Source organism: Argiope bruennichi, chromosome 3 (genome assembly GCF_947563725.1).
Source record: "Argiope bruennichi chromosome 3, qqArgBrue1.1, whole genome shotgun sequence".
NCBI classification, from domain to species: Eukaryota; Metazoa; Arthropoda; class Arachnida; order Araneae; family Araneidae; genus Argiope; species Argiope bruennichi.
Window position 1 is genome coordinate 78,607,830 of NC_079153.1, and position 288,358 is coordinate 78,896,187.

The window sequence follows — 288,358 nt, forward strand, 5'->3', positions numbered from 1 at the left end:
TCCAACTTCCTATATTCTAAATATAGACACTTGCAATTCTTTGAAATGTTATTTATACGCCTTTCATTGTAAACCTGAAACTATAAAACAAGGTACAAAATTCGGAAGAGATTTAAGAGTGAAACTAAAATGTTTTGTGATCCTTGTGATGTTGCATTTTGAAATACACTTTGCCAAACAATGTTATTTACAAATAAAAGCTATTTTTTAATACAGTAAAACATTGCGGTAAATTTTTTAAATGGGCAAATGTATTTTTATGTAGAATTCTCTATTAACTTTAAAATAGGGCCTTTTCAATACATAATTTTCTTAGTACATCTAACAATTATAGATATTCTTTAAAAAAAATCATAAGTACCAAAAGCCCTCAGTCCGGAGGATACAAGACATACCTGAGATAGTCTAGGTCTAGATAATGTATTTTAAGGTAATGAATTATGAAATTGTTATTTCAGTGTGCTCATTAGAATTTAAAATTAGGTTGTACTTAAACACGGACAGCATTAACTTGTGCAGTGTTCTGGGTAATTATGAACAATACTTATTGAAGCTATGTTCTTCTTTTAATTTAATATTTCAAAATAAATTAATATTTTCGTCATTTTTGTTTTTTTTTTCATTTTTTTAAATACCTTAGATTTTATAAGAAAATTAAACTGTTCTTTATGTAGTATTTAAGTAACTTAAGTATAGAAAACAAAAAGCCAAATAAATACATAGCATATTTAAAAATCAATCAACTTTAATATAATTGATGCATTTTCATGATAACAATCAGAACTAATGCTCAACAGTTTGCAATGTTCTCTCATTCAAAGCAGATGATTAATATGTATTTAGAGACATTTTTCTCATTAATACATTTATATCAATATGGCATCTTTGTATATAAGCAAGTCTTTCACAAAATGCAAATCATGATAAAAATTATAAATATCAGATCTTAGCTAGAAATGAAATGATCACAAGACTTACCACCTCATTAAAGAAAGTCGAAATACATTACCACATATTAAACAAGCTCGAGTTCATAAGTAGATCGCCTCATTCGGCAAATAAAATCAATGAATAAGTAAGAAAAATATTTACAATCGAATTAAGAACACATTAGTGAACATCAAATTCATACAAGAAGCTTAATTAATCTTTTTTCTAAATTTTCTGAGACGAGCATTATAACTTATAATTTAATTTTCTAAGAACATTTTCATAACCAAATAAACTGTTAAATGTAAATTCAATATTTAATAATTAACGAAACTAAAGAACCAGAAGCATGCTTTAGTTGATCAAAAAGTGCCAACATTCATTTTGTTTACAACTTAATTTTATTGCAAAATTTATAATTTTTTATTTTTATCCAACTGAAAATTTCAGATGTCACTTTATATTACTATCCATGATTAAATGATAGCTAATTTGAACTATAAGTTATCAACCATAAAAAAATAGTAAATACAGAATTGAATTAATGATTATTCTTCATTATTTCTATCATAGTAGTATAAAATTTTTCAATAACACAAATATCATAATTCTTTGATACTAAAATCATGAATATACTTTTTAAAATTTTCTTATTAAGTTCATTATCTGATTAAGAAAGACTTTCAAGTTGCTTTAAAAAAAAAGTAATTATTATTTTATAATACATTAAAAATTTATCGAATTTTGCTTATGAATAAATGTGGTTCCCTATGCACCAATGATCATCCATTTAGCAAGCATTTTGATGTGTAGCTAATCTGTTTTTGGACAGTTTTTTGTTATGCAAAATTTCTGTAGATGTCAACAAGTCCTCCACATCATGCTGGCACTTGTTGATATTAAACTTCTGATTATAAACTCTTAAATAGATAGAATTTTGTATCAGTTATTTTTACTAAGTTATTTGCAATTAAAATTTAATATTCCAATTATGGGTAGGATTTGAAGCATTTCGATAAAAATAATTAAGATAACATTAGGATAAAAATACATATGCACAAATGGATACAAAAACTATAAATAAAACTTACTTAAGATCAAGGAAAGTTTCCTTTATATTAATGTTTAATTTTTTTTTTGTTGATATTTTTCTTAACTATTCAAAATTTACAGCAGTACTTCAGATGAAAAATAAGTACCTTGAAGGTTAGTGAAATATAAATACATTATTATTAAAAGAATGTTAAAATCTATAAATTTTTGATAATCTATTATATCTTTTTCATACAAGATATTAAGAAATAATTTCAGTGTTGCGTTTTTCTCTATCCTGTTAAACAGAATTATCTAAAAATTCTCTATATTAAATTTCTAATAATAACATGAGCATAAAAAATGGAAATAAAAATTCCATTATAGTCAGCCTCCACATATGAAATGATAAAAATGATTAAATATATATATATATAGATAAAAAATGTTCTTTTATATATAAAAAAATAGAAACAAAATTTCCCTTTTCAAATTCAGACTTTTCAAAACTCTAAATGTATAATTCAAAATGCAACCTTTTTTAAAGAGATGAAAAATCTATTTCTCAAAAATATTGAGATGTGATATAAACTCTCTTTATAGCTCATGTTTTTCAGCTTCAGTATCACATGATGCATTAATACTTGCTGCCTCATGGCTGTTTAGGTCTTCTGCTTCATTTGTGAGTGAATCAGCATCTCCATCACTCTCCGTAGGAGGTTGCTTTTTGCCTTGCACAGCATTTTCTGAGCTGGAAACAACTTCTTCTTGAATACTTCCTTGATCATGTGAAGCCTCACTGACATTTTCTCTGGCTTCAGCTTCCCTTCCTCTTCTGCAAATGAGTAAAATAAATAAATAAACAATACTTTTAATGATGAAATTACACATGAGATATTAAAGGTAGGGCTTAATAATTTTCAGCTATGGTAAGAACTCAGCACTTAAATCCCTGCATCACAACAATAGGAGAAGCTTTGATCTATTATAATAAATTTAACTTCATATGTATACATAATAAAACTTCACTGGAATCGAGCAAGTCAAAAATTTTGCATAGCCCTTTCAATAATTTAGAGCAAGCTCTTGAAATATAAATTTAATGTGTGCCATGTTATGAACTTTTAGGTATTTAATCTTTTAATAACTAGAATGCTTACCAATATTCTACTTAAATAACAAGCTGCAGTTATTAAATTTTCATTAGTTTAATAATAAGGTAAGCAAATGTCTAATTAAAACAACAAACAAAGACTAAATAAATAATCTGCAAACGTCTTATGCTCTATTTTGTGTAGTATAATGAGGATCAGTATAATAAAAATGTTTCTTTAATAAATTTTTGTCCTGTTATCAATTAGAGCATTCATAATCTTCAAATGTCTCATTTCTAGATTAAAATTTAGCATTGCTGATATATTTGTTCTCTTACAGCTCTTTTCTATATATTAGGGGTATATTTTTTCCCTTGTCAGTCAGCAAATTTTTTTTTTTTTTTTTGAAAGTAGAAAAATATTAAACATTTAATATAGTTCTAGCCTTAATTCATGTGCTTACAAAGTGTTTTATTCAATTTTACATGGATGACTGACAATTTCCAAAAACACTTATTTACTTACACATATGTAATACAGCTTTTTTAAGCTTTAGATGATTCTACTCACTAAATCTAAAGTTACAGTGCTTGCAAAATATGATAGATGTATTTATACACATAAAGTAAAATGTTTGTTAGTATGTCTTGTATATTTTTTGTCCATTCTTGTTAAAATTGGGTAAAAATGACTTTCCACGATGAAAGGAAGGTCACTGTCAACTTTTCAACAACTAAAACTCAATTAAGAATTAGGCAAGTTTTCAATTTTTTTCAATCTATATCTCCTGAAAATATAACCCCACAAAAATGATTCTTATATTTTTCTTAAAACTTAAAAACCTTTTCAACAACAGTTTCCTTTTCACATAATATTTTTCTTACAATTTTTTGAGATTTCATTTGATACACAACATGTAGTAATATTTTCATAGTTATCATATAAATGAAAAATAATTTCACTATTTCATTAAGCCAATGAATCACTTGCTTCTGTTAATTTCAAAAGTAAAATCTTAATTTTTTTTTTTTTAATCATTTACTCTGAAGCAGGTTTTTCACTTCAACTTTTAATTGACTATATACAAATACCTTTTAATTTGCCAATTTGAGGGGAGTGTCACAGAGTGCTTGGACTCAAGGTTCTTAACCTCTGAACATAACAGGTGAATAGAGTAATGGCATAGCAATGAAATTACTTAGTAAGTGGGTGTGCAAGATAAATTCAAGATTTACTTATTACATAATAATTAATATAAAAGGAAAAAATTACATGAATGAATTTTTAATTTGCATATGTAATAATCATGCATAGTTTTTAGTATTATCAAATAGCAAGGTGAAATTTTCAATAAATACAATCCATATTAACTTAAGAAACTGTTTGCTGAAGGTAGTTAGTTTATATATAATATATAAACTACAAGATTAAAATCAAATCTAGATTTAAAAATTAGAATAAAAAATATGATCAAAAAATTAATCCTAAATTTTAAACATGCTCAAAACATTTTAATCATCTAATCTAAAATGATAAAATTGTATCAGACCTTTCTAAAGTGTTCAAAACCATAATATTTATCAGAGAAATTCAAATACTATAAAGGAGAAGGTTTGAAATGTAACTACATGAAACAGGTTAAAAATGCTATTAATGTTAAAAATCTTTAAATTTTTTTTCTTTAATAAAATTATAAATATTCATCAAAAAATAGTTATTAAATATAATAAATAAAAGCTCATCTTCAGGATTGCCACTCTAATCTGGAAAAAAATTTCCCTGCGTTTTCCCTATACATATATTCAAGATAGAGGAAATGCAAAAATAGCACTTATGTGCTGGTTATAATGCAATACGATTTTAAAGAGGGGAAAAAGCAAGGCAAAGAAGTAATAATTTAACATTATTTAAAATCATAGCATATTAGAAGAATTTTAATACTTACATAAAAAAAATATATATATTTATTTATTATCTAGAATTCAGCAAAATAAAATTTATATATTAAGGGGAGGAGCTATATTACCTCTCATACTCTTTATTTGCAAGTCACACAAAATTAAGGACTCAGATGAAATAAAACATAGTACATTTTTGTTATCATGATACTAACCAGTTAATGATTACTTAAAAAAAATTACAAAGTAAAATTACTTTCTTTTATTTATTCATTTTTGCCAATTCATGTATTTAAGTATCAATTTCTACAGATTTTTCAGCTATCAATTTCATCGAGCTAATCCTTAACAAATAAGGGATGACATTTTTTAGCTATTTTATTTTCAATGAACATTTCTGAAAATATTTCTAATATATAATTGAATGCATTAAAAGACAAATGAGAATGCAACAAGTTTCAATGCCCATAAAAATTCAGATTTAAATTATAGTTTTTGAGCTAAAAAGTTCGAAACCAGTTTGTTTTCGGACTTGACAAATCACCTTCTCCATCATTCCTTTAAATACAAGGTCTAATATAAATTATGACTTTTTATAACTGTCACACAATTTTGTTTCCATTTTTTAACATGAATAATAAGTGCCTGATTTCCCATATTACTTAGGATTATTATTTTCTTAAAAAGAGAGCAGTGTGCCACAAATGGATTTTGCGGGACTTCTTGAACCTTTTTAGCAAACTCAGGATGAATTTTTTTTATCCATCCATTTCATATTAAATACGGATTTTGAACATCTCATTGTTTTAAAAAGAATTCTCTAATCTACTGAATAAGCTCACAGTTTCTCAAATGAAAAACAAACCATTCAATAAACTCACGTGTGAGTGACTAAATACCACTACATTGAATTCGCAGATTGAATGTTGCTCTTCCCGCCAGAGAAATGTATTATATTCTTTTATGCATTTACGATTTATTATGATTCTTTTATGCATTATCTCACGATTGCTCATTAGTTGCAATTTGGGAATCTCATAGAAAAAGAACAACTGTCTTACAAATCAAAACTGGATTGATCTATACAAAAAAACGCAGGAGAGAATAGAAAAGGTGCAAGTTTCCGCCATTACACAATTTTGAATGGTATTATTTCGTTTATGGAAGCAATGAATAGGATCTTTTATTCTTCCAATCTTTATAGATTGGTATTTTTTCAGATGGGGAAAAAAATAATTAACAAATTTAAAATTATCTGTACTTTCCCGGTTTTTATAAAAATTTTCAAATTTCCCTGCATTTTCCCAATTTTTTTAGTTGATTTTTAAAATCCCTATGTTTCTTGATTTTCCAGGTTCTCCGAGTGACATAGCAATTCGTCTTTTCTATTTTTAAGGGCTACAGTTTGCTAATGACATATAAATTATAATGAGAAGTTTAATTATTAACACAAAGATTTATCAAAATTTTACATACTAATACCACCTACATTAGTCAAAGTTTCAAGAAACATTTCTCTTCATAGTTAAATATGGCATTTTATTTGTAAATATAAAAGTCAAGTAAAAGGTGACATAATCACGGCAATTTGTTAAATCCCAAATCATATTAATACATCTGGGAATTGATATAATAATAGTTACAGTGCTTTAATGGCATAGTATTTTTTTTACTGTTTTCAAATACATCGATTTAAAGGTAAATATAATAGGCAAAATAGTAAGCCTTTGTTGAGCTCCTCAAACTGGTCCCTAAAACACAGACTCTTATAACTTCTCATACTGTTATTTTCCACACATTTAAAAATGTCTTCATTTAAAATTGGTGATTAATGCAGAATATTAATGAAATTTCCCAATAACATAATTGTGTGATGCTAAAATAAGCACGACTCTGTAAGCAAAGCAATAGCTATAGAGATAAAAGTTAGCAGAGAAGTAATAAAAAATATAATAAATTACAAAAATAAATGAAAAAATTAAAAGATGATTTTCAATAATTTATCCTTTAGTTTTCCGCATAAAAAAAAATATTCATTTACAGCAAAATGGAAAAATTAAATTGTTCCGACTTTTAGCATAGCTTTTATTTTAAATTCTTTTTTAATCTTTTACTAAATAAAGTCTTTCAGTACAAGAAATAATAAAAAATTAATGCAAGAGTAAACATATCATTTTTATGTATGCAAATACGGATAAATTTATTTTTACCTCGTAGGTGCTAAACCGTTCATTTCAGCGCTGTGATTACTTGACGCCTCAACTGAATCTAAAAACAAAATCGAAATGGATGTTAGATGCAATTAAATTATTATTATTATTTAGTTTGACATTTTTTTAAAATGTTAAACATGCAAAACATAATTAGAAACACATGGGTAACTTATTACCGCTTGTTTGTTTACAAATACATACCTGTTGAATCGTGGTTGTCAGAATTTAACATTTCGGAGTTGGTCGTAGAGGAAGGTCTTATTTTTTTCTTTGGGCTCTCAGGGCGATCATCCGGACCTTCAGCTTCCATCTCGTATGTTTTAAGGTAAATGTAAATTTTGCAAAAGATGTTTTGATGAAACAATTCACAGCAATATACTTCAAAAACACACTACCGCCTTAACGTCATAAAAACAGAAACGGGAAATATGTGTCGGTTTCCGTTACACAGCTTCGATTTTACAAATTGTTTCTTTCTGATTTTTAATTTTAGGTAGCTACGCTAATATGAAGTTACAAATTATTTTAGAAAATTGTGACGTATTAACAGAAAAAAACTTGTTTATAATGCAATCAGAAAATTATTGCATATAAATTATATTAGCTACAGAATTGACAAATAAAGGAGTAAAAATTAATATAATAACTGTAACTGTATCATCAAGTACAATTGGCGGTTTTTATAACCAAATAAACAACGTCAACAGTGAATTTTCTTTCATACTTTGGAATAACGAATGTGTACGAAACATAACTGTAAATAATAATAATTAATATTATTATGCAAAAAAAATTTTTGTCATTGATTGCTTTAGAAAATTTAAGGGATGCATTAACTGGAATTTAATGAACGGAATAAAGCTAGCAAACGATACTTAAATCTTTGGAATTGCCAAGAATTCAAAATGTCGAAGAAAAAAGGATTGAGTGTGGAAGAGAAAAGAAATCGTATGTTGGAAATATTTTATGAAAAGAAAGATGTTTATCAATTGAAAGATTTAGAAAAAATTTGCCCAAAGGAAAAAGGAATTGTTGCACAATCTGTTAAAGATGTTCTTCAATCTTTGGTTGATGATGGTTTAGTTGACAGCGAAAAAGTGGGAACTAGCATATATTTCTGGGCCTTTCCCAGCAAAGCTTTTAATAACAGAAAAAGAAAAATCAATGATCTAAATGCAAAACTTGATGACGCTCGCAAAAAAATTAAGCGTTTAGATACCCAGTTTGCAGAAGCTAAATGTGGCAGGGAAGATTCAATTGCAAGAGATGGAATATTAAAACAATTAAATGAATGTCAAAAAGAAGTAATAAATTTAAAGGAAAAAATTGAAAAATATAAAGACTGTGATCCTCAAGTTTTAGAAGAGGTTAAGAAACAAATTGAAATTAGCAAAGATGCAGCTAATAGATGGACAGATAATATATTTGCTATAAAATCCTGGTGTAAGAATAAGTTTTTCATTGAAGAATCCGTGTTGAATAAACAATTTGGGATACCTGAAGAGCTTGATTACATTGAATGATGTATATTTAAATACCCTGAAAATGATTGTTGAATTGATAGCATCTGTTTTAGAAAACAAATTCTTTCGTGACAGATTGTTTTGCATTTATATAGAACTTTATTCTGTAATATTAAATGTAAATAAAATAGATATTTCATAAAATGAGTATACGAAACAAGTTCAAAGTTTCTTTGAAATTTCGTTTCCATTGTTATGAGTTTTGAATTTTAGTAAAATGAAGTATATTGCAAATAGTATGATTATAAATATTATATTTGAATATAATAACCCTATGCTGAAATAAATCAAGAATTTTTTTTTCTTTATTAAAACTTTTAACCTTTCACTACTGACCTGGCCCAACTTGCCTTGCAAATTCTTTATGAGTAGGCCTGTTTCTGTTTTAAATGAAGGATGCAGAAGGTAAAACCAGTTGTCACCAAAGATATCACTCTACATTCCTCATTTAAAACAGAAACTGGCTCACCAGTATAGAATTTACATGGCCGGGTTAGTAATTAAAGAATTGAATTCTATAAATTTTAAGTAATTTTTTCTGATGAAAAGTAAAGAAGATCTATGGGGTGATATTTTCAGAATTTAAATTGAATACATCGAGTATGCAAAGAAATTTTTCTGTAAAATCTGGAGGGATTTTTTTTTTTAAATATGTTCATGTATTTCAAGTTTAATTATCAGTAAATAACGAAACATATTTTGTAATGAGAGATTATATTTGCTATTAATTTATACCAATTAACTATTAATATTGCTAATAAATTATTTACTTTTTACCATTATTATGAAATATCCTATACATAATTTAATTGATTGTTTGTAATTTTAACTATTCAGTAAAACAGTAATGAATATTTCATTAAATTATATTCATTTCATTTATTCAACAGGTTTGAAAGTTGATTTTTTATCTCATTCTTGAGTTACTCTAATTTTTATAAGCAGATAACTGAAATTTATGATTATAAAATAGGCTTCCATATACATGGTTTACATTTAAGTTAAGCAAACTCTAATTTGAAAAGTTGTATTAAATGATAAAACAGTTAATCATGCATTTGCTTAATTAAATTATATAAATAAATTTAAGATTTAAAGAGAAGTCTTAATAATTTAGCAATCTGGACATAATACACAATATTGCTGGATTTTTTTAAATGTAAATTTTCAAAAAAAAAATCCCTAATATGCACAAGATAGACAAGTAGCTATATATGTAGAGAAGTATTTATACATATAGCACCATACAGATAAGTGAAAAGCAACGCTTACTTTATGTAGTAAATACTGTATCTTTAATGTTTCAAAAATATCTATGAAATACTTCCTTTAAGATTTTACTTGTTCATAATGAGTATATATATTATCAAATTTCAAATATTAGTTGAAATAATTAAACATATAAAATAAAATGCAATATTACACTCACTTTATTTTGAAACACTTGTTATCTTGATACCAAAAGCCAAATGATTAAATGAGTTTTAATTAATTCTATTTAATTAATTTTTTTTTTTTTTTTTGGTTATAACCACTTTTAGCTGTTATCAGATATTTCTCAGAATTCTATGGTTTAAAAGAATTTACTTGAGTTACAAATGAATTTAGCATTCTAAAGTGGTAAAATATATAATTGATAAATATAGTTTATAATTATTTATATATTTTAAAGATAAAATATTTTAATGTATTTCCCATTTTATTCGGTTATGGAAAAAAAAAAATTCTGTTGCATGATTATCCTCAATATATAATTACGTACCATATTTAGAAGAAGAAAAAATTAATATTATTTTATTACAAATTTATTTATTTTAACACATTTCATCCCAAAGACAGAAGTTTAATTGAAGTAAACACATAAAATGCAAATACCAGTCCTTATATAGTTGCTTTGTTCTGCATCTTTAGAAGCTCACAATGGAATCCAATCTAATGGAATTAATAAAAAAATTTCATATGTTTTAATATCATTGTATTATGTACCAACTTTCACTTATGAAAGGAAATGCAAATGATGATATATATTCTTTGGAATAAAGTAAGTAATCTGATTTAGATATTTTATATAGTAAAAAGTTATAAATTCAAATGTTCAGAAAGGTATACTAATATAATCTCAATTGGGTGTGAACTTTATAATAGCATGATTCACATACTTTATTAAACCTCAAACCATTCAATAGTTGAGCAATTTTGAACCTAAATTCCAGAACAGTTATTTGTGAAGGCAAGGGGTTAATCATTCATGAAAATTTATATTTCAAGGATCAAGTTTTGCACTTTCCAAACAAGTATCTTGTAATGGAAATTGCAACAGTATATAATTTAAAGTGAAACTTTCCTGAGAATTGCATTCATTCTAATATGCTCAAGGTTCTTCATTTATATCTTTCATAATTTGAGGTTATTTGATAAATTTTTAGTAAAGGTTAAAAGAATATAAACACACAGTCATTTAAAAAAATGTGTGCAATATTGATAATCAAAATTGGAAGGAAAATTCATCTATAATTAAGAAGGTTATAGGTAAGAAACAGGATTTAGCATTTTGAAGAGGTTTGCAGAGCTCTTTAGAAGAAGCAGAGACAGTGAAAGTTAAATACTTCTTAGTTAAAGAAGCATAAAAAAAGGTCATATAATGTTATGATTCATGTGATTAATTAGTTAAGATAAATAATTGCTAGTAAAAGTTAACATATATCATGTTTATTGATAATTGTTCCCAATAATCAAATAGTCATATAGATCTATCTATATATAATTATATTTCTAATTTAATTTAAATCTGAATAAATTTCCTAATTTTACCTTAAATTAGCCCATGTTAATTTCATTCAAAAATGTTATTTATTTCCTTGATCCAATTCCCACTTTTTATTTAATTATTATAAACATGTGTTCTAGTAAACTGAGGACTTTTGTATTTTCTCATGTTCAGAGCAAAGGAATAAAAATCTATTAATACTTTTCAAAGATACTTAGGATTCTCTTTCCTATGACATGAACAAAAGAAATCCCTACAAGAACCTCATAGCAAAATCACTGAACAGAAAAATTTATGTCACTTTGCTCTTATATTGAGATGTAAACAGACATTTTATCATTGGTTCTCCCTTCTACAAATTATGATTCCATGTAAATAAATTGAAGTTAATTCCACCGTTTTTTTCTATGTACATAATATGCCTCCAGAATAAAATAAATTGAAGTCTAATTTTAAAAGTTTCTCTTTTTCAGCGACACAGTTGCAAAATTATGTTTACATATATATATAATGATATTTTAAACTCTTAATTTAGCCCATAGTAAAATATTGTCTTATTTCTTGATCTAATTCCACTTTCAGTTTAATTAATTCCTTTGTAAAAAATAATGCGCCATCAGTACTACAAATCGAGTGACAGCGATACTTATGTTGCCCTTCTCAAGGTCAACACGTTTTGAATTGACGCATGGCCGGAAATCCCATGTTATATAAGACTAGTGATAATTTGTTTCGTCCCCTTTTTTTTTCTTACTTCTGTTTTTGTGCCGCACTGCGTCTTCTTGTAAATAATTATGCTTTCCTGGAATAGATATTAAAAGGAAATTAAAAGTATAACGTCTCGTCTACATCTTCAAATCTGCCTTCTGTTGCAACCATAATCATGTTACATATATATATATATATATATGTTCTAACGAAAAGACAGATAAATTGTAATAGTTACAGAAAAGGATGGGCTGACCAACCAAATAAAAAATTTTTTTATGAAGATGATTTTCTCATGGAACATATTGCATCTTCATTGGCTGAGCCAAAATCCTGTCTATTCCCAACAACATGTATGCTCTCTTTTCACAGAACCTATACCAGCCCATCCTCAGAGGCTTCCTCATTGGTCAGTTACAGTTTGACAGAAACCTTATTCAGAGTACCCATCTTTTCATCACCTCTGCCAAGAAATGGTAAAAGATGATATTTACTGTCTTTCATTCGGAATTAACACTCTAGAAGAACTCCAAGAAATTCTTCCAGTATTCAGTTCTTGATTGCTTTCCCCCACTAGTTCTGCTTAATCAATCTTTCATCCTGCTAGTGGCACAAAATAAGTTTGTAGTAAATCACTAGCCTCATTTCCATTTTAATAATAAATAAAACATATAAATAATGATGAATGTCATAACAATAAATAAATACATATATGCTCAATCTGTTACCAGTTGTATGCTATCTCATAGTATTTGACTATTTTTATTGTATTCAACATGAAATTATGTTTTTTATGAGACTGGCTTTCATAAAGTTTCTTTCTGCAAATTTTTTTTTATATAACTCTAGATAACAACTTGTGTTTGATTTTTATATTATGTTACAGAAAAGTTATGTCAGCATTTATAATGACACTAAAATTCAGTATTTGAAATCTAATTTCTTTTTTTCTCTCTCTGTTTGTATAGTTAATTCTAAAAAAGAACAACAAAATTGATAGTATTAAAATATTATACAATTCATTTTAATTAAAACGATCTGGAAAGCATGATTTCTATCATTGCTTACAGTATATAGCCACTACTATTAAATTTTTGGACTCTACTATATTTGCATAATTAATTAGTAAAAGTAAAATAAACTTGTGCAAGTTGTTTAACTACATATTAGTTTGTAGTTAGAATTTTATCGTTTAGGTGGCAAATTAGGGTAAACTGCAAACAACATTTTGATGTTAGAATTTAGGTTTGATGGTACAAAATTTGCTGCATAACATAGTAACCCCCAAGCTTACTTGGCAAATCTCAGAACTATGCCATGTCGCTGAATCACATTACAAATTTAAAAAAACATCATAGTTTCTTGGCTATCTAAGTAGCCAAAAAAAAGTGTTAAAATATGTATTTATAAGAACAAAGTAAAAATAAATATTTTGTTTTCAACAAAAACAATAATCTTTCATTATCAAGTGGAAAAAATAAAAATCATCTATAATTAAAATTTAAAATAAAAAAAAAATCAATAAAATATGAAAGAACAATTTTTGAAGAAAAATATATTTCTAAGAAATTATGACCCCACCCCTCTCCCTTTTTTTATTAATTTTCTTCAAATCCCGAATATCAAGAAAATTTTTTCATTATACATCAACATGTTTTGTTGTACAAATCACTCTTGTATTAAGAATATTCTACTTTAATGCAGAACAATCTTTTTTCTTTATTGTAATTTTTAAATTATTGATTGCTATGAATTATTATTGATGGTTCATCATATGTCTATCATTGTTGCTGCACTTAAAACTAGTTAATTTTATTATTATCTTTAGTATAAAACTAATGTGAAAAGTTAATAAAATCATTTATAGTTTTTAAAAAAACTACATTTAGCTAGTCAACCTTTTAGTACAATTAAGCAAAGCAATCTTACATATTTTTGAAAAATAAGAGTATAAGGCAGTCACAACAACTACAGTTTTAACAAAATTTATTTTTGAAAATATAATCATGTTACAAACAAAATGTTTGCAAGTCACAATATACACAATTTTATCGTAACTTATCAAAAACAAGTTATGTCTCCAAATTTTCTATTCTTTCAAATACCATAACCAACTCTTTATGAGGAGTGTAGGGAAACATGTCCACTACCATTGCTTGAACAGGATAGAAAGGGGATCCTTTATAGTTATTAGAAGGTGTGCGGCATAAACTGAAAGAGAAGCAAAAATGTATAATATAATAATGCAATTAAACATAGGATTTATTTATTGCTTCACAATTAATCACAAAAATATTTTTAAGATTCAAAGAAAGTGTCTAATGTTTTAAAATGCTGGTATATTTTGAGATCTGTAATAAAATAAATTTTTTAAAGCAAAATATATTTTATGAAAAGATTGAATTTATGTAAAATATTCTGTAATTATTGCTTAATTTTATTAAAGAGATCCCTTTTATAAGCTAATTTATACTATATAGTTTATCTAATATAGATTCATTATTTACATTTTACAGTATTTTTCTTTTCTTTCTGGTAGATACCAAGAGACTAAATTTCTAATTGTAAAAGACCAACAAAATAGAAATAAATCTTCTCATTTTCCTATGTTGTCTTCTTTTTTGCCATCACACATAAATAGTCAACAACTAAAATATAACTTTTTAGTGGTAGTTACACCACAAAATATTGTTCTTTTTTAAACATTATTATTCTAATAATATTTTTATTCTAATGTTGCCATTTGCAGTCTACATAAAATCTCTACATATGATTAGTAGAGGTTGAATTTATCCTGTTTCAAGTAACACAGTGGTGATAATAAGAAAAATAATTGTTAATTATCACATGAATGCATACATTAAAATAAAATACTACTTTAAAAATATTTACAATCATTAAATCAAAATTAATATACAACATTAAAAGTTCAAGTAATCTTGATAACATACTGAAAAAATAATTCTTCTCTCACTATATGCTTTTCTACATTTTGAATTCTCCATCATTCAATTTCAGTCTTCATTTAATAGGGTGTTTTGTTTTTCTTTATTTGTTAGGTTTCAAGAATCATTTAAACCTAATTTCCAGCTTACCTATCCAGAAAACAATTTTCACACTGACCTTCATAGCTTCTGAAAAATTAGTACAATTTAACTGTTTTCTGACTTCTCAATATTTTCCATAATATGTACCTTTATCAAGTCTGGGTCTACCAAAAGAACGCAGTAGTTGTTACATGACAAAACCTTTCCTTTTCTTTTCCTTTTAAAATATTGTTATTCTAATAATATTTTTATTCTAAAGTTACCACTTGCAACTTACATAAAATTGTGAAAATAAAGATTATATGATTTGTAGAGTAACAATTTAATTCATATGATGCTACACTCAGTATATGTTTGGTATATTTATTACAAAGCTCAAGAGCAGAATTTAGAAATGCTAGGATAGATATGAGGAGAAAATGTTTCTACTATAGATATAATATTATAATTTAATCTGAAAGGAAAACTATAAATATAGTATCATAGTAAGCCTTTAAAAATTAATCAACATTTACTTAATAAAAAATTAATTAAATTTTTTTTATGTTATTATCAACAACATTTTTTTATATAAATTACACATTACTGATGAAGTAGCAACAGGGATTTTGAGTTCAGATGTAAAAAGAAAGTACATAAATATACAAAATTTCTATTGAATTCCTGTAATACGTATGTTCTGATGCAGTTGAACTTACTCAACAAAATTTGTAAAAGCAGCATTTGGATTGCATGAAATATAGATAAGCTTCTTGATTTTGGTAGTGGCTCTGATAACCTTCAAAACTTTTTGATCTAAAATGGATGGAAACAAAACAATATCTTCAGTTAAAATAAATGATGAATAAAAAATGTCATTACAAGTAAACTTTATATTTCACAAGTATAAAGTTTATTTTTCACTATTTTGATAGCAGTGACAGACTTGCATAAAGCAAAAAGTTATAATTAATTGATCAGAAGTTTTATGGAACTTCAGAAGTTTCGTTAAACTGGAATTAGAAAGCAGTGACTTTTAAAATACTGTAATTTAAATGTTAAACTGGAATAAAGTTTTAATAAATAGCTTTTTTTTTTTCATTTCAATAATTTTCTCAATAATACCTAAATTATCAATCTTAAAACCACAAAAATCTGCCATGAGAGAGACAGTGAATAGGAAATCAAAACAGATAACACATTTTTTTAATGCTGATTTAGTTACTTCAAATAAAATATTTTCAAATAATTTTTTTATATATATATTTAGAGAAGCTATGTACATAGATTTAAAATACAAATATATATTACATTTCTGGCAAAATAAAAGAAAAGATACTTGTTTGAATTATTAAAAATAACAATAGTGAAAGAATAAAATGCCTTACGTAAACCAGCTCGAGGAGGGTCAACAACTGCAATGATCTCGGAAGTATTGCATTTCAAAATTGCCGAAGTAATAACATCTTCAGCTTTGCCACAGATGAATTCTACATCTGGTAGTCCTTAAATTGAAATAATGGCCATAAATTTCATGATGAATCTAGTTTCAATCCTAATAACAGATTCCCCAAATCAAATAATGCAAATATTAACTTTCAATAAAACTACATTTAAATTTAAAAAACAGCATATAAAACAAAACAAAAAATTAGCAAGTGCTTTTTAAAAATTTCTATGATATATATAAAATGTTAAAAAGTTTCTATCGTCTAAGGAGGGGGAAAAAATGAGAATAAACAGAGTCTGAGTTTCTATATAATTTATAAAAGATTAAATTGCCTTCAAATTTTCATATTTTTATGAAACTTGTACTATATTTAATAACAAACAATTTTAAAAAGGTGTTTTATCTCCCCATATGGTAAATGACAAATGCAATAACTTCTTACAGTCCTAACTCTCTTATTTATTAGGAATATACAAAAGTATGCAAGAAAACAGATCCATTCAATTTCTACACAAAATGATTCCCCTTTCTATTAGGATATTTTTTAAAAGTTAAGAAAATTCTGAACATACTATAGTAAAATGTTAGCATTATAAATTTTAATGTCATAAATTATGTATACATTTTTCAAAAAAATTACCTTATTAAAGTTTTTAAGTAATATAATCTCTTAAAAGTTATTTCTTTAATTAATAAATCACAAAGATAAGGAAATAAATCTCACCATTGTTGCTAGCATTTAACCTAGCATTTGCAATAGCTTCTGGGCACATCTCTATTCCAATCACCTTGGCACCTTTCTATAATATTTTCATTCCATAAAATATATAATAATCATAAAAAATATTAAACAGCTATCATACTTTTGTTAGATATCAACTGAAAAACAGCAACTCATTACATTACTGAGAGTTTAATCTTTTTATTTTTTAAAAATAATGAATCCGAGAATTAAAAAAAAAAAGTATATAGGATAGAATAATAAAAATCAATATTTTAACTATCAAGGAGTAGCAATCAAGATATTTATTTGATATTTATGTATCAGACTTCAACACTTGCTATATTTTCTTCATGAAATAAAAAATGATAAGGCATATCAAGTTCATCATTTGGCAATTTGTACTACAAGATTGAAATTGCAATATGCAAATAATTTTGAAAAGTATTATTAAAATTAAAATGTTAAAACCACCATCATTTTAATTATTTATAAGCCTTACAATCAGTGACAACTCTTGTTGACGCTATTTAAAAAGGTATTAGTGACACCATCACAGGTAAAATAGTACACATTTCTCTTCAATTTAGAGCTGCAGAGAAAGTTTCACAAAATTAATTTTCTATTCTAAATATAGATTCATTATAATGAATAATAATTCATCATTTAAAGAAATAAATCCCATTTAAACATTTAGAAATTAATTCGGCTCAAGTTTTCCCCCATACAATTAATTTCAGTAAACACTAAATTTATTAGAAAACAAGCAATTATTCAAAATGATTTATTCTCCACTGACCTTTGCTAAGCAAAGACTGATGGTTCCTGTTCCACAACATATATCTAACACAGTTGTTGAAGAATATGCATTCACTAAATCAGCTACCATTGAATATAGCACTTCAGTGGCAGGGACATTAATTTGAAAAAATGCTTCAGGACTCACTTGGAATTTCATATCTAGTAATGTTTCTTCCAAAAACTACAGATAAATAAATAAAAACTTTAAAATATTTGTTCTTATCACCTAAATTATAAATAAACATTTGAAATGTTATCTTAAAAAGCTACATTCTAAATAATATTTATAAAACAATTTTTGAATAGCAATAACACTATGAAATCAAAAATTTAAAAGAAATATAAAGATCATTCTAAATAATATTTATAAAACAATTTTTAAATAGGAATAACAATATGAAATCAAAAATTTAAAAGAAATATAAAGATGATCTGAATACTTTTAGAAGACATAATTAAAAACATAAACATAATCACAAAACTAATTATTTTGGGTTCTTTGCAGTTTTATAGTGCCAAGTTTGATAACATAACATTTTGGTAACTTGATACCATAAAATTTCTATTTTCCAGAAAATTTGGCAGTTGTGCAAACAATGTGCAAAAGCATTGTTGCAATCACCAATCAGTCAGTTGCAATTGTTCAGTAAGTATGACATGTGATCAGAAGAAGCTTTTTAGCTTAGCAGATAATTAGTTTAAAGCTAATTTGCAGTGCAACGTTTTGTATGGAAATAACAACTGCAAATAAATTTATCCAAACCAGAACAATATAAAAAGAATAAAAGCATTCTAAAACATAAGTTATGTAAAAATGCATGCATAAGAATATTTCTAAACAACGCATGTACTTGGTGTGCCAGATCATACTTCTTAATTTCTTCTCTTAATGGCACTGAAAGTAAAGGGAAATTTATAATATCAACTGTTATGTCTATAATAAGTTATTGCATTTCATGATTACACAATAATTTATTTGATAGTGAAGATTGTGGTCTAGGTGAAATGATTTGAAGACACATGTTGTCTTTTATGTGGATTATTGGTAACATCAAAAACAAAAGGCACAAGATTACACCATAGTGTAGTAGGCCTAGAGAACTACACATAAAATTTCTTGGGGGAGAGTGAGAGAGAGCTGAGATTACACTCCCCCAAGTATAGGAGTCAAGTTCCCTTCTGCTGAAAAAAAAGTATACTAACATCAACAGGGAGACCACGTGATATTTACATGATTGGCAGCTAGCTCCACCCACAAAGATCAAGTGGTTAACTGAATTCTTAACAATGTCAGCTTGTTGCTAGGAAAGTACCTATCAAAACACTGTAAATGTAAATTTGATTTCGTGTTCTAATTATAAACAAAATAAAGAGCTTACAAGGCCCATACTACTTTTCTTGCTCAGTCAAGTAGTACAAATAAATGTATTCTATTTTCATAGAAATGTACCGTGACAAAATCATAATGCAAGATGTGAGCAAGATAGAATTGTACAACTCAAAAGTGGGTATTCCATACCTTTGCATTTGGTGGAATCAGAAGATTATGGTATCATAGGCTTCTAAAAATCAGATAAAACAATGAATAATGCTCACTATGATCAACTATTGACCTATATGAACCTTTATTGATTGAAAAGTTTTCAGATTGAACTGTACAACATGGAATAGACATTTTGCAGCAAGATAACACTTCATCTTATGCAGCAATAGATACCAGAGACATCATTTCTGCACATGGCAGAGAAATCTAGTTCTATCTGCTATACACAACAGACCTGACTTCTTCTGACTACCACTTATGTTCAAAAATGTCTTGCACACTTAGTCAATAATACTTCAACAATTAAGAGGTTGAAAAATGACTTTCAGACTGGTTTGTGTCAAAATATGAGCAAATTTTATAGAAGGGCATCCACTAACTTAAAGATAGGCAGGTAAAATGTGAAGATAGTAATAGTGCATACTTTGAATAAAATATTTATTACAGTTTTTCCAAAGTACAATCGTTTTCTATAAGAAATATTATGAATTATTAACTAGCACACATATTAAAAGCTAGTTATTAAATTTAAAAAAAAATCCAAGCAGGAAAGAAAGGAAAATATCTATTTTGAAGAATGCATTTAACATGCTTACAAATACGATAATCCACTTATGGCAACCAGCTATTTGGCCACCTTACTAATAGAATTAATTTAGTCATTTGAATCAACTATAATGAACAATATCTTATCACCAAATGAAAATACAATCTTAAATTGTGCAGTAAGCAGAATATTATGACTGATTAGTTATTAGCAAAGTTGTGAAGTTATATATGTACAAGATATTATATTTCATGATTTATGTAACATATCAGAAGATTATTCAATAAAAATTTCTCTAGGTCAATAAAAAAATTCACTGCACTATCACAAAAAAGCACTACATAAAGCTAAAAGTGCTGTTATATGAAAATGTTTAAAAATGAACAAACTTTAAAGAAAATCCCATTTTTTTTTTTTTTTTTTTTTTTTTAATTTCTGAACAATGCAACTACAACATAGTTGTAGTAGTCATGGTAATCAAAAATTTTGTTAATAGTATACCTTAAACAAAAGTATAATATGGAAAAATAAATTGAAGCTTCATATCTTCATCAACAACAGTATGAAAAAACACAGGTAGAATTATTAATAACACATCAAAATTATTTGGGTTTTCATTATAACAATCAAACTATAGTAGTAAAACATACTTAAAAATATCTCTATTATTTTAAAAACACCTCAAGGCAAAGTTTTTGATTTTTCAAAGTATATACCAAATCAGTATCTCTAGATCAAATTATCTGCCCTATAGAACCCTAAGGTACAAACATATTTTCCTTTATTAGTAGTATAAATGTGTTAGGAGTGCATATTTGTTTAAAAAATAAAGTATGAAATGAAAAATCTTACACTCATATGGGCATAAGAAATATCTTTATGCTTAAAGATACATTGAAATAATTTAAATTGCAATTATTGCAATTTGTAACACAAGGTTGCCATACAAATCTGGAAAAAATTCCTTGTACATATATGCAGCATAAGAGGAAACGGGGGAAATCGCACTCGTTTTGTACCCCTTAATTTTTATCAATGGAAAAAAAAGAAGAGGAAATAAACAGTAATTTAACATTACCTGAAATAAAAGTATATTAAATGAACATTATATATTTACATGAATAAAATATATTAACACATAGAATTTTTTTTTTCTTTATTTGTTGTGTAGAATTTAGTTAAGACAAAATTCATGCTAACTCTATGAATCAAGTTAACATGAATAACCGTACGATGCCTATTCAATGAAACTATGGCGGCAGATATCATTTGAAATACCTACACCATTCCCCCAAGAGTACCCAAAGTGAATATTTAGTTCGTTAGAAATATTCATCACCCAGATAAATATGGAAAACAATGTGATTTTAAAAAATTCTCAAAAGATGTTTGAATATATATTTGCTTAGTAGCCAACAGTTAAGAAAGATCCTCTCTAAATTTAAGCACCTCAGAACTGAGAGAAGTACAAAATATTAATCACTCACATCAAGTTCTCTAATTTAAAATCATGAAAAATTAAGGTTTTGGGTGAAATAAAATACAAATAATTTCTTTGTTATTATGATAAAAACCATTAAATGGTTATTTAACAAACTTAACAAAAATTTTGTTTCTCGTCAATTTAAATATTTGTGCAACAATTTCTGAAAATTATTCAGTCATCAGTTTCTTCTTTCAGAACAATTTAATTTGCAAAATGGCATTGTGTTCATTAGACTCTTCCCCCCCCCCCATAACTTTTTTTTGCTTTTCTAAAGCTTCATAATACCTCACATGTGCTAATTTTGAAGACTGAAGCAAATCTCTCGAACATTTAAGATACCTCCATAAAAAATTTTGGATAATACAAAGCTCTTAGACCAATTAAAAAATCTTCTTTTATATTTTTAATGAGTATATCTCAGTTGATACTAAATATACTTTCCATAGCCACATTACCACATGACAATATAAGAATTATTTTCATGCCTTCTCCAAAATGAGATAATTCTCTGAATCAGAAAGCATTAAATCAGAAATTATCTAAATTTTTTCACTAAATTAATGTGGCTGTTCTTTGCATTTACTTCTCAGTATTATTCAAAATTTCAAATTAGATCCTTGTATGTTCAAAACATGCAGCAGAATAAAGAAATTAAAGCAAATCAACTATTAAGTTTTTGTATAAAACTACAGAAGTTTTATGCTTTTTATAATTTTTTCATATCTTAATTGTTTTTATTCAACTAATCTAATTAGATCCAATGTTCGTTTTTCTTTGAGTTATTATTCTATGAAAATTTCATACCAATATTTGATTCTCTCACCCTCAACCTTAGAAATTGTGTTAATCTAAGTAAAAGAAAAGCGGAGCAAGTAAAAAAAGGAATTAGTTTCCATGGTTTAACAAGTTGAAAATGATAAATTTAGAGCTATGATGACAATTTCTTATTCTTGCAGCATTTAAAGATACAAACATTCTTTAGGTGAAAAAATTTTTTTTTAATTCTCAGCATTTTTTTCAATTTTTAAGGAAAATTTAAAAATTTCCTATTTTATAGATAAATTCTAAATTCAGTGCATTTGTCAGGTTTTTCCAGTACCATGGCAATCTTGTAACAAAAAACATGACAATTAACATAATTGCTAATAAAGTATTGATTTTAGGGTGATTATTAATATATATTTTATAACCTTTTAAATGGTGTTAAATGTCTTCAGAAGAAGAGATTTGCATAAAAATTCAAAACGGAAAAGATAATATTGATTAATTGACTAATCACTAAAATAAATTCAAGAAAAATTTTGTTGAAGCAGTAAAAAATGCACATACATTTTTGCCTTCAAGAAAGAAAACCGACATTTATCAACATATACTCTAAATAAAATGCAATCAAATGAATTTGACTAAAATGCTTAGTTTGTGAAATGAAAGACTGAATTACTTTTTTACCCATTAAATGGGTCAATGTTACTGTTTCTTCATGTGCAGCCTTTTTGGAAAAGAGCTGGAAATAAACAGATGTAACTCCACAAGATGAACCAGGTCCTTCTTCATAATACTTTTTCAATTTCATTTTCTCTTCTTCAAGTTCCACCTAAAAACAATTTTCATGAAGAAATGAAATAATTATTTAAAAGACACACTACAATATGCATTACCCAAAGCACGAAATATAATTCCAATAAATAATATAAATATTTTTTCATTTGAATAATATTTCATAAAGTTTTAATCCCTTCAGAATGGATGTGAATGGAAAGAAGTATTCTCACAGGACGGAACCAAGCAAATGCCAACTATCCATACAGGACAGAGCATTTTCTCTTGCTGCCAAACAGATATTATATTTTGTCAAAATGTACATACTAATTCGTAAAAAGTACTCTTTGCACAGATATGAAATGAATTTTAACTATGTGACAATATATATATTTTCAATTGTGATTAAAAAATTAATTAAAAGTACACAATATTTAATACTAAAAAATTAAAAAGATAATACATTTTATTATGACTGATAGTAAAGTAATACCCGATTACCGATGCAAAATATAAAATATTTACAATTAATATCTTAAAATATTTCATAAAAATTGTAATAATTAATGTTTCAAAACTGTATGACGAATCTCAAAATGCAGATCTCAAACGATACTATACAATTTATATTCATAGGCAGTGCTGAGGAAATAAAACTGAAAAGAATAAAATCTTTCCTAGAATAATATTATCCTTCCCCAAATGAGGATATAAATTAAACAGCCCCTTCAAAATGAATATGTGTTTCCCTTTATATTAGCAAACACATGTGTTTGTTTATGTAAGAAAAACCCAATGATTCACAAACACTTGCTTAACCCAAATCTGACAAGAGAGAGAAAGACCCTAATACATGGGACCACACTTTTGATAAAAACATGAATTAGTAAAGCAGTCTAATGGAAATCATTTCATTCCAAAGCCCTATACAAGAATGTGGCATTCAGCCCCGAGAAGAATCCAATGCAAATGCATATACATATAAGTTGCTGGTTCAGCAAGTGTTAAAAGCTAGTAAGTTAATTTCATTTTCACTCCCTTTTAACTTTTTATGAAAATATAATATTACAGAAATTGCATCATGGTAATGCGTTTCAAATAAAATAACTTCATATATAATTTATAAATATAACAATATACAGATAAAATAGTATACAAACAAAAGAAACAAAACAATGATACAACAATAGAAATAACAAGTAGGAAACCAAAGGTAAACTGAAGTACAGAAGAAAACTGCTTAAAACATATAACATTTGTTTCTACTTTTAATACTGATTTATAATTTATGTAACAAAAACAGATAAAATTCATAAATGAAAAAAAAGCATAAAAAGAAAGAATGACTGAAATTTACTTGTCAGATTGGAGATATTCCTTTGATACTCAAATAGTATTTATTTATTTCTGTACAGAAAAGAAGAAATAAAGGAAATGCTACAAATTAGGACATAATATCCCCTCCCCTCAAAAAAAATATGTGTGTGTACGTATACATTTTTATTTACTTTTTATTAGTTGCCAAAGATATCAATTATATCTAATTTCAGTTAAATCCTTTGGATATAATTCTTTTTCCATGATTCTGTCAAATTGTCCGTTAAAATCGTGTTATTTTAATTGTTTTACAAATGTTCAGTTCATTGTGTACATGAACCTTTCTAATAGAGACCAGTACCATGACATATAAATGCTACTAAAAATGTAAATGTTCATGTATCTATCTTCAAATTTCCATGGTATTGTAACTATTTGTCTCATTAACTACTCAGATAAAAAGAATCCTATCTTAACTTTTAACAATGGAAGAAAATCATGAGATTTACATATTTAATGAAACAATGAAAATAGTTTGAATTTCAGAGAACTACTGTAATATTGTTGGTATTTATTAAAAAAAAAAATTTAAAGTCATCAAAATTCAGAGAAAATTTATACAATTATTAAATTAATATAAAAAAGAAAATTTCTAAAATTTAATTTTTAAGCAATAATATATATTTTTAGAAGTTATTATGGAAAAGTGTCAAACTTAATTTTTAATTGCTTAGAAATGCACATTTCAACTTTCCAAGATTTGCCAAATTTGGTAGCTGTAGGTCAAATGATCTGACTAATATACATTTATCTCTATTATTAATAGAGATGGATTTTTTTTCAAAAAGGTATAAAAATTATAGAGATAAGAAAACTGATAGTAATTAAAGTAATATAGAAAAAAAATAAGTGAAATCAAATTTCTACTGTAGTATTATAATTTATTAGTAAATATGTTAAGATAATATTTATTAGTCAAAAAAAAAAAAAAAAGTTACTAGAAGTTGAAAAAAAAAAAAATCTTGTATTTACAATTTAAAAAGTAGAAAATCCTCATATGAAAGACATTTACTAAATTTTTATACATTTTGTCAAAATAATTTTTAAAAAAAAAAGATGATGCAAACATATTAGGCTTTTCCAATATAAATTTCTTTAAAAAGTATAAAAAAAAGTCAATCAGATGTTATATGTACAATTTGTATAAAGAGGTTCAAGCATCAAAGAAATAAGATTATATATACTGTACTATATGCTTACTTCAGATAATGATTGTGGGTGCATTACAACTATAAGCAAAACATCACCATTATTAGAGGTTCTCACAGTAAGTTGCCTCCAATAACCAGCATGATTTTCAGGATTGTAAACATCTTTATCGGATTCTCTGACATAAGTCTGAAAACTCTGAAATATACACAAAATCTTTATTACATTTCAGAAACTAATCAGTAAAAAACATAAAACAGCATAATGAGTAACTCAAAAAAACTAAAGATAAAAATTCAAAATTTTAATATTTTTTCATAATTTTAAATACTGGCAAATGGGCAAAAATGTTTCAATACTTAAAACTTAAATAAGGTTTTAATAAATGGCATTAGAAATGCACAGAATATAAATTTAGAAATATTAAGAGATTTTTTTATGAAAAATGTGTTAAGAAAGAAAGTACAAATTCCAACCTTAACAGCCTTAAGCATAGATTCTGATATGTTAATACAATCATCAGGCTCAGCAACACTCATAGAACCTTCTTTGTAAGAATTCAATCGAAAACCAACTGTTTTTTCTTTGGTATACAGATGCCTTCCCACAGTAAATTCACATTTATTCCTGTAGGCTGTAGTAACTGGTGATCTTTTAATTGGAACTAATGGACAACACCGATGATAATTTTCTTTTCTGTATAGAAATTGAAAATTCAATTCTTAAATTTGCAGAACATAAAAGAAGAAAATGTTTTACATGTAAATAATCACTAAAAAACAAAGTTAAGATGGAAAAGATTGCATTACTAATAAAGTAAAAGATAACAAATAATTGATAAAACTGCATACGATTATTATGCTCTGCAGTCATGTAAAATATTTTATTTTAAAAATTGAAATCTTCAGGTAATTTATGTGCAACAGTTTTTAATGGGGTGCAAGTGCTTTTAACAAAATTTCAAGAACTAATTATTGTACTTTGGATCATTCTACTGTAAATAAGATAAAATTAAATTAAAAATATAACGATAGGTAAAGAATATCAATTACCACACAGTACAAGAGTTAACAAAAGTTAAACTATATATTTCTGCAGTTTCGCGAAAGCACAGTCATAGAGAAGTTATTGCATAATAATATTAGTAACTGCATATATATTAGAATAAGCCTACTTGATCTATATGGTATACATATACATATTTGAATATATGGTATACATATTTTTCTTGCTAAGCTGGTCAGTGCTATAATCAAATCCACTTACCATTTGTTCTTGGATTTGAAAACCTTCTGCAAATGCATCAAAATATATTTATTCAAAAATAGGGGTGAGAGAAAAGGTGGAAAGAGGAGATGTCTACATTTAACAATAAAGTGACCTCAAATTGTACATGAAATTAGGAGGTATAAAAGTGGCAAATTATTTGTAATATTGTAGAAAAAACCGACAATTCACAGTAAAATACTTTAGGGCAATTTTTATCTACTAGACGGGGCCTAAGCATTAAATTATGACATATAAATGGAAGTTTTCTGTTCTTAATACTTATTAATTTACTTTTTTTACCAAATAATAATAATTTTTTTTTATGTTAAAGCTCTTTTTTATTTGTTGTAGAATTTTTGGAAAACATTTTGAGATTAACAACAGCAGACAATTTCAATTACATTTCATGATATTATGTAAAATATTCTTTGTGTCACTCTTGGAAGTCTTTTTGCCACTTCAATCAGCCATACAAGAAATCAATATGGAAGTTTGGATTAAAGCAAAATAGTATGGTCAAAAACCACACAGTACTTACATACACATGGGAAGGGGAGGGACCCTGAATGAAAAAGTATCTAAATGTGGTGGAAATCAAGGTCAAAGAATTATGAAGAATTCCAGAATTATGATTACCGTTCTGACTCTTACCCCTTAGCCAGATAGAATCACTGAAAATTGTTAGTCTCAAGATACTAAAACAAGTAAAAATTCTTATTTCTACTATAACTGCATTTCTGTGCAATTGCAATGTTTGTATTCCCATATTATAATATTACTAGATACTTCTTTAGTGCTTCACTATATTTTAAATATCACAAAAAGAGAAAAAATTTTAAGATTTAGTTTAAATAAGAAAATTTCTTAGTATTATAAAAAAAATTAAGAATTGCTATATGAAGGATTCATACTAAATTCTAAATAGTTTAAAAGTAGTTTCAATTTATTTATACCTGTATTTAGAAAGGATTGGCTTTAAAGAAGAATTAACCTTTTCAATTGATTTGCTAAGTTTCTGTAGAAACTTATGTATATCATCTTCTTTTCTCTTCAACTGCTCCTCATAAGGGACATTCCAGTATGGTGTGACAGCATTTTTTAACCTTTAATAGAAATAAACAAATATAGTCACAATACTAAATCATTATATAGTTATATAAAATGAAAAACTGATGCAATAGGAAAAATTAGAAAACATTTTTAAACAAATATTGTGCCTAGTATATAACAGACAGAATACTGTCCAGTATTATTAAGTTTAGTATTCTATTAGGAATATTTAAAATAAAGAATCATTGAGAATGGACAAATAAACAGATTAATTTAAATGTTATGCCATTAAATTAAATGAAATTTGCTTCACTAGAGTTCTTAGTATTTGGGGGGGGGGATTTATGGATCACAAACTTTCTTTCAAAAAGGCACATTAAAAATTTAAATAATGTAGCATTTTTTTTTCAAAAGTAAAAATATTTTAAATATACTTAAGCTCTTAACTACTTTTTGTAGAACTACATTTATTTCCTTGAACATTACAATTACACATATACTTCCATTATAAATTTACATTAAAACAATAAGTAATTTTATGAATACTTTAGCTTCTGTAGAGGTTGGTAATAAAAATTTACAAAAATTAAATTTTCATATGGGTTTCACAGTAAAAAAGTAGCAATAAGTAAAGCATTCTGCTTATATTCATCTACAAGCACACAAAATTTCATGCTTCCATTAGCAAAATTTGCTGAGATATTAAAAGGTAAATTTATTGACTTATATCAAATTTTTTATCCCTTACACTGGTATTTGAAAGACTCTTATGGTACAAAAAACACATATTCTATTATGTGTTTTATGTGCTATAAGAATGATATATATATGCATTATAAAAACGATAAAATCAGAAAGGATAGAATCATTTATCAATTGCTATTAAATTTTAAAAATGCCTGAACAATATATTAATTGAAGTGTTAATAAAACTTGTAATAATGAACTTCTTCAATAACTATGTTGATTGCATTCTTCCAACCATATTTGCATACTATTGATAAAGAGTTCTTGAACTCATCAGTAGGATCTGAAATGTCTACTGGAAATTTGTTATGTAGTAAGTGATTTCATAAATACAAGTCAACAGGTGTAAGCCATCTTAGCTGTTATCAAATCCTACTGATCTTGGTAAACCAATACACCTGTCAGGGAATTCCACACTCAATTACCATTTATCATGTAGTAAGAAGAATCATTCAATTAATTGCAACCACATAAGACAAAATAGTGCCAAAAAGCAATTCAACATTAGTTCAGATGCAATGACATTCAAAACAAACTGGAAATATAGGTTACAATTCAGTACATTGCTGTACGAAACTTATGCAACTAATGACTTTCTAAAAATAATACATTATACATTTATACAAAACTGCCCTGATGCAAACTTCCACTGCCACTTCTTTGCAAAATGGATTTATTATTATTTAAAAAATGATAATTTTGATGATTGAGGTTCCTATTTACATTAGGGTGACATTAATTTATTAAAATTACAATTCTTAAAAAAAGGATGATTTAATTCTTCTCACAGTAGAACCCAAATACAAAGCTCAAGATGATAGTCATGATTTGATAACAATTATATATTATTATTCCAATTATATATTGAAGCAGTTTCTACATTATAATTTTTTTGAATATTGTGAATGATTATTTATAACTAGCGTAAGGAAAAATAAGCCACATGTAAATTTCTGTATCACTAGTATAATGCTTCGTCTTCTCTGGAATTTTATAGTTTTTATTTATTAAAATTTCCTAGAAAGATGTGAATTTGGAAAACACTGTTTGTATTCTAGAGTACATGATTACAGACAGTATAGATTACCAACATTTTGAAACAACCCTTGTTGGTGAATGTCCTTCCTCAAAAAAACTAATATTATGTAAATTGAAAGCAAAAAAGTCTTTTCTAGATTGGCATTGCATTATTTCTCAGAGTAATTTTAAATGTTCAATTTCTCAAGTTCCTTTTTCCTTCTTTATTAAGTCAGAGTTGAAACTACTGATCAATCACAATGAACATTAGAATGTGCAATTAGAAAATTACTTTCAAGTCATGATGATTGATGACACAACACAAGACAAATATTTGCATAAATTAGTATTTTTCTATTGAATAAATTTGCATTTTTAAAATAAATGCTTTTATTTAAATTTAAGAGCAGCGAATTCACGAATAAAAATATCAACAAATTTTTTTAGCTAGAATATGAAAACTTGTGAGTGCATGGCAGGGAAGCATTTTACTAACTGATGTCTTACACTTTTCTTTTTTTTTTTTTTTTTTTTTATGAACCTTTACAGAAGCAAAAAGGTATCTATACCCCCTTCATTTCATGAAACTCTTTTTTTAAATGTGTGTCTAGGTACAATATTTAGAAGGAAGACGCTTATTCTATTCTTTTATAACATCCTGTAAATAAAGCTTGCTATTAAAAAAAATTTTTTTTAATAATATATAAATAAAAGAGAAGAAAACTATCAAAACATCTTTCAAATTTACAAATACTATTTTTTAAAAAAAGTATTCCAGAAATTATTATTTGCCCATATTGTATGTATGCAATTTATTTAAGAGTTACCAACTTTAGCTCTATAGGTTCCTCTGTTTTAGCTTTTTTGGGATCAGAACAATCTTCAGATTCTCCTGCTTTTCTCTTTTTAGCCATTGGATCAGCAGCTGGATTGGCTTTCTGAAACAAGCAAATTTTTAACATAAAAAGAGGTGGGTGAGATTAAAAGATTTTATGCAATGAAATGAAAATTTTGATTTCCTACTTAAATATTTCAACATATAAAAAGAATATATTCTAGTTTTTATTCTCATTTAAAAATTAATCACACAAAAGATAAATAATAAGAATATTCCACTCATTTTTTATATTTTATTTAAAAATGATTCTAAATCTAAAAGAAAATTGTATTAGAAGAATCTTTTTATTTGATACAAAGACCCTCATCATGGCAATTAAAAGACAGAATAATAAGTTCTAAAGTTTGAAATAAAAATTTGGAAATGTTAATGATAGTAATTACTACGCAATATATTATCAGCAATGCTGATATACATTATCAAGTACATAATATTAATGCAGCATAGTATGAACCTTAATTTATTCATTTACAAGTGAGTATCTAAATAACATTCCAGAATAAACAATAAGTTTCATGCAGGATTTTAATATTTTATTTAATTTAGTATTAAAATTAATTACTTTTGCAGAAAGTGTCTTTCCTTTCCATTGGTAGCCATTTAACTGATTCAATGCTTTATCCCTGTCCTTTTCATCTCTAACAATAAAGATAAAACAAAGATCACAAATGAGAAAATACAAAAAAGAATTCCTCTGTGCTTAATGTAGATTATATACAAAAAAAAAAAATAATAATAATAATATCATATACAATATTTACTAAATGAATTTTTAGTTTCCATATACCGTTATCATTACTTAATTTGATAGCTATAGTTCTCCATAATAAAACAAAGTTTCCACTTATTTTAAAGAACATTAATAATTTATAGAAAAATATCACCAGAAATGATGGATTATACAAACAAGATATTCAATAGTAAACATTATAAAGGAAGAAATAGCTGATTTTTAAAAGAAATTGTGGAAGGACTTATTATTGAAAATTTACTGTACATTCTACTTCTAAAAATATCTATACTTTTAGACCTAGCATATAGGTTTTCCAAATGACAAATATTCCTTTATTCCGATGATTGATTTTTCATTATGTAATGGTAGAAGGGTAAAAATCAAGCATTATTTCCTTTATAATACAGTTAAAGAAGACTTATAAAGCATCATATTTTATAACAATATTTTAAAATTTCACTAATCCATGTTTGACTTTGGCTGAAAGTAAAAAGACAGATTTTGTTAAAATAAATTCAAGCTAATCTAATCTTCAAAACATAAGCAATGCATGTTAAGAAAGAAGAGCATACAATTAAAACAAAATATAACTATTCAAATAAACACACCAATGTCTCTGATAAGAGTTATTTTTCACCAAAGAGAGATAATGAACAAACAAATATTAAAAATTCAGATGTTTTAAAGATAGATTCCTAAATACAGTAAAAAAATCATTGAAACAGAAAATGTGTTTATGAAGACAGGGGGGGGGGATGACTTAAAAAAATGGTACTTTTCTGTTAGCTGGGCACAAGAGAAAAATAATGTAAAAGTCCGCCAAATTAGCGTTTGGTTCACAACCAAAAAAATCGCCAAATAATGTAGAATTCTGCCAAATTTGCATTTGTTTCACAATTGGTGACATTTGCACCCAGCTAAGGGAAAAAGTACAAAAAAAAAATTATTAATAAAAAAACTTAAAAGTTTCCTGAAATAAAAATATACTGCCATTTTGCTATGTATATAACATACTACTTATTTTCATATACTAATATGTGAGTCATCATAATTTTTCTTCTTCTATTGAGCTATTTTGTGTTTGTATCAGATCACTGAACTCTCAGTTTGGAAGATTCTGCTACTATGAAAATCGAAGTGATAAATTTTTGAAATAATTATAGGTTTCATATAACAAGCTGTCATTCTGCTATTTTATCTTCCTTTGCTGTCTGATATTTTGCATTCTTATAAATACATATTTTATTATATAATTAACAGTGACCACGAAATGATGAATGTTAGTGAAATTAAAATTTGAAAAAATTAAAATGAAAAAAATTATTTCAAATGCCATTTTTTTATTGTTATTGTTTGTTAGAAAACCCACGACAGAGTTCATCAGCTCCAATCACTTGATTAACTCCAAAAATTTCAGGTTGACAGGAAAGCTTAAGCAATTTAGATGTGTTATTAGTAGTCACCAGCCCTTTGCCACTCTCTCTTATACAGTGAAATAGATAAATGATTAAAAAACTTTCACTTTACATTTTCTAGGTGGAAAAATATCGGTTGAATTCCAAAAAAATCATTATACCAGTTCAAAAATTGTTTCATATTAATATTTATGACCCCTAGATACATTATTAATGTTTTATCACCTTTTTCAGAAGACATATGCATATTATAAAAAAAAATCAATTTACTATAAAAATATCTCTCTGTATGCAAAACCAATGTTGTTGTTTTTTCTCTTTATAATGTTCTGTTGTAATTTGATTGCATTTAAGCAATTCCTTTGCATAATTTTTTTTTTCTTGTTGTAGCTAAATTTTGCAAATAATATATTTATGCATCTTGGTTTAAATTCATTTTTTTTTCAAACTATTGAACTAAAAAAAATGTTCCAAATTTTTCTGTCAATTCAAACACATGTATAATCCAAACTTGCAAAATGTTGCCAAATAGCATTTAACATATTCAGGAAGATTCAATATCCACATAAGAGTTTTTTTTAAATAAATATTTCCATTATTCATGGTTTCTTAATTTGACAAAAATGCTACATTAATAAAGAAACAAAACTTTATTGGGGGAATATTTTAAATCTTCACTGATTGGATAAGTTACAAAAAGCTTTGATTTCATTCAGGGAATAATTGAAAAACAGTCAAAGAAGGTATTTGATTATTCCTGTTTTAAATTAAAGAGAAATGGCCAAATTATCACCTTAAAAATATTGAAATCACTAGAAAAAAAATGTCAGATACAGAAGTTCTTGTTTCAATTTTTAAAATTTTTTTGGAAAAAATAACTAATTAATGACTAAAAAATTTCTTAGAATTCAATGAATTATGCTAGAAGTCCAGAACATTTTTCTATATACAACAATTGTTTGCTCTTTTGTTATGCAAGGATTCCTCTCCCCTCCCCCATTATCATTAGAAACCTTATTTCTGGGAAGTACATATGAAAATCCTCCAAAACAATATAAAAAATTAAATAAAAAATTGCCAGCATTGAATCATAAAATTCAAGTTTTGAAGAACATTAAATGCAATCACTATTGCATGCAAAATTTCGTGACTGTAATTACAATAGACTTGTATTTGCATTACTGATATGCAGATAGCTACACGTACAAACACTTTTCTTTTATAACTAGTGATTATTTAAGTATATTTTTATTTTAGCGAATTTGGAGGAAATTTACATTAGTTGGCGATTTCTCGCTCGCACCCGACTAACGGATTGGGAACCAAACGTGAATTTGGGGGTAAAAAAAGATTAACCTCGATTTTTCAAGCAAGTTCGATTAATTTTCGTCTTTTTATTCTCTCACACACAGGATGCTCCGAAACACATCTCGAGGTGTTGAATGCCTCACTTCATTCAAAAAGGAGTTACTAAGTGCTTGCCTGGAAAATTGTCATATTTTTTAGCAGGCTTTTTAAAAAGTTATACCAGAATGTAAGAAACTTATTATATTAGGACTTTTGCATTTATACAAGACATTTTTAAAACTTCGAAGTTGTTACAAAGTCATAATCAATTATTATATTTTGTTCAAATGTATATATTATCATTAATATTTCTGTTCATGATTATTATATTAAAAATACATATTCTTAAATTTGGTATTGTGATTATATCGTAATTCATGTTTCCATTTAAAACGAATGCATATCTCAGATGTTTAATATTTATTTACTAAGTGTTTGCCTGGAAAATTACAATTTTCCATTACAAAATTGTAATTTTCCAAACAAGCACTTAGTAAATAAATATTAAACATCTGAGATGTGCATTCATTTTAAATGGAAAGATGAATTACGATATAATCACAATACAAAATTTAAGAATATGTATTTTTAATATAATAATCATGAACAGAAATATTAATGATAATATATACATTTGAACAAAATATAATAATTGATTATGACTTTGTAACAACTTCGAAGTTTTAAAAATGTCTTGTATAAATGCAAAAGTCCTAGTATAATATAATAAGTTTCTTACATTCTGTTATAACTTTTTAAAAAGCCTGCTAAAAAATAATTAAATGTTACAAAATATTTATAAATTTTCCAGGCAAAGCACTTAGTAATTCCTTTTGGAATGAAGTGAGGCATTCAATACTTCGAGATGTGTTTCAGAGCATCCTGTGTGTGAGAATAAAAAAAAAAAAAAAAAAATAATCAAACTTGATGAAAAATCGAGGTTAATCTTTTTTTTTTTTTACCCCCAAATTCGTGTTTGGTTCACAATCCGTTCGCAGGGCGTAAGCGAAAAATCGCCAAATAATGTAGAATTCCACCAAATTCGCGTTTGGTTCACAATTGGCGACATTTGTGCCCGGCTAACGGAAAAGTACCAAAAAAAATTATTAATAAAAAAGCTTAAAACTTTCCTAAAATAAAAATATACTTAAATAATCTCTAGTTATAAAAGAAAAGTGTATATACATGTACCTATCTGCATATCAGGAATGCATATATGTCTATTGTAATTACAGTCATGAAATTTTGCATACAAATAGTGGTAATGGTAATTTAATGTTCCTCAAAACTTGTATTTTATAATTCAATGCACATAACTTTTTAAATTTCTTATTTAATTTTTTGTATTGCCTTGGGGGATTTTCATATGTACTTCCCAGCAATACGGTTTCTAATCATAATAGGGGATGGGGAGGAATCTGAAGTGTTTTGGTAATTATGTAAGTAATTCCATAATCAAAAGGTAAACACCATAACATTTAATTCACCACTTACTTCATTCCATCTGTTGCCAGATGAAACTCACATAAATATGATTGCTGGCTCACACTTGGGTTGCCAGATGCTACAGAGTATTCCCCCAGTGACAGAGGAGAATACGATGGAACGATACAATATATACATTATAATTACATGAGCATATATGAATAATAAGAAAATATTACAAATAAAAGTTGATTATTTACATTGCAAATAATTAAAATGACGATTATTACAATTATTAAAAACGAGACATAAGCAATTTTAGTTTTTTTTTAATGCATATATAATCAAGGTATTTGATAATACTAATAGGTGATATATGTTGATAGCTTCGATGGGAAATGAACTCGTCTGCCCGATCTAGTTGTCACAGTTTTATCGTCAGGATGTTTGTCGGACCGGGAATTTGCTGGAGAGACAGTTTTTTTCTGCATGAAGAATTGGGAGTTTTTTCTTCACAAGTAGGAATTAAATATGCTGGCTTGACACGATCTATGGAGACAGTTGATATCCTTCCATTCAGTTCGTTGGTAAAATTTTTCTGAGTCTGTTTGAATACTTTGTGAGGACCTGTAAAAGGCGGGCACAAAGGAGGTTTCACTCTGTCAATCCTTAAAAATACATGTGAGCAAGTTTTTAAAGATAGATTGACATAGAACTTTGTTTTACCATATGCTGATATCGCTACAGGATTCAGTTCACGCATCGTATTTCGAAGACGATTGACAAAGATGTTGTCACAAGGTGCAATCATACATGTTTCTATCATATCACAAGGACGTTCTAGAGTTGTTCCGTACACCAATTCAGCACAAGAAGCTTTGATGGCTCCTTTGACAGTAGTTCGGATTTCCAAAAGAATTATACGTAGAGTTTTTGTCCATTGAGCGCTTTCATGGGCTTTTATTGATGATTTTAAATGACGATGGAATCTCTTCACAATACCATCTGCGATCGGATGGTATGCTGTCATGCGGATTTGATTAGTGCCTAACATTTCTGAAAACTCGCGATATAAAGATGACTGCATCTGCGAGCCTTGATCTGTAGTTATTATTGAAGGGCATCAGAATCGAGATATCCAAGTATGAAAAATTGCTCAACAAATGATTTTGGTTTGCATGTCTGCAATTGGAATAGCTTCAGGCCATCTTGGGAATCTATCGATCATTGTTAACAAATAGATACAACCATTGGATGGCGGTAAAGGACCAACAATGTTAATATGTATGTGTTGAAAACGAGAATCGGGCAAGCTAAATGTCCCTAATGGAGCTTTAGTATGGCATTGAACTTTTGACCGTTGACAGGGTTCGCACCGCCTCACCCATTCTTTTATATCTCGCTTCATAAATGGCCAAACATATCTTGAGCTGATTAATTTTGTCGTTTTTGCTATTCCTGGATGTGAAATGTTATGCAGCTGTTTAAAAAATAAGTATGCGAAAAGATTCTGGAACAAATGGTTGTGATGAACCAGTTGAAATGTCACAAATTAAGTCAGAATTCGTGCTCAAACAAGGTTTGAGTGCAAGTTGAAGTGAGGGAACTTTTGTTATGTAAAAACTATATAATGTAATTTGTTATATAAAACCATACTTACATTAATTACCTTGTTGGGGGTAACACCAGCAATTTTCTTGACCATTAACATCGACAATTCTCGCTCAAAGCTCCCATCCTTATTTGCAACAGTTGTTCTGACACAATTATTAACCACCATAGTAGCGTCATTCACACATGATACAACAGTATTTATTCTTTCCAATCTTAACTGAAGTCGTTCTGCGCAAGCTTTCGTACACAAACAAGACTGACTTCCTACATTCAATAAGCATCGAACCTCCACAAACGCTGAATATTTATTTTTAACCAATGCACGAACAGTACTAAGAAGGACATTTTTACTTTTGCTCTTTTGAAAACTCGTCACAACTATCTTAGGGTGGGTATTGACCGATGTTTGTTTTACCGTTTGGCTCTGCACTACCTTCTCGGTATGGACGGGTTCACCAATCGCAATAATTTCAGACGGTGAACTAGAATTATTTCCCTGGCGCGGAAAATGTAACATTTGATTATGAGATTTGCCGCAAAAACAATTTCTATCAGAGCGACAATCACGAATTTTATGTGGTAACAAGCAATGGAGACACAAATCATTCCGTTTCACTACATCAACTCTTTCCCATACAGAAAGTTTCTTAAACTGGGGGCAGTTATAAAGAGGATGATTGGCACTATTCTTACACATAACACACTTTGCGTTTTTTATTTCTGACAAGAACATTTTAGAAACGGTTTGATCAGAACGCCAATTTAGAAATGTTTGCGATTTATTTCTCATAAATCTTTGTTTCCCCTACTACGATCTTCCAATTTAGAAATGCTTGCGATTTATTTCTCATAAATCTTTGTTTCCCCTACTACGATCTTATTGTTTATCTCACTTTGACATTTCGATGATAAGAAAATGTCATACTCCCTACCGAGCTCATGAGGTTTAAAATAATTTTCACCTTGTTTTACCGCTATGTGAGTCATTAATTCTCGATTAAGAGTTTCGAAAATTCTATTGGAAACTATAAGCTCGCATAGAGACTGGAAATCCTTCACTTTGCGCAACTGACAATAGTAGTCAAAAGATGCACTTAATGTGGATGCAAATTGAACAAAACTCTCCGATGGGGATTTTTGAGTTGTCTTAAAATTATTTCAACATTCCTGAGGGGTGGGCTCAAATTCTTTTAAAACTCAAGTTTTAATTTTCTTATAATCATTTAAATCTTCTTGATTAATATAAACTAGCAAATTACTGACTCTTTCACCCAAAATATTCAACAGAATTTCTGCTTTCAAATTTTCTGATACATTTTTGGTTTGGAAAGAGTTGAAAAATAAATAAAAGGATTCCGATTTACAAGGTACGGGAATGGTTAATGTTTTAATACTTTTTATTAAGCTTTCTAATTCAATAGTTGAGGAACTCGAATCCAGGTTTTCAGTACTTTGAATATTATTTAATGATTCTTTTTTAGCATTTGCTACCTCGATTTCTTTCTCTATTTGACACAATTTTAACTTTTCTAGTTCTAACTTCAATTCATTTTCTATTTTTTTCTTGCATTAGCTTTGCCTGAGTATCGTCTATTGCTTGATCTACTTCCTTTTATGTTTTAAACACTTCACTTTCCACAATTATCTCCCTCAACTGAATTACTTTAACATTATCAGGAACGGAAAGCCCTAACTCTTCCGCGATAATCCGCAACTCCTCTTTCTTTAACTTAGTACTCAAAGGCATGGTTGATATACGTGAAAATAATATTAACATACAACCTCTCACAAATTATACCTTTTTGTACCGCAAATTTTGCGGGAAAACTTTCAAATCGAAACAACGACACCTTGAATAAGAATTCCAAAACGAAACCGAAATCAACTTTGTCAGAAATTCTACTTTCAACTGCATAGCAAATTGCACAACAAAATACACTGACAGGAATTACTAATCCTAATCCGAAAGTAAATAAATTTTCATAAAAAATATCAACAAACCAAAACTATTTCTTGCATAATAAAATCTCAATAAAAAAATCTCCAATTCAAAATTAACTCCAATTTCACATAAACAAAAAATAACCAACAATTAAATCACACAAATTATGAATATCTCACCTTAATCTCTTCATCCGAAATTCCATAACTCATTACTTCTCCAAAAAAATATTTCCGGATATCATCGTAATAAATTCTATCACGCATCTCAATCCTTTTGATTCCAGCGAAAACCAAACTAGCTATTCAAAAAAAAATTCCAAAGGTCGCAAATATTTCTTCTGGCTTGTCATACGGATCAAAATGTTAACTCCTCACACAACACATCGACGGACCATATTATTTACTCCTCACACCACATCCATTTTGTTAATTATCTCTACCATATTACTCCTCAAAGAGGGGGGGGGGGAACGCCATATTAGACACATACATTTATTACAATGCAACACAGAGAAACACATCGCGTCACGTGATCAGGCGGAATGGAGAAAAGCCCGCGAACAGGTACCATATGAAGTGGGGAAGAATAATTACTTCTTCAGGACCAATGACCCAATCGGATCATATTTTGAAACTCCGGTTTCGCTATTTTTAATCGATTTGGAGCTAATCTGCGGGGCTTCGCTACAATTGGAGGACCTATTGTTGTTATAAAATGAAGAGCATTATGTTTAACTATTTGGTTGGGTAATTTAGTAATCGAGGGAAATTCGGATAAAAGTGTACGATACACCGAATTTCCTAAAATTGTTTTAACAGAATACACTGATGCTTCTTTTACACGGTCCATAGAATGAAATTTTGTTTTTAAATCTCTTGGACATTTTTTGTGCAGATCGGGTACTAATTCATGAAAATATAAAAAATCTTCACCTAAAATAGGCGTACTGATTGTAAACAATGTCAGTAAAAATATCGTTGCGGACGCCTTTTCTATTACAATTCACTCAAATGATCAAAAGATCCCCAGATGAGTGATATACTCACGAAAAAGTGTATTAATCAGTGTTCTTAAATGCAATTAACGACCCTGATTGCATATCACAGTTCTTTATTAACGGACAAACACATTCAAAAACAAACTACACTATTTACAAGATGTTGCCATACAGCACAAGCTAAATCGAAACAAAACAAATAATTCTTAGGTTATAGGTCGACGGTTTGTATTCAGATATTGAAAATAATATTGCACAATCTTAAATTGAACACATACATTAGACAAAAAAATAAACAGAGTGAAATATTTTACAACATGTTACATACTCCCACCTTGCAAAGTGAAGGGTTACAAACTGAACTTTGCAATCTAAAACAAATTGAAATTTATTACACTTAATTCCTCGTGAAATCTGAAAAATTGAAAGGAGTTCACAAGTCCAATTTATAAGAAACTTTCATGGTCCTTCCCAATCTGGTTTTGGTATGGTGTATCTCCTCAGAATTATCAGTCCTTTCAACAGGAGAATTGGGAACTTGGTCTGCAGGTGAATCAGGAACAAGTTCAGCAGGTGAATCAGGAACATGATCAGCAGATGAATCAGGAGTCTTCTCAACAGATAAGACGCTTTTTCCTGAGGCCTTCAAAACACCAATTTCAGTTTTTGCTGACACTTCCAATGGATAAAGCCTTTGGAATGGACGGATCCTCTCACCATGGGAGGTTCTAATTCTCGCTACTCTAGGGACAGCATCTTTGCCAGGATAAACCTCCAAGATAACACCAAGAGGCCAGTCAATGCGTCGAATATTGTCATGCCCAATCAGTACAACATCGCCCACTTCTAAAACATCACTTTTCCTTGTCCCTCTGTGGACCAGAAGAGCAAGATATTCATTTCTAAATCTTTGTCTAAGATCTTCACGCAACTTCTGCAAATATTTGGTGCGCTTTACCAACGAAGATCGATCTACTTTATCTAAATCTGGCGTTTCATAGTTGCTGTTTCCGTGAATAAACATGGCTGGGGTCAAAGGTAGCAATTCATTTGGATAATCTTGTATGTATGTCAACGGTCTAGCATTGATTATTGACTCACAGTCACATAAGATGGTTAGGAGCTCTTCATAATTTACAATAGATTTTCCTAATACTCGACGTAAAAGCTCTTTGAGCATTCTCACAACACGCTTCCACCATTCACCCCACCAGGCTGCTGTGGGTGGGATAAATTTCCAAGTGATTTTCTGAGCAGTTGAGTACACAGCAATTTTATCCCAATCTAATGCTGGCAACGCATTATTTGTCCCTACGAAATTAGTACCGTTGTCACTGTAAAGTACTGAAATCCTGCCTCTTCTCGCAATGAATCGCCTTAAGGCTTGAATAAAAGTATCAGTAGTGAGTGATTGGACTAATTCAAAATGCACCGCTCTGTAGACAGCCCAAGTAAATAAAACAATCCAGGCCTTTCCTTTCGACTTAAGATAAAGAGGACCTGCATAATCTACTCCTGTTACTTCAAATACCTTTGTCCGAGTAACTCTATCTCTAGGCAGTGGAGCGAAGGGCACTTCAAGATGTTTAGCTTTAAAACGCTTGCAAATCACACACTCAGAAAGAACCTGCTTTACTAATCTTTTGGCTCTAATTATCCAAAAATTTCTCTCTAAGCCGGGCGAGTAATATTAAAGAGCCTGCATGCATTGCTTTTATATGCTCCTCTCGAATTAATTTCACTACAACATCATTGGCAGGTAAGAGAATTGGGAACTTGAAATCTTCCTTCTCACAACTATCTGCCAGTTTGGTTCTTATTCTCAGAAGCCCATCTTCATCTTTAAATGCTTGCATTTTAGCAAGAAGTCTCTCATCTTGAAAGGCATTTGACTGCATGGACTTGAAATAGAAAATCTCTGCTTGTCTGAATTCTTCATAGACTAAGCTTCCTTTTAACTTGGTTGCATTCGAAACATTATGAATAAAACGTAGAATCCATGCCACTACTCTAATGTTTCTACTATAGGTGGAAAAATAATCACTCTTAATACCTGTTCTTTGAATATTCATCATAGAGGTCACGATAGCTGTTCTCTCTTTATTCACTTCTTCCTCTTTGACATCTACTACCACATCTAACAGGCCATTCATGAGACGAAAGATACAACCAACTGGGACATTCCCACCATTTCGAATTGCAAAGCTGCTTCCCTGAACACCCTCTACTTGGACAGTCCGCTGGATTCAGTGTTCCAGGAACGTGTCTCCAGGCTTTGACTGGTGTCAGCTTCCGAATTTCTTGAACACGGTTGTAAACAAATATACCCCACGGTTCTTCTCTCTTCAACCAAGCTAGCACTGCAGTAGAGTCTGTCCAGAAATAAACATTGTCTGTTGGAAACTCTTTCAAGACAGTGGAAGAAAGACGAGCAGATATAGCAGCACCAAGAAGTTCCAGCCTTGCAATAGTTGTTTCCTTTTTTCCACAAGGTGCAATTCTGGTTTTACTCTGCACCAGTTGTATGTGTACAGAGTTTCCACTATCGACTCGTAGGAAAACAACCGTAGAATAGACTAGTTTGCTTGCGTCGCAAAAAAAAATGCAATGAAATATTCTCAAATCCGCTATCACAGTGTAACCATCTTGGTATTTTAACATGCTTCAAATATTCCAGCTCCATTAGCCACTTCAGAAAATCTTGACGTGTTTTTAGATCTACTTCTTCATCCCAACCGATTTTAGATTTCCATAAATTTTGTAGCCAGAGTTTTGGTAGTAGCAACACTGGACTGGTAATCCCCAAGGGATCAAACATTTTGTGGGAAGCAGCAAGAATATTTCTTTTCGTGATTACCTCTTCCTCAAATCAGGAATATTTATTGAAAGAGTATCACAATGTCTGTCCCAAATCGTTCCCAGGATGATTGTAGGACTTGTTATAGGATCAGATGGGCTAGAGTGCTCCCACCCTCGTAAGTCAAATTTTCTTTCAGCCATGATCTCCGTAGCTACGTCAATAAATCGTTCTAACTCCGACTGGGTTTTGACGCTTGCTAAACAATTGTCCACATAAAAGCTGTTCATCAATTTTTGAATAATGCACTCAGGGTATCTTCCCCGGCCTTGCTTCGCTTCTTCCAACTTTCTCTCCAAGTGGTATTGTATTGTTGACCCAAGCAAGAATGGGCTGCTGGAAACACCAAACACCACTCGGCAATGTCGGTAATGTATGAGCTCTCCTTCTTCACTGTGCCACAAAAATCGCAGGAAATTTCGATCCTCCTTATATAGACTTATTTGTAAGAAGGCCTTCCGTATATCAGCAGAAATGCCAAACCTATACAGTCGAAACCTTGTTAACATGGAAGGGATCAATTCAATCAAGTTTAATCCCTTTTCCAAACAGTCATTGAGGCTGACCACTCCCTTTTGTTTTGATGAAGCGTTAAAGACGGGCCTAATTTTCGTAGTGCTGTTCGGCTTCACCACATGTCGATGGGGCAGATAGTGACAAGCAGACTTTATTTCTTCTTGGGGAACTTCTTCAATTATGCCTTCTCGTTCCCATTCTTTAAAGACATCACCGTATTCTTGAAATAAGTTTTCCTTCTTCAGCTTATGGGTTGTCACTTGCAACCCTTTGAGTGCCAAACTGAAGTTGTCTGGAAGAGGCAAATAACCGTCAAGCCACGGCAGGGAGACAAGGAATCGCTCTTCTTCATCGACCTTGACAGTTCTTAAGAAGTGCTCAATCGACGCTTTATGAAGCTCCTCTTTGGTTTTTTGTTCTGAAGGATCTTGGATCCCCAAGGAATCCAATCTCCATAATTGGGAGATATCCATCTCTTTCACAAATAGGGAGGCCACCAGCATAGCATTGTATGACGACATCTCACTCTCAGGAACTTTACCTGACAGAGTCCAGCCAAGTAATGTCTCCATGGCAACAAGCCCACAGGATAGAACTCTGCGTTGGCCAGTCATGAGCTTCCCTATCACATCTGAGCCAAGAAGCACTTGCACAGATTGTGGCTCCTTCCCTATATCTGATAGCCTGATCTTCATCTCATGAAGCTCTGTAATCCAAGAAACTGGAGTGACTGATGAAATTTTGTCGCATATAGATGGCTGGTCTAATGCTTCCAGGTTGCATGTAACACTGTTGTCTTGATTTCTCAGCTTTATCCTATAGCAATTATGTTCGCATTTGTCAGATTCAATGCCCCCAAACAATGAGTGCATCAGAATTTCTTTTCTGAGTGGGATATATCCCATTTTCTCAACAACATTCTTTAATACATAAGTCTTTTGTGACACAGAATCTAGAATTGCCCTAACTGGGATTTCTTTGTTACCACACACCATTTTTAATTTCAACGTTTGAAGGAACACTCTGGGACTAGAAGTGTTGTTGGCCATATTAACTTCAACATTTGGACTCTTATTCTCACTCTTGAATGATTCTTGATTCTTTGCCTCTAGAGACTCACATATAAGTGGGACATGCTTTTTTCCACATATTACACATCTTAAAAATGCCTTACAAGAACGAGATGTATGCTTTGGTGTTATGCAAGCAAAATAACATTGCTTCTCCCTTAAAATATTATACCTTTCAGCCAAACTCATCTTCTGAGCTTGAAAACAGTCTGGGCTCGAGTGTTTCCCAGTACAGAAAACACATTCTTTCTTCACTTCTTTTGAAGCTTAGTAAATAAATTCGCAGCTGTAGGTACCTTTTTCATTGGAAAATCTTACTTTTTTCTTAAATGATTGGCGATTTTCATCTGCACCCAAGCCAAAACCAGCCATAGCTAAATTAATTCTTTCTTCGCCCTCCATTTCTGCTTTAAGAAAAGTCATTAAGTTGGTTAAACGTTCTTTAGCATCAGTTGAGACTGCTGAAGAAGCACTTCTATTCCATGCTTTCAAAAAGTCCTCTTGAAAACAAGACTCCACCATGGGATAAAGAATTGGAGCACATTTATCAGTAGTTACTCCTAAAGTCTCTCAGATAAGATTCGAGTTTATCATAGAGAGATGTCATCGATATTTTCTCATGTTTCTGAACCGAAATAATCAGCTTTAATAATTCCAGTACATAAACTTCTACTAATAGTTCATCTCTCCCAAATCGCGCTTTTAAACTTTCAACTGCTTTGGCATAATTGGCTGCTGTTGCCGGGAAGCTTTCTACTACTTCTCGGGCCCGTGATCCATTTACAGTAGCTTGCACAAGATATTGAAATTTATTCTCAGGCGCGATTTCATCATCGTTATGAATGTGTTGAAACTGGCTCCAGAATTGTAGCCAATCTTTAATATCGCCATTAAACTGTCTAAATTCTAATTTTGGCAGATTAAATTTCTTTTTAGCACCAGATATAACAGTATTTTGAGACTCACCTGTAATTGGCAACGTTGGTCTGATTCTCGCCAATTCCAGTTCGTGTTCTCTTATTTTTCCACTTTCTTCGTATTCTAGCTGTTTTAATCTTTCCGCTTTTTCAAATTCTGTTTTCTTTTGTTTTTGTTCTTTTTTTAGTTTTCGCTGGCTCACGGCCGTTACTAAAATATTTGTCACAAAGTCTGGATCATCCAAATACTCTTTGCTATTCAAAATAATATATTTCAGTTCAGAAATTTTTACCTTATCAGGCAGTGTCTCTCCAATTTCTTCTGCTACAAACAACAAGTCCTCTTTCAAGAAGCCCTTAGCTGTTTTAAACATATTTGTATTCAAAAACAATGTCCTGTCGCGTAACGCCAGAAATGTAAACAATGTCAGTAAAAATATCGTTGCGGATGCCTTTTCTATTACAATTCACTCAAATGATCCCCAGATGAGTGATATACTCACGAAAAAGTGTATTAATCAGTGTTCTTAAATGCAATTAACGACCCTGATTGCATATCACAGTTCTTTATTAACGGACAAACACATTCAAAAACAAACTACACTATTTACAAGATGTTGCCATACAGCACAAGCTAAATCAAAACAAAACAAATAATTCTTAGGTTATAGGTGGACGGTTTGTATTCAGATATTGAAAATAATATTGCACAATCTTAAATTGAACACATACATTAGACAAAAAAATAAACAGAGTGAAATATTTTACAACACATTACACTGATATCGGCTATGAGAAATGTCCAAGAATATACTCTTCTTAATTTAAAATCTAAGGAAAGGGTTTTTAGTCCGTAAACATTATTTGAGGACGAATTAGCTGCAAAAATTGTTTGCTGGGAAGGATTTCTTTTTTGATAGATGTTAGTGGGAATTAAAGACACGTCGGAGCCTGTGTCGACAAGAAAGGAAATTGATATCTGGTCTCGAATGAACAAGCGACGCGATGTCTGTGGCAAAATATACATCGCCATTTTCTATTCCCTGAAAATTGAAAGGGAAACGCATTTTTCGGGTTTGCAGTTTTTTTGCAAATGACGGTGATACCAGCAAACGGATGAATTTCGATTTTGACTGTTATTTCTCGATCTGTGGTTAGATCTGTTTTTGCGGAAAGGGGAGCGGCTACGAGAAAACTCATGTTTACCGATTAGGGCATTTAATTTTTCCATTTCGCGAAGTAATTTTTCTTTCCACGAAATTCGTATTGGTTTTATTAACAACATCAATTTCCATGGGAACAAATGTAACTTCTAAAATCCTATCAGAAATTTCAGCTGCTTATCTAATGTTAAGTCTGTATTGGGAGCTAAGATAGTTTGTACCGATGTTGGTAGAAGATGCAAAAATAATTCTAGCATGAAGTTTTCTGGGACTTTTAATGTTTCTGCCCGACGTTTCATATTTCTCAATAAGTCAGGAGGTTTCCTGCCATTAATTCTTGGCCCGAGAGGAGCTGACGAATCTCCTGCTGCGAAGATTCCCCAGATCTATTTATGAGTTCCGTTTTTAAATGAGAGTACAGATCTTCAGTATCAGGCGTCATTAAAATATAAAGCACAACAGACACGACCTCAGGCGGCAAATGGGAAACAACGTAGTTATATTTCGTTACAGATTCTGTAATAGGTTTAGGAACAGCTGCTTTCGCACATAATAAACCATAAACCAAAGAGTAGGATCCTATCTATTATAGACCGAATATTTGTACTGCACTTACCTCAGACACGATGCAAGAAATCCTTTAGTCCCAAGCAAGTAGACAACTGCGTAGAATTCGAAATGAGAAGTGTTTAAGAACCGAAACTAAAAATCCGTCAAACAAAAGTAGCTCCAAAAGAAATGGAAACGCTTTGATGAGCATATTTTCTTTGCACAAGAGTCAAAATGCGATTCATTCATTCTACTCCCAAGCAGTCCACAAGTCACCACTGAAGTGTTTTGGTAATCATTTAAGTAAGTAATTCCATAATCAGAAGTTAAACACCATAAAGTTTCATTCACCGCTCACTTCGTTAGCCTGAAACTCGCATAAAAATGATTGCTCACTCACACTGGGGTTGCCAGATGCTACAAATCCTTGCATAACAAAAGAGCAAACAAATGTTGTACTATAGAAAAATGTTCTGGACTTCCAGCATAATTCATTGAATTCTAAGAAATTTTTTAGTCATTAATTAGTTATTTTTTCCAACAAAATTTTAAAAATTGAAACAAGAACTTCTGTATCTGACATTTTTTTCTAGTGATTTCAACATTTTTAAGGTGATAATTTGGCCATTTCTATTTAATTTAAAACAAGAATAATCAAATACCTTCATTGACTGTTTTTCAATTATTCCCTGAATGAAATCAAAGCTTTTTGTAACTTATCCAATCAGTGAAGATTTAAAACATTCCCCCAATAAAGTTTTGTTTCTTTATTAATGTAGCATTTTTGTCAAATTAAGAAACCATGAATAATGGAAATATTTATTTAAAAAAAAAACTCTTATGTGGATATTGAATCTTCCTGAATATGTTAAATGCTATTTGGCAACATTTTGCAAGTTTGGATTATACATGTGTTTGAATTGACAGAAAAATTTGGAACATTTTTTTTAGTTCAATAGTTTGAAAAAAAAATGAATTTAAACCAAGATGCATAAATATATTATTTGCAAAATTTAGCTACAACAAAAAAAAAAATTATGCAAAGGAATTGCTTAAATGCAATCAAATTACAACAGAACATTATAAAGAGAAAAAAACAACAACATTGGTTTGCATACAGAGAGATATTTTTATAGTAAATTGATTTTTTTTTATAATATGCATATGTCTTCTGAAAAAGGTTATAAAACATTAATAATGTATCTAGGGGTCATAAATATTAATATGAAACAATTTTTGAACTGGTATAATGATTTTTTGGAACTCAGCCGATATTTTTCCACCTAGAAAATGTAAAGTGAAAGTTTTTTAATCATTCATCAATTTCACTGTATAAGAGAGAGTGGCAAAGGGCTGGTGACTACTAATGACACATCTAAATGGCTGAAGCTTTCCTGTCAACCTGAAATTTTTGGAGTTAATCAAGTGATTGGAGCTGATGAACTCTGTCGTGGGTTTTCAAACAAACAACAATAAAAAAATGGCATTTGAAATAATTTTTTTCATTTTAATTTTTTCAAATTTTAATTTCACTAACATTCATCATGTCGTGGGCACTGCTAATTATATAATAAAATATGTATTAATAAGAATGCAAAAGATCAGACAGCAAAAGGAGATAAAATAGCAGAATGGCAGCTTGTTATATGAAACCTATAATTATTTCAAAAATTTATCACTTCGAGTTTCATAGTAGCAGAATCTTCCAAATTGAGAGTTCAATGGTCTGATGCAAACACAATATAGCTCAATAGAAGAAGAAAAATTATGTTGACTCACATATTAGTATATGAAAATAAATAATACATTATATACATAGCAAAATGGCATACAGGTGGCTAGAAAATGACTTCCTCTTATTTATAAAGGTGTTAGATTATATGTATTAGATTAGGTGCATTAGATTATATTAATTATTTCAACTTATTTATCATTATTTTTTTAAATTCCGCTGTAAAATTCAAATGTAAAAATTCTCCAGACTTCAGTAATCTCCTTTAGTTGTATTTTATTTTGAATCAATTATTAGGAAGGAAAGATAAATCCTTATTTTTAGGGAAAAGTAAAAATATTTGTTAAAACAATTTCAGACCTATATTCTAATATTAAAAGAAATTTCATGAATTATGTATTGACAAGTAGTTCTGTCTTAAAATGATTTTTAACTAGAGTGAATATTTAATAATATTGTTCATTCATCTTATATAAAGAAAGTTTTAACATCTGTCATTAAATACACGAATTTAACAATAACATAATATACTAACATAATTTTAGGAAGTACAAAAGTAAGAAAACCCTAGAAACACCATTTTAAAGAATAATTTGAATTCAACTTACTAGAAATGACAAGGTATTTTTTTAAAAATAATATTAATTATAGAACAACATAACACAATGTGCTTATGAAAGACTTTAATTTTAAAGGGACTATAAGTATATACTTATAAATTTATATCACATATTAGTATACTCTGAAATTTTCTTGCTACATAGCAAGAAAATATCAAATTCTTTCATTTTGTAAATTAAAAACTGAGTAAACAAATTAAATTACAATCAGAAACATACACATACAATACAATAAATAAATTACCTGAAGGTAATGAATGCAAAATGAGGAGGGTTCCCAATTGCTTTAACTTTTCGAGGATGCAATTTCAAATTTGAATTCAATAATTTACGAAGTTGCTATAAAAATATAAAATGAAAAATAGAGAGAGTGTTAATTTTTAAACATAGAAATTCAGTAACAAGTTTACTGTATGAATGAATGTTATATAAGAATGAATAATGTTATAAAGTATAAAAAAAATCTCCTATTGTGTATGCACACACACACAGAGAGAGAATATATATATATATATATATATATATATATATTGATGAAACAGGCATAGAGTTTTTTAACTTTTATTCATCGTGATATAACAAAATAGTCCAAGTTTTATTAATTATCAAGATTTTATTTTAAAACTCATGATGAGAACTGTGTAATGGGCTGACTGACCAGAAAGCAAAGAAAAGAAAAAATAAGTAAGCATTTTGAACTTGGCATTTAACTAAACTAATTGGCACATCTGTTGTGCCCTCTTATCATTTTCAAATCTTGAATTATATACAGATACTTCAAAATCGGCAATTGGAGCAGTATTTCAACAATTTGAAGATAATGGATTAAAACCTATTGCATTTTATTCCAAAAAACTAAACAAAGCACAAAAACATTACAGTACTTATGATAGGAATTTATCTTTTCATCAAATACTTCACATTTTTACTGGAAGTAAGAACATTTAAAATATTCATAAACATACAACCTTTGTATTTAAACAAAAACCAGTTAAACTTAGACATTAACAACACATTTCCCAATTTTTCAACTGTTATACAGCTTGTTGAAGGTCCAGATAACATTGTAGCTGATACTTTATCTAGAATTGTAAAAATTTCTTTGATTGATTAAAATAAAATAGCAGATGAACAAAATAGGAATAAAGAATTATAGAATTTAAAGACATCAGCAATTTCTCTGAACTTCAAGCAGTATCCACTATCTTCTGGGAAGTGTTTGTGGTGTGAAACTTCAACGAATAACATCAGACCACATATTCCTAAAAATTATCGCATGAAAATATTTCAGCAAATGCATAGCATAGCCCATCCCGGCATTAAATCATCAGTAAAGCTCTTATTGTCTAAATTTATTTGGCCAAGTATCAGTAAAGATGTGAAGCTTTGGTCTCGATCTTACATGATAAGTCAAAAAAGTAAAATTAGCAGCACGTTAAATCAAGTTTTGGTGATGTTCAACTTCCTTCAGAAAGATTTAGTGACGTGCATATTGATCTCACTAGACCCACTACTACCATTTACTGGTACATCCATATAGAAATGATTACGCTTAACAACATTGCAGCAGACACAGTTGTCAATGCATTTTATTCTAACTGGATTTCAAGATTTGGCATGTCATGTCGTATTAGAGTATTAGATCGTGGAGCGCAGCTTAGTTCATAGTTATTTAACCATCTATCAAACATGTGTGGAATAAAATTGCAACATACAATTGCTTACCATCCCCAAGTTAATGGGAAGACCAAGCACTTCCATAGATCTCTTAAAAACGTACAAATGGACACAATAACCTGGCCTGAAGTGAAACACTTCCAACTGTTCTTATTGGCCTATGCACAGCTATGCAAGAAGATCCGGCATACACTATTGCTTAAATGATTTATGGACAAAATATTCATTTACTTGGAGAATTTTTCTAAAATTGCACAACTCCTAGACCACCTGATATTTTAATCAAGCAGCTTAAAAAAACTATGGAAGAAATTGGACCTAGAGCAGTATTTGATAAATATGTCCAAAAAATATTTGTTCCTAAAGACTGAAAATAACATCACATGTGTTTATTCATAAAGACAGAATTAAAAAGCATTTAGAGCCTCCTTACAATAGTCCTTTCCAAGTGGTTGAAAAAAAAGAAAAATATTTTACTATAAAAATCAAAAAACAAAGATGTTACTGTGTCTATTGATAGATTAAAGCCTGCATATTTCTTGTAAATACCAGATGTTACTACAGAACAATCAAAAAAGTTGATAAGACAACCAGTCAACTTTAAACAGACTTACCTCCAATTTAAAAAAAACTTTCTGAAAAACAATCGCACATAGGACAAACAATTAAACCCGTGCGAGTTTTTGATTAGCATTTACAAATATTTATAATATCTTCGCAAATAGTGTGTTTTGAGAGGTAGCAATATGCTGTGATATAACTTAGTTGCTGGGAAGGAAGTACTTTGTGGCTTGAACTTATGCAGAACTTTAAAATAACAGTTTATATATATTTTTTTCATTATTTATTGTTTTTGAAAAGGCAACAAAAAGATTGTAGTTTGTGTTGTTCTAAAAAATATAAACTGCATTATAGTTGTAAAAACTGCAATAAAGATTATTTTGTAAAGTAGAATGGGGATTAAAGTAAAGTAATGGAGTTTTAATCATTAAGGTAAATTTGGAGTCAGAACCAATACAGCTCAAAAATTAATGCTAAAGTGCAACCAAATTTCAAGTGATTAAAATATTATTCTTACAATATAGTTAAATTAAAATTATTACATATATATATATATATATATATATATATATATATATTATAATATAATTTTTTTTTAAATAATCATAATATTTCAGCTAAAATGTATACATTATATCTCAAAATAATGAGAAATTGCATCATTAACAAAATAGTTACACAAATTAGTTTGTTCAGTCAATTTGAAATGTATTAATTATAAATCTTATACTGATAATATTTAATTGTGATTAATAATTTTGCCAACTAATACAAAGAAAAATTGTGTCACTTCTTCACATTATACATTTCAAAAATATTCTCATTAAAATAATATAAAACCAATGCAAAATATGGTCAGTTTTAAAGAAATATTTTTTAATAACAATTAGATACTTCTTAAAAAATTTCTTTAATAAATTTTTTTTCACTTTAAAAATTCCAGTTATTAAATAAAAGAATTGTGCACGACACACTGACTTCATAAGTTATAAAAACAAATACTTACTCCATAACCAATATAGTTTGGCAAGTTTCCCAATTCAATTTTAAATATTTCTGAAGTGAAATCATCTAGTTTTGTATATGAATAAAGATCCAGTTCCTTTTTGACGTTTTCTTCTTTGTTATTTGATTCAACAACTGAATTAGTTTCCATGTCTATTTCCGTTTTTAAATCCTTCTCATGATTAACATCCAGAGATTCTTCACAGTGATCTAATGGCTCTTGCTTGGTTTCAACTTTGATATCTGGTTCAACAGTTAAATTATCTGTAGAGTCGTATGAACTCGAATCAGCTTTCTTGTCTGTTTCCATATTTAAATCCTTATCATAATTAACATCCAAAGATTTTTTAAGATGATCTGATGGTTCTTGCTTGACATCAACAATTACTTCCATAGCTGAAAGCGATAAATTTATGATAAATCTGATGTATAACATAATATCAGCTAGTAAATATACTTTAATGAGAAAGAAAAATATTACACAAAAGAAATAAAATTTCAGTTCTCTGTCACTGCTCTTCAATTCTAACAAAACTAAAGCATGTTATATATAAAGCGTTAAATATTCTACGATAACTGCAATGAAATAAATTACTCTTTATGTTTTCAGAACTGAAAAACCGGCAAACATCAGATTCAAAAAGTTGTCATTTAATTCAAGCTAATACCATTCACGTGTAAAAGTTAAATTAAAACTTGCACACTACTTACGTTTCAGAATTGAAAAAAACCCTGCAGACTTAAGGTTCAAAAAGTAGTAAAAGTTTAAAAGTAGTACTGATACAAGTCACGTTTAAACTAACTGTAAAGTTTTTTTCAGAAATAAACTGTCACTGAGATTGCCATGAGCACACACACACACACAAAACTATTACAACTTTTAACTGAAGAAAAATTTTATCTACCTAAAAATTATATAGTTTAAAAAATAATTTGGGAAATTGTGTTCGAAATTTTCTATCATTTTTTGTCAAAATATAATACTAGAGTTTTAAAATATAAAAATAGGAATGAAAACAAACTTTGAAGAGTTCTCACTTCCTCTCAACTCTTCTAGCTAATGCAATTTGTTGACAAAACAGGTGACGGTCTTTAAAAAAAAAGAAACCAATTATTCAGTTTAAGTTCAATAACTCCTTTACGCTTTCTAACAACTATTGCGAATACTTATACTACTTAAAATTTATTTTTTTAAAGTAAGTCTTTGTAAAATGCTGTTTTTTTGTTTCTTTTTCTGCGTTTATAAGTGTGTTTTTTAATGGATGATTGTATATTAACCACGTAGTTCAGTTTTAGTTATTAATTTTAAAACAGCAAAAATTTATGTATATTAATTTCATTTAAAAAATTTCCTATCTTATTCCTATAAATATCATAGGCCAGCGCATATGAGATTTTTTTTTTGTGAAAATTATAATTTTTTTTATTAGATTAAACATTTGTCCTTTCCTCCCTTTTTTGTAATTCGAAATAAATTATATCAGCAATTGTATTCTCCAAAATATTTAAATGTGAGCAATACAAATTGATTAATTTTCTTAATATGTTATTTATAGAATACCATTAATAGCTTTATCAAGGAAATAATAAGATTAAGCAGAATTTTAAAAAATCGAATTTATGTATTATGATTCAAAACTGTATTTTTTTAATTGGTTTAGAAGTTTAATTATTTTCATGAAGTTATTCTTTATGCAAAAATTAATGATTTACAATTTCTTTATTAAATATAATATTAAATTTAAACCACTGATAGTGCTCTTATCACAAAGCATTAAATGGAATTTTAATTTTGTATTTTTCAGAAACGATTGTAGCAATTCAAAATTAACCTAAAATTACAAGAAATATATCCTGAAAATAGAAATAAAATTTCATTGGATTTTTATTTTTGTTAAAAACTCTAAACAAATTCAGATAAAATTCTTAGATTTTATTTATTTTTCCTTTCTATTGGGAAATGTTTATGTCAATTGTTCTTAACATGGTTTGATTTATAAATTAATTTTTAATCAGGAATTTTGTATTGTTAGCTGTACCGACTCATGAATTGTAATTGTTGAGGAGTTGAGGTTATTTTTCCTTTCTAATGGGAAATATTTATGTCAATTGCTCTTAATATGTTTTACTTTATAAGTTAATTTTTAATCATGAATTTTGTATTGTTAGCTGTACCAACTCATGAATTGTAATTGTTGAGGTGTTGTAACTTTTAATGTTTTGAGAGTATTTAGAATAAAATTGTATTAGATTATTGATAGATTTAAATATAAAATAAAATAATGATTAAATTTACATTATGAAACAAGTTAGGAATTCCACAATATTGCAATGCTTGTGCATGCTTTGAACTGCCCCTGGCTGTCAGTTATTTGTAAAATATCAAAATTTAATGTGATTATTTTTTTTAATCATTACATTTTATTGTTTAGAATACAGTTTTTCTTATAATTGCTTTAAGTCATTTACACAAAAATATATTAAATATAAGTTTGCCAATTTTATTAATTTCTGTGAGAATCTTATATTGGTTATTAGTTTTTTTTTTTTTTTTTTTTTTTTTTCTTTATCACAGGTTCTTTTAGTTTAATATACTATCAGTACTTTAAACTTGGTTAAAATTTATTTGAATGGAGTGCAAGTTTTTAATATTTGAAAACAATTCCTTATTTTCAGATGGCAGCCTAAACAGTATTCTTACATCACAGTTTTACTCTTCATAATGTATACCTTATTATATGGGCTCTGGAAATATTTATTTCAGAAGGATGAATACTTTGTCCTAATTCTGGGATTAGACAATGCTGGAAAAACGGTATTTTTATTACTATTCAAAATCTTGTATAATAAAAATATGTGAATGGATTATTAATCTCTCTATCATTTTCTTACTTTCTCTTTAGTGTTATAACTCATTTAAAATGTTCTGTTTTCATAAATTTCATATTCATATGAAGTTTTTCTTTAAATTATCTAAATATTAAGAATAAAAATTTTTTTTTTTTTTTTTTGATATAGCTTGTATTATGAGAATTTTAGTTCTTGTGCATGTCTTTCATTTTTTTAATTTATATTTTTCACCCTCTTTTATTTTCAGACATTTTTAGAGCAAACAAAAACAAAATTCTCTAAAAATTATAAAGGATTAAATCCAAATAAAATAACTACTACTGTGGGACTTAATAGTAAGTATAAATGTAAATTTTATTCATTAGTTAGGAATTTGTCATTATATTTTTATGTTAATGCCATTACTTATAAGCAAATAGTTTTGCAGCTTCCAAAGGCAAATAGAGGAATTATTTTTTCTTTGCAATAGATTAAACATATTAAAAAATGACGACTGTTTTTTTTTTTTTTTAAGTAGAATATTATTTTAAACTTTGACATTTAAATGGTTGATATTAATATCAGTATTAGTAAGCTGATGCTGATTACTGAAATATAATTAAAAATTGAGGTGATGTTTTGATTTTTTTCATTCCTGAAAGATTAATGAAACATGTTATATAAATATTAATGAAGAATAAAAATGTTTTTAAAAAATAAAAATTTTAGTTGGTCGTATTGACATGCATGGAGTACGTCTGAACTTCTGGGATCTAGGTGGACAAGAAGACCTGCAAGTTCTTTGGGATAAATACTATGCTGAATGTCATGCTGTTATCTACATAGTAGATTCTTCAGATATTGATCGTTTACAGGAATCAAAAGAAGCATTTGGTAATTCTTAACTCACTCTTTTCTTATCTATGGAGTTAGGTTCTATGAAATACTTAAGATTTTGCTTTCCAGTATTTTTTCATGAGTGTTAAAATAAAAAATTTAGAAAGTTTTCCAATTAATCTGTATGCTAATTCAGTTAATATGTTAATTGTTACCTAAGTTATATTTTAATTTTTTCTATTTTTATAACCATTGTATAGTTTATTTAATTTGGTTGTCATGTTATTTTCTTCAAGATAGAATGCTTGAAGAAACATTTTTTTTCTGGTGTAACAGTTAATGAATAAAATTTGCTAATTAGTAACCAGTTATTGAAACTGTTGAAAAAATTTTGAAAATTATATAAATTATTTACTTTTTATTATGAAAACAAAATAAAATTGTAATAAAAATCAAGTTCAAATAGAACTGTCTTGCATCTTATTTTGTTCAAAGTACTAAAAAATGCAGTGCATGGAAGTATAAAATGTAAGTGAAAATATTACTATTTTATAATTTTTCGGCATAATTGCCATTCTTGTCGAGACATTTGTCCCGCCTCTGGATCAGTTTGAAATTCCAGTCTTATAGAATACCACCAGCCCTTTTGTGAAAAATTGCAATGATTCTGTTGGGAAGTTTTAGACTATTCACGGTATAGCCTTGGTCACAACACTCTAAAATTTTTATCTGTTTCAACCATTAAAGGGTTTTTCTTTAATCAAAAGTGTGTCTTTAATGGCAATTTCATATGAGCCAGTCATGTTCTGTGAGACCTGGATATTTTCTAATTGATCAATACTGGAACAAGTGCCTCAAAACGAATAGAAGTTATACAGAAAAACAAAAAATTGGCAATACTGTCATTTTCATTTTATATTATCTTTCATTGCATTTATTTACTTTTGTGTACAAAATTATGTAAATTTCTTATTGATATTCCCTGGAACTTTATGCATAAATAGTTTTAACTATATATTAACTAATTGTTAATCATCAGTATTGTGATAGATTGAACTCTTTTACATCCTGCTAATTATGCAAAAATTCAATACATAATAAACTATTTTCCTAAGATTGTTATAAATAATAAAGTGAGCAATGTATAATTATTTATTTGAAATTTTAATTGCACTCCCGTAATGAATTTTTTTTGTTTATTTGCATAGATATTAGTTTATAAAAAAAGTTTTTAGTAATGTTTCTTACTTCTGCTGCTTGACATTCCTATTGCACAAATAAGCAAAAGTATGCATTTGAAAAACAATACCAGAATTTTTTGACCTAAGCAATACCAGATTTTAAGATAAAATTGTGCAAAAAAAATTTTAATCCAATTTTTTCCCTTCAAAATTTAATATTGTTTTTTAAATTATTCATCACCCAAAGAATTGCTGATGGCACAATTTAACATAATAAATTATATACTCTATGGTAGAGTGTGCAATTATGTTTCCTGAAACTATTTAAATGACACTTGTTCCCTGGTTGCATAACTTCCTCCAGTTTGTATTTTTATTTGATGGAATTATTAGGTTTTGAAATTTTATTAGTTTTCTCTGAACAGATATTTAAAAAATATTTCTAATCTGATAATTAATTGAATGGGGTAAAAAGCTAAAAATTGATGTATAGTTCAGTATTATAATTTATCAGATCTTTTAGTAAAGGTCTTTAAAAATTAATTTACTGCAGATATTTGGGAATTTTATTTTTAATTCTTTTCAGTTCAAAAACACTTTTTTTTTTTTGCTTTTTTTTTCACGTGGAAGAAATATAAATATATATTCCCTTAAAAATACAAAATTAATATTCATATTGATTTTAAGTTTTGTACTTTAGAAAGTTCCTAGATACATAATATATAATATAGTAATTAATGACAAAGTGAAAAAAATTATAAATTAATATTTCTAACATTTAAAAGTTTATTATTACATGTAAAATAGTGTGTGATTAAATATGATAACTGTGATTAAATCAAGAATTTAATCATAGTTATTTTTTATGATATGAGGGTGATTGAATCTTCTGATATCCTATTATATTAACCACTTATCTGATTTACTCATCTTCATCAAATAATAGTAATTCAAAATTACAAACTGTAATATAGAGGAAGATATAATTCAATATAAAAATCGTGTGGAATCTATAAACACCTTAAATATTTTTTCAAACTCCTTCCTCCTACAGACAAAATAAAAATATAAGGTACATAATTAGATTTGAAAGTAAACAGTACAATGTCACAAATATCTTATATCTATTTAGATTATAATATGGTCTATGCTTTTTAGTACTAGGGTACCAAAATAAATTTCAGAATTTTTTAGTTTCTGAAATAGTTGTTAAAATAAGTCAAAGCCTTAAAAATATACATATATTTATTATAAATTGTCCTTAAATTTCAATTTTCCCTATATTGTTCATTTCAGAAGTAAAAATGTATGAAATTCATAAGGAAATTACTTAATGCTTGTGTGTGAAATATTTTTATTAATTTATATACAAGATTGATATTTATTATCAGTAGGATTTTTTTTTTATCTTGATAAAATAATTAATACTTCTTTGCAAATTTATTACTTGTTTTTTCAGACAAAATGATTACTAATCCTTCATTGGTTGGTGTTCCACTGCTTCTAGTTGCTAATAAACAAGATATTCCAGTATGTATATATCATAGTTCTCCCTTGTGTAATTTTAAAAATCCAATTCCAGTTTCTAATAATTGATATGTTTTCCCCAGAAATGCTTAACAGTTGGCCGCATCAAAGAAGTATTTAGAGAGAGTAAGCATTTAATTGGTAGAAGAGATTGTCATGTTCTGGCTGTTTCTGCTCTGCATGGGTAAAATTATTTTTCATGTATCTTGAAATAATAATTTATTCTTTATTTTAAAGTTTATGTTTATAGTCTAATGAGATTTAAGAATTTTGTCATATTTTTTGGTCTGCACTTGAATTTTTGATCTTGTAAAGACCATTCAGTATAATAACCAAACAGTAAATATTTAAAGAAGTAAACAGTTGAACAGTAACTAAAAGAGTGAAGCAGCAAATATTTATTTCAGCTCAAAGATTTTTACATGATGATTAAGAGATACATCTGAACAATATAACTTGAAGACAATATACTTTTCATAAATTTCTTTGAGTTATTCTGAAAAATACTTGCAAATTACTTTCTACATGACAATGTTCAGCTATAACTTTCTTCATAACAGTGTTTTCTTCTCAAATCTTTTATCAATATAGTGAACAATGTGAAGTTACAAGTGACTGTAAAACATCTTTCTTGAATTAGTTTTATGTGGATAACATTGTCATGGAGTAGGGCATTGCTGAGGTAAAGTTTTGCAGATAAATTCCCCTTGATTATCTATTGCAATATTTCTTCCAAAAACCTTTATTTATTTCATATTTTAAGTTAATAGGAAATATATGCACTTTCAAACACTTTCATTAGTATGAGAATGTAATTGATTTGGGCATCAGTCTTAGTTGGGGAGTGGTGGTCACAACAGCAAAACATTAGTACATGAATTATAAATTATTAGTATGTGAATGTACTTTTAAAAATTAAGTATAATAAGGAGGGGGGGGGAATACCTTGAGTTGAGAAATATTTACATTTGCTAAGTAAATAAAAACAATTGGTGTAAAAAAAAAATCGAATCATGGCTGGGGTCCCACTTTCCTTCACTATACTGCTTTACTTTGCTTCCAGTAAATTATTTTCTTTCTTTTTACTTTAAGTGCTGAGGATACTAATTATGCCATTTCTATGTAATAATTTTTTCAACACTTCACTAGCTATATATGATATATTTATCGTTTTCATTATTGAAAAAGCTTTTAAATTTTTAATAATAGAGCTTTTAAGCCTAAAGAAAGCGCCTTTTTTTTTAAATTTGTACTTTAGGATCTCTATTTTTTAAATAAGTACACATGAATATACATTTTTAATTTTAATCATTAACCATATACAATGTAACAATAGCACTCAAGTAAAAATGTATTATCTGTGCATTTTTTTTTTTTTTTTTTGCTTTTTCTTTTAAACAGAAAACTTTGTTTATTAAATCAGAATTTCCAAGTATTTTTTGATAAGTTTGTTAGATTTTTTTTCTTTTTTGTCTAAAGAAAATATTTCTCCTTTAATTTAAAAAAAAAAAAAATTATATAATTATGCATTTTTTTCATATGTAGTTGTATAGTAAGTAATCAGTTATTCATTAAACTATAAATTCTCTCTAAGAACACAAAATAAAACTTCATCCTTTAAATAAATTTGGGAAAATTTAACAAAAATTTCGTTTAAGTTGTTTCTCCTTGCAGAAAGCTGTCTTTCTTTCTCGTTTTCGAGTTATTATAAATTTTTATGCCTAATTTAGAGTTTTGCATTTTTTTTAACTTTTTTTTTTATCAATTTAGAGTTTATTTATAAATTTTTTTTCATTTTTGATTACTGCAGTATATTAGTAATGTTTCTCTTCTCAATATCTTTTCCTAATTTTTTTATCAAATTATTATGAATTAAATTTATTAGATATATAATGTAATGATGACTTTTAAACTTTTGTTCTCTTTCTGTTGCTATTTAATTTTTCTTCAAAATTGTTATTTTTATCTATTTATTTATGGATTAAATCTTGTTCCAATATTTATGATTTAATATTGGTTATTTAATGAATTAATTTTTAATTATTGGTTATTTAACAACTTTCAGCATAATAATAATAAAAAAATTTTTAAGTTCATATTGTGTTTAAAAGTGTCATTTATTTTTATTAACATTTTACTTTAATGTAGAAGCTTTAATTTTGGCATTGATATTTTCAGAAAGGATTTTTTTAAAGATATAATTTAGATTATGTCATTATTTCAATACTAAAAATAGCAATTTTTTTTTAATATGAAATTCTTTAGAAGCATTTTGCTATCAAAAATATTAAGGGGGGGATTTATATTTCTATATTACATAAGTGATTTTTTTTTTCAATAATTACTGTGTTAACGTTTTTTTTTTTTTTTTTTTTTTTTTTCAAAGTTAAAATATTGTATTATTAAGCTATTAAAATTTCAATATTCTGTTATTTAATTATACATTAAATAATTTTACCTCTATTATTTCATCTTTATTACATGGATTAGCTGTGATGGATAAGTTGATTATAAATGAAAAATGACCAGAATAGAAAGAAGCATAAAAAGTTAAGAAGGGCCAGAACTAATCTTTCCTAAATTTCTACCACAGATCTTCTTTAAAAGGATATTTCAAGATTTCATCCCTTTTCTATTTTAAGTGTAAACTAAATTGTTAAAAAAGAAATTTTAGTTCACTCACTGAATTTAATAGAAATTTTTATTTATTTAACCCATGAATTGCAATCACAGTTACAATTCACTTCCATAGCTAAACTGAACAAATTTTTTGTGTTTTGCTATCTCTGAAAATTCAATATGTATTCCAAATTTCTAAATTTTTAACTATGTTATATCAACTATTTGCTTGATTTTGAAATAAAAGTGCTGTAATTTAAAAACTTTTAATTTTTTATATTTTAAAAACGCTTTAATATATAACTGTAAAGAAAAATTTTAATGGCTTTTTACTAATTTTTCAATAATTTTGCAAAAACAAATTTTTTGAATTTTATTTTGTTATTCAGTTATCTTAATCTTGGTGTTTCTAATGGAGTTTATTAAAAACCTTATTTTAAATAAAGTTGGTGTTAATGAGTTAAAGAGATGCCAATTTTTCATGTGCCAAATTTAGAGATATGTTTAAAAAAATTGTATGTGTATTACAATATATATTTAATGAACTAAAATTATGTTATTGTGTATTCCAACAGAGATGGAGTTCATGAAGGCATTGAATGGGTAGTACACCGTGTACGTAGGAATACTTTACGGCCTCCAAAGAAGAATGATGATTCTTAGTGATATAAAATGTCCTGATTGTTTTAATTAATGATGTAAATACTCAAAACATTTTTTATTTTACTTTTCCAATCTGTTTTGTACATTCATCTGTACATAAAAAAAGGAGCATTAATGATATTTCAATCAGTCTATCAATATTTATATTTTACTCATTTTATCATTGTTGATTCAAGGCTAATAAATAATTGATATTAAATATATTTCCAACATAATTTTGTTGTGTATCTCTTTTCAATGCATAAATTTTCCTACAAGTTAAGCTAACAAATATATAAATGGATCATGTAGCGTAAATGACATATTCCTGCAGAGACGAAATTCCCTTTTCTTTACAGCATAATGGACAAAAAATGCATGCATTAAATATTTTTCTAGCCAGTATTTTAGGATATATTTTAAAACAATGTGTGCACAGTAAAAACATATGATGCTTTGATTTCAGAGGAAATTCTCGTGTATTACAAATTTCACAAAACCCAAAGACAGTTAATAATGAATTACATAATAACAGATGCAGGTTACTTTTCCATAAGTATTTTTAAAGCAAAAAAAAAAAGTCTTTTATATAAAGTTATTCAGTATTTTATAAAATCTCTCCATGCTGAAAATATATATTATATGTATTGTATTATAATATTATCTATACAAGATTAGAGGAGTTCTGTGAAAAAATACATTTGAAAGCATAAGTCCAATTAAAAAATTGTTATTTCCAGTTGTTTTATAAAAAGAAAAAATTCCATCAAATTGCTTTTTGATGGTAGATAAACTTTATGAAAATAATTAATAGTGAAATTTATTACTGTTAAAATATTTTTGGATATATACTGAAGCCTAATTTTCTGTTAGTAAATTCTTTCTTTAGACATTTCATATTCATTTGCAACTGACATTTCTTATATAGGAAAGTTAGTAAAATTTTTAGGCCCTCCACCATTTTTAAAAAACTTCCTTAGATATTGGCATTGGTGTAGTAATATAGGAAAAAAAAAAACTTTTTAGAAATTTTAATGAAAACTAAAAATAAGATATTTACATTTGTTACTTTATTTTTTATTCTCGTTGTCTATTGCAGATCACAATGTCAAAATCAATTGATGAGAGTAATTGCAATGCATTTATTTCGCATTCTGCATTAGAAAGAATTGATTTCAAATCTACTTTTAGACTGAGAAATCTAAGAGAAAAGTAAGAACTTGTTAAGAATTTTTTTTAAAAAAATGAAAATATTAAAAATATTAAGATTTACTGATATTATCATCGGTAACATTTGCTTTGATATCTTCTTTCTGATGCATATTTTAAATGTTAAAAAATGTATAGAAGCTATATTTTGAACCTTTTTTAAATATTCTGCACTTTTCCCCATAATCCTTTAACTCTGCCTATATTTTCCAGAGAAATATATTTTAAACTCTCTTTCTGACCACTTATTGATTGTGGCAGTTAGTAGTTTAGTCTTCACTTTTAAACTCTTCTCCACAGCAAGCAAATTCTTTTTTATTTATGCTTTGTTTGGTATCACTGTTGAATCATCTGGGCATTAGCACATGTGTTTCTATGAGTGCTACTGCATCATGAGGAACAAGCCTTATTCTATGCTAATTTTAGTTTCTTATATTTATATATACTTGTATTTAAATTATTTTTCTTACCCTTACCTTCATCAAATAAATAATTTACTCATAAAATTCGAGATAAATCAGTGATATTTTATTAAAATTCACTGTCAGTAATAAAATATTGAATGAAGGATTAGGTCCATTTTTCAGGGGATAAATCTGAGATCTTACAATTTCATAGGCACGTAGATTTTTCCCGATCCACCTAGATTGTAAAATTTATAAATGCAATTATTGTTATAAATTAATTAAAGCTATGTCAAATGAAATACTATGGATACTGAATTATTTACTTACTCCTTCTAAATTACAGGACCCTCAAATATTAATTAAGATAATTATAAAGGGTAGTTAAATGTTTAAAATTAGCTTCAGTAACTAATCATAGTGATGAGTGCTATATAAGAGTCCTTCTAACATTTGCATGCGTTTAAATATGTTTGAGAAATCCAAAACATTTAATACAGAGTATCTTTTCTAAACAAGTTTAAATGGTATATTATCCCTCTCTCTCTTCCCATGGTGTTTAAACTAAAGGCAGTATCAGTTTTCTGAAAACCTTTCCAAAGATTAAGGAAAGGTTTTATTTTGGTGGCTCAGGTTGTCCTTTAGAAAGTCCCGCTCCCTCATAACTTTTTATTTGGGGTCTAGGAGTTCTTGTTGGGTGTTATACGGCTTGTCAATCGAACTTTTTAAGCCTTTTTTTTCTTCGATGATTTAGTCAACACCTTAGACTCCCATCAATACAGGACACTTTCATCAACATCAAGTTTTTTTCCTTCTGTGCATGGGACTCTAAAGTAAAAAAACTGATACACTTATGAAACGAAAAATTTGTGTGAATGCTAATTATTTATTGTACAATATGATGAATAACTTTTAATGTCAAGCTACAAATAATTGAATATCAAATTTTAATATTTTATTAATATTATTGAATTATTTTCATAGCTCATATTTCTCTATGTCACATAATGAATTCAAGAAATAAAATACTTTTGTCACTTTAATTTTTTTTTTTTCATAAAATAATTGACTTTATCAATCTTTTTCTTTATGTTTGACTTCTTATGTAAATGACATTATTATTACAAAAAATATATGAAGCTTCTAGATAAAAATTTTAGAAATGAAATATTAGTTAATTATATAGTTATTAAACAGGAAATTGTTATGAAACTTTTATCTAAAAAAAGCATCTAATTTGATATAGTAAAACAAATTAAAGAAATTGATTGAATGATGTATGAAACAAGCCCATTGAATCCATTAATTTCAGCTAATATTATCTGACATTATTTAAGAGGTACTTGTTTATCTGAAACATTTGAAGAAGCTAAAGGGGGGGGGGATTCAAAACTGAGTAAGTGCTTGGCAACTTCCTTTGAAAATATTTCAACATTTAAAAAATTAGAAATTGCTAATCATTATATACACTAGTCTAGGCAAAAATTGAAATTCTATTTGTTAAAAAAAAGTTTCAGAAATTAACAAGATTCATGTATAACAACCTGATGGTGAACTTTTTAATTAAAATTAAGGAATTCTCCCCTTGGGATTTGATTAAATCCCAAAGATAGATTAAATTCATTGGAGATTAATTAAATTATTAATAGGAGATTGAATTTACACAAAATTCATTTAAATCCAAAATATTATATTGATAATATATTTGAATCAATTCCTGGAAAAATGAAGACAAATCAATATTTATATTTATGCACAATGAGCTTCAATTCATAAAAGTAATTTTTGAAAATGAGTTTCATGGAACTGTCTAAAACCGAGCAGACATGTATTCTGTTTAAAATGTTTTCACCAAGTTAAAAAAAAAAAAAAAAAAAAAAAAAAATCAGTTCAAAATCCAATAATTAAATAGGAGTACTGGAGAATGTTTCAAAAATAGATACAGGATTATAAGTCTACATATCTTAACAACAGATGAAAAGGAGAGGGGGAAGAATTGCAATAAACAAACAAAGGCAAAAGAAACAAGTATATGCTATTTTTGAATGCTTTACTTTAGATTAATTCTTAATTCATTTCTTTTCATTGAATTTTCTAGAATGTATGCGAGTAGAAATTTTGCTCCAATATCATCTTTAAAAACAATAATAGGGTTCAAATATAAAATTGTAGGGTTCTTTAATGCTTCCATGTTATTTTAAACTGTAGCATTAAATGGTCAATGATAGGATCTTTGAATATAACTAATATAATACATTTGCATGAAAATCCTCTATGATGCTCTATATTTTCAATCATTTATTGATCCAATCTGCAAAAGTTAATTACTGTGTTGCATTCTCTCCCCCCCCCTTCCAAAAAATTATTAAAAAATTACTTTTTTTGTGTGTGTGGAATTTACATTTAAAATAAACCTATGAGATTAAACTTTTCTATAAAATTTTCACTTGAATGCATGGGTGTTAAAAACATTCAGATTTTTTTCTTCCTTATTATTTTTTTTCATTGAAAATATAAAGTCCATTTACATTATATTCAATTATTTGCCTATTATATTGAGAATACCGGCAGTAGATTTATTAGCTGAATCCTCTTTATAATTAAAAATTTCTTCAAAATCCAAAGCCTGTTATAACTTATTAAGAACTCTATTTAAAATAATTTCTTGAAGTGGAGAGCTCTATTAAATAACTGTGTTATGCTTTCATATTTTAAATATGATACAAAGACTATGTAAAAGTATGGGGTGGAGAGTTTATTTAAAAAAAAATCATTTTCATATTAGTCCATGATTAATTTAAAATTTACTTACAATAACCTTTCATTCAGGATAAAAGAGTAAAAGCAGAAAATTTGAATTTTCATTTTAAACACTTGATCTTTATTAATATCTAGAAGTGAATTTGTGCTTTCTGTATTTATTTTGTCAGTGATAACCATAAAGTATTCTTATTTATCAAAATAGTACTTTAAAATATCCTATTTAAACTTTTTTTTTTTTTTTTTTAGATAGATGAATACATTATGTTAATCTTGACACAAACCTATATTTAACATAACAAGCAGAAGTTTCATGTTTATTCACAGATAAACACATGAAGCAAATTCCATTACTTCCGTAAAAATAATCTAAAGAATATTATCAATATTTTTTGTTGGCAGAATATGCTCCTTAAATAAATATGTATCTACCTAGTATGTTTCATTCAGCCACTTGTGTATGTGTGTGTAAGAGCAAAAACTGAATGCCAAATTAGGCTGAAATTAATTTTAAAAGCATAAATAACGAATTGAATTGCTGTATCATTTTGAAGAAAAATTATAGTTATCAGGAAGTTTCAATAAGAGAAAAGTCATATGATGCTTTAGAAGAATCAACCACATAATGTAAACTGGTCATTATTTCTGAGAAAAAAATATCTAAAACCTCCCCAAAGTAACTTTTAAGCTAAAAGTTAGGTACAGATTGTTCACATAAAGATAGAATTATAAAATATACTAGTTTTAATCTAACATTTCTACACATACTTGTAAATAAATGAGCTTGCAAATGCCAATAATTGATAGAGTGCTAAGAATAGAATGAATGAATGCACTTTTGTCTTTAACAATGGTTTTGTAAATCAGGCAATTGAATACAGGAACCTGAAGCTTAGCTCTTTTTTTCTTTTTATAAAATATCTATATAAACACTCAGATTATATTTATATGTAGAATAGAACTGCACAACTGATGTCAAATAGTCAAGTTTCAGTAATGAAAAAAAGAAAAGGAATCAATAAATCTGATAATCTAAATAGAATTTGTAATAAGACAATTAAAATCCTAGTAAATTCCACAATGCAATTTCTTAATAATGTAATAGTGTTCAGCATAAAATGACGTAGACATACTGAACAAAAATCACTAATGAAATTTTACGAATCAAAATTTAAGTAGGATATATATAGAAGTAAATTGAAACTCTATTAAAGTTATCTTGGTCTCTTTTTTACATCAAAAGCAGAAATTATTAATTTTACAGTAAAAATAAATTTATTAAGTTTGGCATTTATTCATTCCACAATTAAAAAAAAAAATTTAAACTATTTAGTTGAAAAGAATTACAACATGTATTGTTAACTTACGAAATTCATTAGAATTCCTATATTTCAATAAACTTCTTTTTACTATTAAAAGATGTTAATTATACCAAAATTAATTTTAATCTGTATATTCTGTGATATTTAATTACTGTTTTTACTATCTGCAACATCATTATTATTTCTTGCACATTTCCTGAACAAATATCAAATGATGAAATCATTTTTAAATGCCCCACAGCTAAAACTTTTATTTCCCTCATAAAAATAAAAATTTATTCAAAACTTAAAAACATTATTTTATCTTGTTGACCTTCAAAGCAAAAAAGACAATTCGGTTATGGTAAATTTTATACAGTGCTTATTGTGCACACTTAATGCATTGAAACACAGTAGGCAAAATAACTTTATTAGACTTATGACAAAGCAAAAATTGCATCAATAAATTCCCAAAGCCATTCTAAAATGTGATTTTTTGCAACAATATAAAATCACTTACGAAAGAAAAGAATACATTTTTATTTTTTAGCTTTTGTTATGTTCCCCCACCCCCTTCATAAAAATTGCCACAATCAATTAAATGATGAACAAAAGTGTAAGAAAATTTTAATAAAAAATCGTGAGACCAATATCAGATTCTATTTTTATTATGGAAAAATTTGGACACATATACATTCCCACTTGGATTGAAATTGGAACATTAAAGTAATGGACTAGGGTGATGCAAATGAAAAAAAAGTGAGATTCAAAGGGAGAAAAATACCAGTGCATGGAATTACCTTGTTCTAAGTAAATAATGGATTTAAAAAATACAAAAATACTAAAATCATGCATCTGTCTACCAAAACAAGAATAATTTAATACTGTGTAAAAAAAAGAGGATCAAACTATGCATAAAAATAAAACATTTAGTAACAAATGACTATACTAAACAAAATGTAGGGACTAAAAATAAATCCTTTAATAATAATTTTACTTGACTCTAAATAATAATTTGTAATTTTTTTAAAATCCCATCACAACAATTGAAAACAATGTGATTTGTTAAAAGTAAATAGGTAAAAACAATGGCAATAACATTTCTTACATTGGTTTTATTACTTTTGCTTTTCTATGCAAACAACAAGTCAAACTTTACAAAAACAATTACAATACGATGTACATAATATTACAATTCAATTTTATGCTTGAAAAGAAGTTTGATGTTGCAACAGCCTATAAACATCACACTTTAAACTGCTCAGCTTTTGATAAACAACCACCATCCCCATCAATTGAAAATATGTATATTTAAAGCGTTTAAAATTTTACTAAACATCTTGATCATTAATATAAAACTTTTAACTTTTTCTCCAACATTCTTTTGAATGGCAATGTCAGATTTCTGGTAAAAATCAAATTTTTATTTGAAATCTTCCCTTTATAAAAATTTAATTTTTACAAGAGCGGATTTATTTATTTTTTTGCTTGTATGTATAACTCCAAGCTTTCTAAATATACTTTCATCAAAACCAGATATTTTGATGAAACTCTTTAGTCAGTCCCTTATCATAAATCATGAGCAATACTTTAAGTACTTAACAGCAAAAAAGAACAATGCACTACTATGATACATCATAACAGGGCTTAAGTCAAAGTTATAACTCTTTAATGATATGCGATTAGTGGAACACTTTCGCAATACATGTCAGTTAAATTAATCAAACAACTATATTAAATATCTTTTCATTTATAATTAATTATTGCTTTATTTCTCACTGTTCTTGTAATTAAACTATCATGAAAAAAATATTTCAAATCAAAGTTTTAGAAATCCTTCATTACAATACTTGATAAATAACCATTACATACCATTTAAAGTAATAACGTGGATTTTAGAATCTGCTTCAAAACTTTACATTTGATAATAAATATTCCTTTTGATAATAACATTTTAAAAGTAAAGTGACTACTATGTAAAATATAATCAAGCTGTAGAAAATTCAATTAAATCTTTCAGAACAACCTATCATTTTGTTGAAAATTATAGAAATAAATATAAGTATAAATTTGTATTAATGACAGAAAAAGAGGAAAATAAAGAAATTTTATATTAGAAAACTAATTTCTTTTTAATCCGAAGTATCTGTATTTTAAAATCATTAAGTTTTCTTAAGCACAAGAACAACAATTAAAATTAAATAAAACAAGAATAGTTAAGTACAAAAAGGAAAATGAATTTATAGATGCAGAAAAAATTATCTAAATGATCACATTTGTTTATGCAAGATTTAAAACTTTGCATAAAAAATTGTAAAAAACTTTAATTTTTTTTAAATACTTAAAAAAAACGATAGACATAAAATAGTTACAAGCATCAAATAAGAGAAGCAAGAATAGATCAGAAAAATGCATGGGGGGGGGGGGAATCCAATTGAAAAAAGAAGTATTTAAATTGCTAATTAACATTATTAACATTGGTTTAAAAAAAGGGGGGCAATGGAATAATAATAACTTTACAAAAAATTACAAATTTTGATTGAATTTTCATTTAAGATTTAATGTAACAAAACATTCTGAGATAGATAATCATAAAAATAATATTTCAAATCGATTCTTATAAGTACAATCAAATGCAATAAATATGCACTTGTTCAAACAAAACATATGAATGAGATCAATGAACACTCACACTATATAATTGGCATATGTAAATAAGACAAATATTTTCCAAAAGAAGAACACATTAATATATTAAAATTTCAATGAGATAAGGTGGGAGAAAGAACCAAATATTTCATTATCTAATTTTTTTCAGCTAAATGGCTGTGGTGAAACACACATTTTACTCTTTGGATTTTATTTTAATTGAAATTGAATAAGAAATCTTAATTCACAGTATCATCTTTATTTTACAAGCCAAGCATATACAATAATAGCAAACCAAACAGTTTACAAATTCAATCTGTTTGCAAATCTGTAAATTATTTTTTCATATTAAACAAACAAAATCAAATTTTTCAAAAATTTCAAATTTAAATTTGAAATTTTTCAAAAATTTCAAATTTAAATATGAAATTTTTTAAATAACAATTGTCAATTTAACATTCTTTCAAAATTTTTGTAACAAACATCTTTTAAAATAAAGTTACTGAAAATCTGAAAATGAATTTTTTCTGTACAATTTACTTTTTTTGTAAATTATTTCTAGCAAGCAAATATAATTAACTTCTATAAACTTCAAGGAAAAAAACATATTTGAAATGAATGCTACAAAACCTTCAAGATTCTTGTCTTGTATAAGAAAATAAGCATATAATTTATAAAACACTTTATTTCATAACTTCAAAACTAAATTATTTAAATCCATTTTTTTTAAGGATTCTTTATTGAGGAGCCACATTTTGAATAAGAATCTTACTTATGAAAAATTAAAATACCATTTACCTATTTAGATAGAAAGGACAACATTAAATGCGATTTTTAAAAACTACAGGTTGCACATTTTTACAGTAAATTGGACAACATGGCAGGTTGTACTACAAAAAAATGTATAGTCAGAAAAATATGTAAAGATTATAGCAATTATTCCTACATTAGCTGCCCTAATATGTAAATGATATATAGATAATATTTGCAGTCAAATAAATGCGGTAAATTCATAACAAATTCATAATTTTTCAAAAATAATACATTCATAAAAACTCAAATACTTTTATAAAAAAAAAGAGATCATAGAATTGTAATTTTTATATTTCAACATTACTTGACTACTCATATATATATTTTTTAGCATGAAGTTCTATAAGTACACAATATTTGAATTGCTCAAGATAAAAAATATTGAAGCAAATAACTTTTTTTTTCTTTACAGCTACTTAAAGCAGAATAGGTTTTAAGATTTTCACTTTGATGCTTATGGTGGTTGTTATGCTAGCATCATTTCTCACTTGCATACTATTTAGTACGAAGAGGATGGAAAGTCAGGGCACCTTGTCGTTCCTTGTGAGCAGCTTTAGGTAGGAGCACTGTACAGGCTTATGTATGGACAAAAGACCAAGAGCTTCCTCCACAGGAAACCATTTCCTTTTACGTCCTGAAAAATTGCCTAATGTTAGGAAAAATTTTACATTATTAAGATTGAACGGGAATAACTATTTTCATTCCCAATATAAATAACATCAATTTTATAATGTTCATTAAAGTATCTAGAATATATAATTTAAGATAAAATCATTCTCTTAAATTGATATAAATTGATTCCAAATACATTGCTCAACAATTTTTGAAATGAACAGTGTGCTCTTAATCATGCAAAATATTTCGTTTCTTTCATTACTTCAAAATGTATTTAAAAGTCTTGCTATAAAAAATATCAATATTATATTGACAACCCAATCTAAAAAAAATAACAATCAAAAATGGTTAGTTTCAAAATATAAGCATTTCCGATTTCATTACGACACTGAAAACTTCAATTTATATCTTTATAACTTGGAATCAAACTTTTTGTAAGTTAAATTTGGAATTGTTGCTTTATATTAGGTAAAAGGAGTTCACTGCCTTTTGTAAAACGTGTGCAACTAAAAGAGTTGTTCTAAATTGGGTTGTGGATTTGTAACAGAAATAACAATATAAGTATTACAAATTAATAACACATTTTTCTTTGCTTGATAATAATACTTAAAAAGTATTTTATTAACAAACACTAACAACCCATTAAAATAACAATAACTTAAAACAAAAAAAAAACTGGAGGGAAAAAAACTTTTCATTCAAACGAAACACTTTAAATCTCAGAACAAGTCCAATCCAAAAATTGTATTGCTATTTTATGAATATTTTTGCATTTATTTAACATGCTGACTCGTGCTTCCTTTTACATGCAGCCTATGAAAATGACAAACCAAAATTTTTGCATCTAATAATCAATGAAGAAATTGGAACAAACTCATTTCAAATTCAGCTGGTCTTATTTGAAATTTAATGCAGCAATATCACATTTAATGAGCATTCATAAATTTAAAAATGTATAAATAAATCTAATGATTCTGAGTATTTTCTACAATCTTTATATATGGATACAGTTTCAAAAAAGGTTTTAGAGAATGTGTCATGACAATTTCTTAGAATTTAGATATTACATTATATATACATATATTATTTTATCTTTAAATGTACTTTTCCCACTGAATATATTAGATATTATAATAAAAAAAAAACCTGCATATCTGGTTGAACAAATATATGAAATAATTTGGAAATATATTCAAGTTTTAATCTTAAATTCTTTCTTAAATTAATTAATTTTGAACCAATTATACAATAAGTCAGGAAAGAAACTTATACTCATGGAAAAAGGAAGACCTTTGATAAAAATATGAATCAAAGGAAATTTTATGAACAGAATTATCATAAAACTTACTTCAACGCAACATATAAATTCAAAAACAATACCAACAATAAATTCAAAGTTCTTGTCCTTATTTAAAACAAAGACTTATTTTAACAATCAGATCTGTATATCATAAAACAAGAATCAGATTTGGTTGAATATCATTTAATTATGATTATTGCTTCATTTTAAGGCTACTCAAAGACTATTATGGGGCAGACCATTATTCTGTGCAGAGATCAGATGATTAGGATGATCAAATGACAAATTCTTTAAACTTCGAAATCATAATAATGTGAAAAAGATTTTACCAGACAACTGATACATAGAAAATGAGATTCTTTAATGGAATTTATCTTTAATCGATATTAGTTTTGAACTAACCATTCCAAAGTTCTGAAAGCTCAGACTAAGAAATAACCATGATACATAAAATTCCATAACACCAGAGAAAAAAAAATTGTAAAATGTGTACTTAGAATCTTTAAAATATTAAATTACTGAATAAATGCACTTATCAAAATAAATTCCAGAAGTAAAAATAAAAAAGGACGTAAAACAAAATTTAATAAATAATTCAAAATTTACACATACTACCTATGCTTTTGGAATCTTCCCATTCATCAAGCTCTTCTGTGACAACTAAAACAAACACCGAAGTCCGATGTTTCCTTTCAGGATTCTATAAAATTAAATAATGCTGAATTAACATTTACTCCAATTTCAGTTGACATTTTGTATAAAGATAATAATTCACAATTTTTAATAAAGTAAGAAATATATTTTATTACAAATTAACATTATTCATATGAATTTAGTTCTTTTCCAGGGATGGTGACAATCAGGAGCAGTTGTCTCTCGATCAGTAACTGCTTGCCACCTCAACAGAGTTTTGTGAGCAAAAATCTTAACTGTTTTCAGAAAGAAGGCATTGAGAGCTGATTATCAAAAATATTAATAATTTAAATTCTACTTAAAGATTATTATATGGCAAACAGTTGAAATATGCATTCCCCCCCCCAAATTTGATGACCTGGTAAACAATAATTAAATTTGCAAAATGTGGATATCGCATTTTATAGTTGCCCATTTCACACGTAGATTGCACTACATTTGGCTGAATAACCGACAAATAACAATAAGGAGAATGCCACAATTTACAGATAATTTTTAGTTAGTCAACCAAGAAATCAATAAGACATAAAAATTTCAGATTATACTTCAGATTTTTTTTTGATCACCTATTAGATGATTAAAGAAAATGAATATCAGTTTTATATAAGACTAGGGTTTTTTGATAATGCAATATATGCATGGGTGCCTTTTGCACTTAAGACTTACTTTTTTTATATTTGCCCAAATATTTCTTTTTGCAAAATAAATTTTCAAGATTTTATAACTTATTAAATTTTATTTCTTTACAATATTTCCTAGTCTAGTGAACAACTAAAACCAATCTACTAAAAATAGAAGTAGCTGCTGTCAACACTTTCCTGCAATGTAGGCTAAGAAGAATTTTTTGTTGTTGTTAGATTAGATTGATTTAGATTTACTTAAATATAAAGCATCTGTCCTTTGCAATTTAATTTCTTATACTATAATTATCTTATTAATAAAATATTAACTGCTACAATTTGATGACAAAATGTATACATGATTTGATAACTATTATTCATAGTTAAATAATTTATACAAAGAATACACTACACTTGTTGAATGAGTTCATTTAAAGATTATTTAGATAGTATATTCATAATTATAAGTAAGAAATCAGAATGTGAATTCTATTTCATTTTGCCTGTTATTTCATGGGAAAAAAAACTATATTATTCAAATGTTTTTTTTAATTACATAAAGTTAAATGTAGCTAATTAAAAGAGTACTTAGTAAAAAAAAAAATTTTTTTTTAACTGAACAAAATAATTATTTTAAGAGCATTCAAGCTCACAATAATTCTTAGGGGAAAAAAAATTTTAAATAACCCCCATATGTAAAAGATAAAGATAGACAAACTTGAATTTAGGAACAGATTCCTCATTTTTGAATAAATTCATTCCAAAATAATAATTCCTTTAATTCACATTTCCCACATAATTTTTTATTTAAAAATCCTTTTAATAAAAGTTTAATATACAGCAGCAGTACAAAAAAAACATGATAATTATTTAAAAAAAAGAAATACATCGAATGTTTGTTCTGTTTCTGAAAATTTTCACCAAAGATCTGTTTATGAAAGTCATTAGTGTGCCAAGAGGACAAGAAATTAACAATTACCATAGCTGCTTGGAGAGTTCTAACTTTCCAGATTCTTATATATAGTAAATTCTGAAAAAAAAATTATTTTCGGACACAATTTTTATAATCCAAAATGCTGATAACAAATTTAAATACTCAAAACTTACTTGATCACTTTTTTTTTTTTTTTAAGTGTATAGGAAGAGGATAATACGAAGCAAATATCTGCTATTTGAAAATAAATTGCAGCAGAAAATTTCAATATATTCCTCATTTCAGAAACAATTACATTCAGGGTAAAAGAATTATTCAGTCATCCAATGTTTTGGTCATAATTCTGTCTCCATCTCATCTTGTATATAACAAAACTTTAAAAAGAATTAGTTATTAATCTTTACAAGCAAAAGAAATATAGTAAATTAGAGGTAAAAATGAAAGCAATCGTTTCTATTATTTGACATTTTGATAACAATGCTTTTCAGGAAATGATGGGATATTCTCGCTTTTCTTGTTAAATCTGCAGGAGCATTTCTCAACATCTATAAATTAATCATAAGTACATATTGACTTTTTGCTTACAAGGAGAAATTTTGTTACTCAGGGACAAGCATAACTGCTGAACTAATGAGTTGGGATTTCCTTTCCCCAATTAAATTTTCCAATAGTACCCTAATTGCTCCTTAAAATCCTTTCCCTATTGTGTCATACCCCCATAAGGTCTGGAGATTTTCGACAGCAGATGTTAAGATTAATGTTGACACTAATATGTTCTAATGAAGAAATGGAAATATAGAAGTTCTTTTTTATCAAAATATAGAAGTTTTGATAAAAAGAACTTCTATATTTTTATGACTTTTTTATCAAAAGAAGTAATCTTAAGATGCATGGAATAAGTAAGATTAGTTTTATTCATGAATTATATTTGATCAAATCAAATTGTTTACATATCCATTCCTTAATTTTATGGTAACAATTTTCCTGTATCAATAATATTAAATTTCAACAGAGAATGCTAATCTATCTAGAGAATTTGATATAGAAAGTAATTTTAAAACTATACTTGCATGCTCATTAAAATTAAAAATCTTTGCAACATCATAAAATTTAATCATCTAAAAGTTCTCTCTTCCCCTCTCCCTCCCCATTTTAAGAATAATTCATCTAGAACCTCATTATGAACACACATTAAATATAAGAGCACTTTTAATTTATTTAATCCTAAACAAATGCATTTACTATAGCAACAGATTAGTATTAGTAATTAATAAGATTAATATCTAAAGAGAATAAAATTCCTAAGTTGAAATCATTTTAAGAAATATGTAGATATATATTTTTAACATATCTTTATTTTACAAAGTAAATTACCAAAATTTATTAAGAATTTCAGAATTAAAATGATAGAAAGGCCCAAGTTGTAACATAGGACAGAGAATTTTTACCTAGAAAAAATATTCTCTTCTTACCTAAAAAATTCTCTAACAAAATATTCTCTAACATGCATCATTCACAAATATTATAGATATATTACCAAATGTAACCAAATCAAAACATCTCCTTTCCCTTTCAAATGACAGATTTTTTTTTAATTAGAAATATGAATGATAACAAATTGTTTAAATTTTCCAAGGGCCTTTTCTTTACATAAGTTTGCATACCTTTTACTGCATGTTAACAATATTTCTTTACATTACAAAGAGTATTTCTTATTATTTTTTTACATTTCATTTCAAATATTTAAACATATAAAATAGATAAAAAGAAAAAAGGATAAGCTTAGTGTATGGTGAGAACAAGAAAGCTGCAGTTTTGTAGGTTGGTTATATTATACATAATCCATATTTATAAATTTGACATTTAAAGCCATTATAATTATATGTAAACTTACTAGATGAAGTATTTCATTTTAGTCTGCTAGAGAAAACATCAGATATCTGTATATTTCCATTCATATGAATTTTAATATTGTTACTATAGATGTAATACTGTATTCTGACAGTAAGGTATATTGTTACAATGTCCATCACTGTCAAAAACATTAAATATTAGAAATATATATTATCATCTTTAAATTTAATTATAAATAACATGTATTTAAGAGATTAAAAAAATCATTTTAATATCTTGACACCACTGCTTTAAAAAATGCATTAACATTGTATTCCACCTGTCCTACTAGCATTATTAAATAAATTGTTTTAATATGCAAATATAAACATTTTAAAGTGCATAACTATTTTGGTCGACAATGAATTATCTCAAGAATTTATATATCAATTTCCAAGATGCACTTGGTGTTTTTAAAACTTGCCTCAAATGTGCCAAGACATCGGCCTAAGTGTCCCCTGACGCCAGCCTCTTCAACCACTTCTCTCATTGCAGCTACACTTGGTTCTTCATTAGGCTCCAGTCCACCGCCAGGTACAATCCACCTCTCTGGAGCTCTGCTACTAGTTACTAAAAGTACCTAAAAGACAGGAAAAAGAAATTATTTAGTCTTACTTTAAAGTTACTGAATCAAAATATACCAAAAGCAGAAAAAAAAATATCCAGTTTAAGAAATTTTTAAATAAATGCTCATTTTAACATTTTTTAAAGATCAGAAACATCTAGATTAATTTTGATTAGACTATATAGAGATCACTAACTTATCTAGATTTTCAAACTCCACAAAAAAAATCTGAAAATTTCAGAACAATAAATTCAATAAGAAAAATATCAACCCATGTTTAAAAGTTAATAATAAGGCATTAAAAGAATCTTTGTTACATCTTTACTGCTCAATCATCATAAAGGGACAAAAAATTAAACCAAATAAAATTATTACTGCAATATAAATTTTATTAAAAATATCTACAACCAAACTTCCTATAGCATGGCAATCTGATAATATGATACAAAAATATTGGATTCTTCATAGCTTTCCTATATGTTTTGATTGTGCTAAGCATATTTATTTTACTTCACACAATTCTGAAGCAACTTAGAACTGGATTCAGAAGAATTTTCTAAGACAACAGAGAAGAGATGCTAAATTTTGAGGATTTAAACACACACAAACACAACTTTTATGTTTAATCTTTTAATACTTCTTTTATTATAATACAGGATTCAAATAATTGAAATTTAAAAAACAATTTTACTAACATTTTCTACAATCAAATTTCATTAAGATCAATATGCAATTAGATTTTTCAGGTAGTAATTTTTATTTCTGGCTTTTAAAAACGCTTAAAGAATTATCCAAAGTTGTTACAAAATTTAAAGTTTTCAGATAAGATTTATATTTCAAAAGAATTTAAGACACAGGTAAAAAAAGAAAGAAAACAAGGTCAGATATTCATTGAGATCACTTCAGAGTAGTTTAAAAGAGTCTAAAATATGTGCAAATCCTAATTTTAAATCTTTCAACAGGGTAAATAAATCTTGCACTGATTAACAACAAAAAATGAATGCTCTTTCTATTTTAGCTTAAGCAAACAAAGATTTAAACTCATTTTTGACAGCAATGATAATGCTATCTGCTTAAGAGAATAAACAACTAGTTTCCTTTTTAGCTTACACATACATGAATTAGAAATGTTCAATATTAAAACAAAAACTTCAGAAAAATGCCATATTTTTTTAAATGATAAAGAAAGTGACTACATATTTTTTGTGAAAAAAAAAAATCATACTATGTGCATGAAAGATTTGCTTGAAGGAGGGAAAGAAATCATAACTTTTAAACGTCCACTTCAAAAATAATTCCGACTTTCATGTCTTAAATAATGAGAAAAACAACTAAAAAATAATATTTTAAATAAAGTTTATAATGAAGAAATAACTTATTGACAATGGGCAACACAGTACTCTATTTAAGGAAAAACATTTGTAAATATGATAAATAAATAACTTTCATTTTAAATAACTTTTAATTTAACATTATAGAATAAAATATAGCATTCTCAATCATACAAAAAAAAATGAAAAACATTCATTTGTTTCCCCTTTAAAACTTATTCTGCCAAATGCATGATATAAATTTATATAATAGCATCTTCAGTGTGCATCTGATTAGTATAAACTGGCATCAAAACTTCAGTTTTCGATTTATAATATTTCAATTAATGAAAGCTTAATTCCAAATATTAAACTTCCCCATGCATTTACAAAAAAAAAAAAAAAAAAAAAAAGAAGGATTATAGCTATTTGCAAAAGAAATTGATTTATCAACAAGTCTCTCGCAACTTTTCTACTCCATCTTTAAATTTTAATTAATGTAAATTCCTAATTCTATTTTTTTGTTATTCATTTTTAATTGATCATTTGTTTATTACTTTAATTAGAAAAAAATTATTAAACATTTTTAACTTTTAAAAATGTATTCTCTTTAGTGAACAAATACAGCATTACTCATAACATGGTAAATGTCAGCAACATCAAAATAAATAAAACTGTGCTTGAATTGATATATTATATATACATATAAATATATTGATTCTGCATATTTATTTTGTTTCATTACAATAATATTGGCTGAAGAACTACAGACAACGAAAATCAAAACAACTAAAAATGAAGATGTGCTAAAAAAAAAAAAAAAGAGAGAGAGAGAGAGAGAGAGAGGTTGAGAAAGAATGATTAATTTACAGTAAACAGTACTATTTAAATTTTTGATATTCCTAGTTTCTTTAGTTTTGCTCCTTGCCAAATAAGCAAAACTTCATCTTGCAGGTCTGCACTTTCTACAGTGGACCAATGCAGAAAAATCTTTGAATTCACCAGGAAAATAATTATTTAAAAATCAATAATTTCTTTGTTATTATTACTTTAATACAGAGAGAAATATTCGAAAAGTAACTTCAGGAAATTTGAAAAAGTTAATTAAAATGTCAAATGCAGAAATTTCAGTTTTTAATCTCTCACCTTTTATAGAAAGACGATTTTAAAAATAATTCTCAAAATTCAGAAAAATAAGCCGGCTGCAAAACTAATTTATTTATTTTCTATCCAAACATAATAAATGTATACAAAAAAATGGAGCTTATTAAAGTTGAAAAATTGGCAGTTTGCTGGTAATAATTTCCTTGGTCAAAACAAAAAAAAAAGCCAGACAAAATCTAAACAGATTGTTTTCTTCTTGTAGGAAACATACTCGTAGAGTTGCAATGCCGATTTGATTTTGGTGTAACATTTGGCATGTTTTGGTTCTTCCACTATTAATTAATTATAACTCAGAAAAATGTTATGAAAAATTAAATGAAAAATGATATATAAAATTATCTACAATAAATTTTAAAATTTAAGCAAAGTCTGGATTAGTCATCATTATAACTAAATGTACCAAATTTCATGATTTAAGTCCAATATGATGTGTAAAATGTAGACATACTAATATTCCTAACATTTCCTTTCATCATATGACAATTTCCTCCTTTAGGTGACCAACTATTTTGCAGGTATATTAGTAGTGTTTGATTTCAATAAAATCTTAAACTTAACATGATGTTCACGATTCTGTCAAAAAGTATTTTTTTTAAGCATGAAATTGTAATGTACATTAAAGTTGACATTATTTATTCTGTTTATTGCTTAAATGATTTAATTCAACTATCCATAAAGTCGGTCCTCGGACATCATAATGGCATTAAAAATCAAAGTTTAAGGTTAATCTATTTCAAATTCTATGTCTTTTATGGTAATATAATTTTTATTTGTTGATTTCTCATGTAAATTATGCAATTTGCAGAATCTCTACTTAGCTTTCAATAATGGAAGAAAATCATGCGATTGAATATTTGCAAAAACAAAGATTGCAGTTTAAATTTTATTTTAATAACTGTTAAATATGAAAAACTGACAAAAATAAGAAAAAGTTACAAAGCAATTAAACTAGCAGCATTATAAAAATTAATAATAATATTCCGAAAATAATTTTTGAGCTACAAAATTTTTGATAATGATGAGAAAACAAAATGTTGCCTAATTTTTTATTAAAATTCTGAACAAATTGCTTTAAAATGCACAATACTGTTTCTTGAAATATATCTATGTTGAATTTTACCATTCCAGGATTAATCAACTCGCAAACATACTTTCTTTTATAGGTATAGATCATTTAAAAATACAGGAGTAATTTTACCTTTGAAGAAAGCATACAATGTTGAATAATTACTAAAGATCGATCATAAATTACAAAACAGCTTTACATAAAGAGTAAGGGTGGAGGTAGGATATAATACTGTAACCAAATTTCAAACATTGGAATAACAACTATTTATTATATTGGAACATACAAAACATTTTGAAACACCTGAAAAGGAAAAGTCGTCATATGATGTTCTGTACAGTTAAATAGAAAAATGAATATGAACTACATCTTAATAAAGATTTTATCTTTATAAAATCTTAATAAAAATTTTTAGAGTACTTTTTAATGGTGACCAAAAAACATCAAGAAAAATTTTTGCTACATTAAAAGAATATACTCAAGAGTATAAATATATGCATAATAAATATGTGCATAACTATCAGCAAAAATATTTCATGGTGCTTTTTGGTTGTCGTTACAATTGACAAGTACCAATTTTAGTATGAGAAATGGGAGCGAAATACAACATTCCATACATCATACTTTGAAGGTCGTCACCCAGCAATTGTTGTGGAATTGAATTTTGAACCATGTTTTTTATTGTTGGTTACCAGGTTGTACACATTTTAGCTCTTGCATCCAGAAAAATATTGCATAAATTTGTGTCCATCCGATATCTTCTATTAACTTAAAAATGCTTCAAATAAAATGATTAAATTTAAATGGGTGAAAATAGTTTTTTCTAAACTTTTTCAATACATAATAATGTTTATTGCCAATGTATTAAATGACTGCACTAGTGAATTCCAGCATTTAAGTATAAGATTTGCAAACATAATTAAATTTTAAGGATCAGATTTACTATATGGTCACCCTTGGTGCGATTTTTTTTACATTGGCGATAAATCTTTTTATATGGCAACCCCCATTCAACTCGACAAGTAATTGCATTAACCCTATTGGTCAACTGGTCAATTGAATGTAGCCGCTGTCTGACCATGTTGCATGTGTGCTTTTTTAGTCTTCAACTCCTGCGTTCTTTTCGTGAAATTTTTGTGATGGCTGCTGCATGGGGAATGCCTGAGGTAAGTATGAGAATGATGTTATGTGGTATGATGAGAATGTTAATTTAAGGTATTTGTATGGATTAGATAAAGGGAAGGGAATGTTTGAATTTTGTATGAAAGCGGGTTTGATTGCGGATAGATACGAGTGTTGTAAGTGTGGTAAGGATATGAAATTGGTCGAAAGGCACGATATAAGTAATGGTTTTGAGTGGAGGTAGAAATCTAAGGTGAAAGGACAAATGCATGACGTCAAAAGGAGTGTGAGAAAGGATTCTTTTTTTGAATTGAGTCGAATGACATTGAATGAGATTTTAGTTCAGGTATATTTGTGGGTGACTCAGAGTAAGGTTGATTTTAATATGAAAGAGTAAATGTACATGTGCAACAAATTCATGGCTTTTATCGATTCTATCATCCACATTTACCCTCCTCAAAGAGCCGGAAGCAGCAGCATCGTCATCGAAGTAGAGGCGGAGTGAGGTGGGCGAGCGATAGCGGCAAATGGGAGAGATGTTTTGTTTATTGTTCCCACTATTTGCCCACTATTTTTTTTCTTTTTCTTTTTTATTTTTTGAGCAGACAACATTTTTATTACGCTATTTTCTTTAAATCTCGTTCATACAAGAAGTCGCCATTTTGACAACTTTTGGCGAGATTTTGAAAAAGTTGCCAAGGGTGATCACACAGTAAATTTTTACCAATTTTAATTACAAAAGAAACTGTTAAGGTGTTTTGGTATACGATTAAATGTAAATACTGTTTATATATGTTAATGAATGTTATACTTGTTTGAATGAATATATGAAAACATTATGATTATATCAGGTATTTTTCCTCTAAGCTTTAAAAAGGGCAAGATGAAGATAGTGGAGAAAATACGTTGTTAAAGTGCAATTTTTCATATCACATGATTGCTATATTCAGTTGCATTTAAGTATACAGGTGGAATCTTGCTTAATGAGCATAATTCATTCCTGAATCTTACTTGTGATATGAAAAAAATTTCCCATAGGAATCCATGTAAAATACAATAATGCATTCCATCACACACAAAAAAAGTGAATTTATAATAATGTATTGTTTTTTTTAATATAATGTTGTTTAAAGCCATTGGATTATGACTCAAAATTTTAGCGAAAATGAGAAATTAGTTAACGAATTTGCAGAATATTGCTTAATGAATTTGTAAATTAACAACTGCCTTATCAGAGTGGTGTGATATATAATATATAATGCAATAATTACCTATGTTTTCAACCTTTCTCTTACTTCACTAGAATCTGTTGTGAAGTTGGTCTGTTGCATCTATTATTTCTTCCTCTCTGAACAATCTCCTGTGATGCAGAAGGCAGCTTCTAAAGCTCTTTGGTATTTCTGGCTATTTTCTTCTACTAGCTAATCTATGTCACCATTATCCATCTTTAATCTCATTTTCTTGGCCAGAGACAGAATCTTATTGATTAAAGCTCTTAAGAGTTGTATTCAACAACACCGTTCCACTACAACTTTTACCATGTAGATAGATTCAAACAATGCTCAATACAAACTGATACAAGCCAATTAAGCATGCGACATCAAGGTGTGTCTTTGCTACTTGTTAAGAAAGGCACTTTTTTTTTCATTTTTCCTTGCTTGTTAAGCTAAGTATGCTTCACAGAAGGAAAAAGTGTACAAAAAAGTATAAATGTTTATGTTAAGTAAAAACTAATACTAATTTAAGCAACAAAAACAAATCTTGATATATAACTAATATTTGGTCATTTAATGGTGATGCAGTGAAACGATAAAATCACGGAAATATACAAATTTTTTTACAAAATTCTAGAAAGAAATTATGCATCTAAAATCTTGATGCAACATTTTTTTAAGATTATGTGAAATTAAATTATTTTTGAAACATAATAAATAACCTGAAGGATAGAAAATAAAAACACACAAATCGACCTTTCTATTTAAAAAATGAAGTCCAAACAAAACAAAAAATATTCTACTTAAAATGTTACTTAATCTGTAGAACATACAATGTATTAAATATGATTTAAATTAATTATATTGATTATATATAAATCATAAGCGACTTGCACCATTTGACATTGAGATCCTTGAATTCCATTTTGTGCAAAAAAAAAAAAAAAAATTAAAAAATATTTCACATCATATGTTTTATGCAAATTTCTTATTCATTTATCCTTTTGCCATTTAAGTAAATAAATTTGAAAAATCCAGAAAATACATCATTTTAACTATCAATCAAAAATTTGCAAATATATTCTAAGAAAAAATGAATTTAGTTTTTTTATATTAAATTATGGATTAAAGACTTAATTTAAAGGAATAATTAGTAGAATACAAAAATAATTTTAAAAATTGCATATTTTCGTTATATTTAATAAAATTCCATTTAACACATAAATTAATATTAATTAAGTACTCCATTTATTGTATGCAAGTCAAATTTAGAAGTAATTTTTCTTTTTCAGTAAAATATTCTTTATACATGTTCAAAAATAATGCAAGATTGGAGATGAGACAGAAATTTTATTTAGCAAGCTTCATTAACTGCTAAGTAGAATTAATTCTTTCTCATATAAGAAAAAAATATCACTTCGAACTTCACGAAAAAATTACTTTCGTAACAATATTCCATAAGCTGTTGATAAGTCTGTAATACCTTATGTAATTATTGATTTCGTTCCACAAATATGCAACATGATTTTCGATGGAATTTTCAAGGTCCTCGACAAACCAGACTTTGTATGTTCCACTATTGACAAGATATACAAAAAAAAAATACTATTTTTTTCTTTCACATACTTGCACAAAAATGTTATGTTGGACTGATCTTATGATTAATAAAATACAATAAGTAGCTTACTAACCTCAGTTTCATGCTCATCTTTAACACAAAGGCAGGCCGCTCGCCGACGAAATCCATCTTCATCGTACGTACGGGTGGAATTGGGTTTTTCCTTCACCATTTTGTAACAGAGATGAAAGAAATAATTGGATGACTAATGCCTAAAAGTAGCAGGGCTTGCGGTGGACTACGTAGCCATATTCTTCATTTTTCTTACTATGGATTGCAGTAGTAGTGAAACGAAAAGCGCAGGATCACTTCGTAGCAGTGCAGGCTCAGGATTGCTCTGGTTTTCTCCTGAAATAAAGATGTAACATCCGCGCATCTTCCTTGTTAAGAATTTTAACAATTCTGTAAATAAACATTGGTTATAGGGAAAGAATATTTGGATTTTTTTTAAAATTAAGCTAATTATTAGAATTTCTGTTCACAAGAGGATCGAATTTTACAAACAGAATGACCTTTTCCTTTGTGATAGCTCAACCTCAATTCTTATTTGCTGTACAGGACAGCCCTCATGCGTAGCAACAGCCAGCCAGAGGAGGAATTTGTCCTCTTACGTCACAACAGCCGCAGTGAGTACAGCAGCAAAAAATGAATGACATCGTGAATATCTGCTCTGTGTTTAGGTTGTAAAGTAGCTTTTAAATAAATCTCAAACATTCGTTCGAATAAGATGAATACAATCGCATCATTGCACAGTTTTGTATTTTAAGTATCTTGCCATTGGAAAGTCAATATTTTTGGTAATTTCACTTTGATATTATGATGTACAATGTTATTGTATGATTCAAGGTTTGTTTTTGTTTGTGTGGATGCCAAATATAATGAAATTATGAATTTTCTGTCACTGTGTGTTGTATAGATCGTAGTGAAAAGAACTTGATGCTATATATTTAAACGTTCAGTTGTGACTGCGTTTATTAATTTTTTCACTTGTGCGTGAAATAAAAGGTAACCGTAAAATCACATTGACCTATATTGCGCAAAGGGTTATAAATAGTCGCTTTAAAAGTTGAAGAATTTGATTCTTTTTATAAATGAAATTATGCCTTGTATTATTCAGTTATTTCAATTGATTAAGTGTATGTAAAATTTAGAATTCTTTTGCAGAGGTGAAGCACCCAAACAATCATACCAAATTTATGATCACATGTACAACAATCGCTTTATTGGATGGCCTTTCAGAGCATGGCAGCTGACTCAGGTGGTTCTTATGAACCGTTACAACTTGAGCCATTTATACACCAGGTGAGTTAATTTTTATGTAAATATTTACGTCGTTTTGTAGAGCAACTTCATATATGATCCAACTCTACATCATGTATACTCATTTTTCTTTTCATTTTCACTTTTGTAGTTTCTGTTCAATTTTCTTATCTTTATTTTCAAAATTTTGTAAATATTTATTTAGAAATAATGTAGATTTTCATCTTTTTTAATATTAGTATTTTTGAATTTAAAAAATTGTGTCATTATTGCTCAGTGATCAATCATTCTCAGACAATTTCAAATAATTTATTTGTTCCATTATCATTTTTATTTATCATTTGGTAATATTATATCTGTTCTCAGGCATCAAAATTATATAGCAATATCTAGTTTTAAAACTATAATATTTCTTGGATATGCTTTATTCATTATACTTATTCGATATATAAAATTTATTAATTTTGATATTTTACGAAAGCTAATTAATAATTTCATAATTTAATTTTTTTTATGATTTGGTAATTAAAGTATTTATTTCTCAGTTCTAATATACGTACATTTGTGATTTCTTACAATCCATCAAAGTAAATTATGAAATTAATTGTTTATAAAATTTATTTTAAAAATAATTAGAGTTCTATCCATTGTAAAATTTTCTTGATATGTGATGCTGTTGGCTATATTAAATTATTTCTTAAATATATAATTTAAAGCTTAGTAATAACATATTAAGTTTATGTGGACTGACAATAATTAATTGATTATCGATGGTATCACTGGCATTTTTCAAATAGTGGAAACAACTGTAAGTGACACGTATGTAAAAAAAATTCATTGTGTGATAAAGAAGAATCTAGAACTTCTTACTGATGGAAGTATTTCTCATATAGTTGATTGATCTGAATTATTTAGAATAAATAAATATAATTACAGAATTCGTAAATTTATGTATTTCACTCGTACATAAACTGTGAATTGAAAATTAAATTAGAATTCTACATTTAAATCTAGAATAAAATATATTTTAGTATGTCTTTCGAAAATAACATGAAAAAAATTTTGAGATTATGAAGATTATAATTGTATAGTTAAGTTTAGAGAATTATTTCTTTAAAAATGAATTCTAAGAATTGTTGATTTATTTTTGTAAAAATACACCCTTGAAATATATATGTCAATATTTTTATTTAATTGTCTGATATTTAAATATTTTAGCTACATAATTTTCAATATTGATAAAGTACACTATAATTAAGTGAACTTTTAATCAATTATTGTGCTATATCTTAATTTATTTCTAGAACTATTACTGAGTTATGTATTGTATCTTAAAATTCTGGAATATTTACAATGGTTTCTAAAGCTTACAAATAAACAAGCAAATAAAGTTTAAAAATGGAAATAATGAGTGACATTATAAAAAATTTAGATTTTTTATTTTATTCACATTGTTGAAATTTAACATTTAATTAGACATGTAATTTTTTTAAAGAATATATGCAGAAATGTATGTACATTGAAAAATAAGTTGCAACAATATAACAGAACTTTAATATTATTCTGAGCACTACTTTAGTTTATCAGTTACATTAATGTAAAAAAAGGAATTATATAATTTAAATTTATTATATAATTCTTCCCCTTCATATTTTTGCCTTTTAACAAGTTTGCTTATGTTATCAAATATTTTTAAAAGTGTATTAAATAATAAATAGCAAAAATATATTCAGAACTTATATTTTTTGTCAAAGCTTTTAAAATTTTGCTTTTCTTCACAATATCATTTTTGTATAAAATTTTACATAGAAAGAATGGAGGTTTTGAAAATTTCTAATTTGAAATTGCATTCATTTAGAAAAAATTATCCTAATTGCTTCAATGCAAACAATTCGCTATTGCTTTTATATCTTGTTTTTATTTTTGTGAAGACATTCATAGATATTGGGAACATATTTATAACTTTAGTTCTTAAATTTTATCTGTTAAAATTTATGAAATTAAAAGTATTTTTCTTGGGAGCAAATTAATTAAATACTATTTATAGTCAAATTCCATCATTTCTAAACAACATACAGCATACATGTTTGTCAGTCTACTAAAAGTTCCTTTTAAGAAATTCAAGTCTTGTAATATCAGCATAAATATTCTATTCACAAAACCAAGACATCATGCTACTATTAATTAGGTGTTTCTTTATTTTGCTAAACTTTCTTTATCTCAAGGTTCCTCAGCATTTGGCAATAGTTTTACAGGAAATGAATGTTATCATTGCTGATTAAAATTCTTTGCTGTTAGTCGACACTTGAGTGAAAAGATTTAATAGTTTCTTTTAAATATCCGGTTTTCTTTCTTATTTCAGAAGACCTTGGCAACCGTAAAAATTAAGAAATTCTTTTATAGCCTTTAGCCTTTCAGATATTACATATAAAGACAAAATAAAATTTATTTGTTGATTTACCCCAAAACTTTCTTTTCGTTTATTAAAATTTATTTCCTCTTCCTTCTTTTCTATTTAAATATATTCTAATCATTATTGTGATGCTTTACAAATATTTAGTTTTACTATTGGATTATCATTATTTAGTTTTCTTAGCTATGTGCCATATTTCAAAAGCTTGCATATATAATATAATGAATTTTAATATGAATACTGTATACTATTGTGAATGATTAAATGCTTAAAAAATAAATAAATAGAACCAGTCTGCTACTATATATAATATTTACTCAACACATAACTGATTCTGCATGTTTACTTTAAAAAGGTGATAAGATACCATCATATTTTTTTTTCATGTATTCTATTAAAACTATTGTGGCATATTTTGGAAGATATTATTTATCATGGAAGAAAAGTTGTCATTTTATAAGGAATATAATTTATAATATGGTAAAATTTCTATGGATTTCATATAAAAACTTACATTCTTTACTTGTTGACATATGATGTAATTAAACAATTCAATCTAGCTTATTAATTCTTATTTTAATGTTGATTTTTATGAATTACAAAATATAATCTCTAATCTGTAACACTAACATGTTATGTTGATGAAAATTGAACTGTAATCAATAATATATATATAATTTTTAGCTTTATATTAATTTCTATTATGATAGGTTGGAGGACACTCATCAATGCTTCAGTTAGATGAGGACACTATCTGTAAACCACTTATTCCTCAAGAATTAAACTTTTATAAAACTGCCCCTGATAATTTGAAAGAATTCATGGCTGAATATAAAGGTTAGTTTCAATATTTAAAAAATTTTCTTCTATTGTTCATTTTTATCTAAAAGCACCTTGGCTGTTTTTTATAGAATATATGAAATATTTATTCTAATAAATATTTTAGTTTTCTATAATTTTTACTGAATTTTTTTATATAAAATTTAAGATTGTGAGAAAAGATTGAAGTCTAAAACTGTACAGTTAAGAGTTAGTCAGCATTACGTCACGTTTAAAAGGGGATTTGGATAAAGAAAATAGTTACAGTTTGAGAAGTGATATCTTTTTCCCAAAGTTCACTATTAAGGAAATGTTTTTATGTGAAATTCAAGGAAAATTAGCATTCTAGTAGCACGGAAATTAGCATTTTTCCATTGGAAATAAATGTTTAATTCGGTTATGGGAAACATACATGTATTTTGAAAAATTATTTTCATATAATCTATCACATAACATTATATTCTATGAAATCAGCCAAAAATCCACCATAATTGTTCTAAAATAAAATATCTATGAGAACGTTGATTTTTTTTTTTATGAAATAATAAAATCATAACTGTTGGGTTAAAATAAATATGGAAATTAAAAAATTGAATGAGATTTTACAATTAAATTCTTTATTATTAATTGCAAGAAAATCAATTTGTTATGACTGTAGATTTTAAAATAATATTTTCATTGTATTTTATTTAATATGAACTTAATTATTAAACACTACTGTTTGTTTGTTTTTAGATTAAAAAGATAATCATTAAATGTAGTGCTTGCTTTCTGTGTAGTGTAAATGAATAAATAAGTAAAAAATTATCTTCATGTTTAATAAAAAAAATGATAAAGCTTTTTTCTCTAATGTATTGAGTTAAACCCATTTTTTATTTTGACATGTCAAGATAAGAAATGGTGATAATTTGAAATAAACTTTAGAATCATTTTGCAGCTTATCATGTTATGTATAGTTGTTGAATCTGGCTTTATGTTTATTTTTTTTAACCTTGAACTTCATAAATAGAACACTGAGATAACAAAACTGAGGCAAATTTCAAGGTATCAATCCATCTGGCATTGAGTTAGACAGTAAAAGATAAAATGACTTTTGTAGTGAAGGTTAAATTCCAATTTTATTTGTGATAAAATACATTTAGAAAGATAACTTTAAGGTTAGTATGTTTATGTGTTGATAGATATAAAATATATCATTACATCATTGGATTTAATACCAATAGAATGTTTTCTTTTATTATCTCATTTTATGTTTACTTTTTTTATATTGCTTTCCTTCACAATGGTAGTAACTTTGTTATATGAAAATTACTAAAAGTTTGAAGATATTTTTAAATTTTTGATACTTCTGGGTCTTTTTTTTTTTTTTTTTAATCAATGACTTATTGTTCTACGTTGATTAATTTTTAGTTTTTAAATCTACTTTCAAACATTTCTCATTAAATGGGGTGTTACAGAATCATATATTTTTTTTTGTCTGTTTATTCAATTATACGACATGATATAGCAATTTCTTATTGAATTTTTACCATAAAATTGACTTATATCCTGGGCTTAAGTAGAACAAATGATGTAATGTGCGAGATATAATGAAATTTTATATCTTGGACTTAAGTAGAAAAAATGATGTAATGTGATAAATTAACAATTCTGCTGAATCTACATACAGAAATAAGAAGTAGGTATGAAATAAAATTAAAATATAGCATAATGTTATATAGTTTTCAATGTCAGTATTACATTGTAATGCTATTTTAAGTTGAAAGGCATTTTATTAAAATCATGCATGCTTCCAATGCTCATCTCTCTCAATACTTTCTTTTGAGGGAGGGGTCTTGGGAGTCTTTCATCTTCTGCTTGGAACTGTAAGGTAATGATTAGTAACATGATATATTGTTTGCACTTAAAGTTAAATATGGTGTGACTACTAAACTATGGTAAAAGATTCGACTCTTTTTTAAAATTTTATCATTACCTTATAGTTAAGGTAATGATAAGAAGGAAAGTAGAGCTAGAAAGGAACAATAAAAATAAACTTAAAAAAATTTATGCTTTTTATTCTAATGATAATTCTAATTATATTTATCTCTTCAATCAGAAACAGCTACAGATTAAGTTTTATAATTCTCCAAGTTTAAATATTTGTATTCATTTTATTCTCTTGTTTCTGGATACATAACTTTTTATACTCATATTGATACTTTCTTACAAGTTCTTTTTTATGCTTTTATAAAATAATTATTTATGCACTTGTATAGCTAAAAACAACTAAAAAATATTTTCCAGTTGGATTTTATCAGAAAGTAGATTTCCATTTAACTATTGAGGCAATCTATTTTTAAAACTAGCAAAATAATATACATTTGAAAATAATATTCTTTGATAGGAGTATAATGCACAAATAGCATAAAATAAGTTTAGAATAATTTTATGCCAGGATGATCTTTAAAAGTTTTTACTTGAAACTTCAGTTTTAAATGTTAATCTAAAAAGTGTTTGCTGATCTAGTCAAATAATGTTAATTCCAAAATTTATTGAAAAAGACTTTTTTCCTTGAAAGAGAGGAGGACTACAGTCTTTCTACTTTTTATTACTAGTGATGAATTATGCAAATTTTTTTTTCTCTTCTTTCTCCTTTATATTTACTGGATATGAATGTATTTCACGATAAATTTTAAATTGTTAATGTATCAAGTTATTGTTTACTGAGCTAAGTTGCAATCCAGTGAGGAAGAAGTATTTTTGAATTTTCAAACAGTAAATGAATATTCAAATTTCATACATTTCCACCTTCATTATTTTCATTCATTTAAATTCTGTGCACAGTTGTGCAAAAGCAGACTGGTGGGATGCACAGGTGTCTCAATGGAACAAGCCAAGAAACATAATATAAATAAACAAGTTCTCAGGGAGACTTCCAAGTCATTGAAATTCGTCTCCTGGCTGTCTGCCACAGTGTGTGAAGAAATCAAGGCGATTCTCTGTTATAGTGTTGAAACCTGTGCTGGGGCTTGTGTTAAAACTAATTGAAAATAAAACATAAAAAATAAAAGAAGTGGGAGGGATGAAATGGCAGTTTTTTAGGGTAGCTAAAATTATTTAATTAAAAATCTGTTTAAATATTTAAAAACATATATTTAATAATTATACTAGATTAAAATTAATTTTGTTACTCTGAACAGATTATTTTTTTTAATTTTTAAAAAGCAATTTTAAATATTGGTATAAAGAAATGTTTGAAAAAGGATTTTTGAAGGTTAATTAGACTTATTGAAAAGTCAATTTATTTAATACAAATATAATATTTATTTATTTCATCATAGGGATTCCAAGGAAATGAGCATAGAATTAAAAAAAAAAAAATTCTTCTCATTTTAGGTTTAATAGAAGTGACTTTTTCAGAAGCCCATGATGGTTATTTAGATTTAACAACTTATATTCCTCCAATGTTAAAAAAGTCTTCGAGTAAACCAAATTCTCGTTCCAACTCGCTCACAGATGAGCGAAAAACAAAGCACAGGTACATTTAATTATAATATTTTGATGTGTAGTAGTAGTAGTAAGCTCAAACTTATTCTTTACATTTTAGTTATTGTGATTATGTTAAAATATGTATTAATAACAATTATTGATAACTGTATATTATTAATAACAACTAGCTTCATATATCGATTAAGAGGCTATATAAAGCTAATTGTTATTAATTCCTAATTATGTATATTTATATCATTTTAAAATATAGTATTTTTTATTAAATCAAAAAATGATAATATACTGTTATATGTTTTGTTATATGGCTTTTAAAAGAAGTGCATTTATGTGGGAATTAAAAAAAAAAAAGTTACCTAAAAGATAATTATTTATTAATGTTTTTTAATGTCAGAAAGTTAAAGATTTAAAAATGCTGCATATGAATTAACTGAAAAAGAAATTTGATAGTCTTTTTTAAATAAACTTGAAAGTCATTTTAACAGAATCTCGAAACTGCAATTACTTTCAAGATAAAAGTTTTAATTTAAAAAGATTTCAAGAATAAAAATAAATCCATTTAAAAAAATTAAGTGGAAAATTCTAAGGACATTGAAATTAATAATGTATGGTCCTCTCCCCTTAATTCTGATTATTCATCCTGTTGCTAATATTGCCAGCTGAACAATTTTTGTTATTTATTATCAAATATGACATCTTTCTTATTTCATATGACATAAATTCTTGGGTGATAACTGCTTTTGTTGTATTAAATTTTCCAGAAATAGCCTCATTATCGACAATTTTCATTTAATTATGCTAAATAATAAGATAAGCCTAGTTATGCATGTTAGATTGTTTTGAATGTATGATAAAACAAAATGAAGATCAGAAAAAGTGCACAATAAAGAAACTTGAATTTTATAGGTCAGCCCAAATTTTCGTTTACTTCACTAAAATTCATGGCTAATCATATTTAGATGCAAAATTTTAAAATTATAAACTAGACAAACTTTTTTTTTTTTTTTTTTTTTTTTTTTGTCATCGTATGAATACTATGATTAAAAAAAATTGTGAATCAGAATAATGTATGAATTTTCTGTCAATAGGTTCAATTATACTAAATTATATTGATACTTATTGTTGACTCAGTTTTGTTTTGTTTTGTTTGATGTTTTGATTCTTCTTTTTCTTATTATACTTTTATATTTTAGACTTCAATGCATAAGTGGCAATGTAATAAAAGTTAATTATTATTTATAACTTATATATTTCTCTTTATAAACTAGTTTAGTGCACTGATATTTTAAAGTTTATTTTATATAATTTTTTTAACATATTGTTCTTTTACAAACAATTTGTATTCAATGAAAAAAAAGTACAATGAATTAAATCTGCTGATGCTTTGGACCTTTTAAACATAAATTAATCAAAATCTCGTGTTTTGTCTTATTGCACGTCTGAGATATAGGAAGAAAAATGCATGTTTGCAAGTTAAAAACAAAAAATTTTGTTGCTTTTATTTTTGATTAATATGGCTAATTTTTTTTGGTACCTTCTAAGTTTTTTTTTTTTCTATTTTAGATATTTTATTTTATCATTGAATATCTTTTTGTAGTTTCGCTTTTTCTTAGTTTAAAAAAAAATATTTATGCCTTTTGACTTTTTAAATATTTTAATGGGTAAAAATAAATGCTTTTTTTATTTGCTTTTAGAACTGTTTTCGTCTTTTAATTATTTTACAAAATGAAATCTGCTCATTTATTAATAATGTTCATTGTTTGTTTTTTTAGAGATACACAAAAGTATCCACCATTAAAGATGAATTGTTATTTACCTAGGATACGATTATGTCAGTCGGGTAACATTCAAATAGAAAGCATTCCATTTGAGGAGGAAAAGAAGAAATATGAGGAATGCAATCACGGTAAAGGTCAAAACGGTAGTTTACTCAATCCTTGGGTCTTACATTGTCATCAGAAGCAGATGAAAAAATTGCAAAAATCATCATCTACTATTAGCCAAAGTGAGATATTCTCCTTCATTTGAAAAATGTCTTTTTTATAAGTTCATGTTTAGTAAGCAAAGGAAATATTTACTCGTAGCAGTTTGTTATTAATGACGAATATTCTTAACAATCTTATAAATTTTGTAGTGGTTTTAGTCCTTCTCTCAAAATTAGGCTGCTTCTCTAACTGCTATTTCCTAATATGTTTAGAGAAGAAAAAGCAATTGCATATGCCTAAAACATTAATATTTATATAATTATTGCTTAGAATGCACTTGATTTTATTACTTGACATGAGCTTTTTAAAAAATTCAACTGATTCCAAGGATTTTATTTTGTGTACTATAATTTATATTGTATATAAAGTGTTTCTATTGAAAATATTTTATTAGTTTTCTGCCATGGTAATCAGTTACAGAATTTTAATGTAAATAAATTTTCATGAAAACTATACCAGGATACATGGAAGTCCCAGTCTGTGTGGGTTTTGAGAATTTCTGATTAATTTCAATAAAAAATTTCTATCAAAACATTCTACAATTTTAAGTACAATTTGATATAATTTTAACACTGGAAAATATTAAATCAAAGAAATTCTACAAACTTATCAACTCACCCCAACCTTTATGATGAATCTGAATTTTATATTGTTCTCTTTATAGTGTTCCTCCTTCTGTCACAAAATTCTTAATTAATTGTTTTTACTCCTATTTGGTGCCATATAAAATTAATAATCTGATTTACTTCAGTCTGTCTATCGATCTGTTTTCTATTTAAAAAATATTTTGAGTATTTTATTAAAATTAGATGGTGATTTAAAAATCTGTCCTAAAAAGTATATTTAAACTTTGGATTCAGCAGCCCTTTTCTAGATTCCCTCTGCTTCCATGCTTTTAAACCTAAGAATAATAAGGTTACCAGATGGCAATTTTTATTGGGAAAAAAAAATCTAATCATATATTCAAAGTTTGTGTTTTTCCCCTTGATCCATGGTAAAAACTTGTATAGAAAATTGTTACCTGACATGTTTTAATTTTTGAGTTTGAAATAAGCAGAAAATTGGTTCAACAGCAACCTGGAAGCAGTTTTCAAGAATAGGACAGATTTGCAAGAGGAACAAAGACTAATGCATTGAATGTGGCTCCTCTGCACAAATATAGACTTACAGATGAAAAGTAAGTAAAGAATGGAGAAAAGGAGGAGGAAGGGCCAGATTGTTTGGTGTAGGTAAAAGGTATCTTTTGTTGTGAGCTTTATAGCTTGTGCTGTGCCGAAATGAGAATGCTTCATTGATTAAAGTATTTACCAACTTTGTACTGGACTTATTCTTTTCAAGTTCTGTAGCCATCTCCTTGCCTTGTTAGATCTGGATGGGCCAGTCATATCCTGGAATGTTGCATTGAAATTGAGAAATGTTCCAAGAAAATAGATAAAGAAGAAGAAGGCATCCTACTGGATAATACAAGTTCTGGAAAGAGAGTTGTGCCAAAATGTTTATTTTTTCAAGCTTTTTGTTTTTATTATTTTGGAATATAATCTTGTTGAATTTGTTTGGCTTCTTGAGTGTAAATTTCACTCCGTATGATGCCAAAAAAAAAAAAAAAAAAAAAAAAAAATTTTTTTTTTTTTGAAATTGTACCTTTTACCACTTGCCCTCCAGAATGGAAAACAGATTGTCCTTTAACTAGGTCCCGACCATGGATGAGCCACTGATACTGGTGCTGGGCAGTGTTCGCGTTGAGAGGATGGCAGAGCTGGATTTCAGATCGTAAATCTGGTAACCTTATTTTTCTCATGCTTTTTTTTTTCCTCTGTCTCTCTCCATTGGGACGGAACACTAACCTTTGTCTTTCTTCCCCCCTCAGTTTGTAGAATCTTTTGCATATTGGAGTTGAATGCATGCAGAAGTGTTTTATCTTGCTCATGGTAAGGTATGAAAGTACCACCATAGATTGTTGCTCTTTGTTGACTGAGCTTTAAATTAAAATTGAGTGTGAATTGGTTCCTTTTTTGCAGAGTACATCTTATTAGAAAACAGAGTATCGAAGTATGAATTCCCGTGCATATTAGATATCAAGATGGGAACTAGACAGTATGGAGATTCTATGTCTTTGGCTAAGAGGCAGTCACACACTGCTAAAGCTGCAGCATCTACCTCTGCTATTCTAGGAGTTCGAATTTCTGGAATGCAGGTATATTTTCATATTGTTCTTTTTATCGAAAAAGAAAAAAGTCATATGTAAAATTAGTTATAAACTTTTGTATCAAATAAATGTACTATAATGATATCCCACGTTTCATTGATTTTTGTATTGCTATTTCTGGACATTTTGATATAGACTTTTTTTTTTCTTTGCAGGTATATCATCAAGATTCCGGTCATTATATATGTCATAACAAGTATTATGGACGCAGTTTAACTGTAGATGGTTTTCAAAAAGCACTGTATAATTTTTTACATGATGGTGTTAAACTGCGCTACAATGTTATATCTGCATTACTTGAGAAATTGCGAAAGTTACACTCTGTGGTCCAAAGATTGAATACATTCCGTTTTTTCACTAGTTCTTTATTGATTATCTACAATGGTAGTGAACAATTTAACAATAAATACGACCCAAATGGTGAACCAAGCATTACCTTACAGCTTGCAGATAATGGCAATGTCGGGAAAGAGAATAAACTCAAAGACCCTCAGTCTAAAAGTTGTGATAAATGCTCATCAATTTCTAGTAGTGCAACTTTGTGTAGAAAGCATGTACCCCATTCTGTGGATAAAGCTAGTGAACGTTCACGACCTATTGTGGATCTGTGTATGATTGATTTTGCACATTCGACTCACAGTCGAATGCCTGAAAATACTGTAAGCCATGAAGGACCAGATGAAGGCTATTTGTTTGGTCTTGAGAATCTCATTACTCATCTAGAAGTTATTCAACATATGGAGAAATAAGTCAAAAATTTGTCAAGTGTGTTCGCTTTGTAGTCTAGGAACAAATATGCATTTCTTTTTTCACTCCACCAAGCCTTGGTGTTTATTTAATCATATGTGAAGGAACTATTCTTATTTACCAGTATTATTTTATTTGTGTGAGACATTTTGCATTGCTATTTGTTTTAAACAGAAATCAAGAATTAGAATTGTATTTATAAAGGATTATGGTAAATTGTTTGAAGGAAATTACTTTTGTTCTGGTTATTATTCTGCTCTCATATAAAGTTCAATTTCTTCTGGATATTTTTTTATTATATTTTATATAGTGATGCTAAAAATAATATTATTTTGAATTCCATATAACATAAAATAATTGTTATGCTAGAAAAATAACTTTAGAAAACTTGGTGGGTGTGATTTGTAGGGATTGATTTATTAAGTGAATTTCTTTTTCTATACATGAGAGCTTATATGATTATATTATAAAGAAGTTTAGATTGGAATATATCAATAGGTATTTTATAAATATAATTTTTTGTTTTTAATGGTACCTGTGATCTTTTTACTTACTATCCCGGCATTTGTTTTAATTTATATTAGTGTGCATTTTTGCTTTTTGTTGGAGATTTTCTTCTAAAATGCTTTTACGTTTGTTACTTTCATCAAAAATGTATTTATTTCCCTGTTACTTTTCATGCATTTATGACTGAATGCGATTATTTTTTTGTGTATGTAATTATTAATGGCTAGGTAATATTGTGTGTTTTTTTTTCAGTATTTCATTTTTATGATACAATTATACAGTTTATCTTCTAGGTACTAATTGGAACCATTTAATAAGTGAGAGATTGTTACTATTTAATACCATTAATTTTATTTGAGTTAAAAGAATTAATATTTTTTTAGATGATGCTTATGGAAATTTGTTTTTTTTAATGTTTTGATCATTAAATTTCATATTCTAGTTTGTAATTGCCAGTTTAGTTATCTGAAATAATTTGTTGCATTTGCTTTTTTTATTTAATAGAAAATCTACAGAATTATTCAATAATACTAAATTTCATAAGATTAGGTCTCCTTCAAATGTAAATTATTTTGGAAATTAAACTATTTGACAAAATTGCATTGTCACTATGTTATACATAGTTACTAGCACTTTTGCTTTGCACTATTTTTATTGCAGGTTTTTTTTCTGCTTAAGTCTTAATTCATTACATGTTTTGAAAAAACGTTTGATGTAAGATAATACCTTTGTATCAGTTTTGTTAAGAAGTTTTATTGCATATTTGCTACAGTAGACTTGCAAAATAGTGGCCCTTAATGCAAATGTTATACATCTATTGTAACTTTTATTTTATGTGTGTTTAATGGATGGTCAGATTGTATAGTAATTCAATACTCAGATTTGAATTATTGTAATCCATTTGTAATTTTCATACTTCAAAAGAAGAAAAAAAAACCTGAACTTTTTAGAGTGTCTTTCTATGTATAGTGGTTTCTAAATAATTTTTAGTATCAACTGCCAATAACTATCTAATATTTTGGCATTATCAGCTGTGAATACTATTTTACCAGTTTATTGTACATTTTTGTAAAGCAACACTCACTGCTGTTGTGACAAGGGTCCGTTTGCATCTATGAAAAGTAATGATTTAAAAAAAGAATATACAGGGGTCCTTCGAGTGCGAGCCTACTGTAATAAATTTGAAGGTGTCTTTCATTTTTATTTATCATACATTCTGTCACAGATGAATTAAATGTATCATTAATTTGTTATCTTGGACGATCAATCAGTATGTGAGTATTAATATTCATCAGTCCAATCGTAGAATAAAGGTCTTAATATGGACCTTAAGTGTTAGATTGGAACTTTTCCCATATGGGGAAATCATGTATAGCAAGCAAATACTATGTATTAACAGCATGTATACTTCCATGTCAATTTTCCATTGTGGAAACAGCCTCTTTCACAGAAGTAATGGCTTTACTCACTGTAGCTTTATATTTATTTAAACATATGGTAGTAAATGTTGGCATTAATTTATATATGTGTGTATATGTAATGTGGTTTTTCAGAAATATGGGATACTATTGTGTGAAAAAAGTTGTAATTTCTGTAGCTATACCAGACTTTTTATTAATTATTCTTGGTGGTTTGTCAGTTTTGAATAGTTCAATTTGGTATAAATCTAGCTGTTATTTGAGAGTTTTGTTAGTTTTCGCCATACTAGTATATTGTTCAATATTTTTAATGAACATTTTTTCTTTGTATTCTTTATTTTTAAAAGTAAAAACATATGATTTAAATTATGTTGGAAGGGTAAAATTCAACATCTATAGAATTAAGTATAGTTTTAGGGCATTGTAAAAATTATAAGTAATTACAAATCTTTAATTAATTTTATTGTTTTGTTTTTCTGTAAGGGAAATTAGTTTTTCTAAAATGAAAATACACAATTAATTTGACGGTGGCAAATTATTAATAATTATTGATTTCCAGTTTAAGATTGCTTAGAATCATTGTTTTCATCAAAAATATATTCAAAATTATTAGATTTCTTTCATTGTTTTATAAAATCTAAAGATATCAACTACAAAAAAGATATAATTACTAGAAAATGAGGTGCAAAAATGCATGGAAAACATAATTGGTATTTAGAAATATATATATATTTTTATTTATCCTAGATTTATTCAAATACTAAGTTGTATTTGTTGAAAATAGCCCTATTTTAGTCAAAAGGATATAAAAAAAATAATTCAGTGACAATATATATGCATATATTTAATGAGAAAATATTTTGATGTGTGCCTTTTTCTTATTTTTTAAAACTAAAAATATCTTTATAAAAATAGTACTATAGTTTACTAAATTTTAATGTACTTCATAATGAAAATTGTTTTTCTATTTAAAAAAAAATTGTAAAGTGTAACTTAAAGGTTCTGATAAGATTATTTAATACAAAAATTATAGGAAATGGCTGAAATTACTAAAATAATTTTAGTAAACCGTAGATGCATATAATTCATATTAAATAAGTACTAAGGAAATAAATATATTTAATACCTTTTTTATAGTTGTATTGATATATTTTAGGTGTGAAAATTAAAAGAACATTGATTGATAATTTTAGTCTTCACATAATGAAGTCGACCACATCTCTTAAAAAGCCAGAAATGTGAACAATTAAGACCAGTATTATATGTTAATAAAATATTTTAAGTCATTAGATTGAGAAATTCATCTTGATAGGAGATATTGGTTTTAATATTTATGCTATTGTACTTTTAATCTGAAAGCTTTTTAAATGTCACATTATCATGAGTTACTAATATAATGAGGAAGCAATTACATTCTTAGATTTAAGGAGGGATAAACGAGTAATATTTTCGGTAATAATAATACCAATAAAGAATTTAAATTATGTAAATACCAAATTATTTTTTAATGCAGTCTTGCTTTATTAAATATTTAAATGATTAGAAATTTTTGTTCCTGATAATTGTGAATAAATAAAATTTCAACTATATAACTTTGCTCTGTATATGTTGAAAATTATTAAGAAAGAGTGAAATGCTCAAGGGACCATATATAAATCTAGCTACCTTTCTTAGATATACATTTTTTTTGCCAATAAAAAAATTGTTAGCAATTTGGAAAACTTTCAGACTGAACAAGTACATTGAATTTAAAGTGAGAAGAATGTAAAATCATAAAGCAATCATCTTTTAGAAAATAATTGTATCTCATCAACATAATTCCTCTTTAAATGCTGTCTTAGTTCATCGTTACATCAAATTAGATTGCTAGATTAAAGGGTGAATTTTTTTTCAAATGAAAAAAATAAAGAGGTGGTCTGTTCTAGATCATTTTTTGTAATTGAGAAGCTCAGACTCCTTGACAACAGTGGGGAACATGAGTACAAATTTACATTAGTCATGATAAGTAGTGAGGGTGAAATTTTAATAAATACCCTAGGGATTGCACAAATTTATATTTTTCATACTTTTTCCTCTTGTTTCCTTTTTTAGAGGAGTGTCAGTTTCTCTTCATTTTGTTAATATCTGACATAGAAAAAAATTAATTATGTGTAAGTTACTATTGTAAATACTCTTGCAAGAGTAATTTTATAATAAAATTGTGAAAATGAAGTTAAAAAATTTATAGGCGAGCTAAAACTATTGGGAAAAGGCTTCAGAAATAAATTTTTTATGCATTAAAGATAAAATTAGATTTTAATACTGGACTTGTGCGACAAAATCCATTATACCCCTCCCTTCCTCCCTGAAATTTATATATTTTGCATGAGATTTCATTTCTGATTTGGTATTTCATAATTAGTCTGATGTACTAAATTAATATCAATATTTCTTTCTTTCCTACACTTAAAATTTGTAGTATCTGTTTTGTGTATCTTTATTCATTGTACTTAGAATTGTTATTGTTGCTAAGTTTTAAATTTTATATTAAAACTTCAGATTAAGAAAGAAGTATGTTGTCTTTTCATTTATTTTATTTAAAATACTATTTTTATCATATAAAATGCATATAAACATGAACATACAAATATATTACTTTATAATACATAGATTTGAAATTACAGCTTATACAGGCAGAAAAAAACTGAACTTAATTATTTTATGAATTGTGCCAAGTATAATCACTGAGAAGTAAGGTGGTGATTAATTGAACAATAAAATGAATTTTTACAAAAAATGTTAGAAATATTAAAAATACTGTAGAATTATGACATAAAAGAAAAGTATTAGAACTTAAAAATTATAAAATACTATTCTGAAAATGCTGAAATCTGCATTGTCACAGAAATATATCTTGTCTGCTTAAAAAATTACAACATGATCATTTTATCCAAAAAAATTTGTTAATAAATAAAATGATTTTTATCTAGTTTCATGTTCAGAATGGAATTTTGTAATTGATTTTCACTCATTCTTCCTGTATTAATCCAAAATTATGCAATTTTTAATGACTAGAGTCACGACTAGAATATTTTAATAATTTTAGAGCTCTTAACTGTCAGTTAATATATTAAGTCCATTGAAATATGCTACAGTATAATAATAATCATTTTAATTAATTAATGAAAAATACATGTTTATTAAATGAAAATATAATCTATACAATAACATAGCAGCCAGTTTTGCATTAAATATTAAATCAGATTTATCGCTTTCCTTTCTACTACCCATGTTTAGAAATAAAATAACACATTTCACTGTAAATTTCGTTAGTAAACGATAACTACATATTTGTAATTTTTAAAATGACAACATTTTTGGATAAACAGAATTGATCACATGTTATAAACACATCACTATAAATTAAAAACAGACAACATCTATAGAAACAAACTTTGAATTACTTCATCGATGATTTGAAACAAATGTGCGATTAAAAATAATATAGCAAGTTATTAGGAATGGCTTAATACTTTACAATTTACTAATAATATAAGAGTAAAAAATATTTTTATTTAAGTAAATAACTCGGCCATTGTGACTATTGCACATCTTGGATTTATGTTCACACATTTGGATATTTTGTAATATCTTTCTCGTTGATATTTTATTTGTCTAATTTAATGAAATACAAAATCAATTTATTATATACACTGAACTACCATAAATCGGCCATAGAAATGCCGTTCCACATTCGGTTGTAGTAGAATTATAGCACAGAAGCCTTCAAAAAAATATTGTATATTTCGCATGACGAAATAACATTAACACATGGGAGAATGGCTTTTATCACAAAACAGATGTAGAAATAGAACCTCATTTCTCATCTTAGGAATGATGATCAGAATTAATGATTTAATCGATTCCTGTCTCTTTTTACCCTCTACGATTTTTTTTTTTTTTTTTTCATATTTATGTGAAAAATATTGCCTACTTACTATGCATTATTTAAAAGTATTTTATTCCTTTATAAATCTTGAATGTAAACAGTGTGGATATAGCGACAAAGGCTGTTATCCCCTGGGTACTGAGAGTTTATAGTTAATGGATATCAAAAAGTTTGAGGGCTTGAATATAGATGCTTAAATGATGTTTACCTGCGAGAGCTTGAGACAAAAGAAAAGCAAGTGAGATGTTCGGTTCTTCAATTTTAATCTTTTTCCAAAGAGCAACTCTATAGGTTGTATACTTTGAACTCTTCTTATAAATCAGTCATGTAAAACAGAGAAAAAGATAAATAGCGATTACCAACGCTTTTCTTGGACTTCAAAGCATTGCTCATTTAATGTTGTTAAAATACGGGGAAAAAAAAAAAAAAAAACTTTTAATTTAAAAGAGATTTGATTCGATAATTTTTTTCAATATATTTTGCAGCAATATTTGTTTATGAGTTGATAAGCCATAAATTAGGTAAAAAGAAAAATTTTAAAGCTATTAATCTTGGAATAAAAAAATAATAAACATAAATTAAAAATACCAAAGACTTTTAGTCAATTAAAATGGAAATTTTATGACATGCACAAAATTCAAATGTAGTTAAGAGCATTAATCGAAAACATATTGAAACTGGCAAGAAAGAATTTAAAGGCAGAAATTGAAATCTTCATTTTAAATATATATATCGTCATTTCAATCTGAATTTTTATTTTCTGCGGGATCAAGTAAGATGGATGCATCATTGATTAAAGCAGAATTTATCTGTTTGTAAAGTCAGAAGAAAAAAAAATTACTTTTAAGATATAATAATCAGATGTAAATTAATCAATTAATTATATTGCTTGGACAGAAGTTATTCTCTAGCAAATACAACAGGACGGATTTTCAGGAAATGGGTAGTTATTCTTTAATTAATAGAACAAGACGGGGATTATTTATCATAGTGGAACTTTTTTTAAATGTAGCTATAGTAGAAATTTTACATTTTATAAAAGTTAAATATATCAAGCACAAAATTTTAAGTATAGAAAATATTTTGATTAAGAATTAATGTTTCGTAGCATATTAAGCAAACTAAAACATAAATTCTTTATTCTAAATGAATTCATTTTTTGGAAGTTATTTTTTTATGTACTGATCTCTTGCAATATTTCATAAGCAAGAAAAGAATAAAGCTCATAAGATTCTTACTTGTCCTTTGAATCTTATGCAGAATCCTTCTGCTGGTGTTGCAATATTTTAAGGTAACCGAATTTCAAGAACAATTTTTTTTTTTTTCTTACGACAACAATAAGACTTGCATAATTTACCTTGATTAAGAAATATTTTGTTAAGAATAAGAATTTAATGTAAACGTTTAAAATTAATTGTTTTAGAAATATTTTGTTAAGAATAGAATAATGTAAACGTTTAAAATTAAATTTATATTTTTTTATATGCTGATTTTTCTGTTGACACTTTTTGAGACCTTTGCTGATATCATACCATGCTCACGAATTTCAGGAAGATGAATCAGTCAATGTTTATCGATATTAAACACGCGGAATACTATGCAACTTTCTTTCCGGTGAGTAAGTTTATTCAGCGGAAGGAAGTACTGAGAAGAAACAAGAGATTGCTCAACCTTCACCAGAATTTTCTACGTCTATAGTTATTTTTATGTTCATGCTTTTATTTTTCGGGTTATTTTGAGTTTTATTTGCAGACCTCAAATCGATATGGAATGTTTACTTTCGTTTTTCCATTGTTGAGCAAACAGCTGAATACATACACAAGTCTATACGCATATGAACTTGATATCCATATTTTTTTCCAATTCGATGTGATATTATCCGACTAACATCGATTGTTTTTTGTTTTTTTAATGTGATTACGGTATGACAGTAAAGAAATTAGATGTAATTTTTAAGATTTTTTTATTTTGATTATATGATTAAAATAATAAATATTCAGTAAAATGATCAAAATAATCAAATTATTAAACATTTATTTTGCATCGCTATCTCTTTCTCAGATTTCCATCCCATGTCAATTCAGGAGCGTTTAATTCTCTATTTATCTAAACTTAATCTATGATTTTTAATTAATGGCAGATTTCACGTGCAACAGACCCATAGATATGGGAGATCTTCCGTAGAATTTATGCAATGTTTTGATAATGGTTTTACCATTAAGATCTCTCCCCCCCCCCTCCTTTTTGTTAAAAAAAGCATTGTATTAAAGTACAAATTTCTACAAATTTTATTTTATTACGAAAAAATGAATTCGGACAAAACCTGTATATCTGATGTTTCTTTCGAAATTATTATTTGTGCGACTAATATTTTCAACAATGCTCATAATAAGACGCAAATACATACAAAAAGGCACCATTTCATCACTTCCTTCAGTGTCTTCAACGCTGCACTGTTTCAGAACTTGAGAATCGTCGTCTTTTAAGCAAATTCTTTATCCAAAAAGTTACATAGTACGAGAAAAAAGTCACACATTGCGAAATAAGAGATCTAAACTGATCGTGGAAGAAGTTGGAAAGAATGACAGATAATTTGACACCAGTAGGAATCTGTGCACTGACACCTTGCTGAGATGAAATATTAGCGACATGCAACTTTGGAAACCTGCAACTACGTACTACACGCCTTCATTATACATATTTGAAATGGATGAAAACTGTTCAGATAGATCGGATCACATGATACTTTTCGCTTGTTTTCCTGGATATGGCATTATTCGCTTACAAATGAAAAATATTAATAAAGTTCCAGTAAAGTTTGAATATAGCAATACGTAAAATGCTATTTCCTTTTAATTGAATATAAACAAATACCTAACACAGGCTGTAAAAGCAAAATATGTGAAGTATCTTTTCAGTTAAATATTCTGTTTTATAAAATTGTCCATTTCATTTATTTAGAATATCATAGAACTATAAAACTTCCAGAATGATGGTGCCGATTTTCCCTCTGCAAACTGGTGGCGAAGTGACAATAACATTTTGGAAGATGGGTCCTCACCGTTATGCAAGATTGAGCCAAGCGGAGAAAGAGGAAAGTTACGACCATTTAGATATGAAAATAAAGTTACATTCACTATCAAACTAGGCAGTCATCCAATTCTTTGACATATTTATGCTTTAAAAAAAAGTCAGTTGACGAAAATGTATCATTATGAAGATCGACATAAGACGAAATGCATAAGTAAAATTAAAAGAGCCGCATGTAATACCGGAGTCATCGATTACCAGCCTCGGGCCTAGTGTGCAGTTAATCATATTGAACTCTTCCATCTCATAATGAATATTAGATAACAAATCTCTTTAATAATCTATACTTATAATAAAGCTCAATGTGTGTGTGTGTGTGTGTGTTGGCGCTCTACAGGCCAGGTCATTTGACATACAGCTATCAAATTTGGTACATGTATACCTTAGAGGTCGGGAATGTGCACCTGGGGTCCCTTTTTTTGAAATTTTAATTAGAATTTTAATTATTAATTAAAAACTAACTTTCCCGCCAAAAAAATCTTCCATTTTCCCCACCGCCAACTTTTCCGCCAAAAAAATCTTCCATTTCCCCCCACCGCCAACTTCAATTTTTTTTTTTCTCCCAACAGAAATGAGGCTAGGGTTAACATTTTTCGGCGGATTATTTCAAACGATTCTGTTTATTTTCTTAATGTTTTATGCATTTAAAATTAAACATTGTTAATTAATCCATGTTTCAGATTCATTCTGAAGTACTTTTGAATTAAAATAACACAGAATAAAGGAAATTAAAAATGTATAATCTGCATAGCGTTACCCCAACTGGCGTAGAAAAATTCACGCATATGCGCTACTGGAGCTGGCGAAGAAAATTCACGCATGCGCATTCTGACTGTTACCATGACAACCGTTATCAAAGGTTGATTTAAATTATTTTTAGGTTAGTTGCATGCTTTTGTAAGTAAATTGTATTTATGTTATATATTTTTTGTATATGCTTATAGTTTTAAGTACATCGTTTTTTAATTAGATTTTTTTAATCTGTTTTCAATGATTTAAATTATTTTTAGGTTAGTTGCATGCTTTTGTAATTAAATTGTATTTATGTTAGTTATATATTTTTTTCTATATACTTATAGTTTTAAGTACATCGTTTTTAAAGTAGTTTTTTAAACCTGTTTTCGACTGATTATTTTAAACGATTCATTTTATTTTCTTAAAGTTTGATGCATTTAAAATGAAACATTGTTAATAAATCGATCTGTTCATGATGAATCTGAGAAAATTTTGTTGACAAATTCTTGAGATATTACATAACTTAAGAAAGATATTCTTTAGTGCCCATAAAGTTTAAACGCTCAGTGACTCTATTATCAGTAATCATATTATTAAAAAAATGCTTTGTTTCAGTAAAAAATATTGTATTAATTGCAGTTTAGTCATTTCCATTTTAATTTTAAACATAAATTCTTCCGGAATTAACAGAAAATTAGAGAGATACATATTATGTTATGGCTGAAGGACTTTATATTATTATGAGTGAATTACATGACTATCAAAATTTGAAGCTTTAAAATATTTGATGAAGAAGCTATTAAAGTAGGAATTACATAAAATATTTAATTATTAAAATTTTAACGAGCATTAAGATTGGCGAACCGGCTGGTCGCCAAAGGCGGCTAGTATAAAAATAAATATGACTACGTTTAAAATACGAATTACAATTTTCTTCTTCTTTTTTACAATTTATATATTTTTAATTAAAAAATAATACCTTTTTTTTAATCACAGATTATTTTTTTTAATTTGGCTATGCATGTGAATATATAAGTGTGTACTGATAAGAAACGATCCTGCTCTTTGTTGTTTTATTTAAACTCTTGTACTCTTATGTTGAAACTGAATGGATGTGTTTTACATTACTGTTAGATAATAAATATTATAAAATAACAGCAAAATATCTTACATTAATTTTTTAGGAATTATAACCAATATTTTTAGCTTCCTGAGCACAAAAAGGAATCCTTATTATCACATATGTATAATTATGCATCGTATTCTTTTCGGAATACAAAGAATTAACATTACAGGTAAAACGAAAAAAGTCAAGGCTGCTTTGTCCAATTATGAGCATTTCAATGCTGAGCTGAACAATATTCTTCATCGCGCAGCTTGGCACAATCAGTTTCGACACAGTTTTTTTTAACTATTTTTCAAAATATTTAATAGAGTTTTGTAAGCAAGTATATTACTCTATTCTCGAAGTTATTCAGGTACGATTCATGATTTAGAATCAAATCATAAGCAGCGTTCCCACGAGGCCAACTATTGCGCGCAATTGAAGGCCCCGTCTATCTCAAGAGTATCACGTAATCCCAACGGATAACAATGACAAATAATTGTCTCATCGGAACAACTATTTGCCATTGTCCAATTGCGGTCACGTGCTCTCCCTGAGGTAGGCGTAGCTATTTATTGCACGTAATAATTGGCCTCGTGTGAACCCTGCTGTACGAGCAAACATTGTATTCTATTCTGAAGTTTCAGCTGCTTGTTGGTCTATCTCAACGTCTTTCCGAGGTATTAGCACCGCAACATAAACCCAAACTGCTAAAACGCAGCAGGGATAACTATGGACATAGACAGCAATAGAAAACTCTGCATTCTTGTCTTCATTAAGATGAACACCTGTTGCAAACACCGTCTCTATCACAGCATCAGTGTCAGTGTAAGGCATCGTTAATGGAAAACCATCAATCTATAAGTGAAAATTCAACTGAAGATGAGTATGGTGAGTGTAAAGAAAGAATTAAAATAATTACCTAAATACAAAGGAGTTTCAGAAACAAAAAAAACAAAATCTTGATCCATATCAGTCTAATTGATCAAATTTATTTTCGTGAATATGAGTTCTTTTATATTTGAAAAAAGAATAACAATTTCTTATTTACTAAAACGACATCTTAGGTTAGCCTGAAAATTCTCAACTCTTGATTGTTTAACCGAATTATTTCTATAAATAAATGAATTATTTAAAATTTTCTTCTTCTTCTTAATTCTTTTTAAAATTTTCTTTTTAAATTTTTAAAAAGAAAATTCTTTTTAAAATTTTAAACATGAATTATGTTTAAAATTTTAAAAAGAATTCGTTAAAAAAATTATCATTTAAAGAATTGCTCTTTTCAGTTTTTAGTATAATAAAATTAGGTCATCTAAACTGAAATATTTGCACATTTTAAAAAAATTGCATTCTTCGTTCTATTTTTTTTTTTTTTTTTTTTAATAAACATGTGAACTAAACACATGTCTTTACATATCCGAAGAAAAGAATAAACTGTACAAAAAGAATTAAGTGGGTATAAAAATATGGAAAGTTTTATTATTTTCGAGATTAATCAAGTTCAAAGTTGCATTAAATTTCAAAATTTCAACTAAAAAAAAAATTAATGAAAAAAATTTATTAATCAAAAAGATACGAAACATATAATGAGGGCCCCAAAAATTAAGTATACACTTCGACAGTTTGAAATATTTTATGAATAAATAGATAAACTTTACTTCGAAATAATCGAATTTCCCAGTGTCGCTACGATTGCCCTATCTCTCCTGTTATGTGAACAAAAAAATTAGTTTCTTCCTTCCTTTTATTCATAAAAGTAATGGATATGAAACTTCGTCCGAAAACGATGTCACAAAATTGAGTATACACTTAACAAATTTGTAAGTTTTTTTACCACTTTTTTTAAAAAGAAATTTTTTAAAGCATTATTACAATTGCTCAAGATGAATATAAAAGTAATATAAGTTTTTCATGAACGTAATTATTATTTTTCAGTCTTACAATCTCATAAAATCTCTAGGAGGGAAACTTCTGAAAAGGAACGTTGTTTAGTCATCAAATGGTCAAATGATTTCAAATCCCTTCAAGAAATTGGGTCGTTAATTGGGAAAAGTTATGGTTTTGTTCAAAAAATAATTCAGAAGCATCGAAAATCTGGATCTGTGGCCAATATTCCAGGAAGAATGCGTAAGGAAATTTTAATCACTACTGTAAAGATGAAGATTATACATTTAGTAAAGAAAAATCCTAAGTTACTTGCATCGTCTATGTCCTCAGAAATTGGAAGAAGCATTCCAGCTGAAACTGTTAAGCGGATTCTTCATAATGCAGGATTTCACGGCCTAAATTATGAAGGCCTGTGTTTCACACAATCATCTCCAATAACAGAGCCATTCATTAGTTACGCCAATGGAGGAGGAGGGGGGGGGACTTTCTTTTGCAATATATCTTAATATATATAAATTACGTGTCACGTTGTTTGTCCGCGATGGACTCCTAAACTACTTAACCGATTTTAATCAAATTTGCACACCGTGTGCAGTTTGATCTAACTTAAAAGATAGGATAGCCCTTTTTTTTAATTTTTAATTAGAATTTTAATTATTAATTAAAAACTAACTTTCCCGCCAAAAAATTCTTTTCATTTTCCCCACCGCCAAATGAGTACGGCTTCAGTTTTTTTCCCCAACAGTCATGAGGCTAGGCTTAAGATTTTTTGGCTGATTATTTGAAACGATTCTATTTATTTTCTTAATGTTTGATGCATTTAAAATTAAACATTGTTAATGAATCGATCTTTCAGATTCATTCTTAAGTACTTTTGAATTAAAATAAAACAGAATAAAGGAAATTAAAAATTTCTAATCTGCATAGCGTTACCCCAACTGGCGTAGAAAAACTCACGTATTTGCATTACCGTAACTGGTGTTGAAAATTCACGCATGCGCATTCTGTTCTGATTGTTGACATGACAACCATTATCAACGGATGATTTAAATTATTTTTAGGTTAGTTGCATGTTTTCGTAATTAAATTGTATTTATGTTAGTTATATATTTTTTGTATTCGCTTATAGTTTTAAGTACATCGTTTTTTTTAGTTTTTTTTAACCTGTTTTCAACCGATTATTTTAAACGATTCGTTTTATTTTCTTAGTGTTTGATGCCTTTAAAATTAAACATTGTTAATTAATAGTTCTGGTCATAATGAATCTGAGAATATTTTGTTGACAAATTCTTGAAATATTACATAAATTAGGAAAGATATTCTTTAGTGCTCATAAAGTGTAAACGCTCAGTGACTGTTTTCAGTAATCATATTACAAAAAAATACTTTGTTTCAGTAAAAAATATTATTATATTAATTGCAGATTAATCCTTTCCACTTTAATTTATAGTATAAATTTTACGGGAACTAAGAGAAAATTAGAGAGATATATATTACGTTATGACTGAAGGCGTTTATAATATTATGAGAGAATTATATGACTAGCAAAATTTGAAGTTTTAAAATATTTTGATGAAGAAGCTATTAAAGTAGGAACTGCACAAAATATTTAATTATTAAAATTTTAACGAACATTAAGATTGGCGAACCGGCTGGTCGCCAAAGGCGGCTAGTATATATATATATATATATATATATATATATATATATATATATATATTTCAAGACCGGAATCATTCTGGAATACTCTTCTGTTCTCCGATGAGAGCAAATTTAATCTGTACGGAAGCGACGGATGATATAAAGTGTGGAGAGAAGTTGGGAAAAAGAAACTAGATCCTAGGAATACCGTAAAGACGGATAAGTATGGAGGCGGATCCGTCCTTGTTTAGGGTTGTACGACAGCAGGAGGAGTAGAACTTGTCTTCATTGATGGCATTATGGATAGAATGGTATATCTTGACATCTTAAAGAATAGTGTACAAAAAAAATGTCCACAAAGTAGGACTTGGATCAAACTTCGTCTTCCAGCAAGACAATGATTCGAAATATAGGGCGAAAATAGTCAAACTGTATTTGTTGTACTATTGCAAGTAGAAGCTGCATAATCCACTCCAATCCCTAAATCTAAATGCCATAGAAAATTTATGGGCTCGGTTAGAAAACTATGTCCATGAAAATGATATGACGAGCAAAGAGGATTTAAAGAAGATCTTAAAATAAGAGTGGGCAAAAAGTTCGGTCGAAACAGCAAAAAGGCTGGTGGAATACATGCCTAAAAGATGGCGAGCTGTGATCCAGGTAAAAGGATATGTGACAATATTAATTTGCTGTTTTTATGGAAATTAATAAGGTTTATACTCAATTCTGTGGCGTAATTTTTTTTCCAAGTGTCATACTTATTCGTTTTTGTTTTTTTTAATAATGAATTCGATTCAGTAATTCTTTTCTATACACATTGAAAGAGGAAAACAAATAGTATTAATAGTAAAAATCACGGTTTTCTTATAGCAAAATTTAGGCTCGTTTGGTAAAAACATACGTAACATGTTTAGGTGTATACTGAATTTTGAGGCTCACTGTATATGTCACTTGTACGAGAAAGTTAGTCTAAAGTAAATGTAATGAATTATAAAATGTATTTGTTTCTATATTTTCATCTCTACTTCTTTGTGTGTGCACGCCCGGTAGCGCGCTTGAATCAATTCTTTAAATAATATACTTTTCCATTAATTCTGAGTAGGGGGGGGGGGATCTTCATTTTTATTTTGACGCACTTCATTATATCACTTATCCAACATCTTACCACTCCCATTCCAATTTCTGATAACTTCAAGATCAAAAATTCTAACTACGTCACTGTCTTTAGACAACAAAGAAAACCTTATCTTCATTTTCTACTAAAGTACGTTTTACACAAAATGCTCTTGAAATCATTGTGATAAACTTTAACAAAACAGATCGATAACAAATTTCAGTTTCAGCACTTCTGGACGACTGTACTCTAAAAAGAGGAAGATATGCAGTAAGATGGGCGCACTCCGGAATTATTTGCTAAGCATTGACCTTCACTTCGGTTCCGTATTACTGTCATTTCTATTCTGAGACGACCACTTTTCGACGATCCTATCTCATTAAGGAGACAGACGCGGAAGGACGTGCGCATTTCCGGAATTCTTCGTCATTCTTTGACCTTGATTTCCGCCCTATTCGATTATTTTGTGTGTGTGTGTGTGTGTATGTGAGCCTCGTGTCGTTTCTGACCGTATCATTTTAATTCAGTCTGCGATTAATCCGAGTTTACTTTATTGTTAAATGTAAATATCCCCTTCTTTCATCTTTCCTCTCACCCCTATTTTGACGAATTACCATCCTAACGCATGCGCAAAAGCCCGGAGGGTTTTAGAATCCGTTGTCAAGCAATAGATGCAATTTCTTACAGTTTTTCCTCGTCGCGCTATTATATTTTGATTCGAAATATTTAATTCTATTATATTTTAATTCCATTTATTGTTCCTATAGCTTATTCAAGTGGCTATAAAAATTTCAGGAGTTGCACTTAGACAATGATTTTAAATATTGTGACCGAAAATCAGAAAACGAAGAATTATAATTCCGACCACGCATCCTACAAAATACACCAGTCTGATTGCCAGCATTTCAAAACACGAGAAAAAAGATTTGCCAAGAAGAAAAGGGTGAATTTAATACAAATTTTTCTTCAAATAAAAAAGTAAAAAAAGATACTTTTGGGAAAACATTTGGTAATGAATTTGACTACATTGTTATTGAATTGCGTGTGATATATCATGTGAGGGGGGAAGGGAAAATTTTCTTTGATTAAATTACTTCCATTTTTTTTTTTTCTTTTTTTTTCTTTTTTTGAAAAAAAAGTGTTTTAATATTTTTGAAAAAAGAAAAGAAAATTGATTGACGAATTTTAAGTACAGAAATCTAAATACTACTTCTTAAGTCACAATCCTATATTTGGGCTACTTAAAATTAATCAAAAGTATTTTTGTGTAAATTTGTGCCCTTTGTAGGTAATTTTGGGGATAAATTCCCTGACAATCAGGGTTCATCTTACTGTTAAACATAAATATCCCCTCCTTTTATTTCATCTCTATTTTGATGAAATTTAACTTCCTGGAGCATGCGCAAAATCGCGAAGAGGATTTTAAGATTTGCCTCATGCTGATGAAAATAAAAAGGGTCTTTCGAATAGAAATGGTACTTACCTTATATTGTTTCATTATTTGTTCTAATTCTTGCAACGAGTCATCGCTTGCCGTCCTACCTACATTTCTCTCTAACCTAAATTTATGGGAGGTTTTTATTTTTTTAATTAAACAGTGCAAAAACAATTATAGCACAAACAAAAATATAATTTTATATAATATTTAACAAACTTTTATATTTTTCACATAGAGATCAATTCAAATGACGTCACAGCATTTAAAAAACACAACAGCGCATGTCATTTAATGTGTTGGTTTAAATGGTAATGAGATAGCCGATAAATTAACTAAGACAGCCTCAGCTAACATATCTCTTGGTGACCCAATACTCACCTATTTTCTAATCTCCTCTATCAAAAAGATGGAGTCGGGTGCATTTTGGAGGATCTCATCTACTCACCCTTGGTACTTTGGTAAAAGTACTGGTTGGTGTCACCATCTGGATATCTCTAGAAAACAGCAAACGGCTCTCTCATTTTTTGAGTGGAAATACCAAATCCCTCACCTTCCAACATGGTCGAAAGATCTTTGCTGAATGCCCTTGGTGCAAGGCAGATCAAGCCTCTCCCAATCATATTCTTAAATGTTTAAATTTTACTATTTTTTGAAATTTATTTATTTATTAAGATTTTAAGGAATCCGCTTCTGTTTTTAGACTTTTTAAATACCTTTGATTTCTTCGAGGTGGTACAGTGCAGCTATACCACCTGGGATCAGAAACAACAACACCAATTTTAATAAGCAAAACGAAGTACAATAATTATTTTTAAGAGTTAGATTATGACATTACAAAAAAAAAACTTTCTGTCTATTTAATTTACATGAAATCCTAAAAAGCTAACAAAAAATAATGGAGATGCCGGCGAAATTTATAAAAATAAATAAATAAACGATGTTTCACATACAAATAAGAATTCATTTCAATGCAAAGGCTATATTCAGTTTCAAACAAAATGTAATCAAAACAAACAAACGAGCTGAAAAATTACCATGTTTTTAGGCCAAATAACTAGCAGCGCAAATTCTATCTAAATTCCATGAAAAAAAAGCATCTAATGTATAAAAATACTCGAAAAGTTATAGTCTGATTTCGAATCAATAGATACTGAATTTCTTATAGAAATTAGAAAAAAATCGAAGATTCTGGAAACAAATAGCTACTGAGGATTTGATTTAAAAGACGCTCTTTATTTTAAACTAGCCGCCTTTGGCGACCAGCCGGTTCGCCAATCTTAATGTTCGTTAAAATTTTAATAATTAAATATTTTATGCAATTTCTACTTTAATAGCTTCTTCATCAAAATATTTTAAAACTTCAAATTTTGATTATCATATAATTCATTCATAATATTATAAAGGCCTTCAGTCATAACGTAATATGTATCTCTCATTTTCTGTTAGCACCCGTAGAATTTATGCTTTAAATTAAAGTGGAAAGAATTTATCTTCAATTAATATAATAATATTTTTTACTGAAACAAAGCATTTTTTTATAATCTGATTACTGAAAATAGAGTCACTCAGCGTTTAAACTTTATGGGCACTAAAGAATATTTTTTTAAATTTATGTAATATCTCAAGAGTTGGTCAACAAAATTTTCTTAGATTCATTATGAGCAGATCGATTCATTAACAATGTTTAAATTTAAATGCATCAAACACTAAGAAAATAAAACGAATCGTTTAAAATAAACGGTTGAAAACAGGTTTTAAAAAAACTACTTAAAAAACGTTGTACTTAAAACTATAAGCATATACATGTTGTCATGGCAACAATCAGAACAGAATGCGCATGCGTGAATTTTTTTCGCCGGTTACGTAACGCAAATACGTGATTTTTTCTACGCCAGTTGGGGTAACGCTATGCGGATTAGAAATTTTTAATTTCCTTTATTCTGTTTTATTTTAATTCAAAAGTACTTCAGAATGAATCTGAAAGATTGATTCATTAACAATGTTTAATTTTAAATGCATCAAACATTAAGAAAATAAGCAGAACCGATTGAAATAATCCGCCGAAAAATTTTAACCCTAGCCTCATTACTGTTGGGAGAAAAAAACAACGGAAGCCTTTCTCGTTTGGCGCTGGGGATAATGGAAGATTTTTTTGGCGGAAAAGTTGGCGGTGGGGAAAATGGAAGATTCTTTTGGCGGGAAAGTTAGTTTTTAATTAATAATTAAAATTCTAATTAAAATTTCAAAAAAAGGGACCCCAGGTGCACATTCCCGACCTCTAAGGTATACATGTACCAAATTTGATAGCTGTATGTCAAATGACCTGGCCTGTAGAGCGCCAACACACACACACACACACACACACACACACACACACACACACACACATTGAGCTTTATTATAAGTATAGATATAGATATAGATATAGAAGATATAGATATAGATATAGATTGATTCATGCATCAAAGGGATGATCTCCATCCAATACACTTACATAATGAACAGTAAATTTTCAGCAAACGAATTTGTGGTCAAGCAGTAGAGCTGTAATTATAATAATGCATACGCAACAACTTACCTGGTTAAAATTTTGTACAAAATTTTATTACAGTTACTATTCCACGTAGTAGGGATGTTTGGTCTCCACTTTTTAATGCCTTCCTCCAAGCTTTTCTTCAGATTTTCTTGAAGCTTCTGCACATAATCCGAATCGGTAGCACTGTATGTTAATGAAGATGGCTATAGGAATAAAAGAATAAAGGCAATTATAATGAAAGTCGATAATCATTTAGAAAAAAATTGCACTTTTTTTCACACTTAGTTTGCTGTTGCATTTTGGCGCAAGGACTAATCCGTTTCAGTTTTAAAAAGAATTCTATCTATAACTGTTTTTGTAACTATTTATTATATTTTAACCTTCAATTTTATAATTCTAATTTCATAATATACGTAATATTAGTAGATTGACCGAATAATGTTTTTAATATTCCGTGACATAAACGTTTTATTTGGACGTTGGTTATTTTTTCAGTGTTTTTATATTAAAGGTATTGTATAAAGTCGTATTTCCCTTTTAGTTGTCCATATTGATTCAAAATTGTCTAAAAGTTGTGAGATCTTTTGTTATGTATTTTTTTGTAATTTTTAATGTATTGCATTAATCTTCTATAAATGGGCGTACTCACCATAATACTAGATGTCCGTGTTTTACACATTTCGGATTTACTATTTTTTAATCGCCAAAATATTCGAATTTGAGATGCTGACAAATCTTCACGTTTTAGAATTTTCTGAGTTCGAAAAACAATGTTTGTCTACTCGACCCTCTGTCTATCTGTGATAAACACAACTCGAATAAGTTTACTATATAGTTTTCACACGAAATTTGTAAATTTCTATCAAATTTGGGACGAAATCTATTCAGAAGAAGACTGCCTTTCTGGCTGTTAGAATACAAGTGAACCGATAACTATAAAACTAAAAGAATTAGACGGATAAAATTTGGTACAAAGATTTAACATTCATAGGTAGATAGATACCTGTCAAATTTGGAACCAAATTCATCTAAGACGATTTTCTCTCGGTCCGTACTTTTAAAAGCACGTAAACGCGATAACTAAATAAATAAACCCGCAATGACCTAAATATATCAAATTTGAATGTGATTTTACGACAATAATTGTAGTTCTGTGTCAGATTTTGGTTTCAATCGATTAGAAAAACATATCTAACACAAACTAGATTTTCGGGTACTATTAACCTCATGTCAAGGATTAATCGCCAAGAATAATACAGAAATGCTACATTCACGCCAAAGACATTGCAACAATGGCACGACATTTTGCAACTATTGTTTGCCAACTCTATCTAAGGTATTAGCGAACTTACCTTATCTAAAATTTTATGTGGAATGAAGGGAATAATAGCTTGTTTAGAAAGTATGCGAAAAAGTTTGGAGGAGAGAATTCCAGCTGGTCTGTTTCTGAAACTGTATTATTTTAATGCCTCTTTAGCTGAATTCATGTCATCCTCCATTTGTTTTGCATTAATGACATCATGAAATTAAATCTGTCAATCATACTTTAAAAAAGATACTATTCTTATACTAAATAAATTTTTCACGACATCAGATTTCCAATTTATTAAATTATTTAATTTTTCATGCAAAAGGCATTAATATGTAATTTTGTTTGTTTATTTGATTGATTGTGTGTTTTTGTGCGTGCGTGTGCATGCATGTGCATGAAAGCAACTGACAATTTATAATAAAGCTCAATGTGTGTGTGTATGTATTATAGCTCTACAGACCAGACTGTTTGACCTACAACTATCAATTTGGCAAGTGTATACCTTGGAACTCGGAAATGCGCACCTAACAATGCGCCTCTAAACGATTTTTTTGAATTTTTAATTAGAATTTTAGTTAATTAAAAATCAAGAGAAATTTCGGCGTTTTTCCGCTATAACAGCACACAAGTGATTTTTGCATCCTATTAAAGATAAAAAAATTATCTTTTCAATGATACTAATGTTTTACCCAGCAAATTAAGATTCTATTTTTTATGAATTTTTAAAAATATAATGTAATCATATTTTCAACAATTTTTTTCGTACAAAATAAAAATAAAATTTAACCTGCATGAGCGCGTTAAGCGTGCAGCGGAAAAAATTAGCTTTTATCAACGAGTTACCATCACATTGGCAAAAGCTCAAATTAAAAAAAATAAGTTAAATATTATCGCTAATCTAGAAATGTGTCATTTTCGGCAGGTGTCTTTAAAGAAATGAAATAAATAAGAAATATATTATTTTCTAAAAAGTAAATGAAAGACAAAATTTTCTATGATCTTTTACAATATCTACATTATTAATTCAATAAATCAACTTTATTTAAGTCAAGCCTGGTTTAATATATATCCTTCCACTTCAGGGTCCAACGATTAATTTGTAAACCTTTAATAACAGAAATACATGTGTTAAAATGAAGTAATTACACTACTGGTCAAAAGTATTGCAAATTTGAGAAATTTCACGTTTCTTTAAGAATAATCCCCCAAAAGTAATATTTTTTCATTTAAAGATACATTTTTTTCAATTTGTTAACTTAGTCAAAAGGCAAGATACGATTAAGTTATTGAACAAAAAAAATTATTCAATTTCAAAAAGAATAATATACAAACAAATTGTGCAGATTACCAGTATCGGAATCCATTTTGTTTCCCCGGAATAAAATGAAGTAAAGAAAAAATTTCAAGTTCTTTTGATCAGAAAATATAATAAAAGAGTTCAAGTTAACTGAAAAGCACTTAATATTTGGTTGGGCCACCTATGGCTTCGGTCACAGCAGCCACTCTGTTAGGCATGGAACCCACAAGGTTTTGCAACACTTCTTTCGATATTTCATGGTGCCAAACTTTAATTATTGTTTCCTGAAGCTCTCGTTAGCAATAAAGAAGGTATAAAAAAGAATATGCATTCCATTTATCTTGTTAGGTGCGGAATATGTTTGTTTTAAGCACTGATGTTCTTCGGCGCTTTCTGAAAAGGTCCCATATTTCAATTTGCTTGCCAGTCATTGCATTTGAAAATATAATTTCAAAAACTTTTACACATTTTTTTTTTAATAATTGCCTTTATTATCTAATTCTAAATATAATTATATATTTTATTATTATAATAATAATTATTATAATTATAATATTATTTATTATTATTATTATATATAATTATATATAATATATAAATATAATTACTATCTAAAATAATTAGATAATAATATTATCTAATTATTTATTATCTAATTCTTATAAATAGCTTAATCAGTCTATTAGAAAAAATAAAATATATTGATAGGATACTAGGCCATATTAGCTCAAAAATGTTTTATAATAATTTCTCAGGTTTAACTTTCCATTTCTCCAACATTTCGCAATTTTTTAGGTGTGGGGGAGAATACAAAGATTGCCATTTTAAACCAGTGGTCGTGGTCTTCCTAAACTTTCGCGCTTACTCTCTAATAAAGGTATTGTATCAGAGAACGCCTTTGTATGGTACTGGCGTACAATAAATACGAAATATTAACCTTTGGTGTGAATTTAGCAGTTTTTCTGAATCATCCTTGACGAGTTATTAGGCGATTAATCCTTGGCATGTGTTAATAGTATCCAAAATTCAAATTTGTGTTTTAGACGCGTTTTTTCTGAATTGATTGAAACAAAAATTTTACACAGAACTACAATTGTATACAGAAAATCGCATAGTACTAAATTTGATATATTTAAGGTCACTGCGCTTTTGAGTTACCGTGTTTACATGCTTCTGAAAGTATAGACAAACAGACGTTCAATCCCTGGTTGGATTTGGCTCAAAGTTTGATAGATGTTTACACAATAGATGTTAAATCTGTGTACAGAATTTTATCATTTAATTTTCATCATTTTGTAATTATTGTTTTAACTAAAATTCGAAAGCCGGGCAAACAGATTGCCTCAGATTGGATTTTGCTAAAAATTTGATAGAAATCTTCGAATTTGGTGTAAAGAACGTATACTGTCAAGTTCAAAGTGTTTTTCAGATCTGTTTATCACAGACAGACGGACGGGCATTTTCTAAAAATGTATTTTTTGAACTCAGGTAACTCTACAATGTGGAAATTCGTCAAAATCTCGAGTTCGAATTTTTTCAAGATTTCAATACTTTCTCTATACTTATATGAGAAAGTAAAAATAGGAGGGAACGCTATTCTGATATTAACCTATGATGCCCTTTTATGTCAATACGCTTCTGCTTATATGCAATATATTACAGATGGTAAAACTAAAATGCAGAGAAATCATCTTTATTGGCCTAAAATCTGTCTATCTTTGCAGTATACAACTGATTGACGGTAGAAACATTGGCATAGATCCTATGAACAAACATTACAGACTAGGAAAAATCAATTTTAAATGCTGCCGACTACTGTTTAAAAATGGATTTCCAAATTTCATTGCATTTAACCAGATTATTTGATAAAAATAATCACACTTTAAAAAATTTTAAGATGACTTTCTAATTTTGAAATATTAACTGAAAGTAGACAGTTTACATAAAAAGAATTAAAACATGAATTAAAACGAGAGAAAAAGAATTAAATGATATTTTCTTTAAAATAAAATTTATGTCCCTTAGCATAAAAGTACACTGGTGGACAAAATTAAGAGATGGAAAGCATTTTCGCACATTTCTCTAAAAATACCGCACAAAACCTGGACAGTTGATTGCCATATATGGTCACTGTAGCGCTATTGGCCCTGAGATAAGTTTACATATTCTTGTGGGCGTTGCTAAGCCAGCAGGAGGTATAAAAGTCCGCATCGAGCTGTTCATCTCATTCCACTCTTCAACACAGTTGCAGATTTTAGTGCATTTTTTGAATAATCGTGTTGTTTCTTGCTGGTTTTTAGGTGAAATGAGTGAACATCATCGTTTAGATGACGGTATGAGGTGGTGAATTGTGGGTATACTTGAGGCAGGCCAGTCCCAAGCTCAGGTTGCTAGGGAATTGGATATAACACCAAGCGTCATTTCCAATTTGTGGAGTCAATTTAAAACTAGTGGGACAGTATGCAGACGACCAGGACAAGGTCGCCCGAGGGCTACAACGGCCAATGAAGACCGGTATTTGTTCGTTTCAGCTAAGCGCCAGAGGACGCTACAGCCACTCAATTGTCTAGGGACCTCGCGGCTGCTACAGGAACATCAATTTCGAGTAAGACAGTTTCCAGAAGACTCCACGAAAGAGGGCTGTATGCCAGGAAGCCCGCTATTTGCATCCCACTCACTCATTCCCACAAAAGAGAGCCTGCAGAACGGTGCAGACAACATCAGAATTGGACACAGCTTCAATGGGCTAATGTTCTCTTCACAGATGAGTCCAGATTCAGTCTACAACCTGATTCTGGACAGTTATTGATATGGAGGGAACCTGGAACCCGATACCATCCCAGCAACACTATCGAAAGGGACCATTATGCTGGTGGAGGACTCATGGTTTGGGCAGGGATCATGCAAGGTACCGGAACACCGCTCCATGTGTTTGACAATGGTTCCGTGAATGCCCAGAGGTACAGGCAAGAGGTCCTAGAGCCCTATGTGCGTCTTTTCAGGGGCGCTGTTGGCCCTGAGTTCATTTTTATGGACGACAATGCGCGACCACATAGGGCTCTCATGGTTGATAAGTATCTGGAAAGCGAGGACATTCAACGAATGGATTGGCCAGTCAAATCCCCTGACCTGAATCCTATTGAACATGCTTGGTATGCTCTTGGGAGAGCTATTGCAATGCGCCAACCTCCCCCCAGAACCATTCTAGAGTTAAAAATTTCTCTGATGGAAGAATGGGAAGGTCTTCCACAACCCCTCCTTAACTCCCTTATTAACGGCATGCATACTCGTTGTGCATGCTGTCTGTCTGACAGGGGTGACCATACACCCTACTACAGGCAACACACACTGTACAAGCCTCACTTTTATTGTCATCTTTTATCCTTAAGTTCAGACTACATTGGATTTATTGGCAATAGGTCTTGCCAGTGAATGGCACTTTCATTTTTGTTTTGCATACTTTATTATCATGGTATAAGCTATATCCATACCAAATTTCATTTATTTATATTCAGTATTTTTTGAGATATTTGGGAAAATGTCTTCCATCTCTTAATTTTGTCCACCAGTGTAGTTGCATGCTAGTTAGAAGTTTCATCGAAATTTCTAAAATATTTAAATATACCTGTATACTTCTCAATCCAGGATTTGGAAAGCTACGACTGAAAAATGGCTTCCAGTCACCAGTCTTGGTCACATCAAAATTTATTCTGGACGGATGATTGTTCTTTTGAATATTAGCCCACACCTAATAAAGAACAGAATATGTTGATAAAAAAGGTGAAAATATATATGTGGACCTCATGTACTACATAGCAATAAACCAAAAAACAGTGAAATGATTAAGGATCTGCAAAAGAGATTTCAAAGTTGTACTTTCATAAATTATTTCAAGGAACTCTATTTTTAGAAAAGTGTGTTTTTGATTATGTTATTAATAATGGAATTCACAAAAATTAATAAAATAGAAATCAATATAATCTTATTTCAAGAAATATTTATCATCTAAACCGTGTTTACAACCTTTGGAACTTAAAAACAAGCGTAAGGCCCACGGGAAAAGCAGACCATAACGTCAGAAGTTAAGTCATGAAAGTCCAACAGTCGTAAAATCTATCGATCAAATATAAATTGTTATTAAATCCAATAAATTTTTATTATACTCTCCCTCTCTGTTTTTCTATATAATATTTATTAAAAGAAAGTTGAGAAGAATGCCATGCTATTTTATTACTTACTTGTTTATTAACATTTTCTTGTTGTCCTTACTATTTTCAAATTGTTTATCTTACAACTAGGGATGGAGTCATAGTCACGAGAGTCAGAGCGATAAAAATCTCTGTTCACGGCTTATAACTTTTGAATTCACGTTGCTTTGTATCGTGACCTAACGTTACACGTAGCACATAAAAGTTTCTAACACATTACAAAAGATAACAACGCATAACTGAATTGCACGGGTGCAGTACATTTCACAAGGGAATGAAATGATTTCTTTCGCATATAAATGCAATGCTGTAGCAATAATAAATAGTTCTCTCCCCATAATTTTAGCTTGTTTAGATTTAATGCAGTTTCGTTGCATACGGATACTATTGCCTGCACTGTGAATCTTACAATGCAAGTGGGAATGATAAAGTGTCAGGGGGGGGGGAATGCTATATTATACAAGTATAATACAAAATAATTGGAAAGAAGGGATGCAAAATTTTTATTAATAAAAATGGGCTATCCTTCCCCGAATTATAACTTACACTGAACATTGGAATTATAAATAAAAGTAGGATACAAATTTCTAGGGAATCCGATATCGTTCCTCATACCGAGTGATCTCGAATTTAGACAGTGTGTATGGAAGAAGAAATTGAGAATGGAATTCGTTCTTTATAAATATTTCATAAAGGCTCAATGATGTTGAAATCAGGGCACTGAACATCATTACGTGAAATATTCCACTTTATTATTATGATCATCTAAAAATGTCTGAACATTTGTCGTCTGCATTGAATTAGAACTATTATGGAATAGAGGTCATTTTTCAGGGAGCAGAATATGAAGCATAGGGCGGAATTGATCTGCACGAATATTTCGATAATACTCGTCGGTTGTGATATCGTTTCTCAGTTTCATGCTTGGCCCAAAGCTATACTTATATAATACACTCTATTCAATCACAAAGATTCCTCCAAGCTCCATGGTAGAAACGAAACGGTCAGCATGAAATACTTCTGGTTATGTTCATCAGACAAACATTCAGTGATCTAAAATACAGTAAATGATGATTTGTCGAATCAGATTGCCATTGTGACCAGTTTAGGTACTTTTTGCACCAGAGTCGTCACTTCATAGCATTCCACGATGGAACAATGGAGTGGCCACTTTCCATGAATAGTCACAGCATGCAACTACTATTGAATAGTTTTGGTAATGGATAGAGGATTCCAGGGATAGGTATTCTTCTTGGAGGTTCCATTCAACAGTATAGTCTTACATTTCCAGGTACTATCCTCCTCCTTCAGTACTCGTTTATCTCGATCGGTCAACTTCGACTTTCGGCCACTGTTTTGTTTTCCAAGATTTGTATAGGCTGTCATAACCTTGGATGCAATGATCCTTGAAGGACAAGCAAAATTGGTTATTGATTCAGCAAGGTAAGCTCCAATGATCATGGCTTTCTCCACGATGGACAAGTCGAACATACTGTGCTTTGTAGGTAACAGAAATTTTTCATACATCTCACACAGGTAAATGATCGATTGATACTTTTCTTATTGATGCCATTGGAAGCAGACTATTGGCAACACAATAAAGGGATTGTATTGAACGGTCGAAGTACGATACATTTCGAGTTGGATGCCTCTATTATTTCGTTCCTATATCTATAAATCCTGTCACAATGCGGAGAGTCTCAGTGATCCAAAGATTCATTTAGTTCAAAATTTTTTTAAAATGTGGTCACGATCTGAGCTCTCATAATCTGAATAATACTGAAGTTACGAATTTATAATACTATCTCTGGAAAATAGTTCACATCTTTACTCTTAATATCCAATTTAATTTGATATACAAATTTCAGTAAATGTCATGTAAATAATATTAAAAACCATCAAAATTAAGATAATTGTACAATAAAACTGCATTACAAAAAGAATTGTTTTCTTTTTCTTTTTTAAAGAAATATTTCCGAGAAATTGATAAAAAAAAAACTTATTTTAAAACACTTTTTATAGATGTATAATATTTTTTAAATTTAGAAATATGTCAAAAATTAAAGATTATTTTCAAATTTCTTCTATTACCACGAAAATAAACCAAAGCAAAAAGCAAAAAATTGATATGACAATGAACAATATTTTAATTTCAAAAGCTGGCTAGTGAATGGTATATGCCGATCGAAGAGTGTTTAGAAATTTGGAAATACTGAATTGTTATATAAAGAAACAATTCAGATCAAGATGTCTAATATAAGCATGGAAGCTAAATGTAACTGTTTTATAAATTAGGGTGATCGATTTAAAACGTTTAATTATAATTTGTTTAACAGTGGTTATAAAATTATTTTCACCCCTTAGTCATTGCTTCATTTCTAGTACTCAGTTCGAAAGTCGAAACTTAAAATACTCCGAAGTGCAAGTGCTATATAATAATACTTCATTTCCGTAATTTAAATTTCAATGTATATATTACAGAATATATGCGTGTAAGATAGTGCCTTTTAAGACATACATGCAAAAATATTTTTGAAAACCTTGAATTTTACATATGTTTTATTTTTATTTTTCCATTTCTTCAATAAGAAATGTGTGCATGTACACGTGAGTGTTTGCGTGTCTAACGTTTTATTGGTAAAGAACGAGCACGCACAGAGCTCTTTAAATAAAAGCTTTTTACTCGTTGACGGTTAAGAAAAGATCTCAATTTTTAAGAGCGTGTTTTAAAAGTTCTTCGCTATAACCATTATCAAACAACGTAGAAAGACGATAAAAGTATCTAGGTAGAAACATTTCGAACTAATATAATTTCAGAATAAAATTAGCTAAAGCAGCATTTTCTTTTCGGCGCATATTAGACTCAGTGTAGAAAACAGTGCAACTCAGAAGTTAAAATAAAGCATGAATTTGTGTGATAAGAAAATAATTATTTTTAGACTGCGGATAAATTGAAATTATCACCCATATCCGAGCATGATTATTATAATGGAGGGTTAAAAACATACCTGTAATCTTACCAAGATATAAGGCGACAAAATAAGATTTTAAAAAAAGTTAATCTCGAAAGTTTTGCTGAAAATGTATAGATAAAAAGCCTTATTATTCAATTTTTCGAATTAACCTTCTCTCGCAATAAGAATCTAAAGATTGCTCTTAAGAATCGAAACATTGAAAAAAAGAAAAAATAGAAGTCCAATCATGCTTTATTTAAACACTAAAAATAAGCGTCTGCAAAGATTATTTAAATTCAGGACATCCACAATGCATCATAGTCTTTGAATTACCATTCATAACAAATAAATCAAATCTTACGTTATCGGGACTTATCAAGCATCCCACAGTCTGGAGAGGGCAGTGATTATCTCTGACGTTAAAATGATCACCAGTGGACGAATTCCAAACTGATACGTTGTTTTGAGATTCCCAGGTCACGACGTACGCAGTCGGGCCCTCAGGTATGCCCGACCCCAGCAGTAGCATAGATTTCTTGCCGAGGTGCAGGAAATAACTGCAGAGCAAAATGGCATGTTCTTCTTCATCACCAGTCAGCATTTGCAGGAATTGCTGTTAAATTAAAATATCATTGATAAGAAAACATGCCTTAACTAATCTATACTTAAATTGTGTGAAGAAAATTTCACTAATAATTTGCTTATGTAGCAAAATCTTTTTAATAGGACATTCAAGGAGGCACTTCAAAACAACATATTAATGAGAATAACGTACTAAAGAATCTTCGCCCCCCCCCCTTCCAAAATAGTATATTAATGAGAATAACGTACTATAGAATTTTGGTACTTTTCACTTGAGCTTTATAATATAATGAAAAGGTGTAGTCAATAATTAAAATTCAAAATCATTTTTTAATATTATTGCGCTTAAGGCGTCAGATAATATTAATATATTTGAAACTTTTAAATGTGAAATAGAATTAAATAATCATATTTTCAATGATTACACTCACGAAATACCATCATATCATTCATACCATCATCACAGAATGATGGTATGAATGGATTTAAATTATAACTACAGCAATTTTCATTGAAAGAACTCTTCTATATAGCTGCATATATATTTCCTTCCTAAGGGTTTCTTTTTTTTTGGCAAAACATACACACATACATATACTGCTGAGGTTCAAAATTTGAAATGGCAAAGCAAGTCGTCGTAATTGATAATGCTCGTTTCTTGAAACAAAATCTTTTCAAAACACAGAATAATTCGATGATGATTTCTGATAGTGAGATCTCGGCCGTAATTTTTTTACCTATTATGATATCTTGGCGCAGCAGCAGCAATGTACTTTAGAGGTAAAAGTATTTGACGAGAAACGCCCGATCGTAAAGCTATAGTCTCTGAAATTGCAGTTTAATTAAAAAGTGTTTCACGGATAGTTATACGGTCAAAAGAATTTTAGATACTTTAAGTTTGTGAAAAGTGCATGCATCACAGTGCTATTTCCCTCTTGTCGACCCAAATATTATTATTATTATTATTTTCCCTTCTGAAATAGAAACCGCATACTCAGCAGAATACGAGTACAAAATTTGGTTGTGAACCTTCAACTACTTTGGTGTTACAAGTGTCTAAACACTGCCTACATAATTTGGATCTATCATTAAATTTCAAAAATTTTTAAATAATATTTATACAATACCCGAGATTTCTTCAATTTTTCCACAAACGATGATCCAATTTTAATAATTAAGAATATTTCTCTTACTTATAAAAAGAATATTTGCGCGCGCGCGTGTGTGTGTATATATATATATATATATACTTTTCGATTTTTAGGTGTCGCTGTTTTTAGTTATTTTGAATCAACAGAACAAAATTGTCATTTTTCTGAACTTTTCTTTAATATATTTTAAGAAAATTCTGTCAATTAATCTAAAAATACATACTTCATCAATCACTGTTATGCGGTCAACGCTACTGTAAAACGATTTTATGATATTCTAGTTATCAAACATAAAGATGCAAAAATTTCGACCTATCTCCTACAGCACGAGTTCAACAGGATTTTTTTTTTTTTTTTTTTTCATAATACTATTATGGAAAGTAACCTTCCATCTTTTATAAAGAGAAAAGTCAAACAGTATCAGTAAAGAATAACGACGCTTTATAATACACGGAAGCGCCAAACACAGATAACAAAACAGACGAAAAATATACGAAAAAGCACTTGCAAAAATCAACAAAACACAAGCAATTAATTGTTTATAAACAACTACAACAGCACAAAACATTCAGAGTAAACTTGCTGAAGATCAACACTCCGAAGAGAGACTACGCTCTAGTACTTTTCTTGACTCGATTACTGATTCCTGTCTACGCGCTTCCGCTTCTTATAACTCCTTTGTCAGGAAATCGAATATTCTAGAACAAAACGTTGGAAATAGAATCCCTATGGGGATAACAAGACTTCATTTTTTTTGTAACCAAATTCGTCGCCAGGTTTGTCTCCAAGGTCGGGGTCATTGACTTGGCATCTATTCAACAGTCATTAAAATATCTATAGATTTCTTTTCCTTGTTATGAAATCAGCTTCGTGAGGAAGAAATAGTACAAATTCGAAACGATACAAAATAAATTACCTGCAATATAGAAGCACCAAACATTTATGATTGCAATTCCTTTTTAAATATGAAGAATTTTAAGGTGCTTTTTTTTTTCTTGCAAAAAATTTATACATTATCGTGTGTCGTGGCCTTGACACAATTGATGACACAATTCTTGGCAACACAATTTTATTATATTCTATAGATTAAATGATTTATAACTATTTACATATATACAATTAAATCCAATTTAAATTTAAGCCCATTTCTAGAAGTTCTCACCAGAACTCCTTCTTCATGCGCACAACAGCCCCTTGCAGACCTTGGCTGCCTCAAGCATGCGCAATTTTTCCTATAGTGTTTGCATAATTCAAAATTGAATCTAGTTCGCCAACATCCTCTCTCTAGTACTGGGCCAAAGAGAGTTCTAAAGATCTTTCTCTCGAACATGTTCAGAGAACGCCAAGTGTCCAAGTTTCGCTTGCATAGAGCAGAATAGGCATAATAAGAGTCTTATAAATTCATGGCTTAGTTTTTTCGACTGATTAAGTTGGATCTTAGTTGTCAACAGATATCCTACTAGCATAAACATACCCGCGCAACGCAACTGTCTCTCTCCTTTCACTTCGTCTCCTTTTTGCCATAGTGCTTGAAGAGTTACGTGGAGGTTAACAACATGATATACATGTCGTAGTAACAGATAATAGACTCATTGCGTGAATTAATTCCAAATATTTCAACTATTTATCACTGTCTAAGAAATTATTGTTTAATAGAACCATTGAAATTAGTTCAATTCCTTTTTATAATCACACTTGACAATAATTGCCTAAAAAAGATATAATCGATAAATAAAACTTTTTATCCAATTAAAATTATTACAAAGCCACATTTTAACAATGAAAATGTATACTAACGTCTGAAGTACTCCAGATATCACAGAGCCCAGGGAAGGTAATGCTGTCAGAAACTGTTGGTATCAGCGACACAAAACGAGCCAATAATTCCTATTTAAAGAAAAAGAATACAGTATAGTCATTTTTATTAAACATGAAAAATTAGTAATATTGCATAAGCATAAATTTGTTTCTACTTTCAAATGGAAAGAACAAGAGTGTCTTCTCTTCTACTTTCGTGAGTACGTATATAGCACGGTGCCTTTTGTGCTTAGGTCTATAAAATAGAGTAGTAGATAGAGTAGACACGTCATTGGTTAGGTGAAAAATTAGATATAAAATTACAATTTCAGGGTCACTACCACACATTAATATCTTTTAATTTGCTTTTACATTTTTATCTTATCATGTTCACATATATACACACATCAAAACAAACCCGACACAATTAGTCAATCAGAATCTACTGCCGAAATTGGATCAAAATTAGATGCATATTGTTTGCCAACGGATTCAAAAATCCTCCGCGCTTTTGCGTATGCGTTAGGATGGGTTTAATTTGACAAATGAAGAATGAGAGGAAAGGTGAAAGGAAGAGATGTTTACATTTAACAATAAAACAAATTCCAAAACACGTACATTCTTCGCGTCTACCCTTTTAGTGAGATAGAATCGTCGAAAACAGGTTGTCTCAGGTCGTCTGAAACGAACAGTATAAAGAATTTTGGTGTATAGATTCCTATATTAAATTCACAATCGAATTATTTGCATTTATTGAGATATCGAGATCCCTATGCACGAACACATAAACAATCTTTTAACGGATTTATCACAAAATCTTATACATATTTAAAATTCTAAAAATAAAACAATGTAGAATAGTCAAAAATTTAATAGCATTTCTTCTAAAAAATTTCTATGAAAAGTTATTTTGACGAAACGTATCTAGCAGTTTTCACGTGGCAATTTTAGTTTGTCTGGAAATCAGACATGAACGTATATCGGCAATTGCACGTGGCAATGCGTGCAATAATTCACTTTTTGAGGCTGAAAAGGTGTAACTGCATTGAAATTTATCGGCAATAACAAGAAGTGTATGGTGAAAAGCCAGTATCAAGTGGTGCAATATATTTGAGAATGGGCGCACAGATATTGATAACGCTGAGTGTGAGGGAAAGCCATAACTGCAGCAAATTCTGAGATTGCTGCCCGTGTAAATGACATTGGATGGAGTTTCTTTGCAGAAGGTCATTGAAAAACTTGTGCGACGATTCAACAAATGTTTAAATAATAAAGAAAATTACGTCGAAAAGCAGATTTTGAATGGAACTTTGGAATACGAATATAGTTATTGTAAAATTCAGAACTTATTTTGCTTTCCAAACAGTGTAAGTAACTTTTTGGCTGATACTCGTAAGTATCATACTTTATCTATCTAGTTCTTTGCATTTTTGATGTATGATATTCACAAGCAGGTGAATGGGTAATACACTTGTTGAAGACAAGTTGAAGACTTGTTGAAGACAGTCATAAAGATAGAAATTCATAAAATTGGAATGGAGGAAGAGTATAAAATACCATCCGTTAATTTGAGTTATCGACAAACAAACTGACAATATAATTTTAAAAACTGATTTTCGGAATTCAGGAAAGGGTATGTAGAGATTTAAAGCATGGATAATTTTGGTAGAAATCAACTAATTTGGTGTTAAAAATTCATGCCAGATTTCATCTTTCAATATTTATAATTTATAATATCTCGTAGTCAAATTTCATTATTCAATACAATTTTTAAGTCATCATACTTACAGTCAGACATACTTACAGTCAGATAATTCCAAAAATGTGTTTTTCGGACTCTGAAAGGTCTGAAAAGTGGAGATTCATCGGAATTTTCATTGGACTTTTTTACGGTTAATAATGCTTTCTCTTTCCTTTACTTCTTATATAAAAATATTGCTCGCCTTTGGAAATCATCTGGTTCTCCAGAAATACAGCTGTGTTTAATTTCAAACATATTCTTAATTTATAACTCAATGTTCACAATTATGTCAAAAAATATTTTCAAGCGTCCTATTGTGACAGAAATCATATTATTTTAATAATTTATAACCCGCTAATGAACTTCTATAATGGAGTCCGATCCCATGACATCACATCACAGTACCAGTAAAAATATACCTATCTGGATCATTCATCTTCTAATTACAGGTTGTCTTTCTTGGAGATGTAACTTCATTTGTCAGTTGTGTACTTCTCTTTGCAAAATTCTTAATGGGAGAAAATCATGCGGTTACATATTCATTTAAACATTGAAAGCTGTTTGAACTTCATTTCAACAATGAAACTGTATTTTGGAAAAAAAAAATTTTATTGTCACAATTCAGAAGAAAAAAAAAAAATTATGCAAGTAAATTAACATTGTTAAAAAAGATAACTTTTTTAAATTTTAAAATCATGTAAAAATAATTTTTATGTAATAGCAGCTTTGGAAACAATTTGAAAGAAAAGTTAAAATTTTGTTTAATATTTAATTAATTGAAATTTGCGAATAATAAATCGGACATTTACATTCCCACACTCTAACATATATTTGTACCAAATTTGCCAGTTCTAAGTCAAGTGTTTTGTCCTGTAGAGCAAAGCACACACAAAAGCACGACCATTCTCGTCTATTATTAGTACAAGTAATTGAGCTTTTCTTTGTTCAGATAGAAATAAAAATGCAATCGTCATAATCAGATAACAACGCAACTAAAGTTTCACTTCTCAACAAAAAAAAGATCAACTACTTGTTTTCTTTCTAAAATAAGCAACAATTTAATTTGATACTATGACAAAGCTATTAAACTGTGTATCATTATATTCAGTTAAATAGTCCTGAATATACAATATTGTCTTGCTTTTATACTTTTCAATAAACCAGAGGAATATTGATATAAATGGCAGGGAACCACTTACATAGAAAAGAAATGAGGAATATCATAACTTTGAAGGAAAACAAATTAAATCTATTAAATAAGACGAAATGTCCTGTAGAGCAAAGCACACACAAAAGCACGACCATTCTCGTCTATTATTAGTACAAGTAATTGAGCTTTTCTTTGTTCAGATAGAGATAAAAATGCAATCGTCATAATCAGATAACAACGCAACTAAAGTTTCACTTCTCAACAAAAAAAAAAAGATCAACTACTTGTTTTCTTTCTAAAATAAGCAACAATTTAATTTGATACTATGACAAAGCTATTAAACTGTGTATCATTATATTCAGTTAAATAGTCCTGAATATACAATATTGTCTTGCTTTTATACTTTTCAATAAACCAGAGGAATATTGATATAAATGGCAGGGAACCACTTACATAGAAAAGAAATGAGGAATATCATAACTTCGAAGGAAAACAAATTAAATCTATTAAATAAGACGAAATGTCCTGTAGAGCAAAGCACACACAAAAGCACGACCATTCTCGTCTATTATTAGTACAAGTAATTGAGCTTTTCTTTGTTCAGATAGAGATAAAAATGCAATCGTCATAATCAGATAACAACGCAACTAAAGTTCCACTTCTCAACAAAAAAAAAAAAAAGATCAACTACTTGTTTTCTTTCTAAAATAAGCAACAATTTAATTTGATACTATGACAAAGCTATTAAACTGTGTATCATTATATTCAGTTAAATAGTCCTGAATATACAATATTGTCTTGCTTTTATACTTTTCAATAAACCAGAGGAATATTGATATAAATGGCAGGGAACCACTTACATAGAAAAGAAATGAGGAATATCATAACTTTGAAGGAAAACAAATTAAATCTATTAAATAAGACGAAATGTCCTGTAGAGCAAAGCACACACAAAAGCACGACCATTCTCGTCTATTATTAGTACAAGTAATTGAGCTTTTCTTTGTTCAGATAGAAATAAAAATGCAATCGTCATAATCAGATAACAACGCAACTAAAGTTTCACTTCTCAACAAAAAAAAAAAGATCAACTACTTGTTTTCTTTCTAAAATAAGCAACAATTTAATTTGATACTATGACAAAGCTATTAAACTGTGTATCATTATATTCAGTTAAATAGTCCTGAATATACAATATTGTCTTGCTTTTATACTTTTCAATAAACCAGAGGAATATTGATATAAATGGCAGGGAACCACTTACATAGAAAAGAAATGAGGAATATCATAACTTTGAAGGAAAACAAATTAAATCTATTAAATAAGACGAAATGTCCTGTAGAGCAAAGCACACACAAAAGCACGACCATTCTCGTCTATTATTAGTACAAGTAATTGAGCTTTTCTTTGTTCAGATAGAGATAAAAATGCAATCGTCATAATCAGATAACAACGCAACTAAAGTTTCACTTCTCAACAAAAAAAAGAGATCAACTACTTGTTTTCTTTCTAAAATAAGCAACAATTTAATTTGATACTATGACAAAGCTATTAAACTGTGTATCATTATATTCAGTTAAATAGTCCTGAATATACAATATTGTCTTGCTTTTATACTTTTCAATAAACCAGAGGAATATTGATATAAATGGCAGGGAACCACTTACATAGAAAAGAAATGAGGAATATCATAACTTTGAAGGAAAACAAATTAAATCTATTAAATAAGACGAAATGTAAATATTACGCTTAGAAAACAGAATGATTTTCAGAAAATAACTTTGTTATTTTATAAATTTTTTTGGAACCATTAACAGAATTTTAATAAAACATGTGATAATTTATATGATCAAAAAACGAAAGATTTTATTTTTAAGATTTTGAGAGGTTTTAAAGCAAAACATCAAAAATTTCGCAAGCAGTAGAATTTCGCAATTAAAAATATTTCTGTCATTCAAATAACAATCACAAAGCAATAAGCTTGGTTGATAGCATAGGCAAAAAAAGGAATTTAAAATCCATGCCATTAAATTATAATTGTCCTTTAAAATCTTTCAAACTATTGGTTAACAAATCTGCATCATTATTCTAAAAATGCGAATTTTCTCAAAATTCTCAGACGTGTGATTGCAATACAGTACTGAATAAATTTCCAAAACAACGTGTTGAAATGAAATCCTTTTCCCAAAATATTATTCTCGTGTTTTTATAATTATATTTAATTTGTTGTGCAATAAACTGCATTTGGTTCAGTTTTAAATGTCAAAATAAATGCACTTAGGTAATTTTCAACAAAAAATAAATCAAACTTCTATAAAAAGATAATTTATTCCCGATTGGTTACCGGCATTCAAGTAACAGTTGAACAATACCATTGTGCTTAAAAATTGCATTGTAACTACAGTGTTGTATAATGGGTATATTAATAAGTAAACTTTTTTCTGTAAATACATCTATTACGAATCTTGTTTGATTCAATTCATCTTATTGCAGATCACTTCTTATTCTTTTTTTATTGCCGTTATAGAAAACACACTCTCCGCGACATATCAAAATAATTCTTATCGAATTTTCGATTTTGCTGAATTGGACATTTTTATTTTTTCTGTATGAACTTTCAGACCTTTCAAAGCTTTCTAGCTATGAAGTCTCTAATCCGCAGCTCTTTTTATTTATTGATGATGAAACCAAAATCGATTTTGTGTGTGTGTGTGTGAAGCAGGGCTAAAGGCTGACAAGGCTATGTGTAAAAATTGCGAATGCGCAATGCCTAGTATTTCTAAAGGCCTCCAATTCCGCTGACTGATTTGACATAGGAAAAAAAAAAAAAAGAAAAAAAAATTCTTCCAAAAAATATTCATTGTTTCCGTTATATTATGAAATTATACAAAAAATATCATATTTACAAAGACACTTTTATCATTTTGTACTTATCATTTGCATTAAAAGCAACACATAATCAGTTGTTCTTACTTTCTCGTATACGTAATATAGAGAAAGTATAGTAATCGCCAAAAAAATTCGAACTCGAGATTTTGACAAATCTCCGCGTTTTAGACCTCCCAGAGTTCGAAAAAACACTTTTTTGGGAAATCTCCATCTGTCTGTAACAAAGATAACTTCAAAACAATTTGAGCTAAATAGTACAATGTAATTTGGTACAATATCTTTACACCAAATTTGCAGATTTCTATCAAATTTTGAGTATAATCTTTTCAGAGGAAGTCTGTCTGTTCAGCTGTCCGAATTTAAATTAATACGATAACTACAAAACAAAGACAGCTAGACAGATAAGATTCGATACATAGAATCAACAACAATAGTGTAGACACCTGTCAAATTTTGAGCCAAAACCAACAACAGTTTGACTGACTGTCGGCATGTACTTCCCAGAAACATACCGACGAAACGAGATAGTTCAAAAACACAATGACTTAAATATATCAAATTAGGTATGAGAATTTGACTATAAATGCACTTTTGTGTCAAATCTTTGTTTCAATTGTAACATTACCAGTTTCCCAGAACTGATAAGACATTTACAGCCAGCTGTGTCGTCGCTGTTACTTACTAAACTCCTCGTGATAGCCAGATGGTGGATCTTTTCACCTGGGTGGTCTCGCATCTGTTCATTAGCGACTACAGTGAAAGATCACATGTGGGAATTCCTCGTCCAAGAGATATTGAGAGTACCTTCAAAGAGAAAGGGGTGTCCAAACATCTGGATGCTAAATGTTTCTCATTGTGAAAGGACTATGATAACTCCGTGTTCCAGAATAGTCAGTTATGAAAGGTGCATCATTAAAAGGACATTCCCAGGACCTACTGGCGCCCTGAGGAAGCATATGGCTGAACCCCGATTGGCCGAAAGAGAGCTCAAATGACCAATGTAAATTAAGAGGCGGAGATTGTCACCGAAATAAAGTGCGGAGATTTTTTTTTTCTTTCTTTCTTTTTGAGTGAAGAAACGAATTGCAGGCAGACTGTTGGACTACGCCTACGAGTTCGGAGTCTGAGAACCAACTGAGTTTCAAGAAAACATTCGACTCCGACTGTTGTGTCTCCTACTAAAAGTGTAAATAACTATTTATTTAACTAAGATTAGAACAAGATGTTCTTTTATATATATAGGGCTGTAAAATAAAGAATTGTCTGGAAATTCTACTTCGTCATTTGATCAGTCTAGATCAAGACATTACACAATTAATTGAGAAAACGTGCCTAAAATACTCGCCAAGGATGACACGATAGTTTCAGTAAAATTGCTAAATTCAAGCCAAAAAATATTTCGTAACTATTGTACGTAAATGTCATGTAAGGCGTTCTCTGGCACGACAAGCTTATTAGAGAGTATGCGAAAAAGTTTTAAGGAGACCACTCCCGCTGGCTTATTATTTCATTTATTTTCCTGCGTGTTGTAATACATTTTCAAGGAAAGTACAGCATACATTTTTAGCGGTTGCCTTTATTTACTTGCGCTTTTTCATTCCATTCAATGCAAACATTAGAAGCATTTATTTGCATACAAGTTTACTAAAAAAGGAATTTAAAATAAAACTTTACAAAATAGTGGAAACGAGTGAAGGAAGAAATAACAAGACAATCACCTCTAATCATAAAACAGGTCCTTTTTAGAATTTTAAGATAACGAAAAGGAGATTATAATTTTCTGCTGATAATAGTTTTGTAATTTGAATTGGAAAACATCAAAATATGATGATTAAAATCCGTCAGTCGAAATACGAATCCAGTGGTGCGAAATGATCTGAAAATCTACTGAAGCAGTTGATCTTTTACACCATTTAATAAGAAAAATACTATCCATACAATTTTTGCTAATATTTATAATAATATTAAATTAACTTAAAGTTTAAAATATTGAACACGGAAATAAAAATATTAGGAAAAAGAACTATAATAAAAGAACATAATAATTAACTTGGTTTATTTGTCGGCACGCTGAATGTTGAAACAGAATGCAATACTGATTGTAATAGATTAATCAGTCACAAAAAGCCTCCTTTGTAATTTTTCATCATTACACGTAAATGAGCATGCTCAACTCTAGTTAACAATCCAGTTATTAATCAGTCACAAAAAAAACTCTTTTGTAATTTTCCTCCTTTACACGTAAATGAGCATGCTCAGCTCCTCTTACCACTAATACGAATAAGAAATTAATGTACTGAGATTGAATTTAGCGAAACAAAGGAGATTTTACATGTTGCAATTTAAATTTATAAGGCGAAATTAAACATGTGTTATTACCTCACTTTAAACTTGCACATTTTACATACAATCACTATTTTTGACACCATAACAATTAGTGGATCGTAATCCCAAGTACTGGGAGAAAAAAATACGCCATATAAAATTGCACCTTTATCATCAACTTTTTATATCGAATCCAATGATCAGTTGGAAAGTCGAAGCTACTGAAACAAAGGGCGTTTCCAATGAAACTTGTTCTGCCGTTCGTCGACAAAGTAAATATAACCGCACTTCCGAAAGTTTTCGACAAAAAAATAATAGGAACAGAGCCAATTAGACAGTGTTTGAGAAAACACTGTCTAGTTTACATTGTCAGTGCTTCACTTGACGGCCGTACACTCTTCCGATTTCTAATGTAAAAGAATTAAACAATCCGATGGTAGCAAAGTTGGCACCAATTCTGTTGCGGAATGATATCGCAACACGCTTTATGATTGTTATTTAATTACATAAACAACATTTTGGAGCGCAAGCATTATTTTCCATGTTTGACTTGAAGCCAAAACCGAAAACTGAAATGTTTGATGACATTGCTTTGCGCAAGGGTATATATTTTTTTATGGCAATATCTATTTATCATAGTGTAAATGTTATATTTTATGGAGCAGCGACTAGAAACGAAGCAGAATATTTTCACAAAAGTTATATTGAAAAAATCTTAAGAAACACTCTTAAGTACAGTTATAGTATATGATGCAAAAAAAAAGTAAATAAATAAACATACAATAATTTTATAACAAACTAGCTGACCCGACAAACGTTGTTCTGCCATATAAATTATTTCTAGTGAATATTTTGGTTGTTAATTAAAAAATAACGAATGTATTGTAAGTGTGTGGGGATCGGATCTATGACAGAAAGGGGCATGGAGCGCTGTAAACCATTCATTTTCTCAATACAATGTATTTCATTAACGTAACGAACATATACATTGTTTGATCTCTTAAAAGTTAATCGTAAAGTGAAAAAAGTAATATATTTTTTATCCTAAAGTATAAAAATAAAATAAAGAAAATCAATATTCATTTCGAAGAGCAATTGAGTGTAGGATATTTTTTGTCAGTCCGTATTTAGCCAACACAAATAAGCTCGATGGTTCGCCAACTCTAGAACATGCCACGTATAATTAATTGTCCGTGTGAAAAACATAGCGTGCCCAAATCTAAGTCGCAAACAGACATCGTATGGCCTTGCGACTTTATTGATTGTCGTTGCGAATGCCAATCTAATAGGAAATTGAACGCGTTTGAATTAGTTGGCACGTCTGTGAAAATCATTGGAATTCGTGGCAGCAAAACATTTTCGGCTTGTAATTTGCCTTTCAAAATGGTGGTTCCGATAACGTTTTTCATCATTTTTTTAATGATCAATCGCGCGCCATTGCACAGCCGTGGTGGGTTCAAATTCCGAAGTAAAATAACCGGAGTTATAATAATCCAACTTTCAGTCGTAGAAGGTGTGGTGACATGCCTGGAAAATCCAGTGAGCTCAAAAACTCTATTGGATAATTTACAGCTTCGTTAGCATCGCAAATTGCATCTATCGATTTGTATGATACCAAGTCGCCTGGCAACGATTGCTGTATCTTGAAGTTTAAATCATCGACGTCCACATTTTTTTTGCTGCCAAGATGGCTCTTTCTGCCAGCCACGCATGCTTTATGTATTTTGTGCGTACATCGGGAAATACACAGTCAATGAGAGAATTTTGCGAATCAACGATAGTGCAGAAATGAGTGGGCAATTTTATGCATCCAGTATTTTCATAGACAGAAATTTTTCAATCGCCGATATCTAGCAATTGGTCCGAGAATGTGTCAGCAGATGGATCTTGTAGCGTTTGGAGCGCGTGTTTATTTTTAGCTGGACGTTTTCAACATTACACCACAGTGGCGATGATTTCAAGCAAGCGTTGATCTCATCAACGTATGGTGAACGTGGATAGGAACACCCTAATTACCTAGCGTTATGAAATATACTTTACGACCTATTCTCATACCTACCAAATACACATAAAAAATTTCATGAAAATCGGTCGAGCCGTTTCCGAGGATTACGAACACAAACACCGTGACATGAGATTTTTATATATTAGATAGATCGAAATCAGCCTACCATTGTTTCCAAAGATTCCTTGTTCCCGGTGAGAAGCTCTTCAGGAGGCGCGAGGGGTCGCAAAAATCTTGTCACAAAGATCCACTTCCCACTCAAGTCCACCGACATCAGTTTGATCATGCGATCCGGAAAGCGTGGGATGACGGATTGGCGCCATTTTTCAACTTCGTTCAGCACTTTCTCGGGCTCAGCACTGTCAAACTATGGAAGAGTGGAGCAGATGCACTAACCGCATATATCGATTCGATTTAGTTGAATAAATTATTTTAAAATACATAAATTACAAAGAAAAATTAGTCCGTTATGATATATAATTAAGTGGTGTCATTGATTCTAGTCAAAGAGTTCTCAACTTCTTAAATTTGTACCACATAAATAAGAATTAAAAATATATGTATTGTTATAAATGTACTTTCTTATCAAAAATCATTGCATCCAAAATAATAAAATCTTATTATCAAAGAATAAAACGCTTTAAATGTTGTTGTCATGTGACAAGTGCAATAAAAAAAGGGGGGAAGTGCCAAAGGGATTGCCATTGCCTCAAAGAGGTTGGACTTCTACCTGTTGGTCCGTGGGAAGTATTTTATTTCCCTCCTACAAACCAAAGGAGGCATTTCCCGATCCGCCACCTGAGGACGAGCCCTCTAGGGGTTACAGGTTCCTCCGAGGATGCTTTAAATGTATATTATTGAAATGACAAAACCTCTTTCATTGTATTGAATTTCGAAATATCAGTTTTATCGTTATTTATTTCAAACGCCAATCAAGTGTAAGTGCCAATCGTGTCCTTTAATTATTTTTAATTAATAGTATTTTCTGAAAATCCAGTATTTTAAAAATATATGTGGAAAGGTATAAAACTTTTTATCGCTTTGTCAAAAATTATTTTTATATCCATCTTTCCTTTTTTAACTACAAATTGTATAAATTGTCTTTTTTGAATTCAATCATAATATTTCTGTCGCATCTAAAGCTGTCTTATCTAAAAAAGCTAAGCTATCTAAAGCTATCTTATGTCTTATCAAAAGCTGTCTTATCTTCTGTCGTATCTAAAAGCTTATTTCTCTTTTGAACTCCATTATGAGATTTTTGTCACATTAGATATTTAAAAGTTTATAGTTTTTTTAACTGAAATATTAAATAAGACTACAGAACAAAAAAAAAAAAAAAAAAAAAAGGATTTCTTATCCAATTTTCGGTCTTTAAATTTTCAGTAAAATGGGAATGAGATTTATCAATAAGCTATAAGCATTGATTTTTACATATCTTCGATTAATTGTTCTGTTAATGACAAATCAATTTTCAGGACAAATTCTTTTAATGTTGTTTAAAAAAGCAACTTTCCATGCTTTATGAACTTTAAATAGATGTATAAGGAGATTAAGGCAGGAGGCGAAGAAGCATATTGATGCAATTACATGTTCTCCTGGACAATTTTGGATCGCATATATCAAAAAGTTTTAAATAAGTAATCGTAGCTGAATTAGAGGGTACCAAATTGGAAATCCGCTTCTGCAATCAGGTTAGTTTCATCTTCAGTGAAGAAACATTGTCGATTTTTCATACCGAAATGTCTATTTATGGGGACGGTGAACTTTTTATTGTTTCATCGTCATAATACATGTTTATACTTAAACATAATATCATTGTGGTATGTATTGTTCTAAAATGAATATTAAAATCTTAGAGGAACAAAGATACTTTTTCTCGAAATGATGTTCCAATTACTTTGAAATTCTCTAGACGTTTTAAGTTTTGAGAAAGTTACATAAAATCGATAATAAAGATTTTGGATGCACATTAAAAGAAAGATGGGTATACATTTTAAGTTCCGCGTTCATTTAGAAAATTAAAAATACAATTTTATTTCAGAAAAACAAGAAATTCTTATGATTTAGAGCGTTTTCATAAAAATATTATTAAAAAATTACCTATTAATTGGAATTCCAAAATCAAATCCAGCTTTGTTCCAAATAATGTTATATATATATATATATATATATATATATATATATATATATATATATATATATATATATATATATATATATATATATATATAGAGAGAGAGAGAGAGAGAGAGAGAGAGAGAGAGAGAGAGACAATGGTGCCTTTTCTGTTCATTTTTTAGTTTTTAGTTTGAATCAGAAATAATTTTTTAGTTGCGATACCGAAATAATTTAGTTTTGTTTCCAAAATAATTTTAATTTTAGATTGTTTCAATAATAGGTTTTAATTACCTAATGCTTATATTTTTTTAGGTTACTATATATATATCATAACTCTAAGTAAATAATTCGTAAAAATGACTAATAGAGTATGGAATTCACAGTCTCTTTAATTAGCAGAGAGTATATGTAGTGCCCGAGACATTTTCGGACATTGCCATTCTTTTCGGCCCTTAAAAGCGTCAAAACGGAAATTAAAGAATTAGCAGCACTATCCTGGATTGGCGCCCAGGAATCTGCACTACTTTTATCCGCCCTCTGCTTCCGAAAAAGAATTAATAAGACTTATTCGAATAAACAGTATTACCACGATAAATTTCTGACTATTACAACCATAGACTTATTTTTGTGTACGATTACATTTATAGTCAAAAGTTAAACTATAACCAAATTCGTTAAGTACTATTGCTTCGGACATTATGGTATTTTATTAACCAAAAATAACGATTTGTCTTTGAACTTCCTTTCTAAAAAGAATCGATTTTAATGTTTTAAAATAAGTACAGATTTTCAACCGTAAATAAAATATCATTGCCTATCCTGAAATGTCATTGCCTATTCATGTTTGGAAATCAATAATTGTTTATAACTAATTTTATCATTAGGGGTTTTTTTTTGTTACTTTTTTATTACTGCTTTTGTTATTAGTTTTTTATTATTGTTTATTGTTATTAGCTTTCTATTATTATTTTTGTAATTTGTTTTTTATTCTTGCTTTTGTTATTAGTTTTTTTATTATTGTTTTTGTAATTAGTTTTTTATTCTTGTTTTTGTTATTAGTTTTTTATTATTGATTTGTAATTAGTTTTTATTGTTTTTGTTATTAGTTTTTTATTATTGTTTTTGTTATTAGTTTTTTAAAGTTTTTATTATTAGTTTTTTTATTATTGTTTTTGTTATTAGTTTTCTATTATTGTTTTTGTAATTAGCTTTTTATTATTGTTTTTGTTATTGGCTTTTTTTAATATCTTTTTTTGTTATTTTTTGAGATATTAATAATTTCAACAACGATCACACTATACCAAATCAATGTATTACCTGATCTCTAAATATTTCAGGCAACTGCAGGCATGGCTCTATGGTCATGAAGAAAGATAGGTAGGTGTGATTTGAGGCAGCATCCGACAAACCGGTGAGCCAAGGACGGGGTTCGTTCTCATAACTCAGAAGAACAGGAGGAACGTTGATGCGGAAAGTTCCTTCAATCTATGGAGAGAGACAAAATCATTTGCATTCATATCATGTTTCTTAATGTAGTTAGTTAAAACCTTTCTATTATGATGTATAAGAAATATTTTCATATTTCTCATAATTTAAAATTAATACGGGTGACTAATCAATATAAGTCGATTTTATGATTAGACCTAAGCTAATATTCTACTCAAAAAAATTAAAAATATTACAAATTATGATTTTCTGCTTTATATTTAGAAAAAATTGCAGCTTTTAGGTAGAAATATTTTACGGGTGATAGTAGATTATTGCCTACAATAGACAACAATTAAAATATTTTTATATTCAACTTCTTTAATATACAAATTAGTAAAAGTAGCAACTTCTAGCATTTTCTCCCATTCTTTGAGGAGTGCCCAACGAAAAAATTATACTGAGACATTTTTACATTTAAGACTGGCTCTTTAGTTAATTTATTTTCTCTATTAATATATCAATTAGCACTGAAGCATGTTTATTTTCGATTATTCTATAAAATGGAAAAAAAATCGAGAAGAAGTTGCATTTAGTATTATTACGCAAACTGTCTAGTAAAGTCCTTCCCCATCTCCTTTGACTTCTGAATGTTTGCGTTTATAGTTATGAAAGAAGTTCTATGCAAGTTTGTAAACGCTTTCGATGAAACCGATTACATTGCCTCCTAAAAGCAAAGGCAGAAATTATCAAAATATCAAAGCATTTTGCATATCAAAAGCCAAACGATATGCAAAAATACTCAAAGCCACGGTTTGATATATAAAAAAAGACATCTAACGCCCTTGAATGATAAAAATTGAAAAGATATAAGGGCTATATATTTCAAACAATCACGAAATGTTTCAGGAAAGAATATCTAGTTGTACTGTCATCAGAGATCATCTCTTCTTGCGTACAGCCGACCACCCCGTCACCACTGAAAGTAACAGTATCGACAGGATTAGAGGTTATCTCTGGCAGCGAAAACACACATCTGGATTCAAGATAGAAAGAATGTCAAATGACAAACTGTTACAAACAGCACTGACAGAAGGTCACGCAGAACGAATACAAATCACACCTATAAAAAAAAGCCCAATTAGCTGAGCTCTAGTGAGCGTAAAAGCTACTATACGCTATTACTACAACCATAACATTCATTCTTGAATGATTCAATAGAGTAAAAATGATCATTACACTTATATAATAATAACTAAGAAGCCCTTCAGAGGGCGATATTTTTGCATACCTCATATAATTTTTGATTAAAGCACGGTAACTCCTTATTTTTCACAGGAAAACGATGTAAACATCCTAATTGAAGAACGTATAGTCACTTGACAGTGCCAAGATACCACTTTTATGACTATAACTGACTGCGGTTAGAAGCGAGAGGTGAAAAAGAATTTTACTACACTATTTGTGGAAGTGCATATGTATGTTTTTTCCTTTATTCCTTGTCCAAAAAAAAAAAAAAAAAAAAAAAAAAAGAGTGTTTCCACTTGTACCAACTTTTTTTGCAACTTTATTGTCACAACTTATCGACTTTATTTTCCATCACAATTTATTCAGTTTGTTAAAAAAAATCACAAGCAATCTGTTGTTTTCCTTCCAATTGCATAAATTGGCAAAACACCACATTCCAACTCCTCCACACCATTTCAATTACGTCAATACTCGAATATGTATTTTTAGCACAATTTTTTCACAATCAATGTCAAACATAACACTTCCTCTCTTCGCACATACATAACAAATAAAAATGTCAAGAAAGATCTCTGTTTAAAATAAAGAAGGAAAAATAACGCTTTCTTTCTTTCTTTTTAAAACAGGTGCCAGATTTGTAACAAGTGAAGCGAAAACATACTCAGTTCCCTCCAGCTTCTAATATTATCGTAACCGCTCATATGAGTGAGTAAAATGAATACAATGTCAAAAAAATATTTATATTCAGTTGTATTGAATTAAAGTCTATTTCAGAAAAGAAAAAAAACTAGATGTATATATCGCAAAATACCGCTGGAAAAAAGGGAGCAATCAAAGCAAGAAAGAAAAAAAAAAAAAAATTAAAAATCCACCAGTATATACAAATGCATGTAAATATTTGCCCTTTCCTTCCATTTTCTACTTACTAAAGTTGACTATTACAAATATTTAGGAAATTAAATTTATTTAATATTCATTTTCCTGCTTTTAAGAGAAGAATGAGAAAATCTAAATATATGAAAATAAAAATAAATTCAAATTAACTATATTTTTATCATATAGCCTATATCCCGTAATAAAGAAACGTTAGAAAAGAAAAAGATCTGTCTGATTGAATACAGTTTATAACTGGGCGAAAGCGGCCACCCTGAAACTTTTTAGCACCCTCCCTAATAAGTTATTATCCTTCTATCCGAAGATAAAAATTGTGGTCCTTGAGTAAGGCCATATATGTCACAAGTGCTCAAATTTTAATTTCTGAATCCTGCACATGAGCACTCCGTGTTTCGTAATACTATAATACAGAAAAGAGAATGTGCATTTTTCACATTTTTATTCGACTCATTTAAATCAAAATTTGACACAGAACTATAATTTTAGTAATAAGTTCATACACGAAATCTCATTTATCAATACCACTGCGTTTTTAAGTTATCGTGCCTGCAAATGTAATGACTGACAAAACGGATTTGGTTCAAAATTGGAAATGGATCTACACTTTAGATGTTAAAATTATGTACCAAGGTTTATCGATCTAGTACTTTACATTTTGAAGTTATGATGTTTACTTACTCTCAGACAGATTGATAGATATATAGACTAAATTCACTCAGATTTTTACAGAAATCTACATTCTTGGTGTAAAAACTAAAATAGTTTCAGTTAGTTTAGTTATATTAACGTCCCGTTGTAAAGCAACACTAGGGCTATTTTGGGACGGACCTCGCACTTTTAAACAGCGGTCAGATAACGAGGACGACACCTGAACTGGTATCCACTCTCCACACCACTCCACACCAGCGGGAGGACGTGTGGTCAGTGCGTTTAGCGTGTACTAGACCCGCTTACACGTCGGTTCTTCGGTGGAATCGGGTCTTGAACCTGAAACACTCCAGTTCCGAAGCCGAGGCACCCCCCTCTCCAAACCACACCAGCGGGAGGACGTTTGGCCTTGACGGATTTAACGTACAACAGAACCCCTTATACGACGGTTCTTCGGTGGAATCGGGTCTGGAACCTGAAACCCTACGCCTGACGAGCCGACACCTTACCACCAGGCCACCGCGGCCCTGTAAAAACTATAAAGCAAATTTCATCTGTCTAAATCTATTCGTTTTTTAACCATCATGTTCACAGAAGAGCAAATCTAAAAACGTGCTTTTCAGATTTTGATAGGTCTTAAACTTGGAGGTTTGTTAAAAGCCAAAGTTTGCTTTTTTTTTTTTTTTTTTTACTTTTTTCGTATATGAGGAATTAAAAAAGATTTCGATCACTAGTTCAAATCATTACAGCATGATAGTATTTATTTAATTTGCCTATCTTCGCTTTCTCTGGCCAACCTAAAAATAACAAAATTTACCAAAAGCACTTAATGCATGGCAATAATATATAATGCAAAGATAACAATCAATAATCAAGCATTAAGAACATAGTCACATTTCTTACTTGCATAAATCGCAACTACAGAATAATAATACAATAAGAAGACATCAAACGCTTTGCTAGAATCACCAGCGCACATTTAACATTACACACATACATATTTTTCATACATCTGATTTACTCTTTTCATTTTTCAATGTTATTTTGAATCCCCCAATAATTATTCGCAACTTTCCAGCACTGTAAAAATTTTGATGCTCCGCACGTATTTTTAAAAATGCGAAAACTTTGGATTGAAATCATTTATAACTGATTAAAAATAAATAAAAAAATCCATACATTTGCTCTTTATTAAACACTATCTGCCTTTTACAACTAACTATTCAGTGGAGAATATTGGCTGTGTTATTTCCAATGAAATCAGTAATCTTTATGTAGATGATATCGTGAAGTATTTTTAGCCCTTAAAATCTTACAGCTTTTACAGTTTTTGCTTGTTTGTTTATTGCGCATATGAACCTTACTGATGGAGCCAAGTGCCATGACATCACAATATTGTTAAAAATGCAATTGTTTGGTCATTTATCTTCTAACTGCACGTTGTCTTTCTCTATTCTGTAACTTTATTTTATTATCACTTTAATATTTGTATGTAAACTGTACAAATATTAAATGAAAAAAAAAATCTTATATCTCAGGAATGGAAGAAAATTAAGCAATTAAACATCAGTAGAAGCAACGGAATCGTTTTAAATGTCATTGCAACAAACAATTGTTGGAAATTACATAAAAACATTTTTTTAATTCTCAAATCTGTGAAAGAAAAAATGCAAACTAGCTACAATGATATCAAGAAAAGGATAATTCTTCACATTCTATAATGATGATTTTTTTTTTATTTCTGATTTTATGCGTTTTGTATTATTTCCACAAATAATCGATGAAAACGATTATATTCAATTGTAATGGACAAAAATTTTGATTGAAATTCAAAAATATCTCTCTAAAGAACACATTCCCGCTGTCCAAAGTATATTCGTGCTAAATTTGGTAGACTAAGTGTAGTGCAATTTTTGAATGTCAATAAATATATATTCGTTTTTTTTTTTTTTCTGTTTTTTTTTTTTTTTTTTTTTTTTTTTGTATACATAGTATAGAGAAAATATAATAATCGTCGAGAAATTCAAACTCGAGATTTTGACGAATCGCCACGTTTTGAAACCTCCTCGAATTCAAAAAACATATTTTTTGCAAAATGTCCGCCTGTCTGTCTGTGACAAAGATAACTGAAAAACGCTTTGAGCTAGACGGCTGAAACTTGGTATACTGTTTTCACACCAAATTTACAGATTTCTATCACATTTTGAGTAAAATCTCCACAGAGGAAGTTCGTCTGCCCGGCTGTTCGAATATAAGTTAACACGATCACTCCAAAACAAAGAGAGCTAGATAGATAAAATTTTGTGCACAGACTTAACATCTGCAGTATAAACACCTGTCAAATTTTGAACCGAATCTAACAACTGGTTGGATTTGGTTGTCGGTCTGTACTTTCAGAAACATGTAAACATAATTCATAAATGAATGATTTAAGGATATGAAATATGGCATGGGATTTTGTTACTATAAACGCAGTTTTGTGTCAAATTTTTCTTTCAATCGGTTAAGAAAAAAACCAAAATTCGATTTTCAAATATTTTCAACTGCATGCCAGGGATTAATCGCCAAATAACTGGCCAAGCATAAGACGACAGATTTAATAAAAATGGTAAATTAACGCCAAAGGTTAATATTTTGTAATTATTGTATGCCAGTGTCATAAAAGGCTTTCTCTAGCCTGACAAGTTTATTAAGAGAGTAGGCCAGAAAGTATAATTATATTTAGTAATGGTTTATAGTTAGTAAAGATTTCATTACGCTATTAAATACCGGTTATAATAAAGAATCGAATCTAAAAACAAAATAAGAACGAATTTCAAATACTTTATTATCAAGATATGAAGTAAACTATATAATATGTCTATATCTAACACGCCATACACTTACCTTGGAATTTAAATACAGAGTTGTGAATGGAATTTTCAAATTTCCCAGCCAGCGTCTCTCTAACCGCTCATAGACTACAGTCTGTCTCTCTTTGTCACTTTCTAGAAGGTCCACGGTCACTTCGTCAAATAGGTTGATATAAATGCATTCTTTGATGGTTTCCAGGTTGGATGGAGTGTAATTATCATTGGGAGCACTGTCAAAGAGCTTTCAATATACTATAACTCATACTTTAAATAGATTTCCATTTGTTAATAATTAGTAAATTCGATTCTGTGAACAATTCCAGCCAAATTTTAGAACAAAGAAAAAATTTTGTTGTTGTTTTTGTAATGACAACCAAATTTATTCAATAACTAACGACCTTTGGCGACCAGCTTGATCGTCAAAATTATTGACTTTTTAGGCTGCGACAGACAGAAGGCATTATTTTAAAATTTTAACGTGGTATTTGATATAACTGACAAACATGAATTTAATTAAATCAGTCTACTACAAATTACTGGATTAGAGCAAATTTTAAAAAAATATATACTACGGAATAAAAGTGGAAGTGAAAATTTTGATAATTCAATATCACTTTATTTAAATTTTAAGATAATGGAAAAATCGTTTTTGTGAAATAATAGTTTTAGAAGATATGAACATTACTTTCTATAGATTAGTCATAATGATTATCAATCTTCGAAATAAATCTATTTTATATTTATCAATTCGTTGAAATTCCTTTCTGTAGGCAATATTCAATTTGCCATCAACAGTTGTTTCGAGAAAATACTGTTTTGAGAAATAGCTTAAACGGTGAGGAAGAACTCGAGAAATTTTCTTTACGGACACGGTGCGCCATCTATGAAACTAAAAAAAAAAAAAGACGATCGCTCATCAATGGCGAATTTTAGAAATGCCAGCTAGCTGCATAAGGACGCTAAGCAGAAAGATGTCGTAGGAAGATGTTATTAAACTATTTTCCAAATAAATATACTTGTGAAAAATAAAAGTTCCATGAATTATAAAATATTATGACAATATTTACATCTCAAGAATAATTGATCATGTTCACTTAGTTATTACTCCATTTATAAACACAGACTTTAATATTGTGTACAAGCTTAAATATTGCATCATGAATCATAATCTAAATATTTTGGCGAGCAGCTGGCGTGCCGAGGTTAAAGGTCGCTAAAATGTTCACTTCAATATTTTACGTAATTTAATCTTTTAAGAGCTTCTTCAGAAAAATATTTTTAAAAATATGAGTATACATGTTTAAACACTTTTTTCGAATGTTCGTTTTCATATGTTTATACATGTTTGTTTTGTTTTGTTTTTACATACATAAATGAAACACGTGATTTTTAATATGAAAAAGGAAATAGAATCGTTCGGCATTGAAGTCATATATGCACTATAGAATATGTTTTATAATTTATGCAATATCTCAAAGAATTATTCAGTAAAAATTTCCTCGATTCATTATAAAATTCACTTTTTAGTTTATGTTCAAAAGGATTTAATAATGTTTCATTTTATTTAAATCAATAAATGTACTTCTGAAAAAATTATGAGGTCTTAATTTTTTAAGTTTAAAAACGTTTTAAATGCTTAAAATTTTTATAAAGTTTTTATCATCAGCTACAAAATTGGTCCGACACATACAGTTTTGAATGTCACTGTTTTACGACATTCAGCAACTTTAAAATTTTAAACTAATTCAGCCTTGGGAAATCCCCTACGCTAATTAGTCTTGGTAGTCTAAATTAGAGCGTTTCTATAGAGATATTCGAATTTTCATAATTCACAAAGTTTTAATCGCAATAGGAAGACGCTTTCTTTTTATTTAAAATTTTACTCTCTCAAGAATATTTTATTAAAGATGATTCAAGCACCGAGGATCAGAATAAAAATATAAAAATTATTACATTTCATCAAATATAAAAATTATTTATTTATTTATTTTCATATTAAAATTCATCAGAACATTTCTTGACTCAAACTACTTAAAATAGAATTCTTTACTTCATTTAGACTTTTTTTTTTTTTACTAAATAGATATACCTATTACAAATAATTCAAAAAAATTGTACGATGGACTTCACTTAGGTGGATAATTTGTATTTATAGAAACGATGTTTGCCTTAAATATTACAAAATTATAGAATTAATTATGGATATTTTAAATGTCACAGAAAACGTTTCCTTGTATCTAATTCTGTAGAAAACAGCATATTTCATTTCTTACAAACATATGCCGAAAATTACACTTTTCTATGTTTAGTTTGCAGTAAGAATTAATTTATTCTTTTATTTTAAGTATTTGTTAATATAATGGCAACGCATTGATAAAACTTATTTTTTTTCCATGCATACATAACATGTTTGAGCAGGTTAAATTTTATTTCTGTTTTGTTTGTAACAAATTGTTGGAAAAATATGTTTAAAATATTTTTTAAAATTGATTAAAAATAGAAAATAATTTCTATGTTAAATAATTGATATCAATAAAAAGATTATTTTTTAAATTTTAAGATATCTTAAAAATAATTTTTGTACTCATATTTTCAGATGTTGTGGTGGAAAAACGTCAAAATATCGCTTAATTCTTATTTAACTAAAATTTCCAAATCACACCGAAGTGCACAATTTCACCCTCCAAATTTTATACATGTCGAGTTTGGTAATTATAGATCAAACGTTTTTGCTAGTAGAACTTTAATTCATATTCATCTTTATTATAAACCAGCTACCTTTGGAGACCAACTGGTTGACCGAAATTATTGCTGAGTAAAATTTTCAATTAAATGTTTTATGTAATTTGGTTTCTTAATAGTTTCTGTAACAAAATATTTTAAAACTGCAAAGATTGATAGTCATAAACTCATACTTTCATAGAAGGCTTAAGCCATTCTCTTCATAGTACTATGAAGAGAACGGCTAATCTAATTTTCTGTCAGCTTCCTAATATAAGAACTTTAAATCAAAGTGGAAGTGATTAAATTTTAATATAAAAACAATTTTTTGTTTAAATCAAGCATATGGTTTTAAAAATATGAGTACAGAAAACTGAATCGTTCGGCACTGAAGTCTTACGTGCACTATAAAATAATTTTTATAATTTGTGCAATATCTCAAAGAATTATATAATCAAAATTTCTATGATTCATCATAAAATTCTGTTTTTAGTTTTCTTTCAAAAGGATTTAAATGAGGTAAATAATAATATTCTATTTTGTTTCAGTCAAAAGTTATGCTTCAAAAAATTATGAAGCCTAAATTTTATAGTTCTTTGGCCCTAAAGAATCATATCATGTGAAATGTTCTTGACATTCCAACCTTTAAATAAATAAATTAAATTAAATTAAAACGGTTTTATCTTCTGTGATCAAACCTGATCGAATTATGAAGTTTTGAATATTAGTATTTTCGAATTATTAACATTTTCATAATCTAAGGTCAATCAGTATTGGTGAAACTCTGGGTGTTCATTGGCTTATATTCATTGAGATGGTCGATAGGGTAGTCTAAAATTGTGCGTTTTTATAAGATAGAAATATTCCAATTTTCATACTCAATTTTAGTCTCAGTCTTTCTTTTTATTTAAAACTATCTGCCTTTTACAACCAGCTGGTTCACTAAGAATATTGGTTATATTTAATTTTCTTTAAATCGAGTATATATAATTCCAAATCCATGGTTTCAGCTAAATTATCAGCTTTTAAGCCGTGTTATTTTAATTGTCTATCACATATGTTTTGTTTATGGTGTACATGAAAATTTCTAATGGCGACCAGTCTCATGATATCATGGCACTATTAAAAACACAAATGTCTAGTTTATCTATCATCTAAAATTCGCGATATTGTAATTTCAGTTTTTATTTCTCATATAGGAAGTATAGAGAAGGTATTGTAATTGTTAAAAAGTCCGAACTAGAGTTTTTGACGAATCTCCACGTTTTAGATCTCTTTGAGTTCGAAAAAAACACTTTTGGGAAATATCAGTCTGTGACAAAGACAACTCACAAACACTTTGAGCTAGAAGAATGAAATTTGGTGCAAGGTCTTTACACGTAATTTGTCTACTTCTATCAAACATTGAACAAAATATGTTAAGAGGAGGTTTGTTTGTCCGGCTGCCCGAATATAAGTTAACACAACAACTACAAAATGAAAGAGGCAGTATATATAAAATTAGACACACAGATTTAACATCTATAGTGTAGACATTTGTCGAATTTTGAGTCAAATCCTAAAATGGGTTCACCGTCTATTGGTCTGAACGTTCAGGAAACAATTAAATGCGATAATTCAAAAATGCAATGATTTAAATAGATCACATTTGGTATGGGATTTCATGAATACAATTTCATATAAAATTTTTATTTTAGTCAGTTCGGGGAAAAAGCGTCTAAAGCTCAAATTCGATTTTCGGATACCGCATACCAGGGATTCATTGCCAAAATCTCACCAAGGATGACACGATAGATTCAGTAAAAATGCTGAATTCACGCAAAAGATTAATATTTCGTAACCATAGTAAGCCATGTAAGGTACTCTTGGGAATAACACCATTATTAGAGAGTATGCGAGAGTTCTGAGAAGATCACTTTCGTTGTTTTTTATACTTCTCATTAATTACACAGATATTACATAGAAGCATTTTAGCTTTCAACAATAAAAAATAATCGTACCATCAGATGGTAAAACAATGAAACCCAATATAACCCATTATTGGAAATAAGACCAAAAAAATTACCCAAATTCAACAAAAACTCGCATAACTATTAAATTAGTATTTGAATTTTGAAGCAGTGTAAAATTTACTTTCTTGCGATAATATTTTCGAAAGTTATAGCAGGAAAACGATCACAGGAAACATAATTGCCAACTCCAATACCACGCGACCCACATCACCCTAACTACGCGACCGGCGGGCTCATAGAATTAAAATTGTAAGAAATTCAACGCAACAGTTCAATGTATTAAAAACAAATAAAGCAAGCGAGAGTCGAACGGCTCAGTATCTAATCCAATTTCATTAAATTTTTCGCTCAACATATTTTTAAAATAATTGTCAAAAATAAAGAGCGAATTCCTCAGCACTAACCACTAGTCCGATACTGACATTGTTTATCTCATACTACGAGTGTCTTTGCCGACCAGCAGGATCATTGAGAATTAATGATGGCTAAAATTTTCAATTCAATATTTTATGTAATTTGATTCTTAGTAGCATCTTCAGCAAAATATTTTTAAATTTCAAAATGTCATATAGCTCATACTATTTATATAAGCCATGTGTCTTTCTTTTCCTTGTACTAAATATCTCCCTCATTTTCTGTTAGCTTCCGTAAAATTTAAATATGAATTTGAAACGGAAGTGATTAAGCTTCTTTAACCGAAATAAAACACGTGTAGTTGTTTTTTTAAGATGTGAATACAGAAAATCTAATCATTAAGTATTAAATTCTTATATATACTACATAATAATTTTCATAATTGATGTATATCAAAATAAATCATCAACAGATTGAGCAAATCAAAAATGAATTGAAATGTAAAATAAATGGATTAGTTTATTAAACGTAAAACCTCATAATAATGTGCACTGTTTAGGGATGGAAATGCCTAAACTCATTTCCATCCCTCATTATATATATTTAATATTTCTATTTCTAAACATTCTTAAAAAAATAGAAACGCAAAGCAAAATGCAAAGGAAATGTAAGAAAGGGGAAATTAGAAATTTACCGAAAAGGGAGTACAAGCTCCTGGTTCCATGTCGGGTGCGGTCCTTCAGCTATGCCCGTTTTCATTGCTGTCCTTTGAAACATTACTTCCACAAATGGCTGCACCTGACTTTCAAACAACATAGCGGTGTCTAAAACAAAATTTCTGGTTAAAATTTTACATTTTATTTTTTATTACAAAATTTATGCATAATCCAGTTAACAATTTTTATTTGGTATTCTAATGGTCTTCTAGATTTCACTTCGAGTACAAGGATGGGAAGTCATTGTTTAAATAAAAAGTTTGAAATTCTTGTATAGTGTATATAAAGTATGGATAAACGCTAACAACTTCACTGAAATGATGACATGTATCATCTTCGACTTCATTAACAATAAGTTCACTTTATAAGCCGCTCTTAATGGGACCTATTTTGCAGGAACTTCATTTCCCAAATTATTATTCAAAACGATTATGTTATTCAGATTTGCGTGAATATCCTAATTGTCTTAATATGACAAATCTGAAATCGGTTTCATTTTCTACATGAGACAAATAAGTCCAAACTTCAGAATAAAATTATTCAAATTTAAATTAGCCAAAAAAATTTTAAGTCTGTATACCAAATTTAATTATTATTTAATTCTTTTTATATTATAAATATCGTGTTAACTTATATTCGGACAGCCGGATAGACATCTACAGAGTGGATCCCGATCGGAAGTTGGAAGAAATCTAAAGATTTGATTAAAAGGACCATGCATTAAATTTCATCCATTTAACTTAAAATATTTTTAGTTATTGTGTTCACAGGCAGACAGGCACACTCACATACAGATAGACAGACAGACAGAATGCCAAAAATGTGTTTTTCGAATCATGGAAGTAACATAGAGATTTGTTGAAATCTAGAGTTTATAATCATTTTTGACGATTACAAAACTTTTTCTATACTTCGCATACGAGAAAGTAAAAATTGCCTTTTTAATGAAATTAATTTTATTGCTGTGCATATTTTTTTCTGAATCTTGGCAATTTTTTAAAAATATTTTCTGCATAATTTTAACGAATAGATTTGATTGTTGTCTTGAAATTCGTTGCTTCATCAAATGTTTAATCGTGTGATTTTCGTTTGTTCAAGCTAAAAAGAAGAATTCTGTTTAATATCTGTGTAATTTACAACACGAAAAAAAAGAGAGGTTAACAATACCGCGAAAGATAGACGAACCGGATATTCACGTTTTTAATAGCGCTATGATGTCATGGGGCAGATCTCCATTAGAAAGGTTGATGTTCACGATGAATTCAACATATTTGAGATAGTTAAAATAACAGAGATTTAATACTTAACACTTTGACAGAATCATTGAGATGAAATTATATCTAAAAGATTTAAATGAAATAAAGTATAATCAACATCTCTGAAGTTGTAACTGGTTACCAATGGCAATTAGTACGATATAAATACAAAAAAAAATATTTTCTTTCTCCAAAGCCTATGGAGACTTAACAGTGACAGCAATGCTGCCCCTCAATTTCTTAATTTAACTTAATGATTTCGATCTTAACATAGATAAGCACGTTAAGTGCCACGCAAAACACAGGTGATTGATCCTATACTTTCGTTCGAATGCATTAGTCATTGTAAACTGACAAAATACTTTTTGTCCAAGCCATGTCGTAGATATGCAGGGTAAACAAAAAAGCTAAAATAAATTAGACATTTAACACATTGAAAAAACAAATTTATTATTAATTTGAACATTAACGATCTCTCCATACCAGCTTCACTTCAACCCTCCTCGGCAAAAGCATTGCTGGAGTATACCGCAAACATTTCCTGAAGTGCACTCAAATCCTTTACTCTCCACCTGTATTCACTAAATTCTCATTTCAATAGGTGCCACCGAAGAGAAACAACAGATAAAAATTAAGGCGAACTGAATATTCAGTTTTCTACTCCGAGTCATGCCGCTTCTGACACTAACAATTTATTTTCAACTGAAACTGCATCATTGGCATGGCGTGGAGTGATCGTGAATGCCCCCTATTTTTTTTTTTTTTTTTTTTTTTTTTTTAAGAATGTGAGCTGTTAGGTATACAAACCTCCATTCTGTTGCTCCTCTGTTTCTTTGATTAGACTTGTGTCCTTGCGTACAGGCACATTAGATGCATGCAATATCTTGATTATTATTTTCACATCCATGTTTGCATTAGAGCAAACTACTTTCTTCCTGTCCTTTCTTTCGGGATACAATGGTCGTTTAGTTTGGAAAAGTTTTAATAAACTAAATCCAATCGTCCTAGAGAAAAGAAAAGAAATAAAATGCTGTTAAAAGAAAACTTAAATTTTTAAAAAACATTCACTACTTTCATGGAAACCTCAAAAAAAAAAAAAAAAAAAAAAATTGCATCTATTTCAGCTAAATAAAATAATTATCCAAGGGGTAGTTTTCTCCCCAAAATTTTCTCGCATACTCTCTAACAAGCTTTTAACGATTTATCATTAAAAAAAATATATCTTAAATATTTCGATCTTCATTAAATTATATTTTTGTTTTGAAACTAATGTGAAAGCAATTTTTGAATGAATCTCATGATTTTGAACCGTGGTCAGATGATGATATTGAAACTTATACAAAATATTAAACTAAAATGCATTACACAGAAAATTCGGAGAATATTAAAGTAAAAAATAAAAAAATAAAAATAAAAGCCAAATGAAATAATTTAAAAAAGAATAAGTGAAATAGAACAAAAGATTTTGGAAAAAAAAAATGCTAAATTTTGAGGCTATCTGTGATTAGATATAAACTGTTTAGCATTAACATTTACATGATTATTTCCTAATATACAATTATCTGGGCATATGCACTAACCCATTTTTCTAGTTATTCTCAGATGCAGAAGAATAGCACCTGAAGAAGATGCAGAAGTAGCTTTATAGCAGCCTTGTCTAAATGCACTTCTGATCGGAAATGATTCTGAAGACCTGCTCAGTGGAATGTTTCGAACGATTTTTTTTTATCACCATAAATATGGCAATTTACATGCAGTATGTGAGTCCATAAACAATATCACTTAATACTCTAAACCTATCTGCTACCTCAGTATACTATTGCATATTTTCCATATGCAGTCAGAAATTTAAATGATTAGTGCAAAAATCTACATACAAGCCTAGTAAACAGTGCTGTAGTTAGGAGGCCCTTTTTGTCATACTTTTTAATTCAATTTTGGTGAGATTTGTATTTTCTACCTCCCTTAACAATTTTTACTTTCAATATTAAATCAACTTGTATAACAAAAAAATTTTCTCAATTGCTTTAAATGTCTGCTTTTAATGATATGCATTTGTAAAGAAAACTATTAAAAAGTGTGTCTTTATAACAGGCATAAATAAAATGTTAATGTATCAAATAAAAAATATAGATAGACTGCATTTGACGAAGTTGGGAACAGATTTTCCCTAATTAAACATTGTTAGCAATGTGAAATTATATTCTTACCCAATGCTAGGAACTTTTTCTTCTATTACGACATCCTCAAACATTTTTTGGTGTTGGGAAATATAAAACCGTTTAGCTACTTCTTCTCGGACCTTCAAAAGATAAGAATAATTTAAAACTAAATTGAAAAACTGTCAGATGGATCGAACTTTATAACGAGAAATTTAATTTAAAAAAAGACCAAATTATTTATTTTAAATATGAAGGAATTATAGATCTTATATATGATATGAAAGTCTCACTTTTTGCATCACCATTTTGGCTTGTTCTCTTTGTTCTTCGCCAACAATTTCTTTCTTCTGAATATCACTTGTTCTTTGGCGCAATAGCTAAAACATTAATACTGTTTTTTTTAAAAATAAAACATAAATTGTGAAAATATGCTTGATAAAATAGTGCATACCACATTGTCTAATTAAATAAGCAATATTTGATGCATTAAATAACTAATGAAAGAAAAATAATTAAAAGTGGTATAATAAAATAAGCAACTTACAAAAAGAAAGACAAAAAAGTACGATTAATTTCTTTAAAAAATATTAATTAATTAAGATTTTCCTTATTAGCTTTTTAAGTAACATTAATAACTATTCATGAAGTTTCCAGGTTTTAGAAATTAATTTAAATAACGCAGTTAATTTAAATTCTAAAAATGTAAAAAGTTGAAAAGTATCATTGGCTTAAATATGAACAAACAAATCCATTTAATAGTTTTTAAATGGTAAAAGAGAAGAAAATTTAATACTGCATATCAAAGGATGGATCATAAAAGTTTTGATGCAAATTTTAATAAAGATAAATAATACAGGATATATATAATTAGAATTTATCAACTCACAAATGTTCATTTTCATAATTATTCATTAGATTCTATTTTAAGCATTCATAAAATTTGGAATTCATCTCTGGAAAAACTTTTAATCCAAAAATAAAAAAAAATTTTGTTGCAAATTAACACACACACAAGAAGAAAATGATGAATATGATATCAGTCACATTTTTGCTCCTGCATTTCATTAAAACGCTTTTCAAATTTCACAACTTTCAAACGAATAGTTAACACTTAAATAGATAAATTCTAATTATCTATGATTATATATATTAATTGATAACCCAAAGTAATCAAAGTAAAAAACACATTTTTTTAAAATTTGTGATCATAGATATATGATCAAAGAAAGAACTTCACAGTATACGGCAATAAACAATTTCTTAATAATGACGATAAATATATTACAAGTCTACCCTAAGAATTATTTATATACATTGAGTATTAGTGTCAAATGTATATTTAAAATACTATTGTGACAGAGAAAATAGTAAGCTTAATAAAAACTTATTATTTTCTTGCATGATATTCGGATTTTACAATAGAAAATTTATGAATTCTCTAGTTGTCCAAGAATTAAATTAATCTTTGCAAGTACTTTATTGGATATATTTTTGACTTTCTGTTACACCATATGTATTAAAATCTTATTTAGTCGTCTTTATGGAACTGAAACAGTTAACAAAAAGATCATGCAAAAAATACCAATTCAGCAAGTTTGTGAATTCAATAGAATTTTTTTTATATAACTTTTACTAGAGATGGTCTAAGAACCTAAAAATACTGCCAAAATTCAAGAGATTCAAAATCAAAATTTAAGCTGACAGAAAAAATAAACCTCTATCATATCCTCTTTAAGGTCCTTTTCATCTACCGGAATCATTTTCAGATTTTGAAACCCAGTTTCATTTTGATCTCTCAAATGTAGAAGTTGGAAACGTTTATTGTTCTCAATATCTTCCATGGTACAAAAGTCCATTTCGTCTTGTAATGGTTCCAACCTGTAGCAATCGAAATCCTCCTCTATTTCTTCATCATCTAATCCTAGTTCCTAAGATAAAAACAGCATTTAAATCAATTACAAAATGTTTTTTTGAATTAGATGCAATTATGCAATGAATAGTTTTACGGATTTCAAGTCAATACTATAAACTGTAATTAACTACAATGCAAATGACAATATTAAACCTACATAACCATTTCGTTTACATACATATAATATATGTATAATGTCGAGGCTTAATTAGATTATAATTTAATTCTACAATATAATTACGATTTCAATTTAAAAAGCATATTTTTTAAATTATTACAAATATAATGCTTTAATTTACGAAATATCCAAATGCGTCCAATTTCTTAAACGAACATAAGGAAATCTGATACATGGCAGACAAATTTAGGCAATAATTTATTTTGATAAAATACAGCTTTGTGTTTTTATATTCTTTGATTTTTCTTCTATAATAGAACTTTTGCATGAATCTTCACTGTTTCAATTTTAAAATCATTGCATCGAATGAAAAACATTGTTTCTCTAAAACTTTGGTGCTTTTGTCATAAAACAGAGAACTTTATTTTGATTCTTTTGAATTTTCTTACGTTACTTTAGCAGCAAGACTATCGTCTTGCATATGTAGAGACTGACATTTTTTTTCAATAATTTTTCTTAAATAATTCAGACGACAGAAAAATTGGTACTATTGAGAAATGCCTTTAAGAAATACAATAGGCAGTGTAAGAGAATCCTTCTATAGTTATTAAGATGATTTAATTATATTTGAAATACTACTTCAATCAATGCAACCAACTATAACATATAGGGCAGCTGTACCAAATTTAGTAGCATAGGACAGGTTCTACCACTAATTAATTGATTGTACTTATCAACCAGGGCTAGATTAAGCATTCTAGGGCAATGAAAATTCTCATGATCCCTTTTCTCCACCAAACTTTCAAAAACAAATATTTTTTTAATAGTTTTAATCTTTATCTAAGTAACTTTAAGTAACAAATTTAGATAAACTGAAACAGCAAAATGTTTAGTTGCAGATACCTTTCTAAAAAGTTGGTTTCAATATATAGCATGTTAAAAAATGTATAACTGAAATTTAAAAGCAATTTTGAGCAAAGAAACAATTTTTTAAATAATGACAATACTTTTCTTAACAGCATCTAAATTATATTTTAAAGCATGATTGGGCATTTTTAAAAAAAATATATAAACCACCACGTGTTTTTAAAATTATAAAATAACAAAATATAAGATTTGTAAATGATAATTAATTAGGCATGTTACTAGAATAATGCTCCAAAATTAAACTATGCTTAATTTTTATTTAATAAAATCCAACTTCAATCAAGCGGAAGCACAAAATTAAATAACATTCAAAATACAGCAAAAAAAAAAAAAAATCGAGGGCCTGGTGCCTTCTAAATTTGTGGGGACTATCTTTCTATTTTTCCTATTTAATAATTGGCCTTAGCATTTCCTACATATAATTGTTTGAAAACAAAACCTAATTTTCTTTCTAAGAAGATGCATCATGATCTGTAAGGTTTTAACCATGTGCAATTTAGTCTTTGCTAATTGACACAATTAATTGAGTAAAATAAGTATCAAATCAGCCTATTTTGCTTAATTACAACTCATAAAGTTAAGTGCTTTCATGTTATAATTGTTGTGCACGTTGGAGCTACGCTTTATAATTCTCTAAATGAAAAACTGTTACATATTATATTACTAATAATGCAAAGTCTCTAGATCTCCATCAGAATAATATTATACAAACTCAATAAAATTGAAATCTTTGAATTTAATTGATTTTAAATATATTTTTTAGATTAAGTGTACTTAAAACTATAAAACTATAATCCATTTTTAAAATTTTAATTCATTTTTAAAAAACCCTTACTTGAAAGAAGTGTAAAAGAGCTGCATTTTCTGGATTGTGCGGATCTAAATTAGATTTTTTAATCCACTGGTGAAGTTTCTCAATATTAGAGAATCTCGCACTGAGAAGATAAGACAGAGGATTCGCATTATGGCTTTCTCTGAAAAAATAAAATGAGATTCGAAAGTTAATTCCCAAACATGATAATTCTATAGGCTTTATTCGCCTATCTGTATATTATTCTTAAAATTTGAGCTTAATTATGTAGCACCAATAGCGGCCATCATAAATATGAATTTAATACTATTGCAATAAAAAAGAATACAAATTAAGTAACTAAATTGATGAAAAGTATTGTTGTAAAACATGCTTTAAAATCCTCTTCAAAATTTAGGAAAATTAAAAAACAGAACTATATAGAAATAAAACTGGCTAAAAAATCACTAAACTAATCACTAAAAAAAAATTTTTTTTTTTTTTCGAATTTTAAAATGGTGTTAAAATGGTGTTTTCTTCAATAATATACTCAAAAGTTATTGAGTACGAACAATACAAATTTAAATAATTCTTTTTTAAATTTCTTCTTAGTGAGCACTTATTACCTAAGAAATAATGTGCAAATGTAGTACTTCTTAAAGTCTGCTCTGTAGAAAGTTTCGGATGATTTTTTTTTTTTGTAATAAATCTTGTAATTTACAGATTATTATTCTGCTTGTAAGCATTATCATATCAGCTTTGCATATCTTATGCACAATCGATCAATATAAAATATTAATTAGAAAAAAATTCTAATGCATGTTAAAAAAATTGTCAGCAGTTATATGTATATATAATTATTAGATTAATTTTTGCCATTTAATAAAAACAATATTCAAAAGCATATAAAAGTTTATATGCATAATTCGAAATCAAATTATAAATACAAAAAGTCAAGCATAATTTTAAATATCTTCTGCTTTTATTTAAGTTTAATATTTATTTATAATACAAACTAATAGATAAAGAATGTCATAAACAAAAACCTTATGATGTAAAATTAAATAAAAATAAACAGTAATGATGATGATTAAATTCTATAACAATAAAAAACTTTAATGCGCTCACCCCATGCGCAAATCAATGTCAGAAGGTACTAATACTGTAGTGCCATCTTCAGCAACGCCCCATGCCAGGCTACATTTTAAGATGCCGTTCGTCAACAAAGTGGTCTCACTGCCATCGCGAAATTTATATAAAGCACCTAGAAACCATTGAAGTATTGAAGTAACAGGTTTAAAACTTTTTTTTTTTTTGTTGACAAAAATATTAATAAAGGAAATAATGTTCAAAGCGCACTTTAAAATGTAGTAATAAAAATGATAATGTTTCAAAAGAGATAACTCCCAAGACGATAGCAATCCGCATCTATTATCCAAATAATATGCTATATTGCATCTGATGCAATTATGTTAATATTGTTACAAATCCATAATATTGCTTCCCTGTACAATTAGTTTCATAGTAAGGAAAAGAATCGCAGATAGCTCTGGGACCGCAGAAAGCTGCGGGACAGTGATTTCCATCTTTAGCGAAGAATTTGGAGTCAAAAATGAATTATCGCCAATATCTGAGAATTTGGCGATATCCCCGTTAGGACATGAGTTCCACCATTTGTTCTAGAACATTCGATGCCTTGTCATGAGAATTATAAAAAGAGGGGACGCACATATGAGAAGAAATTAGAGGTGGGCAATCGAATTCAAGATAATAAAGATGTGCGAAGTTTCCTCTTTGGAATGTTGATCTTAAACAAGTTCTCTCTGATACACATTGACAGACAATTAGGCCCCATTTCGACGGTCCGTGCGCGTCTTGAGACAGGTACATTTTCCCCTCTCTTGTGGTTTTCCGAGCTTCTTTGTTAATTTTACCGACAGTTTGAAGAAGTTCCCGATCAGCGTCCACAGGTGGAGGTGGTCCTACAATGGGTCAGATGGCATATTTACCAACCTTATCCCTAAATGCAACAGGCCGTCGGAACAGGGCTTGAGCGCTTTATGCTGTTGTAGCTATTTAATAGTGATCTACTGCTTCTGTGTTACTGTTTACTGCAAGTGCTTGTGTACCCTTCGGCTTGTTTTGCTATTGTGTATCCATATCTGATGTAGTATAATAAAGCGTCGTTATTCCTTTCTGACTCTATTGGACTTTTTCCCCATGCACTAATCATTAATGTTTAGATTTTTATTTTCAGAATCAAGCACATTAGAGGTTTGTGTTGATTTTGAAGAAAACTGAGTATGGAATTTAGGCTTTTCTTTTAAACCCAAGAAACTAAAATTTGACATAGAACTAAAATTTTAGTAACAACACCAAATTTTACAACAACACAAAATTTCATTTGTTCATACTCTTACCTTTTTGAGTTATCGAATTTACATGCAAAGAAAGCACATATCGACAAACGGTCACTTACATGACGGATTTGATTAAAAGTTTGATATGAATCTAAATTTTAAATGTGAAATTTAGATATTTAATTTTATACATCTATCACTTTACGTTTTAAAGTTATCGTCAATTCATCTTTGAGTTATTATTTTTTCGTGCATGCAAATGCTCACATCAAGAAACGGTCCACCAGCTGATGAATTTGGGTTCAAAATTTGATATGAATCTGCAACTAAGATACTGAAACGGTGTTTATTCTATCTATCTAGCTCTTTACGATTGTATTTATCCAGTTCAATTGCTCTCGAACAGACAGACTTGTTGAGAATGGATTTTGTTCCAAATATGGTACGAATCAACAAACTTGATATTAGGGCCACATATCAAATTTCGTCCATCAACCTCAAAGCGTTTTTGAGTTATGATACTGACAGGCAGAGAGAGCAACAGACAAATAGACATAATTTTAAAAATGTGTTTTTTTAATTTCATGAGTTACTAAAATTTTGAGTTAGAATTTTTTATGATTTCCTTTATATAGTTCATGAACGAGAAAGCAATTAAATGATTAATGTTTTATTGTTTACAAAAAGAAATATTTAAAAAAATCTAAAATTTAAGCATAAAAATTGCATTTTTGTTCTAAATAATTCAAATGTTGCTTTTAATAACAGCACAATGTGGGATTAATCATTAAAATCTTTGTAAGAAAAAAATGATTCTTTTAATACAAAAAATTATTTTAAATGCATTTGAGGCTGCAACAATTTATGTATAAAATGATATTGAAATGATTTTAGCCTCTTTTATAAATATCACACAATTATTGAAAAAAGACTTTTGATAGTAAAAAATATAAAAAATTTCACATATATAATCATTACAAGATTTACAAATCTTAAATCTAAAAAAGTGCAACAGGTGCTTTCAATCTTTTATATTTAAATTTAAATCATCTATTTTCAAAATTTAGAGAAAAGGTCATACCACTTCCAATAGCATTGTATTGTGCAGGAAATGGTTTATCAGAACTAAACTGATGATCAACAAGTTTTGAATTCAAAGCAGTCTGAGAAGATGATGGAATAGGAATATATAATTCAGCCAAATGGGTACTAGATATGAAACCAGATTCTAAGACCTAAGGTGGGAAAAAATTGAACTCAGCATTTATATTTACAATGAAAAGAAATAATAAATAACTATTATTTCTTTTAGTAGTTATAGTAAAATTTATATTTAGTAAGTATAATGTATAATGACAGAATAATGTATGTTATAGTTACTAACTATAAGTAATGTTATAGTTAGTAAATATAGTATAGTATTTAGTTCTTTTAGTAGTAATACTACAGAAAATATTTTAAATAAAATCAAAACAATTGCAGTTTAATAGATCCCATAGAAACAGTAAGTTCAGTAATACAATTTAACACAGAAATCAAAATATAAATTTTCAAAGGAAACAAATATTTTTTTTAATCATATGCTGCAGCGATTGACAGAAAGTGGTACAACAAAAATGGAACCAGCAAGCTAAATTTATAGAATAAAAAATAAATATTAAGTTACTTTAAACAGTGTAGCTTCTTATTATTTTAAATCATTATTATTGCTTTGAATGAAGGAAAGAAATAGAAAGTACAGTGAAAGATAAATCAAGTTAAAATCAGCAAATAAAACAAAGGGAAAAAAATAAATGTTATGAATACCATGATTCTTTAATATTTAACCAGATAAAAAAAAATTATTACTGGAAATGGAATATAAATGCAGTGGAATTTTGTTAATTTTAGAATTACAGTCTACAATAATAATTCCATTTATCAAAAAATTCAAATTAAGAAAAACAGATACAAAATGGGTAGAGGAAAATGGTAAATTAAATTCGCTAATAAAGAAATCATTTTAATATATATGTTTGAATAAACAATACATTATTAATTAAAAAAACTGTAACTTCAATAAATAAAATAATAATAGTTATGAAAAATATATTACAGTTTTAATAAATAAACTCTATTAGTTTGAAATTATTGTTTGAATTGTAATTTCAATCAGTACATTTGAAATAGTATACAATGAAAATTCCAATTTATATCTAATAGACTTTAAGTTTTTTTTTTTTTTTTAAATATGTAATTTCAATTGCTTTTTTGAAGTACAGCAATTAAATATTCAAATTAATTAAGGGATTTAAAAATTATACATTTTGCAATCACTGAAAGCACAAATTACAGGCATATTTAATCCATAATTAATAAATTACAGATATAAAACAACAGATGCATTCAATTTTAACTTCAAATCAAATCAAATAAATTCAGTCTACGAGATATTAAAACTACATTATGCAGCATTTATTAATGTTCTACAAAGGAGTAAATGACAAATCAAAATAAAGCATACTTCGATTCGCATACTTTGAGGCAAATGAACAATCTGGAGTTTAAATATTTGTCCCCACACTGCTTTAAAGTCTTGACTGAGATTTCTAAAAATTGAAATTAGAGACTTAATTAACAGGAATAGATAAACAACCTTTATTTATTGAAGAGAAATTATATACAAATATTCATAAAATATATTTATATAAAATAATACATGGAAAATTACAGAATTAATTCTTGCTACAAGAATGAATTTCAAATCCCAACAGTCACTCATATATATTCAAGCATCATTTAAAGAATTTGGACAATATTCCAGAAATAATTCCAGAAGATATTATTATAATTCTTCAGAATAATATTAATACTAATACAAAAGAAAAAAGAACTAAAGATCACCCCATTTCATTAAATAATATTTCCGTTAAGTTAAATTTACATTCACCATGATATGTAGACATGGAATCTCAATTATTCCATGGAATTCAACAGGTTAGCTCTTACAAACAGATTTATAGGAATTTATCATGCTATTATAATCTAGAAAGTCTCTTCTACCAATCTATTACCATTTTGAAAGTCTCTTCTATTAATATTATATATAAGCAACAATTTGCATCATCACAAAAGTGCTTAGATCTATTTATAAACCTGGCATCTGAATAGTGATTAAAACAGTTAGTCATGGGAAGATTGCAAAAAACATTTATTTTTTTCCCCATAACGAAAAATGTCAAAATTTTCAGAAATTCATAAGCACAAAAGTTGCAACAATATATAAAACAAATCAGCTAATTATATAAAAGATCAATATTTTTTTTTAAATTTACAGTAACTTCATGTTTAGAGAAAGAATTTATCATACATAGATATTTAGAATGAAGATTTTAAATTTTTTTTTCAAATAAACTGTAATTATTAATTAAATTCAAAAAATTAATAAGAATTTTATTTTAAACAGAATAATATTGTTCAAATTAACAAAATTTTCACACCTTCATCAGCAGTTAAAAAGCTGCTATACCAAGGTCATACAATTAATGGCATTTTAATTTTTTTTTAATTTTACAATTGCAATTAAACGTAATCTGAAAATAACCTCTGTGCTTTTATTTATATATAGTTGAAGCAGTTTTTATATTGTGGATCATTTTATTTTAGAAAATAAAGAATTATTTTTAAAAAGTATACATTTACTTGCTTATAAATTAATTTTGAAATATCACGAAAAATTTACCTTTCACATGTTTCTGCTACTTTTTTCTCATTAAACATTATCTTGAAGTATAATTTTTTCTTAGATACAGCATTTCTTCTTTGAACTTCTTCCCTTTAAATAAAAATTAAAAGAGAATAGGTAGAATAAAATCATCTCAATATATATATATATATATATATATATATATATCTTAATTAAAAAAACTTTAACTATTACCTTGGGCATTGATTCACTGGTGTAATTGGTACATCATTATCAACAGTAATACGTAGCACAGGTTCACCTGCAAATTTTTTTAATAGTAAGTCAATGGATTACTAAATTCGATTCTACAGTGATATTTAAATTCAAAACCGTTTAAGTTTTTTAAGTAAGAACAAGTTTTTAAAGTTTTTCTTCATATCAGTAATAATTTATTATGATATTATACAGAGGGAAAAACTTTAATAATTTTAGATGGGGATTAGTACAGTTATTATATTCTGCTATAAATAAAAAGGTGTATTCTAATTAATAGTGTAAAGTTAATATAAATTCATTTTACTTCCTAATCTTGATAAAAATAAAACTTTCAGATAAGGAAATTACAAAAAATGTTTATTCAAATAATATGAAAAATAATGTCATGAAATAAGAATAACACACAGTAATTTTACCATAAGTAGCTTTCTCAGAATATGCAGTTTTAGCTAATGTCACATTACACTGTTAAGCATCTTTAACATGGAACTTATACAATTACTTTGCATTATTTTACTTGCATACACATAGCATTACTATACAAATAATAAATTTGCATTATATGTATAGTAATGCCTCATATACATTAATTTACTATGGTACGTTTATAATCGGGATTTTTGCCAATTGTTTGGAGCATTCAGGAGAACAAGTGATAAAAAAGAAAACAAACCTCCTCACATGCAAATCTTAGTGACCTTGATTCAATGTAAACAATAATCTAATGCTTATATTTATAATATGTAATATGTATAGTATCATTTTTTCTACACAGTTTTTATGTGTTTTGTGCATTAAACACAGACTCTGTAATTAATATGCATTTTTAAAAGAACCTTTACAGATCCAGTAATTTTGTTAGTTGAGCAGAAATCTTTACTGATATCTATGGGATTAATGAGAGATTATTGTATTATAATACTAACATTTCATGCTAATTTGTTACTTGTGACTAAAAAGAATTTAAGTAACGAAAAAACAAAGAATTTTTGGTCTTGTAAAAGATTTTACAAAAGAATGTACTTTTACTAAGTAAAACACAATATTTTAAATTAATCATCTTATGACCTGTTGAAAAAACCTTACTTCTTTAATAAGCTATATTTAACAACTGTATTTTCATGACGTAATTTAAACTAACGGGAAATCTTATTTATTTTTATAAATATGCATGATCATTTCAAAAGCAAAATAAATATATCTGCAAATAGTTCAACAAAGAGAACTAATGTACAAATAATAGTTAATTAATTCTTTCCATACCAGGATTTCGCCTCATCTTTACAGCATTTGCTTTCAGCTTTTCAAGAGTTGCAGCAGAATTAAATTTAGGCACAGGCTTTGGCTTTGGAACTTCTGGCTCAGATAAAATTTTATCATCTTCTAATTTTGTAGACAAAAGATCTTCTCCGATTTCACTTTCATCCTCTGCATTTGAATCTTCCAATTGCTTTTCACGTAATTTTTGTCTTTTACGTGCTAATTTCTGAAAAAGAATTATATAGATAAACATAAAGAAGTTCTAATAAGTAAATATTATATATATATAAATATAAATATATATATTATATATTTATATATATACGGTTATATATATATATATATATATATATATATATATATATATATATATATATATATATATATATATATATATAACCGTGTTTTCTATGCTCAATAACTATAAGATAAGGTAAAAGTACAAATATAACTTTTGTAAAAGAAAAATTTTAAAAAAAAGACTACGAAAAATAAATCTCATCCTTGAGACTGGCGGCTTGATTTGATTTAGAGGAGTTTAGTGGTGTAAAAACTAGGATTGGAGAAATAACATCATTAGAAATTTTTTGGTTTACAAGAATTACAACCGTATTAGGGAGAAAAGTTTAAAAGGCTTTGTGTTCAAGATGATAATACAACACAGAAATATTCACACATGGATGGTGAAACAAAATGTCACAAAGATTTAGTACATTTAATATTTATGGCTCTCAAAAGCAAGCTATTAACATCATTTCATATAATATGAAATCACAGCATTATGGCAATAATGCTGATCAACTCCTGTGAATTTACATCTTTATGGAAGGTTGATTGTGTAGAATAATGTGCACATAATAACATATCTAAAATGTCAGACTATATTAGTAAAATATTTTAAACTTTGAGTAATTATGATTTTACTATTAATTAATTATTAACTATTAATTAATTAATTACTATTATTAATTATTAAAAATGATATCTACCTTTATCATTTTTATGTACATGTTAAAAATGCATACCCATTAGTCTGCCTTAAGTCACTATAATTAGAAAATTGCTAAGATTTCTTATCTTTTACATGGTGATAATCAATTAAATTATAAATAAATGATAAAAAAGGACCTTTTTTACCATATAAATTTATTAGGTATTGTGAATTAAAGATAACTAAAATTTCTCTAAATCAATTTTTTAAAGTTCAGTTAATAACTCAATAACAAAGAGAGCAAAAATAAATGGTATTTTTGATTTAAAACTTCCTTTAGATAAATCACAGGAAAATTTTACATCTAGTTCTTGATTAGAAAAATTAATCTTAATTTAAAAATTATCTTTACAGTGTGTAAAGTATACCACAGATTTATTCCACTGTTTCCACTTATTTAAAGCTTCTTCATATTCCTCAAAGAGTTTCTCTGATGATGCTTCATAATCCTCCATTTCTTCTTCCAGTTCATCAAGAAGTTCTCTTTCCCACTCTTCTTTTTCAATGGCTTTGTCCATTTTCACTCTTTAAAAGGTAATGAATTAAAAATGCATAAAAGAAAATAATAATAATATTTTATTAAAGCAAAAATTTTGTTACTTAAAAGACAATAAAAAAAGATAGAATATTATGATCTTAGTAAAAATAATAATAATAATAATAGAATAGCATTCATTTTTTTTTTAAATTTCAAACAAAAATAATCCACTTTTTAAATATATAATGAAAGGTAAAGAAAAAATTTATATAGTTTGTTATTTTGTAATATATAAGGTTGAAAAGTCTTTGATCTGATTCTAATATAGATTCACCATGTATTGGAACCAAATGCACATAGGTATGCACATGTGCAATTAACAGTGAATAACGAGTGCAAAACTTTATTTTTAAAAGGTGTAACTTTGCAAAACTGAAAAAAAAAAATTTCTCTAAACTTAAATTTAGACAGTGCGGGATATAGCAACAAAGGCTGTTATCTCATAGATGCTGAGAGATTATAGTTTAGTAGATATCAAAATATTTGAGGGCTTGAATAAAAATGCTTAAATGATGCCTGCTTACGAGAGCTTGAGACAAAAAGAAAAAAAGGTAAGTTCAGTCAAAAAAAGACAAGTGACCTTCCTCCCCTTGCCCTTTTCCAAATTCCTCACTTATTTTTAAGAAATATTTTTGATGAGTCATAGGCACCCATATTTCTAATTAGAGTTCAGTTAACAGAGTATCAAATTATTCTTGTTCAAGATATTAAAATTTGTTCAGTTGAATGAACATAATTTTAAAATACCAAATTATTCTACAAACAACTTCAAAGAAATATTCATTAATCAAATAGTCCATAAAATCAACTCTAAAAAAGAATATCTTACTCTTGAATGATGAGATTTAATGAAGTGGATGTAAATCCTTGAGTCTGTCTGTGTTGTTTCAATTCATCCCAGGTGTCAAGAATACTCTTCCAAAGGGATTTTTGTTCAGCTTCATGGAAGTCGCGTAATTTTTTTGTTTGCCTTAAAATTAAAGAGATGATAATACTACATATAAATGCAAAATATAGACAATTACTGGTTAAAAATAGGCTTAATAATGTTAGAAAAATACAAATCAAATAATGCTATAAATCAGTTACTATGAAAGCATCCATGTGACTAAAACTAAAAATAATAAAGGGGGGGGGATTAAATGCTAATTAACCGTGCTTATCTGCGACATAATGTATTTTTATAGAAAGACAAACTTTTCCATGAAATGGCAAGGAACATATGGAGAAATTTAAAATTATAAAAAAAAATTAACCTTCTTATCTCTCAGATTTCTATGATTGACCACAGGATCATTATTATTATTTTTTGTTTGTTTGTTTGTCAAATTCGGAAAGGAATCTTTGCATATTTCTATAAATCTTCCTTATAATATTAATTAAAACAACAATTCTATATCCAAATTGCTTCATTTCAAATTTTTCTAATCCGTAAACAGATGTTTTGAATAAATATTTTTAGAAACGAATAATAAAAAATAGCACACACAATAATGTTTGAAAAAAATGTTTCAACCTTACCTTACATTAACAATAATATTTGCACAAAATTTTGACAAACATCTCTTTTTTTTCCCTCTATATTATTTGAAAAACTTGTACTCAAACCAAAAAAAATGTATATATAAATGAAAGGAATATGTACCTTATATCCTTTTGATATTGCTTCAATCTAAGCTGCCTTTCATTGTTAATAGCTGTCTCTTGCATACCTTGTTGCATATTATGCTTCAAGTTACTGGCTGCAGATCTTAAACCTTTCAACTACATTAGACATTTAATGGTATGATTAAGATGAAATACGTTGAAAAAATATTTCAATTTACAAAAATTAAGATACTTTATAAATAATGAAATTATAAATCATAAAATTATAAGTCAAACATATAAAGGATAAAGTATCAGCAATTTTATAAGAGTTCAGTGACAATGTGTAATTTAAAATTACTTAAAACATTAATTTAATTAGACTGATAGCATTTACATTAGCTCAAAACGTAAAAAAAAATAAAATAAAATATGTCTATCTAGTTTCATTCACACAAAAAAATTTACTGTTCAAGATACAACAAATGAAATTAGACCTAAAAAAATTAAGCTTAAAAACCTTTTAAACTTTTTATGCCCTTTTTAAATCTTTAAATTTTTAACATTCAAATTCAGCTTTTAAAAGTTTTTTACTTTTCCCAGTAAATATTTTTTTAGTTTGTTCCTTACTTTAATTCACATTGAAATGTAAACACATGAATGCCATTACTTTTATTTCCTTGATTAGCAATTTTCATCAAATTCCTCCATCCTCAAATTTTAGTGTGTTTAAAATATATATGATATTCTTAAAAAACTCCAATTGATAATAGATCTTTTATTTATTTATTTCATAACTGTATCAACAACACTATCATAGTTTACATCTTCATGGCTAATTAATTAATATAGTTTTAAAAACAAACATTTCTATTGTTATTAGTAATTTCATTATTAAATTCTGTACATCTATTTACAATTTATACCTTCTGTTTCAAACCATTCACTACATCTCTTTTTTCATTGCACATGTGTTTTTCGCACATTTGGAGTAAGCGAGATTCAATGATATGTTCTGAGCTGAAGAGAGGATGATGAAGAAATGAAATAGAAGAAATATCCAAGTCCAACTGGTAACCTTTATCATCTTTCTGATGTAATCGCCATTTGTCTGAATTCAGAGAAGCCTACAAGATACAAAATAAGCTTTAGAAGAATTGTAACAAGAAGCAAAAATTATTCCACAATATATATCATTACATAATTTGAAAAAAGTGTTAATAAAAGGCATTTTTATTTCAATATAAAAAAAGCTTTATACTATCCTTTAAGGAAATTATTAAATTTTGAAACAGATGCAACTTTCATTACTACAACAAATCATAAAATTTTATATTATAAAAATAAAAACAATTCCAGTTAGTATACAAAATATACCATAAGTGATGAAACATAACCCATATCTTAAACAGTTATCTATTATATTATATACATATATTTTAAATTTCTTTACATGCAATTTAAAGCTAAAAATGGATCATGAAGGTTGATAATCATAATTTTTCAATGCCATAAATATAGTTACAACTAAAACAATAAATGTTAGAAATTCTCCATATCACACACAAATAAACAAAGGTATTACTTAGAAAATTAAGAAATGTTAAACATGATCTCTAGTTCAATTTTTAAATAAATATTCTAAATAACAACATTATACATTTTAAAGTTCATGGGAATTCTATCAGATTATATTATGCAAATGTAATATTCAGCAGTACTATCATCTATTTATTAATAAAAGTTAGATGAAAAGAAAAGTGCAGCTAATCACTAACTATTTAAAATACAATGATGAAATAAATGTTTTAATGATTAAAACAACAACTGAGATATATTGAAAATATTCCAATTTAGAAAACTTAAGATATAATAATAAAATCATATCTTCAATAACTTCACATTGCAAACTAAAACAAAATATAATAACAGTGGCCATTAAATCAGTCTTTTCTTTCAGAATATTTTTGGAGACACTGCTATTAACAATTCCTCAGTTCACTATCCAAAGCTATCCAACCAATCCTATATTCACTATCCAATAAAATACATTTCAGACACTACTTTAATTCAGTTCATCATCTTAATTTGTGAAAAATCAGCGAAATTGGTTGCAAATTATTTCTGGTATTTGTCATTAATTTATTTCAAAATTTCAAGCAATTTAATTTAAGACTTCAATTCATAAAAAATATTGAATAAAATAAGAAAGAATAAAAAATTTACAGATATTTTTAACTAATATAAATATCAATTAGAAAGATAACTCTCAAAATTTTTTAATGAATTTTTGTAAGTATGGTCTCATTTTATAATAAAAAGTCTCAACCTTGACATATTCAAAATCAGGGAATCCATTTACATCTTCATCTACGACATGACGAACTGGACTTTTACAAACAGGATCTGGAAGCATTTTCACAAGACCATCATCTCCAAACCACTGAAACTCCTTAAAGAAAAATTTGAAAAAACATCAAATCATAATATATTTTTTCATGCTCGAAAAAAATGAGTATAGTTAATTATATTATATCATAAAAAGTACTAAAAAATTTTAGTTACATAAAAATTTAATTAAAAACAAAGTTTTACTTTTTGTGTTACTAATCTGTTTTCAAGCCTATTTAGATTCCTCTTAGAAACTTCAGGCTTTTTCCCAACATAAAATCCTTCGTCTTCAAGATATCTTGGTTCTTTACCATCCAGTAGTTTCATGTTCACTGGAACTATAGAGAAAAACTCATTTAAAAATCAGAATATTATTACTCATTAAATTAGGAATGAAGTATTTAATTCAATTTTTCAAGGTATAAAAATAAAACCATTTCTTTAGCAAGCTACAGGTATCATTGTGCAGTTACATTTTTAGTATTCGCTGTTTCTCCAATTTTCATTTTCCTCTTTATTTGATAAAGGTATTTAATTAGAAATAAAATTCATTTATTTACCTTATCTCCTTGCATTAATATGTTATGTTTCCTTAAATGAGAAACTTCATGGTGTGTTGAATAATTAAATTTTTGTTTGGGAATTTAATGATACAAAAGCCATAATTGACAAGCTGCATTAAGCTCAAAATGTAAATGCAAAATAAATATTTAAAAATTTTTTAACAATGTTTAAAATTTAAGTTGAAGTAATTATTAAAAAAAATAAAAGTACACATAAAATTTAAAAGAACAAGATTAAATAATCAAAAATGGTCTAAATTCCACCAGATTCCATGGCTAAATTAAATGTAAATGATTATTATTTTTCATCACAAGAAGTAAATATACATTACAGAATTTTATAACAATTTCGAAATTCAACAATTTTCTACTAGCATACACTACTTGTTAATCAGATACTAAAGTTAAAATATAAGCATTTTTGAGGAAAGGGTAGCAGTTTCAGAAGTAATCTTTATTTTTTTTTTTTTTTGTATAATAATAGTATTTTAAAAATCTTTTGCAGTATAACAATAAAAAAAATTTAATTATTATTTTTTCCTTTTATTTTTTTTTCTAAAAAAACCATAAAAACAAAAAATATCCTTAGTATTTCATTTTGCTTCATAGTTATCTTAATCTTAGCAATTATAATACAATTTAAAGATAATGTATAAAAATCTAAGCTAAAATTAAATTGGGCATTAACAGGTTACTTTTTAAAATTTTTAAGGAATTCTGCTGCATTTCATTTATTTTTTACCACCATATGTCTTCTGAAACTTTCATAAATGAATAAATATCAAACTTTAATTATCTCAAATTTTTAAAACATTTACCTGGTTTGTAGGACGGGTGGAAAAACGAATTATTTTCCTTCTCTATCTTGATATGAAATGGAATATATGATGCTCTTTCATGTTTTACAATTTCAATACCAGTTAATTTCTCTTGCAACTCTTTTCTAATCAAACCAACAAAATCTAAAAAAGTAATAAACAAATTGCATTTAACACATGACAAATTCAAAAATTCAGAAGTGTTGTTTCAAGACTAATATCACACTCATGAGGAGTAATGTTTCTTTCTTTAAAACCTTTAACAAAAATAACAATATAGCAGAATAGATATAATTTAGTGTTTAGTTTTTTAGATATTGAATTACTCAATTAAATGCATTAGTTCCAATTTACTTACTTTGGCTATGTATCAAATTTAAAATGATAAAACACCAATACTAAAGTCATAAACTGAAAAATTTATTACTTAATATTTATTAACTTTTAAATTCCAAAAAAAAGTCCTTATTTTTATTTTACCATTACTATCAGTTATTAGAGAAGGCCTAGTTTAAAGGTACTTTGGAAATCATACTCAAAGAGATGTAACTACTAATCACTCCACATGAATTGCATGCTAATGTAAAAAATCATTGCAACTGATAGCATATTGAATTCTAACATGTATTCTTATTTTCTTATAGCAAAAAACCTTAACAAATTTTTATAAATTATTTTCTTAAAATATATTACATCATCAAAAGTAAATTTTCATAATATTATGAGGCATCTACTTCAGTAAAATAAAAGAGAAATATAAACTTCCCTAAAATATTGAAAGATTTTACATTTTATTGACATCAAATACAACAATCTTTTAAATTATCTTATAATAAAAAGAATCATAACCAGCTTCATCCTGTGATGTCCCATCAGCTATATCAGAACTTTCACAGGGTTCAGGCTGCTGTGTTTCTTCTGTTTTATCCCAAACTCGAGTAAAAAAGTCATAATCACTGATTTCTTCTTCTTCACATGGCAAAGAATTGTTTTGTGAAGACTAAATAGGGTGATGGTTCGCATATAAACAAAACAATAAAAGGTAAATATATATTCTACATACAATAAAATAAAGCAAAGAAATTGGTTTTTCTAATGCCAAATTCTAATAAGTTGCATCTTTCATTACTACCCAGTGAGGAAATATTGAAAAAAATGACACCTTGAATCTTTAGTTTGCATAACGGAGTAGCATTAAAGCCCACCCAATAGGAAATCATAGTCCTTCTGACAGAGGGACTATATGAGAAAAAAGGGTAAGGACTTTTAAAATTTTCACTAGATCTTAAATAATCCACTATGTGGCTGGGGTATAAAATAATTATCAAAATAGGTAAATAAAAATTTCTATGTAGTCAATTATTTTGGTAGCACATATTTAAAAAAAAACTGATAACTCAATACTGATAAAGTAAGCATTAATTCACATAATCATGTTTCCTTAACTAGAACCACTTTCAATTTAATTCAAGCTCAAGTAAAAATAAAGAAATAAGATCTGATGGTCAAAAAAAAAAAAAACTTTGAATTCAAATGTTATAACATGTTATTTATATATCCCAATATTTTTAATAACAATTTTCTCATAAAATTCATGGCAACGCTTTTTTTTTTTTTTTTTTTGCAAAACTGTTTTGTTACCATCGAAATAAATGACAAATTATTCAGTTCTTTAATCATGCTGAGATGTGAGTGGAGAGGAGGGGGGGGGAACAAGATGATTAAAAAATTTTATTATTCTAGTTGTCAAATAAATAAGTTTGTCAAAGGTAGAAATTAGCATTACAGAAAATATTAGAATAACAATGTATATTTGTAATGAATTGATAAAAATGATTATCAATTCAATTAAAAATTACTCAGTTAAAAAAAATTGGGATATTAATTATTTACTTAACTGTTTATGCTTTATTTTTTTATTGTGCCTAAATGGTTATTGACAAGCCCTGTAAAATAATAATCTTCAACATTACAATTATTTAAATGTTACTATTTCCTTATAATCTTTCATAAGAATTAAGTGCTTTCATTTGTAAATAATTAAATCATTAATTAATATTTATAGCGATTTTTCAAGAATTTAATCTTTTTTCTTTCTTTTTTTTATTATATACTTATTGAAAATATAAATAAATAAAAGATATTATCATAGTTACTAACTAAAATAAAATTTTAATGCAGTGATTAAACTAGTAATATGAAGAACTGTGAAATTAAATTGTTTTTCTTGTAGGCAGTATTAATTACAAATGTTAACAAAATCAAGAAAAATTATCAACAGAGGAAAGAAAGGCATATTAATGATAAATATTGATATTAAAAAGAAATTACCATTTCATTGTTAGAAATTTTACTGCTTCTTACCTGGCAAGATTCTTTTATAATTTCTGAATTTCTTAGGGAATCTAAATTGGTAGACTAGGGAAAATAAAAATAAATATATATATAAATAACTTTTGCATCTCACATTAGAAAAAAGACAAAAGAAGAAAAAAATATGTTCACACACTAAATTCAATTTGACATTAAATCAAAAAAAATATTATAGTAACTATTAGTTAGAAATAAGAAATAAACTATATATGTGTGAATGCACATGTTATTAAATCAGATAAATGATGATAACATAAATAACAATTTCACATTTTCCTTAATATACATTTCTCTAAAAATGCTTTCTTTTCATTCTGTAAATTTGATTTGATGCATGTTCAATTAGATAAAATAGGCTATTTAAAGGAAGGGGAGAAAAATAAAAAACATAAAGTATTGCAAAATTTGTATTTATAAAAAAAATCCTTCCAATTTGAACTTACCTGATTGATCAAGCAATTCGATTGACAAAACATAACTTTTATGTGAAATGGAAATTCATAAAAAAATCATTACATATGTCAGATATCAAAAACATGGAAAATAATAAACTATGTTCTAATTTTATGAAAAAAGTTATTTGTCATTTTAATTAAAATACTTCAATTTTTTTTTCTTTCATGATTATTTATTCATAAAAAATGCACTTTAATTACTTTTTGTAAAGCAAGCAACTATATTTTTTCCAAAAATAAAAAAGTATATTGCTTTTTATACAAAGTTTTCTTTAAAACCTTAAATCCAGTTTAAAGAAAAAAATGAATTATTAAACAGTACTGGTTAAATATGCATTTCATAATGTGTTAAAAATAAATGATGGATAAGTTTTTCGATTAAAAAGCACATACTTTTTTGGAAATTTTTGAAAGAGTGTTGTTCTCTTCAGTATATGTATCAGAATAATCATGGGCCTAAAATTTAATGAATATATTTTAAGATTTAAGTAGTTCAACAAAATTTCATTACAAGAAAACACTAAAATTTGATTAAAAGTAGGTACTTTGCTAGAAAACGAAGCTAATTCCTTCATTTCATGATCTTTCTTACTTCTTCTTGGGGGTGGTATAGGTTTTAATGGTTGCAAACCTTTGTCTAAAAGAGAAAGATTTTTCACAGTTTATATAACATTAATATTTTTAAAAAATGAGTTTTAACTCATATAGAAAGCAGTGAATATTGCTTATCAATAAAAAATAACTAAAAGAACAAAAATTAAAAAAAATATTTTGATGCAAAAATTTTTAAAAAAATGCACACAAATAAAAACTAAATAATAGATTCCTATTACTATTTTGAAGAACAAATAAATGTTTATCCATATTTTAAGAAAGAAAATAGAAGATGAAATTCCTAAATCCGAAGCCTTTTTTTAAATATATATATGAGCATTGAAATTTTTTCAGTTTTACATAAAGGGATGATTCATTTCAATAAATTGAATTATAAAAAAAAATAAGCAAATTTAAAACAGTAATAAAATATTTTTAAAAGTCCCCATTGTTATATTCCTTATTATGTACTTATTGGAATAATATTAATTTCAAATCCAGAGATTAATATAACTCTCAGACATTCCACCAAGTTAATTTTATCTTAGCTGAAATGTATTTACTTAGTTAATAAGTGTTTGTATCATCACAAAATATTAAAAAGATTATAAAAATATGATAATAAACATAAACATGGTTTTTTTTAACAATCTTTTTTAAGGTTCCTAAAATATTTATAGTATATCAAACTTTTTAGTGGTATTTAAATACATATAATTATGATAAATATTTTTATAAATATAAATCTTGAAATACTAACAATAATTAGATATCATATTCTTTAATATTAGAAACTGATAATAAAGCATAAAATCAATAGAAATTTCTGAAAGTTATAAGATGCATAAATAAATAATGAGACAATAAATCCAGAAAATTAGAGAATTTTTTTATAGTAAACGAGACATTTATACAAATGAAATATCAAGCAAACAACAATATTAATGTAAAATACATGGATGGTTTATGAGACAACTGAAAAACTGATTTTTATTGACACTCAACTGAAATCATAGCTTTCTTAAATATGTCTACAATTTAGTAAACACAACAAAATCATAAATTTAAAGATCTGGACTGTAAGGAGGTAAGTGAAAATAACTCACATCAATTATTTAAATGTAAACAAATGTTCTCAAGCAAAAAAAAAAAAAAAAAAAAGTTGACTTTTCACCAATTATTTTTTGTCTGGATTGTTTTGATTGGATTACCATCACAATGAGATTCTTTCACCTAACTCCAAAACTACCATTTAGTGTTTTCATTTGCCAGAAATATAATAATTAATTTTGATAACATTCCAAAAGTATCATTCTAGTTATGTGTTAATTACATACAAAATTTGATGTTTAACTTTGGTTGTTGTTTTTTTTTTAATCTAAATCTTTGCCAAAGATAACATTTTCTCAGTTCATTAGCATTCTCTGATGAGTGAATTATGGTAGCATTTACTTAAACTATCTTTATAACATTAATAATAATTTTTTAATTATGTATCAGATCATTGCAATTTTCTGTCTCATCTTTTAAATTTATACTAATAAATTAAGTACTCACCAGGTCGATATGTTGTATTATCAAATGCAGTAGGAAGGGAAGGCAAAGGCCTTTCAAGAATCTCTGGTAATACTTTTGGCAATTTTCCAACTGAATCTTTTCTTGTTTGACTGTCATTATATGGTTCTGGTTTGATTTCTTCAATATCAAAGCTACTTTCTTCTATAGATGAAGATTTTGCTTTCTTCTAAAATATATATAAAAAAATTACTTATGTATTAACAACAATTTCAAATTTTAGAAACTATACATGATTTTTAAAGAAATATAATAATAATAATAATAAAAGGATAATCTTTACCTCTTTTAATTTTTTCCGTTTCTTCCTTAGTTCTGCCTTTATGTTTTCAGGAATTTCAGATACTACCTGATATAAAAATCATTAAATAAAATTGTATGAAATAAACTATTCAATTATTCACAATATTTTGCATCAGATCAGTTTTTTTTAATAACTAATTCATGAGAAAACTATCAGTTTTATTCTACTTCATCATGTAAATACCAAAGGTTAAATTGTTCATAAGCTATGGATTACAAAAGCAGCCTTTAGAGTCAGTTAGAGATCAAATAACCATCATTGAATTTAGTATGTTTTAATTTTCCCACAGCAATTAGATTTTGAAATAATGGTAAAAATAGTGAAATTATAGCAAAATTATGATCACAAGAGAATTTTAGGATAAATTATAAGAAAATTAAGCAAATGAGAAACCAGAGCTTTTAGAAAGAAATTGATATCGAAAATTTATACATTTGTTGATCAGTTATGCTCTTAAAGATCAGATGAAAATATTTAATGGCATTTTAATCTTATAATAGCCTCAGGTTACTTGGTAATTTTCAGATAATGCCAAATTTATGCATAATGCAACCCCTTAGATGATATATCTTGGATACTTGACAAAAAAATTTGATTGCCACTATAAAAAACAAGTACAAATTGAATTTAGTAATCACTGGTAACTCTTCTTATTTATATTCATCCAGGCTTATATTAGCATAAAAGAAAATATTAACCTTGAATTTAACAAAGTATGTATTTTAAAACATGAGTCAACTAATTTAAACAGCACATAAAAAGACCAAGGCATTAATTGAAAGTTTCAAATGTCAACAACTAACCAAATGATTATTTTAAATTTTATTCCATCAGCTATGCAACAAAAATATCAAAAACAAATACAAAAATGCAATTTTTTAATAATAAATTCTGTTTTCTAAAGTAGATTTTTCTACTTTAGAAAACAAAATTTATTAAAAATTGTATTTATCTATTTGTTTTTGATATATATATATATAATGATATTTTAAAATCTAATTTAAACTTAATTAATTTCCTAACCTTTAGCTCATATCAATACATATTGACTTCATTCTAAAATATTCTCTTATTTCCTGATCCCGTTCCATTTTTTCTATTTAATTAATTTAACAGAAGCGCTGTGAAAATGCTTAAAGTTGTACTTTCACACGCTTCAAGTGAAGGGATAAAAAATGGCAAGCCTAGCATATTCTTTTAAAAGATCCCTGTGTTTCCTTTATCAAAATCGACATGTGTAGGAAATCCTTATCAGAATCCCTCTCTTTTAGGTTTTCCTCATTTCGCTCTGTGTTGTGCTTGTCACTTCTGCTTGTACAGAAATCATGCTTTTTCCTTAAAATAAAGCTGCTAAATCAAGAAACTTCATTGACAGTTTTCATGATAATGGTTTATTGTCTTTAATACAAAATATAAAACTTTATGATAAATTGAAACTGTGATTAGAAAATCATTTTTTGACAAATAAGTGTATGTTTAATGATAACTAAAGGAATTAAAAACAATAATAGTAATAGAAGATTTCCAAATGAAAAGCATCAATATTAACACTAAATACATAACTGTGTCACTATTAAAAGAATGCAACGGTACCTTATTAATGACCATATTGATTAATCAACTTCCATGATACCTAACTTTATTTTTTTAATTTACAAAGGTTTTTTTTAATTAATACACATTTATAATGTCTCATATTTTAAATACAGAAAAAATACACACACAAATATATGAAGACAAAACAAAATTAAAAAATACAGAATGAACATACGAGATAAAAATTATATTTCATATTTCTTTTTAACATGAATTGAAGAATCACTTATTATGATAGATTAACAATAATTCTCCAAATAAATGAAGGACATTTAATCAACTACATCTTATAATCATCGTATCTAAAATATCAAGTACCACTTCATCTAAAATGTCAATATCTTAACTAAAACATTTAAAAATAAAAAATAATAAGTTAAAAAATACTGCCTTACCTCTGCAGTAATTTCAATTTTGCTTTCTTGTTGTGCTGAAGCCATTTTCTGAAAGTTCAACATTTGTTAAATTCCCATTGACAATAAAATACATTCATTCAATAAAAATTCATGAAAATGAATGTGTATTATATTACAACAAAAACGCAACAAAGTATTAGGGCAAAAAAAAGTCAGATTTTAAAAATAAATATCAATTTATAGCAGAAATACGTCAATTTCTATTATTAATAAATTGATAGCAAAAAATAAAATACATAAATAATTTGTTAATTCATTCGAGCTGCTCAAAAAGTGAGTAAAAAAACATTGACAAAAGGAATACAAAGATATCAACATGAAAAATGCTGGACATTTTATTTACTGAACTTTTTCCAAACTTTCTTCTTACTCAGTTGAAAGACATAACAGGCAAAGACTAATAAAAAAAATCTGATTATCACAGATATTATATTACACTTGAGATAAATCTGACTAGCGAAGAAACTGGGATACACAACAACGGTATTCTTTATCCCATTTCAAAACTAACAAAACTCATGTTATTGTTTACATGAGAGGAAAGTTTGAAATCACCTTGGCAACATTATAGAGTTGAGCTGTTTAAAGCATTATTACTATTGAGTTAGTATTGCTTTCCTTCAATGGTAAACTTTTAAATGGATTGACCAATAGAAACTCCTCAGATAAATATAACTGGGAAAATCTAATACTTGTGAAATTGAATTCTGATAACTTTAAAAGGTTATAGAAGTTCAAATAAAATCATAATTGACCCACCCATTCTTACTCTCAAAAGATGACGGTTCTTTGCACGACTATCATGTTCTGCGCACAGCGTAACTTTTTCTTATTTATATTGAAAAACTTTATTATACACAAACACACGAAAAATGTAACAAAAAGAAAACTTTAATCTGTTAATATTTGAAAAATAATGTCAATGATGCGATTCAATCAATGTTCATATTTCAAGTTTTAAACCAAAAGAAGAGTGGAGATTTGAAGAGGAGATTCGGTTAAAACAGGCCTAGAGGCCGCTACAGAATGAAACGATGTGCGGTCCCAGGTTCTATCCTCGGGCATCTCAATTAGCCCCAGATGCAATCAGAAGATATTGAAAAGCTTCATTGCCTTAAAGAAACTTGGTTTTATTTGCAATTAATTGTTCCAAGAAATTTTTGAAAGTAATATCATCTCTCTTATCTAATTCAAGTTTAGTCCACATAATTCTGTTGCTTCTATAATGGATGCACTTTTTGTATGACAGCATTGTATGCTAAATGTCTTTAGCGCTGTCACATTCATAACAAAGTGGATCGTTATAGAGGTTAAAACTACAGAATTGTCTTGATATTATAGATGTTTTACTGATTAGTGTGATCAAAATTACAGCTTCCCTCCGAATTTTGGATCACGGAGAGAGTACATCAGTTCTGGTAATGTCACCCTTTCACCTTCCCAACTTCCAAAATCAGATATTATTTTTTATTTTAATTTATTCATAATAATAAATTGAAATAAAAAATATTTAATTAGGGTTCTGCAAGAGAATTCGTTTCAGTCACTCTAATGTAAAGAAAATTTCAGTTTCAAATTCGTAGGTAATTAATTACAAAAGAATAATGACACTTTTTTAAGAAATCTAAATACTTCAGTGCAAAGAGTCTAAAGAATATTGATTTGTAAGTTGGACAACCCAATATAACTCAATATGAAAAATCATCTGTAAGTATATCTAAAAATATGTCCTAAATATAATATTATTAACTGGAAACATTAATTTGATTTTAAATTGAATAAGTTTGATTGCACAATCCTTGTGAATAAGATGAAAGCACAAACTTGAATTACTCTGACACCAGAGGAAACCTTGACTCTTCATTCTCCAAAGCTGCGGGACATTGGGTAGTTCTGGACTTAACTTATTTGCTATTCGGCCTTGTCTCCACACTGAAACGGAAGTTGTATTGAGTATTTGATTTCTTTAAGTACTTGAGAAATGTAGAACACAAAACTTGAAATGCATTCAGAAAATCACTATTCATTTAACAAATAATGAAACGAAAGGATTTCATACCGTCGGAATGTTTTGAATTTCAAAGTTACAAAAAAAAATAATAATAATAACTTTAAGAAGAGAAATATTGCTTACACTATGTAGATTAAATATACTTTTTTAATATAATATTTTGTATTGCAGTTTTTAATTATACAAGAATTATTTTCAAATCATTTAAAATACGTTAATCTGAAAGCAGATTTATAATTAAATTTCCAAATTTCCTATTTTTAAATTCGAATGTATTATACTTTTTTATATATATTTTATACTTATATATGTCAAAATCTCATATTAAATCAGTGAGAGTGGTAATCCTAAAAGTGTCTTGCAAACTCCCTAATAAAAAATGCTACTTCCGCTCTTTTCCGTCCAAAAATTGCAGATTTGGGACAAGGCGGTAAACACCAGAACTAATCAGATTTTTATAATACGATTCTCACAAGTAAACATTTCGTGTTTTGTATTTTATAAAGAAAACTGGATATGCATTTTGCATACCTTTTTTATCAACCGATTGAAAATAAAATTTAACACAAAATTAGTACAGGATCATGTACCGAATTTCATTTAAGTAGTTGTGTTTTTGAATTATCTCGTTTCAATAAGAACACGAATGTGCAGACTATCATTGATGTATTTGGTTCAAAATTTGATATGGATCAATACTTTAGAATTGGCTACCAAATTTTATCTCTCTAGCTTTTTACGTTTCGTAATTATCGTGTTCACTTGTATTGAGATACAAGTGAATCCAAAACCAAATAAATTTACAAATTTCCTCTCAATGGATTTTGTAAAAAAATTTAATAAGAATTTACAAATTTTGAATAAATATTCACATACCAAATTTCATCCATCAAAATCAAAGCGTTTTGGAATTATCTTTTTCCCAGACAGATATATGCATTTCCAAAAATGTGCTTTTCGGACATAGTAAGGTATGAAACATATCAAACTATCCAGTTCGAATTTTTCGGCAATTACATTTTTTTTTCCTTTCTATCCTTTGCATGCAAAAAAGCAAAAAAGTCACACTTACATAATTTGATGTAATGTTACTCAAATTCTATTAGTTCATCACATTCAGTAATTTTAAAGCAACTATACTAGTGTTCTGCACAGTAAAAAAAAAAAAAAAAATGGAAATTTGATAGTATTATGTTGATGTAACAGTAAAGAAAAAAAAATATTTTAAATTTATCATTGTTCGTTAGAAAATAAAGACGAAAATAAGATAGCAGCGTCTGCACGCAGCATGTATTTTGCAAGTCGTACATTTTTCCTCTCGTGAAATATATTTATTTCAAAATATTATTTAATTTGCAAAGAATATAAAGTATATTTGCTTTCATTATAAAGATTATTTTTAAGATTTGAAATGCATAATCTTGAAAATATTCTAAGCAATTTTGAAACCGACGATCGATGATTTTCATTAACTTTCGAATTTCTAAACAAAACTTATATATATAAAAAAAAGACAACGAATCAATAATTTTTAATCTAAAAAAACTATGAAATTCTATGAAATGAGAATGATTTTTTTATTGTTAATTCTCTATAATGTTAAAAAAAAATTAACATACGAGTATAATAAATTATAATTAACACTTTGTAAATACCCAATTGAACAGATATAATTGTTTAAGGTACAGGTACAATTCTCAAACAATTTTTCTTTTTGCTAATGAATGGGCACGAATGGACAAACATTTTATGCTCCTGCATCAGATAAGAATCTTCATAATTAATTAGGCATATTATATATTATATCAGAATGCGAAATAATATATATATATATATATATATATATATATATATATATATATATATATATATATATATATATATATATATATATATTATATATTATTATATATATAAGGCGGGCAATAAATTCTTTTTATTTGAACTTTTCAAAATATGAATACTTTCTTTATCTCAATCGGATCGGCTGTGACAGAAAAAGCCGATAACTTCATGGATGTCTCCGAAATATGTTTTCGCATATTTCGTGCATTTTGAAGTTATAAAAATAATTATTTTCTAATAATACACTAATTAGCTACTAATACACTAATTTGGTTTTCACCTTCTATGAATTGATAGTCACTGTATCCATGATTGCAGCTTCCTTCACCTGTAGTATCTTCCGAAATGAGAATGAGATGGAAACACCATAAATATCTCTTATATATTGAATTAATTATTATTCCATGAATGATTTTAAATATTATTTCGATACTACAATTTATTTTTTTAAATGATATCTTTAGAATGACTGTAACCTTCTACAATAATGTCTGCATTTACTTATAAATCCGTATAGTATAAATTTACTAAGAAAAAAAATCATCTCTCTGAATTATAGTGGTTACAATCTTTTGTTTCTTTTTTATAAATCATTATCCAACTCAGAATTCGAAACTTTTGCTGGGCTGCTCCTGAATTTGTTTTGTCTATGATGAAGTTATAAATATCAGTTTTTCAGAAGAAGATAAATGAATATATTTGAATAAATATAGATTTTTTTTGTGTATAATTAAACGCAGATTTCTGTATTAATAATAATATTTCCTCCAAAATTATACCTTAATGTGCTGTTGAAGCCAAAATATGAAAAAATGCCCCCCCCCCCTTATTTTTTGCGAATTAGGACTATATCAGATTTTGTAATTTCAAGTTCTAAAAACACCTGCCATAAAACGATCGAATTGTTATTACAAATGCGTTCATTTTCCGCACTTTTTTTCATTCCACGCTCTTGAACGGTAATCGATTTGGAATTCTGCACTTTCAATAACCGAATCGCTTCTTCACATCATTAGACTGATAGAGGAAAAGAAAGAGAGAAGGTTTGGTTTTCTGATGAAATAAATGCGTTCACCATTTCCCTTAGTGAAATTTAATATCGCCTACGCAGGTTGCTTCTGCTCATTAGTCCCAGCATTGACGGGAAAGCGAGCTTTCCGCAAACGATTCCGCTGACTCAGGGGTAGAATAAATTTAGCTGCACAGGTGCTTTCCAGCCTCTAATCTCTCATTAGAGTTCCACACAGCTCACTGGAGCTAAGAGAGGAGGGACCGGGTATCTAGATCCCATTACCCTGATATGTTCTCGTTTGTTTTGTTGGGTGTTTCTAAAAAAGTGCTGGTTAATCTATTCTAATTTCGGAGAAAAATATCATCGAATTTTCTTGAAAACAGAACAGTAAAATGCACCTTTTTGTTACAAAATAAGATGCAAGCAGACAAATCCTATCTTGGGAAAAAAATACATGCTTATGCAGAAAATTAAGACTAAAGTTCCATAATGTAAAAAGGGATTTTCTCAAAAGCAAATTATGGGATGAATAAAATATCAAAATTGACTTGTTCCATCATATATTCTTCGATTTAATCAAGCAAAAGAAACTAACAGAATTATTTTTGTTCAAAATATTTCCTCAAAATCTTATAAACAAATATATTTAATCCATCATCTTCCAGTTACTTTTCCTCTCTTATAAATGAACTTGTAGTCATGAGTAAAATTAATTATCTTCAAAGGTAAGATAATAATTTTTGCAACCGAAATAGAGTCACAAGAAAATGAAATTTAGAAAACTTTAATCCAAAACAATATTCATTTTTATCGGCTTTCTAAAGGGATATTAACATTTCTCTACTATTTTTTAAAAAATACCTCATTCATTGTAGTATTAGATGAAATTTTATTCATCAATTGCTCTTTTCTAATTTTTAACGTAATGTATGGGAGAGATCGTTTATTTGAACCGTCAAATCAATCCTATTCATTCTTTAGACGGTAAAGTAGACTCTTATATTGTAAAAATGCAAATGTAGTTTGAGCAATTGCTTTGAAGTGTCTGTATTTAGTGTAAAAGGTAGTTTACTTTTAAATATCATCAGTTAAATATAATTATACAGGGTTCTATAAATTGTTTTGGATTGAGCCTTATGTATCGACAAAAGCTGATGAACATTTCACTTTTTAACGTTTTAAATTTGTAAATCTTAGTTTGTTATTTTAATTATTGCTACTACAAATATATTTAAAGATTTTTCAATTAATTTCTGCATCGACAGATTTTCTCTTATTATTAATGATTTCATTTTAGAAGTATTTGAAACTGTGTGTTCGAGTATTCGTTTGGTGTATTCTTTACATGTTGCAATAATGATTGACGGTTTTTCCGTTTAACAGTGATGTTTATTTTGGATGTGGAAATTAGAATACCTTGCATTTTAATGTTTGTTTTTGAAGTATGGAATATGAATATTTCTATTCGGAAAGAGCAAAAAAAAAAAAAAAAAAAAAAAACTTATTTTTCAATCTACAATTTGTTTACATGCACCACTTTGAAAGAAGAAATAAATTTAAAAGCAGTTCACAATATTTTTCATTTCAAATAATAAATTATTGCCAGAAATTTTTATTCCAAAACATCTTGCTTTTTTAAAATTTTTTCTCGAAATCGTTCTGAAAATGTGTCTTTTCCATTTTAATTAGCATTTGTGGATATAAGTTTTTTTTTCATAACGAAATGTATTTTTTAATTTATTTTATATTTCATACTAAGAACAAAAGTAGCATATTTATATTTGCATTGCTAAATATCAATTACACAGTCTTTCCGCTTGATAATATGTGAAACAAATAACACATATCGCCTTGCTTTTTAAATATTCATTTGAATCTTATGCTTTAGTGCTTCAGGGCCTTTTCGACTATTTTCATTTGAATTTTAATAAATCCATAAATAAATATGAATACTAGCATGTTGAATGAATATTTATCCTTAAAAAACAAAATATAAAGTATAATTTAAACTTAAAAACTTTTATTTGAATTTTGAGTGTTCATATTTTTAAAACCTTGGAATATGTGACAGGGAACTTAAAAAGTGTTTTAATATTATAATCGTCTTTTATTTATGTATTACAAGAGCCAAAAGCTAAATAACAAAGTAACTTTTCTACTCAGAAAGTTTCCCCAGAAAGTAACGTTAAGGGCAACACACGATAACTGTATATAAATTGACTCAATTGTTTTACAATTTCGTATTTCTTTTTAAAAAACTCTTTCACTGAACTCATGCATTATGTACATCCACAGTTCATTTTTTATTGACTTTTTGGAATACCTTTTCTGATTCTAATTTCTAAAGCATCGTTGAAATGTCTAAGTAGTAGATATTCAAGACTATAATGTCAGATTTGTCCTAATACCATTTTAAAAATTATTCTATAGCTATAAATATACGAATGAATAAAATTTAAAGGAAAAATATATAAAATAATAATTCTAATATGTTTTTCTATCTTTAATTAAGTAAGATATATTCATATGAAAATAGATAACACTTATAGTTAAAAATGTTTGCAATTTACTTAAGTCTTTTTCTTTTCTTTTTTTTTTTTTTTTTGAGAAAATTTTTGCATCTATTTTGTTTGTAATTATTTAATTTTTAATATAAAATAATATTCCAAAATGTTATCAATAATTTGGTATAGGAATTTATATGTAAAGGAAATCATCTTAGAAAACGATCATCCCTTTAGGGAAATTGATTTCAAACGATTTTAAAAAGCGGTCAGGCTTTGTAAACATTAATTGGAGTTGGGACTGTACGTATAACGCTAATCAGAGGAATCGGTACAAATATCACAAAACCTGTTTTATTGTATATAGTTTTTTAATTATTAAAGATAGTTGGGAAAAAGATAGGATGTTACAAAAAAAAAAAAAGGCTAATACTATTACTTTTCTTCTTTTTTGATTAATTCATCTGTAATGATTAGTTTCAAAATGAGCATTTTATCTTAAAAAAATAAAAGTCATTGTGGTTATGTATGCATAGTATATGTATTGATATATTTTCCACATCTCCTTGACAAATGAGTCGAATTCAACCAAATTTTGCGAATTTGTTTTTTAAGACAAAAACATTGTTCACTTTTCAAAGTTTCAAAATTCCTGAAATATTCTATTAATCAGAAATTATTCAAAATTTCCCCATTTTCTACAGTAGTTTCAGGTAAAATTATTCCAGAAGAAATATTTATAAACCATCTTAAAATTCAAAATTTTACTATTTCCATGATATGAATATTATTTCTGCTCAATATTTCTTTTAATTGTTATTAATTTATTTTTAAAAGCTTAAAAAATTTAAAATTGATGTCAATTCTGATCTACGGTACACCTTTTTTTAAATTTCTGTTTTATTTTAAAACATATCCTTATATCAAGCTTTTAAGTACTTCAAAGTAATGATAAAAATGCCTAAAAGCAAGCGTAAATCAATAGCTCAAATTGAGGACAGAAAATAAAGCTCGTGCTGAAAAATGAAGCAGATGTCCGATGACAAGAGAATCTTCAAACTACGAGAAATTAATTAAATTTTTTGCACGAAAACATTCAAAAAACTTAGAGCATCTATCCTTTGGATAAAACATTTCAGAAAAAAATGGAAAATAAACATAATTTTTTTAAAATTATGTTACAAACTTCTGCTATAAAAAATACTGTTGAAGCAGCAAAATAAAATTCGTCAAGAAAAATAGAATATCTACAGAAAATATAATTTTAAGTTTGACCATAAATACAAAAAAAATATTGCATGTTACATTTTTCTTTTAATAAAATTAAACGCTTTAAGGATATACTGAGAGTGTGGCAAAAAATGAAACAAGCAATTCATAGTACAAACCAAATTTTGGAAACAAAATTCTGGATAAAGGTTTCAGAAGAACCGCCTGCGGTGCGTTTTCCAGTTCTTTTGAAATTCCTCTTGCTCTTTTAATGTATTAACTTGGAAGTACAGTTTTTTTAGATACTCACAATAAATGAAAATTCTCTAAATTTCTCCTTTTTTTCTCTCTCTCTCTATTTCATTTAGTTTCAAAAGAGAGAAAGAGAAAAGAAAATTCGCGTTCGAATTCATCCCAAGAACTCAGGGATGAGAATTAGACACGCATTCGAATGCCGCATGGAATGTGTCAGATGGTCGAACGTGTGGGAGATGGGGGGTGGCAGGGATGGAGGCGGGGCGCAGCTGTGAAACAAAGCTCGAGGGATCCCTTTTTTCCTACTTTCTCCCCCCCCCCTTTCTCTCAGTGGAAGTAAACTGATTAGCAAAAAACGGCGCTTCGCGTTTTTAGCAGACGAATTCAGCGAATCGTAATGAAATGGCCACATGCTCCCCTGCAGCGAACGCAGCTGCAAATTAGAAGACTCCAACGACCAAACGATTTTCGTCGGACGTTCGGCAGAAGGGTTTGTTCGGAAAAGACATCTGTGGTCCCCCTTCCTTCTTTCTTCTTCCTTCGTTCGTTTTATTTACAGTTGATTCGAAAAAGGAAGTGTTCGTCCGGATGTGGGTGTCGTTGTTTCTGAAACGATAATTTGATGGCCGCGCATCTGCGCCATAGAATCAGTGCTAAAAGTTGTGCGGAAGTGCTACGCCACTAGGTTGAAAAATCGTCTGCCGTGAAAAAGTTGTCACGAATTATAAACAAATTAATGACTTAAAGTGCAAATAATCTTGTCACAGTGATATTATACACTTCAAGAAATATGAGTATAAAACTAAATAGTCTGATGGAAATATTTCAACAATGAATAAAATTTAAATTTCAGAAATTTTGTCATTTCTGTTTCTTGGTAAATAAATTTATTCTATAAATTTCAACCGAAGTTCTTTTCTTATTTGTACTTTTTAAGGAGAGCCATTATGAATATGCCTAAAGGGAGCATTTTCCCCAAGATGTATTTTAAAATAATTTTTTAAACATCACCTGATTTTATTTTACTAGATGTGTTGTTTAAGGGTCTCATACAGTGTTCTGCATTCAGTTTTTTCCCTCATAATACGGAAAGCATTGTGCGTAATTATATGGCTTCCTCTGTCAATTCTTCATTTACGACTTGACTTATACTTGCCTATGATGATTCCTAATTATGTACAAATATAATATATCTTCGAATCAGTGAATTTTAATAACTGGATTAAATTGTTTCATTATGGTAAGTAAGAATTATCAAAACTTCCATTTATGCAGGCTGTCAATATTTTTAAATTAAGCCATTGATATTATATATCAACAAAAAGTTATATTATTTTATTTTCCCCTTCTTTTTCTGAGTGAAATTAACTTATGACTGCTTTTATGCATTTATCATCGCCAATAAACCTGTGAAATGCACATTCGTATCTAAAAACATAATAAGATTTTCGATAAAGGAGAACCTACTGTCTCTTTGTTTGTTTGAAGGAGGGGTATTAAGGGATTTTTAGCTACAAAGGCTGTCATCCCAACCTACTGTCTCAAAATTCATGTTTAATGATATACCATTTCAAAGTGGATGAGGAGGCTATTGTTTATGCTTAATATCTGAGATTCTAAATTCTAATTACACTTTCAATTGTATTCCAATATTTTTTTTTGTGGCACTCGTAATCATTGACCAATAAGAAACATTCTCACTAAACTGAACTTTTATTAAATACTTTGTTTCCATGTTAATATTTTTTTTTAATTTTTATTGTCTTATTTGGTTAAAGCAAGGATGTCAAACTCGCGGTCCATGAACTGTACATTGCTCACAGAAAATATCTATGTGGTTTAACAAACATAAAAGTGTGCTACAAAAATTTCTGCGCTTATTTTTTTAAATTCCTGATTATATATAATTATCAATTACAAATCACGTTGTTAAAAAATGTTTCTTACTTTTCTTCGCCTTTCTTCACAGATGTAGAGTCGGTATTTAACTGTATATAAATGGAGACAGTTAACATCCAATGTTTTCAGAATTGAAGACAAAATACAATGTACTATGAAAGTATTTGTTTATTTTACGGCCACCGCGATAAATTGCCAAAAAAAAAAAAAATTAGAAATCGCCGCCAACCAAAGTGTTAACCATCTTAGCGAAATCTTGACATCTTATGTATAAAAGAGATTGGCGTAATCTGAAAATCTGCACTTAAATCTATTATTTTGGCGTAATCTAAAAATAGCCACGTAAACTCATTATTTTGGCGATCTTGGCGTAATATGAAAATCGCCGAGTAAACCCTAGTGACATGAAAATAAGCAGATATAACTCACTTAAATTTTACACATATTTGGTAAAAAAGGTTTCAAAACCTCGAAAGGAACCTACATTCAGAACCAGAGTTATTGATGCACTCTGTTAGCAAGGTATCCCTCGAAGTAGAAAAGATGGTAGCAGAAAAGCAATGCTAAGTTTCTGAGTACACAAGCACAAAAAATAAAGAAAAAAAAAACAAAAACATTAACTTCATGATTGTCTTTATTCTTTTTTCATACTTTTCTATAAGAAGAATGTAAGAATTGTTTATAATAAGAATTGTCTTAAATTGTCTCCAGTTTATTTGGCCTATGATGGCATTTTAATTCGTTACCGTTCAGTTAAAATTTTAAATTCTTAATCTACAGTAGGGTAGATTGGAAAAATATAGATTTTTAGAAAAGTTGTTTCATTAAATGGCACTAGGTGGCAAACGTTGTCTATTGACTTGCAAATTACTGCTGAATTTTTTTCAGTATTTAGCGTATATCCTCTTTTATCAAATAGCAACCTCAAAATTTTATTTTGTACAATTTATATATATAATACATTTTGTGACAGTTTTAATGGCAGTATTCTGCAGTTACATTGGGTATTTACTGACTTAAGTGCCCAAAATTAGCTTTACTCTTTAATTATAAACTATTAATTTTTTAATAGGATTTCACTTATTGATTGCTGTCCATTGATTTTTTTTTAATTGCTAATTTCAAACTTACGAACATGTGATCATTGCGATTTTTCTTGCCTTTTCAAAAAAAAAAAAAAAAAAAAAAAAAAAAAAAAATTCTACGTAAATATACGTTTCCTAATTCCTACGTTTCCTAATTTGTGATCATTCTTTCAGTGAGCATAGCAATAAATATGCTTTCTGGTTGTGAAAAAAAAACATTTTGGTAAATATTATTGGGCACATTTTGTTATAATTCCTTGCTTATATACCGAAATAAACTTATAGATGGTATATGTAGGTGGAAACTTTTATGATGGTAGTAGTGCATTTAATATAAAATTAATATGATATAATTTCATAAATAGCATAATTATACATAAATTTTTATTACAGACATAATAATTTTCTTAAAAATTCACGTCTCCATAAAGTTTAAATAGAATTGAAACAGTCAATCGGCAGTTGAGAGTTATCTGGATTGTAACAATTTTATAGTGTTTTTATTATCATGGATCGGTGAGCTGTGCCCTGAAATAACAACCGTATAACATCGTATAGTTATTTTTAGTCGGTATTAAAATTATTACCTATATTTTTTTCAATTGCAGGAAAGTGGTATGAATTGATAAATACTAGCAATTACTGAATATTTTACTTATTGCTCCAGCGTTTCCTTGAGGGCGAGTTGTTGATCTATCCAAACCTTCTGTCAGATGTCTTCGAGACGGCTAAATTGAAGTTGACAGCTTATCTACAGTAGAGATCTTGTAATCTCCTTGTCAAGAAGGTTTTGATCATGTCCTGTATTAATAACAGCGTCATTACAATCAGCCATTGCAAGTTAAGATGTTTTGGTTGGTGAAGAAATCAAATATCGTAATTTCGATTCTCTTTACTGTTTCAAAGAATGGTGACACATCCTAAGATGCACGTTTCAATATTTAAAAGACATTTCACACTTAAAAGAATCCAGGAAACCCAATGTAATAAGAAATAAAGCCAAAATTTTGATTACAAAGAATATGAATTTATTTTCATTAGTAGTAAAAATTTTAATGAGTTTTAAAAAATGATAGAAAATACAAAAATAGCATGTCATCAATTACATTCTAGCCAATAATGAAATTTTAACACTGAATGCGATTTTATAGGATATTTTTTTTATCCGCCTTGGTTAATAGTAAGCATGTTCTATTCTTTTATCACTTTAAAAGTAAAGCTCGCAGCTCATAGCCAATTGCAGCCCATCAGTTTAAATTCAATTCTTAGCAATTGCAAATGGTGTTAATAATTCACATACTAAATTCTCATTTAATGAATATAAGAAATATTATTAAATAACAGGCCTTGTTTGATGCTATTAAATTCACTATACTTTCAGAATATTTAACTAAACAATATCTGATCACTACCAGAAGCAAGATTTTGTTGCCATTTTCCACGGAAAATTGAATTTTATTTTATTACTTTTTAAATTAATACAGGCTAATCCTTTTTTATTTTTCAAAATAATTTATTTAATGAAACGTAAATTGTGCCATAGCACAATTTTTGATAAATTGCGATAGACATCGTAATGAAATAAAAAACATGATTTTTTTTTTTGAAATCTAGACTTTATCAAAAGAGCTTTAGTTATTATAATAGTTGCTTCTGACTACCAGCTTGTTCGCCTAGATTGATTTTTTTAAATCTATTAAAAGAATAATATGGACGCATTTTTTTAAACATTCACTTTGTTATTTGATACGATTGAAAAACAAGAATTCAATTGCATCAGTTTACAATAAATTAAAATAAAAACGCAAGTGAAAATCCTATTATGAAGTTAAGGATTGTCAGATTTAAAGCCTATTTCTTGATTTCTTTTTTCTTTCTTCTGACTGAATGGATTTTTTGGTGACAAGGTAAACCCTCTTCAGAACATTTCTAATAGTATTTAACAGCTTCATTAATTAGTTAAACTAAACTTTGAATTCAAAGCTACTGTAAAAATGTTCAAAAAAGCAGTCTATATAATAATTCGTATGATGGTTTGTTTACATTTGATTGGTGCAATTCGATAATAAATAATAGGAGAGGTTTCTATGTCACGTACGTAAGCATTTTATATATAGATAGATACTAGACAGCAGTAAATTACTCACTTTCCGTGTTAATTAAACAAGATATTTAGTTAAATTTAGCAAAGATTGATATTGATCATATAGTCTCGCAGAAAGATTTTAATAATCGAAATCGAATCGAAACCGATCGAAGATTTTATCATGAAAATCATAACACTTTATAACAAATGTCTTCAGTGGTAACATCCATCATCTAGATATGTCCATGAAGCGGACAAACGGAATGAATATTTTGTTAGATCATTGAAATGTTTGATTAATCAGTTAGAATAATACTGGGAGAAACTTTTTTTTAATTCATAAATATTCCGGTGTCTGAATCGTTCATCTTGTCCAAAATATGTAAGGAAAGAGAAAGGAGAAAACGAATGACAAGAAAACAAGTAAAGAGCATGCGCTGTTTAAGGAAATTATAATGCTAAATTTAACATTACGGTATTTTTCGTATTGAATTCATGTTTATTTAAAGAAGAAACAATAGATCAAGGTCAAATGAACATTTTTATGTTATAGTTGGACCCTGAATGTTTCTGGCTGTCTTCGAAATTTAAGTTTTCATTAGAGAACTAACTTTATCTGAATTATTTCCCATGCCAAACATTTTTCGTGTTAATTAAACAAGATATTTAGTTAAATTTAGCAAAAATTGATTGAATAATAAAAGTTTAAGATTGAATTAAATAAAAATAAGATTTTAAGAATGAAAATTATAACACTTTATAACAAATGTCTTCAGTGGTAACAGCCATCATCTAGATATGTCCACGAAGCGGACAAACGGAATGAATATTTTGTTGGGTCATTGAAATGTATTTTGATAAACCAATTAAAATAATACTGAGAAAAACTTTTTTTTTTTCTAATTGATAAATATTTCGATGTTTGAATCGTTACAAATACAAATCGTTTTCTTATACAAACATTTTGTATGAGAAACGAATCTGTAATCGCATCTGTAAAACCATTTCTATTGCACGAATAACTATCCAGCTAAGAAGTTTTCTTACAGGAGCTGATGGCCTAGATAATTTTCCATTTAAATAGATGGTTCAAAAGAATATTTATGTAAAATATGATTATATTGATCCATAATACTCAATTATAATCAGAATAGACTTTTAAGCGTTGTTCAGGACCGTATCTTTCCGAATCATCCAATAAGAAGAATCTAGAACTAAAATTTTCTCTAGCTACTCATTTTCTAATTGAAAATTGCATTCTTTGGTCTTCCCCGCTCAGTTGTGAAGAACAATGGCTAAGATTCGGCGCCTGTCATCTCCACCCCCAAAGCAACCACGTGCATGATCCTCATTTAATTAAACGCCATCCGACGCTTTTATTCTCGCCGTCTTTTGAGGTCGCATGCCATCTCATTATAACCTCAGACTGAATTCGCGTGTTCTCTACCCGAATCTTCGTTTTCATTCCCCTTTGTTTACATGGGTAATTCCGAGGGTTTTTTTTTATCTCCATATGATTATCTTACGGGGTCGTTTTATGGTCTTTGGGGAAATGCCATAAACATGTGGAAGCTGAAGATGTTTTAATTAGAAAAGAAAGAAAAAGCGGAAATCTATTTCAAAAAGTTTTTAATTAATTGTGTTCTTATTCAGGATTCATGGTTTAAAAAATTAGGTAAATCAGAATTATCAATTTCATCAATGCTGTTTTCGTATTTCATTTTTCTCGATTCTTTTCTTTCTTACACCGTGAAAACTGAAACTTTTGTGAAATCAAATATATATATATATATATATATATATATATATATATATATATATATATCTTTTTTACATATATTTTGATTTGAATAAATAATCAAAACTTTTCACTGTTTTTAATGAATTTTCGACAGTGAAATTTGTTGATGCTAGCTCATTGAAAGGTAATTGAATTATAACAATACTCAGGCTCTGTAGCACTTTATAAATTGTCTAGTTTTACTTTCTATTTTCTTCCTCACTTTCATCAGAGTTTTATTTATTTTATGGAACAAGTGTACAATGAAAACAATTGTATAATCTTTCACTTTGATATTATACACCAAATAAATTCTTTTGCTTTGGCCGGACTAGATTAAACTCTGTAGGGGTCCTTAAGAATGACAATTTTGAAATCTCTTTCTCCTCCTCCATTTCCAAAAACCAATTACAATTTTATTAAAGTTAATCTAATGGCTAAATAAATAATTTATAAGTAAAAAAATAAGTTAGTTAAATAACAGAACATTTCATCTTTAGATTGGAATAATTCGTTCACGCATTAGCAAATTTAAAAGGGGTCTTTCCAAAAATGTCTCGCATACTGTTTAGTAAGGCGATTCCTTCTCCACTTAAAATCGTGGACTTTGTTTAAGACCACGAAATTATTATGAAATGTAGGTCCTTGGTGTGAATCTAACATTTTTACTGTATATGTGCGATCTTTTACAATTTTTTGTGGATAAATCTTTGGCATGCGAGTATAGAATGTGTATTTTAGACGCATTTTTCCAAAATATTGAAATCAAAATTTGATGCAGAACTGCAATTGTAGAAAAACAAAACACTTACCGAATTTCATATATTTAAGTTATTGTGTTTTTGAATCATCGCGTCTAAATGCTTGTGAAGGTACGGACCAACAGACAGTCAGCCCTTTGACAGATTTGTTTCCAAATTTTGATTGGTATCTACACTTTAGATGTTAAATTTGTGCGCCAAATCTCATCTACGTCTCTCTCTACTTTTTCTAATTATTGCATTAATTTATATTCGGACTGCCGGACAGACTGCATGTGAATGGAAACGACAGATTTGGTGGAACGATTATATACCAAATTTCATCTGTCCAGCTCAAAGCGTTTTTGTGTTATTATATTCACAGACGAACATACAGACATACATAATATCATAAAAGCGCTTTTTGTATTCAGAGAGTATGAAAACATAGAGATTCTTCGAAATCTCGAGTCAAAATTTTTTGACAAATACAATACTCTTTACAACTTATACAAATACAATACTCTTTACAACTTATACAAATACAATACTCTTTACAACTTATACAAATACAATACTCGCTACGTCATATACGAGAAAGTAAAAGCGATGGTACAATACAGGCATCGGGGTCCTTAAAAGTTGCTAGGCCCGCAGGAAGTTGCCGACTTAAACTGTTTGATAGTCTCGCCAGTCGGGCAACTTGCAGTAGTAATATTCAGTAAAAATGCTTCATTCTAATTTTTCATACATACACAAGCCTAATAAAATTATTTAAAAGATTATGTAATAACGAAAAACAAGGGCACTGGAATGTATTTTCATTGCAAACCAATCAAAATTATATTATTTTCAATAGCAACATTTGCCCAATTTTAATTCATAATGCTATATTCATAAGAAAATAAGTAGTGCATTTACAAAGCTCATTTTTATTAAAATTATGTTTCTAAAATTGCACATCACAATTCGAAAATTCCACATCACAATGTTATTACATCCTAAATGTAATTCTGTTAGTTGCAAAGCATCTGAATGTCCTGGACTTGTTTATATACAGAAAGCAGAAATAAAAATCACACCATGTCGAAAGTTTAAAGAGGATATAGAATGCATTAGAAGTTGTGGAAGAATGAATTGCTATTATTTCTCTAAATTATACAATAATTGCCACTTCAGGACTATTTAAAAGTGAAAATATACTCAGTAAAATAAATAATTCAGTAAAATAATAATAATAATAATAAGTATTCAGTAAAATAGTAATATATTCAGTAAATATAAATATTCAGAACTATTTAGAACTTTTGCCTAGCTAAACAATTGGGACAAATTGTTTAGCTAGACAAGATAATAATAATAATAAGGCTAGCTAGACAAGATAATAATGCTTAGCTAAACAGTTGGGACAAATTGTTTAGCTAGGCAAAATAATAATAATAAGGCTAGCTAAACAAGATAATAATGCCTAGCTAAACAAGATAATAATGCCTAGCTAAACAATTGGGATAAATTGTTTAGCTAGCCAAGATACATAGTAATACAGTTTAGCAAGGCAAGAGACAAGTAACATAGTAGTTTGACATAAATATATAAAATAAATACTTAATCCACACCTATTCTATCCATGTTTCTTAATAGTTTCTATCATAGTAAAAAAGTACTTTCTTTATATAAGAATGAAAGTATTAATTTCCTAAATAAATATTAAAGAAATGCAAATTTTTCTTATAAAAATCTTTTCGTTTAGATTTCTCAGAAAATAATATAATAAACTTGTCAAAGTCTGCAGTTTCCAAATGATTGGCAAATTTATATGTTTATAATTCATTAAATTCTTAAAATGTTTTTATTAAATCAGCTGAAAGGTATGATGCCCTCCCCCCCCAAAAAAAAGTTTGTCAATAATGGAAACCTACTTACTGAGAAAATGTAGCATGAGTAAGTCATTATTCTTTTTCAAAACATGGATATAACAATTCATTTCATATGATTCTTCAACGATTTCTGATTCACTTCTTTAGATGACGTAGTGGAAGTTTAAAGCATTTAAATTGACTTCAATAAACTTCAATTTTATCATGTGACAACCTGAATTTACAAGGTTACCTAAATTTTGCCTGTGAAGTATTCACCTTATTATTCATATTAAAAGTTCAGTTCTGAAAATTCATCATATTGCTCAATATATAAATAATGACTAAAATGAAGCAAATTTCAGACTAAACTGCTGCCTAAGGCCATTAGACTGAACCGGGGGCATAGAAAACTCGATTAAAAACTATTATTGCCATATAAAAATTAATAACCGTTATTGCCATAAAAACTTTTTTTTTAAGTTTTCAAGTGAAAAAGTATTAGGTTAATGTTCATTATTTATCAAATATATTTGATCAAATTCTTATCTGTTCCATTAGTTATTGTAAAATTTATAAACATCGACTATCTTCTTAAATAAAATTGCGTGCATACCTGAATGCCATGCAATCATCGGGCAAAAAAATTGAATAAATAAGAACTTACACATTCTCACATAAAATAAAAAAATTAACCTATTTTAAATCTTTACACATTTTGAATATGCTAAAAATGCGTTGAAATACAAAAATAAATTTTCAAATTTATTAAATGAGTAATTTTATAAGATGCAGTATCGCAAAATATTTAAGCATATCATTTTAACAATCAGTGCAATCGAACTGAAAGTGAACATTTTCAATCACTTATCCTGTATTTAAACTGATTCAATTCTAGTATGTTTCTGCTATAAAAAGTGTATTGTCATATAAATGCACACACTTGACATCCTCAGAAAAAAATGAAATATTTCCCATCTCTCATTTTTTCTTTACTATTTTATAAATACGGATTGCGATTACAATTAAATAAATCAAAATAAAAGTTGTCTGATTTATATTCATATTTTAATATGAATATAAATCATACGTAAGCTGAAGTAGCAGCTGATTTCCGATTAGATAGGCTAAAAAGCTTCCTAGGGCCTAAGAGTTGAGGTAGCAAGTCGTTTAAAAAAATGTTATGGCCATATTGTAAAATAAATAAATTTGTAGAAACTATTTCTGCGAATTCTGAAATATTAGTGTAATAATAATGATTGCATATTTTAATTCATTCTTGACGTAAGCTGAAGTAGCAGCTGATTTCCGATTAGATAGACTAAAAAGTTTCCCAGGGCCTAAGAGTTGAGGTAACGTTATGGCCATATTGTAAAATAAATAAATTTGTAGAAAATATTTCTGTGAATTCTAAAATATTAGTGTAATAATAATGATTGCATTTTTTAATTCATTCTTGACGTAAGCTGAAGTAGCAGCTGATTTCCGATTAGATAGGCTAAAAAGCTTCCTAGTTGAGGTAACAAGTCGTTTAAAAAAAATGCTATGGCCATATTGTAAAATAAATAAATTTGTAGAAACTATTTCTGCGAATTCTAAAATATTAGTGTAATAATAACACTTAGTCAAAGGAATCTTATATTTTTTTTATTATTTTTATTTATTTATTTAGACAATTCTAAACATAGAGCATCCTCTTAAATAATATTGCGCACAAGCGTAGACTCCGCACAGTCTCTGATCTTAACATATAAATATGGAGGGAAAAAAAAGAAGGGAAAAAAAGGAGGGTCTAACTTCAGAGGACCTTGCATATAAAAAAATAACGAGTTTCTATTTTCCACCTAACCTCCATTTGATGAGAATTCCATAGTGCTATTAATTTAGTCAGCAGGGAAACGTTTCCCACAAATTTTTTCGCGTACTCTGTAATAAAATTGCCCCTCTCCCTGCCTAAAATTGTGGATTTTGGCAAAGCCTGAACACCACGAGTACTCAGATTTTAATATTCAAAATTCCGCGAATGAGTATTGTCTGCATCGTAGTGATAGTAAAGAAAGCTGGTGCATGTGTAGTCACAAACATCGATTTTTGTCATGAATCTAATGTTTTCATTGAATCTAGCGTGTGATCTTCGGCGATTAATCGCTGGGATGCAGTTAATACACAGGAACTACAAAACTGAATATGTATTTGGTCATCTTTTTTTCCAGTCGGTAGAAACTGAAATTTGTCATAGGATTTCAATTGTCATAAGATCACATAAGAGATTTCATATATTTAAATCATTGCGTTTACATGTATGCGAAAGCACAGATGGTAGACGACAACCCCTTGAGACATTTGGTTCCAACTTTGATATGTTTCAACATCCTGGATGTTTAACATGTATTCGAAATTTTATCTATGTTTCTCCTTATCTATTTCTAATTATCGTGTTCGCTTGCAGCTGAACAACCGGACAAATAGATTTCTTGAGTATGGACTTCGTTCAAAATTTGAGAGAAATCTATAAATTCGTTGCTAAGTCCGTATACCAAATTTCATCCGTCTAGTTCAAAGCATTTTTGAGTTATCATGCTCACTGAGAGACATAATTCCAAAAATTTGTTTTTCGAAACCAAGGAAATCTGCAGCTTGGAAATTCGCTGAAAAACACGAGTTCGAAGTTTTTTACGATTATGATATTTTCTATTTGTATATAGTATACCTGAGAAAGTAAAAAGAAATTTCTTTCTCTGTTTTACATTTATTTTTATAAATGCTTCCAACATGGTGCTCAAAACAATAGAGTGTTGTTGAATACCTTGTAGTCTTATCTATTAAAAACAGTAATTAAAAAAAAATTATTGGCTGATTGTTTACTTTGAAAAAAAATTTAGACTGCTAATACTTTCTCTTCCATGTACAATTTTCTTATACAAATTTTGCTCTCTTGTTTAACAACTGTATTATTATATAAAAAAAAAGTAATGAAAAAAAAATCCTATCAATGAACTTATTTAATAGACTCGTGCTTTTATGCTTCACTCTGTTAGCAATAGATGGCGCAAAGGACGCCGTTTATGGTAGAATTTTTTCCGCTAATGACTTTGATTCTGCCTCTCTTTTTCCAAGTTCAGAAATTCATTATCCTAATTGGATGCTGAATTTAAAAAGGGGTCTTGTTATGGGAAATATAATCCATAAAGATCTGGTTTTTTAATAATTAATGTTATTATCTTACAGCATTCAAATATAAATAAGTAATTCAAATAATCTTACGTTCTTCTTTCTTTAATAATTTGTCCCCTGAAATGGAATAAAATTTGGAGAAAACAGTGAAAATGTTGCTGTGTAAGTAGGGCTGGATTAAGTCTTGTATGTGATGTAATGGTAAGTTTCCGGGAGATATTTTTCTTCTTCTCAATTCTAGAAACTAAATATTTTAAATTAATACTTTTACAAGCAGTTTTATGGGGGGAAATATCGTTAACATTAAATTCTGGATCATCTTCAGAAGAGTTGGATTTAGTAATATTTCATTTTAAATTTAAATTTAAAAAGATTGTAAACAAAATGTCAAAAAAGAAAGCTTAAAAAACTATTTTAAATATTATCTATTTAAAATAACTATTTAAACTCAAAGTTTGCAGGGAGTGTTAACTTGAGAGATAATCAGTCAGTTGAAAAATAAATAAATAAATAAATAAACCAAATCGATTTGCAAGCAAAATTAAAAACAGGAAAAAAATAAATCCTAGGCATAATGTTCTGAAATTTAAACAGTACTTGATTTCAATTTGAATAAATTGAAGTACAGGCTGTAAATTAAATGAAATTTCAAAATTAAAGTAGTTTGAAAGTTATTGTAAACCCCTCTCTCAAAACTAAGCATCCTAGCTATTCATCGCCCCTAAAGTTGTGGTAGTTTAACTATAACACTAACAGTTGCCTACTTGTTATAGTTAATATATCCTGGAATCTATAAATTAGAAATAAGAAAATCCTTTTAAAGCATTTCATTAAACTTGCTGAGTAACAATTTCAATTTTGTTAGTTTATTCGCAAATGAAATATTTAATTTTATAAATATTTCATTTACTTATTTATTTTTCATTGTTGGATTCTGAAAAGTCTTTTTTAGATAAAAATGAAATTTCAAAAAATTTTAATGTTCTGAAAAAGCAGAGATCTAAAAATTCCTTATAAGTAATAGATATTAAAAATAGAGGAAGCTGATTCTTTTACCAAAGTTGCGTTATGAAAATTATTACAATGTTCTCCCTACAAAGAATTTACCTAAAATAAATAAATGAAACTCTTTTACAGTATTAACTTTAATGGTTTAAAATAAAGTAGTTCAGAAAATTTCCAAACGATTTTCTTGTGATTAGCAAAAATTCTTTAAACATACAATCCTCAGCAATTTCGATTAATGGAATCAACATTAACGAATTACACTCTTTGAACAGTCAATTCTGAGACGTCGAACTTCAATGAACTCTGAAAACTTGACGATGAAATTGATTCGATTGGTTGCTATGCACACAAAAATCGACAGCACAGTCGAAATTTCACCACCGATCAATACTTCAGAAGTTAGAAATTAAAGGAAATTATTTCATGACTAGTGGCATAAATATAAGCTGAACTGCCAACATGTCACGGCTCTGAGCTTTTATCCTAGGTGTTACAATTGCATTAGAATTGCTTATCTGTCATCAAGGTGCCAATAAGAGATTTTTTTCTGATAATTTAATATATATCTTTAAAACTTTTCATATTTTGTGGAGTCATCTATAAAAATTGTAGCAGGCAAAGTTTATCGATCTTGTCTGTCGATCTATGGGTCTAAATTAACCTGTTAACCGAGTAATTAACTTATATTCCGTTCATTTTACATAGAAATATTTCGTCATACCCAGTTAACAGGTTAAAAAACTAACATCGAAAATCGGCAGAGTTATCCAAGCAAATAAAATTATTATAATCAGTAAAAATTCATCGCATATTCAATCACCATTCTTCATAAAAATTATTTAATCTTTTATTAGGTTTTGAAATTAAATATTCGCTGGGGTTGTACATGTTGCAGTCGATATCATTAATCAGTTATTAGTAATAATAACCGATAAAAGTGATTAATAGATTTTTCCAACTGACTGACTATTTTTAATAATTATCGATTAGACACATTCATCGTGAGATAACAAGCAGCAAACACAAAATAGCTAAATCAGTTTTGATAAACGTATTTGTATTTTAAAATATGTCTTTATATATGGGAGACCGCGGTGGCCTGGTGGTAAGGCCTCGGCTTCGGAACCGGAGGGTTTAAGGTTCGAGACCCGATTCCACCGAAGAACCGTCGTGTAAGGGGGTCTGTTGCACGTTAAATCCGTCCTGACCAAGCGTCCTCCCGCTGGTGTGATGTGGAGAGGGGGGTGCCAGCTCAGGTGTCGTTCTCGTCATCTGACAGCGGTTCAAAATGACGAGGTCCGTCCCAAAATAGCCCTAGTGTTGCTTCAAACGGTACGTTAATATAACTAAACTAACTCCTTATATTTGGTATTTTATGATAGAATATTGTCATCTTGTGGGATTTTTTTTTTGTTGTTGCTGTTTTTGGTGATTAACCCATTAACTGGTATTTCTTTTTAATTTTTGGACGGTAAAGTTATACTTATTCGTAAAAAGTTGTATAACAGTATAATTATATTCAAATTATGTTTTATTTCGAAAATATTTGATATGTTCGAAAAAGGTATCGTTATGAAATGACCTATAAAATAATTTTAATAAAAAAAACTGAAAGATTGAAAAATAGAATAGATAATCGTAAGATCATAATATATCTATACTATAACCTCTAAATTACACATTTATGCACGGTATTTCATTGTAATATAAAAAAAAAACCACAACAAAATTATAATACTTCAAATATGATCATTCTGTTCAGTTCATTTTACCGATGAACTTCAAATTTATTCGCTTGTTGTAAAGAAACGGAGCAAGCACAGTATACACATTTTCTGCTATACACAATATAGAATGAAATTAGACTATCAAGAGCACCAAATATATTTTTTGGCACCAAGTGGTGAACATAATATTCCCAAATTCCCAAATGGGGATATATCGTGACAGTTAAGGGGTTAATACAGAAATATTATTAGATTTAATAACTTTTGAATAAATTTCATAAGTTATGTGATTTGAGAAATAAGAGATTTTTGCTTCATAAAAATAAGAAGAAGAAAAAAAAGATGTGAATAAAGATAGTAAAAAAAAAAAAAAAAGGGGGAAACTTTTTTCTGGAACTTGATAGATTTTAATATTAATATTTACCTTCAAAGCGTCATAAACAGGCGGTATGGATCGTATAACTGCAATGTTGAACACACGCAGACGAAACCCTATCGCCGTTGTGAAACTGCATATTAAACAGCATTGGCAAAGCATCTTTATGCAATGCGCTATCATATTCATGAACTTTTTTACTGCTAGACTGATGATTCACGATGCTTATAATTCAATTTTTTTAATCTTACATTTTAAATAAGCAATGTATTTTATATGAATTGGGATTTCTATGTCGAATTCGGTATAAAATCCTATCTTTCACACCTTATCCGTTGCTGTAAGTATATTAGCTAAGAAACAAGCGAGAATGATCAGAAATAATAAAGATGTTAAAAAAATAATAAAGATTCCTATGTCAAATTCGGTATAAAATCCTATCTTTCATACCTTATCCTTTGCTGTAAGTATATTAGCTAAGAAACAAGCAAGAATGATCAGAAATAATAAAGATGTTAAAAAAATAATAAAGATTCCTATGTCAAATTCGGTATAAAATCCTATCTTTCATACCTTATCCTTTGCTGTAAGTATATTAGCTAAGAAAGAAGCGAGAATGATCAGAAATAATAAAGATGTTAAAAAAATAATAAAGATTCCTATGTCAAATTCGGTATAAAATCCTATCTTTCATACCTTATCCATTGCTGTAAGTATATTAGCTAAGAAACAAGCGAGAATGATCAGAAATAATAAAGATGTTAAAAAAAATAATAAAGATTCCTATGTCAAATTCGGTATAAAATCCTATCTTTCATACCTTATCCTTTGCTGTAAGTATATTAGCTAAGAAACAAGCGAGAATGATCAGAAATAATAAAGATGTTAAAGAAATAATAAAGATTCCTATGTCAAATTCGGTATAAAATCCTATCTTTCATACCTTATCCTTTGCTGTAAGTATATTAGCTAAGAAACAAGCGAGAATGATCAGAAATAATAAAGATGTTAAAGAAATAATAAAGATTCCTATGTCAAATTCGGTATAAAATCCTATCTTACATACCTTATCCATTGCTGTAAGTATATTAGCTAAGAAACAAGCGAGAATGATCAGAAATAATAAAGATGTTAAAAAAATAATAAAGATTCCTATGTCAAATTCGGTATAAAATCCTATCTTTCATACCGTATCCTTTGCTGTAAGTATATTAGCTGAGATACAAGAGAGAATGATCAGAAATAATAAAGATGTTATCACTACCCTCACAGAAGGCTGTGAGGGTAGACCTTAGACAAGGCAATGAATGCCACAAATGCTCAAATTTTTATTTTTATTTATTTTTGAACGTGATTATTTTATATTTCATCGTATATTAAAGAAAATTGAATAAGCATCTTGGAATCTTTTTTTTTACCAATTAAATATAAATTGAGAATATAACTACAATTTTAGTAACAAGTTCATATATCAAATTTTATTTATTTAATTCCATGAGTTTTTGAATTACTTTGCATACATAGGAAGACACAAACTGACAGACTGTCAACCCCTTGAAGGATTTGATACGAATATACACTTCAAATGTGAAATCTAATTAGTTATCTTTTTCAAATCATTGTATTGACTTGTAATGGGACAGACAGACAGAATTCCTTCGAGAGAATTTCGTTTAAAATTAAACAGAAATCTACAAATTTCGTAATCAGACCATGTAACAAAGTTCATTCGTCTAGCTTAAACATTTTTGATTCATCGTGGTCACGGTCAAACAGGCAACCATAGTTCCAAAAATGTATTTTTACGTCACAGAAAGGTTTGAAACGTGAAAATTCGTCAAAAATTCGACTTCGACTTTTTTTAATAATTAAGTAAAAGGGGTATTAGCAATGAAATTAATATATAGAATTAAGGTATATAAATATGTAAATTAATACTTTAAAAAATAAAATTACACAAGACTTCAAAATCTTCTCTTATTATTATCACAAGAAAATTAAACATATTATACTGTGATATACGTATAGCTTCGTATATCTATCTGCTTATAAAATCGACGCCGAAATTTTCAAAATTCACTGCGAACGTAGTGAAATTTCATTACATTATGTTCTGGCATATGAATATTGCTCAGAGAATTTCATGAAAGTCTGCAATCCTTCTACTTCCTATTACGTAAGTTCCTTAATCCTGAGTGCCTACTTCCTCCTCTTCATCATCAGCAACAGTTTTCTTTTCTTCCACTTACCATTTCGTTGCGGTCAAGAAAATGGGGGAAGGAAAAAGAATTCTCTACGTCCACTCAAACTTGCTTCTCCTCTTCATTAACACATTACATTTTGTTACAGAAAATATCAAAAATGCATCGGGTATATGCACAGAGAAAAATTCAATGAGCTCAGTATACGATAACGACACTTATTTCACAAGAAAATGCAAATACACAATTACAGTATATTATTGAAGCGTACACAAGGACAGCATTTGCCGTAAACAGTTGTACACAAGCAATAAATCGCAATTAAACAACCGCCACAGCACAAAGCACTCCGAGAGAAAACTACTCTCTCTTCACGTCTCTGGACTTGACTTCTGTCTGACTCCATCTCTCGCGTTTTTATAGTCTCCATGACAGGGCATCGAATGTTCTAGAGAAAACGGAAGATCTCGAGTCTTAATGAAGTTATCGCTCAGTTTCTTGAGTATTCTGAGTCCTTCGTTTTTGTTGACAAATGACTAATGGCTACCAAATCTATTAGCAATCATTGACTCTCTACCCATTCCACAATCCTTATCATACATGTAAAACTGTCTTATTAAAAAACTTAATGCACAAGGAATCAATGTTAAAATTCATACAATTTTTTTAACATCACGTACCTAAATTTCGCCAAATCTCCTATTATTTTGATATTACTGATTATTTGTGAGCCGGTGATGAGATATGTGACTATGCATCGGCTCATAAACTTTTAATTCAGGGAATTTACATATATATAATAATAATAAAAACATTCAATATTGCTAAGCTTTCATGAAATATATACTGCTTGATATTATTTTTAAACATTTCTGTCACCACATCAATCAAGTAGTTGTTTTGAAGATTAAAATTAATAAAATCCTACTTAAAGAATTCTAACGAATGGGTGCAGTTGGATTATTTATACAAACTATCAAATTAATATTTTTTGGACAAATACTTATAATAAAATGCAATCTCAAAAAAAAGTTACCGGTTAATTGTAACTGTCAATTTACAAAAAAAATTAAAATTAAAATAAGTATTTAATTATTTCTGCTAATCTATAAAATCTCTTTAACTCTTTAAAGGGCCATTTATTTTCTAGTCATATTATGTTAAAATATTTTTAGGCTTGAAATTAGAATAAGAAAAGTGATTCATTTAGCTTATTAGATAAATTTAATTTGATGAATTAATTAATTTGGTTAATTAATAATTAAGTAACAAATCAAGACACATCATTTTGTGTGAGATAAAGAATTGAAGCATCTAAGTTTTTGACTTACTAAAAAAATGTGTCAGAACTTATGCCAACCTACATAATTTCATACAAAGATTGATAAATTTGGTGGGAAGCATACTTCCCACGGCCCTAGAAGGGGTTAAATCAACTGGTATTATTTAAAACCATTAATAGTGGTCACTTTAATTTTCTAAGTGTTCTCATCCTAAACATTTATTTGAAGTCTCATACTGCATAATTAAAGCTCTAGAAATGATTATGTGAGTGCAGATGAAATCCATGGTTCTGACATGCAACGAACTAATTAATGTAGCAAACCTAAGGACATAAAAGACTAAAGGTCCTGTCAAAAAAATATTAAACAAGTTATAGAAAAGGGGGAAAAATATTTAAAAATAAAAGTTGGTTAAAGTTGAAACTAGACAAACCATCAGCGTTCACTTAAAAATTCAAAAGAATAAAAAAATTCCAAAAAATGTATGATTAATTTATTAATTTTTCGCTTGTATGTTAAAATAGAGTTAATTTAACTATTTTAACATACATTTGGAGTTTATAATTTTGCAATGGTATCTTGCTTAAATAATATAAATTGTAAGTAAAATATTGTTCTGGAAAATTCTCCACAAAATTCTGTAAAGTCAGCGGGTCACTTTACAACTATAAAATAAATTTGAAGTTAAATTTACTGAATATTTTTGATATGAAAATTTTATTTATTGTTAAAATTCAGGACAATGCGGGACATATTTTAAAATTCTGAAAAAATCTGAGTTATTTTTTCAAAAATGAAAATCGAAATTCGGGATTGATTCGATATTCCTGATCATTTTAGTCAAACTGCGCATTGATTTTTATTTGTAAATTCACATTTTTGTATTTTTAAAATATGAATTTGAATAACTTAATAGCTGATTAATAAAATAAATCATACTTTGCTATAAGTAGAACTGATTGTCATTGAAAAAAATGATAATCAAACACATTTTAAACAATTAATTTAAGAAAAATTTGAATTATTTTGATATATTTCACACTACATTATATCGATTTACACGATTGTAGCTAAGCAATAAAATAAAATGATATCGCATGGAAATAGGTGGTATTATATATTGAGACTTATTTTCGAAATTTGACAGCATTTAAAATTTTGTTCAAGTTTGGTTTAATGAAAAGATTTCACTTCCATAATGATAAGAATTCAGTTGCTTAGCATTATCAGACAGCGGCATTTCATGTTGTCGACCTTTCAAGCAACTTTGTTTCAAAGTTTCGTCGGATAGAAAACAATTAACCTTCAGTCACACAGTTTCGAAACCCACTGTGCTTTACAAGACCCAAATAGTTTAAGTAAAAAAGTCAGTGCATTGTTCGTCTCGAAATACCATAGTGCCATAAAATATGTTTGGCTGTCAGTGGAAGTTGTTCGCGCACTCGTAAATATCAATTCTCGAGACAGACAGCCGGACGCGGCACAGACCGCTCGTTGTGCAGAACAACTCGAAAACAATTTGAAGAACAAGAGTTGGAAACAAAAGAAGGAAAGAAAAGATTCGGCCTACATTTCCAAATCGTAAATTTCATTTCGCTCTGTCTTGTCGAAAAAAGCCATTGCCATTAGAAACAGGATCTGATGGGTTGAAGTTTCGGTTGTCCCGCATCCGTGTAAACCACAAAACAACAATCACCCAGGCTGTTCAGAGATGTTGAAAGAAAGTTATATTTCTTTCTTTTTAACAATAGTTCAATAGAAGGTTTGAAATAAAGCGTAGAACTTGTTTCTCTTAATAATAAAGTGCAATTTCTGAGTGTGCGCATATAAGCATTGGGCTTTATAGGCGGGATCGAATCTACATCAACCCAATTTGGCACAAAAATACTTCAGAAAATGGAAATATGGATCTAGAAGCAATTTTTTTTTTCATTTTAAATAGAATTTCATTAATAAAAAAATTAAAAGAGATTTATGCGCTTCTCTTGCTAATTTATAAAATTATTGAGGCACAAAAATGACTTTCACAAAATTTAAATTTAAAAAAATTATCTTTTTGAAGATATCAATTTATTTGTTGTGCAACGTTTTTCTAAATTTTGACGATTTCTTAAAAATATTTTTTTGCATGATTTACAAAAATTCCTTCTATTGTTGCAATAAAATTCAAACCAATGTCAATATTTCAACAAATGTTTAATCACATGGTTTTCTTCGAAAGCTGAGATAAAAAGAGATATTTTAATCACCTGTTAAGAGTAAAAGGCAGTAATGATTTTATATAATTTAATTATTATTTGAATCTTATAATTTATAATAATTATTTTCCTTTTCTCTTTCTCTGTTACAATTTTTGCTTCGAGATTAAATTTGTCATGTATCATTAATATTATTATTGAGATTATTGAGTGTTGAGATTAAATTTGTCATGTGTCATTAAGATTATTATTGAGAGTTGAGATTAAATTTGTCATTAAGATCTAGACGCCTTTAGAGATCAGTTGGTTGGCAGATTAATGCTCGTTAAAATATTCAATTAAATACTTTACGTAAATTAATCTCTTAATAGTGTTTTGTATAAAAAATTTAAAAAATCATTTATAATTACTTAAGTTAATTTATAAAATTATTTTTAAAAAAATAATTTAAAATATTTTTAAGCTACAAAGTTTGATAGTCATATAATTTCTAAGACCTAATCTAACCTAAGACTTCTATACTATTATAGAAGTCTTAGGACTTTATGTTCAATATATTACATATATTTCTAATGTTCTGTCAGCTTCAGCAACATTTGAACTTAAAATTGTAAAAGAAAGGATTAAATCAATAAAAACAAAGAATGTTTTTTGCTGAAGCAAAAGAAGTTTTTTAAAAAAAATATGAGTACACAAAACAAAACGTTCATCACTGAAAACTTACGTGAACTATAGAATACTTTTTATAATGTATGCACTATCCAAATGAATCAATCATTCAATAAAAATTTCTCTGATTCTTCATAAAATTTAAGTTTTGGTTTTACTTTCTAAAGGATCTCAATGAAGTGAATAATATTATTTTATTTTTTTTCAGTCAACAAAATTATGAAATCTTAAATTTTATACATTCCTTTGTTCCTAAGGATTCATATTCAGTAAAATACTCTTGACACGCCAACTTAATTATTTTTTTTCAAAAAAAGTTTCTATTTTTTGCAATGACCGAGTTATAAAATTTTCAGTATCGCTATTTTAAGCCAATTAACAATTTCATAAGTTTTAGATAATCAAGTTTAGGGAAACTGTAGGCGCTGACTGACGTATTTTCTTTAAGACAGAGTAATTTAAATCTTACATTTTTTATAATGAAGCACATTTTTTATATTTCATTTTTTATGCACATTTTTTATATTATCATAACTGACTCAGTTTAATGGCATTAGAAATTTATATATTTAACATTTTTACATATTTACAATTTATGGTTGCAACAGTTTTTTTTAACATATTATTATAATCAAATGGTAATTTATATTTTAGAACTATATATTTTTTACGTAAATGAAGGATTTAGCTTTGCTTCTTTTTATATTCAAAATGTATTTAGTAATTCATTTCGTAAGATGACAATTTTCCTTTTTTTAAGACCAAAAGAATCTATAGCAATTAATTTGTTCTTCAATTTTGTGTCATAGTTAGTAGAAATAAGCATTTCTATTATTTTATGAGACATTTTTTTTTTCTCGTATATACAAGCATTGTTCAAGTTTAACTAAAAAAAAAGAATTCTGCATCAATGTTTGTAAATTTGTAATTTTATGCTTTTATTCTGATACAATTTTACAATTTGTATCAGAATAGTCATTGATTGACTATAATGCACTACAGTCAACGCAATAGCTCTTGTACAAGAAAAGCCCAACAAACTATTTTATAATTAACTAAATAATATAGAAGTATTGGAATTTAAATTAAATTTATGTTTGATCAAAATAATAAGTGATTTATATCAAGTCTCATATCTTTAGAAAGTCATTCTGTCAGCTGCAAAACATTCAGCATATTATCATTTTGTTTAAGCATCAAAGTAAAAATAGTAATGTAATTTAATGCACAATCGTCTTTCCCTTTTATTTTTCAAATGTAATGTCTTAGGAGTGGGGATTAGTAAGTACCGATTCCAAAATAACAAAAATGAAATAAATTCAATAATTAAGTTGTAATTGATTGACATTATGAAATGAGTTCAATTAACTTATTGCGGGAATCATTAGTAATTTTAAATTTTTATATATATTTCTTACTTATAAATCTTTAGATAAGCGTTTTAACTTACACATATTAATTAGCAATATCAATGCTTTATTTTATTTATAATAATTCCATATGTTTTTATAATGTTTTGTAATCTGCTTGGATTTTGTATAATTCTTCAACGACTAATATTGAATATTAGAAAAGATAATTATTAAATAATGCTGCAAACAAAATTCCACGATCCTTCCAAAAAACTTTTTAATGCAATGGCACATAATTTAGAAATTTTACAGATAGAAAGATATCAACTTAATGCCAGAAATTGAAAGTTAGCTTATGTTTGTTGCAAACTAGAATTTTGGAAATCTTTTTAATAAAATATAATCGATCATAACTCTTTGATTTTGATTTTAAAAATGAAAATATATGTACCTAAAAGATGTAGAAATCAAATTCAAATTAAACATTTTTTTTCAATAATTAACAATTTTTTTTATCAAATTAGAGTTAACCATTGGTAACGCGAAAAACTTAACTGATAATTGATTTTTGATTTCTTTTTACTTTAAGACTTAGTTGAATATTTAACTGGGTTTCATAGGAATCTTTGAAATTCATTGTTGTAAAGGAAATACACTTCAGAATTCGGGTCCTTCCTTTCATAGAATTAAATGTATGAAAATAATTCAACAAGCGATGTGTCAATCCTTGTAAATGTATAAAAATGAGTGTAAGATATGAATGAAAGCCTTACCTTTTACTCTGAATAATATAAAAATTTACTAAAAAGTTATCTTTAAAATTCAAAATATTACTTTGAAATTAAATGAAGACAAAAATAAATTAAAATATAGCATTTTTAAAAAATAAAAGTAAGATTCTGTCATTCAATTTTTCAAGTAATTTTTTTTAAAAATTTGAAATTTTTATTTTGGTTTTTATATTTTAGTGAACTTATGCAAGAGTAGATAAGTTGTTCGATTATTTATTCCGTGTCAAATATTGTGCAATAATTAAACTATTAAATAAAGTTTGCCTTTTTGGTTATAAAAAAACTCTCAAACGGAACCTCTTTAGAAGACATAATTGAATTTCTGGCAAAAAATTTGTTTTCAAACGCAGCTCTAATATTTATTACGGAAGACCACGGAACAGCAGTCAACGATTTTGTCTTCATTATTCTACAGTTCGAACTAACTGTGGAATAAATTCAATCTAGTCTCAATAGTGAAAATATGCATTAATAATTCATGTTTATTAGCCTATCAATGCCATCTTTCATCACAGTTAAGTTTTCTTTGCTTATAATTTCTGCACTTAGCATTTTCATTTTTAGTAAAATTTGTTTCTGTTTTCTAGTTTAGTTTAATTTATATCACTTTTTTGTTGTTTAATTGGAAAGTTCGGTGATTAAAACTATGCCCTAATTAGCTTATTTATATCAAATCTGATATGTTGATTTCTTTTTTCCTTATTTTCTAATTACAGAGCCTAGGAAATATAATTTTTTTCTAATGTTACTCTTGTGATTCGTTCATATACTGGCGATATATTTGTCCCTGTTTATCAATATATTTATTAGAAACTATTTTCAAATGTTCATAGCATCGTTGCCAATGTTAGAGACGAAGTTACTACACGCAACTTAAATAGTGATTTGAATTCTGGAAATATTGAAATGAATTGAAATTATCATAATGTTAAAATGAAAAGCGAAACGAAATTTTTTTAATTTTTAGAATCAGAGGGATGAGACTTTGAAAATTAATACATGCTTTTTTCTTAAATGCAACTAAATTATTCCTCAATTTCATGCCCCCTGATTACGAGTATATTTGCCATGCCTGCCTCAACGTCGCTGGTTTCAAATAATAATATTACGGATATAACCGAACTCGATCTGTAGTGAAATTTTCTATATCGTTTGCGGTACGGCACATCTTTTTTGCACCCCGATGACGCCATTGAGCATCGGTTTCTATGCGAAAGCTTACCTTCCCGCGTGAAAGACAGCAGAAGTGTCGCAGATGTAAAAACAAACATGGGGGAAAACCCAGAAATAGCATCAGCAAAAGCACGCAAAGGTTTGTTTCTGGAATACCACGTATGGGGGAAGACGATTGAACCGTCTTCTAGGATGGCGCCAGCAAAGAGGTGAATTGTTGGATGACCCTTTAAACATCGGGTTGGCAACTAGTTATCCGAATTCGACGCTTTTTCCCATTTTTTCGGTCGTTTTTTTGAACACGGAAACGAACGATCAGGAAACGGGCGAAAGACAAAGGGCAAAAGGCATCGCGTAATCATTGGTTGAGTAATGGTGAATTATCTCCTAGAAGGTACATATGTCAGTCTTTAAGCACTTGAAATAAGCACTTTTGGTTGATGACTCACGGAGTTCGGGTTTGGTTCAATCGTTTACCTCAGTGATTAGATGAATTTTTTTTCTGTGCCTTGAATTCTGCTAATCATTGCAAATCTCAGCCATTGGGTTAAAGATAATTTTAAAGTCTGTTATCTTAACCCATTGACTGATCTTAACAAAATTTCGAGGATAATAATGAATCTACATTTTGTTTAATAGAAACGACAACATTTATCTTTAATTAGCCGCCTTTGGCGACCAATTCATTCGCTAATATCATTGATATTTTTTTATTTTGTCAAACCATGTATGTAGAAAATAGAAATGCATAAAAAAAAATTCCTTTTTATTTGATAGGAAAAAATAAATTGAATTAAATCCGTGTGTTATTATTTATTGTGTCTGCAAATTTAAAAGTATATATACTACGAAATAAAACCAGAAGTGAAACTTTATTTCGGAGTTGATGTCCGAAAACGTAATTTTTCTTTATCTTAATTTTATCGTTGGCAAAAGAATGCAATTGAATATTATGGTAAATGAATTTGAATTCTATCACGCATTAAAAATATAATTGTAGATGCACTTGACCACCATGTTTGGAATTTCATTTAAATAGCGTAATTATGGCCAATAAATTGAAAACTGGATTTCCTACTTTAATTGTCTCTCCAAAGCTCTTGCTACATCTTGCAAGCTTCAAATTCAAACAGAACCTTCGTACTTCTTCCGGTTGGCATGAACTTTCAAGAATCTGCTTAGTGAAAAAACACAGGATTCAAGTCAGGAGAACGAGAATGCGAGACATTCAAAAAACTTATTGAAATTATCCGATAGTTTCTAAAGTCAGCAAAAAATTATCTTTTCCATTTTTGGTTATTATGAACAGCTGCAACATCTGATTTGAAAACAGCAATCATTACGTATCCCAGTTTTTTTGCAAGACATCAATGGTATGCTATGCTGAATTTCGCACTTATGATTAAACATCTTTTACAGCCTTGAAGCCAAGATTAAAATCAGCATGCCAACTTAATGCCAAAAAGATAAAACAAATCGATTATCAATATCAATATCTGGCATAGCCAAACACATGATGGTACCTGAGGTGATGAAGAACTTTCTCCAAGGATAAATCCAATACAATTTCCAATATTCACATAAAAGACGTTCTTGTAGCAAGTTTAAGGAGAAAAGATCAAACTGCAATTGTTTTTCGAATAAATATATTTTACTATTCAGTGAATTAAGAATTTTGGTGGAATAACTACGTAAAGCAGTAAAATCTTTAATGATGGAGTATCCATACTATGTTCTGAACTGAAAGCTTTCTATGTCTACAATGGCTCAAACAATTGAGAATACACCTTATTCTTACTTGATAAATCCGACTTTCAATATGAATAACACATCAGCGAAAAGTTCAAACATGCTCTTATTTTTACACGTAACAAATGGTTTAATTTAAAGTAAAAATAAAGAAAACCAACGAAAAAACTTCTAAATTGAAATGTTTCAGAAGCATTTTAAATAAACATATGCAGATTTTCGTCTCAAAAAATTGAAAATACATCAATGAAATTTTTGTAATATCTCGCATAGAGAGAAAGTGTCAGTATTCAGTTGCATGTCTTTTGTTTTTTCTTCTTTTATAATGGCTTCTAAATGCCGTGGTACTGATTCGTGTCTGAAGATATTTTACCCAATTCTTCTTACAACACTTGTTTTAAATGGAGCTTGTTTCTAATTTTGTATTTTTTGGACCACTATTTCGAGTGTGACCCACAGATATTCAATGGCATTGATGTCGGAATACTGTGTGCAACTGCTGTATACAATGAAAAAGATACCACATTTTGATGTTACATACCGTGTGTTTGGAATCGGTGTCCTGCTGGAAAAAGAAATTTTTATCTAACTCCAAATTTTTAGCACTTTCCTTTAGATTGCAGCGACCTTATGGTTCATCCAACTTGCTGCAGAAACTTCTCGATTCATAAGCAGAAATGTAACTTCTGAAACTGCGCGAAATGTATTTAGACAAGCTGGACATAAAAGTTCAATTGTTAGAGAGAAACCGTTCACCAGCTGTAAAATTCAGAAAAAACGTTTGAAGTTTGCAAAAACTCATCAATTGAAGACCAATAGCTTTCGAAAGAAAGTTATATTTAATGATGAAAGAAAATTCAACAACTTTAGCAGTAACAGCCGTCGCACTGTATGGAGAAAGACTAATACTGCTTTAGATCCAAAAACTTTATCCCAAACAGAATGCACGTAACGTCAAAATGCGGTGTCTTATTCATTGTAAACAGCAGATACACACACTACCACAATCCGCCGATATCAATGCCATTGAATATCTATGGGCTACACTGGAAACAGTGGTCCAAAAATTTGAAATTAGAAACAAAATCCATTTAAAAAAAGGATTGCAAGAAGAATGGGGTAAAAATTAAGACACTCCCAAAAATTGGTCGAATCACCAGTATAAAAGCCAAAAGACATGCAACTAAATACTGACTCTTTCTATGCGTGATATTACAGAAATTTCATTGGTGTATTCTCAATTTTTTGAGATAAAAATCTGCATATGTTTATTTAAAATGCTTCTGAAACTTTTTCAATTTAGAAATTTTTCGTTGATTGTTCTTTGTTTTAATTTAAATTAAACCATTTATTATGAGTAAAAAAAAAAAAACATGTTTGTACTTCTCAATAATGTTTTATTCATATTGAAAGTCGGGTTTATCAAGTAAGAGTAAGGTTTACTCTCAATTGCTTGAACCACTGTAAGTGCCAAACCGCATTAATTGATTGATACCACATTAATTGATTAATTGATTGAACCGCATTATTGATAAATACAAAATTATTGATCAAATCTTCATTCAAAATGGGATTAAGTTTATTATCTATTCTATGGAAATAATATTACAACTATTGTTATGTTTGTGGGTAACTATTTATTTTATAAAATGAGCATTTTCCTAGCTAAGAAGAGTAAAAAGGATAAGTTAAGAATAACTATGTTTAAAAAAAGTGCATAATTCGCATCAGGTATATGGAAAGCGATACATTCTTCAGCATATAACTGTATAATTTAAGGAATGCTTTTGTTTCAAGGAAATTAAGAAAGAAAAATTTTAAATTATAAATTCTCTAATACAATTTTCGTGTTTTCGCAAACATACTTATTTATCAGTATAAAAATTAAGACTACATATTATTTTATTATTAAAATTGTTATATATCTTCAAATTTTCTGATATTAGCTACAGTAATCTTATAAATGAAGGAGCTGGGAATATATGGATTAATACATATTATAATAATATATAGATTAGTTATTACATATTATAGATTTTAGGGATATATTTCAAAGCTGAATATTCTCTTTTTGAACAACTTTTTATGAATAACATTTTTTGATACTTTGCATGTCGTTTTAATTCAAAGTGTTATATATTAATTTTTAATTATTCGCAATTGATATTTAAAAATATAACTATGCTTTCAAAAAGTAATGGTCTAATTAAACTTTTGCCTCTAACTTTTTCAAGTAAATCTAAATATGCTATGCAGAGATATAAATAAAAATAGAAAACGAAATTATTACTGAGAATTAATTAATGAGAAAAAGAAAAATAATAAATAAACTAATATTATCCTTAGTCAAATATTTATGTAATAATAAAGATTTAAAAGCATTTCTAAATTATTTCTCTTATATCATTACATTTAATTAAATAACACATGCCAATGACACACAGGGCTGAATACATTGTTTGATTTGGCATATTATCTTACAGAGAGTGCTTGTGATATTGTATGCAGATTAATTAATAAGAATATTTTATTCTTCTGTATAATTACCTTTCTAAATAAAAGACAAACTTATTCGCTCAAAAATTTATTATTATTTTTTTATTCCCTCATATTTCCACTTAGCAAAAATTAAAAGCTTCCATTGAAGTATAAATAATAAGTGAAGAAATCTAACAAAAAATACTAAACCTTACTCCTTAAATACGATAATAAGGAGTATATAATAATATAATACAGCGCGCCCCACAAGGTATGCAGCCTCTAATATTTACACATTCGGACAAAACACATCGAGACGAATATTTTGATATAAAACATGTGGGGTCCCCGAATATAGCGTCATAGTCTAACTTCACAAAAAACGTTAATTACGAATCCGACAGTTTGTATTCCAAATTACAATGCATACAACGATTAAACAAGGTGGAAGCTTCGCTAGGTGACTATGCAAATTAGTGGTAACCAATAAGAGAAAAAGCGTGTCTGTAAGTGAATATGCAAATTCTTATACAGCTTTGTTTCCTTACAAAATTCAAATCCATCACCATTGATCGATTTGGATGGTTAACAGGACGTTTGATTTTACAGACACGATGATTAATATGGTTGAATGTGGTGAAATTGATTTCAGTCGGATCTTGTTCAGTGACGAGGCGCATTTCCACCTCCAAGGATATGTTAACAAACAGATCTGGGGGTTTTGGGGCCACTGAAAATCTTCATCATGTAATAGTTCGGTCACTACATCCACTTAGGTTCACAGTTTGATGTGCGTTATCTGCTGAAGGCGTCATTGGATCTTTTTATTTCATCAAAAATGTCCCCGGTGAAGCTTATTTTGACGTGTTGAATGACGGTGTCATTCCATTATTGCATGGCATAAACAAGATAAGCGATTATTGGTTTAATTAAGATGGTGCTAGACTTCACCGCAAGCAGCAAAACTTCGATCTCTTAGCGGAACATTTTCACGATAGATTTATAGAGTTGGATTCCGTTATAAGAACAGGCAGTGGTATAGCGTGGCCATTTTACTCGCCAAATCTTGACCCGTATGGCTTTTCTTTTTTTTTTTTTTTTTTTTTTTTTTTCTTTTTTTATCGGGACGTTTGAAAGACACAGTGTATCTCACACAGCCCTCAACATTGGACGACTTGAGAGCAGCAATTGAAACCGAGATCAAGGAAATTGGAACAGATGTTTTGTATAAAGCAGTTGCCAACTTCTTTTCCAGACTTCACCTTCATTTGTTCGAACGGTAGACATTTCGAAAATCTGTTGTATTGAAAGTTCACAATAAACATTGCTTTTCACTTGGATTTTTCTCATTTAAACTTCAAGAAAATACTCAATAAATATGACACAAGCTTCACACCTTAATTAGACTATGACACTATATTCGGGGACCCTACATATTATACATCAAAATACTTGTCATGACGTGTTCTATCCGAATCTATAAATATTAGATGTTGCACACCTTGTGGGACACCCTGTACATACTCCTTAAATATTATAAGAAATTTAAAGGAAATTCGAATTCCTAATAAAAACATTGTAAAATAAAAACATTTCAGGCTTGATCCATCAATCTATATTTTATTTTTTAAATTATTCTAATGACTTACATAAAACAGAGCGTATATAAAGAATGCATTTATTTATCATATACATATATTCAATAATTAAAAAATGAAAAACTTTGTTGAAAATATATTTAAAAATAGTTTGAAAACTTTGTGAAAATTATAGAGAAAAAATTATAGCAAATAATATTAACATCATTGATAAGCTTATTTTTTCTAATATTAAAATAATATAAGAATAACTTTTGTTCAACAATATGCTTCTAAAATTAACAAGAAAAAAAACCCTTCATAATTTCGATTAATTTTGGATTAAAAATTTAATTAATATTTAAAAAATTATTTTTCGTTGATGACCTACAACCCAAGAATTAAGTACTTGTGAAATTTAATAGCTCTGGAACCAACGGTCTGTCTTGTGAAATGATTTTCTTTTAATCATTCATGTCATAATTTATTCAGAATTTACCACTCTGTAATTATTATCATGTTAAAATTTTATAACAGACATTGAAAGCTTAACAATATGGTTTTGATGTAACATACACATTCAGATGAAAGAGGATATAGTTTTTCATCATTAATACCTTTAATTAAATGATTTGATATTTAAATTTAATGACTAGATTTCTATTGATTTCGAGCAATTAATATGTCGCACATAATGTAAAGCAATAACTAGTTATATTCTTTTTTTTTTTTCTTTACTATTTCGGATTTTTTTAAAAATTTATCGGAAATTGCTAAGAACATTTTTTTTATTGTACATCATATATTTTGCAGCTCCAGACACATTTAATTCTGGTGAAATAACGCAAAAATTGTTTTCACGAACTATTTTAGAAAAAAAAAAATCCTAGCTTTTTCCAAAAGCGGTGAAAATAAATCTGCAAAACGTGCCGTAGTTTTCTAAGAACACATTTTGGCGCTAAAATCCACCTTCATTCGAAGAGTTTTCCCGAATCTCGTAAATGGATCGCGAATCCTCCAAATAAGTCTCGAACAGCGAAGGCGACGAAATTTTATTGTTTTTCTCCGCCCTACACTCACGGCGGCCTGGACGGGCCTTTTCAGACTTTTAACTAGGCTTTTACGGAAAAAAGAACGTTTATTTATTTTATTTTTTTTATCTGTATATATCGTTTGAACGAAAGCTTTGTTCTAAATGGCGCTATAAAACCTTACTCAGTACCGTATCAGCGTGAGAAAAACTCTTTTTTTTTTTCTTTTGTCGTCGTCGCTTTCTTTATGCTGGTTGGTGATGGGTGAGCAAAAGAACATTTGAAATCCCGTTCTATAAAAAAAAAGAAAGAAAGAAAAAGAAGCACGTTTTCTTAGCACACCGCTTTTTTTTTTCTTCTTGTTCCAGTTAGCACTCTCAGTGACTGTAGCCAGGCCGTTCGGTTTGGATCGGTTCGTTTACGCCGTTGCCAAGTTTTACGTGACAAGTGTAGCTTATTTTTCGCCCCCCTATTTTTTGCAAGCGATAAATCTTGACGATAAAGGAAAGTTTTTAGCTCTCAAAGATGGCATTAGGAACTGAACGAGGTGAAGCTAAAACATTTTGAGCAAAGATGACCTACAAGTTTGGAATTTACATGTACACAGAAAAATGTTACAATAACTAATACGAAAACAAAAGCTATAACTATTGCATGTATGTAAATACATGTACTCATTACATATATGTAAATAAGATTTCAGAATTCAATAATATTTACTTTATTTGATTTGTATTCTTTATTTTTTACAATACAATGGACATCGCTTAATATGAATTAAACAGCGTGACCGCAGTTAATATTATAATTCGCTTTATATTACCAACGACCTTTGGTCACAAAACGATGTATTCAAATGGACACAAAAATATTCTTTTAGTGCGATCACTACATTGTTTAATGTTATCAGATTTAAATTAGAGAATTGATCGAACTTTCATTTTCAACTAGCGTTAATGACTGGCGTTCGTAGAAATTCTTGCTTCTTTTGTAAGAAAACATTGGGAGTTATTTTTCCCATGGAGTTTATATTCTTTTGTTTGAACAAGATTGTCTGGATCAGTTTAAATGAACAGTCACTTTGTCATATCTGCTTTCAAATCTTTTTAACAGTTGCTTAAGTGGAAATATGAAAGCAAAGTGAACATAAAAAGAGCTGAACTTTAAAGAGTAATTTGAACTTTAAACTTAATTCTTAACAGGTAGGAGAGTTTATTGAAAATGAGTCATTGCAACACTGCAGAGCAGTTAAAAATTTGTCAGTCTCTTTGTAAAATTTTCAAAAATCGGGAACAATATAATCAAGACAAGCAATAAATGTTGATGAATTCAACAGAAACGAATTTTGGCGAAAACACGCCAACATACGTCTAAAAAGTCAAAAATTTGATAATTTGAAACTCGCGTACAGCATCCTCATCCTTCAAAAAAATTTGTAAAAATAATAACAGTAAGCACAATATATAAGTGGATTATTAAGGAATAATTGTCGATAAGCATAATTAAGGATTACTTTAATTGCTATTTTTGAAATAAATTATAGATTGTATAATATAATAATTGTTTTTAATTGTTTTTTACCATGATGTGCTTGAAATATATTTGATTTTATCCGATGGTGAAATTGTTACCAATAGGATATGTTATCAAAATTTCACTTTTTTTTTATTTTAAGTAAAATTTTCATTTAATAAAAGGTTGGCTTTGGTTTTGTGAGGTTTTTTTTTTTTTTTTTTTTTTTTTTATCTATGATGATTACCAAAAATATTCCCGCACAAAAATGAGTTTTAAAACAATAAAGTAAAAAAAAAAAATTATACTTTCAATGATGACAATTTAATTACTATAATATGTCTTAGTTTAGATTTAATTAACTTTTAAACTTATTTTGAATATGTTTCATAAGAATATTTTCATTATTGTAAATGAAACGGAAATCGTTTTCATTGTTTTATCAAATATTTGATGGTGTGATTTTCTTCCTCTGTTAAAAGTGAAAGATGACTACTTTTTAAAATCTATGTAGTTTACAAGGCAAATAAAAAAGTGAAGTTACAATACCACTAAATTTAAAAGATAGATGAATCGGACATTTATGCTTTTAATAATGCGATGATGTATCCATTAAAAATATTCATGAAAGGAATAAATACTCATATGTGAGACAATTAACATTACACGGCTTTAATGCTTATCAATTTGACGGAGTCATGGACATGAAATTACATCTAAGAAATGTAACTGAAATTAAATAAATATAACTAATATTTTTGGCGAACCAGCTGATCACTGAAGACGACCCGCATAACAGTACATTTTCTGCAGTTTTATAGAACGATCTGAATTCTGAACGCTACAGTGAATTTAATACCGTTTGAAAGGAACAACATTTCTCAATGTTCCTTTTTAAAAATACCAGGCATCTTGACGATGCTATTTTTCATTTGCATTCGCTAAGTATTGCATTATTAACATAATAATCTTTCATAATAAACCAGTGGTTAACCAATTCTCCTTTCGACTTTCTCGCATATTGAGACAACTTTGCTCCTTCTCTTCAGTTTTATTTCTATTCCTAATCACATAATTAAAGTGGGATAATGTAAGAAGGGAAATAGCAAACCCTCAAAGGTCACGGCAGATCTCAAGCGTGAGTGCTTTACTCGGTTTCCATGTCTAATAACGCAAAGTGGCAGATTTTGTGCTTTATAATGATAAGAAGAAAATTAAGAATATATTTTGGACGCCTTTCTTTCTGACGATTGGATCCAAAATTTGACATAGATCGTCAATTTGGCTTCAAATTATTTATCTAAGTTATTGCGGTTGTGAATTATTGGATTCACAAGCAAGCGAATATATATATCCTCACAAAATGGTTCTTTCTTAATCAGATTTGGTCGGAAATTTAATACTTATCTACACTTCTAAAAATAATCTAGTATATTTCTAATAATTTCATCCATATAACTCCTTACGTACTCTCACTTATATATAAACTAAATAACGTTCAAAATTTCATCAAAATTTTGATAAAATATACAAATTCGGTGTTAAAACTATGTAACAAATTTCATTGCAATAGCTATCGCGTTTTTGAGTTATCGTGTTCACAGACATAAAACATTTAATTTCAAAAATATATTTTTCAGACTCAACGAGTTCTGAAATGTTGAAATTCATTAAAATCTCAAGTTCCAATTTTTTTGACAATAAACGATAGTTTCTCTTTATATACTTTGTATATAAGAAAGTAAAAACAGAACATCGACGAAATCATAGTACAGTATAATCGATTCGATTATGTCTGTCAAGTAATTGCACTAAACAAGAAGCACTAACAAGAAGATCGCACTAAACAAGAAGATCGTGATTGAGTTGTCTATAACTCAAACTATTAATTCGTATTGTAATATCACTTTTATTCTTAATACGCATTGTAATATTTTTTATCAATTGAAAAAAAAATCATATAATAAAAGATAATAAAACATTAGTTAAAAAAAAAAAGTGCCCACCGAGCTGTTTAAAATACAGGGTGATCGAGAAATAACAGGAGGTGTTCGGAGCCCTGTAGAGTGTTATGTACTGGACAAAATATAAAAAAATTTGGCCACCATACACATTAAAGTATGCGGTTTTGATTTATCAAAAAAAAAAAATGAGTACCAAAAAACGCCGATAGGGAAATTCTGGCGCTGCAAGCGCATAATGTGTGGAAAAAGAATACATAACTGCCAATGGAAACAGTAAATAACAACACACCAAATACAAATGAAAAATTTTCATTATAGCAACTTACAAATTTGGCTCAAGGTGACCACCAACTTGATGTTCCAATAACTGCATGAGATACACGAGGTTTTCGACGATGGCTCGCAGCATATCGACATTTATTCGTCTGGCATGTAATGTTATTTGATCTATTAAAGTAAGAATGTCAGGAACATGTTCTTGATACACAACGCCTTTCAAGTGAACCATAACCGCCTCACAACCAGAAATTGCCAAGATTCAGATCAGTGTCATCAGTTAATAGGTGTTATTTTATAGGGTAAAATTTCAGCATCTTACGCAATATCTTCTGCGCCGTAAAAAAACGAGATATCTCTTTGTCTTGATATTGAACGTGCACTGCTGTTTCCCTGCTTATTAGCTATCGCCTGATCCATAACGGCAGTTGCAACTTCTTCAACTTTTTCCTGCTTGATAACTTTCCGTCCTCGGCTTGGTTGTATACCAAGAATTCCTGTTGTTTCAAATCTTTCAACCATTCTTCGTAAGTTAGTTATGGTCATCGGTCCTCTACGCAACTGTTTTAACCGCCGGTATTCACGAAGAACAGCACTGGCATTTTCATCCCGCTGATAAAACAGCTTGACTAATAAGGCACGTTCACATAGTGACAACGCCATCGACCGGCGAATTCCGCAGAATGACTTTAATTCCCGCAATCCTTCCTTTTATCCTCAATATCGAGTTAAAAAGTGCCCGTATATGCAAAATACATAATAAAGTTTTCGATTGCAGCGCCAGGATTTTCCCTATCGGCGTTTTTTGGTACTATTTTTTTTCTTGATAAATCGAAACCGCATACTTTAATACTTTAATGTGTATGGTGGTCAAATTTTGTTATATTTCGTCCAGTACATAACACACTACAGGGCTCTAAACACCTCCTATTATTTCTTGATCACCCTATAGATTAAATCGTAAAGAATAATCTATGGATAGAATTAGATAGACTTCGTTTTATTATTTCAAAACTAATTAAATTCCGAATGCATTTTTGACGAAGTCATCATGATCCTCATGAGAACGTAATATAGTTTGGGGAATAGGTGACGACATTATTGAAGAATAATAATTTCATAGTGGCAAAAAAAAAAAAAAAAAAAAAAAAAAAAAACTTGACTCTGAGGGTAAGGTTGAAAGATTTTAAATTTGAATCTTGTTTTCCTCGCACGTTTATCATGTGAAAGAATCTGAAAACTGGCACATTTGATTGGCCTAAACGTCATCACCTGAAATAGTGCGGAAATTTGAAGATTTGGGTGTCCAATTGATGTTTTTTCATTCGTTTTGTCTTTTTTTTTTAATTCACTGTAATTTTATAATTTCTCTATAGGCTCAGTAAAATATCCTTAGGTAATATATATATATATATATCATATGAAGGATAAAAAAAAGTATCTTTATATAAAATAAATTCTTTTGATTGATTTCTTGGATAATTCTTCTTCTTTCTTCTCTATTTGATAAATTGTAGAATTATTTCTTATGATATAATTTCTCAACTTATCAGTTGGAGAATTCAGTTTTCAGTAATTATTAGCATTTCCTCGTAACGCTTCCGATTCTTAGTAAGTGGTGTAGGAATATTTAAACATAACCAGCGGGATTGGTCTCCCTAAAAGGATCTCGCATACTCTCTAAAAAAACTTGTAATGCCAGAGAACGTCTTACATGGCATTGGCGTACAATAGTTACGAATTATTAACTTTTGGAGTGAATGTAGCATTTTTCTTAATCTATCGTTTCATCCTTGGCGAGTTATTTGATCCTTAATCCCTGGCATGCCATTAATAGCACCCAGAAATCGAATTTGTGTTTTAGATATATTTTTCTCAGCCGATTGAAACAAAAATTTGGCACAAAACTGCATTTGTAGTCACAAAAATCTCATACCTAATTTGATATATATATAAGTCATTGAGTTTTTTAACTATTGCGCTTCGTCGGTATGTTTCTGGAAGTACATACCGACAGTCAGTCATCCCGTTGTTGGATTTATTTCAACATTTAACCGGTGTCTACATTATAGATATTAAATCTGTATACTCAATTTTATCTGTCTAGCTTTTTTCATTTTGTAGTTACCGTATTAACTTATTTTCGAACAGCCGGACTTCCGCAGAACAGATTTTACTCAAAATGTGATAGAAATCTGCAGATTTAGTGTAAAGAGACTGTATACCAAATTCCAACTATTTAGCTCAAAGCCTTTTTGTATTATCTTTGGCACAGACAGAGAGACGGACATTTTCCAAAAATGTATGTGGGTGTGATGGGTTTTAATGCATCAGTCCACTTGGATTAGCTTAATCTTTTTATTCTTGATTAACAAATGATGATTCGGATGGTTTTTACAAATGGAATTCAATGATGGAGAAGGAATTTATATTACATGAAGATGGACAGTTGATGTCGTTCAAAGGATCTTTCCCACCTACGCGTGGTGCACTGGCATTTGCAAAGGAATCCTTCAACGCAAGAATTCCAGTTTCGGCCCTTTCTCAGAGTATCACGGCTTCTCGGTTTCCGGTCGCACCCTTCTCGGCGGACGTCCGTTCTCTCCCCTCGTCTAGTGAACTCTGCCCTCCGACTGCTGGCCATCACCGGAAGAACGCAGAGCGCCCTCTCGTGAAGTTAATTTACCACATGTATTTTTCGAACTCATGGAGATCTCTAAACTATGTGTAAGAGAAAGTAATTTACTAAATTAACTAAATTTTATTAAATATCGTTAAGCTATTTTTCAATAAATTGAATGTTTGATAAATGTTTTCATAAGTCAACCTTTCATATTTCCTTAGATGAAAGTTTGAGAATGTCTTTTTTTAAAAAATAGAAATATCCGCAGATATCTCTGTAATTTTTGATATCAAGGAACATTGATACAAAAGCAAATAGTTTTTTTTCTGCACATTATAATCTCCTTTTGATAAAAACCATTATTTGCTCCCACAAAAGTTGAAGAACTACAAATAACATTATTACTTCCCTCCCCCCCCCTCGTTTTATAAGCCATTGCAACATTTATATTCCCTATATACGCTTTTCAACCTTATTCATACAAATTTTCCTAAAAGTGAAAAAAATTTAAAATATTGTCACAATTTTAAAATTTAAAAATATATTTCATTCACTGTAAAAAGAACAACTAATACTAAAAAGGTAATTCGTTGTTTTTATATAAAATATAAGCTTGATCTTAAGTGAAAGTCTTAAGCCATCTTCATTCTAATCCCAAATCTTATGTTCCTCAGCAAAACCATTACATTGAAACATAAGTAGGGTTACAAGCCAAAACGCTACCATACATTTATGTCCAAACAAATAGATATCTTCCATCACAATAAAAGAATCTCCTCCGTTTCGAAAAACGAGTAAGCTTAAAATGTCCTGATTACGCCACACAATGCATGGCGAAACAAATACCTCCCCTTCAGGGAGGACGTGTTTAGAGGACAATTTAATAGACAGAGTGTAGAATAAGCAATGGAACGGGAATGAAAAGATCTCCAAGCCAAAAGCAGCTGAGCCCTGTCCTCTTCCCGGAGGAATGAAATCCTAATGTATCGGAAGATTTTTGCCAATCCCGAAGAAGTCAGAAGTTCTGATCAGGGCACCCCCAGGAGACTAAAATCCCATCTGTAAAAGGGATTTGGTGTCCTCAAAAAAATTGGCGATATTTCTTCTTGGGTCCATAATCCACGGCGTGATTTAGGGATGCCACTTTATAACTGAGTTCATACTTCTTTGCTGGTAAATGAGGCGGATAAGGGTTTGTCTTTTTTTTTACAGACAGGAGATGGCGAGATTTATGTTGGCCACCAGCAGGGAAAGGCCTTCGAGTGTCAGGTTTTGATGGCTTCTTTGTCGTGGGGGAAATCCTGTTCGCATTGCGAGGATGATGGAAATACATAACACGCCTTTTATTTCCTAAGATTACATTACTTTAAATTTCGTTTTGTTTCGCTTTTCTCTGTCTCTTTCTTTTATTTGATGCGCTTTCAATCCCATGGCCTTCTTAGCCGATCAAATTATAGAAAGCCTTCAAGTATTTCAGATAAAAATAGCTATCTTTTCAATGGGTGTTTCAATTTCGGTTTTAATATTTTATTTGTTTATCTTTCCTTCTTTGTTTTATTGTAAGCCTGTTTGGAGGAGATCTTATGTAACCGTTGCTACCTTACAGCACAAATTTTTAATTGAATAAATTATGATATTATGGCATTTTTTTTTCTCTTTATGCCCCGGAAGAAGGAAAGAAATTGTTTTATTTTATAAGTCATCTGGTAAATATATCAATCAAGTTCTGTTGTAGGTGCATGCATAACATTTCCACATATTCGTTCATAACGTTATAATCAATGTCTCTATATCATTTTACATTCAGAACTGAAGCTATGAGATCAGTTTTAATTGCGTCCCTTTGAAACGAAATTTAGTACTTTAGACATTCAATATCAACACAATTTTTTTGTGTGAATTTCAAAAATATATCTATTTTTACATATGATATTTAATTATTGTAATAACATAATGCATATTAGATAACATTTGAGTTTGAAACTAAATATATAGGCATTTAATTACTAACTCTTTTTCATGAGTTTTCGTCTCTTCTTTTGTTATTTTATGGCCTTAACGTAGAAGCCCTATATTTTGAAAATTGCAAATACAAATTTTGACCCCTCCCAATATTACGTCAAAATTTTTTTAAACAATTAAATGCTTTTTAATATAGTAAAAGCTTATTTCAATAATACTGGATCCCCCCGAGGTGGCATCTCGAAATGAGGATGAGAAACTTCCGGCATGGTGGTTGGTTCTCGCAACCTTGGAGGATACACGAAAAGGTGGGGGTCTGGCTCCTCCCATCGATGACGGGACATACTTCCTTAGGGAAAGGGGTTGAACTGTGGCCGGGGATGGCGCTTAAGACTCAACCACAGTTCCCAGCAGTGTTGCAGTAGCGGCGGTCCGGCCATTCAATTTTTTATCCATGTGCCTTCGAGGCGGGTCGGAAAGTCAGTGATATCACTTCAATAATACTGGTAAAATTGAGTTCTTATTGACTCTTTAAAAATACATGAACTCTTTTCCTAATAAAAAAAATTGTTACAAAAGAATCATTGAACATAATACTGTGAAATTTTTACTATGAAGTAGTCGTGTTATTCTATTTGTAGTCTCACAGATAACTAAACTGATACAAGAATTATGATTTTTACATTCGAGTCAGTTTGGAGTTACACAAAACATGAAATGTTTGAAACCCTAGATGAAGATATTTACATTCAAATTTAGGTTTAGTTATATTAACGTCCCGTTTGAAGCAACACTAGGACTATTTCGGGACAAACTTCGTAATTCTGAACCGCGGTCAGAGCACGCGGACGGCACCTGAGCTGGCGCCCATCTCTCCACACCACACCACAACAGCGGGAGGACATTTGGTCAGGACGGATTTAACGTGCAACAGACCCCCTTACACGACGGTTCTTCGGTGGAATCGGGTCACGAACCTGAAACCGTCCGGTTCCGAAGCCGAGAACTTACCACCAGGTCACCGCGGCCACTTATTTACTTTCAAAGTTAAGATCACAGATGCTTTGGCTATTGTGACAACCGAAATATAGGAAAATACTTAACAAGAATCGGAATACTGCCTTGACACTCTTCAAGTTACCAAAAGTGTTCACATCGAAATTTATTGGCTTTATTGAAACTTTATAAATGTCTTTATATCGAAACAACAATCTTATGATATTTTTTACAATACTTTTTTACACTCAAATTTAAATTATAATAAAAATTCTGGAAGAAGATATCCTTTTACTGAAGTTATTACTTTCATAACTTTTGATTGGCTCGGAATTTTCGACATAAAGACGTAATGTTAAAATAACACATAGGAATGATCACTTAATCTTTTCCAAGCGGTGGGTGGCTTTCACGACAAAGGTGGTTATTGTGAAGAATTCCTTTTTTAGAAAAATTATGTGGAGAATAAATACTTAAAAATGTCTTTCTTTAAAATGATTTCGCTTTTAAAAAAACGAGTCACATGATTAATAAATTTTGCTTTTTCTTTGTTGATTTCAGTCACTAATTTGGACTTTGATATGGTTCGCGAACATCGGCAAATGTAATTTTTAACTTAAATATGCTTTCAGCGTTTGGAAAATATGTGATATAACTGCTAATTTCTTCAAGAAAACCGACAAATGGATTGCATTTTTCCCAATTAAATACAAAACTATAGAAAATAAATGTTGCCTCGTAAAAAAAAAAAAAATTGAAGAATCGAAACAAACATAGAATATGCTTTTTTAAAAAAACTGCTAATTTTCGAATAAATTTCTTTTTTTTTATAAGTCCTAAAACTTACTGTGTCAGAAAAATTAAATTAAATCTAGTTTTAAAATGCATTTGTCTATTAAAAATCGCAAAGTTTTAAAGTACCCAATTTTGCTTGAACCGAGACTGGTCATGGTAAACAGGATTTGCTATACGTTCCTTTTTTTTTTTTTTTTTTTTTCTTCTATAACCCAAACCAGTGTGTTATTTATAATGAATAAATAAAACTTTACATAAAATTTTAAACAATAATTCAAGATGAAATCTTCTCACGAATCTTAAAAATCATCCATTCCATTGTTTCCCTTATCTTTATAATCGTATAAACGCACGAAGGAACAAACAAAACACAATATTTCGTTACAGAAAGAAAACTGGCAACTCTTCTGTAGCCGTTGCCAATTTAAAAAAGACAAATCTTCCGATAAAAATCTTGAGTATCAACAAAAATTTACTTCCAAAGTTCTTGACGTGAAAGGAAGCAGGTGCACATCTCATCTCCTTTTTATATTGTTGCCACATTTATATTCGGGAGAGATAAAAGCGTTCGCACGAAACTCAAGTGTCGACACAGTATATAAGCAGAGAGGAATTCCATTTCGCCACAGATCAGCGAGCAGAGAAGCGTGCAGTTGAGACATTGGATGAAACAGTAGCGTGCCAGTCTGGCGTGTCGAACACAAATTATTCGCAGGTGTGCGGGAACAAGGTCACTCTCGTTACATTTACGAACAATAGAAGGAAACGAGTCACAGGTTGAATATCTTATTCGGTCGCAGTTTCAGGAGATACAGTAACAGTCTTATCCACTGTGGATGTAACGCTGACTGAAAAGTTGTCCAACAAAAAGCTGTAAAACTAAAATAAAGCCTAGAATGCCTTCCCAGAAAAGAACAGTGAGGGGAGATTTTGATTGAATCACTGAATTCGGTTATCTTCAACTTCTAGGAACTATATCAGAAATATAAATATCAAAACAAAAGCATTTAACTGAAAACATTAATGAATATGTAGTTTATATCCCAATTTTACCTTTTTATAGATTTTTGAAGCCAGAATTCATATCCAAAACTCCAATTGAGATTTAAATCTGTTATTTGAGAAGCTTAAATATTACATTCTCTACATTGTCTCATTCATCTACGAAATGAAATGTGATAATTTCTTCAATTTTTACTTAATTATTTACATTACATAAATGGGAATTTTCCAATATATTCTTTAGAAATGCTGTTTCGTAGAAGAATGTTGAGATTATCAAAATTCTAATAAAACATGCTTCTTTTACATTCTTTAACAATTGTAATTGAAAATGGTTAAAAAATCATATTGATTTAAAATGTTAAAGAGAATTTCAGAGATGCAATTAAAATTTATTTCTTTCTTCAACTTTAGTTAACATTTATACAAGTAGTATATTCCAAACATAGGATTAAGAAAAGAAAAGAAAAAACAATTCATGACGAAATGGGACTTGGAAATTACCTTTCAAACACACACACAAGTAGGGAGGGCTGGGGGGGGGGTCATTCATGGAAAACATTTTAAAAGCCTTGGTTAGATAGTTTTTCGTAGAAAATAGGGAAAATTTGCTTGCTTACTTATGCAAATCTGTTGTGAAACACACAGGTATGTCTGCGGTTTGTAGACCAATTAAATAAATTAATACACTAAATTCTTTTCCTACCATCTTAAAATGTATATTAATTATACTTTCAATGTTATTCATTGATTTTTAACAATTTTAAAACTAACGAGGAATGAAATTTTCTGTTGCAGCAGAATATGGATTACGTTTCCGATATCAAATCTTTCGGGGAAATTCTTTCATTCACCTCTTCTATGTCATTTGTTAGTGAAACTGTATGTGTCACAACCTATGAGCTTATTTACAACACTGAATTTACCAATCAGAGAAGTTACAAAATATTTCCTGCATTCTTGGTGTTCAGCAAAAATTTAGTAGATGGCCAATTCGCACTTTTATTGTCTGGCCATTTTATAGTGAACTTTATAGTGATATTTTGTCTTCTTTCTAATTTTTACATTTGAGAAATCGCTTTTCTTATAAGTAAAGAGATGAATATTTTTGATAACTTAATTTCTCAACCAGGTTGTAATATAATAAAATAATCTTAAAAAGCATTTTAATAAATTGAATTTATATATATTTCAAATATACTATTTAAGTCCAATTTTACAATAACTGAAACTCAAGTAGTCTTCATTTTGCGAATGTTATATGCTATTGTGAGTAAAAAATTTAGCCATTAGTGGCAGTTCATCCATTAGAGCTGCAGAGTTGCAGCACCGCATGAAATTATTTTTAAAGTTGTACTTTCGTTTTTTTATCTAATTTACTAAACTTTTGCACTCTGAGAGTTCGATGCTCTGTGTTTACTTTATCATTCTGAAAATAAGATTTTCAAGGAAAAATAATTAAGAAAGCAATGAAGGTATAAAAAGAAGACTGAAAATAAGCAACAAGCAAGAGAAATGCAGGATGAAGCAAGTTATCCGGCCATCCACGAAAGCCCATGGTACATGCAACTGATTCGATAATTTAAAGACCAAAATCAACTTTTTCTCCCTTTAAATTGAGAGGTATCAGAGCTGCAATTCCACCAGATGCAGGAGAAATTATTTATTTTTCCACACCTTTCTACATTTTACTTTCATTCTCTCGGATTTTTTTCCCCCCTGCTTTCTCTTATTGGATATTTATGAATTCCGGTTTCTCTTCTTTTTGCCTTGACAGAAGCATTTGATTTATTGAATATTCACTTTCTTTTATTAAAAAGAATCTTTTTTTTTTCAGAAAAAAGGTTCGTATATGATTTTTTGAAGTACTACTATCATATGAAAATTTTTAAAAATAAAGATAAATTATTATTAATTTTTATAGATAAAAACAATGAATGTTGCAGATATTCAAAAAAAAATGTATAGCATCTCAGTTTTTATTAAGAGGAAAATTCACTATAAAAATGTCATATACGCCGGATAATAGTAATATTCAAAAATCTCAAAGCAGGAAAATCCAGGACCAGCAGAAATTTCACAGCCATATTTATTTTAAATATTATTATTATTATAAGGTGTTATTTTATTCCCCATGTTTACTTTACTGTGAAGATGGTGCATAAGCTATTGATACTATAAATGATAGAAGTCATCTTTATCGTTTTTATCGTTAAATATTTTTAAAAAAATGTTAAATTCTATATATTTGTAAAGTAAACATATGTGGCGCATATATCCCTCTTATTACTTACTGTCGAATGGCAACAGTCAAGCGTAAACAAACGTCGTATGAACATTTCATTCAGTTTCATTGAAAGTCTGAACAGCTGCATTTAATTTACCGCTTCACAAATTAATGAAGCTACCCATTAGTATTAGAAAGGCTTTGGAGAGATCTCGTTTGGAACGATTCAACTGTAATCGAGCGTGAATATAAGCTTAATCATCGCCTATTGAGCAACTGCTGTGATTTACCTCTGTAGTTAGATGACCATGTCTTAAAAAAAAAACTATTAGCCCATAAAAATGGTGTTTGCATCATCTTAAGGTTAAAAAAAAAACCTTTTGCTGGTATCGATTTCTGAGTATTTTTAATCAAATACGTAGTATAGAGAAAGTAAAGTAATCGTCAAAAAATTCGAACTCGAGATTTTGACGTCTTAAAACTCCTTGAGTTCGAAAAATACATTTTTGGAAAATGTCCATCTGCCTCTCTGTGACAAAAATAACTCAAAAACGCTTTGATCTAGTCGAAGGAATTTTTGTATTGGTCTATGCACCAAATGTGTAGATTTCTATCTATGTGTAGATCAGTATCAGACTGGAACAGATACTGATCTTCTATCAAATTTTGTATAAAATCCGTTCAGAGGAAGTCCGTCTGACCGAGTATTCAAATAAAATTTAACACCCTAACTACAAAACGGAGAGAATTAGATAAAATTCGATACACAGAATTAATATCTGGACACTTTAGTCTGGACACTTATCAAATTTTGCGCCAAATCCAACATTGACCGTCTGTTGGTTTGTACTTTTCAAAACATGCAAACGCGATGCATGTTTTGAACATGCATCGCATATGCATGCAATGACTTACATATATAAAATTTGTCTTGTGATTTTGTGATTACAATCGGTTTGGAAAACCACATCTAAAACACAAATTCGATTTATCGAATATCATTAATCACATGCAAAGGATCAATCGCCAAAGAACGGGCCAAGGATGACACGATAGATTCAGTAATAATGCTAAGTTCACATCAAAGGGTAATATTTTTAAATTATTGTACACCAGTGCTATGAAAGGATAAAGCATTTATTAGAGAGTATGCGAGAAAGTTTTCGGAGGACCACTCCGGCTGTTTATTTTTATTTTTATATATTTTTTGTTTAATTTAATACACAATAATCTAACAATTCTGTTAATGTTATGTTTAAAAATGCAAATTCTTCCATCAAAACATTCAATCCCATTCTTTTGCCAGTGTTAAAATGAATATAAAAAATAATTGTCTTCTCTGAATTTTTAGCTCCGAAATATAATTTTCACTTCCGCTTTTATTTCGTTTATTATATTTTATTTATAAACTTTTTAATTTGCTCCCTCAGTACTTTATAACAGATTGATTCAATTTAATTTCTATTTTTCACATTACAGTCACATCAAATAGGAGGGTAAAATTTTCTTTAAAAAATGCGCACCATATTAATCATTTAACAGCTTAAAAATTCAATTATTTGGATGAGCAAGCTGGTCATCAAAAGTGGCTAGTTCTGAAAAAAGATTTAAGTAATGATGTAATGTTTGGCAACAACAGATTTCATACTTGGTCGTGAAATTTAAAAATTTAAGTTACTTACGTGTAAAGTACAATTTTGAATTGCAATTTCTTTATAAATATTTATGCAGCACTGCCACCATTCAATATGAGGTGATAACTACAGGATCAGAAAGAAATAATTTTTAGTTAATAAAAATTTTTAAACCCGTTTGTTTCGTAAAATATTTTTGTAATAATATATAATAGTAATAGGTTTAAGTAATGATAATATAGATAGCGGTATAATATCAGTTTAAAAAAGAAATATTCTCTCTCAGTATCTGTTCCAGTCATATTGAAGAGTTTGAGTTTCTAAATAAAACCAATTATATGCTCTTTTAAAAACTCACTTGTTTAATACATATCAATTCTTCGTCTTGATTTGCAAATGCAGAGGTCAAAAAAATTCCACTTGTTTTCTAAAATATATAGACATTTTGCAACAATGGCTGAATTCGTTTAAAAATCTATATATATGAAACGTTAATGTACATTGCACAGAAGTAGCTTTTATTACTTACTGTAGAATGGCAACATCAGTTTGTTGATATTCTGTAGAATATCAACAAACCATCATACGAATTACAGATTGTTCCATCCTTTGTTGTTAAAAATCCTAAATTTTCCATTTCAATAATAATAATAATTCAGATTGCTTCATTCAATCAATATTTTTACAGGTGCATTAAACCCAACGCTTTTCTCAGCAAATTAACGGAGCTGCAAAATATTATAAGAAATATTCTGGAGATGTTTCGCCATCTCACCAAAAAGTGCATTCGGTCAGAAAAAAGAAGATATAAATGAAATATAGAAATAGACTTCAAATAAAAAGTTTAATCGAGCGCAAAAATCGGCTTAACCATCTCGAGATAAGTAATCATGGTAATGTTTCAAATTAACCCTTTCTAGGGCCGTGGGAAGTATGCTTCCCACCAAATTTATCAATCTTTGTATGAAATTATGTAGGTTGGCATCAGTCCTGACAAATTTTTTTAGAAAGACAGAAACTTAGAGGATTCAGCTCTTTATCTTACACAAAATGATGTGTCTTGATTTGTTACTTAATTATTAATTAACCAAATTAATTAATTAATCAAATCAAATTTATCTAATAAGCTAAATGAATCCCTTTTCTAATTCTAATTTTCAAGCCTAAAAATATTGAAACATAATGTGACTAGAAAAAAATGGCCCTTTAAAAGGTTAATTAACGGTTTCTCGACTAGCATATCAAAATCGTGCCAATCGTCCAAAAACTCTTCTAAAAACTGCTATTCTGGATAGATATCAGAAATGGTAACAAATAGCTTTTAGAGATCGCAAAAAAATTGGCGACAAGTCGCGACAAAATATTTTAATTTTGGCGACCGTACATTAATTTAAGTCTAGCCGCATCATTCATTATGATTTCCCTATATAAATTGATATTCATATTTTCTACAACAATTATCTTACAAAAAATGATCTTTGTATTATCATTTTAATAATATCAATTTCATTTCTACACAATTTCCTCTTTAAAAGAAATAATACTTTTAATTCAATTTGATACATTATCTGAAAAAGGGTTTTTAAATGCTATGAAGGAATTCAAACTGTACATCAAAACATTCAACTGCGTGTTTTTATCAGCCATTAACTCAGTAGTAAGATGGTCACTTCCACTTTTATTTCGTAGTATATATACTTTTTTAATTTGTAGTAAACTGATTAAATGTGTGCTTTTCAGCAATATCAAATAACAAACGAATCATTTAAAAACCTAAAAAATCGATGAACTGGGCAAACGAATTGGTCACCAAAGACGGCTAGTAATTATAATTCCGTCTCAGGAAAATGCACAGAATATTGTAGCTTCTCTTCAGCAATAATTTATAATAATGTTTTATAAAAATTTGGTTAAAGTAAATGAACATTTCATTTCTGCTACTATATACTTTAGCAAAACAAAAACCTTCGTTTTAATAATATTATCACTCCCTCAACAATTCAGAAATAATCATTAATGAAATATAATGTTCTAATTTCCTTTCAGTAATAATTTGCAACATTTTTATAGATGTCAAAAATGTATCGATATTGACGAAAGAAGCATTCTTTTTTTACCCATATTGTTATTCCTTCTATAGCTCAGAAATAGAATGCAAAATTTACAAGTACACAAGTTTCTTTTCAGCAACAAATTTGCAACACGTCTTCTAATAAATGATAAAAAGAAGATCGAAATTTTGTTAATATAAACAAGTATCGTTATTTTTAAAACTGTATTTGAAAGTCTCCACAGTTGTAAACATGCCATATTATTTTATAAAGTGTTTTTCTACAGCGTAGCAACCTTTTTAGCTCAGTTTCTTTATTTCTACTCTGCACTTCCAAGAAACTCTTCGACAACACAATATGTCTTCGCTATTTAGAAAGAAAAAAAAGCAAAGAAAACACCATCGCGACGAAGAAAGCAACCCCTTTCTTTCGCGCGCTGGTATTGTCTCTCGAAACACCTGTTTGCACGATCCATCGTAATGAAAAAAAAAAAAAAAAAAGAGAGAGAGAGAGAGAGAGAGAGAGAAAAGTACACATTTCTGCGTGAGCAAGCCTTCCACCTGCTTCTTTGGAACAGGTGCGTCGTCGTTCGGGCTGTGACCAGTTCCGCATCAGCACCTTACCTGTTCGTGTCGGCAGAGGTCGCCAGGTGTGCGCGCTAATGGCCGACGTGACCCCTTTCGGGCCTGCCCGCTCCACCCCCATCTCAAGCGTCTTGTTTTGATCCCAATCGAGTCTCTTTTTCTTCCACAAATTGCGATTTCTATCTCAGAAAGCTCAGCCGTGACTAAACCTCTTCTCTTTTTTGGTTTTACAGCAAATGAGAGCAAAGACCTCGATCTAGACGAACAATGACATGGCGGAAGATTAGCCCTCGATTACCTGCAAGGACAGATATTGCATTGTGTTTTGTTTTGGTGGAGTTGGAATGGTGCAGATTGAAGTTGATAGACTTTTGCAAATGGCAAATGATGCATTTTCCTTTTGATGCAGTATCCGAAAAAAGAAGAAGAAAAACACATCAGAAAGGTTTCTTACCAGCTTAGTTCTTGAGTTCATGGCACAATCTAGTAATACCAGTTTTGTCAGATATAAAGATCCAAAGAATCCATGGACGTTTTATAATAAGAAGAAAATAATATGATTGAAAATAATAATTGCAAAGTTTGAAGAATTATTGTGCATCTAATCTCCGTTGGTCTTGCTTATTCAGCCAAGGATTTATAAACAGAAAATGAGCCATATTCTGTTGCTCAAAATTAATTGGAGCACATAGGTAACATCCGTTTTTGATATGAACTGGAAAGTTTTCGATATGGCAACTGTTCTCCGATTATAGTGAGGAGTCTGTTAGAGACAACTTATCATTTTAGGCGCATGGCTTTAGCCGATTGGGTGTATGTTTTGATAAGCAGCATCTGTAGCAGGAATCTTACTTAGTTCCAATATGTGGAGGTAGATAGTTTTTTGGGGGTAATGTTCTGCGAAAACTGGCTTATGTTTGTGTCTCAGTTTTAAGGACACCTCCAACAACGAGCAATTGGTGGTTAATGTGAAACCCCCTCAACGAATTTTTGAAAAATGTTGGTTCAGAATATAGCCATAATACAGAACTCGTAAATTCTTCAACAATTAATATTGCTGAGCATTATCATACCTTAATCCAAGAAGTCAGTGATGGGTGATTGTATAAAATAGAACGCTAGGGATAAATTAAGCTGAGGAAATCAGGATTATGGGCATGTGAGTCGAACGAAATTTTTTTTCGAATGCTAAAATAGGTTTAACCGACGACATATTCATTTTCGCATTTATTTTATAGTATATACAATTTTTAATTTTTCCATGCAGAAATTATTAATTCAAATTCGTGTTTACAGTCTTCAAATAAAAAGGTGAAATTTATAGAAAAAAAATGCTTACCGTGTTAATTATTCAAAAATCTAAGAAGTCAATAATCTGAGTGAACAAGTTGGTCTCCAAAGACGGCTAGTTCTTTCAAAAACTATATTATGCAGTGAAGCTTCGCAAGCTGTATTCTGAACTGAGTAAATTATAAGGAGTGTTTAATAATGGGAAAAATGGGTAATCAAAATATGAGCATTTGTTAAACATATTATTAGAAATTGCGATACTTTAGTATAGAACAAAATATTTTTTATAATCTAGCTAAGCATAATTCAGAATTATTGCTCAAGAAAAGTAACACATTAAAAAACTTAAGGGAAACTCGAATCTCTAGTCTGAGGTATCACAGCATGATAATATTTTAGAATTGATGCAAATATTTTAATTTCATTTTTAATATTTGCTCTTTGTTATATATCCAGACTGAATATTGACTGAAATATTGACTCCAACTGAAATATTGAAAACGAATGGCAAAACGAAACGAATAAACCAGCACATTGAAGCCGTCAAGCAGTTGCTAAAACACCATATTTAAAATGCTAAAAAATGATTTTAAATCATTAAAACATATATCAAATTGTAATTATTTTTGATTTTTCCCGTTAAATTCGCGCTAACGATTAACATAAAAAATTAATATCAGTTATTTATACTTAAAGTATTGTTTTCAAAGATTTGTTAATTTTTATACAAATGTTAACAATATTTCGGGCAGTAAAAACCGGGTTAGTAACGGTTTTTGTAAACCGTTAAAACATAATTATATTTTTGTTGCAAAAAACATATATATATATATATATACACCAGTACCCCTCCCCTCACCAAAAAAAAATACCGTTATTTAATTTTGATTCATGTTTTGTTATATTTATGAAAAAAAAAATAAGATAAAATCTTAAAACAGGAAATGCATGACGCGTTTATTTTCAAGTGAGAAAATTGTCTGTGTCGACATCTGCAGAAGAAATAAAGAAAAAAAAATTCATAAAAATATCATTATTTTAGAAATTTTTGCACCCATTTTTATTTTTATTTATTCATACTCCCTTACAAAAAAACTCTCTTAAATATTTAATAGCTATTAAACAAATTATTAGTTTCATGTCATTTTAATCCTTTAAAGAAGAAATGTTCAAATTTATAGGGAAAAAAAAGAAACCAAACAAAAAAATCGTCAGTAATTCCTATTATAAAATTTTAAAATGACTTTAAAATATTATTATAGAAGTTAGTTGTATTTATAAGTTAGTAATTTATCTTATAATTTTAAAATTTGCTTATTAAATAATTTTGCATAGCTAAATTAGTAAAATTTGTTTAAGTACTTTAAAGTATGTTAGTTTGTTTAGTTGTTCAGGAACTTTATGATGAAGCAAATCGTGACTGTATTCGATTAAGTTCTTCATAATCTGGATTAGCCACTCATTGCTAAAAGCTGAGAATGCATTGTATTATTATATATTATTTATATTTTGATTATATCTTCAAACTAAACATTTTTATAATGACTTTAGGCAATGAAATTTGACAGTTTGAAAAAAAAAATACTGTATTAGCTCCATTCAAAATAACATATTCAGAAAATAATTTTTTTTTCTTCTTTACTTTAATCTTAATTTTTTTATTAACTTATTTCAACTAGTTAAATAAATTGAATTCTAAACATTTTTTCCCACGCTCTAATTTTTGCATTTAAAAGGTTTCAAGGCGTTTATATTATTGTATTTAAATGAAAAGGAATGAGTAACATTTCGTATTATTAAATACAATTATTATAAGGACATACAATGATAAAGAAATATTGAATATTTTTGGAATTATTATTTGTATTTATTAATTGTGATAGAAAATTTCTAATCAAAATCTGCGAATATATGCGAAATAACTGTATTTCAATTTAGAGGAAACTGTAACAAAAGAGAAATAAATTAAATATTTAATCAATACCTAATTAATAAAGAAGTGACACTAAATACGAATGGGGGTTGTCCAGTGGTGTAAAATGGGGGTCTGGATGTAAGAGGGTGCGTCATCCGCCAATTTGGGAACATCACTGCAAAGATAAAATAGTAACACATTTATTCACTTTATAAAGCAAAACAGAATGTGAGATAGTGAAAATATTAACCCCAGGTACTGTATGCCCTATTTTAAGTTATTTACAATGTATAAGATATAATAAAATAGCAGTAAAATAGCTATTTTATAAAATGTCAAAGCTCAATTATAATGATGGATTAAAACAATTCTCATTTTGCCTTATTTTTTTACAATGAAGTATTAACAACAAATATATCATCAACATCGAAACATTTTATAAACATAATTAATTCATCTGTCATCATTTCTTTCCAACCGTTGCGCTCTTACAAATTTCAACTGAAACATCAGAACGAGATTATACTTTTAGAGAAGTGTGATACGCTTCCCTTGGGGTATGCGAAATACTTTTGTAGAGATAAGGGGAAAAAAAAAAGAAAAAAAAGATTTAATGGTGGACATTGATGGATCGATTGAACATAAAAGAAAGGGTTGAAAGTTATTGTAGCAACAACTGTACCAATCCAAATTATATTTCATTACGAAATTTAAAATAATTAAATGAAATGTGAAATAATTAAATAATTTTGAATTAGAAAGATATAAATACTTCAAATTCAGTTTTAAATTTTATTAGCAGGATCAGTATCGAATGCGAAGAATAAACAAATCTGCCAGTTACTGACAATAACAGTGTTAATCGTCGGGTTGGTTGTACTTGTCCATTTCTTTGTTCCTTTCCCGTTAAACTCACTGCTCAGTAGGTATTGTATTTTGTACAACTAAAACTTTAGATATTATAAAATTTCGGATTAAGTATAATACATAAATTGTATTGTTTTATATTATCATTACGCAAGCTCCAATTTTATTTGCAAATTTCAATAATTTACAAAAGATTAACAGGAAATTATAATTTGAAAATTTACTCGCACCATCATATTGTTATGAAATTTCCGGTGTTCGTTTGGATAGTGGGGGTTATATGGTGTGGAGAACACTCAATCACCAGGCGACAGTAGCAAATGAAACAACGACGTTTATTTACACGAAGACACACAGGACAGCACAAAGACGACAACTATATACAGCACAGAAGACGATTATCTTCAGCCGAGACGTGCAGCATACAACAGTATACACAGCAGCTCTACTCCGTCGCTGCTCCGCTAGTCCCTGGAAGACGAGTTCTTCACCGTCGCTTCCGACTACTCTTCGACTCCACTGTTCCACGACTCTTCAATTCACGACGACGACTCTGGTTCACTACTACTCTGCTCTGTTCTGTCGCTTCCGACTTCTCCTCAATTCACCGTCACTCCCCGGCAGCTGCAGCTCCTTTTATAGGTCTTAGGAGGCGGGGCTAAAAGCCTCTCAACCAATCAGAACGTTTGAGGCATATCTCCGTTCCTACTGGACGGATCGGGAAAATTCTCGATGTTTCGGGTATAATCTATTTTCGCGCCAACGTCGCTAAATTTGTCGCCAAGTTTGTCACCAAGTTCTGGGGCCGCCTATGGAACCAACTATACTGGGAAGCCGAATCAAAGATTCGTAACAATATTCATAATTTTTGAATAACTGATTGAAATTTTTTTTAAAAATTCTCTGTATTATGATATTTTATTTCTTTTGAAAATAAATGTTAGCAATTATGAATAAGGAGGTTGGTTTGAGGCGAGCTCAGTTGAGTGATGTTCAATTAAAGGTACGAGAAAAAAAAAGAAGAAAAAAAAAAGATCTGACAAATGATAATCAGACAATATCTCAAATATTTTTTAAGGGGTAGATTGGGAAATAGAATCAAGAAAATTCTCTAGATTCTAGGTTATTGAAAATAAAAGCCGTTGTCCTTTTTAATAAAGCGCAAAAGTATTATTTTATAATTAACAGAATCGATGAAGCTATCACAGATTGAATAACAGAATTATGCATAGTTTGTATAGGTAAACACAACGATCCAAAAGCGAAATAAGCCAGATTAAGAAATTTTGGCATGTACTATTTTCTCTAAAACTACACATCTATATCATATTTTGAATTAAATTTCTTTTCGTTCTTACCTAAAATAGGCTCACTTTTCGCCACGCAACTAAAAAATTTTTCAAATTTGGCTGCAGTTATAAAAATTTCTGTTAATATACTTAACATGAAAATCTTACTCATATTTGCATATATTTAATTGCGCATTGCTCCTCATACCGAATGAAGAAATATACAGCCGCTTAGCAAGTATTGCCACTTATCGCACATTTCCAACCTCACTTTGACAAATTGTATGATTATGAGATTGCGTATTCTTCCAGATGTGGAAGAAAAACCAGAAATATTCATTGCTGTTAGAGAAAAATTCAGTTTCTTTATTCTCAAGTAAAAAAAAAAAAAAAAAAATCCCAATTTGAAAAAATGAGAAAAGTGTCGTCCAGCATCCCAATTTCATGGAATATTTCGATCCAATTTGAACGGCATTGGATCTCATTTATTTCTGTCTACATATGGTAAGTATTGTTTTTGTGATTCAAAAGAAAATCAAAACATCAAATTTTTACAAAACATTTGCTTCATAATGCTATATTTGTTGGGCTGCAAAGATATTCATCGTAGATCGTGAATTTTGATATCCTTGTTTTAATAATCAACTGAAGTTTTAAAGGAGCCTTCTTAAAACGGGTTCTAGCTTGTTGCATTTAGTTTCTGTTGAATCATTTAGATATAACTTCATATCCATCATTCTAATAAATTATCATATATTGAAGCCGTTCACAGTGTTCTGTTCATTTTGTACTTGAAATTTTCTAATGGAGACCAATCCTATGATATTGTTACGAATATGAAATGCTGCTTCCAAACATAGTTGGTTCCATCATCAGAAAGACCGTTTTACAGTCATCTGTATTGGACTTAGTCCGGGTGTCGCGTCGGAGGTCCCAGAGCTTGGCGACAAACTTGGCGACCATTTGGCGACTTGGAGACGAATTTGGAGACTTTGGCGCCAAAATAGATTATACCCGAAACATTGAGAATTTTCCCGATCCGTCCATTAGGAACGGAGATACGCCTCGAACGTTCATGATTGGTTGAGAGGCTTCTAGCCCCGCCTCCTGAGACCTATAAAAGGAGGCAGTCTGAAGCTGCCAGAGTAGAGTAGTCGGAATCGACGGTGAAGAACTGGTCTTCCAAGGATTAAGTAGCGACGGAGTCAAGCTAGTGCTGAACTAAGCTGTGCGCTAATGTCTGCAGTAGAGTCTTGTTGTGTGCTGCTGTTTGCACGTCTCGCGGCTGAAGATAATTGTCTTCTCTGTGCTGTATATAGTTCTCGTTTTAGTGCTGTTCTGTGTGTCTTTGTGTAAATAAACGTCGTTGTTTTTTTTTTCTACTGCCGCCTGCTGATTGAGCGTTCTCCACACCATATAACTCTCACTATCCAAACGAACCCCGGAAATTTCTTAACAATATCATAGCGCTATTTTAAATGTAAATGTTCGATTCGTCTATCTTTTTAACTTCGAGGTATTCAAAGTTTTATTTTTTTATTCATTTTACAAACTACGCAGATATAAAACAGAATCTTTCCTTAGTGGATGGAAGAAAATAACGCCGTTAAATATTTGTCGAAACGATGAAAACGCTCGAATTTCCGGATTACAACATATAATTCATTGTTGGAAATTCAGTAAACAAATATTTTTAAACAAAAATCCAGAAAACGTTTCTCAGTTATTAATTTGATATCATTAAAAAGATAAATTTTGAACTTTACTATGATATGAAATTCATTTCTGTACAATAATATTTTAAGAAATTATCCTTGAAAAACGCCAAAATTCAACTTAATTTTTAATTAATGAAAAATCATAACTAATTTCAAAAATAGCTTTAAAATGCATATTCCAATTAGAGGTATATATGTGCTAAATTTGATAGTTCTAGATCGAACAGACTGGCCTGTAAAGCCAAAAGAATACAAACACCCATTCATCTTTATTATTAGTAGAGATAATTTTAAAAACTAAACCTAGTTCATCTTTTTTTGACCTGACATATTTACTTATAAATTCGGGACTTTCAATTCAATTCAATTCCGGGACACTTTTAGATCCAGAACGAACTGTCAAAATTCGTAACAGTTCCGGTTAATTCGTGACCGACTATTTTAGGTATACGATTGTTGACAAGTAAATGCCTTTTAGCCATTTTGTTCAAGTACTCGTTTATATTTAAATAAATGCAATGTTTAAACTTAAATATGTTTTTGTCTTCATGATAAGTGCTATTCGCAGAAAATTCCGGGCCGCACCCACGTTTGTTTAAACAGCTGAGATGCGCCAAGACTTAGAAGATAGATTCAACAGACCTGTTTCCCTAACGATTTTGATCTCCTTCTATGGATTCAAACAATGCTATATTATCTCTTGTTCTTACTCTAAACAACGGTTAATGTTCAATTAGATACCGTGGAACATAAAAATGTTTGTGCAAAAACTGTTCTCACGCGAAAGTTCGTCATTTTTCTAACAATGATGAGTGAAAAAAAAAAAAAGAAAATAATAATAAGGTTAATGTTGCTTATTCTTTCTGAATCACGCCATCTTTATTTTTAATAATAATATAGAAATAAAAGTTTTATTTTTAAACAAGGAAAAAAAAATGCTGTCTTTTTAGTTGGGATTAAATTTTAAAATGAGGAAATAAGAACTGCGAAATTAAAGAAATTATGAATAAGCAGCAGAATGTTTTTCCCCTCAACTTTTACAAGTACAGTAGGCTACCGATTATCCGCGCCTGCCACACTAAGTTTTTTTTTTTTTTTTTTTGCTTCCAAGCAAAGAGAAAATACTTCCAAAGCAAGAAGCAAACACAAATGACTGATTTCTTCAAAAAGGTGTAGTTTTAAAGTTATGCTTTTGTAATTACATAATACATTACAGTATTAAAACAGTATATATGTATTAATGTTTCTGTATATCCTTGACGCCTCTCGTAAGTCTGTACAAAGCACTTTTCTGTTTTCATTAACAAAATGCATTTTAGGTTAGTTTTGAGTGATATACTAAAATATTAAGCGTTAGTTAAACATTTCCTGCTGTTTATTTTACGTTTTACTGTACATAAAACGATTTTTCAAAGTTGGAATGACTGTTTTCTCTTTTGCTATACCCGTTTTTAGCTTTTTTCGGATTATCCGCGATTTTTGTTATCCGCGGTGGCCGCGCCACCCAATTCCGCGGATAATCGGGAGTGTACTGTACAATAGAATCTCTCTTATCCAAGTATCTTTTAACCAAATTTGGTGGCTGTTCATAGAATTATCAATTGTCCTAGTTGGTTTTGACAGTATTTGTCTTGACTAATCAGAAGCTCGTTTAATAAGGACTAAATTCTAAATCAAAACAATTTTTTTCAACAAAATTTTACAATACTTTTTATTTGAAATTATTAAATTCAGGAAGTATTACCATACATTCATACTTAAACAAACTCACACTGACTAATAAACTTCTCATAAAAAGATTCGTGAAGCTTACTGATTTTCACTATTTCCTTAATGTCATCTTTAGAAATTTTCTCAAAAAAATATTTTTTTCCACTCAACAACGCGAAACTTTGTTCAGGTTACATTTTTTTTACATAAGAATGCATGGATTTTTCCTCTAAATAATTTGTCAAATTATGAAAGATCACCTCATGATTGTGACTTTTAGAACATATCACATAGTGAAAAGTGGTTCCAATGCCGACTTTGAAACCCTTTTCTGAACAAAATTCGTTGATTTAATTAAAAAAATAGAAAACACGTTTCAGTTTTTTGGTACGAGCTCGGTTAACAAAGCCTCGAATAATACAGGTCCGGATAATCGAGAATTCGCCATAAATATACAATATAGCGAGTTTTAACAGAGTAATATAGTGTAGTAAAGTGAATATTTTCCCATTATCTGAATGAGTCCAATATTTGATATAAATTTAAAATTTTGATGTTAAGATTACATTTTATGTCATTTATTTATTTTTACAGTCCTCGTGTTTACTTGTCGATTTTCAAATTGTGCCAAGAACACCAAGATAATAGGTTTATTTGGCGATTTGAATTATTATACATTAAAAGCCAAGATTTCGCTAAGAAGGCTGCATTTCCGCGTTTAATTGGTTGCTAACATCGAATTGCCAATTGCAAAATTGGCAACGATTTGTATTTTTTCGCGATTTATAGTGGGAGTGTAAAAATAAGTAAGCACCTATTTCAACTATCTAGCTTATTAATTTTTTTTAATTATCATGTCCATTTTCACGTAAATAGACAAACTGTCAAACTTTCTATATATTTGACTCTATACTTGATGCAGATCTGCAACTAAGCTGATGGAACAATGTGCCAATTTGTATCAATTTAATCCATTGTGCTTTTATTAAAAAAAAATATACGAATAACGAATAAACACAAACGGTTCGATAAACTGATAGCCTTTCCTTCGGCAGGTTTCGCCTAAAGTTCTACATTAATTTGCAATTTTGATGAGAAAACTGCATGACGCCATAGTGTTAACTAATTTTATACTCAATTATTATTGCAAATGTGTTTTTTAGAGGAGGACAATAAAGAAAACAATGCAACTGTTGGCAATTGTAATAGACTATCGACTAAACCAAAAACTCTTTGCAACTATATCGATGTGGTCGAGAAATTTCAAAACAAGAATATAAAATATTTAAAAGTATAAAACTGCTAAGAACAAAACTACTATTTTAAGTTTTTTTTTAAAAATGAATATTAATTCTACTATAGATTTTTTTCAACTTCATATTTACGAACATACTGCTAATTTACTACATTTAAATATATATATATATATATATATATATATATATATATATATATATATATATATATATATATATATATATATATATATATATATATATATATATATATATATATATATATATATATATATATATATATATATATATATATATATATATATATATATATATATATATATATATATATATATATAATTTCGAGAGGCGTTTGTATAAATTACATGTTTAAATAGATCTTTGCTGTCAAATAGTGCATGCCATTACATAAAGGGTAATTGATCATCTTTAGAAAGACATCAATTAAATCAGTAGTTTTTCAAAGTAATTGTAATAAAGAATTCACTGGAATTTGAAACCTGTTGACCACTGTAGCGTTCCCCGGTTCCCACACTTGGTAATTGGCATTTCCGGCCAGCTGTGTCATCAACTGTGTAACACCCCCACATTGTTAAGTGCCTCCAGACTGCCAGATGGGGAATCCTCTCCCTGAGTAGGGTCATCTTGCCATTAGTTGAGTCCAGATAAAGAACCACAAATGCGTTTTTCGTCTTTCCAAGGAAATAAATCGTCTTCAAAGGGGAAGAGTGTCAAACCCTTCAGGTGGGTTCACACGAGGCCAATGGTTGCGAGCAATTGCTGTCTCTTTACTGTTGTCCCTGTATTACCCTCTTGTGAACAGTTGAGACAACGTCAGTGGGACAATGGCCACCATTTGCCATTGTTTCATTGCGGTCACGTGATTTTCCTGAAGGTCACTATCGCGCGCGGTAGTTGGCCACGTGTGAACCCACCTTTCGGATGTAAACCTTTATTTGTTCATTATGAAGGGTCATCTACGAGGATGGATCATTAACGGACAATCCTACGGTCGACTGGAGACCATTGTGGGTTTTTTCTGAACGTCTATTGGGTAAAGGAAGCTCAAGTGCACCAATGTGAAAATGAGAGGCGGAGTTTTAACAGAAAATAAAAGGCGAGATTTTTGGAAGAAAAGAGAGAGAGTCTAGTAGAACTACTCAGCACAAAGAAAAAAGAATTTATCATCTGCGAAGACTCCTCTAACAGACCCATAAAAATCATAATTAAAGGACTCCCCGGAAACAAGTGCAAAACGAGTTAGAATCACTTGGCTATAAATTAGGAAGAGTTTCATAGCTTAAAAACTTCAGAACGCAGATCATGTACCCTATCTTCCTGGTGGAAAGCAAGAAAATGGGAAACTTTCAGAGCGTATATACCTCAAGCCACCTATCGTTTATGAGGATTAGAATAGAAACTTACAGAAGGTCTGCAAAAGCAACGATGTGTCGTAGGTGTTCAGGATTCTTCCACATCGCGCGGAATTGCAGATGCATTCCGCGCTGCATCAAATGTAATGGCAACCGTCTAACGACCGAATATCAAAAGAAGGAGAAAATTGAGGAACCTGTCTGTATCAACTGCAAAAAGATAGGACACCTGACTTCTTGGAAGGGGTGCCCTGCCTATCCTTCGACAAAACCTACCACAAGGCTCAGAAGAAGTTATGCTGAAGCATTAGACAATCATCGACGTAGATCCGTGCCTGATGCAACTCCCAACTCACCTGAAAAACAACAGAACAGACCCAGACAACAAGACAGACCATACGATAACGCACCAAATCCAGCAGTAAATACTTCCCTTCCTAGTATTACTGAGTTGAATGAAATCGCCGAAGCATTTAAAGAGATAAAGAAAATAATAGAAGAATTCCCTGGTTTATTAAAAGCTGCACAAGTTTCAAAGAAGAGAGGAAACTCATCTTACTCAATGCCCTCCTAGACTAAGTCCCAATTCACCCGCTCACCAACCAAACGCAAGCTCCTGATCAACCTTCAAAAACAATAGATTATACACCACGAGACCCCTAAAGGTGGGTTCACACAAGGCCAATGGTTACGCGCAATTGTTGTCTCTTTACTGTTGTCTCTGTATTGTCCTCGTGTGAACAGTTGAGACAGCGTCGGTGGGACAATGGCAAATAGTTGTCCCGTCGGGACAACCATTTGCCATTGCGGTCACGTGATTTTCCTGAGGTAGGCGTGACCTTCTATTGCGCGCAGCAATTGGCCGCGTGTGAACCCACCTTAAAACTTAGAAAATCCGGTTAACCTCACCCTCACCTACTCCATAGACAAGCAGCCTCCTCATTGGTCAAGAGAACTATCCCCTTCCCACAATTCCAGTGCCAGTGCAGTTTGAAAGCAGGCGAAGACCTCATTTCATTTCCAGGATGTCAACAGATCATGGCATTCCTTAGACGCCAAGCTCCATCTCGTAAGGAAGGAAATAGCCTCGAAAACGAGGCGGATGCTCCATAACTCGTAAATTCCTCGTAAGAAAAGAGAGAGAGTCGTTTTGAGGAGTAGTCACAGAAGCTTCATGTGATTCGGGCTTCTGAGTAAACATCCACTCGATGGAAATCAGTGGGTTCCTCGAGCTACCCATGAAGTAGTAGCCTAATGCGCTAACAGCCTGATAGCTTTTCTTGTGAGGTTGTTTCTACGAAATTACTCGAGGAACTATTCTTGTTGAACTTTCAACTGTGTTGTAAATATTATCGTTCCTATTAACCTAGATGAGAACGAGTTGTTTTTATGTACATAAGGCTGTAAATAAAGAAAGTGTCTTTAAATGCTACCCTCTTATTTGATCGGACAAGATCAAGTCTATACAACATCAGAAAAAAATAAGAGCCTAATCAAATGAAAAAAATGAGAGCAAAGTTATAAAACGTATGCAAAACGCATTCGCAGAAGGCTGCAGTTCTAGAAACGTTGCGGAGATAAATCATGAATTAATAGTAAAATTGAAAATCAGATGTAAAACAGCATGTGAAACAAGGCGATTGACACATTAACTACTAACCATGAAAGTATCAAATTAATACGGAATATAGCACTTATATAATACGGAACTATAGCTTTTTGTGCAAACAGTTTTGAACAATATGGGAAAAGATGCTATAAATGTCTCAAATACTGCAATAGATCAGAGGAAAAAATGAAGCAAAACTGAAATATATATAAAAAACGTAAACTATATTATGGATAATTATTTTCCATATTGTTATATTCTATAGTATCATTATATTTTTTGATACTTCATAGTCCATTACTAAACAAGTATTGCAATTAACTTTTTCTCAAATTTATTAACAGATAGCGCCTCTCCTATGGAATTGAAATTTATTTATTAACCGAAAAATTCGAAATTAATAAAATAATGCTTTGCCATCGTAGTGAGTACAAACCGATTGCAACTATGCTTCTTTACAAAAAAGAATGGAGATGATTAAATTAAATAAAAGCACATAACAAATGGCCGTGAATTCTTCTTTTTTTTACTATCCTACCGTTTCTTTTTACCTCTTCTTTACTTTTACTATCATGAAATATTATTATTTCACTTTTTATCGCCTTTATTATCATACAAAAAGATATACCCAATTGGACGGGCTGTAATCTTGTTAATAATATCTTACATATGATTGTAACAGATTACTTGGGCCAGGATAGCCTTGTTGGTAAGGCATTGGTTCCGCATCCCTTGAGTTGCGAGTTCGAACCCCACCAGCTGAAGACACTTCGCTTGTGTGGTCACAAAGTTTTCCATGTCGAGTAATACCACTGGGGGTACTGGTTCAGAGATGATCGCTCTCTGACTCAGGTCTAACTTACGATTTGTGGATGAATGAATGAAGTCTGCCCCGTAAAAATGGTTGTGACGTGTAACAGCTGTTCAGATACTGACCGCCACTCCTATAACATCGGAAAACCCATCTCACCACCTGCACGACAAGACTTCCACCCAGGCCCGGAAACTCCAACCACCAAAGCAGCGCATCCTCAAGCTCAGACAACTCCATTCAGTCCTGCATAGCCCATGACATCCTTGCTCCAACCCAACCTAAAACCAACCATTCCTGCTCTAACCCAGCCAAGTCAGCTCCTCACCAGTCTAACCGAATTCAGCTCGCCTACTCCAATGCAACCCACTGCAGCCTAAAAATCTTTAACTCAGTAAACATCAGCTCCACATCATCAGCCCAATCACCATTACCTCCACATCATTAGCTTAGCCATCTGCAACTCTCACTCTCCATGTCCACCCAACTGTTTAAATAATCGTTAAGATTATAGTCGCAGGGGCATGGAGAGGTGTTAAGGTTGTGACGTGTAAGTAGCTAAGTCGTACCCTTGTCCCTAGTTGGCGCTACTGAAACAAGAGACGCTCTCTCGGCTTAAAATCGCTGACAGTTCGTCAGCGGGCTTGTAAAATGCCATAAGACACAACAACGCAGATTAACTACAGAAAGTTGTAAAAAATCTTATAAATATTGGCAGAATGCTTAAGAAATTTTTTTAAAAATATATTATTTATATTTGATCATAATAACTCAAAGCTATCCGTATGTGTGTCCACAACACTTCCGAGTATCTATAAATACGTCGCGATAAAATGGAAGCTTATATAATAAATATTAATTATCATTCGTGTTGGCATAAAACAGAACTTGACAGAAGCGTGACAAACTCTAGATTACTCTATAAAAAAGTATTGCTAAAAAATGAAGAGTGAAATTTGCTTTAAATAAAAAACTTTAACATAAACTTTAGAATAACATAGTATCAAAAAAATTTGGAACATACATACTTTCAGGACTAACGCAAAAATATTTGGTTTTCATAGGCAAAGGAAAAATCACACGCACCTAGGGAAAAAAAATATTTGTCTTATATCAATAAACATATTCATGCGTATGGATAAACATAATGCATTCAAACATAAAGAAATTTCGAATAAACATTTATTGTTTATGTAAATTAATAAAACATTGATTAAATTGAGTAAAGAAATAAAAATATATTTCAGCAAAGCTCATTAACTTGTATTTTGAATGTAAATGGCAAAAATGAAGACATTATGAAATCAGAGGGGGGGGGGATGTTTGAGCATAACGCAGGGGCATCAGACTTCCGACTTTATTACATACTCATTTGAACTACTTTGAAGACTACCAAGCAATTTTCACATTTACCATATAAACAAGCGCTGTTCATTTGGCGCTTTGAGTAAATAATTATTTTTTTCCCTTCTTATTTAAGAATGGAGGAAGCATTTTCATCGCGTACCACTTTTAAACCAATTTGTTAAACATTTAATAATTAATTTATACTTATGGTTAAATTATTCATTTCATTATTTATTACAGTGGGTGAAGCTAAGACAAATAAATGAAAGTTTTGTTTGATTGAGATGTGTCCCATTACTGAAGTGCTTCTAGGCGATTCTTTAGTTACATTTAATGGTAAAATCGATCCACATTATTTTTTTATGAAGCTGACTGCCATAATTTATAAATACATTAGACAATTTTAAAAAATTGGCAGAATCATTTAGAACAAATGAATACCATCGAACTTGAATTCATCTCTATGGTTTCCCTTATCAATATAAAAGCATCATGCAAAGCCTATTTTCGCCAATTTTATTTGTTTTCGGCTCGCAAACGTATTTGAATTCGACACAGGTATAGCATATATTCATGATGACAATTAATTTCCATAAGCTTTAATATCATATAGTTTAATATTTTTCTGTCAGTATAAAAAAAAAACAGAATAATTTAAAAATACAAGCAGTAACTTTAAGCTTCAGAAAACAGGCAATTTAGAATTTTGAAAAAAATTAGTAAATTAAATATAAATATAATTGAACTAGTGGGGTTAAATTGACTTTTAAAAATAAAAACTTCAACACTCAATTTTTTTTATATATAAACATGAGGTTAATTCGAGCACGATGATAATTAAAAATTTTTTCTCTGGTTTCATGATTTTTCTATTTGCATAAATTTAAAATATCGTCTGAGAATCAAATTTAACTTTAATTAATTTTGAGATACAAATAAACTCTGAAAAAAATATTTTTTTTTATTTCTGAAATATTTTCGATATCAAGCAGGTTTTCACAGCTAATTCAAAAGTTGTATTTGCAATTGCTGTGCATCTTTGATTTAAATTCTTTATTCAGTTATGAAAATTATTATTTCTAACTTTATAATTGTTATCATTTTATTTATCGCTGTTTATTTATTAATTAATCGCATTTTGCGACTAACTTGTTTGTCAGAAATATTAAAAGACTTTAAAAATATGAATTTAACAGAATATATCTTCAAAAATTAACTGGAGATTGTAGATTTGTATAAAGAATATAGAAACAAATATTTATTGTTTTAGCTTATGTGTTATTAATTAAAACTGATGAATTCTAAAAACAAATGTCTACTGTCGTATTTAGCTTTAAAAAATCATTACTGTATTTTTTTTCGCACAAATTTTTTCTTAATTCTATTTTTTTATTTTGGTTCCTTTAGCTTCAATCTTGTCAAGTTCCTATGAATTATAATTACGATTTCAAATTTCTACTAATAATAACGATGAATGTGCGTGTGTCCAAGTGTGTTGGCGATTTACACTTTACAAGAGGAATAAGAAAGTGAAGCTACAGTACAGTGAAAAATAGAAGAATCCAGTAATTATGTTTTTAACAGCACTACGATGTCATGAAACTAACTTCCTATAGAAAGCTTCATATGCACAATGAGTACAGTATAGACTATTACAAATCCTGTCGATACTGCTACTTTCAGTGGTGGCGGGATGGTCGGCTGTACGCAAGATGAAGTATAGACTATTAAAATACAGTATGTAAGACTATTAAAATAAAACGGCTTTAACGTCTATGAAAAATAATAATTAAATATAGCTTATTGATTAAATAATGAACATGCAACAAAGTTTAATTGAAATTAAACACAACCAAAATTCCCGTCAAACCATTTGATCACTAAAATCGGCTAATATCATATAAAATCACATAGAATCATATAGAATCACCAATAACGAAACCTTAATTTGAAATGATTAAAAGAAATGGCCAATTTTATTTAAATTGACTGCTAAAGCAAATTAAAACAATGCTGTTCACTTAATTACAAATTAAATATGTTAAAACAAACTTAATGAATAAAAAATTTTTTTCGCCTATGGATCGCAATATGCAAGGTCAAATTAAGCCCTCAAGGCGCCCTTAGACAATCAAATTTTGCCATCTCCTCTTTTTCCAGCATCAAATATTTTTAATTATTTATAAATAAATTTAAACAATTTTATGTAGCGAATTCTGGTAATCTGATTAATCATTTAATTATAGAACCCTTTCAAGAGAATAGGTTTCGACATTTCTTATTCAAAAAAAAAAAAAAAAATTTAATTTTAAAGAATTTTAAACAAAATAGTAAAAAAAAGCTTTTGAGGACAATTTAAGTACTATTTTATTACAGAATGGAACACTTTTTTTAAAATAAAATAATTTTTTTCTATGTTCTTAAATAACATAAAAAAAATTCTAAACATAGTTAATTGAGAATATTAAAAGAATATTTTAATCTTTAATCGGTACTTGGTTTAGATCTGAGTCAGTTCAAGTGAACGGTCCTAGTAAATAATATTAAAAAAAAATTCTAAACATAGTTGATTAAGAATATTAGAAGAATGTTTTAATTTTTAATCGATATTTGGTTTAGATCTGAGTCAGTTCGAGTGAATCGTCCTACAAAATAATATTTAAAAAATTCGAAACATGATTAATTAAGAATATTTAAAAAAATGTTTTAATCTTTAATCGGTAGTTGGCCTGGATTTGAGCCAGTTCGAGTGAATGGTCCTAGTAAATTAAATGAAAGAAAATATTTAATATACTATATTGAAATAATATAAATTTAATTTTGATATTGTAGTATTTCACTATATTAAAATACTATAGGAATACAAAGGAAATTTCGGATTCGCCTAATGATCTGGGGCCTGTAGGCACTTATCTACTTTGCCTATTTGAGAATCTAGTCTTGCAATTAGGGCTGGTTTTTGCGCACAACCTCAATCCCGAAACAACAACATACTTGCTGGCGATAATAAAAGACAGTTTTCTAAAATGAAGGACATATGGTCTTCACACGTGCAACCATATTTCTCACAATAAAAATCTCAGCAGTGATCAAAGGATTGACGCTCGACATCTGCTGGAATGAAACAACCAACCCTCCGTTATATAAAAGAGCAAGTCAAAGAAGCGATCGGCGACAATACACAAAACAGTCACTAAAAAAATCAGAGCCAAAAGAAAAGAAAGAGAGCGGCCCCTGTCTATGGATACCTTCAACTTTCGTTCGCAAAGTCAGAAGCAATAGACCTTACAAAAGCGGCTTTCTTGCTTTTTCACGACCGAATTCTTGATCGGGCCCCGACAATCGCCATAAAAATTCATATCTCTGATACGAATAAAGGGCCTAGCCGAAAAAAAGGACCCGAGATCTTTTGAAGTGAGCGTGTGAAAACGCAGACGATAGCAAACATCGGGAAGGGAAGAGGAAAAAGGTGCGAGGTTAGTCATCGAACACCTGTGAACGCTTGTGACGGATAAAAAAATTTGTTTTGTAATTTGGTTTCGATGGGTGCCGTAAGTTTCGCAATAATCGCTTACTTTCGAGATTATTTGCAATGAGTAAATCAATAGTGCAGATATCGAATAATGCTGAAAGGTATCGGCAAATAAAATGTGCGATAAGTGCAATCATGTTGGTAACGCAAGTTTAGGTCATCTCTGAAGTTTGGGAGCAAAAAATAATAACAGAACTTTAAAAGTATGATCTAGTGTTTACAACTTTGTCAGCTTGTTTTTCTAGATAATCCAATGCCACTCAACATCTGAGTTTATTTTTGAAAACAAATTACAGTAGACCTTGGCTGCTCCTAATACGCCGGTTCGATAACTGATTTATTTAAAAATTGGAATTAAGAACAATCTTTATCTAAAACTGAGTAAAATAATACAAATTAACAATTTTAAAATTAAAAATGGCAGTAAGGATTTATTTTTAATGTGCAACAATTTTAATAAATAATACATGAGCAAAAATAAATTTAATAAATAAAGATGTAGTAATTATAATTAAAAAATAAATTTATTCATAATTTAATTTATTTAGCAAGTGGATAATTTTAATAATAAAACAATAGACAGCAATTTGATTATAATAATTCCAAAATAAAATTTCAATATAAACAATGCAACAATGCACAACTTAAGAAATTAAAGGTTTTTTTAAAGCAAAAAATTTATATTACTTCATTAATCAAATATGCTATATATCAATAAAATATTTGAATGAATAAAGGACAGGCCCGAAGGGATTGCGGAAGGGAATCCTAATGCGTGACCTTAAATTCGATTTTCAAAAACAATATTAATTTAACTGTGCATTTACTTACATTGCATTATTTAATGAAATCAAAGTTTGTCGCCAACTTCTATTTTAAAATATCAATGTAAAAATGCTTACCTAAAAATAATTTATTTGAATTGTAAATTATTGAAAATTTTTCTAAAGATTGAAAATAATAATAATAATAATAAATTTAGATCGAGCAATAGTTAACAATGATTTGTCTCGCAAGACATTCGAAAACTTTGGATCGAAAACAAAAGTGTAATATGATCAATGAATTTGTTATAAAACATATAAGAAAAATAATATTCAGTGATTGGAGAAGGAAAGCCTTGGGAAGTACTAAATATTCAGATTCAGTGGCTTTCTTAAGATGTAAACTAAGTGTTAACAGCATGACATGTTATCTGTACCTAAATTTAAATAATTTTTATCATTCATTATTACTATATATATGAAAACAATTTTCTAATATAATTTAGCAATAGTTGATTACATTAATTTCAAAAGATGAAGTAAAATATTACATAATATATTCATCTATGTAGTTAAATTATTGGTCCATTGCTCTTAAATATTCCATTGAATATGAAGTTGTATTCCACATATGAAATTGTATTTCATGCCCCATTCTTTTATCTTTGCAAGCTCACTATACGATTTACTCTAAAAACTAAACCTTTTATAGTCTTACAAAACTAATAAAGAAGTTGCATGATTTTATAAGAATTTCGATTTTAATGCTTTTTTTTTACAAAAAAAAAAATTGTTTCTGGCAATAAAAACTGTGAAAATGGAATTAGTTTATTATGAGGTTGTAATTACTATTGTAAATGCTTTTAAAGTGTTTCTAGCTGAAATCCTTACATTTCGATATCAAGGAAGTGAAAATTTCAAACTATCTTACAAATATTATATAAGATCTAATTATGAATAGGAGCAAAGAAGTAAATTATAATATTTAAGGCAACCTAAATTAATTTGATAAGAATATGCCAATATATTCGTATCAATTAGTTTCCGAAAGTATAATATATAAAGAACATATCAAAAGAATAATTATACTGAAACTTAGAAGTAAAATAACACACTTTTTAAATAAAAATCTATATATCGTTATAAAAGTACAATATTATAAATACGCTATACAATTAACTTAAATATTTCAGTCATCTACAAATTATGCATAATGTATTTAGATTTGTGACATAAAAACAAATTTTAACTATTTCTTGAATTAAATTTGATCATTTCCTTATCTTAATAACCAAGTAAAGAAATAAATTTAGGATGGTTTGGATAAGGGAACATTTTTATATATATATCGCTTCATTTATTTTAAATTTATTGATTATTCATAGCAATACATTAATCTGCTATCATTTCTTACAAATCGCTTTGGAATTTTTTTTAGCATATCTAAGTGAAGCAAATCACGTGTTTATTATTGAACAAAAACAATTCTTCCAAGTATATTAAAATTTTGTGTAACAGTCTAGCAATAAAAATTCAAGATTTTTTTTTTTTTAGTTTACTTTCTAAACTAGATTATCTACATTTAACTATGAATTTCTTCTAATAGAGACAGGTTAATATATCACTTTCGGCCAAGAAGTAGGAGTTTTATTTACTCTCACGTTACAACCCTAAATACTCTAACCTCTTTTGTTTCTTTATCAACACAAAATTGCAGTATCATGTTGGAAATACGAATTATTTAAATAAGAGAGAAAAGAAAAACTGTAATGAAAAAAGGATTGGATTTAAAAAAAAAAAAATCCTTGCATTATGCAAGTACAAGAAAAATGTTAAATTAAAGGATTTTTCGTAAATCATTAAAGGCAAATTTTTCGTAAATCATTAAATTTTAACAAAGAGATCCATTTGTTAGGAAAATATTAAAACGAATATTAACTTATAAAAATGAAAAATAATCTAAATCGAAACGCAAATCTACGATTCAAGTGATGCAGCATTTAATACAATAAACATTTACAAATATTAAAATTTCTGTAACACACGTTCTTAATCGGAACATATATTAAAAAATACTGAAGCAATCAAAAAAATAATTAAAACAAAATTGTTTGTGTTATACAAATACAATAACAATAGTAATTTTTTATCGTAACTTTTTTTGTTTGTTATATTAACAAAATATTCAAAAAAAAAAAAATCCTCCGTCAACATCCAATTTTGTTTCCATAGAAATGAGACAGCAATAGCTATAAGTTGACCGATAGAATTTTAAACAAACTAATTAAATAAAATTAGTTATAAAATTCCCCTGATATTTTCATTGCTTGTTTAAGTATCTAATCAATTGATCTTCAAATGCTGTGCTATTTCAGTAAGGATTCAATTGCTACATATCACCAGAATGTTCCTTCTTTTAAAAAGAAATCTTTTAATCAAGTTTCAATTACGATTTTTAATGATGCCTCCTTAAAATTATTGCTCATGTGTCGACATTATCAATTGCGATGACTGTTGTCAACATTATCAATTGCGATATTATTTTCCTACAATAATCAATTTAGCTTTGATAAAAAAAAAATCCATTTAAGTCACCATTCATTAATGTATTATTTGCTACCCATACATTTTTTACTTATAATTAATACTCATTGCTTATTAATTATCTTTTTAATTTCTCCTCAATTAAAAATTCGAATTCGGTCATTAAAAACAAACTGAATAACTTTGGGAGAAAATTATAAACAATCTGCAATTGAGATTTTAATAGCAGCATTACTTAATACGAAAATTTTGAAGAACCTAATACATCTTATTTACTGCTTCTATCATCAACTCCTGTAAAAAGTATTTTATTTATTTATACCAATCGTATTATAGATTAAATAAAAAGAGTAATTACATAAAAATTCCGAGGCCTAAATAACATTTATTTTTTTGTCACAGGTGAAGGAAGTTCTTTTCATTCGTAATTTAAACGAAATAACGCGAACGTCTCGACAAAATACCGTATTGTCTTTCAGCATATTGAATAATGAATTTATAATATTTAAATACTACAAAGGTTAAATTTTAAATAAGAATTATATTTTGAAGTAATAGTGATTTTAATTGTTTAATTGAATCAATTGATTAGAAATAAAGTAGCAAGAATCGAAGAAAACTTTTTGTTAAAATGCGTGACATCTAGCTTTTTTCTTTATATATTTAACCAATTCACTGTTAGCTATATTACTTATTTGCTTTGCCTTAAATACCTTAAACACATACCTACTTATTTTCAATCTATTCCCTTATTCCAAGTAAAAATCTTAAATCTTTTCCAAGAAATTCCAACTTCAAAAATATATAGCAAAAAAAAAAATATTAGGCTTGCTTTTGGAAAGGTATTTTCTTTTTAGTCACGCTGATCAAAATATATATTAAATTAAATTATAACATTTTCAACAAATTTCAGAAATAAAACTTTTTTCAGCATTTTTTTACGGAAAAATTTCATTCCTTCTAGGCGGGCATTTTTATGCCTTTTAATTTTAATCAATTGATAAACTGCCGATATCAATTTGGAAACATCCGAGAGGAAAAAAGCATTTATCAAATCAATGTACTAAAAGTTGAATCACTTAATTTCATTATTAAGTGGTATATTTTTTTTTTGCTGTATATTAGGTACATTTCTTATTTGTCACTGATCAAAATATATATTAAATTAAATTATGGCATTTTTAACAAATCCAAAATTTAGGAAACAAAACCTTTTCCAGCAATTTTATGCAAAAATTTCTTTTCATTAGTAGGACATTTTATTTCTCATACTTTTTAATAACTAATAAATTGCTACTGATTATCCATTCAGAAACATCTGGGAAAATAAAATCAATGTACTAAAAGATGAATCGTTTAATAATTTTAATTCAAGAAAATTCAATTTAAGTCTTAACTTATTGAGCAGCACAGAATTTTAATATAAAAAAAAACAAGCTAATGAAATTAAGAAATTAATTTTTTATAAATTCCATACTCATCATCTAGTCAGTACATATTCTTATTTGAAAGCATTCTTTTTATAATAATTTTAATTTAACAACTCATCATGGTTCACTAAATTTAAACAATCCATTCTAGTATTAAATTTTAAAAAACTTAGGAGAATATGATTGGAAATTAAATAAATAGCATGTAAAAAAAAGACAAACACAAGATTCACCATTCTAAATAATATATTTAATCTGTAATTTTATATTTTACAATTTGAATACATTTTATACAAAATCTGGCTATGCCAGAAAATATCACAAAAACCATTTGTACATAGCCTACTTGTGTAACTCATTTCAAATCAAGTGTTTTAAATAGATCATCTAGAACACTCCAGGAACATAATTCACATCAAGGTAAAAAAAATTTTTCTTTTCATGAAGTGGTGATGTACATTCATTTCTTATATACATTTGTTCTTGAAATAAAACGGAAAAATTGTAATATAAAATAAAAAAGAAAGCTCTACATGTGAAAACATGGACTTATGTTTGTGGATAAAATTTGTTCTTTTTTTTTTTTAACTATAAATAAAATGTTAGCAATGATTATAGATTTAATTTTTTTTTAAGAAAGCAATTCAAAACCAGATTTTTTTTTCACACACCTCATATAGATTTCTATTTACAAAATATATACAATATCCATAGGCAAGGTAATTGTGAAGCAAGATGAAAAGAAATTCCATAATTTTTTTTGAATAAATATAAAAGATACCTTAACATAAAAGACAAATTAAAAGCTATGCTATGCTTGAAAAAATCACAAATCAAACAGTAGGCTTATATTTTAATTTTTTTTTAATTTTAAAAGTTTGAAAAATAATTTATAATTATTTTATAAATAAGTTTAATGGAAAAACTGATTATATTTCTGAGACTTGGAGTCTGAGTACAACACAAATACCTTGCTTGTGATCATATTTAAGTAGGGTTTCATGTTATGTCCCAAGGAATCTTGGCTACATACATATTCAATGAACAGTTGAGATCGTGTAACAACAAAGAACAATGACACCAATGCCAAACAATGACCACATACTGAAGAGACTAGTTGATGCAAATGGGACTTGGCAGTCGGAGACATTCACAGAAAGAAAGGCCCATTGAAAAAAAAAAGAAAATAAAACAGTCTTATATTCACAGATAAGATATTGCTGAACAGTTAGCAGGACACAGGTCTGTTGGCACTAATCACATCAACGATGGGGATTTTTTCAGACTGAGTAACCTGTAGAAGAAAAAAAATAAAAACATTAGGAACAAATACTCTAAATATATTTTCATCATTAAAAAAAAATGAAGCATTTCAATCACTGTTCGCTGGAAATTTCTCAATTTCAATTGCATAACTCGGTTACTTCCTCTCAAAATTCTAAATACTACTCTTTAAATCTAAAGAAAAGATTACGACCAACAGTATGGCATCACTTCTAACCATTTTTCAAGTTACTGAACTGTCTACAATATTCTGTATTATTTAACTACCGTATCGCCAATATTCGTCATTCCCAAACTCTTAAAATTATTTACAAAAAAATAACGCTGCAAATAATTAAAATACAAGAAAATCCACACCATAAAAATATATCTAAATATACTTTGTATTTCTTTACATTAAAATCAGTCAAAACTAAAAGTATAAAAAAATAGAAACTAAACCTGAGATAGGCTTTCCAATTATAGGTCGAAGGAGGGAGGGAATCTTTTCTAAAAAGGAATGACGTACCCCTTGGAAAGTTGAGTCATAGCACACCTGGCTAATAATCGTACACATCCAAGTTTTTCAAAACGCTTTGCTTTCGTCAAGGAGGGTGAGGGGGGACAGCAAAGTCAGCTTTCCAGAGTTCAGAAGGATGAAAAGCAATGCTTTCGAGTCATCTCGAATTTTGGTTCATGTGATCAAGACTCTCTAAATAAAGATGTTTTAACTGGATCTACTCGATTAACTCAAGATGACACTCGACTTTTAATGCTTTAATTGTAAGATTTTAACCGTAATCCCTATATTAAACCCTTCCATCGTGATATGAAAACAAATTTGTATCTCATGGGCTGAATATAACATTTCAGGTCAACATACTTATGATAATACAATAGATAATTTATTATAAACAATTACAGAAAAAAATAATGTATTTTAGATCGGATATATAAATGATTTTTCGATTATAAAATTGTAAATAACACAAACTGAAAACAACAAAATATAAAATTGGGAAACTTAAATCTGACCAAAGCAATCTGAAGTAAACCTATGTGAAATACTCGTAAAACTACCGAATTGATATTCGAATAAGAAAATATCAAAATAAATTATAACGTGTCAACTTCTATGTGATTAAAGATAGAGAGAAATCTCACAGATGTTCATTTCATTAAAAAAGGGTGTACAGATGTTAATCAGCAAGACGGTTGGACGGGACTTCGAATAACAAAAGGAATAGCCCTTCATGCAGATGTAGTCGCATCTGCCACAGGGAATTTGGTAGTCCCAACGTACATTTCCATTATTAAATGCAAGCTTCGCTTGCTGGCGAGGGGGAAACGATTATTAAATTGACCATCTGCCCTATAACGCACCAGATGGCGCTGAGAGGAAAAATCGTCTGCTAGAAACAAGAGGAAACTATCGATTGCTGAAAACTACAAGCGCAGCGGAAATCAGAATCATCAATATTTCGAAATAATTAGTATAATTATTTTAAGATTTAGAAATATAAGCCAACTTTAAGGATAAACTTGAATGATTAACATTCTAGACGTATATTGTTGAAATGTAACAATGAACATACAGTTTCGTTTTAATGATGATGCATTAGTCATTTTGCAATGTACATAAAAAAGATGCTGTACTATTAAAAATGTCATTTACACAGAAGATGTATAATGTGTGAGAAGGAATCAATATTTATATAACAGAAAATATGAACACCTATGGATAAGCTATTTCTTTAGAATGTATACACATTTCGCTTCACTTATTCTTTAGTGCAATTGTCTGCCATTCAATGATCATTTACTTTTCTAACAGAAATTAAAACATTCTATTCTTAATATACTTTGAATCTGATATAAACAATGCATAGAGAAAAATGTGCATGATCTCCAATAATCTAAACATATCATAAACAAAAAGAATGTACAGTAAAAGTAATTAATTATTGTATTATTATTATTGACTCTTAGAAAATTATATTTTAAATCGTACTCGTATCAAAAATTACGAGCCAAACCTAGTAACTATACAAAATTAAATTGTACATACTGTTACCTTTAAATACACTACATGCGGTAGGAATAAAACAATTACTGTGAAGGTAAGATGAAAAATATGAAAAATAATGAAATTTTACACAAGATTTATAACAATATTTATAAATTCTGATTTAAAACAATTTATATAACTATGTTAGAAGACAATCCATTTCGAACTAGGCGATTTATCAAAATTTATATCAGAATCGAACTTCTTTCTACGATTAAGGGTTAATCCCATTAATTTATTTCTATGAAAGTGAAATTTTCAAGTTAACATTAGTGGTAACTATAAATGGTACTCACTTCTTGTGCTGCACAGGTATTAATTGATGGTGATAATACTCCAAGAGGTTGTCGGTTTGGACTAATTCCTGATAGAACGGCATTATTAGGCCTAGTAGCAGCAGGATGTGTTTCCAAAGCGATCTGAAGGTCCATAATGTAATCGATGACATATTGAATTATTTCCAATTTAGATAATTTCTTGTGTCGAGGCATGTTGGGTACCAAGGTCTTCAATTTGCACAAGAGAGACTGCATTTCTTCACCAGAAACGTCACGTTCTTTATTCACTTTTCCTTTCAACATTTTCTGATCCATCTGTTTAGTAGCCATTTGTAAATCACACTGCGCTTTCATGGTATTTAATAATAGTAAGAAGTGCAATATTTAAAAATGTGTCAAAATCTAGTTAATCCGGATCCAAAATTACAGATCGATGAAAGTGTACGATTTATCCAAAGAATAAGTTAGTCCTTGCAGAGTTCAGATAGAGCTATGTTCCAAAACAACACTGAACACTGGCTTTTAAGCTATCATGGGCGATGGGAGGCGGTGCCAAATTCGTCAATTTCCTCTCAGCCAATCGTAGACGAGTAACGACTCAGCTCGTAGAACGAAAGTGACCAATGAGACAGTTGCAACTGTCAATCAAATTGAATGGAAACTATTTTGAAGTTGTTCCTTTTAGAAACATCCATATGTGTTTTCTATTACAAGACGCAGCTGCTTATCTTCATATTGTATGTCCTACCGCCATCTATTAAACGGTGTTGCAACTAAAGGAACCACAATTGCGTGGGAAAATATCTGAAAGACTATGCGCGCAGGTGTGCTTGCAATCGGGTACATCTGGTCACGTATGAAATCTGGTTTTCCAGCCAAATGGCTCTCTTTCTGCCTTGGATAAGATAATACTCTGTGAATAAATTAATAACAGTGTGGGAAAAATTTTGTTTGGTATTTCAAGATGGCAAATTTAACATTTGATATTCGAAAAAAAATATATATATATATACATAACACTAATGAAATATAATAACTGAATAGCCATCTGCTGTTTACCAAAAATAATACTCAGGTTATTAATTGTTTTTGTAATAAAAATTTTCCGTTGCCAAATGAGTAAAGCTGGGAGAAATATAATAGTTGCTCTACTAGTATATATTCTTAGTGCATATCTAACACCAATGTTATTTTTTAAATTAATTAGTTTTATATCGTATTTAATATTATAATATTTTTATGTATGTTATCCACTTTTTTTTTTTTAATAACCAATTCCCTTACAGATCAACAGTTATCCAGGCATTTAAATATTTAGGCTCAAACCATAAATCCCAGGTCAAATTTTTAAAATATTATAAGGTTTCGGAGATTAAGGACCTACGAGTCCAGGTGCTCCGCCGAAACTCTTATCACGTCGTCAAGTTATTTTTTAGTGTAGAACTACAACAAATAATATTCTGATTAGTTTTAAACTATTTATAAAGAGAATTTTTAGATAAGATATTTGCTTCACTGATAATTTTATCATTACATAATAATAATAAAAAGAATGCGCATTTTATTCTAAGTAAAAAGAATTTTAATATAAATAATTTCATATTATATAGTACATTATGAATGTAAGTTTAAATAATTTTATTTTATTATATGAAAGCATTTTAACAAATGTGTATCACATTTGCAAATTTTGTTGCAATAATGAATTATTTAAAAACAGTAATATAAGTATACAGAAAACTAATGGTTGAGAAATACAATAATATGACAAGATGAAGAACAGTATATATTATCACAAATTATTTCATCGTTCAAACATCTGATAAAGGGTGTCCAAAAATTAACGCAAGAGTTGAACTTGCCACCATTTTTGCAGTAAAGTGTTGACTATTTAAAAAAACAACAATTGACAGCTGATAGTTTATAGTTTGTAAAAATGGAGCGTTACACGATAGAACAACGTGTTTTCACTGTTGATCAACATTTCAAAAATAATGAAAGTCCGTCGGCCACAGTTCGAAAATTTGAGAATTGTCCCCTAGATTGTGAGATTTAACACCACTGGATTTCTTTTTATGGGGTTATTTGAAGTCAAATGTCTATGCCAACAAGCCCACAAGCACGCGTGCATTGAAGGAAGAAATTCAACGCTACATCAACGAAATTCAGCCACATCATGGTCATGGAAAACTTCGACAAAAGAGTGCGTATGTGGTAGCAAATCCGTGGAAGCCATTTGCCTAATGTGGCATTCCATACTTAACCTTATCCTGTGTACTTAACAATTCAATAAAAATATAACAATTGAAAGAAAAAAAGCTGTGTTTTTTACTTAATCTAAATCTTGCGTTAACACGTTGTTCTATTGCGTAACGCTCCATTTTTACTAACCCTAACTATCAGCTGTCAAATGGGTTTTCCTAATAGTGTTGCCAACACTTTATTGCACGAATGGTGGCAAATTCGGGACACCCTTTAGTTAGTCATATATAAAATTTTATTATTTTTAAGGAAAGCACATTCAGAATTGATATTGTTCTATAACCAAGAACTATTCATATTTGTCGTTTCTAGGGAAACATACAAATATCTCCTCAACGAGTGGGAGTGTTCCCTTCTCGTATATCGATACACAGTACAGCACGCTTTGCATTAAGTTTCCTGCATAGTTTAACTGAATACTCATTTTGACTTTCTTTCTTCGACCGATTGGTCCAAAGTTGATTCAGATCTACAGTTATGATACCAAGATAATATACCACATTTCATACATCTAGCTTGTTGTGTTATCACATATGGAATAGTTACGAATAAACAGACCGAAAGACGGTCTACTTTTTCACGAATTTCCTCCCAAACTTGCTACAATTGCAATTTTAATATAAGAGTTACATTCTGAAATTCATCCCTCTAGCTTGTTGCATTTATTATCATGTTGACATGCATTCGAATATATAAACATACAGAGAGTCAACTAATGAATGGATTTAACACTAAATAGGATAGAATCTACTTTTCTAGTTATAAAACTTAATGCCCATTTCCATGCATCTAACTTATTGCGTTTTTTAGCTATCGAGTTGGCATTAGGTAGACAGATTTTCACCCGATGAATTCCGTCCCAAATATGACACAATTCTACAATTTTGATTAAAAAAAGTTCAACATTCAGAATTTTATCTTCTTTTTTTATCCACTTTTTTTATGCAGGAAGCATACAAAGAGAAAATACTGCATTGTCTAAAAATTTGAACTTGAGATTCTTACGAATTTCTACGTTTCCCCAAGATTAAAAAACACATTTTTGGTGTTATATCTGTCTGTCTGTGAACATAACTCAGAAATTCTTTGAGCTAGACGGATCAAATTTAGTATCTGGACTTTACGTCAAATTTGTAGATTTCTATCAATTTTTGAACCAAATCTATCCAAGGGAACTCTGTCAAAAGACGTTAACGCGATAATTACAAGATAAAAAGAATTAGATAGATAAAATGTGTGATATAAATTTAGCATTTAAAATGTAGATACTTATTTAATTTAGAATCAAATCTATCCAAGAATTGACAGTCTGTCGGTCTGTACTTTCATACAAATTTAAAAATACAAAATTACAATGATTTAAATGAATAAAATTTAGTATGTGATTTTTGTAATTACAATTATAATTATGTCCCAAATCATGGTTTCAATTGGTCAAAAAAAAAAGGGGGGGAAACAGGGATGTCCAAGATTTCCATTCTGATATCTGGTGCTTTTGTATTAACCGAACTTAAGCGATTAATTGCCAAAAATTACACGCTGAAAGCTGTTTCATAACTATTGTTCGTCCATGGCATGTGGTTAATAATAGACAAGTATATTTATTAGAGAGAAAATTTCGGGAAAACAATTCGGCGTTTTTGAGTTATATTAAAAACGGAGGAAAGGATGAATGTTTAAGGAGTACTGAGCCTTTGTGGTTCGCAACCTCCAGGTATATTTTCTACAATTAATTTGATTGGTAAAATATTTGAGTGAACTCATCATTATTTATTAAGGTTTCCTTAACATCTGCCTATAGAGAGAAGAAAACAATGAAAAATATATGAACGGAAATGGGTTTAAAAACAAGATTTGTTATAAATAGTTCATACTTTATCTCGTCTTTAGTTCTGAGATCTATTGTGTCCAAGTTGGATTTGTCATATTTGACAAATCGGCAATGGTGGAAGTCCTGTGAGTGGATCCTTTTCTCGTATTTCTCTGCATTAACAATAGATACAATTCCATAATGGAATTTAACAGACGTACTGAAGGAGAAATCCAGCAAAATCTTGTAATCCAATTTCATGATGGTTTTGGTACTTTTTCTTTAAAAAATTCGTATGTGAAAAATAAAATAAAAATAAAAATAAAATGTTTATTAATTCTATTCATTAAAATAAACACGAAATTCTGAGAATTAATTTATTCGACGTTTATTATATAGCAAACCGCATTAATCACATTCACGATCAACTTTTTAAAAATCTAACTGAGCAAGACTGAACAAAGATAAACACAAGAATAAATTGAATTTCATTTGTTATTTTATCCGCTAAAGAAGCGCAGATAATCTCTTGTCGAAAATATCAATTCATACAATCTCGGCTTTAGGGGAAGGTTGGATCACACAAAAACAATTTCAGGCTTAAAATTCATCATTCTTTAAGATTTGTCTCGTTTAGAGAACTACAGTTAGGTAGACGAATTTATATGTTGACATAACAGTATCTACTATAAAATAAATTACGCGCCATATTTTCATATTTTTACTTTGAAGTTAATGAGCAGTCAGAATGTCGGTGGCGTGGCTACAGCGGACGTGGCTATAGCGGACACATACGATTTCGTGGTCAGAGCGGACACTCCGAAACTCATCGTGGTTACAGCGGACACATTTTCCCCCCATCTTAGAACAGATAAAGGGTGCAGATAAATAAGTAAATAAATACTTTTAAAAATCACAAATATAATTTAAAACAGTATTTTAAGTGGCAAATCTCTTTCACGTGGGATAACATTTTTAATTTTATTAAATTTTATTTTTTACCGAAGTTTTCTGTTTTTGCACTCGATTATCGAATTACAAGGATAAATACATGTTTGCCAATCAAATTTAATTATTTATATTATATTATAGTACGAATGCATTTTAAACATAGCAAAATGTAATAAAAATAAAAACTTTCAGAGAAAAATTTAAAAATTAATAGTAAGTAACAGTATAAAGACGGGTATGAACAAATTTCAGGGATTTTGTGTAAAACTGTATTTTAGAGTCAAATAAATATTAGAACAGGTGCTATTGCCATAAAATTAATTAGTTTCATTAATGTAAGTAAAAATAAATGCTAGAAGTAAAATATACAAAACAGATACAAGTAAATAAAAGAAAAATAAACACAAATAAATAAATATTAACTATCCTTTATTATAAAGGCATAAATATCATTTACCATAGAATTTTTAGTCCAACCTAGTTACAAAACTTAAAGATTTTAGACATTTTTCTAAATTGTTTGATGTTTCGAATTCTTTTAGGATGTTTTCAATTCTTTCATCCAATTTTACATATGCTTATTTCCTTTTTATTCCAGGGTCGCCTAACTCTCTGGATTTCAAATTAAAAGACACTTTTTGTGTTTCTTCTTTTAATATTTTAACTAATAAGTGGACATTAGGCTGGTTTCTGCTAGTGATCGCATTTAATTTGGAATTCCACCCTTCAACAGAATATTTGTCCTATGACGCTGTCCATATACATTCTATACTTTAATGGACATATTTGGAGAAAGGCCTTCTCTCTCAAAAATATCGGCTTATCTCTACAGCAGGTGCAAACCTCGAAACTACACAATAGATGATATACCACTGATTAGGGAAACAACACAATAGGTGCAAAAATATCCGCTCTGCCCACCCAGCTCCTCTCACGTGTCCGCTGTAGCCACTGTCCGCTCTGACCACGTAACCAAAATGTCATGACATTCCGCAGGTGTAATATTTTTCATTGTTTTCTATACAAAACTGCAATCGCAAATGTATACTCATTTCTTATTTAATAAGAACACGATCTAATTAGGCAGGCTTTTTTGTTCGAAGAATTTTATTCATGTTTAATTTTATTCAAGATATACTTATCTTTCTTGAAAGGACCAGAACGTTCTCTCCCCCTCCCCCTTTCAGTGGGAGGGGCATCTCAAGAGCCGATGTCCTGACACATCCGTAAATAATGGGTTGAAGCTTGTTAAGACACCTGCATCTTCCTCTTCTGACCAAGGCTGTCCAGACTTGCACGTTTGCGAACTTAGGGATAAATCCTGCTTTAACTACCACGTGTTCGGATACAATTGAAACCAGGTATTTAAATCGCTATAGAGTCAATTCACACGATGTCACAGTCACATACCACGAATGACACAGGCACACAATTGAACGTCCTTAACTGAGGAGCTTTGGTGCCACATGCTTTTATCTGCCGCAAAGTGTTTGATGGATTCATCATTAAATCGGGCATACCACGTGAGCAAGAATACATCGCTTTCCTTTAAATAATATAAAAACTACAGCGTATTTCAGTGCACGTATTCGTTAGACTGCTTTTCACACAGAAATATTATTATATAAGCAATTCGCTCAGTTTGAAAAAGAGTATATTTCTCGGGAAATTTTATACTTTTAAAATACTGTAATTATAAGTGTTGTAATATATAAATAATTTAACTATAACTAATTTAATTTAACGATTCTTGCCAACGAATTTAATTTAACGATTCTTGCCAGGAAGATGAAAGGTATTACATAGTCAAGCCTTGAAAATATATTATTCTCTTGTCGCCATTGAAACTGAAATAAGGTTTATTTGAATTTAATCTAATTGAGGCGATGAATGTTACATGATACTTTAACACAGGCTTTCTTATTCAAGATATTTGAAAGTTTTCAAATTTAATCTGCAGATTACAAAATCAAACAAAAATCATCAACAACAAAAAAAAAACTGATCAAATGACCGCTTAAACAGAGCACAAAAAAATTGATAATTCCTTTCTCCTTTATTTCAATCAATACAAGAATGAATACATTCAATAGCAATACAAAAATAGATTTTCCCATAATGCAATAGTATAATCTGATCTATTTTACTAATCATATATATGATGATACGATAGGGTAAGGAAAAGGGGATCTATTTATAGAGTGATGAGTTTCCCGTATATACCAAATGAAATTCTTATGCTTTCGTGGTGTAAAAAGGAGAAAACTCCACAGATACAGTATCATCAACAGGAAAAGGGAAAATTACTAATTTATTCCATTTTCAGAAGGAAATTTAGGAGATAGTAGATATAGTAGCAGATAGTCTTTCTCATTGATGAACTATCGGGAGTGGTATCGCTTAAACTTTCTTGCAATAAAAGTATCATTCCGAGAACGCCTTGCATAACATTGGCGTACAATAGTTACGAAATATTAATCGTTGACGTGAATTTAGCAATTTATTGGGTCTATCGTGTCATCCTTGGCTAGTTATTTGGCGATTAATCCCTAGGATGTGATTAATAACATCCGAAAATTGAATTCGTGTATTATATACATTTACCCACCCATTTGAAACAAAAATTCGACCCTAGACGACACTTGTAATCATAAAATTACACACCAAATTTAATATATCTAAGTCATTGCGACTTGATTTTTACATGTTTCTAAAAGTACCGACCGACAGATGGTCAATCCCTTGTTGGACTTGCTCAAATTTGATAGATATCTAGACTACAGATGTTAGTCCTGTGTATTGAAATTTTGCATCCATATCTCTTCGCTTGGTAGTTATTGTGTTGACTTATACCGAATTTGTAGATTTTTATAAAAATTTGATATAAATCTACAAATTCGGTATGAAGACTGCGTACCAAATTTCATCCATCTAGCTCAAAGCATTTTTGAGTTATCTTTGTCACAGACAGACGGACGGATAGGTCCCAAAAATGTGTTTTTCGAACTTAGGTAGGTCTAAAACATGGAGACTCGTCTAAAGCTCGAGTTCGATTTATTGACGATTATTATACCTCCCTCTATACTACATATACGAGAAAATAGAAAGGACACATAGGCTCCAGGATTTAAAAAATCATATTTTTGACTATTTTTATTATTACTGCTTTTAATGCAGAAATGATTTTAATACCGTTTAACAAAATTACCAGAATATTACATGATGATGATGACGATGTCGTGCCCACGTTACCACGGAAAGAGGATGCAGTAGCTTCTGAGAGTAAAAACCACTGAGCACCCGAAGGCAGGAGTCTGATTTCTAGCTCATATGAAGATGAAACTCACACATTCGCTTGCACAACTCCTTTTTATAGGGGGGGGGACATTCACACACTTCACAGATAGAACACAGACGAAATACAACCATGTCCGAACCAGGATTCGAACCCGGGACGTCCAGATCATGGGGAAGATGCGCTACCTCTAAGCAAGGACGCCGGCACAAGAACGTCACATAAAGTTCTATATAAATCTACAACCCTGTTAAGGAGTAAATATTCTACTTTCATCAAACAACCAAACAAAAAATAAGCAACACAATGATAGAGTAAATACCAAAGCAAATATGTAAGTGATCACACATCTCATATCAAATAGAAAAGGCTGAAATTTAAATTCTATTCAGGAAAAAAGCGTACAAGAGTTTGAACAACATAGCCCACATTTTGCTTATCTTTAAAGAGTTCCCTTTAAAAAAAAATAATTTTATACAATATATGTTTTGAAAAAAATTGACTTCCAAATTATTTTCCTTCACAATTTCTAATTTGCAAGGAAAATAAACACTCTAATATAATAGATCATTGTGATGGGAAATTACTGAAAACAATAAAAAAAGGTACTATTTATGCTCTTTTCTCAGTTTTTCTTCCTCATTCCTTTTTCATTTTTTTAAAATAAGCTAACTATATCATCGTGTCTGAATTTTTCAAATTTTATTTAATTAGTTATTTATTTTTAGAATTTATTTAAAACTATCAAGAAAATGGATAGGGGGAAAAAATGCATGTAATTATCTACTTAAGGGGGGGGGATCGGATGAGATTAGCAAATTTTAATTCAAAAGTTTGTAGCATGACAAGTTTAAAGCAAGATTCGTCTATTTATTTTTCCTTTTTAAAATTTAATCATAATTCCAAAGAAGCGACAACGCGCGAGAATACAAATATGATTATTAAAACAATCAGTAGCAATGTTAAATATTTAAAAAAAATATTCTTGAAATTTAAAGAAAAAAATTCAACCAAAATATAATTAACATCACTCTGAAAAATATAAATAGTTTTAATTTAAGGAGGCGTAAATATAGCTTTTTACTTTATATTATATGTGAACCTTTTAATAAATACTAGCTCTAATATGCTGCTACGTTATTGAAGAACAAAATAAACATTTTAAGTTATTCTAAATTAAAAATGAAATAAACATTTCAAGTAATTTTTAATTTTAAAATGAAAAAGAAAATTAAATCCCTTTTTTAGCGAAAGCCAAATGTACAAGAAATTATTATCAATTTGGGTGGCTTTAAATCCAACGGTTGGCCCTTTAAAGAATGTTGAACCCTCTCCATCATGTAAGTCGTATTGCGCAATTTACAAAAACTATCCAGCTAATAAATAGTATGAAGCTTCAAATACAAGTGATTAAAAGCTAAACGATCATGTTACCTTTCTATTTATTTTTATGTGATTTCTTGAAACAACCATATGGCGAATTTAAAATTCACGGCAACCATGTGATATGCATATTGAATCATCAAAGAAATTGGAGCGATATAAAATATTTTTAATTTCATTTTCATGTAATAATTGTGAAAGAAAAAAAAAAAAAAACCTTTCATTTTAAGCGGAAAATTAAAATTCTGTAAGTAAAAAAAATACACGGTATAATTATTATTTTTTAATGAATTTTCTACATTGCCTCTTTATGCAATGCCTCAGATGCTTGTTTTTATTATTATTATTTATTTATTTCAAACTAAACAGTGGAACTTTTAATTTTGGCTGTTGTTATTAAATACTGAACTGATTGCTTTAAAAGTAAAAGTGTTTTTCTAATTAAAAATGAAATTAATTCTAATCAAAAAGCAATTCATTAGTTCTAACAAAAAAAAATAGATTGAAATTAGATTTAAAAATATTTGTTCTATGCTTCATTCATATGGTCATATTAATGAAATTTTGTTGATTTATTTATGTTGGAAAAAATATATTTTGTCATATAATGGGTTTAAAAAAAGGAAATTGTACAGTAAATTCTTTAATAATAGAAGTATCAAAAATAATTTTTTGATTTAATGTTACGTTCGATTAATAGAACAAAATAACTGTCATCAACACAGAATTAATTATTGTGTTTACAGCAAACTATTAAAAAACTAGTGGAACGCCTATGGCAATATACTATAAATAATTGTTGACTCTTAACATTTTTAAAAACTTTTTTTGCTCAAAATCAGGTTTAAAAAGGCTTCACATACAGCTCTTTTAGGTTAAAAATAAATTATTGGAAATACTTGTTTTTCCTTTTAGTGCCAAAACACTGTGGAATGTGGAATTCCCTTATCATTTCATCTAATCTCTTTCTATTTTAAGAGGAAAGAGAAAAGCCGATATTTTTACGACATCATTGATTTGGCGTCAGTCATACTGACGACTCGGTAACATCCGCATTAGAATTGGTCTTGACTGATTTCTAAGAGCATCCTTAACTTCCGCAAGAACTTGTCCGGCCAACATCCACAATGCGCCTCAATTACTAGTTCAAGGAGAGGAATAAGAAAAGGGTGAGATCCAGCGGAAACGGCGCTTCATTGTAATATCATGAGGATATATTAAGGAAATTGCACCCTTGTGTTAAATCCGGTAACAAGTATGGTAATATTGTTCCTAAGTGAAATTAAAAAAAAAAAATTAAGAAACTCAGTTATCCTGGTTAACCGAAGATTTTTTTAATCAAACAGCAGAAATCGCACAGAAATCCTTTATTAATTTATACTAGATATAATTTTCATCAAGGACTATTTACTAATCAGTAAATTAAGGAACAATAAATTGAAAATCGTGGCAAGTTTTTTAAGATAAGATAAGCAGACAAAAAAAAAAGCTCTTTCAGCTAATCTAGATGCTGAAAAGTTACAAAAACACAATATATTCCTTTTTATAATAATAACTAATAGATGGTGTTTCTAGATGGGCTATTATCTCGTTAACAATATATCAGGACTACAATTTCCGCTAGTTAATTGTTCCCAGATTAATTAGCGAAAGTTGTAGCAAAATATATTATGCGCATTGGCAGAATGCTTAAACACTAAAAATAATATATATATATATATATATAATTTATAGTGCACTTTAGATGTAAAGATATTTAGATATCCTCTTTCTCATTCTCTACCCATAATGTTCAGGAAACTCAAATAAAAAAAAATCACTAAAATTGAATTGAAACAAATAGTGATGAAATAAAAAAAAAAAAAGAGGCAATGCCGAATACGGAATTACAGAAATGTCGGAAAAAATACTAATACTATTATAAGGATACTATATATATACTACTACTAAGGAGAATCAATATCACGCAAGAATAGGAAAATTTAAACAAGCAAACAAACAAAATACCTTAATTGCTAGATGTCAAAACATAAGTTGCGATATCACATTTATATTGACTCAGACCAAAAGGGATAAACATTTTTTAAATACGCCCAGCGTTGTGGATGGCAACGAGCGATTATATATCTAGTATAGTGATTTCATTCCTGTAGTGGAATTTTTCAGCAGACCATTATAAAACTCCCGTTTCAAAATACGAAGAACCTGTCGCTGGCTATGATGGATTTCTTACAATTTTTTACCAATGGGATCTCAGTTTCGGCTGGGAAACAATTCCTCGATTAAATAATAATAGTATTTAATTAAAATTAATTAATTTTGAAGAGTTTATTGTTAAATTTATGTAGCTATATCAATAATTGAGGTGATTTCTTAAACCTCTCCCCAAGACGTAGCGACCGGGGAAGAGACAATGAGTGTAATGTCCTGGTCGCCAGTCTTATATCACACATTTGGAACAACACATGAGTACGCTAATATCAATTTTTAAAATGAAACAACATGAAAAATTGAAAAAGTAATATTATGACACGAGTACTATCGATATTTCCTAAGCCACTAATAATGACTGGGGGCTAAAAAATGCCTCGGGTGCATGTTACTCTCATTTCGCCACTGAAGCAATCGTAAGTTATCTTCACTCAGCATTGATCTAAACTTAAACTATAAAATGCATTAAAGGACAATGAAGGGAAGCGAATATCCCCTTTATGCCTTTAACTGATCGAATCGAAATTTCGTTCAAGATTTAGAATTATGGCGTCAAGATAATGTACCAAATTTCATTTACCTTGATTTGTATTTGAATAACTTTGTTTACAATCACAACTTTGAATAAAATTAAGACATTTAACAATGTTTAAAATAAAAAAATAAAATTAATAGAAATCCAAATAAAAGCAATTCATAAAATTAAAAGAAAAAACAATTAAAAACGCTGGCAGAAATAAGGAATCATAATTAATACACTTGTAATTACTTCTACTCCTTCACCTCCTAGTTAATTTATCCGCATCGCTCTATTTATATTACAGTTTATATTATAGTAAAAATTTGTAGAAAAATTCTCAAAAAGTTATTTATTTAAATCTAACAATTCTTTTAACATGCTCAATTTACTTTATGGGAAATAGAAACTATCAAAGATATTTTTTATTTGAAACAAAGGATCAAAATACAGAAATGTTCTGGTAATCAGACGTCTAGTTTCTTATATGCACTTAAACAAGATACTAAATTAAAATAGAGACCAGATTTTTTTTTTTTTTTTTTTTTTTTTTTGAACTTCAGTCAATGCAAATTCCAGTGAAATCTTGGACCGACTTGAAGACTTGGTTTTTTTTAAAAAAAAAAAAATCAAAAATCATACAATCTTAAATTATAATTTTTTGAAAAAGTAGAAATAATTAAGGAAAATTAAATAAATCTTTCAGTAATTACATTTATTATTTTGTTTTAAAACAGATTCATCCATAATTTGACTATTCTGCACAGAACACAAGAAATAAATATGTATATGAATACTTCAATTTATCCGGACCTGTCAAAAAATTCGAAATCGGGATTTTGACAAATCTTTAAGTTTTAAACCTCTCTGAATCCGAAAAACACATTTTTGGAAAATGTTCGTCTGTATGTCTGTTGCAAATACAATTAAAAAAGGCTTTTGGCAATACCGATGAAATTTGGTATACGATCTTGACACCAAATTTGCAGATTTTTATTAAGTTTTGAGCAAAATATATTCAAAGGATGTCAGCCTGTACGAATACACGATAACTACTAAACGAAAAGAGCTAGATGGATAAAATTTGGCACACACATTCAACATCTATCAAAATTTGAGCCATATCTAAGAGGGGATTGATCGTTTGGATCTGTACTTTTAGAAACATAAAGACACGATAATTCAAAAACGCATTGTCTTAAATAAATCGAATTTGGTATGTGATTTCATGACTACGAGTGTAATTTTTGTGTCAAATATTTGTTACAATTGGTAGAGAAAAATTCGCCCGAAACGCAAATTCGATTTTTGGGTACTATCAATCGCATGCCAGAGATTAATCGCCAAATAACTCGCCAAGGATGACGGGATAGATGAAGTAAAAATGCTTAATTCTCGCCAAAGATTAATATTTCATAATTATTGTACGCTAATGCCATATAAAGTGTTCTCTGGTATAACACATTTATTAGAGAATATACGGGAAAGTTGTAGAGAGACCACTCTTGCTGGTTTAATATTATCTTCTTTCATAAAAGTATAAAACAAGACAATGCAGGATATTTTCAAATTACAATCCAGGACAGTATTTATCGAAAGTCAGGACAATGCCGGCTATCCAGAATATTTGACCTTAATATATGTATTGCAATATTCTAAAAGGACTACTTTTATTACTCCTTTATTTAAATTAAACTACTTGCGGTGAAACTGCTCACTTAAATATTGGCTTTTCCCGCTGTTAATCTATTAACAAAGAATGCATTTATTTAAAATTTCATCGTGTCATTTAATGAGAATAAAAAAATATGAATTTAATGAATTCATTCCAATGTAAATCATTTCTCGTACAAATTAAAAAATGTATGAAATAAAAGTGGAAGTGACAATCCTACTTTGAGATTTATGACAAAGTAAAACAATTTTTTATAACATATTTTTAATAATGGTAAAAACGCGAAGTGGAATTGTTTGATAGGAAAATGAAATTAACTTAAATTTCATTATAAAAATAAAAACATAATTACAGATTGTGTTTACAATAAAATTTTAAGAATTTATTAAAATTAAAAATTGTACAGAAACGAAATTGACTCAATAAAGTTTTTTTTTCTTTCTAATATTTAAAAAAAATGTAAAAATCCTTTTTCGTGATATTTTTGAAAGATACAGTTGTTAACCAAGGAAAAATTGATTAATATTCAATAAACATATTTTAATTAACTGTTGGTCTTTTAAAAATTGATAATGACCTTTGACGTCTTCATGAACACCTATTCCAAATTTCACCAAAGTGGGACAGAAATTGTAAAATAATCAACTTTTCATGGAGAGATTTTTTTTACAAATTTTATAAAAAAATAATACTTAATTAATCTTTCTAAATACTAGCTATTTATTTAAAAGTAACACACACGGGCACTTTCAATTAGGATAAAATTTTTGAAATTCAGGACTGAATCGGATAAGGCCCAGTACAAATGACACGATTCTTCTTGAATAAGTCAAAAGCAAGCAATAAGTAGCTGAAGCGATCAGTGGCTCGAAATTGAGGTTGTGTACCTGTGAAACTATACCTATTTCTCTTCAGGTAGCGGATTTCGGTATTTTGCGGCACTAAACAGCACTCATCATGAAGATGTTCTCTCTTAATAAGATGATAAACTTAACTTCATAATTCGACGAATTTTTAGCTTGCTAATTATTTATTTTAAATTAAATTTTTACATTAATTTTGTGAATATGTATTTTTCTTTTATTTATCTATCATGACTCGAAACTATATAGCATCAATATTTATCCGTATTAATATTAAAAAAGATTTTCTTTTTTATAAATATTCTTATAACGTAATGAAATACACGAATCTTACCTATTACATAATTACCAAAGTGCTAATATTATCCTAATATTTTCTCATTTATATAGTATTACAAACTTATTTATTTGGAAATTAGAACAATAAATTTTCTAAATCGCCTTGCTTGCGGTTCCTTCTCAACCTATTGGCTTTGGAAAACTGACTAGTTGGAAATTCGCCACTATTTCCCGCATTCTTTGAATGTAAATGCAAAGTAAGCGAATGCCTTTACCGAGCCTAATGCGGGATATCCAGCCGCATTATTAAAAACATCCTGCTTTTTATTAAAATACGCCGAAATTCTTTTTCATAACCACAGAAAACTGTTATGAATCCACTAGTTATTATGACTCCCCATTGAGTAAACATTCCTCAACAGGCGCCACTAATACTACAATCCACCCCACTTCCAAATATCAAGCATGAACTCATCATTTGTATTCTAGTTTACAGCAAGCTGTGTGCCAAGTTCAAATACCTGCATCCAGTCCAATACAAAACGATCTGGGGATGACAAGGAGAAAGTAAGAGGGGGGAGAGAATCAAGCCGATTTGACGGATGCAGACGATTTCGAACCTAAACAGAATCGCGCCCATGGCGTCACCGAGACATATTTACGCACCCGTTCAGTTATTTATGAAAGCGAGCCGCATCGCACAATTCTGAGAAGCCGCCCTTCGGAGGGGTGGGCGCCGTCTCGGAATCCGGGCCTGGCGCCGCGCAGCCGGGCCTAGCTCCAGTTCTCACGCTACTCTCGGCCTGCACAAGGTGGCCGCACCGTGCGACTGGCGAATGTCAATCTCCACCAGTGGCAGCAAGTGGCTTTTCACTCAGCACAGAAGGAGTCATTGGAGAGCAGGAACGGAGTTGTTAGATTCCTGTTTGTTTATTTGTTTTTTTCCTTGTTGATGAAGACGTGCTCTGTTTCCAATTGGGATGGAAATCTCCTGTGGGAATAGTAGTTGATGACACCGGATTTAATTTTGGTGTGATCATTGTTTATGTTTCGAAATGAACGGAGTTGGGGATGATTTTTTTTAATATTAATTTTTTATACATGATAAAAGATATTTGAAAGAGTTTTCTTTTATTTAGCTGATTTGGCAAGAATAATTAGACTCAATGAAATTCAAAAGTAAAATTTTTAAATCCTTAACTTTCCAAAACATTAACAATAGCCCATATTTTAAAGAAAAATGTGAATGGAATTAGAGATTTTTTTTTTTTTTAAATTTATCCTTCATACATGATAAAAGATGTTTGAATGAATTTTATCACAATAAAATGATTTGATGGAAATAATTAGACAATGATATTCAAATGTAACATTTTTTTAAATGAACTATATTTTTAGAAAAATTGTTAATTTATATCGAATTGAAATATATTTTATTTCTTTTGAATATAGAGGAAAAGATAATTTTCTTAACTGCTTTCACGGTAATTTATTATAAAAGTCTATATTTGATCTCTTAATTAGGATTTTTCGATTATCAGTAGAATGTAATTAATAATAAAAGTGACGTTGGTAAATTTATAGCTAATTTAACAGACAGTGATAATTTAATTACATTTTATGTTTTTAAATGTACTACATTGTTTTTTTTAGTCCTTTATTAGTATTTTTTATGAAACCGATTTAACGAAAATAATTAGACTTGATGAAATTCAAATATAAAATTTTTAAAACATTAATTTTCAAAAAAAATTTAACGATAATTATATTTTTAGAAAAATTTTTAACTTTGTTATATCGAATTGAAATGTATTTTATTTTTTCTGAATGTAGAAAAAGAATCGTTTTCTTAACTTCTAGGACAATAATTTATTATAAAATTATGTATTCGATC

General features: G+C 28.7%; 8 protein-coding genes across 14 annotated transcripts; 3 read left to right on the plus strand and 5 right to left on the minus strand.

Annotated features, from left to right (window-relative positions):
- Positions 1-727: 727 nt before the first annotated feature.
- LOC129963392 (uncharacterized) lies at positions 728-7,594 on the minus strand. The gene is made up of 3 exons (XM_056077732.1): positions 7,369-7,594; positions 7,165-7,222; positions 728-2,797 (listed from the first exon to the last, which is right to left on the minus strand). Exons 1-3 carry the CDS (start codon positions 7,475-7,477, stop codon positions 2,560-2,562), a joined length of 405 nt encoding a protein of 134 aa, XP_055933707.1. The 5' UTR covers positions 7,478-7,594; the 3' UTR covers positions 728-2,559.
- A 235-nt stretch (positions 7,595-7,829) lies between these two features.
- LOC129963749 (meiotic nuclear division protein 1 homolog) lies at positions 7,830-8,759 on the plus strand. The gene has a single exon (XM_056078285.1). The coding sequence runs from the start codon at positions 8,073-8,075 to the stop codon at positions 8,688-8,690; it is 618 nt and encodes a 205-aa protein (XP_055934260.1). The 5' UTR covers positions 7,830-8,072; the 3' UTR covers positions 8,691-8,759.
- A 5,375-nt stretch (positions 8,760-14,134) lies between these two features.
- On the minus strand, positions 14,135-53,772 carry LOC129963365 (tRNA (uracil-5-)-methyltransferase homolog A-like). 2 transcript variants are annotated; one of them, XM_056077698.1, is made up of 14 exons: positions 53,640-53,772; positions 52,930-53,324; positions 49,930-50,024; positions 31,348-31,423; positions 30,719-30,825; positions 28,027-28,176; positions 26,281-26,500; positions 25,856-26,002; positions 23,181-23,333; positions 18,162-18,344; positions 17,366-17,441; positions 16,580-16,696; positions 15,911-16,007; positions 14,135-14,376 (listed from the first exon to the last, which is right to left on the minus strand). In XM_056077698.1, the coding sequence occupies exons 2-14, from the start codon at positions 53,320-53,322 to the stop codon at positions 14,238-14,240; spliced, it is 1,953 nt and encodes a 650-aa protein (XP_055933673.1). In that variant the 5' UTR covers positions 53,323-53,324; positions 53,640-53,772; the 3' UTR covers positions 14,135-14,237. The 2 variants fall into 2 exon arrangements, with proteins under 2 accessions (XP_055933673.1, XP_055933674.1); XM_056077699.1 differs by lacking the exons at positions 14,135-14,376; positions 15,911-16,007 and having other exon boundaries at positions 16,617-16,746.
- A 210-nt stretch (positions 53,773-53,982) lies between these two features.
- Positions 53,983-62,799, plus strand: LOC129963366 (ADP-ribosylation factor-related protein 1-like). The gene is made up of 7 exons (XM_056077700.1): positions 53,983-54,124; positions 55,605-55,743; positions 56,026-56,113; positions 56,487-56,651; positions 59,235-59,305; positions 59,386-59,486; positions 62,497-62,799. Exons 2-7 carry the CDS (start codon positions 55,651-55,653, stop codon positions 62,582-62,584), a joined length of 606 nt encoding a protein of 201 aa, XP_055933675.1. The 5' UTR covers positions 53,983-54,124; positions 55,605-55,650; the 3' UTR covers positions 62,585-62,799.
- A 6,090-nt stretch (positions 62,800-68,889) lies between these two features.
- On the minus strand, positions 68,890-86,018 carry LOC129963126 (diphosphoinositol polyphosphate phosphohydrolase 1-like). Of its 4 annotated transcripts, none has more exons than XM_056077218.1 (4): positions 85,887-86,018; positions 78,179-78,334; positions 74,230-74,314; positions 68,890-72,333 (listed from the first exon to the last, which is right to left on the minus strand). In XM_056077218.1, exons 1-4 carry the CDS (start codon positions 85,983-85,985, stop codon positions 72,221-72,223), a joined length of 453 nt encoding a protein of 150 aa, XP_055933193.1. In that variant the 5' UTR covers positions 85,986-86,018; the 3' UTR covers positions 68,890-72,220. The 4 variants fall into 4 exon arrangements, with proteins under 4 accessions (XP_055933193.1, XP_055933191.1, XP_055933192.1 ...); XM_056077216.1 differs by having other exon boundaries at positions 68,890-72,345; XM_056077217.1 differs by having other exon boundaries at positions 74,227-74,314.
- A 283-nt stretch (positions 86,019-86,301) lies between these two features.
- LOC129963125 (inositol hexakisphosphate kinase 1-like) lies at positions 86,302-103,207 on the plus strand. 3 transcript variants are annotated; one of them, XM_056077213.1, is made up of 7 exons: positions 86,302-86,439; positions 86,978-87,115; positions 90,197-90,323; positions 93,684-93,825; positions 95,567-95,799; positions 97,798-97,973; positions 98,141-103,207. In XM_056077213.1, exons 2-7 carry the CDS (start codon positions 87,041-87,043, stop codon positions 98,732-98,734), a joined length of 1,347 nt encoding a protein of 448 aa, XP_055933188.1. In that variant the 5' UTR covers positions 86,302-86,439; positions 86,978-87,040; the 3' UTR covers positions 98,735-103,207. The 3 variants fall into 3 exon arrangements, with proteins under 3 accessions (XP_055933188.1, XP_055933187.1, XP_055933189.1); XM_056077212.1 differs by lacking the exon at positions 86,302-86,439 and adding an exon at positions 86,446-86,610; XM_056077214.1 differs by lacking the exon at positions 86,302-86,439 and adding an exon at positions 86,446-86,610 and having other exon boundaries at positions 95,615-95,799.
- Positions 103,208-103,340: 133 nt separating this feature from the next.
- On the minus strand, positions 103,341-185,974 carry LOC129963141 (coiled-coil and C2 domain-containing protein 2A-like). The gene is made up of 36 exons (XM_056077242.1): positions 185,808-185,974; positions 185,439-185,486; positions 183,427-183,492; positions 183,126-183,312; positions 181,520-181,611; positions 181,368-181,430; positions 180,511-180,564; positions 178,996-179,146; positions 178,147-178,290; positions 176,970-177,103; positions 176,704-176,826; positions 175,301-175,501; positions 174,433-174,551; positions 173,617-173,757; positions 172,618-172,774; positions 171,262-171,484; positions 169,975-170,041; positions 169,777-169,869; positions 168,559-168,643; positions 167,137-167,290; positions 164,824-164,959; positions 163,741-163,879; positions 161,664-161,876; positions 160,239-160,325; positions 159,997-160,088; positions 158,594-158,790; positions 156,509-156,638; positions 150,762-150,957; positions 144,978-145,145; positions 141,709-141,909; positions 131,433-131,522; positions 128,264-128,515; positions 124,366-124,488; positions 118,174-118,334; positions 115,641-115,716; positions 103,341-110,373 (listed from the first exon to the last, which is right to left on the minus strand). Exons 2-36 carry the CDS (start codon positions 185,481-185,483, stop codon positions 110,146-110,148), a joined length of 4,788 nt encoding a protein of 1,595 aa, XP_055933217.1. The 5' UTR covers positions 185,484-185,486; positions 185,808-185,974; the 3' UTR covers positions 103,341-110,145.
- Positions 185,975-267,837: 81,863 nt separating this feature from the next.
- On the minus strand, positions 267,838-271,732 carry LOC129962715 (DNA-binding protein inhibitor ID-2-like). The gene is made up of 2 exons (XM_056076652.1): positions 271,237-271,732; positions 267,838-268,903 (listed from the first exon to the last, which is right to left on the minus strand). Exons 1-2 carry the CDS (start codon positions 271,570-271,572, stop codon positions 268,838-268,840), a joined length of 402 nt encoding a protein of 133 aa, XP_055932627.1. The 5' UTR covers positions 271,573-271,732; the 3' UTR covers positions 267,838-268,837.
- Positions 271,733-288,358: the final 16,626 nt, after the last annotated feature.

Coding starts and splice junctions, on each gene's coding strand:
- LOC129963141 (XM_056077242.1), bottom strand. CDS start 185,483: ATGGCTTCAGCACAACAAGAAAGCAAAATTGAAATTACTGCAGAG. Junction 181,612..183,125: donor TAATACAACATATCGACCTG/GTGAGTACTTAA, acceptor TTTCTCTTTTAG/ACAAAGGTTTGCAACCATTA. Junction 124,489..128,263: donor GCTTGATAAGTCCCGATAAC/GTAAGATTTGAT, acceptor GTTCTTTATTAG/GTGTGGGCTAATATTCAAAA.
- LOC129963392 (XM_056077732.1), bottom strand. CDS start 7,477: ATGGAAGCTGAAGGTCCGGATGATCGCCCTGAGAGCCCAAAGAAAAAA. Junction 7,223..7,368: donor TGACAACCACGATTCAACAG/GTATGTATTTGT, acceptor TTTTGTTTTTAG/ATTCAGTTGAGGCGTCAAGT. Junction 2,798..7,164: donor AACGGTTTAGCACCTACGAG/GTAAAAATAAAT, acceptor ACTCATTTGCAG/AAGAGGAAGGGAAGCTGAAG.
- LOC129963366 (XM_056077700.1), top strand. CDS start 55,651: ATGTATACCTTATTATATGGGCTCTGGAAATATTTATTTCAGAAGGAT. Junction 59,306..59,385: donor CTAATAAACAAGATATTCCA/GTATGTATATAT, acceptor TGTTTTCCCCAG/AAATGCTTAACAGTTGGCCG. Junction 59,487..62,496: donor GCTGTTTCTGCTCTGCATGG/GTAAAATTATTT, acceptor GTATTCCAACAG/AGATGGAGTTCATGAAGGCA.
- LOC129963365 (XM_056077698.1), bottom strand. CDS start 53,322: ATGGAAGTAATTGTTGATGTCAAGCAAGAACCATCAGATCATCTTAAA. Junction 50,025..52,929: donor CAAACTATATTGGTTATGGA/GTAAGTATTTGT, acceptor ATATTTTTATAG/CAACTTCGTAAATTATTGAA. Junction 17,442..18,161: donor TCAGTCTTTGCTTAGCAAAG/GTCAGTGGAGAA, acceptor AAAATATTATAG/AAAGGTGCCAAGGTGATTGG.
- LOC129963749 (XM_056078285.1), top strand. CDS start 8,073: ATGTCGAAGAAAAAAGGATTGAGTGTGGAAGAGAAAAGAAATCGTATG.
- LOC129962715 (XM_056076652.1), bottom strand. CDS start 271,572: ATGAAAGCGCAGTGTGATTTACAAATGGCTACTAAACAGATGGATCAG. Junction 268,904..271,236: donor ATACCTGTGCAGCACAAGAA/GTGAGTACCATT, acceptor TTTCTTCTACAG/GTTACTCAGTCTGAAAAAAT.
- LOC129963125 (XM_056077213.1), top strand. CDS start 87,041: ATGGCCTTTCAGAGCATGGCAGCTGACTCAGGTGGTTCTTATGAACCG. Junction 90,324..93,683: donor ATTCATGGCTGAATATAAAG/GTTAGTTTCAAT, acceptor TTCTCATTTTAG/GTTTAATAGAAGTGACTTTT. Junction 93,826..95,566: donor GAGCGAAAAACAAAGCACAG/GTACATTTAATT, acceptor TTGTTTTTTTAG/AGATACACAAAAGTATCCAC.
- LOC129963126 (XM_056077215.1), bottom strand. CDS start 85,985: ATGGTGAAGGAAAAACCCAATTCCACCCGTACGTACGATGAAGATGGA. Junction 74,315..78,178: donor GATGTCTTGGCACATTTGAG/GCAAGTTTTAAA, acceptor TTAATTTTATAG/AATCCTGAAAGGAAACATCG. Junction 72,346..74,226: donor AGATTCCAAAAGCATAGGTA/GTATGTGTAAAT, acceptor TCCTAACATTAG/GCAATTTTTCAGGACGTAAA.